This window comes from Eptesicus fuscus, chromosome 2, assembly GCF_027574615.1.
Source record: "Eptesicus fuscus isolate TK198812 chromosome 2, DD_ASM_mEF_20220401, whole genome shotgun sequence".
Taxonomy (NCBI): Eukaryota; Metazoa; Chordata; class Mammalia; order Chiroptera; family Vespertilionidae; genus Eptesicus; species Eptesicus fuscus.
Window position 1 is genome coordinate 39,139,315 of NC_072474.1, and position 288,358 is coordinate 39,427,672.

The window sequence follows — 288,358 nt, forward strand, 5'->3', positions numbered from 1 at the left end:
TTGTAGCAACAGGAAACTAATTCAACACCACTGTTTTCTGAGCACTTATATTTCTTTCTGGTGCAATAAGACTTCTCAAATTCACTTTGTATTTTCCCTGACTCGTACCTGGACTAGCATTTCTCCCAGTGTCTCTGGTTTCTTCCAGTGGAGAATGGTGTGTAGAACACAAGATCTGGGAACAAAATATGCTCATTGCTATAGAGATGTAATTGTTTCTATGGCTATTTAGTGACTAGAGGTACAAAACATTAAAAAAATCTTAAGGTTATACTTATATTTCCAATTCACATTTAATATTCCATGATTCTTACATACCTCCTTTTCTATTATAGCAAAAACCTTGGTTCCTTATCTCAACAGCAGAGAAAGTAGAGTGGTGGGTGCCACAATTTTAGCAGTCGCAGTAAATTCTCTAGTTTCTGAAATATCTTTACTTATATGCCTTCATTTCTACCACTTGAGGTTTATTCATTTGGCTCAAGGGCATTTTGAATTCTAGCATTTGCTTATTGAAATTTGTTTAGAATTATTTTCTAACCTAAAAATTTGACCCAGAAGCAATAGAATAAAAATTGGAAAGATTATAGAAAAAATATAAAAATAAATAAATATTGGTGGTGGACTTATAAGTATTTTTTCCTTTGGTTATTTTAATAAGAAATACAGGTTGAGCCTCAAGTATGTGCTGTTCACAGTTTCTCAAAGCTTCTGTTTCTGGTGGGAAGAACTTATATTCAGGAGAGTGAGTCATACAAATGTGTCAATGTAATTGATAAATGATAACATAAAGAGATACAGAGCACTTTCCTGTGTTAAATGCTGTCTAAAGGACATGTACTGCCTGACATGTACTGCCAGTGGGGGTTGTGCCAGAGGCAGCGGATCAATGATTTTCTCTCATTATTGATGTTTCTATCTCTCTTTCCCTCTCCCTTCCTTTCTGAAATCAACAAAAACATATTAAAGGGCATGTACTATTTTAGTAATAAAAAACATAATTTTATTTTTAAAATGTTTTTATTGTTTTAGAGAGAGAGAGAGGAAAGGAGAGGAAGAGAGAGGTAGAAACATTGATGAGAGAGAAACAGTAACATCAATTGGCTGCCTCCTGCACAGCCTGCAATGTGAGCATGTGTCCTGACTGGGAATTGAACTGGTGACCTCTTGGTGAATGAGTCAATGCTCAACTACTGAGCCACATAGGCTGGGTCAATATAATTTATTTTAAAGGGAGAAAAAGGTCGATCAAAGAGGGATACAAGCAGGAGGAGAAAATTCCTTCTTTGGCTGGGGAAAATGTCAAAGGCAAACTAGTTTATTTCACAATTTTTATTCAATTCTGATGAATTAAACCAGAGGTTTCCTCAAATAAACCTTGCCTATTAACCTCTATGCTTCACATTAAACTAGGGTTTCACCTGCATTTGTCAATGGTAGCATGCATATCAATAGTCAACTGTCAGGTTAATTAAAGAATATGGAGGAACATATTAAACATTCTGCAAAATTTATGATTTCCTTAGGTAGTTAAGCTCTTTATTTGTTATTGTTCTACTTTTTTGTTTGCATCTCTACTTTAGCTACGCTCTCAGGTAAAGCCTTGTAAGAATCTGCACAAATGTAATTTATGCTGAAGCTCCTGAGGAGCAAGAGTCAGGGCTCCAGTGCATGAGTCTGTTCCGTATAATTCATGGAAATTCTCTGGAGAACGGAGAGGACAGCGTGGAGAAACAAAACCGAAGACAACTCAAGTGGCATTTACATATTTCTTTATTACTTATGTAAAATCTTTATTGTTCAAAGTATTACATATGTCCCCCTTTTCCCCCCCATTGACCCCTTCTAGCCCACATCCACTCCCCCCGACCAGGCCTTCACCACCCTATTGTCTGTGTCCATGGGCTGTGCATACATGCATACAAGTTCTTTGGTTAATCTCTTCCCACCCTCCCTCCCCTGCCTTCCTTTGGCAGTTTTGTGTAAACTTATCCACATTTGTTCACTTTTTTACTTTTTGTTATTCATAATAATTGAAATGATTATCTTGATGGAGGCAAAAAACAAAAAAAATAAACAAACCCCACAAACATGCTATAAATTACTTTACTAGAAAATTAATCAAGACTGACCTTTTAACTCTCTTTGATAATAAACAAACCCAACTGAAAACTTCCATTAGTATCAGAGGTATTAGCTATTTCTGGGGAAGAGCAGCATCTTTACAGATGATAACTACTATACTTTATGAAGTTCATGCTGGGCCAGTGGCTCATTAAGCTTTGTGGAGGCTAACCATGCTTGAATGAATGAGAGAAAGCCCCTGAGGATCTTAGGGATCATTTACTTCATAAAAAACTTTACTTAAAACTATAATTCCCTAAGTTCTTGAATTTTTTCCCCTTCCCAGTTCCATTTCTAGATCATGAGGATAGTCATTGGGATAATGCATGTTATTCCACTTTCAGAGAAGATACTTCTGATTTGCAAAGCTGAAACACATCAGAAATTGCTACCTACTGACTGCCCTAGCACTACAGATATAAGCAATGATAAGACAGAGCCCTGCTTTCAAGCAATTCTCAGCTTAAGCCTATCTAAGTCATTACCATGGACATAGGCCTCTGTTTTAGGAATGTTTTATAGTTCACTGTCAGCTAGCGGGTGAGGGCCATGGGATATTGGTGAAAAATGCCCATTGAGGAGAATACCAATGTAGACTATGTGAGCTCTTCTGTCTTTTTGTAACACTTGAAACAAGATTAATTTATGTACTTACTGTCTTAAGACCATTAGGAACTAGTCTACTTTCAAGGCCTTTTAAAACAACAATCTATTTGATATCGGTGTTTATGCAAAGTGGTTGTGAGTCATGATTAAGTGATTGTGATACCTTTCTTTTTCTTCTTTTTGTCAGATTCATTCATTTATTTTACTTGTAAAATAAGTTTTCCCAAGGAGAAGTGTGTTTTGAAATATTCCTAATTCTTAAAGGATCTGTACATCTTTAATAGTGATGAGATTTCATTGAGACTGGAGAAGTGTTCCATAGACAATGGTTTAATCCTTACCAGGTTAGGAGATAACAAACTCTTATGAAAAAGCAATGTATAATTTTAGGTGAACAGTTTTATATCACAAATATTTTTAACAAATGTAGTTTTCTATAGCAAACATTCATAGACTCATGTTTAAAAATCCATCTTCCTTAGATTTCTTAAAAAAATTTTTTTAAAAGAACTTGTGACACATTTGAAAGGCAAACTTATGTCACAGAAAAGAAGAGCTCTCTGAATAGATGGTTACATCTAATTTTGTAAAATCCCCTGGAAACTTTGATTTGGGAGAGACCACATCACAGAGAAATTCTGAGAGCACACTGGTGATGAAAACCTTTAAACACATATCTGAACCAAATTTTATATGTGCTCAAATTGCCACCTGTTTTGTGATCATCTGTGTGCCTATCAAACATTTTTGCAGACTCAGTGTAAGTGGATATTCTAGAAGTCCTTGGAACGCATATACATCCTCTTTGATATTTGATTTTAAGTTTATTTCTAATATTCACTGAAAGTATGATATAAAAAATTTCATTCAGGGTTTTCATGTTGTAATTCCATTGCTCTCTCATAAGACTATAGAATAATGGAGGTAAAAAAGAAGGTACTTAAGGAAATTGAAAGGAAAGTTGCTTATTTATTTGACAGTATGCAGCACTCTCCAAGGTTTAGCTCCTAACTTTCCACTCTGAATTCATCCCAATAAACATTTTTCTTCTTCTTTATTCATCCAAATCAACCATTTGGTGACAGTTTCCTAATGTTCTAATTCCTCTCAATTGCTGCATATGTTGTCACCTTACTGTGTCTTTTGTGTGCTTTTTATCCATGCTTGCAACAGCCTACAGGACATTACCAGAAAGAAAATTACATTACTATTGGCCAAGTTCATTTCATGGGAGGCCAAATTTACTTTTCCTTCTGGTTCTGTTCTTTTTCTTTACCCACAGTTCTCCAGGCCTTTTTGCCTCATTTCCCCCAGTTTCTGATTTAATCAAGGGGTATTTTCCTCCTCTATGTATTAGGAAGGGGCCTTACATTTTATATTTAAGATAGTAAAAATAAACAACCCTTTCTCCAGTTGATTTCAAGAACCCCTTATAACATGACTGTGTTGCCAAATTTAAAGGCTCTATCCCTCTACCGTGTCTCCTCTGTTTCTTACTTTCGTGGAGAAGAAAAGAGAAATGAGAGAGAAAAATGAGTTAGATCAAAGCTCTACTCCTTTGTGGAAGTTTTCCCAACACTTTCCTCTAGGCTGAATTTACTGGATTTTCATCTGTATTTGCACTGTTTGCTGTGAATTTCTTAGCATGTTTATTCTCCTAGTTGACTTTCTTAGTCTGTTTCTTCATTAGATTGGATACTTTTTAAGGACGGAAGGTCTAGGGGGTAAAAAAAGGAGATATATGTACTACTATATGTAATACTTTAAACAATAAAAAAAAAAAATTCCTTATTTGTCTGCCTGTCTCGAAACCCTAGGCTTATAACAGATGCTTTGAATTTTAACTCAATTCTGTGACAGCAGTGCCAAACTCACTGTAATATAAAGCTATGCTTTAAGTGTTTTCATTAGAGATTTCCAAACTATTGAAAAAATATACTCAGTACTCAATCACTACTTTTAAAAAGTCAGCTAAAGAGCTTCACAGATAAGAAAAAGCTAAAGGAGTTCATCAACACCAAACCAGTATTATATGAAATGCTGAAAGGTATTCTCTAAGAAGAGGAAGAAGAAGAAGAAAAAGGTAAAGATAAAAATTATGAACAACAAATACATATCTATCAACAAGTGAATCTAGAAATCAAGTGAATTAAAAATCTGATGTACAGAATAAACTGGTGAATATAATAGAATCAGGGGCATAGAAAGGGAGTGGACTGGCAACTCTCAGGGGTAAAGGGGTTTGGGGGTGCGGGAAGAGACTGGACAAAAATCGTACACCTATGGATGAGGACAATGGGGGGAAGGTAAGGGCAGAGGGTAGGGTGGGAACCAGGTGGACAGGAGCTATGGGGGAAAAAAGAGGAACAACTGTAATAATCTGAACAATAAAGATTTATTAAATTAAAAAAAGTATTTATAAAACACACATATTATAAAATTTAGAAATTACTGAACAGTTTCTAGGAGAAAATAAAATTTTCCTAAATAAATTTTTTGTGATTTTTAATATGATTTAGAATTTTTATGAATTGACATATGTGAATACCTATATATTTACATTTCTTTTAAAATTATTTTTTAAATTATTGTTCTATTATGTGAAGTTAGTTTTTTCCCTAATATTTGCTTTTATGTATATCCTGTTATTAACTTCCTTCTATATATATATCTTTATTCTCATCTCTATTTCTTTTAGGTTAAATAGCAATACATTTACTTATCTTTGTTCACTTTGTCTAATTATTTTCCAGAGAGTTTATACCAGTTTTTCCCATCAGCTGTGTGTGAGACTCTTCTCACTACACTCTTGGCAGCACTGTTATCTTTAGCAGAGGACAATTAGCTATCAATCAATGCTTCTGTCTTTTAATTGGCATCTCTTGATATTAATAACTTGAATATTTAATTTTACATTTTATTAACTATTTACATGTCATCTTCTATACATTTTCTATTTATATTCTTTCTCCATTTTCAACTAAAGTATTTTATGAATTTGAGTTTTTAATATGGTAAATATTATTAAACATCTGTAATTGTTCATATAATTTTTTCATTTTGAAATTTCTTACAATTTTATGAGGCTTTGTCCTTCAGGTTGCTTCATATTCTACATAGGTAAATTTAACAACATTTCCTAATGATGTATTCCATTTGTTTCTACGTTTAGAAAGTGCTTATCTACTCTGAGATAAGTTAAATAATCATATCTATATCAGTTTTCTGCTTTTATTTTTAAATAAAATTTATTTTAAAAGGTGATAGCTCTGGTCCAACTTAATCTATCTGTCAAAAGTACAATTTTCCTCCAACCATTGGAAAATTCATCCACATGTGTTGGTTTGCAATGCTTCTTCACCCATTGTGATTTTGGCAGTTTTATGATTTTAAGATAGTCTCTAATGTTCTGTTGATTTGTTTGCCTACTCTGAAACAATATTTACAAATGTTTTATGGATGCACATTCCCTGTTAGTGAAAAACATATATTCATGCAGCCACATATTCAACATTTGTTTCAAGTCAATCCAAACACCTTCAGAAACCAGGCAAGTGATATCGATGTGCTCAGCAGCCAGATGTAGCTAATTAGGGAATGGTGCCAATGAGGTGGCGGGGAGAGCACATACCTGGCCTAAAGACACAAATGCAAACATTTAAAAAAAAAAAAGATTGCACTGACAGTTTCTCAGCCTCAGATATGTTTATAGAGTGAATTTGGACTATTCTCTCTCTTTTTTTTTTTTTTTGCTGCAGAAAATACTTTATTTTATTAAAAATAATCTTCATTGTTGAGAGTATTACAGATGTCCCCTGTTTGTCCCCCATTGTCGCCCTCCACCTGGTTCCCGCCCTGCCCCACCCCAGGCCTTCACCACCTTATTGTCTGTGCCCATAGGTAAGATCTGGGTTTAATCTCTTCCCACTTCCCCTTCCCCTTTCCCGTTCCCTCTGAAATTCTTCTCTTTATTTCTAATTCTAGTATGTCTAATTATGGACAGAGGTATTTTATTTGAAACACAGCAAAGCAATTGGAACTGTTTTTGTTTTCTGAGGAGGCAAGAATGATGTATAGATTTTATTGGGAAAAGAGATTGGAGTGGGAGGAGAAAGGAAAGACTGAAGTTTCAAAGCTTCTGTCAACTCATCCATGTTCCACTCAAGCTGGTGTGTCATTTACTTCTTAGAGCCTATGATCTAATCTTTAAATGTTTGGAAAGCTAAATTACTGTGCAAATAAATAGTACTGATGCTTAGGGGTGGCACTTCAGTGAAAGAAGAGATTAGTGATCCTGTCCTTGTTGAGAAGTTAAACGATGAGAAGTAAAGTTTGCCACAATATGCATTTAAGCTTAAATAATATTGTAAAAAATAAGCAGACTACAATCTGAGGGTGAAAATACTTGCATTAAAATAAACAAAACCTACAGCACTCTAAGTACAAGGAAAGTGAAATCAGATGAACCAGGTAGCAACACTTCTATTTACCACAGAAAATAAGTGTTTTGTCCTTTGCGGTGTTTCCTTCAGCATTATACAAGATCCTTTGCACAGACTTGGAAGCAAATTAATTAAAGTTCTCACCAAGGATTAATTGTATATTTGCCAGATGAAACTGCCTACGACACCAAACCATTTATCAACATATAATGACGTGCCAACGAATGAACCTGGAAGTAAATAAAGGCTTGCTCCTCCATGCCAGAGGACACCCCTCGGAGAGGGTGAAGAGCTCACATGTGCCACTCCATGAGATATCTACTCTTTCAATGTCTTTCACACAAAGAGGCCACTATCAGCCACATTAGCCAGACGAGTAGCATAAACCAGCATAAACCAACAGGCAGTCCTGTCCCAGGGAGGAAACACTGAAGGGGAGTTTGATGGAAAGAGAAAAGGAAATAAAGGAAGAAGGTTTTGTTTTAGTTTGTTTCTGTTTGTGTACATCTAAATAAGCACTGCTTATTAAGACACGGATCTCAGCTGGTGGAGTACAAACATGAGAAGCTTTATTTTGCTCTACCAGTGCATTCTACATTTATCAAATTCTCTATTTGACTTTTTAAGAATGTTGTAGACAGATTCCATAAGCTTTGGACACTCTCAGATTTAAAAAGTCAGCCCATCAAGTTTAAAATTCTCTCCTACATGGTCTAAAGCTTTTCCATGTCCAATTACCTCATAAAATCACAATTCAAGAGTCTTTAAGTGGGAGGTTAAGATGGTCTGCGCTTCCTGACCTTGACTGCTCCGGTTGGGAACGACAGGAAGGAAAGGTGGAAGTCAATCTGTTTTAACTGGTTATAGTTGTACTTCTTCATTTGTTGGTCTCTGCTGCTGCTCTGGCTAATTCTGACAGGCTGCTGATGGTGGGCGCTTTGTGTAAAAGGCCTTGATAGAGTTGCTGTCTTATGGAGGGGTACGTGTGAGTTCTGTGCTCACTTCTCTGGCATGGGACATCTTTTCTGGCACAAACACTTCTAATTTCTTCTACTCAGTTCTATCCACAGTGGTATATGCCACAGCCTCCCATGCTGTACTCCATTCGCCTGGAGGGTTGCTAGCAAAATGATCTCAAGATTAGCTCCTTTTCTGGTGTTCCCCAGACCTGTGAGAAATTCACACACCCTTAAGCACCAATGGTAAGAGTCTTATCTGCTCTATTGCCACCTTCTGTCTTAGTCTACCATAATTTTTCTTTAATTCACAGGAAAAGGTCAGCAAATCTTATCAGATAGCCATTGCTCAAATATAAGGCCAGGTGCTCATCTAGGAGGACCAAAAATTTCTATTCAACAATCTCAGAAAGAATCCCCTCTTGTAATCTTGTCTTGAGGTCTGGGGAAGTACCTTTTTCCATGAACACTACATTCCGTATAAGCCCAATGACCTTCTCTTCTCTACCTTCAGTTATCTTATGTAAGTGGTTGGCGGGGTGGGGTCTGGCTTGGGGTTGTAGGCTTTTCATTAGATCTTGTAAGAGATATTGAACCCCAGAGCTTTTTTTAAGAATGTAGTATAATAGCACCTTTTTGTCTCAAGTTTGACTCAAGTCAGGTTAGTGTAATTAACAAATTTAATTAATAAATTATACATTTGCATATCCATGATGCTGAATTATTCTATTAAATATTGTTTCACGGTAAAAACGATGGACTAAAATAAGGCAGATTATTATGTTCCTATGATCTGTGTGGAATTGAAGCAATGGAGTCATCTTGTTGCTTAGTATTCTCTGCCTGTTCTTTTTCTTTAATGCTTTTTTTATTGATTTTAGAGAGAGAGGAAGGGAGAGTTAGAGAGAGAACACACATGCACAAGAGAGAAACATGGATGTGAGGGAGAAACATTGATCAGTTGCCTCCTGTGTGCATCCTGATTGGGTCTGTGCCACCTGGGTCTGTGCCCTGACTGGAATTGAACAGGCAGCCTTTTGGTGCACGGGACAATGCCCAACCAACTGAGCTACACTGGCCAGGGCTCTCCCTGTTATTATTGCCCTGGAGGGTTAGGCTGGTCCTGTGGGAGAGAATCAAAAGACTTTAATATTTGCACATGAAACAGAGTGTGTGAAGTATTATGTTGATAGACTGGCCCTTTAAAGAAATGAACAAACAATCTAAAAAAAAATATATATATATATACATATGTGTATATATATATACACACACACACATATGTGTATATATATATATATATATATATATATATATATATATATTTAGATTGTTTGTTCATGCAGCCATATATATATATGAAAACTACAGAAAATTCCAACCCCAAACTAAAGAAAAACATAAAACACTGGTATTTGAATTGTTTGCCAAGTTACAAGGTATAAACCCTTTCACTGTGCGATTTCAACCTGATAGGAAGTCAGTGAGTGGGGTGTAGAAAAGAGATCCACATAACCGATTATTCTGAGCCACACAAGCTGGCTGCAGTGCATCATCGAGTCTACGTGTATTTGGCATGTCTCTACAGAGTCTGATGGAAATTATGGTGATATTGTAACCCTTACGATATATTCCATCCAAGCTACCTGTGGAGCTATCTCTACGTTAAAACTACGTTAAAAAAATTAAGGACAAGTTATTTTCTGAGACGAGGCAAAATGGAGTGGACCTGAAAACAGGTCCCCAGGGCACAGAAACGGTATAAAAAACATGGTTCCAGGCACATCTCAGGCTGACTGTGCTGTCCTGATTGTCGTTGCTGGTGTTGGTGAATTTGAAGCAGGCATCTCCAAGAATGGGCAGACCTGTGAGCATGCCCTTCTGGCTTACACACCACTGGGTGTGAAACAACCAATTGACATTAACAAAGTGATTCCACTGAGCTAGCCTATAGCCGGAAGTGATCTGAGGAAATTGTTAAAGAAGTCAGCACCTACATTAAGAAATTTGGCTACAACCCTGACACAGTAGCATTTGTACCAATTTCTGGTTGGAATGGCGACAACATACTGAGGCCAAATGCTAGCATGCCTTGGTCCAAGGGATGGAAAGTCACCCATAAAGATGGAAATGCAAGGGAGCCACACTGCTTAAAGCTTAGAGCACATCCTGTCACCAACTCATCCAACTAACAAGCCCCTCGAGGATAACTACAAAACTGGCGGTACTTTCCCTGTGGGCCGAGTGGAGACCGGTGTTCTCAAACCCAGCCTGGTGGTCACCTTTGCTCCAGGCAATGGTATAGCTGAAGGGAAGTCAGATGAAATGTACCATGAAGCTTTGAGTGAAGCTCCTCCTGGGGACAATGTGGGCTTCCACGTCAAGAACGTGTCTGTCAAAGATGTTCATTATGGCAATGGGGCTGGTGACAGCAAAAATGACCCACCAATGGAAGCAGCTGGCTTCACAGCTCAGGTGATCATCCTGAACCACCCAGGCCAAATCAGTGCTGGGTAAGTACCTGTGCTGGATGGCCACACAGCTCACATGGCTTGCAGATTTGCTGAGCTGGAGGAGAAGATTGATCATGGTTCTGGGAAAAAGCTGGAAGATGGCCCTAAGTTTGTGAAATCTGGAGATGCTGCCTTCGTTGATATGGTTCCCGGCAAGCCCACTGTGTGTTGAGAGCTTCTCTGACTATCTTCCTCTGTGTCTTTTTGCTGTTCATCACATGAGACAGACCGCTGCTGTGAGTGTCATTAAGCAGTGGACAACAAGGCAGCTGGAGCTGGCAAAGTCACCGAGTCTGCCCAGAAAACAAAATGATTATTATCCCAAACACCTGCCACCCCAGTCTTACTCAGTGGTAGCACTGCAACCGCCCATTTACACTTAATAGTAAAAGACTGGTTAATGATCATAATGCAGAGTAAAACCTTCAGAAGAAATGGAGGATGTTTTGTAGATCATTTGTTTTTTTTGTGTGTGTGGCAGTTTTTAAGTTGTTCGTTTTTAAAATCAGTACTTTTAAAAAATATATATATTTTATTGATTTTTTACAGAGAGGAAGAGAGAGGGATAGAGAGTCAGAAACATCGATGAGAGAGAAACATTGATCAGCTGCCTCCTGCACACCCCCTACTGGGGATGTGCCTGCAACCAAGGTACATACCCTTGACCGGAATCGAACCCGGGACCCTTGAGTCCGCAGGCCGACGCTCTATCCACTGAGCCAAACCGGTTTCGGCTAAAATCAGTACTTTTTAATGGAAACAATTTGACCAAAAATCTATTACAGAATTTTGACACCCATTAAAACAAAGTTTAAGTGCTCACTTAGGCAGCACATATACTAAAATTGGAACGATACAGAGAAGATTAGCATGGCCCCTGCGCAAGGATGACACGCAAATTCGTGAAGCGTTCCATATTTAAAAAAACACAAAACAAAACAAAGTTTAATAGGGAAAAATATAGGCCTCTGTGAGCTAATGTTAGAGAAGTGAAGAAGTGGGTCTGTGTCCCTGTGTGGACCTATGCACACTGGATAAAGCAGAGTAAGACAGAAGGCAAGAATTGCATGAGGTTCAGAGGGCAGGGACAAGGCTAGAGGGAGTCTCCAGAGGGAAAGACATGGGAGTTGCCAAAGTCTTGGGGCAGCATTCAACCTTTGCCTGATGTACTGGTATGTATAATGGGGACTTTTACCAATTTTAGTTTTGATGGAAACATGACCTAAGATGACATCTAGATGTTATTTATTCAATTGTTAAAAATAATTATAACCTTATTTTTATTTATTTACCTGACAAATATTGTGACTTATTACTATAATTGTTTCTGTTATTTACAAACATATTTAAGAGTCTTATTTTATACACATATTTAAATACTATTTGATGCATTAAAATTCATGGCTATTACAATTTATTGGTAAATTATCAAGGTAAAATTTCTCTTTGCTCACACAAGAACATAGTGTATGTTATCATTTGTTCAGACCTACATTTTTTTTTTTTTTGTATTGTTTAGAGTGTTACATGTTTCCTTTCTTCCCCAATTAACCCCCCTTCCTTCCGGCCACTCCCACCCCCAAGGACAAGGCCCCACCGCCCCAGTGTCTGTGCCCATTGGTCATGCTAATATGCATGCATACAAGTCCTTTGGTTGATCTTTAACCCCCCTTCCCCTGCCTTCTCCCCAAGGTTGGACAGTCTGCTCAGTGCCACCTTGTCTCTGGATCCATTTTTGTTCATCAGATCATGTTGATCATTGTATCCCACAAATGAGTGAGATCATGTGACATTTATCTTTCTCTGAATGGCTTATTCCACTTAGCATAATGCTCTCCAGGTCCATCCATGCTGTTGCAAATGGTAAGAATTCCTTCTTTTTTACCGCAGCGTAGTATCCCATTGTGTAGATGTACCACAGTTTTGTAATCCACTCATCTGCTGATGGGCACTTAGGCTAGTGGTCGGCAAACTGCGACTCTCGAGCCACATGTAGCTCACGAGCCGCGGTTTGCCGCTCTGTTGACTAATGAGTTTGCTGACCGATTCCAATAATTACAGGCTATTGTTGTTCCTTGTGATTAAGCCCCTATCCCAGTGGTCGGCAAACTCATTAGTCAACAGAACGGCAAACCGCGGCTCGCGAGCTGCATGTGGCTCATGAGCCGCAGTTTGCTGACCACTGACATAGGCTGTTTCCAAACCTTAGCTATTGTAAATTGTGCTGCTATGAATGTAGGGGTGCATATATCCTTTATGATTGGTGTTTCTGGTTTCTTGGGATATAGTCCTAGGAGTGGGATTTCTGTATCAAATGGGAGTTCCATTTTTAGTTTATTGAGGAAACTCCATACTGTTCTCCACAGTAGCTGCACCAGTCTGCATTCCCACCAGCAGTGCACGAGGGTTCCGATATACTTTTGTATCTCTCATGAATTTTAAAAGTATTTCTTAGTAGATCTTCCATATGTCTTCTTAAACATTACTAGGTGTGACAAGAGACTGCTAGTTGTACCCTAATATCATTTCTCCCCTTCTTTCTCTGCAGTGGAAGCCCTGAATTTCAGCGGGGATGTGGCCACCCAGAATAAAACTTCATTTTACAGCCCCCCTTGCAGGCAAACCTGGCTATGTAACTAAGTTTTGGACAATGGGAGGAAGAGCAGTTGTGGATGGTGACCAAGACTGGAGTAGCAATCTGGTTGTGGGTATCTGAGTTGGAAGTGAAAAAGGTTACTTGGAACAAGTACCACGGTAGGCCAGGGAACTGAAGTGCTAGGTTTTGACGGAATGCTGATTCCTTTACACAGACGGCAAGGTTTCTCTCACATGGAGAGGGAGACTGAGCCAACTGACAAAGGCCTTCATTTCATTTGGTTACAATAGCAGGAAAAGGGCAATGAGTATAATAAACTGCATGAGTCTGAGAACGAGTTTTATTTGACAGGAGCAGAAGTAGTAATGGTCTAGAAGCAAAGGTACAATCCTTAGAGTTCTGGGTCCACAGGAAGACAATGGGAGAGAAAATACAGAGGTGGGCAGATGTGGTTTTACAGTTCTGAGTACAAGAAACAGTTTATTATTGTATTTTTATTAAAATTATTGTATTATTTATTATGAACAACTGTAAACCTACTTTTACCCACCTCTGTATTTTCTTCCTGTCTTTGTATAGAAAAAGTATTTTTCTCTACATCCAGTTAGATCAATCTGATTATAGAAATTCCTCCAAATATCCAACAATATAATTTCTGTCAGTATGAATACAGTTTAAATGGGAAGTTGTGAGAGGTCAAATTCATGGGGCTGCAAACCCACTGCCATTTTACATGAAAGTTGAAATAAAATATTTATTATATATGTCAGCATATTATATATATTTATCAGTGGGAAGCAATTTTCAGTTTACATAAAATTTAAGAATTTATAATATTTTCAACTATTAATGGCTTGTGGCAAAGCGATGTTAATGTAATAAGACTATTTAATTAAAAAATTCATAACCAATTTCTAAAAACAAATCTAGTTATTCAAAATGACTAATCTGTTAATTTTAATATGAGTTTAAAAGCAAAATTTTCTGCCTTTCAATGTTCTCTATGAAAACTGTTTTGTTCCTAATTTTACTTGTTACTCCATAGAAAACAATAAACAGGAAATTCTAAAACAGATGGCTACTATTGTATTTTGTAGTTTATTTTAAAACTATGCGACCCAATACATGGGCCATCATCTGGAACTAGTGATCAGAAAGTGAATTGGACTTGCTGTTTAATGCAGACTCATCTGGGAATGAAAATGGCAGACAGTGATGGGGGCAAACAGTGCAAAGCAGACTGCGCTCCTATTTGAAACACTTCCTAAGATTTTATTTTATTTACTTTAAAAATATATTTTTATTGATTTCAGAGAGGAAGGGAGAGAAAGAGAGAGATGGGAACATCAATGATGAGAGAGAATCATTGATTGGCCGCTTCCTGCACAACCCACACTGGGGATCGAGCCCACAACCCGGGCATGTGCCCTGACTGGGAATCAAACCGTGACCTCCTGGTTCATAGGTTAAGGCTCAGTCACTGAACTATGCCGACCTGGCTATTTTATTTTTTGGTTAAATTCTGCCCTTGTGTCAATAGTCTATCAAATTTCAATTTAGTCTTTGTGCTTGTTTGCATTTGTTTTCTTCCCATCAAACCTCTACATTTGCCCCATTTTCTTACCAGATCACCTTTTATTTTATAGACTACAAGGCTAAGATTCCTGTTATTTCTAAATTTGCCCCAATGTAATAAAATTTGACATATGAACCTCATTAAGAGAATCAAGAAGTATCTAAATGAACACCTGCTTTGAATTTTACATTTGTATGTTGAGCACTATTTTTTTCTATGTAACCATCTTGGGTAGCTTAGTAGAGGGCAGACAGATGACAGCTCCATTTAGTGCATGAGAGGGCATAATGAAAATAGAAATAAAGTCAAATATTCAGATATTTAGTAAAGAGTGTGGCATATAGATCTGTATTTTAGACCTGGATTTCAAATTCTACATTTTATTTGTTAATTGTCATTTAAAATTCTTGAGTCTCATTTGCCTCACCTGCAGATGAAGACAGAACCTTTTCTACATTTGAAGACTGATGGTTGCATGAAATAAAACTAATTCAGGAAATTTTCAGTTCTAATAATTTTGAGTCCATGAAAAAATTGTAATTCATGCGTTATAATAACAACATATCTTGAGACTTGTAAATGTCAAATTTTGCAAATACTACTGTAGCAAATAGTATCTCTAATTAAATTTCATTTTTTATTTGTTTGTTTGTTTCGCCTGGAACAGTTATTGGACTCTCTAGAAAGATAATGGATTTTTTTTTCCTTGTACCTTTTTAGAGCACATAGTAGATTTGTTTATGTCCTGTATTTGAACTACCCTCAAGTTCATCTTTTTACTCTAGCTAATTCCAAACTCTACTTTCTGGCAAATAACCATCGCCTTTAGCTTTCTTTACTTCTTTAATTAGCATTAGCCGTTGGTTTTTGGTGGGATATTTTTCCCTAAGAAATAAACAGGTCTTGTAACTGTGTAAACAAAAAGGGAGAACAACATGACTTCCTCTTACTGAGCCCACTAGGCTGCTAGTCACCACTTCCTTCACGATGCTTACAAACCACCCACTGTGGGCCCGTTTTATACACCTACCCAGCATCAACACAAAGCCTGCCAGTCTTCAATTCATATTTTCTCTTTTCTTCTTCTTTTTTTAACTGAAACATGGCATTTCTCAATTTCTAGTATTAAACAATAGACACATTGCAATCTTATTTGCAAGTTATTTCAGTTTCCTGGGCTGTAATATATTGGAGTCAAAAGTCTAGAAAACAGTTAATCCAGTATTCCTTGTCTGATCACCTACATTGTTGAAAGTGGACAAATTCCAGAGAAGAGGAACATCTTCATACTCTGAGTATTGGAGTTTTCCCAAAGGTAAATGATCTATCACTATCTTTGACCTACATCCCATACAAATAACTATCTAGGAAGGGTTGGTGGTGTGTGGGTATGATAGTATTTTAGCTATTACTTGGGCCGTGATCTTTGCTAATACCAAAGATCAGTGGGCTCCCAAGACCAGAAAACCAATACAGAGATGATATCTACTAATTCTATATTCATGAGGCTTCATTTGCTTACTTTCTAGTGTGTACACTAAGGAGTATAAATGAAAGACAGCTTTGAGCAGAGGCAGTTCTGAACCGTAAATATGGTCTCTGAGGAACCTCCCATAGCCCCACTCTGCCTTAACTTCATGGTCTACTTGAGTTTCTGCATGTTCAGTACAATCTACAAAGGCATCAATCCCCTGCTTTGAAAGGTATTAAGATGGGAAATTTGGTGCAAACGTTCTGTTTGTTGATTTCTGGTATCATACCTAATAAAATGGTAATATGCAAATTACCATCACTCCGCTACGCCCACGATTGGGCCGGCTGGAGGTGCGGGGGGCGGGACTCAGGGTGGCCGATTGGCTGGCGGTAGGAGCTGGGGGTGGGGACTCGCGAGTCCCCGACCCCCGCGCCTCCTGCCGGCTTAAACGGCCGGCGCTGCTTAGGCCGGTGCTGTGGCAGACGCTGGTGGCGGAACTTGGGGTGGCCGATTGCGTGGCTGCTGGCACCAGTTTTCCGCCAGCAGCAGTTTTCCTCTGGCCACCCGCCCAATCGGAGTGCCTCCCGATTGGAGTTCCTCTCGGGGTGGCTGATCGTGCTGGCGGGAGGCGCTCTGATTGGCTGGTGGCCAGAGGAAAACTGCTGCTGGTGGATAACTGGTGCCGGCAGCCAGGTGAAGGAAAAGTCTATTGCACGAAACTTAGTGCAATGGGCTCCTAGTTATCATATAAGATAGAGTATATTTACTTATGTACTTCCTTTCTGAAGGGTTAAAATTTCTCCAGCTTTTTTGAAAGTTAATTGAGTCAATGTTGACACCCTAATAAAAACAAATCACTTATCTTCCAATCACCAATGGAATGCTTTAACAAATTATTTATGATTAGAAAAAGCATCAGTAAAGTTGTCATTTCTCATTTTACCAGAATGCTTTGTTTCAATCCTCTTTTTGAGGTAATGCAGTGACTTTTTGCAGTGATTGATTTGGGCCATTAATGACAAGTCCAAGTAGGTCTTAGTTCATCCATCTTCCCTTAGTCCAGACAAAAAGGCTACTACAAATAAACATCATGTCTGAGTGATTTTTGACAGAAAGAACTCCAAAGAGCCTCCTGGCCTATTGTATACTTGTCCCTTCATCTACCTGCCAGGAATGACACGACACCAGGTGGGGCCCTGGAACCTTGGATTTATCATGTCCAAGAACCTAACTGTAAGATAACCTTTATGGGGCACTAACTGGACACCTTGTAATTTTGGTTCAGTTTTAGGGGTCTCTAAGGCTATCTGGGTGTTGGTAGAGAATGACACATGGAAACACAAATCCTTACTACAATACCACACACAAATGCTTGCAAATGTGTGTTTCTGCATATCTCTGCATCCTGACTTACAAAATGACAAAAGTGATAGGGGAAATTGTGCTGGTAGGACACTACTTTTTTTTTTTAAATGAAAATACTGTTTTCAAGTTTTTATTTACTTGGCTGTGACAAAAGTCCTTTTTTTAAAGTTTCTATTTTAAAGATCATGTAGACAGCTGAGCTGGCATCATATTGACAGGCAGATTCTTCAGTTCACATTTCATTGAATACTCACTGTTCTGCTTTTTGATTGATTCCCTGGAGGATTCTGTTCTAATCTCTGCAGGAAGGTGTTAATTATCCTCTTCTAGTACTTCAAGAGCTTCTAAAAGTAAAAATATGTAAAACAAGATATTGAGTAATTTGAGAAACTTCCTCATACAGTGGAAATCCAGTGACTTTATTAGCATGACTAAAATTAGAACAGTTCTGTACATCTGCTGTTTTTATTTTAATTTTCCCATTATAGTTGACATTTAATATTATTTTATATTAGTTTCAGGTGTGCAGAATGGTGGTTAGACATTTATATAATTTACAAAGTGATATCTCTGATAAATCTAGTTCCCACCTGGCACCATACATAGTTATTACAATATTATTGACTATATATTCCCTAGGCAGTACTTTAATCCCTGTGACTATTGTTTAACTACCAATTTGTACTTCTTAATCCCTTCCTCTTTCACCCATCCTCCCAAATGCCTCCTATCTGGCAGCCATCGGTTTGTTCTCTATGAGTCTCTTTTTATTTTTTTTTCATTAATTTTTTTCTTTAGATTTCACATATAAGTGAAATCATATGGTATTTGTACTTCTCTGTCTGATCTATTTCACTTAGTATAATACCCTATAGGTCCATCCATGTTGTTGCAAATGCTAAGATTTCAATTTTTTTCTATGGCCAAGTAATATTCCACTGTATATATATATGTACCACCTCTTCTTTATCCAGTCATCTATTGATGGACACTTAGGTTGCTTCCATTGCTATTGTAAATAATGCTGCAATGACCATAGAGGTGCATATATCTTTTAGAATGAGTGTTTTGGATTTTTTCAGATGAGTACTCAGAAGTGGAATTGATGGGTCATAGGTAGTTTTTCCATTTTTAATTTTTTTGAGGAAGCTCCATACTGTTTTCCATAGTGGCTGCAGCAATTGGCAGTCCCACCAATAATGTACAAGGTTACCTTTACTCTACATTCTTGCCAACACTAGTTTGTTGATTTATTGATAATAGACATTCTGACAGGTATGAGGTGATATATCATTGTGCTTTTGATTTGCATTTCTTTAACGATTAGTGACATTGATCATCTTTTCATTTGCCTATTGGCCATCTGTATGTCTTCTTTGGAGAAATCTCTGTTCAGATCCTCCGCCCATATTTCAATTGGATTTGTTTTTTTTTTGGTGTTAAGTTGTATGAGTTCTTTATAAATTAGTGAAAATCTTCTCCCATTCAGTATGTTGTCATTTTGTTATGTTGATGGTTTCCTTAGCTATGAAAAAATCTTTTAGTTTGAAGTAGTCCCTTGTCCATGGAGATATATCAGAAAAAATATTGCTAAAGGCAATTTCAGAGTTTACTGCCTATGTTTTCTTCTAGGAGTTTTATGGTTTTGGGTCTTACATTTAGGTATTTAATTCATTTTGAGTTTATCCTATATAATAAAGAAGTAATATGCAAATTGACCATCACTCCAACACACAAGATTGCCACCCCCATGTGGTCAAATATGGCTGCCCCCATGTGGACACAAGATGGCCAACACAAGATGGCCAGCAGGGGTCGGCAGTTGTGGGCGATCAGGCCAGCAGGGGAGGGTAGTTGGGAGGGACCAGGCCTGAAAGGGAGGGCAGTTGGGGGTGATCAGGCCTCCAGGGGAGGGCAGTGGGGGGGACCAGCCCTGCAGGGGAGGGCAGTTAGGGGTGACCAGGCATGCATGGGAGGACAGTTAGGGGTGACCAGGCTGGCTTGGGAGGGCAGTTAGGTGTGACCACGCTGGCAAGGGAGGGCAGTTAGGGGCAATTGGGCCAGCAGGGGAGCAGTTAGGCATCCATCAGGCTGGCAGGGGAGTGGTTAGGGGGTGATTAGGCTGGCAGGCAGAAGCTGTTAGGGGCAATCAGGCAGGCAGGTAGGCAGGTGAGCAGTTGGGAGCCAGCAGTCCTGGATTGTGAGAGGGATGTCCTACTGCCTGATCCAGGATTGGGCCTAAATAGGCAGTAGGACATCCCTTGAGGGGTCCCAGATTGGAGAGGGTGCAGGCTGGGCTGAGGGACACCCCCCCTCCCCTTGCATGAATTTCATGTACCGGACGTCTAGTTTTTATATAAACTTAAGATATAAGAAGGTGGTCTAGTTTTATTTTATTTTCCTTTGCATGTATCTGTCCAGTCTTCCCAACATGATTTACTGAATAGACTCTCTTTACCCCATTGTATATTTTTGCCTCTTTTTGTCATAGATTAATTGATCATATAGGTGTGGGTTTATTTCCAGGCTCTCTATTCTTTTCCATTTATCAATATATCTTTTTTTCATGCTAGTACCATGCTGCTATGATTACTGTAGCCTTTTAGTATAATTTGATATCAAGTAGCGTGATGCCTCTAAGTTTGTTATTCTTTCTCAAGATTGCTATGGCTATTCAGGGTCTTTGGGTTTCCTATAAATTTTAGAATTATTTGTTCTAGTTCTGTGAAAAATCCCATTGGTTTTTGCATTAAATCTATAGATTGCTTTGCGTAGTATGGACATTTTAACAATGCTCATTCTATGTATCCATGAATAGACTATATGCTTCCATTTATTTGTATTTTTTTTTTAATTTCTTTCTTCAGTGTCTTATAATTTTCCAAGTACTGGTCTTTTACCTCTTTGATTAAATGCATTCATAGGTATTTTATTTTTTGGTGCAATTATAAATCAAATTGCTTTAATTTTTCTCTCTGCTAGTTTATTATTGGTATTTAAAAATTCAGCTGATTTCCAAATATTAATTTTGTATCCTGCTATGTTACTAAATTCATTTATTATTTCTAATAGGGCTTTTTGTATATGAAATATTTAGGATTCTCTATAGTATCATTTCATCTGCAAATAATGACAGTTTTACTTCTTTGTTTACAACTTGAATGCCTTTTATTTCTTTTCTTTTTCTTGTCTGACTGCTGTGGCTAGGACTTCCAATGCTATGTTGAATAAAAGTAGTGCAAGTGGACATCACTGTCTTGCTCCCAATCCTAAGGAAAATGCTTTTAGCTTTACCTTGTTATGTATGATGTTAGCTGTGGGTTTGTCATATATGGACTTTATGTTGAGAAATGTCCCCTCTATTCTCACTTTGCTGAGAGTTTTTATCATAAATGGACATTGCATTTTGTCAAATGCTTTTTCTGCATCTATTGATATGGTCATATAATTTTTACCCTTTATTTTGTTTATGTAGTGTATTGCATCTATTGATTTCTGTTTTTAGGAATCAGGTTTGGTCAGGTTATTAAAGATAAACTGGAGTGATTTGAAAAACATATTTTAATCTTACTCTCATAAGAAGAGCAGAGAGAGAAAATGTACCATAAAAGAAAAACATACGAAAATAAGACTGACTAAGTTAAAAGAATACAGGTATTTTCATAAGATAAAGTTGTGATTCTCAAAGATAGAAGAGACAGAAAAGAAGGGGAAATTGGATATTAAAATCCAGTATAAAGTGAAAAAGAAGGATAAAAATTATGCTCTCTAAATGAGGCCTTGAAAAGTCAGGCAATATGTAGATTTGAGTTGTTACTGATGAGAAACTATGATTTTGTCCCAGAGAATATCAACAGAAGAATAGATTAATATTATGAAGAGCAGAGTTGGATGATTAATATAAGGTGGCCTCTTAAATCTGCACATATGCTTCAGACTCTTTGTTCCACATAAAAGTAGGTGTATGATAAACTCAGAGAGATTGCTATATTATATAGCTATAGATTTAGGAAAAGGTGACTTGAAGGATCAATGTAAAATTCTCAAAGAATATCCAGTCAACTTTTAAGAAAATAGTTATGGCAGGTGACTATGCAGGTATTGGCTGTACCCTGTGTAACATGCCTGAAAATTGTGAACTCTAGGGAAGGCATAGCAAAGACAAGGTTTATCTGCCATCAGCCTGTTAGTATAAGAATAGTTTGAGTTTGGTTAGACCTTGGTTGGATGGGAGAATATGCCTGAGTGGAATTTTCTGACTCCAAAGTGATGACGGATAAAAATTACATGACATAATGCAGAGACCTCACTGATTACATAACTTTCAGAAGATGAGTGTCCACAAGATGAAATCTAAAGTACTATATTAGAAAAACAACAACAACGTATCCACCAGAATGCAAAGGGAAGTATGAGAGCATGCTCTCAAAAATCAACAAACAGAACTGGCCTCACTTATGGAAGGACTAGAAAAACTCTTAGTGAAGAAGATGGAACTGCTACAAACTTAACATAAAAGTGTGACAGTGGTTTTCAGTGGTGGTTGCACATTAGAATCGCTGAGGGAATGAATAAATAATGAGGTCTGGGCCTCACCTCACACCAGTTTAACCAGAGCATCTGATGGTGGGGTCCTGGCAATGACTACATGTGCAGCATGTGGAGAAACACTAGAACCGGAGATCAGGAGAGGATAATGCTTATTTGAGACTCTTCTTAGGGCCAAATAGGAAATATTTTGCTTCACACTAGGCACTAGGGGTCATGAACTTCAGAGGCATCAGTAGCAGCTTCAAATAAGCATTCTACTGAATGGTTATTTTCCAGCTGGATAAAAAAAGAGTATGTGGGAGAAACTTTTCCCAGGAAGTAGGTCTCACCGGCTAAAGCAATTCAATAGCAAGAGGTAGTGACAACAGCACAGAGCAGCACATGAAAGCTCTCTCAGGAGACACAAGTCATGCTCAATTTTACTAGGAAGATGACAACACAGGCTCAGAGGGAAATTAGAAAGTTTTAAATAAGCTAGATGTGGGAGAAGGGTGGAAAGCTCTTCAAATAAGGCTTGCTGCCTGGTTACACTACCAGTGCAAATTTCTATGCAATAAGATAAGATTTTCTCAAATCCCACAACCTGAGAGGTGACCATATGTGTAGGTGGAATTTCTTCTGCAAATAAATGTACCTAGCCTCTTAAAGGGCAGTTTCTTTTCATTGAAGTTTACAGGTCATAGATTTTGATAATGGGCAGCATAGAATGACTGATATCTGGGTGAGGTTGAAACTAAGGAGCTTGGGTTTAGGAGCTATGGCAGCTTCCACTTGAGACTAGCTGAGTTTCTCGTAGAGCAAGTAGTTTAAATGAAGAGTCAGAGATTAGGTTGAGGATAGAGAAGTTGTTGCTGGTGAAAGATAGGAGTTTTAGGGGATACTTATGAAAATTTACTGTTTCTCTACAAATAAACTATTGGCCATTTACATGAAGTAATTCTTATAGTTCAGAAATTGTCCATGAATGGCAGGACTTTTAACATCTCTGGCCCCTTCATCAAATGCCACTAGCACCTCAGCTGAGACCTAGTAGGAGAATCAGTTAGGACTAGGAAGGGCTTGATCAGATGCAGTGATGGCGAACCTATGACACGCGTGTCAGCACTGACACGCGTAGCCATTTCTGATGACACGCGGCCGCATGCCGAGGATGAAACATTTGCTGCTCCTGAGATGAAACATTTGCGACTAGAATCTTGGAGTTAGTTTTTTCCTCAAAGTGACACACTACCCGAGTTATGCTCAGTTTTTTGGCGAAGTTTGACACACCAAGCTCAAAAGGTTGCCCATCACTGGATCTTTAGGGGATCTATACAGGGGCTCAGAGCCTGGGAATGAAGACTGTCTAAAGAGTGTGGAGTGGCTTGGGATTTCAGTGATGGGCGTAGACTAACCAGGGATCTAGGGCATGATGGCATTAGTCTTAAACGTCTTTCAGGAAGAGGTAGTTATCTCCAATTATATTATCCTTTGGGGGATGGTTTCTTAAACAATTTGCATTGGTGACACCGGGAGTTCTATGGGGTAGGGAAGTATTGGTCTCATTGGGACGATGTGGAGTTCTGAGTCTCCTATAGTTGTGTTGGTAGTTCTGAGGCAAGGGAGCAGCGAACACTCGGAGCTCTGTAGTTTCTTCTGCCAATCAAGTCTTATGTGGACAATTTCAAGGTTAGGAATATGCCTTAGATTCCATGAAGGGAAGCTGTGGCTAGTGGAGGCTTACTGTTACTGAATCCCAGCAACTACTTCTTACCTAAAATTCTACTATGTAAAAGGAAGAGGACAAGTTAATTTGTTAACAGTAAATGACAAAATAAATTGTATGATATTAAGTTATATCCATAAAAATCAAACACAAAAAATGTGATATCTACTTTCATGCCTATGCAAACATTTTTAGAGGCTTCAATTAACATAATAAGAAGTGAACCAATGGAAATATTAGATTTAGATCTATTTCAGATGACAAAAACCCAAAGGATTTAAAAAAAACAATGATTAAAATTAAGAAAATGTAAAATAGTGGTAAAATAAATTTAACAAATAAGGTATTTCCTGCATGAAAAAATATAAAACATTTATTGAAGGACATTATGTAAAGCTGAACAAATATAGAGCTATAATCTGTTTCCCAGGGTAAAAAGTTAATATTATAAAAGTATTAAATTTCATAAATATATCATTTCAATCAGAATTCTAGTGGAGTGGAATTTTCATTTACTAGAATGAGATAAGTCAAATTTTATATGAAAATATTATTTCTTGAGAATAGCTATGTCAACTTGAAACAATGATTCTAGAGCACTTGATTTACCAGATATTAACTACTACTATACTGCTGTAATTTGACTGTTTGCTCAGGTAGTTTAATTGCTATAACTAGCAAGCCCCAAATTTTAGAGGCTAAAAACAATTAGTTTCATACTCTTGTAACTGGTAGGAGGGACGAAATGCTCTTTTTTCAGCAGTTAGTCAGGGATATGCTGTGTCAATCAAGAGACAGGAAATATGCTAGTAATTTGAGCGGAGAAAATTTAATATGGAGGTTTATTAATTAGGAGGATTAACTACTAAGGTATATAGAGAGAACTGGAAAGAACAGAAGAATAGAATATAGGGGAGCAATCATGACCTCTAGGGCTAAGGCAGAGTACCCAGGGAAGGAATAAACTTGGAAGAGCCTCTTTCAAACTCCCAAGGTGAGAGTCAGAGCTCCTGTGGCCCATTCAAGGTGAAAAGTTTTGCTAAGGGGCCACAGTCTGGAGCTGGCAAGCTGAAAATTGCCCACTGTGGTGGTGATTCACTGAGACACAGATAACCAAATAATGGTTGCAAGATGGGCATGGAGTTGTAATGTACAGCATAAAGGATATAGTCAATAACATTGTAATAATTGTATATGATGTCAGATGGGTACCATATTTATTGAGGTGATCACTTTGTAAATTATATAAATGTCTAATCACTATGTTTTAAGACTGAAACTAATATAATATTATATGTCAACTAAAAAATAAAATAAATGCATTTACTGGTTCTTTCAAAATCTAGTTGTTTATATTAAGAAATAAAAGTTCCATTATAAAAAGACTAGAGGCCTGGTGCATAAAATTCGTGCACGGGGGGGGTGTCCCTCAGCCCAACCTGCACCCTCTCCAATCTGGGACCCCTCCCCTGGGATCGGGCCTAAATGGGCAGTTGACATCCCTCTCACAATCCAGGACTGGCTCCCAACCGCTCGCCTGCCTGCCTACCTGATTGCCCCTAACCGCTTCTGCCTGCCAGCCTGATCACCCCCTAACCACTCCCCTGCCAGCCTGATCAATGCCTAACTGCTCCCCTGCTGGCCCGATTGCCCTAACTGCCCTCCCTTGCTGGCCTGGTCACCCCCAACTGCCCTCCCCTGCCAGCCTGGTCACCCCCAAATGCCCTCCCCTGAAGGCCTGGTCCCTCCCAACTGCCCTCCCCTGCAGGCCTGGTCCCCCCCAACTATCCTCTCATGCAGGCCTGGTCCCCCCCTCCTGTCCTCCCCTGCAGGCCTGGTTTCCCCCAACTGCCCTTCCCTGCCAGCCTGGTCCCCCCCAAATGTCCTCCCCTGAAGGCCTGGTCCCCCCTAACTGCCCTCCCCTGCTGACCTGGTCACCCCTAACTGCCCTCCCTTGCCAGCCTGGTTGCCCCTAACTGCCCTCCCTTTCCAGCCTGGTTGCCCCTAACTGCCCTCCCCTGCCAGCCTGGTTGCCCCTAAATGTCCTCCCCTGCCGACCTGGTCCCTCCCAACTGTGCTCCCCTGCAGGTCTAGTCCCCCCAACTGCTCTCCCCTATAGGCCTGGTTCCCTCCAATTGCCCTCCCCTGCAGGCCTGGTCCCCCCCGCAACTGCCCTCCTTTGCAGGCCTGGTCCCTCCCAACATCCCTCCCCTGCTGGCCATCTTGTGGTAGCCATCTTGTGTCCACATGGGAGCGGCCCTCTTTGACCACATGGGGGCAGCCATCTTGTGTGTTGGAGTGATGGTCAATTTGCATATTACTTTTCTATTATATAGGATATCTATATTGCAGATATTTCTGTAATGGTTTACAAACACAAATATAAGCAAAGAAGCCCACGAGTGTCCAAGTTGAATCAATTATGGTATACTAGAGGCCCAATGCACAAAATTCATGCAAGAGTAGGCCTTCTTTTCCCTGGCTGCCGGCACCAGCTTCCCTCTGGCACCTGGGATCAGGGCTTCCCTCACAGCCCTGGCTTCATCCGGAAGGTCATCCGGAAGGACATCTGGTCTAATTAGCATATTACACTTTTATTATTATAGATAATATTAGGGAATATTCTATGATTTAAAATGAATGAGATCCACATTTATTAACTGGAGTAATTTTCATAATACATGAAGTGAGAAGTGCAATGTGTTTGGTACAATTCCCTTTTTGTAAAAAGAAACATCTAAAAATTCTAAGTATATGTATGCTTATATGTATTTGCGTTATCTAGGAGAAACATGTTTTTCTGGGTGGGTGTTAGATTGAGCAGGAGTGAAATCATTAACTCTTTCTTTGTGCATATTAGCTTGTTTAATTAGATACCATTGCCACGCATTTTATATCTAGTAAAATAATATTACATATTAAAATATGAAGTGAAAGAGTTAAACTTAGTCATAAATTCAAATAAACACATGTCTTAGGCCTAGAAATCCAGTCAACAGCAAGTCACCTCTTCTGAAATGTTGACAGACACAAATTTGAAGGAGTTACTTGGGTTGGCTATACTTTGTCTTACAACACCTCTCCACCTGCCTATCTTTGAACACTTGCAAGAGAGAAATGCTCTTAACATTTGGATGGCAACACAGACATAGTGCCATTTGGGTGATAACCATTTTTAGCTGAAGGAATGTTGGTATATTTATACTGAAGGTGTGGGAAAGCATTTAGTGTTTAATTAAGTGTAAGTTTTCATATAGCTGGTGTGTAACATTCAGATTATGCTAATATTTAATAATCATATATACCTATAACAAAATATTCGACACAAAAAGAAGTGGAAAGATTCAGTTAAATAATTAAAGACAACAAAAATAATATGTTCACCTTGAATGATCCAGTGTTTCTGATACCTTTTCCCCGAAATAATCCTAAAGCAAGATGAACACATTCACATACTCAGCATAATGGTCCCTCCCCTTCTTACATGGAATTTCAAAGAAATTTCGGGTTTTCCCATTTAGAAGTTCATGTGAATTTTGTATTTTACTCCATATATTATGCAAGTTTACTTTATAAATTTAAAATTTTAAATTATGTACAAGTTAAATCACTTAACTCATCTTCAACCTGACCTCACTCCCCCAGCCAATTAAACAATTACAGGAAAATGCACAAGTGTTTGTTGTGTTGTGTGGTTTTAAACAGCCCAGAGAACAATTGAGTATCCCTAAGAGCAAATGAATCTGACCTACAAAGAGAGAAATACCTGACACCAGGAGCCATCCAATGGTCAAAGGAGAAATGAGGTGGTTTGTTTCCTCACTCCCACTCTCACTCTCACTCTCAGTATACTCTTGGAGATATTCCTTAAGAGACAAGAGGCAACTTTCTCCTAGGTCACAGTTGTGGCAAAGACAGGCTAGAAGCTCTCCAATCTCATTTCCTTTGTTGGGCAAATAGTGCTATGTTTAGCAGCTTCCCTTGCAGAAAGATTGGAACCATAGTATCAAGTTCTTGTCAGTTCAACATTCATGGAAGTGTTGAACTCCATTTACAGGCCTAGACACAAATGCACTAAAAGATTTTCCTCACTCTCAATATTTTTGCTGTTTAAATACAGAATAGCCAGTGGATAGTGATTTGATAAAAGAAAAAGGAATCAGGATTCTGAAGAACCATGCAGAAGGAAGCCAAGTGAACACCTTGTCTTGTAAGACACTGAGATTACCCCGACTAATACATCCATATCTATATATATAAAGGCCTAAGCGACCAGCCGACTGGCTGGTAGCTATAATGCACACTGACCACTAGGGGGCAGATGCTCAGCACAGGAGCAGAAACCACAGGCATGGAAACGTGGAACAGACTGATGAATCTCAAAGGAAAGGGGGGAGAGGGGAGGGTGGGAAGAGATTAACTAAAGATCTTATATGCATACTAGAGGCCTGGTGCACACATTTGTGCACTGGTGGGGTCCCTCGGCCTGGCCTGTGCCCTCTCGCAATCTGGGACCCCTTAGGGGGATATTGGACTGCCAGTTTTGGTCCAATCCCCACGGGCCAGGCTGAAGGACTTCACTGGTGCATGAATCCATGCACCAGGCCTCTTGTATATTATATTATAGCAATCTTTATAGCAGCCCTAAAAGAATAAATTTTTTTTAAAAAAAGAAACTGAGTTAAATACTTATTCAATTTTCCATAGCTAAGTGGTGGAATCAGAATATGAACTTACTTCTTTCTGATTCTTAAGTAACTGCCATGTTAAAATGGATTACCTATAGCATTTCAAGTGCCTGCACACAAAACATGACCAATAAATGTGAGTTGTTGTCACTGTTACTCCTAAATATCATTAGTAATCTGCTTTTTAAAAATAGGCCTCTGTCTTGCTGTCAACGATAATGATTTCTAATAGACAGGAGCTGGCATGCCTTCCCTAACCTATTAGGGTTTAAGGAGCCAGATATTCATACTTTACTCTCTCCTTAAAGGAATGACTTTTATATTAATCACTTATGAAATGTAATTTGCATCTTGAATTGGTTTCTTATGCTGTGTAGCAAGTTATTTCAAGCTCAGTACTTAAGGCAACACACATACATTATCTCACACTTTCTGTGGGTAAGGAATCTGGGTTAGGAGCCTGGGTCCTCTGCTCAGGGCCTTACAAGTCTGCAAACAGCGTGTTGGCCAGACTGTATTCTCCCCTGAAGGTTGAGGTGCTTTTCCAAGACCATGTGGTTGTTGCTAGAATTCAGTTCCTTAGGATTGTAGGTTGAGGTTTCCATTTTATTGCTGTCAGCAGAAGGTTGGTCTCAGCTCCTACGAGGCCACGGCAATACCCTTTCCCAAAGCCCTTTCCCAACACGGTGGTTACTTCTTCCAGCTCAAGAATAGCTGCAGCATCTCCTTCTCTCCATCTGCCAAGACAGAGTCTTACCTAATGTAACACACCAGGGAGTGTCTATTCTATAGCCTTGCTCATAAGACATAACCTAGTGAAGGTAGCGATTATTTCATCATATTAACAGGGTCTGACTACACTTGAGGGGGCTTTACAGGGTATGCACACCAGGAAGCAGGAATCTTGGGAGGATCTTAAAGTTCTCTTGATCACCACACTTGATTTAAGCTTATGAAATGAAATAAGATCAGCCCATACCAATAAATGAATTTAAATAATTAAAAGAAACAGTACTAAAATAATAAAAAAAGGTCATACCATAGTTAATAGGGAATTTAAAACAACAAATTTACATTGATCATGTAAAAAAATAAATGTTTTTAAATTCTAATATTTAATGTCTGGTGAGGAAGTAAAAACTAATATACATTTTTTTTTCCGACCACATGTCGTATTCCAGATATTTTTATATACTGTCTCATTTAATCCTCATAAACCTACGTACAAGTGACCAAGACAGAGTTTGACCCCAGGTTTTACTCCAAAATCTTGATTTAGCATGGGAGCCATTTTTAAAATATATGTTTATATTGAGAAAACAAATCACTACACTTATTTTAAATATGAGCTGCATGTCTGAAATACTACAAATCAGTTCACTTTGGGGAAAGTTATGTTATTAGTTGAGAGGTTTGGGGATTCCTATGTTAAAGTCATCTTTTCCAAATGGCTGCACTAGTTAGAATGCAGTCTTGCTTCCCGCCCCCCCCCCCCCCCCCCTTTTTCTTTCCTTCTCAGATTACTCTGTGACTTTCTATTTCAATCCATCACTGACAATAGCACTGAACTGGAACTAATGGCCGCAAGAGAAGCTGAAACTGCAGCATCCAAGTTGAAGGTGGATCAACACAGGTCTTCCACTTGAAGTTGATGGAGCTTCAGTGCAGTCTCCAACCCCGGCCGCGCTGCGGAGTGACCCCTCTCAGCATATCACGCCGTTTATCTTCGGCTCCTCAGGCACGAGGCAGTATTTACGGGCGAACCAAAACAAAATGAGTGTCCTTGATTTTTCAAGTATGGATACATTTAGATGATGCTTTGAAATGCGTTCTTATCGGGCTCTATTGATAAAATATTTCAAGAGAAAAAGCAACTTGAGCAAAGGTTTTGGTATCAGTCTTTTTTTCTGAGTGTGGCGTTTATGTCAATCGAAAGGGAAAAAATTGTTCGGAGGCTTGTCTTAAAAGCTAGAGAGGAGCCCTGTGCCATGTGGTACGAGGCCCCGCTGACAGATTTACTGCCTGCCTGGAGCTGCCCCTGCAGCCTGATGGAGCTGGCAGGTGAGGGCTCCCGAGCGGAGAATTCCCATGCTCTGTGCACGTGGGTCACTGGCAGCGGCCAGGGTCAGGGAGGGGCAGGCCTATGTTTACAGTCGGGTTTTGTGGGGAAAAAATTGTTATTTTTCTCTTATCCATCATGGTAGAAAATTCATCTCATTGTTTGGTTAGGAGACATTCCCACATGCCCAAACCAAAGACGGACATTGGCGCTTTAGAAATAATGCCTTGTAGAAGTTCAGTCGCATAAGAAGTAAATCACAGATGCCAAAAGATGAAACTAACTATTGCTTGCCCACCATGTTAAATAAAAAGCCCTCGATGTACACTCATGACAATTGGGGCATGGACATGATGAGAATTTGTGAGTCCTTTCTGTAAGGAGTCCTGATCATAACATATCCTAGGCGGAATCTCAAACGTACTCGGTTCCTAATGAATTAACCTCCAATTTAAAACCAATACTGGGTAATTGTTAGGGAACCACTGCTGAAATGCTATAATGCCACCTAAATGTATTAGAAATTGTCACTACATGAAGTCTAGAGGAAAAAGGGACTGTTTTGGGAAGTGGAACTATAGAGTCAAGGCACCAGTTGACAGAGGGATTGTGGGTAAAAGTAGAGGGAACAAAGTTGGAGCTAAGGGGTGAGCATGGAGAATTCCGCACAGAGTGGTGGGGAGCACTTCCTTCAGGCTGTGTTGATAGACTATGATGATCCACACATGACTGACTTTCCTTCAGAAAGAAAATTTTAACCCAGTTAATTAGGGCACATCTCCACCCTACCCACTATTAAAACGATTGGTAATTAAATTGGTAGTTAATTTTTGGGAGTTACATATATCAACCAAAGGACTTGTAATGCATGCATATAAGCATAACCCATGGACACAGACAGTAGGGGGGTTGAGGGCATGTGCTGGGGGGGTGGGGGTGGGAACGACCGGGGAGAGGTCAATGGGGGAAAAAGGAGACATATGTAATACTTTAAACAATAATAAAAAAAAAAACTTCAATAGTTTAAATTAGTAGCTAGCTAATGAGGCAGTACATTTTGATAGAAATATATTCGGTAGTCAAATTTGCTGATAACTGTTCTGTTACAAATACAGGATGTCTTAATCTGTTTCTTTATTTTAATATCAATGGTTAGATTACGTGATCCTTACAGCAGATCCTCTACATTCCTTTCTGAACCCGCGCACCCAGCACAGCCTGGAGCCCTCGCAGAGCTACGTAGTGAGTGCGTATTGAGTTGGTGTTTAAAGGGAAACTGCTCAGACATGAAATTCATGCCAACACTTTTGTTCTCTTGCTTCCTGGACTCCTAATGCCATTCTCACGTGGTGGCCCACTTCAAATATTTCTCTTTGCTTTGCTGAGCCCAGGCGGAGCAGCAGAACTGCCTGCTCAGGTGGGTGTGTTGGTGGCGGGGACAGTTCTGAAATCACCTGATAATAACAATGAGCTGCTGCCAGGGATGGGAGTTTGCAGATCAGCTGCGTTAAGCTCCAAGTGACTTTCATATTTAACACTCGGAGTGTGTGGGATGTGTGGTAGACAAGGATGGTGTTACAAGTGGATGAGTTATGAGGAACTCTAGGACACAGAGGAAAAGGACCCAGACACAGAGCTTTTAGTGGAACTCAATTGACCTACTTCTTGTTTAATGTCTTAGTAAAAGGCAACCCAAACCAAACCACAACCAAAGCATACTAATTTAGCCCTTTTCACACTATGTTGTAATTATCTGTTTATAAGTCTGTCTCTTTTTAAAAACAAATTTAAAGTAAATTTTATTTTCTATATATATTTTTATGTTTGTCTCTTTTATTAATGTAGGAGGTTTACTAAGTCTGGTAATGTGTTCCAATTTATCTTTATTTAGTAGTTAGTGCCTGACATAACCAGATGTTCAATAATTATTAGTTAAGCCAATAAAACAAATGAGTGCAGACGGAACCTCCTCTTATTGTGCATTGGAAAACCGTGTGTGTGTGTGTGTGTGTGTGTGTGTGTGTGTGTGTGTGTGTGGCTTTATTTGTAGATTAAATATAATTGTATATAAATATATTTTTTATATAATACACATATGTGATATTTTTAGGTTATTTTGGCTTTAGTGCATAATAGAATAATGTTCAGTGGGATGTGTTGGTTGAAAAATTAAATTCAGATAAATTCAAGATTAACTGTCCAAGAGCTTTGAGGGTTTGGTTTGTAAGACTGATATACAATAATGTGCTGTAAAGGTCTGTATCCTACTGTTTTTAGTGGTTTTTGGAATGTTCTCTATGGAATTATAGTTGCTCCCATATTTTTCGAAAAGAATAAAAAATGGAAACATTTTTCATTGAGAATGACTTCACTATTAATGAAGGGAGAATAGGATTTAAAGCCATTTATAACCTTAATGTGAGAAGAAAGCTCAAACCATCTTACATTTTGTTTTTTCATGGATGTTAGCATGACATGGCATCACTGTCAGCCCCCACCCTCAACCCCCCAACATACGTGCAAAAGAACTCAAAATTTAGGGCATAGTAAGAGAGTGTAGAGGATAACTAGGGAACATCTGTCCTTAACAGGCTGCCTGTTCTTACGGAAAGAGTTGATCTTGTTTGAGCATCTTTTTTTCAGAACCTGAGACAATAGGATGGAAGAAGTGTAGTGAACTTGTCTTTTCTCACCCATAAGGGACATGAAGGACATAGAGCTCCCTGTTCTTTATTGCACTGAGTCTATTATTCATCAGCCTCAATACTTATCACTTTGTCCTGAGAAAACTTTTTACACATTCCCTAAGATGGATTTTACTTGTCACATCACATTAGGTCATTTAAAATTATCAAATCATTTATTTGAGCCTTCATCAGAGTTACAAGTTGCCTGTTTGACCCATGTTAGAGATAAGTTGAATGGAATGCTCATAATGTATACAATTGGAATCACAACATACACTTTTTGCTGGCATTTTAAATAATTTCTATATTTGAGCAATAAAAGGTAAATATTTTATAATAAGCCTGAGTGCATGTTAAGTTCCAGAAAACAGTATGATAGCTACCAGTAATTTACAGTCTTAATTGTTATTGCAGACTACATATAGCACTAACTATAATCATACTGCATAGAAGGGAGTCCTGTGTGGATTTTGGAAATGAGAATTTAAAAATTCTCTATGTTCTCAGATATTTATAGCTTCCCCATCCCCGTCCACATAGAAAAACTAGTTCTGAAGTCTACTGACCATGGTGAATGGTCAATACCAATTTTCCAGTAAAACATCAAACACAGGTAAATGAGAACTCATCTCTATGTCTGTTTATTAGAAAACTTTTTAAAAATATATTTTATTATTTTTTTTACAGAGAGGAAAGGAGAGGGATAGAGAGTTAGAAACATCGATGAGAGAGAAACATCGATTCAGCTGCCTCCTGCACACTCCACACTGGGGTTGCGCCCGCAACCAAGGTACATGCCCTTGACCGGAATCGAACCTGGGACCCTTCAGTCCGCAGGCCGACGCTCTATCCACTGAGCCAAACCGGTTAGGGCATGTTTATTAGAAAACTTTTGAGGGAGCTATTGAAGAGTTTGTTGGGAAAGGCCTTAATGAATTTAGCCTGTAATTTAAGACATTTATTCTAGCAAATGTATATGCATCGATATTGTCAGCATGGTGAGATATAGCACCACTTTCATTTTCCATTATGTTAGCTGGTGATGTCAAAAAGACTGCTAAAACTATCTGTATAGTTCTAAAACTATCTGACTTATATTTTACTATGCACAAACCTCCAATAGCATTTTTCTAATAAGTCAGAAGATTAATAAAAAAGCTGACTCAGGAGCTAATAGCAGGTTCTGGCGAGAGCCTGTCCTAACCACTTGGCTTTTATAAGTAAGATCTGCATTAGAAATATATTGATGCAGTAGAGTCTTAATGTAGAAAAAATAACTGCTAACAAAATGCTTTATCATATTTATTTTGCAAGGTAATAATTTCAAGGTAAAACTGAGCAAAGTAGAACAATTCTTCCTGATGCAAAGAAACCCCTGGGCTTCTTTGTAGAGACATGGGACACAGCTATGAGTAGATCGCTTTCACAGGACTTCTTTGTCCAGGATCCAATTAGGAGGCAAAATACGTTATTTTGACGGGCACTTGAAGAAATGGTAGCTTCAACAGAACCATGAAAGACTGTGTGTGAATACTGCAAATAATAACTCTGTTTTTAAAAGCACCCTATTTCCTGGCTTTTAGTAAATATGCTTATTTCACCGAAATACGTTTTCACAGAATTCCTGAAAGTTTTAAATGAAGTATTTTTTCTTTACTCACAATATTCCCAATTTGTTATAAAGATGTATAAGGGTACAAACCAACAGGCAGATGGAGAGAGATACAGGGTGAGGGCCTGAACAAAGGAGCGCCTGCCCTTTTGGAGGGAGGGCCTGGCCTTGTGGCACAGGGAAGCTTTCTGGTTCCCCAAGAGGGAAGCTTTCTGCAAAAGACTTAACTTACATTTTTGAATTTTGTCCCAAGAGCAGCCTCGAGGCCATTTGTATTGAATATCAGTGAACCAGAGGCTAGGGAATGGAGTTACCACTTGCCACCACTACTAAAGCTCCATGTCCCTCAATTTGTTTTGGTAAACACCATTTACCAAATGTTGCTATTAAATACTGAGTCCAGATTGTTATTGGTCAAACCAGGCGTCCTCAAACTACAGCCCGCGGGCCACATGCGGGTGTTTTTGCCGTTTTGTTTTTTTACTTCACAATAAGATATGTGCAGTGTGCATAGGAATTTGTTCCTAGTTTTTTTTAAACTATAGTCCGGCCCTCCAACGGTCTGAGGGACAGTGAACTGGCCCCCCTGTTTAAAAAGTTTGAGGACCCCTGAGTCAAACCTTCATTGAAGTTTGAACAAGTCTGAACACAGAGGAATTGGTCTCTACTAGCAAGGCAGACTTTGGGGGTTTTAAAGAGAATTGGGTGGCCGAGGTCTTTCCGTTTTCCAGTTTGCCGAAAAAAAAATCTCACCATGACAAACGCATGCTTCGTGTGGTAATACCTGCAGAGATTTGAAAAGTTTCTGCTTTCTGTGTGGCACGCCGTGTTCAGCCCTGACACAGCCTTATGCAAGGGGTTCCACTTTATTTCAGAAGTCTTGTTTCTCCAATAAACGGTTTAATAGCTACCTGGCATCTACTACTGAAGTGATGTTATTCACGTATATTTGTATAGGATTTTCGAGGAGTTGTCCTCCAAGTGTGACCCCTGCAGCAGCATCACCTGGGACCTTGTTAGAAATACAAACTCCCAGCCCCCAACCAGGACCTGCTGAGTCAGATATTCCGGGAGTGGGGCCCAGCCATCTGTGCCTCAACAAGCCCTCAAGGTGATACTGATGCATACTAGAGTTTGACAGCCACTGACTTTGAGTTTTCATTTTGGTATTGGGTAGTAGGACACTGATTTTGTTTCTCAGAGGAATCTAAGGCTTAGGTAAATTGACAGATGTGTTCAAGTTCACTCAAATCTAAGTGACAGGTTTTGGACTTGAATCATCTTTTTGCTTCAAGTCTTACTATTCTTTCCACCCCGTGCTTGTCATCCCAGCTTGTCAAAGTGACTCGAGCTATGAGAACTGGGGGCCAGGGAACCGACCCAGGCTCTCACCACACAACTTTGTGATGGTGAATGCGGTCTGGATTTTAGGAGTAACTGGCTTAAAAGGGCAAGATTATTTTTTTGCCCTTCAGTGGACAGGCAGGAAATGTGAAACTTAGTATAGCTTTGACCCCTGTCAAGTTCAAGGAATCAATGCAGAACAGACTGGGATGCAGTTCTCTAGTGAGATGCCCACCACACTGGCTGTGTTATTTATGACCATGTCCAGAATTTTCTCATTGCAGTGACAGTAGGGTACAAGGGGCACATATGGCTCTCTACTGAAAATGTGAACTCAAACTGGACAATAGGACACACAGTGCAGAGTAGTTAAAATGAGCTGACTTAATTCACGACATACAACGTTTAGTATTTGGAAAAATTAATCACGGTTTGCTTTCTGTGCTGATGCCACTTCAAAAACAGTCCCGAGAAGCTCTAATTGTAGCTAAGTTTCCCCAACTCATCCTTTTTTTTTTTTTTTAATTAGGAGAAAGCTCATCAGGTTCCTCTCCTTGTAAAATATCAGTTAGCATATAAATATATTTTAAAAATCTACATTATATTCACACACTGCTGCCTCATTATTTTACCTCTGTAATATATATCTTGAAATGTGAAATACCTGAGTTTCTGAAAAATCTTGTTTTGGAATGGAAGCAGAAGACTAATTTTACTAAATTTTAAGGTTAAGTCACAAAATACTTCAAAACTTAATTTTGGTTAGCATTTTAACGGAGCTTTCTCCCATCTCCTGGTCTGTAATTTCAAACCTAATTTCATAAAAGAATGTATACCAATAAAAGGGTAATATGCTAATTAGACTGGGAGACCTTCTGGGAGACCTTCATGACGTCCTTCCAGACAAAGCCATGGTGGCGGGGCCGAGGCAGAGGCTTTTAGGGGCAATCAGGCCAGGAGGGGAGGACAATTGGGAGGTGATCAGGCCAGTGGGGGGGACAGTTGGGAGTGAACAGGCCGGCAGTGGGGGCAAGCTGGGGGGGAGCAGGCCAGTGGAGGGAGGCAGTTGGGGGTGAGCAGGTCGGCAGGCAGAGTGGTTAGGGGTGATCAGGCAGGCAGGTAGGTGAGCGGTTAGGAGCCAGCTGTCCCGGATTGCGAGAGGGATGTCCGACTGCCGGTTTAGGGGATTGGGTCTAAACCGGCAGTCGGACATTCCCCGAAGAGTCCCAGATTGGAGATGGTGCAGGCTGGGCTGTGGGACACCCCACCCCCCCTGCACGAATTTTGTGCACTGGGCCACTAGTGTTTAATAAATCTGAAAAAAAGAGAACAATTTCTTATTTGGTCATTTTTTGCAATGTGATATTTAAACTGATACAAAGAATAATTATGATATAATTTAGTACGTTCTAAATACTTATTAAATAAATTCATCGACATATTTTTGTTTAATTTTCAAAATAAAAGTGTTATTTATTTTATTATGTCTACTTCATATTGAAGAAACTGTGGTTTAGGGGAGTCACATGAATTTTCAAAACTGAGCAGCAAGGCAAGCCCTCTGGCATGAAACTCCATTCACTTTCCACCATAGTGACCCTACCACAAATGAGAGTGAGTTATGCTTATGGGCACTAAGTAATGGGAACATTTTACTGGTAAATGTATAGGGAATTTCTTTATATCTATGCTAAACTTTTATTTAAAAAAATTATGAAATAATCTGTTTAAAAAAAGCTATATTGTTCCACTTCACCTTTGAAGTAGAGTAACTGTTTCATGGATAACCTTGCAAACATGCAAAATCCTTGTAGTTTGAAAATTATGATCATTTACTCTAATTAAATTGCTTCTAATGTGAGTTTTTATTTAAAAAATATCACAGTGAAGTAAATTACCCTCAAAAACTATTTTTTTCCTAATATGTTTCCTTCTTTCTTCTTTCCTTTCTTCTTATGTTTCTACCTTCCTTCCACATCCCACAGTTTATCATAGTGAATTGAAGGACAATTAGAAAAAGTTGAAAACTTTAGTATTTCTCATTTTTAATATTTTTGACATTCTGGTTTGTGTTTCTCATATAACTGGCAAAGAAAAAGAAATACCACTGTTTGACCAGAGAGATTTACGACTATCCAAGTCTGTAAGCCACCTCATATTGGTACAATCTTTGATTACTGAGTTTTAATAAAACTCATAAAAGTCTTAAAATTCATCAAAGGGATGCCTGGCTTATGAAGAAAAACTTGAGAAACCATATGAGATGATTTTACATTTTATTGACAGCAGCGAATCCTTGATCCGATGCCAGGGTCTGTTATTAAAACAGTTTAAAAATTATCTTCAGGGGAAAAATAAGTGTTATCAGTTTAATAAGCTACTATTTAGGCAAGCTGTGGCTCTGGAAGCTGCTGCTCCTGGCACACCTAACTATGGAAAAAGTTGGAATTGGTGAGTCAGATATTGACAGGATCAGTTTAGTTTGATGTCTTGTGTCTTTTGATAGTTCAGTTTGTTCATTAAATTCCACTTATGAGTAAAATAATATGGTATTTGTCTTTCTCTGACTGGACTATACAGACTCATAGGTAGAGAGCAGATAGGCAGCTCTGGTGTGGGGTGGATGCTGGGGGTGGTGGAGGGATTGAGCAAAAAAGTAAAAAAAGAGAGAGAGAGAGAGAACTCATGGACATGGACAACAGTGGGGTGATGGCAGGGGACTGGGGAGGGCAGAGGTGGAAGAGGGCATAAATTGTGATAAAAAAATAAAATAACATAAAAAGAAATCTCTTTTGAGTGCTGCGGAAGGATACCTTTCCATAATCCAAAGAAGAACCACTTTTTTCTTAAGGAGTTGATAATTATTACATAAATCATTATTCCATGAAATGTTATTTCATAAAATATTAGCATTAGTTAGAATGGGAAGGACTCATTCCCTGTATACTGGCCTGATTCTTTCAAGACTAAAATACATAAGTGCTTTGCTCTTATTCAGGCCTTGAGTTTGACTACCACCTGGATAATAGGAGAACCAAGAATATAAAAACGTGGCATCTGTAATTTGAAATTATGTGTGTGTATGCCAGCCACATTGTCTGTGAAATAGGATGAAAGTATGGTGTCAGTGTTTCTTTGTTCCTCATAGAAAAATGAACACAGGCATTAGTTTTCCTTTCTCCTAGGGCAGTGGTAGGCAAACTCATTAGTCAACAGAGCCAAATATCAACAGTACAACGATTGAAATTTCTTTTGAGAGCCGAAAACCGACTTCTGCGCATGGGCCACGAAGTTTCAATCGCATTGTACGTGCGTGCCCGCACGTGGTATTTTGTGGAAGAGCCACACTCAAGGGGCCAAAGAGCCGCATGCGGCTCGCGAGCCGCAGTTTGCCGACCACTGTCCTAGGGAATCACAATGGTAGATGATGTTGTCCAAAAGTGGCACAAGCATTATTGTTGGTGTCACATGCTCTTCCACAACGTCACCACCCCCATCAAGAAGTGAGGTGATTTTCCCTTCTGAAAACAGGTAGCGGGTGGGACGCTGTCCTCTCTGATGGAGAGCTAGCGACAGCGCCACAGCCTGTAAGCCGAGTCCACTTTACCACTTCTATTTCCAATGCTCTTATTCTACCAAACCCCTTTGGGTTTCTTATAAGTCTTTCTTTTTTCTAGCCAGGAGAAAAAACAGTAGTTGCAAGAAGACAACTGATCCATGATGCGTGATGCTCTTTTTGGAAGATCAGTACTAAAAGTCCTGTGTGTAGATATGAGAGAGAATGGGCTGAGAAGAAAACCTACCTGAAATAAAGTGGCCTTTTCAAATGCCACAGAATTATGGCTTTAATTTTTCTTTTTAATTGTCAAATGTGTATCAGTGGGTAACTATTATCACAATAGGGGCTAATGGTTGTGAGGATTGAGAATTAATTTATTTAAAGTGCTGAGAAGAGTTCCTTAACAGAGTAAACACTATTTGAGTATGTATTATAATCATGATTGTCAACTTTGTTATTATTTATTGAAATATCAAAGTAATGCTCCATTGTGATTTCCTACTTTGGATCAGGAGGGGATTAAAAAACAAAGTAATACATCTATCGCTCAACAGACAACTAGAAAATGACTATGGAAGCTTTCAAAATAAAGAAAAGCAGTCTAGAGAGATGGTTTTTCTGAAGTTTTAGTTGCCCCTGGAGACACTGATGACAGTCAGTTAGGATTTCCAGCTCAGCTCAGGACTAGACACACAGTAGCCTAATTTTGGGCTGTTTTGTTGCTCATTGCTTATTTATTTATTTATTTATTTATTTATTTATTTTAGCATTTAAATGTTCTTCTCTTAAGAAACACATTTATAATTAATATTAATGTTGGCTACAAATTAAAACTAAGCATCATGTATTTGGTGTCAAAGATTCTGACAGAGCGTGTATGCGGTTCTACTGCTTGGATGAAACAGCTAATTCTAAATTAAGCTGAGGAAACAAAAACTACTGACAAAGCAGTTAGTTCACTTTCAGTAATCTAGCTTTTCCCAAATCGGGACACCAGAGCCAGTCATTTTACATTGGACAGTTGGAGTTCCTCTTCAAGAAGCTGAAATGTAGGTCAGGGCTTGGCTGACATTTCCATTTGCCTCATAGCTGAGAACCTGAAGGGATCACTGACAGGCAGGCGGTGGGGAAAGAAGACGTGACGCGGGCCTGGCTCTGAAGTGGAATTATGTGCTTCAATCAGACTTTCAAAAAAGGTGTAGCCTCTCATTTAATTTTTATGTTGCAGTGACCCGAGAGTCTGCGACCCTCAAAAAGGAAAATGTCCGTGTAAAGTTAGAGAACGGTCCACAAGACCACTACCTCCTGACACCACCGGCAGAGTCTGGGGTTCCAAAGTCCACCCCTCAGGCTTGCTGGTTCATCATGAGGATTCACAAAACTCACGGAAAGAAGTTATACTCACAGTTATTTTTGATTTTTAGAGAGAGTGGAAAGGAGGGGAGAGAGAGAGAAACATGTGAGAGAAACACATCAATTGATTGCTTCCTGCATGCACCGACCAGGGCTGAGGATAGAGCCTGCAACCGAGGTAGGAGCCCTTGACCAGAATCGAACCTGGGACCCTTCCTCAGGCCGATGCCCTACCCACTGAGCCAAACTGGCCAGGGCTATACTCAGTTACAGATAAAAAAAATCAACCAGGGGAAGAGATTCATGGGGCAGAATCCAAGGAAGTCCCAAACAAAGAGCCTCCAGTTATCCCTCCTTATGGAGTCTTGGGCAGTGTTACTTTATGGCGATGATGTGTGACAACACACACGGAGAACTGTCAACCGGGGGAGCTCACCTGAGGCTTGTGTTCATAGTTATTATTGGGGTTTGATTACGGTGTTGGCTGCCCGAATGTCTGCCCTTTCGCCTCCAGCCGGCCTGGAGGTAGAGCTGATCCCTTTTGTCTCCAGCCCACCTTGAGGTCGTAGATACCGCATGGCCCAAACCCCCATCATAAGTCTCATTGTTAGAATGTCTGGTGCGGGCCAGAGAGCCAGGGCAACAAAGACACACTTCCTAGAGACATCTCCGGGAGATGACAAAGGCTAGTCCTCTCCTTGAGTGAGATTAATTCTTTTCTACATACTATGGCCTGAACTAGCTTAAGTGCCTGAATATTGGGTCCCTTTTTTTCTCTTACTCCCTGGTAAGGAGAGGAGCTGGTCCTGATCACCCAAGAGGTGTAACAGAACATGCATTTTATTGCCTCCTCTAAAATAGTTATCGCATTTCAGTAATTGTGATCACATTTCAGTTAACCCTAACTTTTCATGTTTTATCAGCAGGGATGATGGAAATGCGTGGCAGATTGGGTTCAGCTCTTTCAGCACCTTTCAAACATAAATGTTCTGGTTCTCACGACGGAGCCCGGGGTCCCTCACGGTCATACACTGTAGAGCTTCTCTTTATATTCCCTCTGTTACACTGGCCTTGCTCTTAGGCATTAGTGCTGCCTCTTTTCTTCCCCCACACAGCATCACCTTCTTTTCGGTTCTCCACTGGTTTAAAGGGCACAAACGTTAATTGGAAAATAATGCACTGAAACAAATTTTCCCTCCAACACAAAACTTAGTGGATTACTTGACTGAAAATTATTAGCATTGAATTATTTGAACTGAAAGTTTTTTTGCTTTACCTTTTCCCCACTCATTTATTCAGAGTTAATCAATCTCTTGTGATGTGCCAGGTAGTGATATGCACACAAATATGAATGCAATACATCTTCTTCCTACAGTGGGGAGCTTAGTTAATAATACACATGACCTCTCTTTTTGTTTCTCTACTTCTGACTTTCCTGGGTTCTGATAGTCTTTAGGATAGGGTAGGGAGTGCTGGGAAAGTGAGTGTATATGTACAAAGAGGTCCCCAAATGATCCACTCACCTGCACCATTAAGAACTGCTGTTAGAGGCTTACACTATGAGGGGGGAGATGAGATAAATGAATATCACAATCCCCCAGGTGCAATACTAATAGGAGTATATTCAAAATGTTACTAAATACATTCAAGTATTTGGCTAACATTGTTGGAGAGGAGAAGGAAAATAGAGAAATGGATTCTCTATTGGATTTCCTAGTAGATAACATTTTCCGGACAAAAAAAGATAATTGAAAAAAATAAAAACTGTATTTAGTTACTTTCAAAATTCACCTTTTCTTTTTCTTTTTCCTTTTTGTTCTATGTGTTGATGTTCATCAGGCACTTGGCATGGGCCATTTTCATGATTAAACTGAGTGGTGATTTATTAATAATTATGTTCTAACCATGGACTAACATATAGCTTCAGAGGAGAATGAAATAGTTTTTTAATAGTAGAAAATTTAAAAACACAATTGTTAATTGTTTAACACCATTCGTAGGCACTTCACTGCAAGCAGAAAAAATAAGCCTTTTTCCTTTTTCATTAAAAATAAATCTATATAGATGTAGCCTGGAGAGGATGAAAGTGTCGGTTTTTACATTTAAGGATTTGTGCTTCATGAGCCTTGATACGTTAATGCTTCCTCTGGGGCCGTTCTGGATGAGCACGTTGCACAGGTGGCCCATTGAATTTATAGACACAATAACCGAGCGGCAGGAATAGGAGGCCAGAACATTTGTGGCACATGGGATGCAGCTGGCTTGGCCACTTAACAGCCAACATAAATTTTATGTGACACAGCCACTTACTGAAACACAGGAGACACTCTTTTTCCTGGGACCCCAACCTACTGCTTTTTTTACTCTTCCCTTCTTCCAGCACAGCGCGGGGAAGGCTCTGAGAGCTGCTTTGTCAAACTCTGAAATGAGCAAATTAATTTACAATAATTTATAACATTCTGGAGCTCCTTGAAATGAACATCTGTTAACTGCAACTTCACTTTACAACACTGTAAAACTCGGATGAGTTAAACAGTTAAGGGGCTTGGAAATCTGAAAAAAGTTAAGTGCCCATATCTGAAGAAAGTTTGAAAAAGCCAGAGAACTAACTTTTGCAAATTAAAGTGGTTATTTTATCATCTAAATTATAAACACAACTTGTGGGTGAAGGGTAGGGTGCTTTGACCAGAATATCCTCAAGACCATTGAGGTATCTATGGACAAACATTCTTGAGAATAAAAGGAAAAGTGGACACACACACACACACACACACAAACACACACACACACACACACACACTGTCTAAAAGACATAGAACTATTTATTGGAAAATAGTTCTAAAGACGCCCTTGCCAGTTTAATCTAAGCTAGTGCCATACTCTACACGGAAGCACTTTCGAGCACCCCTATTTCCAGTAAGGGATATGGTCCTGGAAAGAGAGAAGAGAGATAAAAGTAATGAGAGAAATGGAAAAGTTAGAGAAAGAGTGAGATATGAAGCAAGTGTAAATGAGACATAGGGAATGATAGAGAGAAAAGAGGCAAAAATACTATTTTTTCTTACCTTTGCAAATTATTTTCAAGCAGGATAACTTATTAAGATAATTTATATTTTATTTTTGTCTCTATTATTTTCCCTAGATTCAAACTTGTACCCAGCCTCTGGTGCCCCTAGGACATTTGTTTAGAGGGTAAAAGCAGAAGTTATTTGGGTTTTGTTTTCCACAGGCCAAGCTCTTTGAGGAGAGAGGTGGGCACAAGGGACATCCCTTGAGGCTGGGGTGGGCCTGGAAGCATTTGCTCCTCAGCTGGGAGGTGGAATGACCTCAGAGGGCAAAGCCAATAAGATGGGCCTTAGCCGGGGGTGCTTGGCCTCTGGTTTCCAGCCTCAGCCAAGCTGCTCTTGTGGTACCTGTGGCACAAGGGCAGCAGGTTGCCAGGGCCCGTGTGAGCTTGAGAAAGGGACATCTCTGCACCCAACTGTTCAGAGAGACGCCCACAGGAGCCTTCCTGAGGTGCTGGCACTGCCTGGGACTTCTGGATCACGGCAACACCTCTATAGAGGAAGGAATCCCACCAATAATGACTGAGGGAAGATTCCCTGCCTTCCAAGGAGGTGAGCGCTCAGAGTAGGTTGTGTAGTTTCACATCCTCGTGGCTACATTTGGTTTGTGGGTGTGGAATTTCCTTTTTTAAAAGCTTCTGAGCCCATCTTATCCATTACTGTCATCATTTCTAGCAGAGAAAAATATTAAAATATTCACAGATGTGTGTATATATGTACATATATACACATATACACATATACACATATACATATATACATATATACATATATACACACAATAGAGGCCCAGTGCACGAAATTTGTGCATGGGGGGGTGGTCCCTCAGCCTGGACTGCACCCTCTTGCAAACCAGGACCCCTCGGGGAATATCCGGCAGTCAGACATCCCTCTCGCAATCCAGGACCGCTGGCTGCTAACCGCTTGCCTGCCTGCCTGCCTGATCACCCCTAACCCCTCTGCCTGCCTGCCTCATCACCCCTAACCACTTGCCTGCCTGTCTGATTGCCCCTAACTACTCACCTGCCTGCCTAATCGCCCCTAACCACTCTGCCGTCCTGCCTGATTGCCCCAAACTTCGCTGCCCGTCTGCCTGATCGCCCCTAACTCCTCTGCCTGCCTGCCTGATCACCCCTAACCACTCACCTGCCTCCCTGCTCTCCCCTAACCCCTCTGCCTGCCTGTCTGATCATCACTAACCACTCACCTGCCTGCCTGATCTCCCCTAACCCCTCTGCCTGCCTGCCTGATAGCCCCTAACCACTTGCCTGCCAGCCTGATCGCCCCTAACCGCCTCTGCCTAGGCCCCTGCCTTCACGGCTTTGTCAGGAAGGACGTCCAGAAGGTCCTTCGACTGTCCAGTCTAATTAGCATATTATGCTTTTATTTTTTATATATATAGATATAGATATAGATATAGATAGAGATAGAGATAGAGATAGAGATAGAGATAGAGATATAGATACATTCAATTATTTTAAACCTGCCTTTTCCCACAAAGGATTTTAGACAATATAGATACTTTGCTTGCAAATATTATCATTTAAATGTTAATCTTTCCACAATGAGCAATAAAATATAGCTAAAAAATATGGTGGGCCAATTGACTTGAGACAAGAGCTAAATGTAAATTTATCCCCTTGTTTAAAACAAAATGTTTATTTAAAAATTAAGAATATATAAAATCATGTGTTTTGGATATTTGATATTTTATGAGCAGATAGTAAACATGAGCCCTGAGGCCAGACATAACAGATTTAATCCCAGCTTTCCTTAATGCTACTTATATAATACTGGGCAAGTTTCTTAATTTATTTTTCCTCTGTTGTATATGGTTATTGTGAGGATTGTCTGTTAAAGTGAGGTAAAGCACTTGAACAGTGCCTGGCTCAGACTTGAAATAAATATTTAATGATATTAGCTAATTTGCTTCCTACTAATGAGTGCTAATATTAGCTAATTTGCTTTCTACTAATGTGAGGCAAACAATTGATATATTTATAGCAAGCCATGATCCTTGGTTCATTTAAGTTAGACTCCCATGAAACACTAACAGAATGTTTTAGTATTGTTACTATGTGTAGCCAGACATATACATCTATGCTTTTTTAGGATATCTTGTAAGTCAAACAATTGACTAGTTCAAATTGATATTTCTCTAGACCTACAGTGAAAAATGAGATGTCCCATCCCCTTTCCCTCTGGTAATCACCATACTGTTGTCTGTATCTATGAATTTCTTTTTTATTATTTCCAGAGAGAGAAACATCAATGATGAGAAAGAATCATTGATCAGTTGCCTCCTGCATCACCTTCCTCCCCCCTCTCGCCCCCCTCACCCCCCACTGGGCATGTGCCCTGAACTGAGAATCAAACCGTGATCCTGGTTCATAGCTCAATGCTCAACTCCTGAGCCACGCTGGCTGGGCTCTATGAATTATTTTTAACACCAATTAAAAACAGTGGATAAATCATCCAGACAGAAACAGTGTTCTTAAATGATACATTATGCCAGATGTATTTAATATCTTTAGATCATGACACACAAAAGCAGCAAAATATATATTCTTTTTAAGTGCATAGTACATTTCCCAGGATAGAGCACATGTTAGGTCACAAGACAAGCCTCAATAAATTTAAGAAGATTGAAATCATATCAAGCATCTTCTCTGATCATAATGGTATGAAACTAGCAGTTAATTACAAAAAGAAAACTGAAAAAGACACAAACATGTGGAGACTAAACTACATGCTACTAAATGATGAATGTGTTAGCAATGAGATCTAGGGGAAATTTAAAAGATACTTTGAGACAAATGAAAATGAAAACACAAATGACCTAAAATTGATGGGATACAGCCAAATCAATTTTTAAGAGGGAAATTGATAGCATTAAATGTCTACTACAAAAAGAAAAAAGAAAAATATCAAATAAATAATCTAACTGTTCTAATAAAGAAATTAGAAAAAACAAATCCCAAAGTGAATAGAAAACTATAACAAAGATCAGAAAAGAAATAAACGAACGTCGTAAAAAACAATAGAAAAGATCAGTGAAAACAAGAGCTGTTTCTTTGAAAAGATAAACAAAATAGATAAACCTTTAGTCAGACTTATCAAGAAAAGAAAAGAGGGGGCCCAAATAAGTAAAATCAGAAATGAAAAGGGAAAATGACAACTGACATCACCAAAATACAAAAGATTATAAGAAAATACTACAATATGAATGTCTAATCACTATGCTTGTACACCTGCAACTAATACAAAATAATTTGAATGTAACCTGTAACTGAAAAAAAAAAAGAAAACGCTATGAATAATTATATGCAAACAAATCATACAATCAGGAAGAAATAAATAAATTCCTAGAAATATAAAATCTTCCAAGGCTGAATCAGGAAGAAACAAGAAAATTTGAACAGACTGATAACCTCTAAAAAAATCAAATAGTAATTAAAAAACCTCCAATAAATATAAGTCCTGGACCCAAGTACTTCACAAGTGAATTCTGCCAAACATTGAAAGAAGAATTAATACCTATCCTTCTCAAACTATTAAAAAAAGTGAAGAGAAAGTAAGTTTTCCAAACTCATTTTACAAGACCAGCATTGCCCTGAAAACAAAATCAGATAAAGATACTACCAATAAAAGGGAAAATTGTAGCCCAATATCCTTGATAAACAGATATAAAAATCCTCAACAAAATATTAGCAAAACAAATTAAGTGACATTAAAAAGATCATATACCATGTTCAAGTTGCATTTATCCCTGGGATGCAAGGTTGGTTTAACATCTGCAAGTCAATTAACATGATATACCACATAAACAAAATGAAGGGAAAAATCATATGATCATATCAATAGATTCAGGAAAGGCATTTGGCAAAATTCAACATCCATATATAATTAAAAACAAAACAAAACAAAACAAAACAACAACTCTCAGCAAAGTGGGAATAAAGGGAACATACCTAAACATAATAAAGGCCGTACATGGCAAACCCACACCTAACAATATACTCAGTGTTGAAAAGCTGGCCTTGCTGGTGTGGCATGGAAACAACCTAAGTGCCCACCAATAAACAAGTGGAAAAAGAAGAGGTGATATATATATAATAAAAAATTAGTCATAAAAAATAATAAAGTCTTGCCATGGATGGACTTAGAGGGTATTATTCTAAGTAAAATAAGCCAGACAGTTACAGACAAATACCATATTTCTTAACCTCCTGTATTTTCTGGCGTATAAGACGACTGGGCGTATAGAAGATTTTCCTGGGTTAAAAAGTCGTCTTATATGCCAGAAAATACGGTATATGTGGAATCTAAGAAACAAAATATACAAATAAAACAGAAACAAACTCATACATACAAGGAACAAATTAATAGGAGAGGGGCGGGGGAATGGGTGAACCAGGAGAGAATGAATTAAGATGTACAATTTGCAGTTATGATAGTCATCACAGAGATGTAAAGTGCAGCCTAAGGAATATAGTCAATAATGTTTTAGGAACTACGTGTGGTGTCAGATGGATAATAGATTTTTAGGCATGATGACTCTGTACGGTATATAAATCTCTAATCACTATATTGTATACCTGAAATTAACATACTATTGTATTTCATCTGTAATGTAAAAATACTTTTTTTTTTTTTAAAAAAAAAAAAGAAAAGATGGTCCTTCTCCCCAATGATGGCTGCAACCCTTGGCCAGATGGGACAAGCGATATAGGCTCTTGACTGTTCTATATTGGATGATTTGTTTTGTTACTTAAAAATTGAACAAGGATTGTGAAGAAATCTGTGTTTTCTCCTGAAAATGTTCCAAATTCTGTCTTTAAAGTTCTCTCTTTCCTTCCTTCTATCTTCCAGATCTAGGCAAAGCCTGGATCATAAGATTTGCTCTGATGACTCATGTTTCTGTGAAACATCTTCTGTTTTACTCTAGAAATAATGACTCCTCTTTGAGCTGCAGTTTTTCTGTCTTTTGGAGTTCATGGTAGAGGTGGGATGAATGCAGTATGTTCTAGGTCAAGTGTTTACTGAGAAAGATTTTAAAATTTTCTTGAAAAAGTCATGCAGAGAAGAAAAAGGAATGGAATGTAAGGTCAAGTAAATTGTTTCAACTGCAAACATTGCTTCAAGTGTTTATTTAAGGTTCAAGAGGAGAATTTGTGGCAGCAGAATGAATGACTCAAAAAAGTTAATATCTAGTAGATTTTTTTATAGACGCTTACTAACCTAGGTATTATGTTATATTATTAATGGGAATATCTGATTACAAAAATGATTCATTGATTAGCCCTGCTTAAAAAAGAAAGTTTAGTTGTTGAGCAGTCAAATAATAGGTTTTTCTGACTTCTAAGAATTTATCCCAAAACAGTTGGGTATAGACACTAACTTGACCATGTCACCTTGAGTACTGTAGCTTTATATTATGTTTGTCCACTGTTTGGCACAGTTGCTGAGGCAATAAAAATTAACTTTGACTACTTAATAAGGACCACTCAGTCTGGCTATGAAAAAGGGGTAAGAATCACCCTTGCCCTCAACTTTGAATCTGGTGTTCAGTAGCTGAGCCTTGATAGTGCACCAGCTTGCCTTTTCCCCAACTGACTCATGTAGACCCCATGATCATAGTTTATAATCCAAGTGCTATCTAAAATGAAATCTTGCCCAGGACATTATGCTGATTTGGGTCCTACTCTCACTAACCCTTTATTGCTGAGAAGTTGAATTCTCTAGTTAACCCCAGCCATGCTGACTGAGACATCCCCCCATTCTTTCTTCTACTTTTACTCCAGGTCCAAGATACTACTTACCTACAGACAGGTATTGCCACTTCACAGATTCACACCATTATGGCCCCACCTTTTAGAATGCACTTTGTGTATTGTCATCTTGAGTGGAATCCTAGTTTGTGATCCCCCCTTAGGCATTTAAGTTGGATGTTGGTAATTCTGCTTGAATCCAACTCCAGAGTCATTTTACTTTTCATAGACCAGAATTCCCTCAGTTATTTTCTTCTGTCTGCAGCCTACTATTGAGGTAGCTTCAGACATTATATCTGTGACTTGAAGATCATGAAATTATCATGTCTTCCTAAACAATTTTAATTATTAATTATTTTTAAAGTATTAAATTATTTTTCATACAGTTTGCAGTTCAATTCCAAACTTCTAAAGGGCAGGAATTATGCCTTATAATATGGCCCATTATTGTAGTAATCATATTTTTTTGGAAAAAATTTAGATACATGATTTGATAAATTCTACTATACTTACAGGGTTGGGGCATAGATTATTTAAAACAGGACTTGGCATTATAACTTGACTACTGTGGTTGCCTTATTTCTAGTATAGCTTCTTGATTCTCATATTCAAAACGTATTTCTTGGTTGATTATATGAATGGCATATGAAATTCATTGTTATAAAAAGCATTTTTTAGATTGCTTAAAATCGTAATTATTCTCATGGAACTTTTGAATGAATTGCTCTGTTGAAAGTTTTCTGAAAATTGTTAGCATTCATATAAAGTGTCTGGGGGACCTTTCCCACTCTGCATCAAATAGTCTTTTCAACACAGTCCCTGAAGGGGTCACTCATGCACAGAACAAATATGCTATCAGTGGAGTAGACTCTTGATTTGAATGTAAAATGTCTGAGTGGTGATAGAAACATTTTATGTTACTTCTGAGAGACAAAGCAGTTGAATTTTTTTTCCTGGAAATAAAAGGTTATTTACCTAATGAGTGTTTTCCAACTTAGGAATTTCAGTGATATTCTTCTTGTCACTTCTGAAAAGTTTTATTTCCTTGACATTTTCCTAGAAGCTTGTTTTAAGGATAGAAATGAAGCTCAGAGCATGTAAGCATTAGAGAGGTTAGCCTTGCAAAGGTTTGGAAGGAAATAAAAGCAAAGTCTTTTCAGACTTTTACCCTCTATTTTTTCACGAAGGAAGGAATTTTAGGAGCAGAGGTAGGAGACTTGTAAGTACATAGTATATCTTTTTTTCAAACTTAAAGTTAATTGTATTTTTGTTATCTGAAATATAGCTCAAGAAAGTATCATCTTGCATCATACTTTATTACTGATTTCACTCTAGGCAAGAAATATATGAATATTAACCAGGGCACTTAGATATATTTACGCATAGTCCACATACACAGACAATATTGTGGTGAAGACCTTGGAGGGGTCGGTGGGTTGGAGGGGATCAATGGGGGGAAAAAAAAGAGGACATCTTTATTTCAACAATAAAGATAAATTTAAAACAAACAAAAAAAAAGAAAAGAAATATATGAGCACAAACAGCTCTTGGCAATTAAATATTGTTATGATAAAATCTTTTCTTAATACTGAGGTTTTTTTCATTAAAAATAGGATCTATTAATTTCACACAAAAGGAGATTACCTTCAGAATACTGTCACTTCTATGATTGTTGTATATTTAATTTATTCTCTTTAAAAAATACCTGTGTGCCTAAAACTCGTAGTATTATGAATATATAATAAAAGTTCTTATTGCTTTTGAAATACTTTGTCCATCTGTGATAGAAAATTAGGTAGGATGTCCAATTTTTCCACATCTCACCTTCTCTAAGTAGGTTATTTTTATTTCTAAATTTAAATTAAGGTTAACATCTTAAAGTAGTTTTATAGAGAAAAGTATGGTCACATTTCTAGGTCCCTTATGTTTGACACTTGCATTTTTAAGCCAGGAATACTCATTGATTACTTAGAAAGTTTTTTTATGCTTTGTTAATTTGATAGACCAGGCAATTTATTAGGTGTTTCCTGTTTTTAGCTGTAGTCTGATTTTGAAGGAAATGAGCAGTGTCTGTGGCATAGCAGATGAGTCTGTGTCTGATGAGAGCCATGTGGGCCAAACTCTCATTTTTCATAAGTGCTGTCATTTTACAGATGTATGACCTTTTTCTTCTTTCTTCGGAGGAGGAGGGGCTGGGGGAAGAAGATAATGCACAGGGTTCATTTGAGAAACTCTTGTAGGCAGATACACAAATCATGTCATGTAAACCAGAACAGGCTAAGGAAACCTCACATCTCTTTTCCGAAGACAATAACAGATAGGACAGAGAAAGATGGAGTCAAAGATGATTAGGAAAACAGGAATGGTTAATGGATAACAGCAACGTGGCGCCAAGCTGTTCATTCCATGTCATAAAGATATGAAGCCACACAAACAGAGGCCAGGTGAAAGGTCCCTGGATGCACATCCAATCAATGCAGATGTAGATTTGTGCTTTGAGACTATTTGATGGAGAATAAGAAGAAGCATGGAGAGGTTACTTGTAGCAAATTAAGTTATTACTCACTTACAAGTAACAGGACATCCAGGACTGGCTTCATGGACCTGTGGTGTGGTCTGTGCAGTCACACAGGACTCAGCACGTATTCAATGCTCGGCTGTTGCCCCTCACTGTTATTTTGCCCTGGGTCCTGAAAATACTGTAGCCAATCCTGAGCATAGCTAATAAATTTTAGACCTGTCTTTCTTGAGTTTTTAGTACATGACACTTTTACTTTCAAATTCTGAAACTACAGGTGCACATGGTCCTTGGAACCAAAGGTGGTTTAAATGGTCATCAAGGTGGTCAGCAGGGAGAGATATCTAGGCTCTGCTCATACCTAATATTATACCTAACACCTTTATTTGCTGTAAGTCCAGGGGGGTTATTTGAGCAAGAACAAAATATGATGGAAAGTTGAGCTCATATCTGGAATACTTTCACATCATAACTCATGTTTGAGATAGAATGAAAAAAAATTATTCTTAGACTGTGTTCTTAAGTGGAAACTCTATGTTCTCTAAACTTGATCAACTAACATGCACACACACATCTAGGAATAAATTTAGTGATTAAAAACTCTGAATTATTTTACAATTACAATTTTATTTTACAATATGAAAACAATTAGACTAAGTCTAAAATTTTCATACATATGGAGAGATACAATTTCATAGTATCTCCTTATGAAAATAAATCCCTATCATATCAAGTCTTTATTTGTAATAAACTATAATATTGCCACCACACCAATAAAAAGTGTTTGTTGAAAAAACTGTTACTTTTTACTTCAATCTTGCTAAACTATTTTCTAATATTGAGCTATTTTCTTTTTTGTAAGCATGTAAACTAGGTTTGACAGTGAGCCTACATTAAAAAGTCAGCTTCTCATTTTATTTTGTCCAATGTCTTACTTAGTCCTGTGATAAAATCTCATGAGATGTGAATGCAACTGAGGAAAGCCCAGTGAATGATCTCATTTGACTTCATTATTAAAGGGAATTCTCTCATCTGAGCTTCTCAGAGCAGCCTCCACCTCATGTACAAGAAAATCTGTCCTGGGAGCCTTCCCTCAATCTCTGCTGCAGGAGTTGATGTTTCTTTTGGGGGGACCTACAAAGGGAGAATCTCTTTCACTTTAGTTGATCTTTTTCGGAAAGAAGATCATATGCTTCGCAGCTATACAGATTGTATCTAATGATGAATGCGAAGAGTGACTCTAATATCAATTAAATCAACCTTACACATTTATCTTAAAAAACACACAACTCACATGCTTTCCAGCAGTGTCCAAGTGGACCATTAAATGACAGTTGCCTAGCAATTTCTATTTTACAAATCAATTCCATACTAAGTTGAGGTAGATGGTAAAAACATCTAATCTATTACATAGTTTTTGAAAAAATACCCTTCTCCCAACCCAACCTGTTAATTATTGCACAAAGTTGCAATTAAAGGCTGGAGAGATTTGTCTAGAGAGATAACAGAGAGGGGAAAACAAGGACATGATCTCTCCATGGGGCATTACATCACACTTGATAACTCTCTCGTGGATGCTATTGTGTTTGTTCCTTAGCAGAAAGTCCTAGTCAATAGATATGTAGAAATAAAGAGCAACTGAGATGTACATCTGCCTGATTATTGGAAAGGAAGACACCCTAGGAAAGGCCTGAAAGATTTCCTCTATCCAAACATATCAAGCTCAACTCCCCTTTTTTGTTTGTTTTCAGTTAAGTTCTCAGGAAAATGTTATTAATTGGAATATAACTATCCAATCACTATTTATTCTAAGTTAAGGGATGGTAAACTCAAGATAGACTTAGCAATTCTTTTAATAACTGAGATTCCTTATAAGACTTAATTTGTCTAATAGAATAGAGCTAAGACTATAGAAAGAGCCAAGAAAAGTGTCTTATACAATATTCTTTATTTTTTTCCATTACAAAACTTAAAGGTTCTAAACTTGCAGTTTTAAGGTGACTATGGTTTGTTTTAGACATTGTTTTGAAATCTTTTCCATTGCTTATAAAATATTTGTTCCTTTACTTTTCTTCTTCTCTAACTTCAATTTTAAAAGTCATCTATTTCTGAAAATAATTTTCCCTCTCTTTACTTTCTCTTTTTAAGTGATAATCAACTCCTTGTCATAAACTTCTGAAACCAAGACATTTGAAACTAGAGATAATTTAATCCTCTAAGTTTTACTTTTCTGTTGAATTGTCCCTCATTTACCTAACCTTTTTTCAGAGTCTCCTTGTGTATTTAGCTTTAGGTACATGCACATGTATCTTTCAGCAACATAATCCATCTCCATACCAGAGACAGATAAAAATCTACCTAGTAATTAAGTTATTTTTCCTCTTCTTAGCTATTGCATTATAATGTAGTTTCTTACTTGACATTAGAAATAATATACTTTCATCTACTGGTTGAAATCTACATGAAATATATAAAGAACTACAATGATAGATATATCATTGAGTCTCAAGTTAGGTCAAAAAGATATTTAAAATATTTTTTTGATAAATATAACTATAATAACTACATACTTACATAGTCTTACAACTTCAGGGAAACATTTTTTTCTTGCCATAAAGTTTGAAGATGGCCTAGGAAAAGTATGAACTAGCCACAAAATAAAGTGTTCAGCAGTGGTTGGGAGAGGTTGGGGCTTATGCTTAACTTTCTGCTTGTATTATTTTACTATAATTTAGTTATGTTGAGACTCTAAATGATGTTTTCCCTTTTACTAGTTAGTAATAAATACAAATAATTTTTAAAAACCAGCCATAGAATTTTAATGAAAAAATTTAATGTGAATTAAATTAATTAATTTACTGTGAGGATTACAGAATTGATTTTTCCTAAGACTCACCTTTTCAAATAGATCTGATATATATAGGGTATCCCAAAAAATGTGTACACACACTTTTAATAATTATAAAGGCAGTGGTTATTAAAATACATTTCATTTTCAACGTTGAGCTATCAGCTGTTAAAGTGTGCATATATTTTTTGGGGACACCATATATGGATGAAATCTGAAAACACTGGGTTATTCTAGTGTGAAATCTTCTTGAGCCATTTTCATATAACCCACTTAATCTTCCATTTATATGGAATCTTCAGAAACACTAAAGATTCTCATTTATGGCTTAAATTGCAATGCACAGATTCTGAGTAGTATTAGGAATTTCAATATTATCATCATGATAAAGCATATTCCAGTTTTTTTTTTTTAAATATTTTTATTGATTTTAGAGAGGAAGGGAGAGTGATAGAGATGCAGAAACATCGATGAGAGAGAAACATAATGGATTGGCTGCCTCTTGCCTGCCCCCACTGGGGATCAAGCCCTGACCTGGAATTGAACCATGACCTCCTGGTTCATAGGTTCATGCTCAACCACTGAGCAACATGGGCTGGGCCAGCTCTTCTTTCTTAAATGCAATGACATGATCTAATATTGATACGGGATTGTTCCCCTGGGCAAGATGGCTTTTTGTCTGTAAGAGTCAAAGAATGAAACCACGGATGGAAGATGGGATAGCAAAGGTGAAAATTTATTGAAGAACAAGCACAGACTCCCATGTGGGGAGGGGGAAAGAGTCCCATCAAGTTCCTTTTTCCCAGGTTTATAAAGGCTGCAGATCTTTGTGTCTTGATATCCCCTTTGATTGGTCACTATCCTTCTGATCCGGTCACTATAGCAACTCCTGAGCTCAAAGGTCAAACCTCACATGGGACCTGTGAGGCCCCCTCTCTTACTGTTCTCCTATTTCCTCTGGGCTTTATTTCTCCTTCTTTATTTTTGTAAATGTAGACCTTTTTCTACTCCCAGATCCCTTATCTTATGGAAATGTAACATCTGCCTTTCCCTTGTCTTATGGAAATGTGACTGTTGCCTCTCCCAACTCCCTTGTCTTATGGAAATGTACCCTTTTGCGCAACTCTGCAGCCCTTGTTTTTTTCCATGGACCCCCTTAATTTTAAAAATTCCCTAAACCTGCCTATTTCACCCCTAAAAATTCCTATTTCAATATGATTTTGAGAGTTAAGTCCCCATTTTGTGTAATGTCTACTAGGCAGAAATTCTCTGTTGAAATAATGTAGCAAACTTTATGCATTGAACAGTAATATGTAAAAAACTGTAATTTTTAGTCTCTTTTGCAGGAAATTGAAAACAAAATACAAAATAGTATGTCTGCTTTCCTTAACCACAGCATTGTAAGATTTAATATTCAAGAAACATGCAAATTAGAAAATAACATCCTAGGAACTGGCCAATCAAAAAAAACAAAACAAAAAACAACCCTCTTATTAAACAACTTGTTTGATAAGCATTCAAAGAGACCCTCATTTTCTTTCTCTTTTTGGCACACTTGTTTTCCTTCTTATCCTCTCAGGCCTAAGGGGTTTCATTTGCATTTTATTTGCATTTTGTTCCTCCTGGAGGAGGGGAGGGGAAGAGAAAGCGAGCAGATAAGAGAGAGAAAGAGAAAGGAGTTCCAGATATCTAGCAGTAACCAATTCCTTGGTGTTAGCTGTGCTTTTGAATATTTTATAATTTATAAACTGAAAACACATTATGCTCTGCTTTTCAAACAGGCTTTGTCACATGCCTTGCCTAAACCTTTTAAGACATAAGTCTGTGACTGGGATAAAATATATGCATCCTTTATTTCCACATATCTCCTGAGGTGCTACACTGTGGAACTGTAAAAAAGAGGAGGCGAGGAGGAGGACTGGAGTGCCCCCTAATCATTTACAGCGGCACAACTGACTTTTAACTTTTAACTTACCTGAGAAAAATATATGTTGATACTTTTAAAATATCAGGAGCGTGTATGTTAGTGAAAGAAGCCCTCTTCCTGACTTCTTAATCATCCCCTGGACACATATTTTGAGAGTGCTACTGAGAGATTTATTGAACCTCATTGAATTAAGGTGAACTCATCAATTCTTAACAGGAATAGAGTTGAAGTTGATTCCTAATAGCTTCTGGAATGTAAAGAAACGCTGACCTTTAGTCTAGATGTCAATGGAAGCAAAGTCAAGAGCAAGAGTTTTGGTAAGAAATTTATACATTGCTGATAAGAGGTGGAAATAGTCTCTGCTTCATATACTGGAATCCAGAGGCGGTGTTTCTACTTCTGCTTTTGTAAGATGGAGACCGGTCACTTAACCTCCCTATCTTTTATTTGCTTTGCTTGCATGAGAATTTATGTTGGCAAATTGCTTTTCTGGAGACAAAATGAAAGCTATATGAATGCAGCATATTAACCAATTGCTGCAGATGATATAAATGACTTCAATTTGCTAAGAGAAAAAATCCCAAATTAGCTGAAGACCAGGTCTGGAAACAGAGGGAACATTGAAGAGAAGGGCAGAGCCCGGCTGTACTTTGAAAAGGGTGGCCTTGTGCCATGCAGCTTCCAGACAACTGCCCAAGAGCCAGGCAGTGCAGGGATCCTGTAAAACTTCAGCCCTTGAATCCTGAAGTGATAAGGCTGGCACTCGGGATTAACAACCCTGTCAAGGGTAACCCTCTGAAGTGCTTATTTGTTTAGAAGAAGAACCTCATTCATCATCAGGGAGTGATAGAAATGGGGGCTCTCTGACACTGTGTGTGCAGGCTACCTGGATGGATGGGCTCTTCTGGCTCCATACAAAGCAAGAGGAGAAAAGACACTGTTGCTGCTCAGATTCAACATAGTATTACTATGAAATGTGTTATATGTGTTCAAAGATGCCATTTGTTTTGTGATGCCAATTTTATTTTATATATTTATCTATAAAACTTTTTTTGGGAAAATTTTACCTTAAATAAAAATCAGAGGTGATAAATGTAGTTAGGCTGTTAACTAATGTAAAGACACTCCAAAAAAAAAAAAATAACGCTTTCATAAGATCTGAAATTAGAATTGCAGTTTTTTTTAATTACTTCATTATGATAGTTTTTGAAATCTGTTTTATCAATCGATTTTTTCTAGTCAAGCATGTGGATCTGGTATTTATCTGCTATAATAAATAGGTTATAAGCCCAAATAAGTTTTCTTTTTAAAAATGCTGTAGCTGAAATAGTAATTAAAAATAAAGATGTTTAGAATAATTCAGGATTTTTTTATAATCTAGAATTTATAATGTTATGAAAATTAAAAAGCTGAAAAGAAAATATTATTATCTGTGGAAATGAATGATAATAATTAATGTAAAAATTGAGTGCCTTGAATAAAAATAAGAATAGAATTACTTGCTAGGTAGGTGAATTTTAGGTACTATAATGAATCAGTTATGATTGACAATTAAAATTAAATTCTGTGATTTGGAATGTACATATCTATAATAATAAAAGTATAATATGCTAATTAGACCTGACGTCCTTTTGGACATCCTTCCAGATGACCTTCCAGATGAAGCTGGGGCTGTGAGGGAAGCCCGGGTCCCGGTGCCAGCAGCTGGGAGAAGGAAGGCCTACTCTTGCACGAATTTTGTGCATCGGGCCTCTAGTAATTAATAAGAGAATTTCAGTTTTATTTAAAACAAAAATGGCATATATATTTAAGTTATGAATTTGTACTTACATAGTGCATAATTCACAACTAGTACATAGTGAAATACTCAGAATCAAGAGTGCATGTGTAGATATAACTTAGAAAATACAATACATATCTACACATTCTAATAGCTATTATTTATTGAAAATTATTTGCTAAAATTATCTCCTTATAACATTTCTACAAGTCGATATTGGAATCTCAAGTCCATTGAAGAGGAAAGTGAAGTTTAGGGAGGTTAAATAATGCGTCTAAGACCACACAGCTACTATGTAGCAAAAACAAGATTTGAAGGCAGATCCACTTGAGTTCAAAGACCTTGCGATTTACTTGCAGTCACATTTCCTCCCTTTACTAGATCTACATGCATCTATCTGCAAGGTCACTCCCATTTCTAATAATGCTCTGTTCAATGCCTTTCTCAAAGGATCCAGCAAAACAAAATGTTGAAACTTGTTGCTGTTTTAAGAACCAAACCAAGTATAAATGATCAAATGTTGGAAGAAAGTAGGCTGATATTAGAAAAAAAAAAGTGTACTATAGGCAGTGTGTTTCTGATATCACCTCACTAGTCATTCTGTCGACTCTGTTCCTTCTTAACCCCCCTTGGGAGTCCTCCACATTTCTGTTTCACTCAGATCTGACACCCCAGGATGTTCCTCCTGATTTCCCAAGGTCTTGATGTTTGTTTACTGGGTAACCATGGGAAAAAATAGATTATCCCACTAATTTAATTAATGTAGTAGTTAGCTAATTTGTACCTATTCTGAGAAATGTAACAATAATAATATTAAAAAGAATGAATAATGGCCACCAAAACCACTACCCACATACACTGAGGACTGAAACTACCTACCATCCCTTCTATATCACCCTCCCCCCCACCCCACACACACAAAAAAAAAACCAAAAACAATTTACTGTCTCTATTAACATGACTGATATTTCATTTGATTCTTTTTCAGACAAAAGACTTGATTGTTCATACAGGAACTTCCCTAAAGACCCACCAAATCTTTAGTGGAAAGTATCGAAACACAGGGCTGGACAACTGTATAGTAATCTTTGCCTAATTCTTATCAATCCCACTAACTGAAAGACACACCATAAATCAAGCTTCTGAGTCTTAACAAATTTTGACTTTGCCTCCTTCCCGCTTCAAGACAATGACTAAGCTCTGCCCAGGCTGTCTTCTCCCTCACTGAGGTAAACAATAAACTCGACTCTATGTATTTGAGAATAATAACTAATATCTGCATAGTGCTTAGTATGTGACAGGAAATGTGTGTACATGGATGGATGGACACACACACACACACACACACACACACACACACACACATCATTTAAGCATCATTACAACCCTATGAAGTAGGCATTAACATGATCCCCATATTATATGAGAGGGAACTTGTGCCCAAAGAGGTGTTAAGTAGTTTGCTCAGATGACACAACTTCTTAAGTGGCATTCTAAACTGCCTCTTATAGTATGTCACCACCAAAGACATGTATCTTCAGGAGTCTCTGCAGTAATGACCGTTCAAGAGTAGCTTGTGGAACTGTGATAGAAAACTTAGGGAGACAGTTGTTAACTGGGTCCAAGCTTCAAATTAGACTAGGATCTATCATTGTCCACAGGTGGTCCCAGCCTTGCATGTGAGTAAGTCAGGTTGAAGGAAGTTAGTGTGGCATATCCGTTGAGGTAGGAAGGTTGTTCTACTACGTGTCTCAGTGCGATGTGATTAGCATGCATAACAGTCCGCAAGACATGGTTTCCCATATCAACTTCATTCACAATTGCAGAAGATTCTCCTATGCTCACTTTCGAGAGCAGTTACTACTGGGAAGAGGACTAAAGACACAGAGGAAAGAAGCTACAGATGTAAAAGCTCAGGTCTTCATACTCTTGAGTGATGTATCACACCCACAGCTGTAACAATAAACGACAATAATGCTGCATTAATAGGATGACAGCTGGGGTAAATCTTAATCTGATAGTCTGTGAATTCTCTATCAATAAACCTCCAGGTAAATGGCACTAGTTACATTCCTCTACCTCTGCCTCTCTCTTACCCACTGTTCTCTGACAGCAGAAGCATCCCTGGCTATCCGGACTCATCAAGTTTCTGGATTTGGATATCAGGGGATACCTATATGTTTCTTAGTTCCCTCTCTCCAACAAATATTGCTATTTAGTAAAAATGTTTCCCAAAAATAACACTCCTACGATCATTTCGCTTTCTGGAAAGTAGGAGCAAGGAGTCTTGATACTCTATATAAATTAATATAAAAGAAAATACCAGATAAAGTATGAAACACCTAAATACTTAATTTATCCTACATGGCTGTCAAGTGAACTGCCTCAATAGGATCCTAATTGCTTTTATGTTGTATATATGCGTATATATCTCTAAATTCTAATATAAAATAGCATATTGCTCTTCCTAAAAGAACTCCCCTGCTCAAGCTCTTTCCTTACCTGTAACTAAAATCTGAAATAGGTCCTGGAGCTCATGGCCCACATCTCAGCTTATCATGCTTTCCTGCTATCGTTTTCCAGAGCAGAGCAGAGCATATCAAACATCAACTTGCATAAGAACCACCTGGGGATCCAGTTAAACTACAGTCTGATCCCTGAGGTCTAAGGTGAAGCTCAAGACACTGCAAGTCTGGCAGCACACAGGTGATGCTGATGATGCTGATGGCTGAGGCCCAGCAAGAAGGCTCTAAATTCCAGAGCCTTGTTACATCAGCAAACAGCCATGTGCTCTACTCATTAGCCCTGTTAACAGTCTTCACCTTTGCAGCCCCCTTGTCTCGGTCCACGCTCTTTCGCGTATACCTCTCTTCTCTGAGGTTTGTCTTATATACAGAAATGTAAGCGAACGTGATAATTTTACAGGAATGTCGTCGTGCACTTTCAAAACCACATCTCCGTGCCCGTGAGAAAAGAAAGAGAAAAATCCCTGGCTCTCCAGTTTCCCGAGCAAACGCATTTCTTTGAACCGCCGCCTTGCACTGTCAAGAATTCCCAGGACATGGGAAGACTCCACGCCTTTCTGAAGGTGGTCATTTGACGCAGTGACACAGTGAAAGTCACCGAAGGGACAGGCACAGGTTGGTAAAGTCTTTGACTGAAATAACACTTCCTATAAAAACATGGAGAAAAGGTATCACACGTGTTCCTTCTCTTTTTCTACTAAAAAATACACTGCAGTCTCAGGATGGACAAATCTAATTAATTCTGGGGTTAAGAAATAACACACAAGGCGGTGCACCCTGGCTGGTTCTGTAAACGAGAAGCCATCCTGATTTCTGCAATGACTCTTCTGAACCTGTGCCCTTTTCAACGTGATTTTCCAGTGATTGCCTTCCTCTTCAGTGACAAGCTCCCCTAGAAAGTGCGAACTAATATGCTGAAGAATCGTATGCAGCGTTTATCGTTCTGGTGTCCAGGTGGTTGGGCACGTGCACGCCCACTGGCATAGGCAGTCCCCACTGAGCGAGTTCGCCTTCCCAGATGCGCTCCTCCCGGGCCTGACCCAGCTCTTGGGTATCACAACATGGACTTCTGGGCAGCGCGGTGGCCTTTGCTTTCCCAGTGAAACCCTCTGCTCACCTGGTTAAAACTGGCTAATCTTAAATCTGCTTTTAAGATTGTCACTTAATTCTGAGGCCCTTCAGCAGGATTCTGAGGTAAACGTGGCCCAGGCCCCATGAAAATGAACCCACAGAAGATTTAAAAATGGGCAGCACCTCTTTTGCCTAAGTTTATTTTTATTTCTTTTGTCTGAGAATTAAGGCCATATGTCATCTTCAAATGATGGTATATGACCTCCACATCTATATATATAAAAGCATAAGCGACCATTGCAACTGAAACAACTGACTGGATGACCGAACAGGCTGTGTGGGGCAACCAGGCTGGTGGTGGTGGTGGTGGGGTGGGGCAGTGAGTGGTGACCAGGCCTGAAGGGGGTGGCTGTGAGGGCCGACCAGACCAGTGGTGGGGGGAGGGGGCAGTTAGGGCCTACCAGGTCGGCAGGGGGATGGTTGGGGGCAACCAGGCTGGCAGGGGTGGCAGTGAGGGGTGACCAAATGACCAAACAGCAGGCTGTGTGGGGCGACCAGGCCGGTAGGGGGGCAGTTGGGGGTGACCAGGCTGGCGGGGGGGGGGGGCAGTTAGGGGCGATCAGGCTGGCGGGGGTGGGGAGGAAGTTGGGAGTGACCAGGCCAGCAGGAGGGGCTCTTAAGGGCAATCAGGCAGGCAGGCAGGTGAGCAGTTAGGAGCCAGTGGTCCCGGATTGTGAGAGGGGTGTCTGACTGCCACCAGCAGTTGGACATCCCCCAAGGGGTCCTGATTGGAGAGGATGCAGGCTGGGCTGAGGGGACCCCCTCCCCCATGCATGAATTTCATGCACCAGGCCTCTAGTTTTAAATAATGCTACATAATTAAAAAACAGGTAATTAAACAAATACCCTTTCTATTAATTTTATTTCCTTTTAAAGTTTACTGTTGACACATTATGTTGCACTTAACATTTTAATATCTGCTGGCTATTCTTGCTTCTTATCTATCCATTCAGCAATACACATTTTTGAAATACAGTTGGCCCTGGAACAATAGGATTTGAACTCCACTGCTCCACTTAAACATGTTTTTTTTTTCAATAAGTATGTACAGTACTGCAAGTGTATTTTATCCTCCTTATAATCTCATATTTTCTTTTTTTTAGCTTACTTTATTCTCAGAATATAATACACAATACATATAACTACAAAATATGTAAATTGACTTTATGTTTTCACTAAGGCTTTTGGTCAACAGTCGACTATTCACAGTTAAGTTTTTGGAGGAGTCAAAGTAATATGTAGATTTTTTACTGTGTAGGGCTGGGCTCTCCTAACCCCTGTGTTTTTTAGTCAACTCTGTGTGTGTGTGTGTGTGTGTGTGTGTGTGTGTGTGTGTGTGTGTGTGTGTGTTTTATGAAAAGAACTGTGTCACTTTGAAGTGAGTATTCTTCTCACTTTTATAATGACAGCAAAACAATATTATTGCCCCTATAAGAAGTTCTCAAATTTAGAAAGCAAACCCCTACAAACCCATCAAGGTTCTGATCCAGTAGTTTTACAATGAAGCCAGAAATCTGTATTTTTACCAAGTCACCTAGGTAATTTTGATGCAAACTTAAACCATTCTCTATATTTCTTATTGAATAAAGTTTCTTTTTTATCTAAAAATCTCTCATCTAAAATTAAAAGAGTGAAAGGTAAACTCATAAGGCTCAATGTTTGGGAGGACATTGGGGTGGTGCCTCAGTGATGAAAGGAGTCACCCAGATGGCGGGTAACCGCCACCTCAGTGGTCCCACCAGCGCAGGGCTGGGGCTTGGCCGGAGCAGATCAGTGCAGGAAGATTCAAGGGAGAGGGAAATGGGGAGTTCTGATGAGTGATTTTGAAAGGAAGGAATGATTTGAGTAGAGGCCACATGGTTTAACTTACAATGAACCTGCAGGATTTTAAAATTGCATGCTGGATTTCCTCATAAACATCCATCAATCTCAGGGAGCAGGAGGCTCTGCTCTTTGGTATGCAATCTTTTGGGAGTGTTTTTTTTCTCATTCACTACAAATACATAGAAAATATACACTGGAGCTGAGAATTTGAAAATGCAGAGAAATAAAAAACAACTTTCAATAATTTAATAAGAAGCACATGGGCAAACATGAACTCTAGTCACTTTCTATTTAAATTATGAAACCATTGCATTTGCTTGGTTAATTAGCCGTGTTCTCTCTCTCTCTCTCTCTCTCTCTTTCTCAAAAACACAAACCTGCATGTCACTTAAAAATGAAGGGATAGCAATTATTCTCGGGGACCCAGGCAAACAGGAGCACTTACGGGGAGAATGACGCATGGGACAGAGTGAAATCAGGATTGTCACCTGAAGCTCATTCTTAAGCGCTTGTCTTTTCCCATACACAGTTATACAGGGGAAAAAGAAATATGAACACAAAGGGATATAAAAGTATTATTTTGCTGTTTTTTGTTGTTGGAATTAATAAAATACACAAAATCTCTGGTTGGTCTTGTTGGGAAGCTTAGCAAATTTTGCAGGATTAAGTGGCTTTCCTCTTCTGTGCAGGGTCTGATGTAAACCCTTGTACCCAGGCTTAAAGTCTTAGGGCTGTTGGAAGTTTCCATCAGTCAGTCTGTACGTCAGTGGATAAAGTCAGTTGCTGATCTAACCTATTCATTGCTCTTTGGAAAAATGCATCAAACTACCGAAGTAGTTTTTAATGATGAAGGAGGGCTGAGGAAATGAAGGCCTGTCAGATGATAAAATGTGCTTTCTAACTGGCAACATTTTGGAACAACATATTACCACAATGTTTTCCAAGTAATTTTAAGTGTCGTGTTTGATGAAGTGGTGAAAAAAAAAAAAAAGAGATCAGTTGTCTGTGGTCATCTATCTTTAGTTCCTTCCATGAACTGAAAGTATCTCTCATTTTCATGTTAGAAAAGTTTGTGTTCTGTGTACAAATATGCTTCTCAAAAGAATTGATTTTGCACATTCAATACCAGAAAATGAAGGGAAAGGACATACTCTTTTCCCCACCTTTCCCCCGTGCTCTCCTTGATCTTAATTTGATGTACATTTTCAATACTTGAAATAATTGCATGCTACCAATATTGTGCATAGTTGGACATATGCACTGTTAATAGTTATCTGACACTGCCTGCTGAACTGCATACTGCACTCAGTGAAATGCTAGCAAAGGGGCGGACAAGGGTAGAATACAGATAAAATACCACATCTGGCCTTGGCCTTGGCCCTCCAGGGGTTTAGGTAGTATATTTGAAAACATATGATTGTAGATCTTAATAAGCCTGGTTGAAGTCATGTGAGTATACATATGCTTTGCATGCTGGCGAATTCCTAATAGGCTGCTCTTATAGTTCATGTCACCAAGTTCACCAAAGGAATTTACTAATGATTTAACAATGTTGTTGGAATTACTGGGTTAATATTCAGTCTAGTCAGATGGACAAACTTTCCATGAAGCAGTTTACTCAACATTAACACGTTCAGTTTCAATAATGGGGTTCCCAAAAGATTGGTCAGCTTCCATTTGTTACCTTGCTTTTGCTATTGTTTGTAAAGTTATAGTATATTACATTTAGCAGGTATTCTCAAGGGGTAATTATGACTATAGAGAATTAGTTGATTAATAGGTACCTAAGGAGAATTTTGACATTTTCCTTCAGTTTGAGCAACTGCATCCCAGAACTGATTTAGTCTCTGTCTGCGTGGCTAGGAAGATAAATGCTAATATTATTCACATTTCCAAATGCTAATATTATTCACATTTACAACAGTCATAACTATTTTTGACATGAAAGCATATTGAAATAAAGTCTTGTTGTGGGCTTAGAATAATACAAGTTTTATATATGAGCAAAAGTTAATAATAGAAAATGACAAACTTGGCTTTGCAAGTGAAACGTGTTGATTAGAAGAAATTCCATCACTTTGACAAATACAAAACAGAAAAATGGTGGTTTTTGCAAGTCTAAAATTTTTTTAAGACAAATTCAGAGAATAAGTCAGTTACTATGAGTTTCAGTCTGGAACTTTAAGAAGGGTATCTACTCTGATTGGATATTGTAAAAGTGGCTAGCACTTCTTAGGAGAGATGCTCATTCACATATAGCATATGGATCAATGTTTGCTTCATTATATTAGCATTTTTCTTTTAAAATCTGGTATTAATTTTCTGCTGCTACTTTCTATCTCAATTTATGTGATTTTTGGAGTTGGGATATTGTAACTGCTTTCTTTCTTTCCTCCTCTCAAATCCCCAACCCAGATGTTGAAAAAAATTTTTATTTGAGTACAGAAAAGCCCATTTACTTTTTAAAAAAATTATCTTTATTGTTGAAAGTATTACTGATTTCCCCTTTTTACCCCTTCTTGATCCCCTCTACCTCACCATCTCCCCACTACCTACCCAGGCCTTCATCACACTATTTTGCTTTATTTTTATTTTTAATAATATATTTTTATTGATTTCAGAGAGGAAGGGAGAGGGAGACAGAAATAGAAACATCAATGATGAGAGAGAATCATTGATTGGCTGCCTCCTGCACGCCCCACACTGGGAATCAACCCTGCAACCTGGGCATGTGTCCTGACCAGGAATCAAACTGTGACCTTCTGGTTCTTAGGTCGAAGCTCAATGGCTGAGCCACACCGGCTGGGCGCACACTATTTTGCTTTAAAAGAACTTTGTTAAATGTAAAGTACAGGAAAAAAAGAAAATAAAACCTTATTCAAACTTATAAAAAAGTTTTAAGTGTTAGATGACTATAAAAAATCTCCTTAACAAAACCTTGAACAAAATAAACACTAAATGCTAGCCCAGATTCTAAGCAATAGAATAACTCACTATCCTATCATAGTAGGAGATATTTCCTCATTTAGTTTTTAAACAATGCTTTGACAATAGGTTGCCAGTCACTATAGTTGTATGACTTGACTTCATGGTCTAGGTAGGGGTCAAAGGTGTTCCTCATCTCATCATGTTTATAGTCAAAAAACAACCACAAGCCAATAAACCCGATCTTGGTTAATTTTTGTAGCTGACTCTATTAGTAGAATGCAGAGTTCATCATTTGGGAGGAAGACAAAATCATGATAGAAAACAAGCATTAAACTCACATAAGCACAAAAACAAGCAAAACAAAACATTGGTCAATCCCACAAGAAAATAACTACATGAAATAGCCCCGAAAAAGGATAACTGTTCTTTGCTTTGGAAAAGGTTGGACCATTCTGCTTGTGGAAGAATGTCCTTATTAACTTTCTTTAAGCTTTCACTCTTTCCCCAGCATTTTTCATTTTAATCTGTAATATTTAAATGAAACATATGTTTTTGTATAGAATAACTACTAAAGGTTTAAATATATTTAGTTTATGCTAAACTCCATAAAATATGTGGGAGGGCATTGGCTCTTTACTAACATCAAAATCTAAATGCCTTAACATTGAGATTATTTCTAATATTCTATTATTAACCAACAAATATTTTCCAGACCAAACTAGAATTTCATCTGTTTATTGTTACTTACCATAAAATTGGCTTTTGCTTAAAGCATCTGAGTTATTACAAAGATATTACAAAAGAAAAAAAATTAAAATATATGAACAATTACTAAAAATATTCTTGCGTGCTTCGGCTGTCTGCATAAATAAAGATGTCTTGACTTTGAAATTTCATTCATCTTTTTCCACAATAAAATTTTGTTATTAAAATGCTAAGTAGAAGCAAGAGTGTTAAAATTTTTAAGTTTACTATCTAAATGCCGTTGATATAGATTTAGTAATTATAACCTTCCAATAATAAAATGTTTTATGGATGGTTTTAAATTTTCCTCCAAAATATATAGGTTTAGGAGGGAATTAGGAACTGACCTCACATGATACAGCTTTAGTGAGTAAAGTACCCGGTTTTCAACCACAATTTAAAAAATTTTAAACAGGGGTCTAATAATGTGTAATATCTATTAACTGTTTATTCTTTGCCAAATACGATTTTAAGTCCTCTATTGACTTTTCACAACAATACAATAAACTTAACATTTTATTCCCATTTTACAGATGAAGAAGCTGAGGCAAGAAAAGGAAAGTAGCTTGTCCAAGTTCATACAATTAATAAATGGCAGCAACAAGATTTGAACCCAGGAAATACTACTTCCGTAAGTGTATTCTTAGTCATTAGAGTTATTCTGAGCATGAAGTAGTGATTAGGATAAATGTTCCCATAAGTAATGGGTGTTTCATATTTAGATATAGTTTTAGAAAAATCTACCTGCTGCCATAATTTTCTTTAGCACTTTAGACTTAGGTTAAAAGTAACGACATATAATACTAATCTTGGTGAATCTTAAAAATGTGTAACAGCTGAGGTAATTCCACATAAACTGAAATTTATGTTTATTTTCACTTGGTATATTTATTTTAGGTTTTCAGATTCTGGACCTCTATTAATATGTATGGAAATAGTCAACCAAAAAAAAGGGATGTTGTAAAAAAAGTAAGAATTTGGTTGTGAATTGTATATAAGGATATTAACATTTAATTGATGCCAGTCATTCTTGGGTTTATATAAAACCAGGTAAATGTCAACAGTAGGCATGCATGGTGGCCAATTAAGGGCCAGGTATTAAGATGTTGGTTAAATAGTTTTTTATTGAGCACAACATATGTGCAATTTTTCATCTCTGACATAGATGCTTTATAATATTTTGTATTTTTATAGTTACTCTTATAAGAAATACCATCACATTTTTACCTTAAATTATTAATTCCTCTAATGGAAAATTATTTTTGGAAGAGATTGCTTGATACACATGGATCTTAGTATTAATTTCCTAAGATGATATTGAGAATACAAAAATCCTTAATAGTCCATTCTCTCATTTTTTTTTTTTTTGCATCTTACTCTTTTATTAGTGTGACTATTTTTTTTCCACTTTTTTTTATTTAGGTATTATATGTGTACATATCTTACCATTGTCCCCCCCACCCCACACCCATACATGCCCTCACCCCCCAGAGTTTTGTGTCCATTGGTTATGCTTATATGCATTCTCTCATTTTTTAAAGCATGTGCGTGGTCATACACACACACGAATAAGAGAGAATCTGTATCTCTCTTATTGAGGAAATAAGAAATTGAGAAAACAAACAAGATAAAGCCCTAACACTTCCTTTTAGTGAGCCTCGTTTTCTCACATGGTGATATTTTAAGGTAGTTAACTAGTGTTACAGCTTTCAAATAAATACCTTAAAATATAATATAACTATCTATACTAATAAAAGGGTAATATACAAATTGGCCATGATGCCCTCACAGTAACAACTGAACAGCAAGCTGCGTGGGGCAACAAGGCCGGTAGGGTGGTTAGCGAGGGACGACCAAATGACTCATCAGCAGGCTGCGTGGGGCGACCAGGCTGGCAGGGGGTTAGGGAAGGACGACCAAACGACTGACCAGCAGGCTGTATGGGGTGACTAGGCTGGCAGGGGGGTTAGCGAGGGACGACCAAATGACTCATCAGCAGGCTGCGTGGGGCGACCAGGCTGGCAGAGGGGTTAGGGAGGGATGACCAAACGACTGACCAGCAGGCTGCATGGGGTGACCAGGCCAGCAGAGGGGGACAGTGAGGGGCAACCAGGCCGGCAGGGGGCGCAGTTGGGGGTGACCAGGCTAGTGGGGGGGGTGTTGGGGGTGACTAGGCTGGCAGGGGGGGCAGTGAGAGGCAACCAGGCCAGCAGAGGGGGGCACTAAGGGGCAACCAGGCCAGTGGGGGGGGGGGAAGTTAGGGGCAACCAGGCCGGCAGGTGGGGGCAGTTGGGGTGACCAGGTTGGTGGGGGGGCAGTTAGGGGCGATCAGGCAGGCAGGCAGGAAGGTGAGCAGTTAGGAGCCAGTGGTCCCGGATTGTGAGAGGGATGTCCGACTGCCAGTTTCGGTCTGATCCCTGGGATCGGGCCAAAACCAGCAGTTGGACATCCCCCAAGGGGTCCCGGATTAAAGAGGGTGCAGGCTGGGCTGAAGTGACCCCTTCCCCCCCATGCACAAATTTCGTGCACCAGGCCTCTAGTTCTAATATAACTATCACCTCAGATATACTATGTTTGATCTTATCTGACACTCTGCCAAAAGTATACATATTTTTTCTGACATGTATGGATGATAAGTTATAGTAGGGATAAGAAATTTATTTTAAACTGTGTATTTAGGGGAACACCTTATTTAAATTTCAAAATAGGCAAACATTTATTTATTTGCTTATTTACTTAATAATAGTGTAGACAGCATGTTATACTTTTATCCTTCTTTCCTCATTGCTTGCCTGCCCTTTCTGGTTCCCATTGTTCTTGGGATGCATTGAAATCCATTACTATCTACAAAGGATTTTAAAATTGTGTTTAAATATACATAACATAAAATTCACCATTTTAACCATTTTTAAGTATGCAGGTAAGTGGCATTAAGAACTTTTACATTGTTGTGTAATCATCACCACTATTTCCAGAACTTCTCATCATCCCAAACAAGAACTCTGTTCAAATAAGAAACTCCCCCAACTCCTTCCTTCTTTCAGAATCCAATAACCTCTATTCAGTCTTAGAATTTGCTGATTCTAAGTATCTCATGTAAGCCTATTATACAATATATTTTCTTTTTCCATTAGCATAATGTTTTTAAGGTTCATCTGTGTTGTAGCATGTATCAGAATTTCATTTTTTAAAGAGTAAATATTATTTCATTGTCTGTAATGTACATACCCCATTTTGTTTATCCATTCACCCGTTGATGGACACTTAGGCTGTTTCACCCTTTACTGTTGTAAATACTGTTGCTATGAAAATCTTTCTAAAAGAATCTGTTTGAGTCCCTGCTTCCATTTCTTTTGGGTGTATATTGAGGAGTTCAATTGGTGGATCATATAGTAACTCTATGCATACATTTTTGAGGGGTCACCAAACTGTTTTCCACAGAAGCTGCACCATTTTATATTCCCACCCACAAGGCACAAGTGTTCCAGTTTCTCCACTTTTCATCAGCACTTATTTTCTGTTTTTTTTTTTTTTATACTGGCCATTCTTACAGGTATGAAGTGATATTTCATTGTGGTTTTGATTTATGTTTTCCTAATGACTAGAGATATTGCTTTAAAGGATTTAAGTGTTTTGACCAAACTATAATGAACTTTCCAAGAGCCATGCTGATATTCATCTATTACACCTTCTCAAATTATTGAATGTCAAAAGTTAAAAAAAAAATATTGCATTGGACCCAAAAGGAGTAACTATATGAGAGAAAACATAGCATGACATAAACACATGATTTATCAGTAAGCAGAGAGTGGATTCAAATTCACCCCTTCACTTGCTAGCAGTAAGATCTTGTGCAAATTTCTATAAAATGGGAAACAATTACTGCTTATGGAATAGTATGAGGTTTACATGGAACTGTGCATCTACATTTATTTTCTGCAGCATCTCCAACAACCACGCACCTATAACTGTGCCTGGGATATGATTGGTGCTTATAAATAATTGCTGAATGAATGAATAGTGCTTATACCATAATTCATTATAACTCTTCTTATCAGATAATCAGAAACATGAGCTCTTCTATTTAAATAAACCTAAATGGCAGATATAAACATGGCCATTTTATAATTTTAAATGTATCAAGTATATTTGTAATATATGTGTATATATAAATATATTGTATTTACAATGCGATACTAAATTTCAAAATTTCTCACATAACCAACTACTGAGTAGCTGAAAAAAAAAAGAACCTACTTCAGTTTATATTGCTTATGTTTAAAATGATTTTGTATATCTATACTAATAAGAGAGAAATATGGTAATTGACCATCACTCCGTGACGCCCACAGCCAATCAGGAGGGAATATGCAAATTAGCAGGACAAAGATGGCAGTGGCCACGGAGCCAGCTGGAGCGGGTGGGAGGCTTGGGTTGCCCCTGGCGATGGATGAAGCCAAGCTTCCCATCTGCCCTGGCTGGCTGCTGAAGGAGGAACCTGTGGGCGGTGGCCACAGAGCTGGCTTGAGTGTACGGGAGGCTTGGGTTGCTTGGGCCGGTCGCCAAGAGAGGGGCCTACAAAGGGCCCTCAGCCCCTCACCCAGGCTGGCCACATCACCATTGGGGTGAGGGTCCCTGCTGGGGGGCGTGGCCAACCTGCAAACAGCCATCAGCCCCTTACCCAGGCTGGCCACGCCCCCCCAGCAGGGACCCTCACCCCATGGGGGCGTGGCTGGCCTGCAAATCACCACAGGCCCCTCACCCAGGCCTCTCCATTCCCCAAGGGAACCCCCACCCTGATCCAAGACACCCTTCAGGGCAAACCAGCTGGCCCCCACCCATGCACCAGGCCTCTATCTATACTAATAAAAGGGTAATATGCTAATTAGACTGGGAGAACTTCCAGGAGACCTTCCGGATGTCCTTCTGGACAGAGCCATGGTGGCGGGGCTGAGGTAGAGGCAGTTAGGGGCCAAGAGGGGAGGGTAGTTGTGGGTGATCAGGCCAGGATGGGATGGCAGTTGTGGGTGATCAGTCTGGCGGGGGGGCCATGGGGGGTGATCAGGCCAGTGGGGGGCAGTTGGGGGTGAGCAGGCTGGCAGGGGGGGCAGTTTGGGGTGATCAGGCTGGCGGGGGGTGCAGTTGGGGGCCAGCAGGCCGGTGGGGGGGGGGGGGCGGGGACAGTTGGGGGTGAGCAGGCCGGCAGGCAGAGTGGTTAGGGGCAATCAGGCAGGCAGTCAGGTGAGTGGTTAGGAGCCAGTAATCCCAGATTGTAAGAGGGATGTCTGACTGCTGATTTAGGCCCGATCCCTGTGGGTGGTCAGACATCCCCTGAGGGGTCCCAGATTGGAGAGGGTGCAGGCCGGGCTGAGGGACACCCCCCCCACGCCCCTTCCCCCCTCCCCCCCCCCCCCCCCGTGCACCAATTTTGTGTACCGGGCCACTAGTCTATATATATAAAAGCCTAAGCAACCAGCCTACTGGCCGGTAGCTATGATACACACTGACCACCAGGGGGCAGATGCTCAATGCAGGAGTGGAAACCACAGGCATGGCAACCTGGAACAGACTGATGAATCTCAGAGGGAAGGGGGTAGGGGGGAGGGCAGGAAGAGATTAACCAAAGATCTTATATGCATACTAGAGGCCCTGTACACAAATCCGTGCACCGGTGGGGTCCCTCGGCCTGGCCTGAGGGGATTGGGCCAAAACTGTCTCTCCTACATCCCCAGTGGGTTCCCAGATTGTGAGAGGGCACAGGCCAGGCTGAGGGACCCCACCGGCACACGAATCTGTGCACTGGACCTCTAGTTTTTTAAATAAGAATTTGATTGTTTCCCAGTAATCAAGATATTGTATACACAAGTACCAATTACTAGAAATGCTTTGGGGTATATCTAAGTGAATTGATTTGGGGATGCCATCTCAGTATGAACATTCATTCTTAGAAAGTAAATTTGTTTAAATATCTGCACATGTAATATATAGACAAGCTAAATCACTACTTTTTCTCATTTATTTGTTTTGTTTTTGTTTTTAGGTATTTTTAGTAGTTCCTTTTGTGTTTTAATTTTACAATTCATGTTCTTTTAAACTCACTCACAGTGTTTTTATACTGTATCACAAAAACAAGGAAAACAAATCAATATACTACAAATAATTCAAGCTTCTTGTGACCTTTTTAATTTGTTTTAACAATAGAAATTAGAAAAAATGGTATATACTAATTTATGTTCTAGACAGGTAAAAAAATAGCTCTCGTGCAATTATATCACACAACCTTAGAAAAATTATCTTTAAAGATTCCTGCTTAAAATTAAAAAATTAACCAAGAAATATCTTGATAGGTTCCCTCTTATACAAAATTAACAATATTGATCTTAAGTGAAATGCATTCTCAATGGCTCCTTTTAATGCTATGTTGCTTTCTTCCATGGGATGATCTCATGGAAAATTTCCACATTCTCTGAGGCTTTTCATTTTTGTTTGAATTATATTTGGAAAATTACATTTGTCAGTATGTTCTTTTGTCTCTTTCTCTAGATGGCAGCATTTGCATTGTAGAACATTTCCCTTTTCCTTCCTGGACCACCTTTTTTTTTTAAAGTACATATGTACTAATTTTAGAATAATTTTAATATTTTAACATCTATATTTTATATTGGATAAAAATTTTATTGATAACTAGGGATTTACTTACTTAGTTTTAGAGTATATCAAATACTATTGCAGAATATATAATTTTTTAAAATATATAAATTATTTTTATTTTTTTATTTTTTTCTTTATTTTTTATTGTTTAAAGTATTACAAATAGTAGTACATGTCTCCTTTTTCCCCCATTGACCGCTCCCTGGCCTCCCCCAGCCCCTGGCACATGCCCTCAATCCCCCCCCTTTCCCCTGCCGCCGCAGTGTCTGTGTCCATTGGTTATGCTTATATGCATGCATACAAGACCTTTGGTTGGTCTCTTACCACTCCCCCAATCCTCCCCTGCCTTCCCACTGTACTTTGACAGTCTGTTCAATGCTTCTTTGTCTCTGTATCTATTTTTGTTCATCAGTTTATGATGTTCTTTATATTCCATAAATGAGTGAGATCATGTGATATTTATCTTTCTCTGACTGGCTTATTTCACTTAGCATAATGCTCTCCAATTCCATCCATGCTGTTGCAAATAGTAAGAATTCCTTCTTTTTTACAGCAGCATAGTATTCCATTGTGTAGATGTACCACAGTTTTCTAATCCACTCATCTGCTGATGATAGCCATTCTGACAGGTGTAAGATGGTACCACACTATCATTTTGATTTGCATCTCTCAGATGATTAGTGACTTTGAGCATGTTTTCATATGTCTCTTGGCCTTCTGTATGTCTTCTTTTGAAAAGTGTCTAGAACACCTTCCTAACAAAGGTGCTTAATGAATAAAAATAAATGCTGACTGATGATTACCAGACTGATTAAATAAGTGACTGATGAAATTTAAGGTTATTATTCTGCAAATCCTATTTGTGTTTTCTCAAGAAAAACATCATATTTCATGAAATTAATTCATGCAAATTTAGGGGTAAACATTTTAAACGAAATGAGTAAATCTCATATCTGAAGTCTTTACCCCTCCCCAATATGTTCACATGGGATCTGGGGATTCTTTCATCTTACAATAATATTACTGAAATCTTGACCAACTTAGATGAAACCCAAAAGCTCACAAACTATTTTTTAAAATGTTTGTTTTCTAGCCAAAGTAATCTGTGAAAAATATATATCCTCTTGATACACGGAAAAGAATTAAAAGCCCCCAACTTTTTGTTTGCACATCTCTAGTGTGGATTGGTGGTAGGAATAATTACAGAGCATAGGACTTAAAAGTAGCTGAGCCCTGGCCGGTGTCTTTCAGTGGTTAGAGTGTTGGCCTGCACACCAAAGGGTTGCTGGTTTGATTCCTGGTCAAGGGCCTACATCTGGGTTGCAGGTTCAATCATGAGCACTGGTCAGGGCACGTGCAAGAGGCAACCAATCTCTTTCTCCCCCTCTCCCCTTCTCCCTCCCTTCCTCCTCCCTCCTTCCCTCCCTCTCTCCCTCCCTCCCTCCCTCCCTCCCTCCCTCCCTCCCTCCGATTTTATATCTAAAATCAATGTAAAAATATCCTCTGGTGAGGCTTAACGAAAATAAAAGTAGCTGAAATTTGCCATATCCAGGGCTGCCTTCATGGCCCTGTGTAGCTGCATTGGATCTACACTTAGAAGGTCCCCGAATTTTGTTTAATGCTCTTTGTAACTTCCTAGAAATTCTCAATACTTTTTGAACAATAGGCCCCATATTTTGATTTTGTGCTGGATCCCATAAAATTACGCAGTCATTCCTGCTGCATTTTTACCAGTGGCAAGAATCTTAAATTGACAATACCTACATAATGAGTGATAACAGAAATTCCTACTGAATTGTGAAGTAAACCAAATGATATATGGTAACTAGGGCATGTAGGTATAGTAGAAAGCACTTGCTTAGATTTCTTAAATGTTTAAAATCACAATTTTGTAAAATTAGTAGCAAGATTTTCTAAATTCAAGTCAATAGAGGAAAAATAATGATTGATAGAAATAGTGTTTGTCCTTAATTTGAAAAAACTTAATATATTTCAATACATCTGTTTCTGAGGTTCCAACAGGAATTCAGATATCAAGCTGCACATATAAGATCCACATGGAGACTTTCAGTCAAGATGGTAGAGGAGGTAAATTCTATGCTTGCCTTCTCCCACAATCACATTAAAATTACAACTAAATTATAGAACAACCATAATTGAGAACCAGCTGAAGAGTAGTTGAAAAAATTCCTATAACTAAGGATAAAAAAGGTGCCACATTAAGACCAGTAAAAGGTATGGGGATGTGCAACAGGCAGGTCCCACACTCATGGTATAGTGATTAAGAATCAGAAGGTGGGGTGAGGGGGTAGTGGGGAGAGATTAACTGGGGAATTTATAGTCATATATGCATAGCCCATGGACACAGACAATAGTGTGGGGAAGGCCTGGGAGAGGCTGGTGTAGGGTGGAGGGGTCAATGGGGGAAAAATACTTTCAACAATGAAGATAAATTTAAAAAAAAGAATCAGGAGGGATAACTCGGCTGAAGAGGTCATCCCTGAGGATCAAGGGGTACTAGTTCCACATCAAGTTCCCCAGCCCAGGGCACCAGTGCTGGGAAGGGGCGTCATCACAATATCTGGCAGAGAAAACCAGCAGGGATTGCATCCAGGAAAGACAAAGGGCTGCAGAAGACTGAAACACACTGCTCTTAAAGGGCCCATGCACAGATTCACTTGCTCATAACTCATTCATTCTAAGTTCCAGTACAGAGGCGGCTGCTCAGAAAACTCCAGTGACAGAGGGAGAGGAACTAAATTGACTAAATTCATGGGGAGAACTGGAGGGGCAGAGGTCGGGGCAACATTCTCCAGGATTGGAAGCACAGGCAGATACCATTGTCCCTTTGCTGAGCCCTCCTCCCATTCATCTGGCCTGGCACAAGTGGGCACCAAATCTATGCTATCCATTAACCTGGCCAACACTGGTGATTACTTGAGATCTCATTCCATCCAACTTACTTGCCTGGGCCCAGCCTCCTTCTGCAGCTCCTCTACACAAGCAGCCTATCTTAAATTATACTGAGGACTTTTCTAAAATCTCTCATAAGACTATGAACCTCAAACAAGCAGTGTCATGCCTTGGCATTCTTGTAGCTTTTGATAAATGGCCCCAAGCCCAGCATAAATGGTGAATGGTCTCAACTTGCATTATAATTCCTATCAGGTTATCTTGAGTTGCGGCTTAACACGTAACTTCAACTAAGTGGCCACAAGCTTGGTAAAAGTGGCGACTGGCCTCACCTCACATTGTGGTGGCCACCAAATGGCCCAACACTTGGAACAAGTAGCAGCCAGCATCAGTTCAGAGCATAGCCTCTACCAAGCACCTTCTGAGCCCAGCACAAATGGCAACAAACTTCAGCTAATTTTGTAGTTTCTGCCAAATAACCCCAAGCCCAGCACAAGTGGAAGCTGACCTTAGCCTGCACCAGAGCCCCTCCCAAGACGCTCCAGACAAAACATACCTGGTGACTGGCTTCAGACCACACCAGAGTACAACCCAATCAGCTCTACAAAATGACATACTGAAAGGCAGACTTGGCTGGAACCAGAGCTCATATAGCTCAACATAAAAAATCAAACAATCCGACTAAAACTTGAGCAGAGAACATGGACATTTCTCTAAAGACAACTAACAAATGGCCACCAGATACATGAAAAGATGCTCAACATTACTAATCAACAGAGCAATGCAAATTAAATGTACAATGAGATGTTACCTCACATTTGTCTGAATGGTTATAAAAAAAAAACACACACACAATAAATCAACATGTCAACAGACAACACGTGTTGGAGAGGATGTAGAAAAAAGGGAACTCTTATGCCCTGTAGGTGGGATTGCAAATTGGTGCAACCTTTATGGAAACAGTATGAGGTTCCTCAAAAAATTTAAAATGCAACTACTATATGACCCAGAAGTTCCACTCTGGTTATCTATTCAAAGAAATCCAAAACACCAATTTAAAAATGTACATGCACTCCAATTTCATTGCAGCACTATTATCAATAGTCAAGATATGAAAACTATCTAAGTGTCCATTGATAGACAAATCCTATATAACAAAAGCCTAATATGCTAAGTGTCCTATTGTCTGGTCGTCCATTCAACCAATCAAAGTGGAATATGCTAATGATATGCTAAGTCCACTCAACCACTCACTATGATGTGCACTGACCACCCGGGAGCAGACACTCCGACCAGTAGGTTAGCTTGCTGCTCGGGCCAGCCAATCAGGAATGAGCAAGATGGGTCGGACATGCCCTGGAGCCCTCCTGTGATCCCTCCCCGGCTGGCCAACCTCTCCCATCCCTCCCCAGCACCGATTGTGCACCGGTTGGGTCCCTTGGCCTGGCCTGCGCCCTCTTGCAATCCTGGACCCCTTGGGGGATGTCAGAGAGCCGGTTTTGGCCTGAACCTGCAGGCCAGGCGAAGGGACCCCACTGGTGCACAAATTCGAGTACTGGGCCTCTAGCAGATAAAGAAGAATTGGTACATATATATACAATGGAATATTACTAAGCCATAAAAAGAATGAATCTTGCCGTTATTGACAGTGTCCATGAACCTAGAGGCTATTATGCTAAGTGAAATAAGTCAGACAGAGAATGACAAATGCCATATGATTTCACTTACATGTGGAATCTGAAAAACAAAATAAATGAACAAACAAAACAGAAACAAACTCATAGATACAGAGAACAAGTGATGGTTGCCAGATGGGAGGAGAGGTGGGGGAGATGGGTAAAAAATGTGAAAGGGATTAAGGAGTAGAAATTGCCAGTTATAAAAATAGTCATGAGAATGTAAAGTACAGCATAGGGAATATAGTAAATAATATCAAAGTAATAAGTATGTGTGTTATCAAATGGGTACTAAACTTATTAGGGTGATCATTTCATGAGGTATGTATACAACAAGTCTAGTACTATATTGTATACCTGAAACTAATATAATATTGTATGTGAACTTTAATTAAAAATAAATTAGAAAAAAGAAAACACTAACTCAAAAAGATAAAAAAGTAAATAAAAGAAGGGTAGATAGAACTGAATGTACTTAATTTTATGTTCTTTTTGATTAACCATCTTATAAACTGTTAATACAGTTGGAGAAATGCAGTGAGGATATGATGCTACTATGATAAGAAGACTAACTATTGATCAGTTTTAACTGTGAGGGACAGTAGAAAAGCAAAAAATCAGGAGCTTAAGACTTTATTTTTCTCTATTAGCTTCTTTATTTATTTTGTTTAAAAATTTTTAAAAGATCTTTTATTGATTTAGAGAGAGAGAGAGAGAGAGAGAGAGAGAGAGAAAGAAACATTAATGTGAGAGAGACATCTATTGGCTGACATACCCCATACTGTGGATTGAGCCTACAACCTGAGCAACTTGGGCATGTGCACTAACTGGGAATCAAACCAGCAACCCTTCGGTGCTCAGAATGGCATCCAACCAACTGAGCCACACCAGCCAGGGCCCCATTAGCTTCTTAAGAAAAAAAAGCATTAATTTACTTCTGGGAGAATAATCCTATACTCATTTTCATCTTGAAGTTGCAATGTAACACAGAACATGTGTTGACATATTACTGCTGGAACAAATAATTGTCTCAACTATTATACCTGTGAGAATTCAATTTAAGTCATTGACATGTAATTAAATATGTCTTTTAATAGTGGTTGACTTTTTGGATGTTGTATAAGTAAAGTGCATGCAAGCAACCCAATAATCCCCATCAATCTAAGCAGAACGCAAATAATGTCTAGCTTCCTCTTTATCATATCAGTATGTTCCTGGAAACCAGGGCATAAACCAGAATGGTCCTAGGAAGTCACGTGATCTTGAGAGATGCTTGTCTACAGAAGAACTTAAAAATTAGAAGAAAAGCATGAGGGCAGTAATGATGGAAGGGAAGGAAAGAAATGTAAAAGGAAATTTTTGATGTGTACATAAGCTATGTATTAGTAGGAATAAGAGAGAATTAGATTGACAGTATTACTAAAGGAATTTTAAAATTTTACTCCTAATTACTAGAGCTGTGTGGTTAAAAATGAATACTGGCCGTGTTCCTTACAAATGTTGCTGAGTGGGGGAATGAGATTCATGCAGTTTTCCTCTGGTTTTAGAACTAAAGACAGTCTCAATCCTCTGTGTCAGGGACTAGGGTACAATATTTCCATTTTTTTTTTGTTGAATGACTTTGGCTCTGTTTTAAGGGTAAAAGTTTCATTCAACAAGTCAATAACGAACCTTGGACTTATACCTAAAAATAAGGAGCAATAAGTGTTTCTCATATGTCGTTATGCATATATGACTTATTTAGTAAAAAAATATTATGCTCCAAGGCTTATAAATACTCTAAATATGAAGTCACTATAAAATTTGGAGATTGAAATGAAGATGCCAAGGGAGAAAATAGTATTTTGTGCTAAGTTAACAAGAAAATCACACTTTTATAAGAATGTTTTCCGACTACATGTTTGGATAGAAATAAGAGAGTGGTGTGAGTCTCTGTTATATTGGAATAACTCAAGGAGATAAACAGAAGTTATCTAAATAAACAAATTATAATTCTATTTCATGATAACATATATAGGAACTGTCATTTCCCCCCAAGATAATAGAACATCAAGCAATACATGAAGACTGAAATAAATTGCATATTCTAGATATACATTAAAAGGAAAGGCATCGTAGCATAATCAGGGACATATGCATCACACATAGTTTTTTTCTGAGCCCTGTCTCTTTTTTCCCCCCAGTTGGGAAGATACATCTGTTTCTACTCCCTCATTTGATATGATCCAGTAAAATCCAAGCTTTGGAGAGCCTTGCTTGAAACATCAATGATTACCTGATTTCTCAGTGCATAAATCTAACTTCAATCCTGCCTGGGCAGATATTAGTAATGAGGTTACTCAGCCTATGGCATCATCTACTCTTTGCTTCTCTCCACCAGGAGACTCTGTAACTTGCCACTCAAAGACTGTCAGGACTGATGTCAATTGTTATCCCGATCAATGTGGGAAGAAATAGACACTGCTGAAAGAAAAGACAGAAATGCCTGTGGAGGTATGTAGTATTTCTGAATATCAGGATTGTAAACACTGAATTCTAAACTCAAAATTAAATTCCAAAACATGATGCCATAAAAGGTTCAATTGGAGTCTGAAAACCAGTCTCTGGCAGATTTCCTCCATTAATACCTAAATTTGGTAATTAATACCATTTGGACCCCCCCGCCCCACACACACACACATACACACTTTTTTGTCTTTACTTACCATGTCTATCTTTTAAAAAAAGTTTTACATATTCATTAATTTCTCTTTAGCAGACTAAACCACATGCATAATAATATTTTTAAAATCTAGTTTTAGAACATTTACCATCCTTGTCAATAGGGTCTAAGCACAGTTATATAAGGATGAATTATCTCGTTATAAGATACTGTTTTTTGGTTGGTGCAGTGCGAGTGAAGATATTTTTGTTTGTTTTGCTGAATTGACTAGGACGGACTGAATTAACAGGCTACCTGTATACATAAAAAACTACCTATGGAATAGTGCTATTGAACATATAGACTATTTGATTGTATTTCACATATTGTGTTTTAGATTTCCAGCTGGGCTAACTTCATGGGCATGACACTTATGCAGTTTCATAGGACTCTGAATTCAGTGGGGCCTCCCATTATACCCTATTGTTGTTGCCTTGGAATTTTTAGTAGTTCTTGATAATTTTTGAAGAAGGGACCTAGAATTTTCATTTTGCACTGGTGCCCACCAATTAAATAGCTGGTCTTGACTTTTTGTCATAACTTCTTTCAGATTCTAGGCTACTAGGTACATTGCTACTGGTAGGGAGAGCTGGTTTATTGTCTATGAGAACTTACTAGAGACTCAGTAGAGTCCCCAGTATGTCTGAAAGAAGAAGAGTGAAAGAATACAGGTGTCCAATGATTGCAAATAATTGTTTATAAAGAATGACCATATACTTTGTTTTAAAACAAAGGCTTTAACAAGAGACAAAGGAACACCTAGAAACTCCACATAGTATTAATCTGGAGAAACCCAAAACACTAAAAAAGACATATACAGTACATCAATATGTTTATTGTAGCATTATTTACAATGGTCAAGGTATGGAAGCAGCCTGGGTGTCTATCAATAGATGAATGAATATAGAAGAAGTGGTACATATATACAATGAAAAATGATTCAGCCATAAAAAGGAATGAAATCTTGCCATTTACAACAACATGGATGGACCTAGAGGGTATTATGCTAAATGAAATGTCAGACAGAGAAAAATGAGTGCCAGATGATTTCACTTATATGTGGACCATGAAAACAAAATACATGAACAAGCAGAACAGAACAGATGCATAGATACAGAGAACATTATTATGGTTGCCAGATAGGAGAGGTGTTGGGGGGATGGGTGAAAAACATGAAAGGATTTAGAAGTATAAATTGATAGTTACAGAATAGTGATGGGGATGCAAAGTACAGCATAGGGCAGGCGTCCTCAAACTACGGCCTGCGGGCCACATGCGGGTATTTTTGCCGTTTTGTTTTTTTTACTTCAAAATAAGATATGTGCAGTGTGCATAGGAATTTGTTCATAGTTTTTTCTTTAAACTATAGTCTGGCCCTCCAACAGTCTGAGGGACAGTGAACTGGCCCCCTGTTTAAAAAGTTTGAGGACCCCTGGCATAGGGAATACAGTTGATAATATTATAATAACTATACATGGTATCCAATGGGTACTACATTTATTGAGATGATCACTTCCTAAATTATATAAATGTTAATCACTGGGTTGTACCTTTGAAACTAATATAATATTGTATATCAGCTGTAATGTAACTTAAAAATAAAAAAATAAAATAAAATTCAAAATAAAATAACCATACAGTTTTCCACTGATTTTTAAAAAAAATTAATTTTAATTTTTTAAATTTAATTTTTTAAATAACTTTATTGTTGAAAGTATTACTTTTAAAAATATATATATTTTTTATTGATTTCAGAGAGGAAGAGAGAGAGAGAGAGAGAGAGAGAGAGAGAGAGAGAGAGAGAATCATTGATCAACTGCTTCCTGCATGCCCCCTACTGGGGATCGAGCCCACAACCCGGGCATGTGCCCTTGGCTGGAATCGAACCTGAGACCCTTCAGTCCACAGGCAGATGCTCTATCCACTGAGCCAAACCAACTAGGGCAAAAGTATTACCTTTTATAGTAAAAATAAAGATTTGTTCTTATAGAGCATTCTTAGTGGACAAACTGAAATTCTTTTGTAGGGAAGAGTGTAAATTTAGGAGTTGGCCTTGTTCTTCATTGATGCTCTGGGATCTACTTGTAGTTTCCCTCACATATTGTCTTCATAAAATTAAAAATTAAACATAGATTTGAAGCCCCAGCTGCCTTCCCTTCCGGCAATTTAAGATTGTGTTAAAAACATGAGCACTGAAATTTTTAAAATGTAACCTCATTCTATGTAACACACAGTTTCCAGTTGAGGTCTTCTCCTACCTGTGTTTTTACAATGGATTTTTATTCAATACTAGAGGCCTGGTGCACAAAATTCGTGCATGGGTGGGATCCCTAGGCCTGGCCAGCGATCAGGGCTGATCAGGGCCAGGCTGATCAGGGCCCAGCCGGAGAGGAGGTGATGGTTGCCAGGCTGGGCGCAGAAGGAATGGACACCAGATGCCAAAGCTGCCATTGTCGGTGCCCTACCACAGCATGGTTCCCCACCTTCACCCCTCACCCCCTCCTTCTCTTGCTGCTGTGCTGCCACAGTGGCAGGTGGGTGGTGGGCCAATCGGGGCCTGCCGGCTGGGGTGAGGGATGGGGCACGGGAGGTTGGCCACCGGGCCGATGAGGGAGCCGGCCCTCAGCTCCCCCAGGAAAGGGGCTGCATCCACTGCCACCCACCCCCGGTTCCCCATCCCAGCCTGGAGCCTGGCCCCAATCAGGCAATCGGGGCCTGCCAGCTGCGGGGAGGGACTGCAAGAGTTTGGCTGGCCAGGGGCAAGGGACTGTGGGAGGTTGGCCAGCCAGGGGAGGTTGGCTGTGGGAGCGCATTGACCACCAGGGGGCAGCTCCTGCCTTGAACCTCTGCCCCCTGGTGGTCAGTGCATATCATAGCGACCTGTCATTCCGGTCATTCTGGTCATTTAGGCTTTTATATATAGAGATTTGGGAACTTTTTCTGCACTTTCTACTACCTCTTCTGACTAGCAGTGCATCTTGTTGTTAATCATCCATTTGTCATGACTTGGCCTGGGGTAGTGTTAGCAAGGGCTAGTCATGAGAAGGCCTGGGAAAGAACTCAGACACACCGGGTCAGACTGTGGGGATCTGAATATGGGAATGGGTGAATGTCAGTTGTTTTCAGGCTGGCACTGCTGGTCTAGCTATGTAAATTCCTCATCTACATATTAAAGGTGATCAACAAGAGAAAGGAAAAGGTGAAATGTAAGTACCACTGCCAAAATAGTCAAATTTAGTCTGAGACTTATGATGTCTATTCAAGAAAGTTAAAGATAGATAATTGATGGAATTCTGAGTAGTTTTTAAAGACCAACTCATGGAAAGACAGAATTAGGGGCAAGAAATTTAGTTTCAGAATGGGTTGAGATAATGAGGGAATTCTACTACAAGAGACAGAGAAGGCAAAGCAGGACCCAATTATTGAGGAAAAAGCAAAAGGGAATAGGGTGCTGTGGCCCCACCTGGACTCTCTCAATACTGAGATATGAAGTTACTAATGTGGGGATTATGAAAAAGGAAAATTTTCTATACATTGTAAAGAGTTGCTGGTGCTGGTGCTTGTAAAGCTTCTCTGGAAGCCCCTTGAGCAGATGTGGAAGCTGGAGGAGCATCAGCTGGAGCGACAGAATTTTACCATCTAGTTGGTATGGACTAACCATTTGCTTTTCGGTAAAATGTAGCACTACATAAAAAAAGACGATAAGCTGTTCGGAGAAGTGAGAGAATGCATTTACATAACGATGGCTTCCTCCTTTTGCTCAATGAATCCTTTTGGGGGAAGTTATGTTTATTGTTACAATGGTCCTGTGAGTAAGTACTGTAAAATCTTTTAGAACAACAGAGATCATATTTAAACCCTGACCACGGGAACAGTGATGGATTTACACTCGGACTGCAATAAAGCCAGGCATTGGACATGTTATCGTAGAGTAGCAGGAGTGTTTGGCTTCGTGTTCTGCAGAGTGGCATTGCGCCATTACTTTATATCCCCCTGAAATAGCACTTCTAACACCCGTGCCGCCCTGCCGTGCTCTTGCACTGGTTCAAGGCTGAGAAGCAGTGGCCCAGTGCCAGCTCTCATTAAGTAATAAGACACTCCAGGCAGTGCATTTCTGAGGATTACTGCGTGTCTGCCTTAAGTGTGTCACTACTCAAGAAGGGCAATCAGCCTTCATAATATGCATTCTCTGAAGTGACTTATTGCCTTTTGGAAGGGAAACTTTTATGCGCTAGTAAGAAGAAAGAGGGGGAGACGTATTTCTCATGCCCTGGATGGCAATCTGGGTGTGGCTTTCTTACTCCATTGAAAGGGGGAAGCAGTTTTCAACTGATAACATCATAGTCAGCAATGAGACATTCTCTCTGGGCCAGACCCCCACACACAAGCTTGTCCAATTGTCTTTCCCCTACAGGTCGTACCACAATGGGTATGATTTTAATCCGAGGTAATTTTTCCTGTTGTTTCAACAAATTTTAAGTTGAAAAACAGAGTTACAAAATGAGTTATGTTCAATGGAAGGCAGTCAAATGTAATGTCGTATGTCTAAAAGTTATGTGGTATGGAGTATTGGTGATAAGCCAGCCTCTCAAGCCAGAGTGCTTTGAGTGTCAACCTTGACACTTTAGTGGTTTGTATGACCCTGAGAAAGTTACAGTAATTCTGCAGTCCTCACTTTTCTCACCTGTGAAATGTACATAATAAGCATACCTTGTGGAGCTGTTTCATGGATTAATGAAATGACGTATGTAAAGCAATTAAAATAGTGTCTGGTCCACAGCAACACCAGAAATGTATCTCTTGACATTTTGAAGATAATTATCATATTTATCAGTGAACCTCAAAAGATGCTGAGTAGGGAATCAGAACTACTGTATCTTACTTTTAACTGTGTAAATTGGGAAAAGTTGGCATCTCTAGATTTAAACTTCTACATCTATAAAATGATCCAAAATATAGGCTTTTGAGGAAAAGACATCCCAGTCATCCCTCTCTCTGGCATTCACACCTGTGTAATCCCCTGTAGGAAGCGGTTATAGGGTTAAGCCTCTGACTGACCTGTGGCAGGGTCACAAACAAGTTCATTTGGAGGGCAGACCCCTCCCAGCATAATTAAGCCTGATCCTGTAACTGATCCCTAGATCTTTCCTGGGTAGCTAGTGGGCTGTGGGAGGGGCAGCAAGTGCTGCCAAAACAAGTGAAACTTATAAGAACATTGTCAATTGCCTTGTTTGTCCCTGAGTATAAATAAAGCCTCAGCTTTGCAGTCTGGATCTGTTCTGTGGCCTCAGCCAGGCACAGAAAGATCCACCCAGCCCCACCAGAAATGTATCTCTTTATTTCAAATCTATCTCTTTCAAATCTCTCTCTCCTCTCTTTATTTCTAATATTTCTCAATCCCTGGCCGCCTCCACTTAGAACCGGTTCGTTCATCTCTCTTTCCGCGCAAAACGCGGAAAAGGGAGATCCCCGCCCTGTTTGGCCCCCGCCGCATCAGGCCCCCGCATTTTGGCGACCAACGTGGGCCATGAAAGAGGCAACAAGAGGTAAAAGGCAAGGGATCGCTCCCAAGAATTGCGCGCGCCACAGATTTAAGAAATGTAAGGTAATGGGGAGTGTATTGTATTGAACTGAATTGAAATAGCCGGGTGTTAAACATGGGTAATTCTCAAAAATGCTTTAACTATGCTCAGATCTCAAAGATTTTCTGTGAAGCATAGTCAGATTCTTGATTTCTTAATTTTTGTTGTTGAAGTGTGGGAAAAGGTCAGAAAGCAGTTGCATGCTTGATTCAGCACAGGAGAGTTTAAGAATGTCTAAGTGGGGTACAGCCATGGCGTTACAGACTGCAGTGGAAGGGTGCAAGTCTAAGAATACCATCTGCACCTCCTCTGCCTCTACGTGTAAACTACTTGTAACCAAGTAGAAAAGAATAAAAGGAACTTCTCAGCAACTGCCAATAATTCTTTATCTTAAAAAATAAGATAAAGACTGTTTTGGCCTTAAAAATGGTGAAGATGAACCAGAGAAAGAAATACAGGCCAGTTTCCCAAGACATCTAAAGTAACTCTTGAAATTTCCCACCAGAGGCAAGTAAATAGCAGGAAGGAAATAGTCAAGTTTACATATTAATGGCTGAGAGTTTGCTTCTTGACTTCCCCAGCAGGAAAATTGTGACCGTTTTGAAATTTAGAGGCTGGGCCAGGCCTATTGGCTGGAAATTTAAAAGAACTTGGAAGTTTACTAAATCAAATGATAAATTTAAATGATCTAAATGTATTGAATTGTTATAATACTGAAATATTGATCTGAGTATGCATTGCATGAAGTCTAGAGGATAGAAGTTAGTCTATTGATTAAATATGCCTTATATTTTATTTGAAATGTATCCTTAAAAATGTAAAAGTATTATTGATTTGAGAAATGCTAAGTATTTAATTTTGCTACCTAAAATTTAAAGCTCTGAAAGTTCAAGGTCTCTTTTCTTGCCATAAAGAGGTTTTAAAGCTACACCCTTTTTAAATTTGCATTTAAATGGCTACAACTTTTGCTAGCCGACCTTCCTAGAAAAGGTCAAGTGGCTAGGTCAAAAGGTTTTTCCTGCAAAAGTGGCTCCTTTAACCTACAAGTTTGCTTCTCAGTGTCTCCGGGCAGAAAAAACATGGTTTAAAGTTAATTATTAGATTTTAAAATTTATTCTTAAGAATATAAAATTCTTAAGAACTGCTAATATTTGACTTGCAAGCTCTGAAAGTTTAAGGTTCAAATTGAATTGGGAGAAATTATATAAATGTGGTAATAATACCTAAAAAATAAAAATGTGTTTTTGAGAAAATAAAATGTGTTTTCTCTTAATTAATTAGGAATTCAAAATATGTTACTTCTTGGTCTGATTTTAAAAAGAGGATTAATTCTATGATCCAGTGTAAATGTAATTGATATTCTTTGAGATAATTTAAGTATATAATCTTTAAATCATATATATAAATATATAAATATATATATTTGATCTTTCCAAGTGTATTTCAAGGTTTTGAGAGTAGCTTTTACACATTTCACGGGCCCCAAAATGTTTCAAAAGTCTGTTTCTCTCTTAAAAGAAATATTTTTTTTAATTAAACCGATTGATACCTGGAATCACATGGAAAGTTTTATCAAATAAAAATTAATTAATATATTTTACTTATATACATGTATATTAATAACCTTTTGCACTCGGATGTCGAGTGTGACTCGACACGGTTAGCATTAGAATAAAGGAATCGAGAAAAAAGCAGGCGAGTGCAAAGGGTTAAATGTTATGAAAGTTTTCGCCTGTAAGAAGGGCAAAAACAATATATTTCTTAAATATAGCCAAAATTTTCAACAGCAGTAGAATTTCAAGAAAGACAAAAGCCTCAAGCAGCCTGCATTTTTGAATTGGCTGGAGGTGGGACATTTTATGCTTTTAGATCAGACCAATAAAGTATCAAACCTATAAGTCTACTGAATAAGTTTCTTTGCCTTTTTTTTTTTAATTAAAGATACCTACTTAAATTACTTAAATAAATTAGCTTATTAAATTATAATCAAGGTTTTCAGCTTAATGAAAAGCCAATAATTTTATAAACATTTCTAATAAAGACCAAAAACAGCTAGTGATTGTCTGAAATGTGATTTTTTACTTTCTTTTAAAAGAACAGATTGAGCAGCCGCCATGATGGCCACATGTCTTACCACTCACGTGGCTTGGGGGCCGCCATCTTGAAATAACAAAGGCCAACCCCCTTCCTTTAAATAAGCCAATGTCTTTGCAAGCAATTTAAGTCTTCTAAGAAAGTTACTGAAGGCTTCCATGATCCCTCTGTATATGCAAATTAGCTAATGGGAATACTCTTAAAAAATAAATTTCTTGCTTAATAAAAAGGAGAAATTTGAAAATTTTGAAATCTCTTTCACTGGTATTACAGAATAAACTGAGGATTGTTATTAAAATATTAAATCTAATCCATACTAGTGGTCACCATAACTTTAAGAGAAATTATTTTATGTGACAAAGATTTTTAAATGAAACTATAGCCTGAAAATTATTTTGGAAGGAAATAAATAGAGGTTTCCTTCAAATATCATAAGGATTGTAATTGATAACCAATGCATTAGGCCTCCTAAGGTGGAGATAAGAAAAGATTAAATGACTTTCATAAATTATTAGGGGACATTAACTGGTTAAAACCTTGTCTATACAAAAAGAAATTGATAGCCAGTTTGAAATTGAATTGTCATGGCCTAGAGCAAAGAATATCCTTACATGATATTATTCTACAATTTCATTATAATTTTTGATATTTTACAACAGCATATTGTATATTTATCCCAAACAAACTTACAAACTAATTCTTTGAATGTTTGGCAGCAATTTAAAAAGGACATGAAAGGATTTAACCCCTTCCATGGTGTGGAAGGCCCCCTGGGGAGGCACTCAAGCATTCTATATTGGTCCCTCTTGCCCTTTTTGCCAAGAGGGACCCTCTTCTCACAATCCAATTGCCCACAGCTGTTGCCTGAGTTTTCTGTTCATGCTGAGGTTGAAGCCTCATGGTGGCTGGTACCATGGATCTGTCTCTCGCACAATGGCGTGAGCTGGGCCCTCCCTGGAGAAGAAACCTGGGTTCCCCAAGATATGTGACAATGCCAAGGCCCCGCCAGCAGGCGAGGGGATCCCAAGGCAGATGCTGGGCATGGAGGCCATAGGGGCATAGGCTACCAAGGAGACAGAACTGAACCTCACATCACTCTGCTTGGCCCCAGAGGATGGCTGGTTAGTCAAAGACGGGTAAGATTCCTCAGGGGAGGAACAACCTAAGACAGGCACAGTCGCAGAGGGGCCATCAGGAGAGAATTTGGGGGTCAACAGAGGTGGGGCACAGATCCTCACCCCCCCAACATTACAGGGGCTTGAACACTCGCCCCTTCTGAGGGAGGTCTCCTGCCCCATGGCTGCTTCGCGCTTCCCATGCCAGCTCAGATTGGGACCCAGGCAACATACAGAGACTTGGCCCAGCTCAAATCGGAAAGAGACCCAGATAACAGAAAGAGACTTGGCCCAGCTTAGATTGGGACCCAGGCAACAGAGAGTTGGCCCATGGCAGCTGCCCTATATCTAAATCCAGCCTAACACCAGGAATGCTCAGGGCTTTCTCAAGGATGCAAATAATCCTTTCCATTAACATTTACAGGGTATTGTTGTTAGAGTATTAAATTTGACAGTAAAATAGTCAAGTTTTCAGATTAATTTATATTGGCTAAATGAAATAAGTGAATATTCAAGAAAATCTAATTATACAAAACCCTGTTCCTAAAGTATTAACCAAAATTTCTATTGGTAGTAATAGAAATTACTACCATTTCATGGTAAAATTGCTTAACACCCAATGAATCCAAAGCAGTCATATTTTTGTTGCAAAAATTAAAAATAGAAGGTCATCAAGACTGCATCAATTTTTTTACAAAAGCCTCATAATAATTAATCAAAAAGGATAGTAGAATAATATCCTGTAAGTAAATTACATCAAGCCTTAATTGCTTTAAAATTTTACTTTAAAAATTATTTTTCATTTATAATGCTGATAAGGCACCCATGAAAAATCTTATGTTGTAAAAATAGGCCAAAGGAAAATCACTTGGACAAAAATCAAAAGGATCCCAAGTCTAATTTATAGAAAAGAGTTCTTTATTAACCTTTGGTCGAGAATATGTTTATATTTCCAGAAAACTCCAAAGCCCATATGGATTCCTGCAACAACGGATCCCAGAGAGGACCGTTTCCAGCCACAGAATAAGTAGTGGCCCCCAAGAACAGAGGAGAAATAGTCCAGAAATAAAAATAGTGAAGATGCCTTGCCATGCTAGCAGTCAGCACCTGTGCATTGCTACAGGTTGCCCAGGACCAAGAGCAAGGAAGGTCGGTGTGCATGTGCTTCCAGACCATGTGTGCACACCCTTTTGCATAGAAGTCAAAATGTTTAATGTTTTGTGTTCTACCAGGACCCCTAACTTGAGGGTCTTGCTTTATTTCTAACACAGGGAATAGTATTAACTGCCACATTAAAAGAAATGTTATACCTCAGGCATTAACCATTTTTACAGATGGATCCAGCTCTGGAAAGGCTGGATCTACTGCAGCAGGAGAGCAAAGTTCCTTCAAACCCCTTAAATTTTAGTAGAAATACAAGCTCCTATTTATGCCTTAATAGATCTTGCTATGGAGCCCATTCAACCTATAGTAATAGTGCTTATGTGGTAAGTATGGCCAAAATTATTGATACAGCTACTATAGGGCAAACAATTCAGAGGAACTTTTCATTTAATTTTCAGCCTTTAAAATGTTATTAAAGAAAGACAATTTCCATGTTTTATTGGAAGCAATGTCCTCAGTCTGTTATCCACCTTTCTGTGCCAACTTTAGGGGTAAATCCCCAAGGACTTAAACCTAATCAAATCTGACAAAATGGATGTCACTCAATAGTGGAAAGAGCCAATCGTACTCTTAAAATCATTTATTAAAACAAAAAGGGGGAGACAGGTGTTATGTGTCACCTCAAAAGAGGCTCAGTCATGCTTTTTATACTTTAAAAATTTTGAATTATATTGCAAAGGATCGTACAGCAGGTGAAAGGCATCAGGCCTCCTGTACAATAGCTTCCACCTTGTCAGTTAGGTGGAAGGAAGCATAAATCAGACAAGAGTTTTATCAGATTCAGTGATGGTGTGGGGAGGAGGTTGTGTTTTATATCTTTCCAGAAGGAGCAATGCAGCCAATTTGGGTGCCAGAGCATTACGTCCGTCACCACAGTGGACCCAGAGAAGCTCCTGTGTCCCTTCACTCAAAAGGACTGAGAGCTGCCCTGATGACAGCAAAGTGGAAGAAGAAGAAAACTGAAAGCTAAGCTACACAGGGGACTGAGGTGCCAACATGGAGTCATCTGAAGAAAACGACTGAAGCACAGCAGATTGTGGAAAAGCAAGAAGTTGAAGCTACTTCTTCAATCATGTTTCTGGCCATGCACAGCCAAGTCTGAGGACTCTTGAGTAAATCAGCAAAAGAAACTTTCATTTAGTAGGAAAATGTTACTGTAGTTTGATTTCTTTATTGTTGTGTTGCATTGGCATTGTTTTATTAATAGCCATGTCTGGATTTTGCATTGGCATTGCTTTGTTAATGTTTTAGTAGTCAGAAATTTGTTCTTGATGTTTAAATTTTACTTCCATTATTAGTAGCTTAAATTTAAAAGAAAGGGTGAGATGTAGGAAGCAGTTATAGGGTTAAGCCTCAGACTGACCTGTGGCAGGGTCACAAACAAGTTCGTTTGGAGGGCAGACCCCTCCCAGCATAATTAAGCCTGATCCTGTAACTGATCCCTAGATCTTTCCTGGGTAGCTAGTGGGCTGTGGGAGGGGCAGCAAGTGCTGCCAAAACAAGTGAAACTTACAAGAACATTGTTAATTGCCTTGTTTGTCCCTGAGTATAAATAAAGCCTCAGCTTTGCAGTCTGGATCTGTTCTGTGGCCTCAGCCAGGCACAGAAAGATCCACCCAGCCCCAGATTTCAAATCTATCTCTCCTCTCTTTATTTCTAATATTTCTCAATCCCTGGCCGCCTCCACTTAGAACCGGTTTGTTCATCTCTCTTTCTGCGCAGGACGTGGAAAGGGAGATCCCCGCCATGTATGGCCCCCGCCGCATCAGGCCCCCACAATCCCCTTCCCTGAAATGTGGGCTGAACTAAATGTTACTTCTGAGACCAGGCCATTGTGTCCTGGAAGCCCTTTCTAGCTCTCTTTCTCAGTACCAGCTACCATGTCATAAGGACACACTCAGGCAGCATATGGAGAGGCCTAAATTGTGAAGACCCAAGACTAAGCAGGAATAGACCTGTCAGGAAATGCCAGCCCCTGACAAGCCTGAGATGACTGGAGACCTAGCCAACAACTTGACTGCCACCTCAGGAGAGATGCGGACGAGAGGCACCAGCAAAGCTGCCCTACATTCCTCATTACAGAGACTGAGGTGATAGACCTTTCCTGTCTTAGCCACTAAGTTTTGCAATACTTTGTTATGCAGCAATAGATCATTAATACAGTCAATAAGCTAACACATATGGAAGGTACTGGAAAAGCACAAAATGCTTGTGAAATTGAAACATTGATATTGTTAGTAGCTGCCTTAAAAAAGCTAAGTAACATATACAAAGATTATTAAATTATATTTTTTCTGCATATATATTTGTATCATTCATTAACTAATATATATTATAATTTACTAGAGGCCTGGTGCACGGGATGAGAGCGCCCGCTCATCCTGGTCAGCCAAGTGGCTGTGGACCCGCCCTCTGAGCAGCTGCTCCCTGTTCATCCCAGTCAGCCCAGCAGTGCTCCCACTGTGGCAGCGCACTGACCATCAGGGGCAGATCCAGCATTGAGTGTCTGCCCCCTGGTGGTCAGTGCGTATCATAGCAACTGGTCGACCAGTCGTTCTGGTCGTTCCCCTGATTGATCGCTGGAATTTTATTATATAGGATTCAGAGAGAGAGAGAGAGAGAGAGAGAGAGAGAGAGAGAGAGAGAGAGAGAGAACTCATCTTTGTGCCTGGCACTATTATAGGAGTAGTAATATAGCAGCAAAGAACAAAGACTAATATAATATCCTGTTGTTGTTTTTTAAGATACATGTGGATAAATAAATTTTAAAAAGGGTATATTAGACCTTGGTAAGTGCTTATTACAAAACTTAAGCAGGAAAGGGGATAGGGAGTGCTTGCATACAAGTTGTGTGTGTTTTCTTGTTTGTTTGTTTTATGGTTTTAAAAAGTTTGGTTAGGAAAACATGCCATGAGAAGGTGATATTTAAGGCAAGATTTGAGAGGGCAGGAGGAGAAAGCCCTGAGGACACTGAGGAAGAATGTTCCAGGCAGAGGTGATGGCCGGTGCTGAGGCCGTGAGGCTGCCCTGGACCTTTAGGAGCATCAGGGGATGAGTTTGAAGAGGTGCAGGGAGTCTGTGCAGGTTCCTTAAAGAACAAAGGCTTAACTCTGAGGAAGATGGGAAATCATGAAGGGTTCTGAGCAGGTGATCTGATTTCAGTTTTGTACTTTCTTTGGCTGCTGGGAGAATATGCTTGTGGAGCAGAAGAAGGAGACAAGAGTGGAAGCAAGGAAACCAGTTATCAATGTTTCCTATATTATAAAGAGCTAATATGCTAATATGCTAATCTGCTAATATGCCAGATGGCGGAATAACCTTCTGGAACTATCAGTGGGTGGGGCCACAAGGCAGCCTGGGCTGCAAGAGCCGAGGCAGCTGGGGCTGTGAGGGCCAAGCCCCTGCACAAATTTCGTGCATCGGGCCTCTAGGAGTGAAATAATAATAATAAAATGTGATTTAGCTTTATGATAACTGGGAAAAAGATCTGTAGTTTCCTTTCATATACAAACATTTTTATTAACTTTGTTAAGTTCTCATGAGAAAGGCAATGTATTTAACTATTAAGACAGAAGTAAAAAATAATATTTCAAATTCATGGTATTTGATAAGTCCTAACCTTAGGAAAAAGATTATGAATGTATATCCAAGTTACTCCTCAATGATTCAGTTATATATATACAAGATAGGGCAATAGTAGTTTTATAGCTGTGATTACGCAAAATACAGTTTATTCTTGTCTTATTATTTACTAAAGGCCTGGTGCATGAAATCATGCACGGGGGGGGGGGGGGGGTGTCCCTCAGCCCAGCCTGCACCCTCTCCAATCTGGGACCCCTAGAGGGATGTCCAACTGCCCGTTTAGGCCCGATCCCACATCGGGCCTAAACAGGCAGTCGGACATCCCTCTCACAATCCAGGACTGTTGGCTCCCAACTGCTTGCCTGCCTGCCTTCCTGATTGGCCCTAACTGCTTCTGCCTGCCAGCCTGATCACCCCCTAACCACTCCCCTGCCAGTCTGATTGATGACTAACTGCTCCCCTGCCAGCCTGTTTGCCCCTAACTGCCCTCCCCTGCAGGCCTGGTCACCCCTAACTGCCCTCCCCTGCTGGCTATCTTGTGGTGGCCATCTTGTGTCAACATGGGGGCAGGATCTTTGACCACATGGGGGCAGTCATCTTGTGTGTTGGAGTGATGGTCAATCTGCATATTACTCTTTTATTAGATAGGATAGAGGCCTGGTGCATGGGTGGGGGCTGGCTGGTTTGCCCTGAACGGTGTCCTGGATCAGGGTGGGTGTTCCCTTTGGGCGTGGGGTGGCCTAGGCGAGGGGCCTGTGGTGGTTTGCAGGCTGGCCACGCCCCCTGGAGACCCAAGTAGAGGCCCTGGTATCTGGGGTTTATCTATCTTCTATAATTGAAACTTTGTAGCCTGGAGCGGAGCCAAGCCTTCTGCTTGCTCCGTGGCTGCAGCCATATCTGTTGGGACTTATGTATCTTCTATAATTGAAACTTTGTAGCCTTAAGCGGAGGCCTGGGCCAGCCAGGGTGTGTGGAAAGCTTGGTTTCCTCCATTGCCGGGGGCAATCCTAGACTCCTGCTCTTTCCAGCTCCGTGGCTGCTGCCATTTCTGTTTGGAATTTATTTATCTTCTATAATTGAAACTTTATAGAAGTTTGAGTGGAGGCCTAGGCCAGCAAGGGCAGGCAGAAAGCTTGGCTTCCTCCATTGCCAGGGAAACCCAAGCCTTCCTCCTGGTCTCTGTGGCCGTAGCCATCTTGGTTGGGTTTATTTGCATATTTGCTCCTGATTGGCTGGTGGGCATGGCTTGTGGGTGTAGCGGAGTGATGGTTAATTTCCATATTACTCTTTTATTAGATAGGATTAGTTATTGCATTATTTCCCATACAAACAACTGTAAACCTACTTTTTCTCAACCCTCTGTGCATGTGTATGTATGTGTGTACATATATGTATAATATTATACATACAAATACACATGAATAGTACAAAGAGTATGTGTAATATACATGTGAATGTTTGTACAAATGTATGCATGTATGATGAGATAGAGCTTGCAATATGATGAAACTAGAGGCCCTGTGCACGAAATATGCACACTGGAGGGGGCCCTCAGCCCGGCCTGTGCCCTCTTGCAGTCTGGGACTCCTCAGAGAGTGGGCCTGAGCCAGCAGGAAGACATCCCTTTTGCAGTCTGGGACCCCTCCCTCCTTACTGCCCATCTGCTCGCTGCTCCTTACTGCTTGGCTCACTGTTCATTAGAGCTGCCAGGAGATGGGAGCAGCTCTTGCCACTACAGCTGCACTTGCCAGACGTGAGCCCAGCTTCTGGCTGAGCGACGCTCTTCCTGTGGGAGCGCACTGACCAACAGGGGGCAGCTCCTGGATTGAGTGTCTGCCCCCTGGTGGTCAGTGTGCATCCATCATAGCGATCAGTCCTTCTGGTCATTCCGCCATAACTGTCACTTAGGCTTTTATTATATAGACTAGAAGCTCTGTGCATGAAATTCGTGCACGGGGGGTGGGGTCCCTCAGCCAGCCTGCACCCTCTCCAATCCGGGACCCCTTGGGGAATGTCTGACTGCCGATTTAGGCCCGATTCCTGGGATCTGGCCTAAACCAGCAGTCGGACATCCCTCTTGCAATCTAGGACTGCTGGCTCCTAACCGCTCACCTGTCTGCCTGCCTGATTGCCCCTAACCACTCTGTCTGCTTGCCTGATCACCCCTAACCTCTCTGCTTGACTGATCACCCCTAACTGCTCCCCTGCTGGCCTGATCAACCTAACTGCTCTCCCCTGCCAGCCTGATCACCCCTAATTGCCTCTGCCTCGGCCCTGCCACCGTGGCTTTGTCTGGAAGGATGTCCAGAAGACATCCAGTCTAATTAGCATATTATCCTTTTATTAGTATAGATGTTACAAATTGGTAAATCCAGGTAAAGGATACAAATAATTATGTACTACTCTTGCATTTTTTTCTGTATATCTAAATTTTTTTCCAAATAAATTGTTAGAGAAAAAATCCATCAGAATTGCATATTCATTCAAAAATGATTTTTCTACAAAATATATCAATACCATGGTAAAAATAAAGAAGAAATGGGTTTGTGACCTTGAGTTTCTCACTTGGGTGTTCATAAGCTAATTAGACTAATCTAAACAGTATACAGTTAAATCAAATTATGGATGCTAAGGGCTCTGGCTATTTCCTAGCTGATTATTCTGTAACTTAATGCTCATGCATACCTGCAAGAAACCTCATTTCCTTGTTAAATAATTAAATAAATTCCAAAAACTTACTCAGGAGGAGTGGGTAGGTTAAAATTAGCAGATAGAATGTAGCATTGTAGAAAAATGACTCACTTGTCTAATATACAGTTGTGAGTACACAAAAAATGGAACAAATAAAATGGTAATGGGACAAAACAAAAAATAGTTATTTCAGGTCACAAAAAAGACAATTTTCATCACAAAACAAATGAAAGCAACTTATTTTTTTCTATAATAACCCAAAAGTTGTAGTAATACACTCCAGTGTATTTTCAACCTCCTTCCACTATTTTGAGTCAGCTATTCAAATGTCACTTCTCTTTCTCTGGGGAGGCAGGGAGGGGAGGGGGAATTTTTGCCTCAAGACATCTTAGTTACAAATATACATACAACTGAAATGCCTATTCAGAGGGGAGAAATTTTGGAATAAAATTCTGTAGAAATGAAAGTTCTCCAATTGTGACATATTTTTCAATGCCACATTTATTTAGATGCCAGCTGGAGATGGAGATGTTGGGTGTGGTGAAGATGAACAGTCTACACTGCTGGTGTGAGGGGTAATGCTGAGCTGGGGCCTGTGGATAAGGCATGGAAAAGTAGCAGTGTCATAGACACCTTGGTTTATATTTCCCAGGCTATGGTTTACCTTTTGTTAAGAGAAGAAGCTAGAAAAAGATAATGTTTAGTTTCATAAGCTTGAGCCATATTGAAGATTTTTACATTTCAAAATTGGGTATCATTTTGGATTTGTTCTTTCCTTTTCTGTTCGACTCCCACTTCCTCAACTGAGGCATCACCTCGTAATTGGGTCGCTACTACGGCCTCTTTCCCCTCAGCCCTTCCCCAAGCTTTCCTCATTTAATGCAGCCTACATGTAGTTGCTAAATCAAATTTACTAAATTGTTGCTGTCATCACATTCGTCCCTTGATATGGCAGGCAGAACAGAGTGAAAATTGAAGCTTTTGTTTTTTTGTGGCCCACATAACCTTAAACCTTGTTTATTTGGCCCATGTTAGCCTTTGAGTTTGACTTGCTTGGTTTACAGCCTTGAAGTTCTCACCTTTATCTCACAACTTAGCTCTTTCTTATGGATCATCTAAATATGGTGACAATAATAATAGCTAAAATTTATCAAACACTTACCAAACATCTGGCCAACCATTAAGTGCTTTGTTTTCCTTATTTCATTTATTTATTCAACAAAAACTTTACCGATAAGGAAACTGAGGAATAAAGAAAATAAGAAAATTTCCAGACATTACCCTGCTGGTAGATAATGGAGTCCCAGTTCCTAACAAGATCTGCCCAACTTCTGAATTATCTTCTTAGCCACCAGGGTACACCATTGGTGATGATGTTATTTCTGTTCTGTTTGTCTCTTTGTCCTCTTGTAAATTAGGTTAACATATATTGTCAGAAACTCTATTTTGCACTTTTTGTTGAATATAACACAAACCTGGTATGTGACAGGTACACATAAGTTTTCAGAAAGAAGTTAGTGATTGGTTTGATAGAGAGTAGGCAGCATTTTTCACAGGATTGGGCAGTTTCTAATTGGTTTGTTAAAAATGTATTAGATCTATATCTTTCTATGAGGACAGTAGCTTATAAGATAATTAAAGTGTAGAATATTGGGATAAAACACGCTATACTTTCATATTTTTAATACTTAAATATAATCTGTTTTCATATTTGTACATTTTAAAATTAGAAATTAAAATAAGCCTACAATGAATGTGTATATACTCATAAAAATATATTGCAATTAACATGGAAAGAAGTGAGGAGACTATACACTATTGGGTGCTTTTGATGGGTGAGATTAGAGGAAAGAAAAAGAAACTTAACTTTTCTTGATTATCTCCCTATTCCCATGAGGAAATATAAAATTTTAAAAATTTAAGAAGTAGGAAAATAAAACAAAACACTTGAACCTTAAATTATTTTGTATATCATTTGAGTTTTTTTTATAGTACCCTTTCCTGAAGATACTTATTTTTATTTTATGTTTATAATGCACTTGGCTGATTTTTAGCAAATTGAATGTGCTTTTTTCTTAATATTCATTTACAGTGGTTCTCAACCTTTCTAATGCCGCCACCCTTTAATACAGTTCCTCATGTTGTGGTGACCCCCAACCATAAAATTACTTTCGTTGCTACTTCATAACTGTAATTTTGGTACTGTTATGAATCGTAATGTAAATATCTGTGTTTTCTGATGGTCTTAGGCGACCCTGCTAGCAGTTCTCAACCTGACCATCAGAAAACACAGATTTTACATTACGATTCATAACAGTAGCAAAACTACAGTTATGAAGTAGCAACAAAAGTAATTTTATGGTTGGGGGTCACCACAACATGAGGAACTGTATTAAAGGGTGGCGGCATTAGAAAGGTTGAGAACCACTGCCTTAGGAGAAGAATATATTGTTTTTGGTGGGAAAACAGAGAGTTCTTTGGCATATTTCTTTAACATAGCTTGTCTGAACTTCATAATAAATTGTAAGATTGTCATTCAGGGCTGTGAACTTTACTTCCAAATTCAGTCAAACATTCTCTGCATAGAAGTGTCTGATACTGAGATTGTTGATTTGTTCATCACCTTTATCTCACAACATGAAAGATTTTATATTAATCCATTAATTAATTCAAATGCTAGTTATATGAAAATATTCCTAGATTCTATTACCTATCATTTTTCACTAACAAAAATGCCAGAAAAACAGTATTTGAAGACAAGAACTAAAATTTTGAGATGCAATATTCTCAAACATTGGCTGTAAAATTCCCATAATCAGCGTGACCCTTAGAGAATGTCATTGGATATTTGATGAAACAGGGCATGAACTCTGTCCTGCCATCTGGGGGGCCTGTAATATACTACCCTGAATGACGCCTGGGAATTTTAAACTACCAGATAGTTCTTATCTAACAAACTCAGGGAGAAAGGCATTTGTCCACTTTAAGGACTTCTGTTAGCAGATTTATGTCACTTAGATCAATATATTCCCACTTTCCTACCCCTTAAGCTCTACTTCTTAGTTTTGAAAAAATGAAAGAAAAAAGGGAAGATGTACCTGATCCCAATTTTCATAACTGAAAGAAACAACATGATATTATAATAGTTTTCTGGGAAAACCACTCTGGTTCATATTCTTTGCTACAATATTTTAAAACATACCTACCAACACAAAGATGCGAACACATAGAAAACTAGAGTTTCTTTGCAGAACTAATCACACATTTTAAGATAACAATTTAATCTAAAATTAAATTGAAATAAGAAGCCAAAGAATGAGATACTTTATTAAAAACACTTCAATCAGAAGTCATTTCTTTCTAAACAGCTTTCTTAAATAGTCATTGTTTTAGTAATTATAAGACCATTATCCTTTCTCTTATATCAGTCTTGACAAAAGATCAATGAAAAGAATAAATGTCTTTTTTATAAAGATAAATACTGTTGGAGAAAGAATGATTTTTAAAAATTGTCTATTGTAACCAAAGGTTTGTTCTTTGATTAAAGGTATCTCTAAAACAAATAATCTGCATGCACATATGTGTGTAACTAGTGCAATTAATCTTCATGTTGGATTAACTTGATAAAATATTGACCTAATTTGGTATTAAAAGATTACAAGTAACATTTTGCCTTGAAGCCTGCAACATGCCTCATGTCAACGCAGTGATGACAGCATTAACCTCCAGATCTCTCCTCAATTGAGGAGTTTCTGAGCAGTGTTTGGATGACCTACAATGACTGGTGTGCAAAAGGCCCACTGATGCTGTTTCTCAGCTGAACTGACTCCACGGTTCAGAGCTGTGCAAAGGGAAAACATATTCAAAAGACATTCTAGAAATGACCAGCTTCTGGTTGTCAAATAACTGTTTCAACTTACTAATAAAACAGTTGTCTGGAAGTACCTAAAACATTTTTATTTTAAGTACACAAATGCCATCTATAAACATTGTGTAATTGTTATTTTGTTTTTTAAAAATTTTAATTAATTTTTCCCCCATTACCTTTTATCCCCTCTATGCCCTCTACCACCTCTACCCATCCCCCTCCACCCCTGCAATCACCACACTGAGACATTTTGCTTTTAAATGTAAAGAATTGAAAGTAGGGAAAATTTTCCTTGTTGCTTAATTTTCTTTTTGTGAGGTTGGTTACAGTTTTCTGATAATTAATAAAGAATTCTTATTGACTGGTTAATGGGCAGATGTAATAGTGTATGTCTTGTTTTTCTCATTGGGCTAATGGTATGATACATAAAATTCCAGTCCATAGTTAACCCTCAATTACCTTGGAATTAGGGATGAAGTTGCATAACAAATGAAATGCATAAATAATTAAAAGGGATTTTTAAAAATAAAAAAGCAATTGTGAGAGAGAAAGAAAAGCAGCATTAGAGTAACCTGTAATTATTAGGTAGAATAGAATAAAACTGGCTAAAGAGGCTTACATTTGTAAAACTGGCTGAAGAGGCTTACATTCCTTTAATTGAGTTCCTAATTATCTTGATCCTGATTTTCCTATTCTGTATAAGTGCACCAAATGTTTGCATGGAATAGACATAGAAAAACACCATTCTGTCCATTTATAAATTAGTAGAAACTCCATATATCTGAGTATGTGAGAGAGGAGTCTCAGGCTGGGCCAGCCTTATATGGAGGCATAATAATGATGTTTAGAAGGGGCTTTGAAGGGTTATAGGTCAAAACTTTATGATATGTGAACCAGTCTCTAAAATTTCTACCACTAGAGCTTCCTTCTGAGTTTCAGTAATTAAAAATCTTTATGTAGAACCCACATATAGTATGATTTCCCCCCAAATTCTGTTATTGCTCTGTGTATTCTCTTTATAGGAGTGGCTTCCAGAGAAGAACTTTGACTCTTGTTATATGACCAAGATAAGAAAATCATTATCAATATTGCTTAAATGAAATACATTTAAAAAAGAAATAAATTTCCTAATATATTTTGTGGGAAGCCACTGCTTTCCAATAATATCATGAGAGTACACCAGGGAACTTGGAAGGCTGATGGACCTTGGGCGTTAGCAGGCTGACACTAAGCACCAATTGTTGAGATAGTGGTGGCTTAAGGCAATTCCCTAACCTGATAATCCTATTACTGTTTACCAAACTTTACCTTTGATATGCCTGTATGCATTGCTAAAGGGAAAATGTGTATTCAAGTAAATAAAAAGTGGACCGCCAGAGGTCAGTGTGCTCTTCATGAAAGAGACACCACCTGGCCCCCACCCCTTAATAATTCATATTTCTTGTCTAGCATTTTCATTTGTGTGTTGGCCCCTCCTTCAGATCCTGAACCCAGCCATGCAGGTCGAAGCAATATTTGATGAGCTTTCTATGGAAAGCATAATGTTACTTTAAAATATGACAAACAGTCAAATATATAAGGCAAATCCTGTGCTCATTCTTTTTTTTTTTTATTGAGGTATTATATGTGTACATATCTTACCATTACCCCCCCACCCCACACCCACATATGCCCTCCCCCCCCAGAGTTTTGCGTCCATTGTTTATGCTTATATGCATGCATACAAGTCCTTTGTTTGATTTCATAACTCCCCCACCTCTCCCTAACTTTCCCCCTGTAATTTGAAAGTCTGTTTGATGCTTTACTGTCTCTGTATCTATCTTTTTGTTCATCACTTTATAATGTTCTTTACTATCCCTAAATGAGTGAGATCATGTGGTATTTTTCTTTCATTGACTGGCTTATTTCACTTAGCATAATGTTCTCCAATTCCATCCAGGTTGCTGCAAATGATGAGAATTCCTTCTTTTTTATGGCAGCATAGTATTCCATTGTGTAGATGTACCACAGTTTTCCGATCCAGTCATCTGCTGATGGGCACCTAGGCTGTTTCCAAATCTTAGCTATTGTAAATTGTGCTGCTATGAACATAGTGGTGCATATATCCTTTCTGATTGGTGTTTCTAGTTTCTTCGGATATATTCCCAGGAGTGGGATTACTGGGTCAAATGGGAGTTCCATTTTCAGTTTTTTGAGGAAACTCCATACTGTTCTCCACAGTGGCTGCACCAGTCTGCATTCCCACCAGCAGTGCACGAGGGTTCCTTTTTCTCCGCATCCTCGCCAACACTTGTCGTTTGTTGATTTGTTGATGATAGCCATTCTGACAGGTGTGAGATGGTACCTCATTGTTGTTTTGATTTGCATCTCTCGGATAATAAGTGACTTTGAACATGTTTTCATGTGTCTCTTGGCCTTCCTTCTGTCTTCTTTTGAAAATATTCTGTTTAGGTCTGTTGCCCATTTTTTTATTGGATCATTTATCTTCCTCTTATTAAGTTGCATAAGCTGCCTGTAGATGTTGGAGATTAAACCTTTATCAGTGATAGCATTTGCAAATATGTTCTCCCATGCAGTGGGCTTTCTTGTTGTTTTGTTGATTGTTTCTTTTGCTGTAAAAAAGCTTTTTATTTTGATGTAGTCCCATTTGTTAATTTTCTCTTTAGCTTCCATTGCCCTAGGGGCAGTGTCAGTGAAGAAGTTCTTTTGGCATATGTCTGAGATTTTGTTGCCTGTGGATTCCTCTAGTATTTTTATGGTTTCCCGTCTTATGTTTAAGTCCTGTATCCATTTTGAGTTTATTTTTGTGTATGGTGTAAGTTGGTGATCTAGTTTCATTTTTTTGCATGTATCTGTCCAGTTTTCCCAACACCATTTATTGAAGAGACTGTCTTGACTCCATTGTATGTTCATGCCTCCTTTGTCAAATATTAATTGAGCATAGTGGTTTGGGTCGATATCTGGGTTCTCTATTCTGTTTCATTGATCTATATGTCTGTTCTTGTGCCAGTACCAGGCTGTTTTGAGAATAGTGGCTTTGTAATACAGCTTGAAATCTGGTATTGAGATCCCACCTACTTTATTCTTCTTTCTCAGGATTGCTGTGGCTATTCGGGGTCTTTTTTTATTCCAGATGAATTTTTGGAGAGTTCTTTCTAGGTCTGTGAAATATGCTGTTGGTATTTTGATGGGGAGTGCATTGAATCTGTAGATTGCTTTGGGTAGTATGGACATTTTAATGATGTTGATTCTACCAATCCATGAACATGATATGTTCTTTCATCTGTTTACGTCTTCCTCTATCTCTTTTTTCAGTGTCCTGTAGTTTTCTGCGTATAGGTCTTTTACCTCCTTAGTTAAGTTTATTCCTAGGTATCTTAATTTTTTTGGTGCGATGTGCTCATTCTTTACGGCTTTTTCCTAAAAGAAGAAAATTCCTATCATCAATTAAACCTATATATATTAGACAATAGATATCAAGGTTTACATGGGTTGTTCAATAGTCAAAAAGTAGGGCTACAGTTGTGAGTACACAAAACAGTTTATTATTGAATTATTGTTTATTAATTATTTTCCATCTGAACAACTGTAACCCTACTTTTGCCCTACTCTGTATGTGTGTATATGCACGTAAAATACTTCAATAATATTTATTACCTGGGGTTCTGATTTGCTATGGATAGGGAGCTGCAGAGACTACTCTTTCAGCAATTTCTTGCCTTCTATTCTTTCTGCTTCATTGCTCATTTCCTTTCCTTGTTCCCTGGTGTTTTCATTTATGGGTAATTCAAAACCTTTTGGAGTTTACATGGCTCTGCTATTTTATCTCTGCAAATATTTAGCACACTGAACCAATCTTCATTGTTTTTCTTATATAGAAACTCAGAAAGAAAAGAAAAATAACAGAAAAAATCACTCTTTTGTGAGCGATTCCATTATTAGTTCAATCCATTGAATGTAGCGTATATGGCAGGTTGTACTTCAGATGTTTTTGTAGATAAAGACTTAGCTATTCTTGCCTTTCAGCAGGCCAAAAACAAATTAATGGATAAAAAAGATTGTAATCTTTCTGTCAATGCATGTAATTGTATCCACAAAATGATTAGTGCTGATAGTAAAAAAAAAAAAAAAAAGAGCAGACAATCACAAAGTTGTAATTTGTACTTGTACGAAGTTCTGCTTTTACAGAGCATAAAATTACTAGTGTGCCAAAGAACAGTCTTTTCCTGACAGAACTTGTTTCCTATATACTATTAATATTATTAAATTTAGCAGAATTTATTGGATAAATGTTTCAAACATTTGTACTAGTTACAATAAAGACCAATAACTGTGATAAAAGCAAATTGACTTTTTCTGTCCATATCTCCTTGACCTGTTTGTGAATTTGAAATTCTAGACTTGTGCTTCTTTTTAAAAACTTTCTTTCTTCAGTTTCTTGGTGCATTATTATTCCAATTCTCCTCATATTTTGGTGATACTTCCTGCTTTCTTTTCTTTCCTGGATCCTCTTTTATTTATATTCCCCTTCTTATTCTGTTTTTGATGCACTTGCATCTCTCCCTTGGTGAGTGCCTTTCTTCTCTTGATGTCAACTATCAAATTTTGGCCAGTCGAATCACTAATTAACTCTGGGGTCTTCCCACCATTTAATTTCTACATTTTCAACTGCTTTCAGGCATTTCTGCTGGGTTCAGAAGAACTGGTTAGTGGAGACATGGATGGACTCTTCCTCTACCACATCTCCCTGTTTCCAAGGCAATGTCTACCTGTGAGCAGACAGGAATTTTTTTATGGGGACACCTGATAGGTAATGGGATTCATAGTTTTTATAGGACAGTCCGTCAGCCAATCACATTTCTGTGCTTATTGTTATCCTCAACAAACAATCAAAGCCAAGATTTACACCTTTCAGCTAGACCAAGAAATTTTTATTCTTGATCTTCATGGATATGAAGTAAATCATAAAGTATTCATAGAGGAGGAAGTGACTTCAAGTACATATCATTTTTTTGTTATAAACATTTAAAGTGAGAATGTCTTCAAACTCTAGGTAATTACATATTGAAATGTTTGATAAGATATAGGCTAAGGGCAAATAACACAAAATACTAGCAAATAAGTGTTCTATGCATACAAGTGAAAAGATAAATAAAAGAACCATGTTTTTACATAGATTTTTTTTTTGTTCCCAGTTTCTGGTTCTGTGCCTGCTCCAATAGTTAGGTGTTGAGTAAAAGTTTAATGGATTGGATATTTTGAATGGAAAGGACTTAGTGAACTTTGTCCTATGGTACTTTTCAGATGCAATTTTAGACATCTTCATATGACTCACTGTAAGGCAGTCCATAATGAATGGATAAATGAAACAATTTTATTTACTTTAAAATTTATTTTAATTAATTTATTTTTTCATTGTTTAAAGTTTTACCTAAGTCTCCTTTGTTCCCAATTGACACCCCCCAAATGAAACAATTTTAAATGCGATAAGAATTTTCCACTTTTAGTAAGAAGCAATAAAGAATGAGTGCTTGATTTAGCTCATATAACTTATTGTTTCTCAGATTCCAAATAAATTGACATACTGCTTTCTATAGAAAACTCCACCAAATGTATTAGGATATTTCTTTCTTTTTTTATTCTGAGAAATATTGGCAATGTTTTTCTTTGCTTGGTTGTAATATGAGCCAGAACTCTCATCTAAAATTTACTCCTATGAGAAGAATCCACAGTGTTACAGAACTCAAAAAAAATTATAACATATGTGTGTTCCATATGAAGATTTTTGATTGTTGAAACCCAGTGGTTATTTCTAAGGAATGGAATTACAATGTGCTTTTTCTAATCTCTCAAGTATTTGATTTTTATTGGGGGGGGGGGGGAAGTAGTATTTATTACTTGTAAAGTTAAAACTACTGATGACATTTGTATGACAGCTTTGAATGTTTGAATGGTTGACACTGGTAGCACAGGTCTTAAATCTTTTTCAGCATAAATTGGAAGTTCCACTTGCTTTTTCTTTTTCTTCCTTCCCCTGAGTGAAAATATAGTTCAAGGTACCTCCTCACTACCACAGCTTTAGAGGCCTTTGAAGGGGGTTTCGAGGTGTTTCCATTAATTAACCAGATCTATGAGGCTCTCATCACTGAAGTTTATACATAACTTCTGCGTGTATAAATTCTTCTGCAGCCAAGCATGAAATTGTGGTTAGAGTACATCCCTTTTTAAACAACTGTGTATGCCTCCCGACACTTTCTTCAGTCTCTAAAATACAGTGCTTCCTCAGGAACTATTTCTCAAATTGAATTGAATCCATGATTCAAAGGTTTTGTTTTACATGGTAGGGGTGGTCAAAATTTCATGATTGTGTTATTATTGTTAAGAGATCTTAATAATTTTTTCCTTTGGAATTGTTATAATTATACATGGTAGTGCTTTCAGGGTGTGCCAGCCTATAGAAGTTTAGGAGTTAGCAGATGTGTCCCATGGAAAGCCTGTGGACTTCCTGCTCATTTATCATTGTTAATGAATAGAGTTGTCTCCTGGGCTTGTGAGTGTCTGAAGTGGCCATGCTCTCTCTGGAGTTTTGCAGACTTTATATTCTGCCTTGGTGGATGTTTGGTGCTCACATTTATATTTCTTTTTTTAAAAAAAATATATTTTATTGATTTTTTACAGAGAGGAAGAGAGAGGGATAGAGAGTTAGAAACATCGATGAGAGAGAAACATCGATCAGCTGCCTCTTGCACACCCCCCACTGGGGATGTGCCCGCAACCAAGGTACATGCCCTTGACCGGAATCGAACCTGGGACCTCTCAGTCCGCAGGCTGACGCTCTATCCACTGAGCCAAACCGGTTTCGGCAACATTTATATTTCTTATATTTTGGGAGAAATCCCAAGAAAGCTCTGAAAATACTTCTGGTCAAATAATAAATTACTTTACCTACAGTGCGTATTTTCCCCCATTTTATTTTATTTTATTTTTTCCATTGCCACCCCCCCCTCCATTCCCTCTTCCACCTCTACCCAATCCCTCCCTCCATCACCACATTGTTGACTTTTGCTTGCAGTTGACCTCTTAAAGGCGTATTCAGGGACTGAGTAGTTTTAATTACAGAATTGGGCAGGAAATGATTTTAAGATCACTCAGATTCTTCCATGTAATAATTTTAAAATTTCTATTGCAAAATTTTTGGACGGTATATCTAGATGCATTCATCAGACCTTATATTACATAACTATTTTGGAAGTTTAAAATATTTTCCTCTAATATTATCAATTAGAACAAAAAAATGTTCTTGCCTATTTCTTGAATGCCAGTATTTCCAGCATTTTATTCTTAGCCATGCTAAACCATTGGCCATCTCACCTACTACTTAACTTAAAAAGTTCCTACTTTTTGTGCTTAAGGGCCCATTTTCTTGATCCCTGGGACTTTGCCCAGTCCTTGGATCCATCCTCTTCTCTCTTTCTTTCCACCAGGTTGAATTCTGTGACTTTCCAGAATTACTCTCGCATCAACATCCTTGATTCCTGTGCATGCCCATTCCTCCTCTACTTACAAAATCCTAATCCTGTACTGTGGCCACAATCTGCTTTATCTGCTCCCAAATCCAGGCAGGGGAACCTATCAAGAATAACCACATAAACTTGGACATGACCATTACAAAAATATGGTCCCCAAATTGACCAATCATTGTAACTTTTTAAACATCTTTTTAACATCACTTTTTAACATCTTTTCCCAACCTTTCCAATGAATGATTTAAACATTTGTTATTTGTTACTTGTCTCACCTGATCTGTTCAACTTTTCCTCCTGACAGCTAATGACCTCTTGATTTATTGAGAAAACTGCCTTCACAACTCTGTTGCAAACTCTTTTTATAATGTTTCCTTCTACCTGTAGGCTATCTATAGCCAGACCATTCTTAAAAACATTTTCCTTGAAGTCAGAAGATGTATTCATCCCCCCTGTTCTTTGATTTCATAATCTCCCCATTTTGCTGGACTTTAGTCCACATTTCAGGGCTATATCCACCTTCTACTCATCCTTTCTAATGGTTCCTCCTCATTGGCATATAGTGATGCTCTAATCTCTCCCATTCTAATAAAAAGTTCCTTAACTTGGGGTCTCTCTAGTTATTATTAATTTTTCTTCTCAGTTTTCTCTTTCAAACTTTATGAAAGAGTAATTTTCACTTTAATTTTTCAATTCTCTGCAATGTAATTTCACCTTTACTATATTAAAACTTCTTTTACTAAGGTAACATATATATTTTAATTTTCCAAACTCTATTAGTTTTCATCCTTGTATTACTAGAGTGGGTTCTGGACATAAAGAGATATTATGTAATTCTTGAATTGCTTTGACTTATAGTGAGATTTTATTTTATGCTAGAAAATTCACAACAATTTAAATATCTCTGTCTACAATTTGATGTTCTGACTTATAGTTGCATAGATACAAAATAACAAAAAAATCTTCAACAAAACTACAAAACTAAAAATCCAGGAAAACTGCCATTTTTGAAAGGAAGAGTAATGAAGAAATGTAATGCCTTTATTCCATTTGGAAATAGTGATTTGGTTTAAGGAGTTCAGAGACTCTTTAAATGCATCAAGGTTTTTATTTCTCTTCCCACTCCTTATCTTTTTTCCTTGAATATTTATAGTTCACCTACACCTATGTCATATATGGGTTATCATAGTTATGGACAAGATAATTCTTTGGCCTGAAATATTTGGTAGTGTTCTTATCTTTGAGAAAATGAGAAAGGCTAGTTACCTGAGCAAAATTCTATACTGTAGATGGCTTCATAGGAATGACAATAATTATCACTCATATCTATAAAATCTCTCCTTATCCTGCTAATCTTTTGATATCTATTTAAAATTACAAATATTTGGAGTTTTTATTTAACACCATATTTTGTTTTTATACTGTCTCCTCTATGTACGTAACATGAATGGCAGTTAAATAAAGTTCCCTTACTGTATAAACATCCTTTGAGGATGATGCTTTCATAAGCTTTTTTTTTTTAATTTAAAAATGTTTTCTAAGTATTTATATTATTCATGGATTTATTTTCATTATTTCACTGTTTAAAATAAAGTTTTTAAGCTTCTATTATTGCTTATATTTCTTCAGAAACAAGGAAAAAATGGTCTCTCTACTTTCACACTAAATTCATGACTGACATGTTTGTCCTGAGATTAAAAAAATAAGTAAGCCCAGCACCATGGAACTTTCTACCCGGGTGCTGCACCACAGCGCAGAGGCCTGTTGCCCCTGATTTCAAGGTGTGAGGAAAGATTGGTGTCTTCATCCCTGGGGAGCAGGGTGTGCTGCCAGCAAAGGGCAGCTTGCTCTGTTAAACCAGTGTGCAAAGAAAGAGTGCCATTGCCTTTGCACACTACAATCTGAAAATAATCAGGAAGCACCACTTTACAGTAAAGCAGAATTTATTTTAAAGATATTTATGGAGAAAAATATAAATGTAGCTATTTATATTACTGAAGAACAATGAAATAAATAAAGGTCATTTTTATTAGAAACTGAGATCAAAATTGTTTTTAATATCCATTAACTGGTAATAAAAAGTTGTATATGTACATGTGCAAGTAGTTTGATGTTCATATGAAAAGTGAAAATAAGTACATCAGCGATTGCTTTTTTGCAGTAGTTCATTGTCTAATGATGGTCTACGGTTGAACTGGCTTAAAAGTAAACACAGGTTTGAATGTGTATTAATACATGTGGACTGGCTTAATTAACTCTAGTTCAAAACAATCACATTGCTTCAGGCCAACAAAGAGCTTTTTTATTTATTATAATGTACAATAATCAGTATAAGTCTATGGTTTTAGTCATTATTATTCTTTTATGCTTCATGCATTAACATTATTCAATAGAGCAATATTATGAAAAGTAAAATTACTAATATATATTTTTTGTTCTTGCAGGTCAAAGTGAATTCAGTATTTTTTGCATCAAATATGTTTTTATTGATTTATTTATCTATTTATTAAATACTTATTGACTACCTATTCTGGGGCAGATTCAGTGAGATGTCAGAGCAATAGAAATTCAAGATAGAATTCTTCTCAAGATAAAAAATGTTAATTTGGGACTGTGGATTCCTTTTTTTTTTTTTTTTTAATGTTACACACAACTATACAGCCTGAGTTTTTCCTGAGGAATTAGGACTTAATTTATACTCCTTCCAATGGAAAAGAAACCAAACTTTTCCAAACTTTTCTACTTAGAAAAGAAAAAATTTGTTATTGAAATGATAGAAGACAGTGTAAATAAGAATCCAGTTATGTTGCTGTTATGTTTATGAATTTTAGCTGTTGAGCCCACAAAACTCTATTTTTGAAATTATTGTAAAGTTATAATAATAATTCAGCTATAAGCCTAAATAGTTAAATATTCTAATATTTTATATATTATAAACATTTAAAATATTTCTTAGTTTCAAGTGAGTTTAAACAGAGAGCTTTCTTCTCATGATAAAGTAATTTAACTTTAAATAAATGCTAAAGTAGATTATGAAACATAAAAAAAACCACAAAACCTAAATTATTTTAGAATGTTAGATTTGTTTGTTAAGGGAAATTGTGTCATCACCACTATTTCACAACTATTTTTTTAAAGAATTTTAGTATCTCCTTAATTGGAAAAATGTAAATTCTTCCTACAGAGACTGTATTTGAAATACGTGAACATTCATATCTACTAACTACTTCTGAGCTGGTACTCAAGTCTTTTTGTGAAAAAGAAAAACAAAACAAAAATCCCATATCACATTTTATCATAATAAAGGTATTAATGCTATCATGATTATTTACTTCTTTTTTGGCTTTAAATATCATCAAGTAATATCATTGTCTTAAAATGTATTACAGAGGCAAACACATGTTATTTGGCTATCTCACCGATGCCAACGTTTCCTTTCATCCTGGGAGTGGGTTGGGAAGAGCGTGGGGAGACAAAGTAGTGTTAGGAGAATACAGGCTCGCTCTTTCTTAGAAGTGGGGGTATTATTTTATGAATCCAATTTCATATCTCTCTTGCCATCTGTCACTAGATAGAAGAGATATAGGACAGTGGCAAACTCATGTTAAAAAGGCTGTCTTGGGATAACAAAGAGAAAAGTTAATGGACGTGGATTTATAAATTATTAATGATTTTTCTTGTCATTTCTTGAAAAATGAAAGCTATGCACGCTGCCTCTCTCCCCAAACAGATTGCGTTTTATTCCTTTGCAGTTTGTCCATCAGCCTTCACTCTGACAACATAATCCAGAACTAATCCAGAGCATTCAGTTTTCCTTGTTGGCTCTCAGGCAGCCTGCTTAGACAAATCCTGCTACCTGTCAGGCCTCCTGTGGGTGCCAAACCGGCTGCCAGGTTAACCTCTGGGGAAGCAGGAAGACCTGCTGATTTAACCCCAACTTCCCTTCCCGTAATCCACAGTAAACAGGGAAGATGTGAACAGGCTAACTGGTTTAATCAGGCCTGGGTCCCTTAAAATCTGTTTCATGCTCAGCTTTAAGAACTCAGGTTATACACATCCCTATGTAAAATCGCATGGCAGTTCCTCCAAAATGTGAGCCTAAAGAAGCAGATGGATCAGATACACTGGAAGGTATTAATCTTCTAACGTAGTCTGTGAAAATATGTACCCCACTGCACTGAGCCACATCATTGCATATAAAACACTTCCTCATTGTCAGGATGAGGTCAAACTGATATAGGGGCAAAAAAGGGAGGTTATTATAAAGAGTCACACTTTGCTAATTTCTAATATGCTTGCTGTAATATATCTTCTCTTTATCCTTACCACCCCCAATGCATGTATATGCACACACGTTAATTCTTGCTGCATGCCAGTGAATTTGAATATTGTTTACAGATTGGTCTCAAATGATTCAATATGAGCAAATAACTAGACAAAGTTTTCAAATGAGTAAATATAAATTAATGCTGCATGGCATTTAAATGACTCACATGAAGTTGGTCAATGGAGCACACTGAAGTAAAAAGCCTAAAAAATACTCACTCTTTATTCAAAAAGAGCAATAACATATCGCCTTCTTCTTGTTGGAATTCAAGGCACAACAGTCAGTCTGCTCCTGCAGCATCAACCATCCACAGCAGAAAACAAAACAAAACTTCATAAACACAGCTTCCAAGGCATCTTAAAAGTTCCACTAAGTTTAGCCTTCTGAGAAATGTAATAACACGTGACTCAGCTCTTTCAATAGTAGGAAGGTAAGTATCCAGGTTAATAGAGGAAGGAAGCATAGACCAGTCCCTGAGGAGAGAAGTAGAACTCTACCCCAAACAAGTGGTTGGAATCTGTACTCTAACGAAGTTCTTCAGTTTTCCTCCATGTAATTGCAGGCATTTCTTTAAGAGCAAGGAGCACAAGGTTTACCCCCGCCCTATTTATTCCCTCCCACAGTACAGAAGATGACAGATGAGGAAGGTTCATTATGCAAAATAAACACCCAGATAATGGTTTAATGAAGTGTGAGTGCACTTGTGCACATATAAACAGGCTCACATGCACTCACACACACCGCTTGGTTTCTGACCAATTTTGAAATTAAAATTTTTATTCCTATCTAATCATTGTAATGATAGATGATGTATTTTTAGTATAAATAATTATATCTTAAAATTTTTGTAAATAGAAATGAACACCCACATTTGGTTTTTGAACACCTAATCGTTTTTAAAAACAATTTTTTTTTTACTTTTTATTCTATTCAACAGGTAATAAATATTTGTATTTAGTTGAAAATTGACTTTCAGTTTTTTTTTAATCAAATGTTTTTTGCTTCATTTTTGTTAGCCTCTTTTTCAGTCACAAGAATCAGTCTGCTCCTGCAGCATCCATCTTTTCATGGTCCATGTTTTTTTTTTTTTTTCTTTTCTTTTTCTTCTTTACATTTCTATTTGTTTTATTGGTGGTAAAGTTTACGAGTGTGTCAGACAGTAATTTATCATGAAGCAGCTGACTTTACTAGTTAAGGTGTGAATAGGGATTAATTGTCAAACAACACTATGGAATATGAGATAAAGCTTGTTTTAAAAGCAGACCAAACCTTGTGTGTTCTGTTTGATAACGAGGCAGTTATTGAACTGAAATTTGGAAATAAAATTTGAAATCAGAAAGACAAGATACATTGAAAAATGTGGCCATGAGTAAAAATCTTTAGTCTTCCATAAAAATACATTAATCACTATTTAAAATGTGTTTGCAAGACAACTTATTACAGCACTGCCTCTACATTTTATGATAAAATACACTGGGGCCACGTTCATGAGATTGAGGGATGATGCTAACTGTGTCCTTCACTAGGAGCCAGAGGCCAAGGAATAAGGATTTGGGTAAAGGGGGGTGAGTGGACAGGGTAGGGTTATAGGAAAGCTGGCTAATCTGGGCTGCAGCTCTGAGGGGTAGAGAAAGTGACATAAAATAGAGGATGGAGCAAACCTTTTGGGAGAAAAGGAACTTAAAGAATGTAAGTAAGTGAGAAGGGAAATAGAGAACAAAAAAGAGCCAAGAAAGAAGTCTGTGGCAAGAAGTTTATAGAGGGACATACCATATATGAACTGAAATAATCATAGAACTTTTAGAAAATAATGTTACTTGGTAATGCAAACACTGTGCCACATTTAAATCATTAAACAGCATGTGTCACTAGGGATTTTAAAGACACATACATGCAGTACACAAGAAATATTCTTGAAGAGTTATACCAAGGCACACAGGTTAAGAGCATGAACTACAGAGCTGGGCTGGCCAGGTGGAACTCAGCGTCACCACCACTAGCTGGGTAACCAGGGAGACACTTACTTTCTGTGCTTCATTCTCCTCTTCCCTAAAATGGGGGTTAATGTTAATGTTGCTGTTCAGATTTATTTAAAATAATATATGTGTAGTGCTTCAATTGGGGTTTGGCATAGAGAAGGAGCTCGATGCATTTTAGCCATTACTCCTGAGTACAAATGTACTTAAACTTTCGGTGTGAGAAACGCTTTAGTCAGGAATCATAGGTTGGTATTTTGTTAATGAAATATTGAGTTGTTTAAGATTCATATTAGATGGAATATGTAGAATCTCTATATGAGAATCTTATCCAGAGCTTTAGAGCTTTAGAAAAGAGCTCTGATCCTTTGAGATACTGAGTAAATTGATTTAAAAACACTCATACACTACTTTGACCTGAGATTTTTCAGGGCTTAAGTTGACCTACTTTTTGTTTGTATTTGACTTATTTACTCAGTGAAAAGCACACTATTTTCAGGATGGTTGTAAGAAAAGTGCCAGGATGTATTGTTAAAGCTATATATTAAATGGAAATATAAAAAAATCTATAGTCAACACTGAGAGATGCAGCTTTACGGATTTCCGTCTGGTTTTTATGATATAAGGCAACTTCAGCTTGAGCAGTCATGCTGTTTAGGATACACTGACTGCTATACAATTGATCAATATATTGTAAACAAATGCTGAAAATGTTTGTTCATATTTGATCATCTTCCTCTCTAAAGTACCAGCTGTAAGACACTATCTTGTTATTGATCATTGTCTTATCAGCTCTGCACATTATGGTATGTTTGTAGTTGGAACATAATCTAAACAGCACTGGCCTAATTCATTGACCTTTGAAATCTGGGTCTAAATGGCAGTAACACAAGAAGACTGATCACACTCACAGAGGTCTTTACGTGGTCTTGCTGTCTAGTGAAATTTGAAAGGACCACAGCCTAGAAAGTAAACTAGATAGTACCATTTATCGGAGGAAAAAAGGATGTTGAAATTGATGGATGATGATAGAATTTTAACTTTGAATTTTGAATTCAATATTTCTTCAGAAAAGAATTATATTCATTTATTTGAACTATTATGAGGAGACCAAACTCAGAATTTTGCCTCCCCTTTCAGCCCAGGGTACAATGGGATGGCCCTAGAATGGTCTGGATAAAGTATAGTTGATTTTAATTTGGGATAAAATATCTCAAAAAATTAAACTTTTTGTGGTGTGAGGTTCTTAAAACAAAAATTTGTCTAATTCTTGGAATATAATAGTGCACACACATAAATCTTTTTGCTAAATGAATTCTACATTCATATTTTAAAATATAAAAATAATCACAAATTAAAAACAAAAGGAAAGTCTCAATCCCAAGTAGAACCAATGAACTAATGGTAACTTAATGAACAGATTTCTACATCCTATATCAACCCCCAGCAGGTGGACACATATCCTCCAATTTGACTTTTTTTTTAATGATATCATACAGTATTGATATGCAACAGATGTTTTAAATGTATCCTAACATGATTACTATCATTACATGAGTATTCTTTTGTATAAATGTATCAACATATATTCAATCAGTCCCCTTTTAAAGCATAAGATTGTTTTCAAGTTTTCACTATTTTGAACATTTGGATGCATAATATCTTTACATCATTTCACACTTAATATTTTCTTAGGATAAATTCTTAGGGATGAAATGAATAGTTTAGAATATTATCTACTTTGGAGCTTCAATATATATAAACTTTTTAATAGAGTGTGTAATTTTAAATACATGCAATATATTTTATATATACTTATTCTTTACATGTAATTTATAGCTTCCATATCCATTACATTATTTTTCATTCTTTTTGTTGTTTTTAATTTGATGAAGAAAGAGATATCTTATTTTAATTTGCACCTTTTTTACTATGAGAGTAAATGACTTTTCAAGTTTGTTACTTTTTCTGACTCCTCTATTTATTTGCCATGCCTCCTTTCTAATGACTTGTGAAGCTTTTTCTTATTTATTTATGAAAGCTCTTTATATAGTTAATAATTTCAAGTTCACTTATGCAAAATTATATATTTAGGTACTAAATATAGTTTCATTATATATTGCAAGCTTTTTCCTTTCTGAATTTCAATTTTTACTGCATTTTTTATTTAGGCTTATTGCATTATAATCAGAGAACATATGATCAGAGAACCATATTTGCATTACATATTTTTTTAAAAAAATATATTTTATTGATTTTTTACAGAGAGGAAGGGAGAGGGACAGAGAGCTAGAAACATCGATGAGAGAGAATCATCGACCAGCTGCCTCCTGCACACCCCCCCACCAGGGATGTGCCCGCAGCCAATGTACATGCCCCTGACCGGAATCGAACCCGGGACCCTTCAGTCCGCAGACCGACGCTCTATCCATTGAGCCAAACCGGTTTCGGCTGCATTACATATTTTGATACTGTTATTAATTTCTGAAAGTTTACCCTGTTATGCTTTTATTTAGAATCTTACTGCTTTTATCTTAACCCTTTTAGACTAATGTAATATTTTAAAAATTTATTCTTTTATTAATATTGTTTGCTGGATCATCTCATGGCACATATAAACTTATAACATTCTGTAGCACACCAAAAATATACTATATACTAGAGGCCCGGTGCACAAAATTTGTGAATGGGCAGGGGTGTGTGTGTGTCCATCAGCCCAGCCTGCACCCTCTCCAATCTGGGACCCCTCAAGGGCAGTTGGACATCCCTCTCACAATCCACGACTGCTGGCTCCCAACTGCTCGCCTGCCTGCCTGCCTGATTGCCCCTAACTGCTTCTACCTGCCAGCCTGATCAGCCCCTAACCACTCCCCTGCCAGCCTGATTGACACCTAGCTACACTTCTTTATGACATATATATTTATGGTTCAAGACAGGGCATTCATACCAGATGGCTATTGTGTGGAGGCTATTGATATTTTGTTATTTGAAAATCTAAAGGAAAAAGGGATCAGTGCACCTGATTAAATAGTCAGGTATTGCATGTTTTATAAATTCTTGCTGGCACACTGGTTGAAAATTGCTGTGCTAGATCTTTGAAAGTCTTTTTACCTTAACCTTCCCAATACCATTTGTTTAAGGAGTACTTTTTTCCCCCCTCAGTATTTCTATATATATCTTCTTAAGTAAGGCAGAGTTTTAGTGGTTTGTAAGTGGCTCTCTCAGTCAGGTTTTGACTGATGTGTGAATTAGAGTGATGAAGGTGGTTGAAGATAAATAGAACAGTGATTTTGCACTCATAGAATTTGTCATATAGTGGGGAGAGAACACAGTTACTGTTAAGTAAATACAGATATGGAACATTTTTTTTTTTTCTTAGCAGCTGGCATAAGACTATTTTGCGAAGAGATTCCCATCACCATGTTGCCCAATGATGTTTTTGATGATAATTTGGTGAGCTCACATCTGGACAAAGACTGAGCCTCCAAGGTCTGGCTATCAGCTGGGTCCCAGGCTTCCTAAAGAAAAGAAAGCTCTGTGTTTAGTAGAGGGGTGTTTGGCCAGTGCAGGGACCTCTCTGTCTGGCTGAGTACTCACTGTGAAGGGAGAGCAGAAGGTTTCTGGGGCAGACCTGCTGAGATGGGGACTTGAGGAAGATAGGAAAGAGCTAATAGGAATTTGAAAATGATTTTTAAATTATTGAGAGTTTTTAATGTCAAATGCTTGTTCTACAAGTAATAACATTTTCTGTAAAAAAAAATCTTTGTTTCTTTCCAATTAATTTGTTAAATGGACTTTTGGGGAAGTGTTAAGAAGTGTAGTTTTGCTTACATGTTGGTGCCAGGTGAAAACAGAAACTGCTGCACAGATTTTTTAGAAACCAAAGAAAAAAAGGAAAGCTGACATTTGGGTAACAGCAGGAATTTTGATGTGGCATAACTTATCCACAAAATTGTACCTCCCTCCATAAGAGTTTAGAAAATTGAAAGATTATTTCTCACAATATAATTAGAAGATCCACTGAGACAATGGCATTTGAAACAGCTTTCTTTGGAAAGTGAAGCTTATGTTTTTGAATGTTATTTTGCTTAGCAAATAATATAATAAAATAATACCAATAGTAAGATGCTCCTTGTCAAACTGCCAGATATATTAAGGTAATCATGATGAAAACTTAGAATTTGTTTTAATAAGCAAAAGCACTGTAAAAGTTCTCTAGAATAATAAATATATGAGTAAATATTCAGAAATGGACTTTTATCATTCAATGATAAAACACAAAATACAAATGAATAATTTAGACATTTCTTTAAAAAAAACAACAACACATTTCAGCAGTAAAGTTGAGAACAGGCAGACCAATGCTATAAAATTCCTTGAAATATACAAATTGAGCTGAAGAAGGCATCAGAATTGAATTGTGAAGGGATGGATCATTTGATAAATAGTATTTTTAATGCTTACTATATACCATTTTGAAAAAAATACACTCACAATCTAAGTCATAACATTTCACATCTCATATAAAAAAAACCCATGTCAAATCAAATATTGGAAAATATAGGAACACCTAAAGTAAATAAAATGTAATAACTATTACATTTTTATTTTGAGGAGAAATTTTAGAAGCAACAGAAGTCATCTAATACTTGAGTGCCTATAATTTCTATAAATAGGATTTAATGAAATAATAATTTGAAGGAAAGGAGAGTCCATTTTGGATTGCAGCAGTTGAGGGGAGCACCGATTTTTATAGAAGGATTTGCTAAATTCTAGAAATGATCAATAAAAATGGCTAATACTTACAGCTATGTATATAAATATAATAGCTACACTAGTAAATTACATGTGTCTTATCATTTAATTTTTAAAACAACTCACTGGGGTAAGTGTCCATGTTACCTATGAGGAAAATGAGGCTACAGAGGGGAACTTGCCAGGATCACAGAAATGGCTCGTGGCCGAGCCTGCATCTGAACCCAGACAGTGCAGCTCTAGATCCCAGGCTCTTCGCCGCTGCGTCATATTGTATCCACCACTCACTATGGGTAGAATTTTCCTTATTCGTTAAGGTTCAATTAAATTTTACCTCTGTCTCATGAATTCTCCAGTCACCTGATATACTCACTAGGCACTTCGTAATTTTATTTGTGCTTTTACTCTATAAGTGTTCTACCGCAGTATAATCTGTCGTATAGGTTTGAAATAAGGATTGTAAATTGCAGAGTGAATTGGGCCAATAGACCATTTTGATAAACTGGCACAACATTTAAAAAATAATTTATTTTGAATGCCTCTGCATGGAGCATGCATTCTATAGTTATTCAGAGTTCCTACCACTCTCTAATATCTTACACTTACTAGTTCCCGTTGCATTTCCTGCCTGTCCTCTCAAAGGCTTTTGCAGCTGAGTTTTGTAGCTTGTGTATTTGACCATCTGCCTATTCTCCCTTCTATTCTTCCTCCTTCACCCCTCCCCAAACTCACCACTAGATTAAAAGCTCTCTAAAGTCAGAGCTAGGTTTTATTCATCTTTGATGTCCATCATCATGTTCCCCAGAGCCTGGCATATAGTAAGCAATAAATAAAAAATGAATTTATAAATATCTTGGCTTGTTTTTTTTCCAATAACTGGGATTATTTAAAACTTTTATAAAAATAAAAGTGTTCTTAAAGTTTCCAAAAAAAAATTCTGAGAGGACATTATTATCATTAACCTTGACATAATTTTAAAATGGCTTGAATGGCACTTGTTGATTATTCCATTAGAACTAGCTTTTGTTTAAAAAGACATATATATTTTAAAGAAAACCTTGCCCCTCAGAAAAATGTTTAAATTTAGTCAAATGTCCATTTGAGGAGCAGTATCATTTTCAGAGCACTTTGTGAGTCTAGATATAGTCATGATAGCTGCAAGTCTTTATTTTCTACCTGACAGCATTTTATCTTTCTACTCTACAGTAACACTCAACTTGGAAAACAACCTATGCTAGCTAATACCCATCTGTTATCTGTAAATTACTAATCAAGCCAACTCTTTAAAAGTATCATGCAATAATTTTCACCTTTTTTTCTTTAGTGGAGTCAAAACCAATGATGGGATATATATAGGATATAAAGTGGAATCAAGAAATGTTTTTTGTTGCTCCATGAGATCCATTCACAGTGTGGATGGTCTAAGTTTAAACTAGACCTATTTTATTGTACTATGGATAGAAATGAATAACAATTTTTCTTTAATTCTTGGACCAATCATTTAAAATATATGAAATTAAAGTTACACAGTGATTGTCATGCATGACTGGAAGCGGTAACCACTTCAGCCTTTGAAATACACCTTAATTGGTGTTCATGTGGACTATATTTTAATTCTATGCTGGATGCTTAATTATAAAGGACTAGAGGCCCAATGCACAAAATTCGTGCAAGGGGCTCGGCCCTCACAGCCCCAGCTTCGTCCCAAAAGTTGTCCTGATGGTCTTTCTGCTGTTTGGTCTAATTAGCGTATTAGCTCTTTATTATATAGGATTATTAGCAGAGAGTAAAAGGGCTACAATTGAAATAGGGTCATGCAGAGTGGAATATTATTAGCTATCTAATCTTTAAGTCATAGTTTCCTCTCAGGTTGACATCTTTCTTCAGTGTGAACTATGTAGAGTGGGTTTATAGGGCTACCAGTTTTCATCTCTGACATATTTAGCAAAAAGTCTGTCTCTATATTGCTTTCATTTTGTTGTTGTTATTGTTGTGTTTGCTTGTTTGTTTTCTGGTTATTTGCTTGGTTGGATTTCTCCTAGTAGTGTTCTATGATCTTCAGAAGTTGAGCTTCATAATGTGATCTCTCAAAAGCTGATTGTATTGGCTAACAAGTGTGGGTTGATAAAAGATAAGCAGGATTCAAGATAAGCAGATCGATATTTTATTTCTTTGGCAAAGATAAAAAAACAAAATAAATGTATTTTTAAAAGGACTTGGGATGCCCATTTAAAATCTTGCAAATTTCACAGTAAAACTGCAATTAGGCAAAGAATCAGTGCTGCCTGTTACACTTTTCAACAGATGATAGGAGTAGTCAGGCATAAGCAAGTCTGTCTTTTATAATGTGGGTGCAACATTGTCTTAAAATAGCACGTATGTTGACTTTTGTCATGTTAACTGTGGGAACTTGGGGGGAAATACATTTAGGTACTTGAAGACTATAAGTTAAAAGATAAGGCCAACTGATATTGTGAACAGCGTGCCTGAGAGGTAAATTGCATAGAGAAACTAAACATGACAGGCTTAGATAAAACACTTATTATGATTAATACCAGAAGTAGTAACAAGCTCATTTCTTTCTGTAGTTCCAGGAAACCTCACTTTTACCTGATAATGTTTATGGCTCCAGCTCACTCATCCAATGTCCCACACTTTCTTAATGGCAGGCTACTAATCTGTGAAACATCGAGACTTTAGGAATTCTTGCTTCTCTGATTTTCACCTTTCTTTAGAAGATTTACAAATCATTACTGTCCAATTCCCACATCAAGAGCTTAAAGGAAGTAGGCCAGCGTTCCAATACTCACTGAAGCAAACCAAGATTTAATATCATTTGTTTCCTTTAGTATAGTTAGATGTCATCTGCTGTTGGTTCTTGGAATAAAGTGAAGCCATTTCACCTGAGTTATTGACAAGGGGAGAGGATGAAGAAGACTAATCAAATCAATATTTGGGAACTTATTTTGGGCATATATGAAAGGTAGCAGGAGATGCACAATCACAGGACTTCTTAAAACCGTAGAATTCAGAAGTTGGGAGAAAATATAAAGGTCTTATCTGACCCACTACAAATCAACTACATTCCTGACATTTTTACTCATTTGAGGAGCTCATTATTACTTGAGGAAGCACTTTGATTTTCTAAATAGCTTTCTTCTTATTCAATTCCAACTAGGATTGACCTGACATCTATCTATGTTGCTCTATAACTTTGGCCTGCTTGTTCTAGTTTGGCATCTTGGCGCTCTCCAGAAAAGGCAATTCTTAAAAAGCTATCAATTTCACATTACTCTGCTTAAAATGCAGCAAAGTGCAGTGAAAAGTGTACTTTACCTAATAAACTCTATATTTTTTGTAGGTAGTAATTTCTTAGTTGATTGATATACAATCAAGTAGAGAGTCATCAGAGAAGCCCTAAGGCTTAAAAACACACACATATATATTAAGATCTGTTGCTGTTAAAATAGGTCTCCATTTGAATTGTTGAATTAAAAGAATATGCCTAGGACTTAAAATTAATCTCATTATTATAGTCCAACTAATGGTTCAAATGTTCCAAACTAATGGGTCTTATTTAAAGTCTTTCCTCCAAGTTCATATTAATGTATAAATGAACAGTATTTGTAATTATATACCTACATAATTTAACCAAGTACATATTATACTCTTCGGCACAAATACAGCTGGCATTCAGTAAACACTGCATGCAAACTACATGAGAAGAAGGAAAACTTATGGGTCTTTATGTATTTTTAGTTCTTAGAAAAGTGCTGGTGTGCTAGCACAGAGTAAGCACTCAAGAATTTCTTGTTTAATAAATGAATAATAAACAGATGCATGAAAAACTGTTAGGCCATGAGTGGCTGAATGTGGGAATAGAAACTCATAAATGATGTGATAGGTGGAAAGAGGCAAGACCTACAAAGTAGATGTGCCCATGTTGGTAGGTGTGATTTCTCCTATTTCCAAAAAGATGGGAGCCCGCAGAGATGGTTAACAGAAAGTCAAGAGCAAGCTGTTGGTGTTTTTCTCTGGTTATTTCCTTTCTCCCAACCATGGCATGGAAGAGGCCAAATGTCTTCACTCTCTTCATAATTTCCCTTGGTCAATAGCAGTAGGAAAATTCTCATATAACCAGCAGGGAATGGAAGTTTCAGGAAAAGCTGACAGACGTTAGGCCATTTTATTTGGATTTCACCAGTTTTCCATTTATACTCTCTTTCTGTTCCAGGATCCAATCCAAATACCACACTGCATTTAGTCATTATGTCTTAGTCTCTGGTCAGTGAGTTTCTCAGTATTTCCTTATTATAAATATTTCTCTTTTTTCCACATCCAGCACGGCTAGAGATCGGTCTGGTTCCTGAGTAGGGGTGGCTGGGGATTGAGAAAATGAAAGAGACAGACACAGAAAAAGCTGGGGCCGGGTGGGACAGATGTCCTCTGATGGACAAAGACCCAGAGACGATACAGCACATTTATTTTATAGTCTGATTATAACAAGATTAACATGTATACAAATGTTCTTGTTTTGGCAACACTTGCTGTACCTCCCACAGCCCGTTAGCTACTTAGGAAGGAATTAGGGAGGGCTACAAGGTCAGGCTTAACAATGCTAGGAGAGCTCTGCCCTCCCGGCTGGGACTTGTTTGTGGCCCTGCCACAGGTCAGCCCGAGGCTTGACCCTAGAGCCACTCCCTATACCTTATTTTCATGATCCTGACATACCTGAAGAGTACTGGTCAAGTATTTTGTAAAATGTCTTTCAGTATGCATTTGTCTGATGTTTTCTTTATGATTAACTGGGATTTTATTCTATTTTAATCTAAACATTTTAATGTTTTTGGCAAATTTTATACATACATACACATATATATGTGTATGTATGTATGTATGTATGTATACAGTAGGCTTATCCCTTCTCTATATACATTTTTTTTCTTAGTTAAAATACAGCAAATAATGCCCAGTCAGTTAACCAACCAAAACAACCTAACATCAAAACAACCTACAACTTCATACTCCACATTCCACAATTATGTTTTGTTTTAAAATAACATTTTGCAAATGACCAGTTTTGTTTGTATTTCCACTGTTCTGGTCTTTGATATACAAGAGTCTCAGGTCATGAGGTAGACTAATCAAATCAATATTTGGGAAATTATTTTGGGCAAATGAGAGTGCCCTTCCAACTTCTATTCACAATACCACCATTGTATGCAGATTGATTTCTTTAGCTGTCTCTGGTGTAGTTTGCTTTTATGCCTATGTATAATTTTTATGGACTTTCATCTTCATTAGTTAGTTACTGTTTTAGAATTTCTTGTTTTATTTACTCTTTAGTCAATATAAGAATATTCATTTTTTAGAGAATAGGACACATATACTATAACCAGCATTTTATTTTTTCAGTTAGATGAGTTCCGAGATGAGAAGTCCTCTTTGCCAACATTCTTACTCATTTCATTTTATTCTTCTGGTCTTCCTTATATTCATTTCTTCATTCACCAACTAACTATTGGGTGGCATCTGTGAGTATAGTATACACTAAGAGTTATCAGGATTCCAAAATGAATCAACTATGTATTAAACTAAAAAAAAGTTGCAGTCTATAAAGGGAGATTAGATATATGCAAAAATAAATGTGATAAAGTACACAACATGATGATTACTTTTATTATTAGTGTATATGAAGCATTGTAAAACTTGTAATGGGCATAAACATCATTGAAGACTGTGATAAAGATCATGTTTGAGGTGGTCTGTGAATGCTTGGACACAGAAGAAGGAAACTGCATTCCAGATCAAAGTAGCAGTGAAAAATAATAATAGGAGTGTGAAAAATCTTTCCTTTATTCAGAGAGGAACAAAATGTTCATTTAGGCTGGATAGTAGGGTGAATAAAAATAAGTAGCAACAATATCACTAGTGATTAGGAACATGCAAATTTAAATCATAATGAGCTATCACCTTATACCTGTTAGAATAGTTCATCATCAAAAAGACAAGCGATAACAAATGCTGGCATGAATTTGCTGAAAAGGAAAGCCTTGTGAACTGTTGGTGGGATTATAAATTGGTGCAGCCAAATTAAAACTAGAACTACCATATAAACTAACATTACCAGTTCTGGGAATATATCCAAAGAAAACAAAACAGTAACTAGAAAAGATATCTGCACCCCCATGTTCACAGCAGTATTATTTATAGTAACAAGATATGGAAGCAACCTGTTGTCCACTGTTGGCTGACTGGATAAAGAAGCTGTGATATATATGTATGTATATTAATATTATTTAGCCATAAGAAAATTTTACCATTTGCAACAAAGTGGATAGACCTTCAAAACATTATACTAAGGGAAATGTCAGACAAAGAAAGCAAAATACAATATGCTCTCACTTAGATGTGGCATTTAAAAATAATAACAACAACAAAACACACCAAAAAAAAAAAATCCCCAAATTCATAGGAAAAAAGAGATCAGACCTGTGATTACCAGAGGCAGAGTGTGTGTGTAGGGGGAGTTAGGAGGGGTGGGGGGGCTAAGGGGGAGGGGTAAGGGGGATTGAAGGAAGCTGTCAAAAGGTACAAACTTCCAGTTATAAGATAAACAAGTACTAGGGATATAATGTACAATATAATGACTATAGTTAACTGTTAGAGGATATATAAGAGAGTAGATCCGAAGAGTTCTCATCACAAAGAGATTTTTTTCCCTCTAAAAGATGAATGTTAGTTGAACCTCTTATGGTAATCATTTCACATTATATGTAAATCAAACCATCATGCTGTCTGAGTATCTTAAACGTATGCAGTGATGTATGTCAATTATTTCTCAGTAAAATTGGAAAAAAAGTAGCAGGAAAATAGTTTGTAAAATTATTTTTGGATGAGATGAAAGATATGTCTTAATGTTTCGGGTAAGAATTCTGGGTTTTGTCTATGTTCATAGCAGCACAATTCACCATAGCTAAGATTTGGAAACAGCCTAGGTGCCCATCAGCAGATGACTGGATCAGAAAACTGTGGTACATCTACACAATGGAATACTATGCTGCCATAAAAAAGAAGGAATTCTCATCATTTGCAGCAACCTGGATGGAATTGGAGAACATTATGTTAAGTGAAATAAGCCAGTCAATGAAAGAAAAATACCACATGATCTCACTCATTTATGGATAATAAAGAACATTATAAACTTGAACAAAAAGACAGATACAGAGACAGTAAAGCATCAAACAGACTGTCAAATTACAGGGGGAAAGTTAGGGAGAGGTGGGGGAGATAAGAGATCAATCAAAGGACTTGTATGCATGCATATAAGCATAACCAACGGATCCAAAACTCTGGGGGGTGAGGGCATATATGTGAGTGGGGTGGGGGGTGGCAATGGTAAGATATGTACACATATAATACCTTAATAAAAAAAATTGAAAAAAAAAAGAATTCTGGGTTTTGTATTGATGATAGAAAGTGGAAAACCATTGAAGATTTGGACCTGGATAGTGTCACAATCAGAAACTGGATCCTGGAAGGAGTTGAAATGTTTTTGGGGAGACATAAACCATCAGCTTTGGCTTAAGTTAGGTTGTGTAGGTTAGGTAGCAGTGAGACTCAAAAACACAGAGGTGTTTATGAGTTGTACAGTAGGGGATAGATTCAAGAGATGATGTTATAGGATTAAAATACTGGTTGATAAATACCATTTCCCTGAGATCCTGGGCCATGCCCTAATCCACTGGGTGCTGGTACCTCTGTCCAAGTCCAAGACACCCTCAACCAACAGCTGAAGGAGTAACATCTGGAGCATAAAGGCCACTGCGACCTGATGGTGGTGTGATTCAGTACTGCTTATGAAATAGTGTGACTATCATACTTGACATGTAGAGTTTAGTAAAATTAAGTTCAAAATACCATTTTTCCATTCCTGTCTCCTTAACTTTCTGAGAAATAAAATGATCAGTAAGTCAAAGCAAGGCAAGTCAAGGCAAGGATATAGCACATGCTCTATTTTTAGCAGAATGAGATTTCTAGGTGACATTAAGAGGTTGACATTTTCAATTATAAATATACCATGCCTATGTATCAGCATTGTAATTGTGATTAGGAATATATCAATTATATCTTCTATCCAGTCAAATCTACTGATAAGTGTCACAGTTTAGTCATCATTATATTTAATTGTTTTGTCATAGCTATGATATCCTTTTATTTTTAAATAAAAAATTTTAGAAAAAACAGTATATATCAAAATTTTTATAATACATAGATTTAAAAACCCAATTAGCTACATTATTTGTTGCTAGTTTAGTTGTTCTCAGGAGATAATTTAGATGAGATGACTAAAAACCAAACATTGATTTCCCCCCTGCTTTTAAAATAATCTTAAACAAATTTGTTATTTTTTTGGGTCTCAGTTATTCTTGTGAATGGTTATTACCTTTTAGACTAATGTGAAAAGTGGTACTTGAACAAGAGAGGAAAGTAGAAAGTGGTAATAATTCAATAGGGTCTTGATTCTTCTGTTTTAATCCTTTGGGAAGTCTCTGTATTCTAAAATAGTGTGTGTTAAATTTGTGTATCCATGATTAAGTGTACAGTGTCTGATTCTAGTTCACTCTTCCATCGAGCTTAAATACAACACATATGAAAGTGTTAAACACAATATAACACCTACTTTTGAAGTGATGAATACAAGAGCAGTTCACAGTTGTTGAATGAATTTATCATAACTATGTTTTAAAGGCTCTTAATGTAAAGTTATTTATTTGCAAGAGGCAATTGAAATTCTTATATTTTTAATTTTTAAGTCTAGATATAGACAAATGAGTGTGTCCTGTTTTAGTTTAATTCAATTTCAAAATATATATTAAGTTCCTGCCATGTTCAAGGCATAGTTCAGGGCACTTTAGAGAAGAGAAATATGAAGATGTATTACCCTATGTGAGGATAATACAGGAAAAAGAGAAATACACAAAAAGCTTCAGTACTAGATAAATATGAATTTGTCTTGAGATGCATACACAAAATTACATTGAGAATTCAAAAAGAAAGAACTTCCATACATTTGGAGGGGTGATACAGACAACATCTAACACATTTTGAGGAATTATGTGCCAGGCATTGTGCTAAATACATCACAGGGATTGTGCCTTTTACTACTGATCATACTTTCATGAGATAGGTACAACCATGTCTCTATTTTAAAAATGAGTAAACTGAATCTTGAAGAAATAAGTAACTTGCCTAAGGTTGCCAGTATAGTAAGCAGAGAAATTTAAATTCAAAGGTAGATATTATGATTTCAAAGCCCAAGCTGTTTACCAGTTTATCCTCTTAACTTGATTCAAGTTTAAGAAGAAGCTATAGTTGAGAAAAGTTATGACTCTATTAAGGTTCTTCAAATCCCAAGCTGGTCACTTATGCAAACCATCTGAATAAGATAAAGCATAGTAGAGAAATAAAATATTTGCTTGTTTATTTATTTTGTATCAGAAATAAGCTTTAGAGATATCATCAATTGACTGGTAGAGTTAGAATAAAAACAAGATTTCCTAGCACTTATCTCTAATAAGCTAAATATCCAGAAATCTGGAGACAGAATGAAATCTGAAGACAGACAGACGGAATGGCTCTGAAAACTATGTTCATGAGATTGGGCTGGACAGTAGAGTGCAGTACTTTATGTGTCTCCAAAAATGGTGCTATTGATAAGTGCCACATGTAAAAAGTAGTAAAAAAGGAAGCATGGGGTGGTTTTAACTTTAGTTTCCTCTGTAGAAGCACTATAATTGTAAATTATATTATGGCTTAAAACAACTTATATGAAAGAAGCATACATATAGCAATTTATCAAATCTTTTGTGAGTTGATTTACAATAAAAATAAATGGGAAATAATTTAATTAGAAAAATAAATATTGTTAAAAATAATTTAAAAACACTAATATAAAAACTCCTTAAGACTCTATTAATTAGAAGAAAAATAGTTTAATTTTCAGTATTAAACTGTTAATAATTTATGCAATGATTATTAATTGAGTATTGTCTATATGCCTGGAAGTATTTTAGGCACTGGAGGGATATTAGCAAATGATACAAAGTGTCTGCCCTCCTAAAGTTTATATGAATAAATAAATATTAATGAACATAAATGAATATTTAGTAATCATGCTAGGTAGTGATAAGTGCTATGGCTAAAACTATGCAGAGGTCAATGGAATGCAGAGTGACTTTTTAAAAATATATGGGGGTAGGCATCTTGAAATCCTAAGATGACACGTGACCATGCTATTTATTGCTTCCATGTCTTCACACATTCCCTGATAAGATATTTGACTGAGAAACCATCAGGATCAGAGGCCATGAAGAGCCCTTTGCCTTTGGGGCATGGGATTGTGTGATTTCACAATTATTATGTCACTAACACTGTCAGATTGGTTGTATCCAGATCAAATGAGCTACAGTGCATTAAAACCTTCCATTTTCTGGTGGGGAAGATATTTATAAATTTATTAGTCCATTAGTTCTTCAGTGAAGGACTAAAATGTTACTATCCAGAGAAAGCACTTTAAGTGACAGCAGGAGGGAGTGAGATTAATATGTAGAGTCATAATCAGAAAGAAACTTGGGGAAAAAGTAAGCAGAGACATAGGATAAATATTAGTAAATGTTAGAAATAATTTAGTTAATGTTTTTATCTACTTAGAACTAACCTCATTTTTCTGGTGGCAAGAAATTTCCTGTAATCATTGTCAATTTAAAGAGATTGACTAGAATCCTTGAAATCTATAAAATATAAAAAAATATAGAAATATCTTCATATACATGCATAAATAATGATATAATTTATCCAATGGAGATATTGAAGGAAGAAAGAGCAAAAGAGAAAGACCAGAATTTATAGACAAAATGGAATTCTTAATGGGAGTGGGCGTAAAATCAACTGGATAGAATAGTTGAAAATTTTCTCTGGCAGGAATATGTTAAAAGTCAATATTTACTTAAGGAATGAAATAAATACAGTTGTAAATTTATACAGCCACTATGAAATATAGTGTGAAGATTCCTCAAAAAATTAAAAATAGACCTGCCATATGACCCAGAAATTCTACTTCTGAGTATTATAAAAACAAACAAACAAAAACACTAATTAAACATAGCAATGTTTATATTCATTGCAGGATTATTTACAGTAGCCAAAATATGGAAGCAATCTAGCTATCTATCCTATATAATAAAAGCCTAGTATGCTAAGTGTCCGGTCATCCAGTCGGCCGTTCAACCAATCAAAGTATAATATGCTAATGATATGCTAAGGCCACTCAACTGCTTGCTATGATGAGCACTGACCACCAGGGGCCAGACAGTTGACCAGTCCACCAATCGCTATATCGTGGACTGACCACCAGGGGGCAGATGCTCTGACCAATAGGTTAGCTTACTGCTGCGGTCCGGCTGATCAGGACTGAGCGAGACGGGCTGGACACACCCTGGAGCCCTCTCGGGATCCCTCCCTGGCTGTCCAACCTCCTGCATCCCTCCCTGGCCCCAATCGTGCACCAATGGGGTCCCTTGTCCTGGCCTGCATCCTCTCACAATGCAGGACCCCTCAGGGCATGTCTGAGAGCTGGTTTCAGCCTGATGGCAAAACGACCAGTCAGTATGATGTGCACTGACCACCAGGGGGCAGACGCTCAATGCAGGAGCTTCCCCCTGGTGGTCAGTGCACTCCCACAGGGGGAGTGCTGCTCAGCCAGAAGCTGGGCTCACAGCTGGCAAGTGCAGTGGTGGTGCTAAGGATATCCGACTGATGGCTTAGGGACCAAGCCTAAGCTGTCAGTTGGACGTCCACCAAGGGTTCCCAGACTGTGAGAGGGCGCAGGCCGGGCTGAGGGATGCTCTCCTCCAGTGCAAAAATTTCATGCACCAGGCCTTTTGTAGATAGATAAATGGATAAAGGAGATGTGGTTATATATAGGATATCCCCAAAAACATATGCACATACTTTGAATAACTATAAAGGCAATGTTTATTAAGATACATTTCATTTTCAAAATTGAGCTATCAGTTATTAAAGTATGTATACATTTTGGGGGGACACCCTATGTGTGTAAGCACAATGGAATATTACTCAGCAATAAAAAAGAATGAAATCTTACAATTTGCAACAATATGGTTAGACCTAGTTGGTATTATGCTAGGTAACATAAGTCAGACAAAGATAAACACTATATTATTTACTTATATGTGAAATCTAATAAAACCCCACACAAATGAATACAGAACAAAACAGAAACAGACTCATAGATATAGAGAACAGGCTGACGGTTGCCAGAGGGGAGGGATTAGAAGTATAGGTGAAATTAAAAAAAAAAAAAAATAATAAAAAAAAAAAAAATATATATATATATATATATATATATATATATATATATATATATATAAATGGATTATACAATTTCTGATCTCATGATTGTTCCTCATAATAGAGTATGTAAATTAAAGAAGTAATTTTAAAAAGTAGAATTATGAAAGGGTAGTATGTCATAGAAAGACATTGACCAGATGCTGGGCATCTATGTGAGCATTATTGATGATCATCTTAGTGATACAAAGCCTAACAGGAGTCTGGGTTATTTCCTCATGGGTTATTCTGGCATGAGTTCTTAGATGATTTTTGGGCAACTTACAAGACCCAATGTAGAAAAAAGCACTGCCACGGAGGCGGGAGAGGCTCCCATGACCGTCACTGCGCTTGCCAGCTGTAAGTTTTGGTATAAATTAAATTTTTAAATATTATATAATATCTGCAACTACACACAAGTTTTGTTTTATTATTAATATCTTAGTATGTTTAAATAAAATTTCAGAAACATAACATATCATATGATAATAACCTGGTAGCACCAAAAGAAATAAAGCAACTACTAACAGAACTAAAGGGAGAAACTGACAAAAATACAATTATACTAGGGGACCTAAATTTCCCATTGACAGCAATTTATAGAGCATCCAAACATAAACCAATAAGAAATGTCAGCCTTAAATGACACATTAGATCAAATGGACATAATTGATATTTGCAGAGCTTTTCATCCCAGAACACCAGAATATACATTTTTCTGTAATGCACACTTAACATTCTCAAGAATAGACCACATGTTGAGGCACACAATATGTTATTATCATATGATATTTTGTGTTCCTGAAATTAGGAAATTTTTGCAGGCATTATTTGGTTTTGTAACCTATTTGCTTGCAAAAAAATTATTACTTTAGGCACAAAACTAGAATAAACAAAATTAAGAAGATTGAAATGATAGCAAACATATTCTTCAATCACACTACTTTGAAATTGAAAATCAACTGCAAAAAGAAACAGGAAAAAACACAAATACGTTGAGATTAAATAACATTTCCCTAAACAATGACTGGGTTAAAAAATAAATAAAAGACATGAGAAGATACATACAGACAAAAGAGATTGAAAATATGACATATCAAAATTTTGGTGATGCAGCAAAAGCAGTAATAAGGGAATTTTATAGCATTTTTATAGAATTTTATACCAAGAAAATCACGAACAGCCTAGCATTTCACTTACATATCTAGACAAAGAAGAGCAAATGAAACCCAAAGTTAGTAGAAGGAAGGAAATAATAAAGAAATTTGCAGATGACATGATTCTTTGTATAAAAAAACTCTACCAATAAAGACACTACCAAAAATTTATTGGAAACTATATCCAAGTAAAATTGAAGGATACAAAACCAATATATAAAGTCTTTTGCACTCCTGTACTGTATACTAACAATGTAATATCAGAAATGAAATGGAAAAAAGAAACCCAACCCAATTCCATTTGCAATTGCAACAAAGAGAATAAAATACCTTAGAATAAACTTAACAGAGGATATGAAGGACCTATATACTGAAAACTAGAAGACATTGTCTAAAGAAATTGAAAAAAGACACAAATAAATGGAAAGATACTTTATGTCCATGGGTTAGAAGAATCAACATAGTTAAAATGGTCATATTACCACCTGGCCATGGTGGCTTAGTGGTTGAGCATCAACCTATGAACCAGGAGGTCACAGTTAGATTCCTGATCAGGGCACATGCCTGGGTTGTGGGCTCGATCTCCAGTAGAGGGTGTGCAGGAGGTAGCCAATCAGTTATTATCTTTCATCATTGATGTTTCTATCTCTCCCTCCCTCTTCCTTCTTCTCTGAAATAAATAATAGTGTATTAAAAAATGCCAAATAACCTAAAGCAATATACATATTCAATGCAATCCCCATCAAAATCCCAACAGCATTTTTCAAAGAAATAAAACAAAAATAATCTCTCCCTCGCTTTCTCTTTCTCTCCCTCTTTTTAGGACACCATGGAATAACAGCAATTCTAATAATACTAGAGGTCCAGTGCACAAAATTCACGCACTCAGAGGGGGTCCCTCAGCCTGGCCTGTGCCCTCTCACAGTCTGGGAGAACCTCGGAGGATGTCCAACTGATGGCTGTGGGGAGCGGGCCTAAGCCATCAGTCGGACAACCTTAGCGCTGCTGCAGAGGTGGGAGAGGCTCCTGCCACCACTGCTGCACTTGCCAGCCATGAGCCTGGCTTCTGGCTGAGTGGTACTCTCCCTGTGGGAGTGTACTGACCACCAGGGGGCAGCTCCTGCATTGAGTGTCTGCCCCCTGGCGGTCAGTGCACGTCATAGTGACTGGTCGACCAGTTGACTGCCTGCCCCCTGGTGGTCAGTGCACGTCATAGCGAGCAGTTGAGCAGCCTTAGCATATCATTAGCATATTACGCTTTGGTTGAACTACAGGACAACTGGACACTTAGCATATTAGGCTTTTCTTATATAGGATAGATAGGCTACCTTGTGTAGAGCACATAAAGCATTATTTACAAACTTAATCTTCTTATCTAAGTCTCATTGGAACTCTGAGTAGGTAGGCATTATAAATCTCTCTTTTATAAAACAGGAATCTGAAGCTAATAGAGACTAACAAATTCACCTAAAGTGCCCATCAGTAGATGAGTGGATAAAAAAGCCATGGTATATTTACACAATGGAATATTATGTGGCTATAAAAAGGAAGGATCTCTTACTCTTTGTGTCAGCATGGATGACCCAGTGATTATTATATTAAGCAAAATAAGCCAGTCAGAAAAAGACAAATATCACATGATCTCACTCACACGTAGAATCTAATGAACAAAATAAACTGACAAACAAAATAGGTCAAGAGGTATGGAGGCATGAAACAGACTGACAGATCTCAGAGAAGAGGGGGTAGAGGGGGGATGGGAAGAGATTAACTAAAGAATTTATATGCATAGCCCATGGGCACAGACAATAGTGTGATGAAGGCCTGGGGGAGGGTGGGGGCCGGGGGGAGGGCGAATGGGGCACATCTGTAATACTGTCAACAATTTTAAAGAAAGAATAAATTGAAAGAGCTTAGATTAGAACCTAATTTCATCTGATGCCAACATAATTGCTATTCCCATTGTACTGTTGCTGAAGAGAAAAATTGCTTTCATTGTTCTTAATATTTTTTTTTTATATTTTATTAATTTTTTACAGAGAGGAAGAGAGAGTGATAGAGAGTCAGAAACATCGATCAGCTGCCTTTGCACACCCCCCACTGGGGATGTGCCCGCAACTAAGGTACATGCCCTTGACTCGAACCTGGGACCCTTCAGTCCCCAGGCCGACGCTCTATCCACTGAGCCAAACCGGTTTCGGCGCTTTCATTGTTCTTAATATCTGTTCTAAACATTGTACCTAGCAACTCTCTGGCCGTGGCTTGATTTAGCTGTATCACACATAGGACACTGCTGATTTATAAAACATCACTAGCCCCACAAATAGGAGATTCCTTTCTAAATACCTTTAATACCAATGCCTACGATGATTTCAGGGAACCTTAGGAGACCCAGTCTCTCTGCCCTCCTTCTTCCCTGAGACAGGTAGGTGAGGATTTGTTTATTGCTTTTCATTTAAACCCATACTTCTGTAAGATTGTACATTTACCTCTGGTCCAGAAAAACAGAGTTGTTTTAAGCTAGTAAATCTCAGGAGCCTAAGCCCAAACCCCAAGACTAATCATTTAGTGTTATACAAGAGCCATGTTCTTATTACATAACCATTCGACAGTTCCCACACTGCATTCAATCAAAGAATTTACAAAGATCAGGAAACCCTATGGGGAGCTACAGAAATACAAATTGAAGGGAAGAACAGTAAAACCCTGCTGCAAAGTCATCTTGATCAAGAAAAGTGTCAAAGCAGTGAGAATACCACAGACTCAGGCTTTAGAATTCTGAGCACCAAGTTTTAATATTATGGCTATGTAGAATAAGTGTACATTGTTACCACAAATGCTACTATCCAAGCATCATGCACATTGTTTGTGAGTGGTAAGGAGAAAACTCATCTTCAGGAAGGTTGTAAGTCAGGGAATGGGCTCCCAGCACAACTGAATTCACTTACCAAGTCATTGTTGTAATTTAACCATTTAACCTTCTGGCTCTTTTCTCCTATTGAATGTGTGTTTCTGAAAACCAAGACCACTTATTATTTGTCTTGTCATCCCTGATGCCAAGCACCTCTGTGGCAGATAGGAAATATGCTAATTGACCATCACTCTGTCACAAAGATGGCTGCACCCATAGCTGAAGCCAAGTTCCCATAAGGAGCCTTAACGAGCAATCACAGGGACCTGAGGCTATGCCCTCCTCAGCCCCCGTGGGGCTTGACAGAGGACCTCAGGCTGCACCCCACACCCGGCAGGGCTTGACAGGGGACCTCAAAGTGCACCCCCAGTGCTGGGTCAGGGGAACTCAGGCCGTGCCCTCCTGCCCAGTGGGGCTTGACGGGTACCTGAGGCCACGCCCCCCTGCTGGTGAGGCTTGATGAGGGACCTGAGGCTGTGCCCCCCTGTCCTGGTCTGGGCTGGGGAACCTCAGGCCATGCCCCCTGCCTGGCAGGGCTTGACAAGGGTGGGACTGGCGGGGTCTGGATCTAGCCCAACGGGGGTGGGGAGCGGCCAGGTCTGGGTCTCACACGATTTTGAGGTGCATGTGGGTGGGCAGGGACTTGACTCTGGGTCCCGTGGTGAGCCCCAGACTCTGACAGGAGGAAGGTTTTCATATACTGTATTTTTCAGCGTATAAGACGACTGGGCTTTTAAGATTTTCCTGGGTTAAAAAGTCGTTTTATATGCCGGAAAATACCGTAGTCCAATATATCTAATCCATTATATCTAATCCCATCAATATAGTCCAATATACCGTATTTTCCAGCGTATAAGATGACTTTTTAACCCGGGAAAATCTTATACGCCCAGTCGTCTTATACGCCGGAAAATACGGTACATTTTACTAATTTTCTCTCATCTCTGACACTTCTATTATAGAGAAAGGGCAAATAGCAATATTAAATCATTTTCTCGAATTAATCCCCTTTTAATGTGCATGAATTTCATGCACCGGGCCACTAGTACTCAATAAAAATAGGAAGGAATAATAAAGGAACAAGATAAAATTATTCCTTAAAGCAAAAAAATTTTTTATCCATATTTTAATAACTTTGCTTTAGATTTAGATTTTGAATATATAGAAGGATTTTCCAGAATGGTGTAAATATAACAACAAATTTTTAACTTTAAAAAGAAGGAAGCTCTAGAAAAATAGAAGACATGCACAGATGACACTTCTGCTAGCTACCCTCCTATTGTTGGCATCTCAGTTCTACGCTCTCTCTCACCCTGCTCTCTACCTACACTGCTGGCTCAGAGTGGACTGCATTAGTGGGTTCCCTTGCTTCTGACTTCTGGTTGGATTAGACCAAGGCACTCATAAGCAAGAGACCAGAAGGCAAGAGAAGAGTGAGTCAGGTTATTTATTCTGCCTACTTCCTCCCCTCTGGGTCACAGTGGGCCGACCGAATACCTATTTTAGGTGGGCTTATCCAGGCCCAATTCTGTCTCCAGGTTCCCACACTGTTCCTCCCATTCACCTCTTCAAACTGCTGGATTTTTCGTGCTGCCAAAGATATAATCAACAGTGTTTAGGCTTGTTTTCTCAATTTTAGCTAACATATTTATTACTTTTGAATTGTATGAATATAATTCACTAGGAATTCTTTAAATTTTGTTTTATTTACATTTCTCCAGGAAAAAAAATAGCGTGGTTAGTGCTAATTTGAAACCTTCAAATACACATTTCACCTTCATGTTTCTACATGTCTACATGACAATGTTTTAAATGTAATGTTTCTTTGGAATACAATAATCTGTCAGTAGGAGAGGCTGCTTGTTTCTTACATGATTCTATTGTTCAAATGAAGTAGAAACATAATATAATTACTATGAATCCAAAGTTATTCAATTTAGTTAGAGATTCAAGACTATGGGTTCTGTAGTCAAACTGCCTGGGTTCTAAATCTTTACTCCACTGCCTAGTTGAAAAAAAATTTTAATACAAATTATACTTTTATAAAAAATATTTTTATTGATTTCATAGAGGGAGAGGGAGAGAGAGATGGAAACATCAATGATGAGAGACAATCATTGATCAGTTGCCTCCTGCACCCCCCTCACTGGGGATCAAGCCCACAATCCACAACTGGGGCATGTGCCCTCACCAGGAATCAAACCATGACCTTCTGGTTCATAGGTCAATGCTCAACCATTGAGCCATGCTGGCCAGGTGGAATGTTAAAAAAAATTTACTTAACTGCTTCAGTTTTCTCTTCTATAACAGGTAAATTAGAATAACACATTTATTGTGCATCAGTAAGGATGAATGCAAAGCACCTGCTATTATTTTTTAGCAGAATCCTGTCATCATTAGGGAGTGTCCACTATATATAATTTGCTAAGAACCCCGATTTTTAATATTTTAATTAATCCTGTGCAAATCTTCCTAAAATGTATCCTATTTTTATCTGTATTTTTTAGATAAAGGCTACTTTGTCTTGGTGACCAGGTTCATTTTTATAAACATTAATTATTATTGATTTATGATACCATTAGTAGATAGGAAAATGTTTGTTTTTGGTCAGTTCTTTATTAAATGCCAAAAAGAGAGCAAAATTGCTCTATAACCAAGAACGTGTTAGATGTCAATTCTAAAAGCACTTCCAGGTGCTCTATGAATTATAAGTGCCATGGAGTGCTATGGGTTTGCATGACTAGAGAAGGATTCATAGATACAATTTCAGCTAGACCTAGAAAAATGAACTTGTGTTTATTAATCCTCAGATGAAGTGAATCCATATACACTGTCAGCTCACACAGTTTCAGTTGAATACTCCCCAACGGTCACCTGGGGACAAACCTATCATGCCAGAGGAATGGAGGCTAGGAGAGCTTCCTAACAACACCAAGCACAGATTGTGCTTTTGAATGAAGTATTTTAGGTTCATGTCCTGGCATCAAACTCCCCCTCCAAGGAAAGTAAATATTTTCCTTTTCTCCCATCTTTGAGGGCAGCACTAAGATGTGTTGGAGAAGGAAGAGAGGAAGTAACACAAGATACATTAACTTATGTTATTCACTCATAGGATGTCTCAGTTCGCTGCTTTGTCTGTGTATGTTTTAAATGGATCCTGTGTTTAAGGGTTAAAGGCTGTTAAGATGACTGCGTTGTTAAATATTTCTGTTTTGCAAGGAGCAGAAACAGAGGAGTTAAGCTAAAAATCCAAACATGAAATGAGCTTCACAAATAATTCAAAGACTGTTGTTGAGGTGCAGAGTCTAAATTGAGAGAGAGAGAGAAGCCTGCCCCTTCAATGGCAAACACCTGTGGCCAAACAGCTTTGTTCCTTGGTGTAATGATGGGGAATTATAAACTTCCTATGGTTATTTTTAAAGAAACTCTAAAAATCATTTTTCTAAATTCAGATTAGGTTGACTGTACATGGATTTAACATGTCTATATCAAAAAGGTTTTCAGGGATATGAGGAATCTAAAGCACTTGAAATATTTCCTGCAAAGCAAGGAATAAGTAGATCTTAATCAAGTAAAAGAGATTACCAAGCAATAGATATAGTTTAATTTATTACCTTTATACTAAAATTATTTGCTTAGCAAACTTAAGCAATACTCTTGAAGACAAACATAGACTTCTTTCAAGTATTTGATGTACTGTTAGTCTCAGCATATCTGTTGCTTACATTGTTTAAAATGTCACTTTACATTTTAAATCATTTTTCTCTTCTTTCTCCCTCTCTTCCTCTCTCTCATCCTCCCCCCCCCAACCCCCCCTCCCCCCCAGCCCAACACACACACACCTGTGTAGAAATGTAGAGTAATGTAAGAATTACAGAGTTCGGTTGTAGAGTAAAGTAGATCCAAATTCACATTTTACCTTGGCATACTTATTCCATGTGTGTCTTTTGACAAGTCACTTAGTGTCACCAAATCTCAGTTTCCTGATTATTAAGCTGAGGATTATAACATATAACTCGTTTTGGTGAAAATTCAATGTGATAATATATATATATATATATATATACACACACACACACACACACACACACATACACATACACATATATATATATATCCATCCTATCTTATAAAGAGGGGATATGCAAATTGACCATAACTCTGCAATGCCAACAGCCAATCAGGAGGGAATATGCAAATTAATGCAACAAAGCTGGTGGCGGCCGTAGCCAGGACACTCCGGGCCTGTGGGAGATGGACAAGTTGGGCACCAGTGTCTGAGGCTGGCTGCTGCCCGGGAGATGTAGAAGCTGTGTGGCCTGGGAGACGAAGAAGCTACCTTTCCTGTGATCTCAGGCCACAGTCACCCAGAGAAGCTGCCAGCCCTGTGGGCCCGGGAGTTAGGTTCCCTCTTCTCCCACTGCAGTAATTACTCCAATATTCCCCTTCTGAATTTCTCTCTGCTGCCTCTACCCAACTCCACTTTTCATCTGAAGGATAGGGAACAGAGAGAGCAGTGTTAAAAGCTTACATTTTTAAGCAGGTAAGTTTGGTACTTAAACATATAAATGGAAAACTAGAGTCCTTAAGGTAACAAAGGCTAGAAAGGGAGGGGACAGGGACAGGGCAAGACATATTATATCCAGCAATCCATGTGGGGACTGAAAACTTTGCAATGATGACAATTAGTGAAGATATGAATCAACTAAAATAGTTGACAAGGAAAATTCTTCGGACATCCCCCAAGGGCTCCTGGACTGCTTAGCACAGTGCATAGCACATAGATATTGTAGAATATATAAAATTGAGTACTTTGGTAATGATGATGACAATGATGATTTTCTGTATACAGATGGAAAAATTGAACCTTAGAGATTTTGTTAGCTACTAAAGAGAAGAATGAGATGTAAAATTATGTTATCTAATCCAAGTAACTGAGACTATTTCTCTCAGTGGTGCATATTGTGATCAGAATGGGAAAGGAGAAAGAAGAGAATGATTAAAAAAAAAGTAAAATAATTTTGTTTTGAACTAATTTTGTTTTCCTGTGGTTAAAACATCTTGCTCTCATCACAGAGGGCTCACAGACAGTGTGGCAGGAATAAATATTCACGTGTTGAGTGTGTAGGAAGGAACACAAGGGGAAATGAGCAGGCATCTTCATTGTACCACTTTAAGGAATGAGACGTTTTACTACTGCCCAGAGAGTTCTTAAAACACAGGGATATACCATATAAAATCTAATTTAAAGGAGCTATCCAGTCCCCCTGAGATAAGCAAATGGCTATAGGGATTTTAGCAAGCTTAGAAGGCGAAGCCAGGACACTTTCAGCATCATTTATATCCTTGAAGGGAACTGTGCAATAGGGTATTTATTTGGCTTTATTTCTGCTGGCAGAAAAAAAGAAAAAAGAAACATTATCAGCTTGAAAGGATTTCTCAGGTCTGAAGAATTAACCACTGAAAAGAAAGACAATTTTATTAAAACTTTTTCACTTTAACCATCTGTAAGGAATTGATCTGAACAATACACTTCAAGAGGTTTTAAATTAGGTAGGAGAATCATTCATCTTTACAAAATCAACCAGTTAAGGCATCAAACACTAAACTCCTTGGGAAAAGTAATTATATATTACTTTTGCCTGAGTATTTCTATACTGAGAACAAGAGTAGAAGTTATGCCATCAATTTGAAAAAAATAAAATGCCTTAAAAAATTTCAAACATACAGTACCATCTATCCTTTATTTTTTCTTCATCTGCCTTGAGTAATTTTAGTTTATTATATTTTAGGAAAGCAAGAATAAATATTTCATTATTTTCTTTTATTTACTAGTTTTCAAATGAATTAGTTGTCTAGCATCTTCTAAAAATGACCAATGCTTATGCATTTAAACAGGCAATATTTTGAAGTTATTATACTACTAGAGGCCCAGAGCACGAAATTCGTGCATAGTGGGGGATCCTTCAGCCCTACCTGCACCCTCTCCAATCTGGGATGGCCCTCTTGCAATCTGGAACCTCTGGCTCCTAAACGCTCACCTGCCTGTCTGCCTGATCACACCTAACCACTCTGCCTGCCTGCCTGATCGCCCCTAACTGCCTCTGCCTCGGCCCCCGACACCATGGCTTTGTCCAGAAGGAGGACTGGACAACCAGAAGATGTCTGGTCAACCCAGTCTAATTAGCATATTACCCTTTTATTAGGATAGATGGGTATTATTCATATTGTCAAATTTTTAGTGAGTGAAAGCCCCTTTTGGCTCCTGAATCATTTAGACATGCCCTCAGTAATTTTTGATAGCTTTCTTACTCTCATACCAGTCTCATTCTTTAAATTTTCTACTCCAGGAGTAGAATTAGCCATTTCTTCAAGGAGCCCTGCTTCTTGTTGGTGGGCAATGGTTTTACATGCCAAAATAGAGAAATAAAACTTTCTATAAGATCTATTATTATAACTTATTTCAACATTCTTTATATCATTGCAATTAATTTATTTCATTACCAAACCAGACTAATTTACACCAATAGTTTTTTATTATTTCTGGTTCTGTGCACCTGTAAGTAAAATATTCTCATGATATACTCATCATAGGTACATTTATTCATTTATTAACTATATACAAATTTATATATATAAAAGTCTAAGTGACTGGCTGACCATCCGACCATCCAACCATCCGGTAGCTATGATGTGCAATGACCACCACTGGGCAGATGCTCAACGCACAGGCATGAAAGATCTTATATGCATACTAGAGGTCTGGTGCATGGATCTGTGCACTGGTAGGGTCCCTTGGCCTGGCCTGTGGGGATTGGGCCAAAAGTGGCTCTCCAACATCCCTGAGGGGTTTCAGATTGCGAGAGGGCATGGGCCAGGCCGAGGGACCCCACTGGTGCACACATCCATGCATCAGGCCTCTAGTATTATTATATTAATGCATATCATAAAATATAGCCAAATATGGAAATAGGGCTTTTATTACATTTTTTCTTACACCACAATGTGCTATGTTAGGGACAGGGGAGGTGTGGGATAGCCTCCAGTGCAAAGAAAACTGATCAAACATTACATATTATAGTTTTTGTAATAATTTATTCATTTACCTAATTGGTGGACAGTTTCCTCTTGTTAGTTTTGAAAATTAAATCAATATATAGTGATAGTTCATTATTTGCTTGATAAAATTGTAAAGGGCTTGAAATTTAGAAGAAGCAAATTCTGAGCATGTCTGTTCAGCATTCTCTTTTTGACTCTCAGATTCATCAAGACTCCTTAGTCCAGCTGGCATTTTAACTATTTTGCTCAAGTACTTTTTGGTAAATAATAAATAAAAAGACCTTATTGGTTAATCTCTATTTAATTGGCACTGCTAAATATATAAATAGAGTACTCTCACCCCTTTAAATACTAGTGCTTCCCTTCAGTGGAAATCAGTGGTTTTTAGAGACCTGGGAGTATGATAAAATGCAGCTTGATCAGAATTAAAGTTTAATTTTTAGGAATGCTGCATTTTTATTTATGAAGATAAATGGAAGGTCTATGGAAGATAGTGTTTGAGGCTTTGTTTTAAGCTGGTATATATTCTATTATGGTCATAGTATCAAATATCATTGCCTGGGTGTGTGCTATACACTATTAGGTGAATAAAACTATTAGTTTTTCTTTACAAGGTTTTGAAACACAATACCATGTCACTCTTCAGAAATGAGTTATATAGTTCATGTTGTAAGATGCATACTCTGGATATCAAATGTAAAATATATTTGTTACAGTTAAGAATCATTCTTGCTATATTTTAAAATAACTGTATTGATTTAATTATGGAGCTAATACGCATCATTCATAAAGTTTCCTGAGTTTCTTTTTGGTGTGTGGTTTAGAGTTGTGAAACTGTAAAGAACCAAATAAGAAAAATTTAATTTTAACCTTTATAGGCCATATGGTCTTTAATACAACTAATAAACTCTGTTATAGTATGAAAGCATCTATAGACAATAAATTAATGAATGAACTACACCAGTGATTTTTAATCTTTTTCATTTCATGGCACAAATAAATTAATTACTAAAATTCTGTGGCACACCAAAAAATATAATATATTTTGATGACCTGACAAACAATAGATATAATTTTGATTCATTTACACCAGACAGCTATTGTGCTGGCTGTTGTTAATTTTTTTTATCTGACAATTAAGGAAAAAGAGGTTAGTGTCCCTGACTTAAATAGTCAGGTATTGCATGTTTTAAAAATTCTTGTAGCGCATCAGTGTGCCACGGCACATCAGTTGAAAATCGCTGACCTACAATGTTCAAATTAAACTTTATTTGTGAACACTGAATTTGAATTTCATAAAATTTTCACTTTCACAAAATAATTTTGTTTTTTTATATTTTAAATAGATAATTTTCTTTTTTAAATTTTTTAAATAGGTAATGGGCTGGATTTTACCTGTGGTTCATAGTTTGCTTATGCCTGCTATATAGCCTACAGAACACAGCCCACAGACTTAATATCCTACATGGTTATTCATTTAAGGGAGCCAAGAGAAGCTGAAATTTTAAGTACTTCAGGGTACAGTCACAATCACTAATGTTTATTGTGTTTGGTTTAATATTATTTCAAATCTATCTGTTTATGATTTAAGTGAGGTTGTTTTGATTCACTTATTAATGACAAAGACAAAAAAAGTTTTTCAAAGTAAAGTTTTTTTAGATTTTTTTTTTAAACTTTATTTTTATTGTTGGCACTATTACAGATGTCCGCATCCCCCCTCCTTTGCCCATCTCCACCCAGCCCCCACTCCACCCCTCCCTCTGCCATCACCACACTGAACCAAGTAAGTTGTGTGAGGGTGTCATCATATCTGTGGTCACTGATAAGCACCCAGCAACCCAGCTGCTGAGGGGCCCTGCTGGGGGCTTATTAATAAGAAGACTGGAGAAGCAACCATGACAAGGGGACTTCTAGACTGTAAGTACTGAGTGTTTGTGAGAGTTTCTGTCTGGGAAAAGCACACTTTGCTGACCTAACAGCTCTCTGAAGATTTCGAGACGTTTGTTCCTGCTGTGGGCAAGGTGACTCTTTGGTCAGCAGTGGTGCTAAACCTTACAATGCTCCCTGGAGTGATAACGCTTGGAGCAGTCTAGCCTGTCCATCAACACAGGCTCCTTTGATCCCCTGGCAATGTGCTCTAGCAACAAGGGACTGTGTGTGCGTGTGCGTGTGTGTGTGTGTGTGTGCGTGTGTGCGTGCGTGTGTGCTGGCAGTTAGAAGTGATCTTGCAATTGATCAAGCTGTCTCTCCCAAGAAACCAAACTCACACAAATAGATACACCTCTGTTAAATTTGGACTTTATTCTTTTTTATCTACCCTTGCCTGGAACAATAGTGTGATTAATCTGTAATCTTTTGAGTATATTATTTCCTTATTGGCCTATTAAGAGATATTATTCTGTATGCTATTGACTTGTGAAATTATTATAATTCCCACACCAAGCTTGTGTTAAAAAATGGCTAGTAAAGAGAAAATCAGTCTCAGATTATAACTTTTCCACCCATTCCAAAATGAAAGCAAAACAATATGTTGCTGGTGGAAATGGGGTTCTTGCAGTGTTGAGAGAAAAGCTTTTTGGGGACCATGCATAGAAAGATGAGGTGTAATGGTAAGATTTATTGGAGCTGAAATAAAAGAAAGGCCCCTTGTCCCCGGATTCCAATGTCTCATCCACAGCCAGGTGGTTCAGCTCCATCCTGCTGTGGACGAAGTCCAGCCTTGTCTTCATCAAGCCCAGAAGAAGTGCCGAGGTCCAAAAATTCTGTGCCATCAGTTCAGTCCATTCCAAAGCTTCATGCAGTTCAGCCCCTGTCCCCATCTGGCTAACTTAGTCTTTGTTACTGGCTACACTCCCCTCTGCACTGCTGCATCCAGGCCCGTGCTTAGAGCCATGCTTAGAACACAGGCTTGGGCCCATGTGCTACCTGGCTCCCTGGATGCCAGGCCCACGTGGCTCCTACAGAGAGAGAATGGGCAAACCAACAAATGCTACCCAGACAGAGGCTTTTATTAAGGTTTGATTATATTATCTCAGGCTATCAAACTGACAGATCCCTCCATGGGCTTGTGCTTGGCCTTCCTCCTAACCAATCCATTTGTTAAAGCTGCCGGAGTTCTATGTTCCTTATCCAATTCATCCTTTCCCCAGATTAGACACTCCCCCTTAGGGTTGCCATCTTGGCTCCCACTGTGCATGCCTCAAAGTAGAAGGCCCTTTCCCTATGCCATCCTGGCTTCTCCTGGGCATGTGCCCAGCAGAGGAGTTTCCCCTGCTTCCCCCACCCCCATAATCCCAATACCAGGCTGGAGGAGATTAAGTCCTTTTTCTGGAGGATGCTGTGGTCCCCTGGAGAGCCTATGAATGCAGTTGCTTCCTAGTGAATAAGGCTGAAGGTCTAATTCAGATCCCTAGTTTATTAGGCTTAATGATTCCCTTTGCCCCCTTCCTTTATTTACAACTAAGTAACTGCCTACAGTAACAAATGATCAAGTTAAAATGTCTAAAGATTTTAGGAAATACAGTATATGATGCTCTTCTGACCTCAACTATATTGTTAATATTTTTCCTATAACTTCCTTGACTTGAAGAGGCTTTTCCCCCTTTACTTACATGCATTAAGTAAATTATAAGATTAGAGTCATGCATGGAAATAAATTGAAGTGGTCAGTGAAGTGAATAAAATATGATTTATTTAAGTAGGTCATATCCTGAAATCTATAGTAATAATGAACAATCTAATAGCACTTTATTTTTATTTACTTTATTTAATTTGTCTCTGACAACAGCTTGGAAAGCAGGTGTGATTATTTTTCCATTTACAGAGAAGAGAATTTTAGAAGAAATTCTAAATAGCACACAGTTGAAAGAGTTTGAACCAAGCTTTGAACCGCTTCTCTTTGGAATTCCAAATGTAGTCTCCTTGCCATAATAACTATGTGTTTGTCTACACACACACACACACACACACACACACACACACACACACGAATACATTCTAAAGAATAATATAAATGGAGCCACTTTAAAATGGAGCCAGAACTTTCATGCCATTGAAATGGCTTTACATGCCTTATGCTTCAAATCTTCAAAATATTAAAAAAGAGCAAAATGACCTTTGTATTTGGCCTAATCAATCTTGTGCCCCAAAAAACTGTGTGCAAAGAAAAGAAAGCAGATATTACAACTACTGAACTGATGACTATGGAACTGAAAATTAAAAACACTTTAGAATTACCAACACTATGTTATGATATCTGTACCAGTGCCTTCCTTCTGTTGATGGAATTGTTTCCCTTTCCCTTCTCATGAATAGCCATTGCCTTTGTCTCCTACTTGGAACATTATTTGGGCTTCTGTCCAAATTAATGATTCCTGAATAGCTATTCTTATTGATCTCAAATGAATGCTTGTTTTCCTCTCACTTTGAAAGGCCTTTTCATTCTGGGGTTAACAACATAACCAACATATTTACCAATTTAAATTTTTACATACCTTTTATTTAAAAAGAAATATTGCTGATAATTTATTATGCAATCTTGAAATTGACAATTTAAGATAACTTATTTTTCAGAAAGCTTAAGAACATCTGCTGAGAAGTTCATACATATGATTCAGAATTTTAAGTCAATGTTTGAGTCATCATTGTTAGGTCTGACCAAATAATTGAATCGATACCCCCTCCCCTGGGAACTGACCTTTAGGCCACTTCACAATGGACATTCCATTTGTCTAGACCACAGTCCACTTGCTAAGACCATTATCTCTCCCCTCCGGACTTCCCAGAATCTGGACCTACACAGAGAAAATTCTCCGCCCAGAAAAAGCCCGCCCAGGAAAAGCCCGCCCAAAGTCCTATAAAAGCCGCTGACTCCCGTCACTGGGTGCTGGAGCCATCCAGGCTCAGCCACCTGGTGTGCGGACGATCAAATCTAATCTAATAATAGACAAATATGCAAATTGACCTCACCTTCGCTACACCTAAGCCACGCCCACCAGTCAAGCCACGCCCACCAACCCATCAGGACGAGTATGCAAATTACCCCAACAAAGATGGCGGCTAATTTGCATATCAAGACAGCATCGAAAGAAGCCAAGAGCTGCAGAAGGGAGTAAAGCTTTGAAGAAGCAAGCAAGCTGGGGGGGGGGTGGGGGGGGGGCGGGGGAGGAGAAGGGAGGAGCGAAGTCAGGGCCGGGGTGAAGGGAAAAGCAGGCGGGCTGGAGGAGAAGGCGGGGCGGGCGACAAGGGAGGAGTGGAGGCGGGGCCGGGGGCGAAGGGAAAAGCAGGCGGGCTGGCGGAGAAGGCGGGGCGGGCGACAAGGGCGGAGCGGAGGCGGGGCCGGGGGCGAAGGGAAAAGCAGGGGGGCTGGAGGAGAAGGTGAGGCGGGTGACAAGGGCGGGGCGGAGGCAGGGCGGGGGAGAAGAGAAACGAGGGCGGGTTGGAGGAGAAGGCGGGGTGGGCGACAAGGGCGGAGCGGAGGCGGGGTAGAGTGCAGCAGGAAATCCTATTGCAGGATTTTTCCTGCAACGGGAACGCTAGTAAATTCATAATCCCTCACCATTCTGGCCTCGTGCGTTCTTCCCTCGGCGACCTACCAATCATCAATGCTAAAATTGGGACCCTCAAAGTTTACCTAAAAACAAACCCCAGACTTTTATTTATCTTTCCTCTCCTATTCTTTTTCCAGTTTAGAAGAAATTTATCTGAAGGAAAATCAAGCAGTGTTGATGTAAAGCCAAACAGATCACATACAAAGAAAATTGAGAAGGTGAGATACAAATATTTGTTTCTTTCCTTCAGGAATTCAAAGGCAGCACACTAGAAAATGACTTGATAAGGCTAAGTTTCTAATTTTATATTGATTTAGGGGAAATTAATTATTTTGGACTTTTTATTGCTATGAAATTCAATAACACCCTTATGATGTATGCTTTATGGCAACAATTTTCAAACTGTGAGCCACGACACTTTAGTGGGTCATGAAATCAATATGACGGATGTGGTCAGCTTAAAAAATGACAAAATAAAAAATGTGTGAGTGCATTGCATGAAATAAGGGCGAGACTTTCAGTTGTGGATGTTTGGTTGTGTCTCTGTGACTGTGCTTTCTGGGTTCTACTGTGAAATGAATTCCCTTCTGTGCATGGTGGTCCCAAATCCTGAATCCCTGTTTTATGGTGAGGGTAACTCACTTCCACTTGTGCTGCTACACTTTGTTGTCCCAGTCCGAATTCACATTTCAGCTCTAATCACCAAGCTATTGAGAACTTGGAGTGTATCTGATTTAAATGTGTTTGACTTCCTTTGTCATCAATACATTTAGCTGTGCTAGGCAAGAAATTTCCTGATTCAGAGTTCTGGCTAAAGTTGTTTTAGTGATAGTGTATGGGCAGATGCTTGGAGGAGTCATGGGAATAAAGAGGGGGAAAAGAAATAAACAGACAAAAACACACATGGATGCAGAGTCAGAAACCACCACACAAAAAAACACAATTTAGAGCTTTTAAATTACTAGAAGGATATAAGCTAACAGAAAAAAAGTAATATTTGCTAAAAGAGAATATAAATTAAATATATTTTCAACAGGCAACCATTTATTTCCATGTGAAACTCTGAACTGGTTGTTTCAATACTTTTGCTTTTTAGAGACTAGCACAAATAAAATAAAATTCAAGCAGCATTGTTTTGGCATATTTATTTTATCAAGGTAAGGAACAAAATTAAATAGCTACCACCCTTTATTGACATCTTTTTAATATATAAAGGACATTTAACAATGGAAGAGTACAAATTACAAATAAATTTTATTTTATTAAGAATTCACTATGTTGTTCTTTGTTCTCATTTCACCAAACACTGAAGAAAACTTGAGTTTCATTCGGTAAAGACTGTTTTAAATTTCTTTCCAATATTATGAAAAGGGAGTGTCTGCCAGTCTATTTATGTTTCTATTCAGAAGAGGAAACATAAGACTTTGAAAATGTGTGGAAATGTTAAATGAAAGGTATACATTAACTGGCTTTGTAGCATCTGAGAGACAGGGTAGTCCCCAAGTAGATTAGTGTTTAAAAAGAGAGAGAGAGAGGCAGAGAGAGAGAGAGAGAGAGAGAGAGAGTTAAAAAACAGAAAAAACAGAGTGATGGCTGACATTGATTTTCTTTGGCTATGGTGCTCTATTCTATTTTTCAACTGAGTGCCAAGGCATTTCCCTGTATTTCTCTGATTTTTTTTTTACCAGTTTCATTAAAATGATAGACTGTTAAAATGATTTATATCACAGAAGGCAGATAAAAAATCTCATTCATAACATATATTGTGTCCTATTAACTCACTTATAAATTTGCCTGTCATCATCTCAAGATAACTGACATAATTAAGATTGCTGTCTCAACACTTTGAAAACTATTTTTTCTAAAATAATGTTGTGATAGTTTTGAATAGCACCCTCACATACACTGAAGAAAATATTAGAATTAGGTATTTTAGATTATTATTTGCTTTGGTATATTTAATCATTCAAAGCACTTGCTCTGGTCTGCCTTTTTTATTCACATAATTCTTTGTGGAATTAATATCTATCACAGAGTTTTACATTTTTTTCTTTCACCTTTTAATTTGGAAGAATATCTCTATATATAAAAGCCCAGCGATCAGAACAGCGGAATGACCAGAACAACCTGAATGACCGGTGGCTATGATGCACACTGTGGCAGCCAACAAGCCTGATCTGGGCCTCGATTGGGCCCCCCAACCCCTGCTGGCCCAGCCCCCAATCAGCCCCCAATACCCCAATCAGGGGTGGGGCCAGCCGGCCAACTGCCCATTGCCTCCCCACCCCCCTGCTGGCCCAGCCTGATGGTCCCCCATAGTGGCAGGCCGGCTGGACCCCACCTATGCACGAATTCATGCACCAGGCCTCTAGTTATTCTATAAAAAAACTAATAAAAATGCATTTCACATTCAATTATTTTTATTAGAATCAGTATATAAAACATTCAGCAACAACATGTCAGCAGCAGCACTGTGATTCTTCAAAACCTTTTCTTAAGTCATTGGCTTCTTTGGAAAACCAATGAGGGGGATTATTTCACTACTGATATTATCCTGGTTTTCAGTAACATCACATCCGTATTCTCTCTGAAGATCGCACGCCCACCACATGAATTCCAAAAACTGTGCAACTGCCCAAGTAGTGTGGCATGGTCCTTGCCAATCTTACTCTGATGTTGATGGACCCACCCTGAATTCTGATATGTCCTTGTTCCAGTACTCGCTGTCTCTGAGACCACGAGTGGATGAGCATCTTTTCCTAGATCTTTCAAAGACATGTATCTATCTTCTTTCAGTCACTGAAGGAGTTGAGGGTGGAAAAGTTGGCGCTGCAGATGTTTCAATGTAACTGTCATCCTAAGAAAAAATGGCCCTAGACTTTCAGCAGTTGTTCAACACCTAGCTCAGTTATTGGCAATTGTCACTGTCACACTGTGCTTACATTGTCAGTGGTAAATTAGAAAGAAAGCCCCGGGAGCTCTAAGCACAAGTTCATTTGTCCATTAAGCTTTAGAAGTGACTTTTTTCCCCACTGCTGGTGGAAAGGTAGACGGGTATAGCCACTACGGAAAACAGTATGGTGGTTCCTCATAAACTGAAAATAGAGTTACCATGTGACCTAGGTATCTACCTGAAAAACTCTCTGAAAAACTCTCTTCATTACTTTCGTCAGGTTGATTAATGTTTCTAACTAAATATTTTTTAAATTTAGCAATATTAATAATAAAAATGCTTTGTTAATTTATTGATTTATCTACCAAAAATACCGAGGGCCTGTATTCACCAGACTTTAAGGTGGTCCTAGAGATACACATGTGAACAAGAAGTAGTTTCTTACTCAAGGCTAGTAACTTTAGTGATAGAGATGAATATTGGACTTTTAGGAGCATTGGTATGACGACAAAACTAAGCAAGGAAATTCAAATATCAGGCAAGTTTATTTTACTTTTGAAATTTCCTGAAATTGCTTCCCTTTGCTAATTGTTAGTCTTTGATCTTACTCAGTTTTTTTTCAAAGTAGATCAAAGTGTCTACATTAAATGTGATGAGTTACCGATTTCAACAACAGCAGAAAAATCTCATCCTGTGCAAAATGTAGTGAAAATAATGCTGGCCTAGGAGCCAGTCACCCTCACCTTTCTATGCCAAGTTACTCTCTTAAAAGACAGAAATAATATTTCCTAATTTATGAAATTTTTATAAGATCAAATGAGATATTATGTAAAAATGCTACATACTATACATAAAAGGTCTTAATTTAAGACTATTAAACAAGATTGTAAAATCTTAGAAAATAGAGAATTTAGCTTGTGAAATTTTATCACTGAAGGAAGTAGTTTTGACTGCTGTAATTTTCCTTTTACATGAAAAATAAGTGGGATTTGAATTTTAAGATTTCAGCATTAATGTCACCTGTTCAAAAATCTCTGTCCTATCCATTTTACCATTTTATCTGATATGGAAAAATTTCCTAATTTTTCTGTACATTTACAGTTTATATTCAAGTGAAAGGACTGTTCTTTCAGTATATCAAGTTTATCATTGCAAAAGCTTTATGATATTGTGGAAGGAACACTGGACAAATGAATGGATTGGTATTATTCTGCCTGATTTTTGGTTTAGTCTCCTGGAAAAAATAAGAATAATAATTACCAATCTATTTACTTTATTAATTATGTGGACAATGAGAAGAAATATATCTGCCAACAATATATTCTGGGCCCAAATTCATAACCAGAGTTTAGCAGCGATTTTTTAGAGAGGCCTCTCATACACATTGCATATCAGGGGAAAGTTGCAGGCTGCGCTGCCAAGTCTCCTGCATGGTGTTCCTGCCTACTGAGCTGAACCTTATAAAGAAGTTCTCGGAATTGCCTTTAGACCAATGGGCTGAGACTTGCCACATCCAATTGGAGCAACACAGCTATTCCCTCATTTGCATATTTATCAACCAATCAGAGTGGCTCCATAATGACTAATCAGGATACACGATTCTCACCAATGAGGACAATATTACTTGGACCAGTCAAATTGTAAAAATTGGATTCCTTGTTAGCATAAAAATGGACCAGTAAGAGACTATGGTGGGAACTTTATAAACAGGCCTCTTAAGGAGCCTACCTCAGGTTTCCACCTGAGGCTGTGTATTCCCAGTTTGCAAACTATTTACCTGAATAAAGATTCTCCTTTTATTGCACCCCAGATTGGCATTGGGTTGGTGGCAGTGACATTTTGCTGACACTAATTGGGAAAAATAACTGAGCAAAGCCTGAAATGCCAAATAGAGGTAAGACATTGTGTTTGGACTTGGACTGACAGGGCATACTGTATGTTGCACCAAGAGAGTTAAAATTGGGCTAAGTGCAACTTTTCTGAAATGTGGAATGACTTTTAATAGAAGTTGCACTGGCATTTCCTTTATGTGAGTTATTTGTGCAGAAATAATAGCCATGGTTTTCATTGCCTTTTCATGAGTCCTAAGAGATAAGCGCCTTTGTGGGAAGCTCATAGATATGTCTGCCTGAGTACAGAACTACTGCCAAAGAAGCTACAATGTAGCCATCTACCAGCAAGTGCTTACTCCATTTTTTAAAAGGCCATTTGTTTTAAGTGAATTAAATGAGAACATGGCATATGCACATGCTCTGGTCAGAAACAAAAGGACATTTTCTATAGTGTCAGAAATTGTGGAACTTAGGTATCCAGGATAATATTTAAACAAAAATATTTTATGTGGAATCAGAAAATGATGAAAATAAAAATGATCACATATAGAGCTATGTAGCTGTATTTCTTTTTAAAAAATTTTATATGTTTTGTTTAAAGTATTACAGATGTCCCATTCCTCCCCCCCCCCCGATTGACTTCCCTTCCCACTCCTGTCCCTACCTCACTACTGTCTGTGTCCATGTATTTCTTGATATAAAACAACTAGAAGCCTGATGCATGAAGATTCGTGCTAGAATGGGCCTTCCTTTCCCTGGCTGCTGGCACCGCCTTTCCACTCTGGCCCAGCCCCAGAGCCACCTCTTTCCGCTCCGGCCCCACCTTCCCATGCTGCCCAGAGGCCCTGAGAGACCGGGGTGGGGCGGAATGCCTGCGTCCCGTCCGCCCCCAGTCACTCAGAGCCTGTATATGCAAATTAACTGCCATCTTTGTTGGATTAATTTGCATATCACTCTGATTGGCTGGTGGGCGTAGCAGAGGTACGGTCATTTACATGTTTGTCTATTATTAGGTAAGATTGCATGATGTATGTTAAGAGAAGCACGATAGTCTATATAATAATTCCATGAATGTGATCTCACAGAATAAATAAGGCATTGTATGGCTGAGCCCTTTGAAATGTAAACCAAACAATTTCTCTTCTCAAAGCAGGTGGTGGATCCTCATTACATATTAGTTTCATAGAGTTCCATAATAGAATACTAAACTAGCTTCTAATCCTACCTTTACTAGAACCGTGCTTTAAATTATTGATTGCATTTTGAAATAATTATGTGAAATTATTAATTTGTTCATTCTTGGTCTTATTCTTACTATCCATCATGCCCAGGATAGTGTCAGGTACTTAGGAAGAATATTTTTATTACCTGTTGAGTGACTGAATGAAAAAATGAACTCATAACTCAGAATCTCACCTATTGCAGGTTTAACAGTCTTTGTGTCACAGCATTTACTGTGTATACAGATCTCCTATTTCTTATGTTTTTGAGAAAAGAGGTGGTAATCTATTCATCCTGTATTTCTGTGCTGCTCTTAGCATTGTGTTTTGTGCTTGGTAAAAACCCTAGTAAATGGTTGTTGAACACAGGAATATAAACACATTTTTGGGGGGGCCTAGTAGTTAATTTGGGCCTTCCTCTTGGCATATAAACATATAAAAAGTGATAAAATATTAATTAAATACATTTAATCATTATTCCTTTAAAAAAGACTCCTCTAAGCAAAATTCAAGTAAAAATGGATTATATTATTATTACTTTGAACCTTAGGTATAATTTTAATAAATTTAATGCTTTTTATAAATGCTTCAGTTCTAAACACTCTAGCTTAAAATCACTTATCATTAAGTTTATTACAATATACAGTTTATTAATTTTTAAGAAAAAAAACCAGAATTCAGAATTGAGAAATGGATAATTTACAAACAAGCTATCTACAGAGAATGAAATGATAATCTAAGACTTAAATTATCTTAGCAGTTGTGCATAGCATGTTCTGATTTTCCATATCTCTTCTTAGCTTTCTCCAACAGTCTAATTTCAGTTTCACATGTTCCCACACTGTCATTTGGAACTTATTGAGCATGACATACTTTGTTGAAAGGAATGATAATACAGAACAATCAAACATTTATTTCACTCTATGTAATTATCAGCTTAAATATAAATCGTTTTCTTTCTACAAGCATGTTATTCAACGGACAGTTTAATGATCAAATTTTTTTCAATGGTACATATTTTCAGTTGATAATATAAGTTAGTTTAAAGATCATATATAATTCTTAGTTTGATGAGAGTGTCTTTTTCATCATGACATTATGACAGAATACTTAAAGAAAAGATCAACAATCCAAAATTATGTTAAATGACTACATGGTGGAAGAAGCTACATTTTACTTCTCAAGGTCTCCGTAAAGCATTGTGACATATCAGGAAAGTAAGGATAATAGCTCTAATGAGTAACAAGGAAGCTTTATGTAGATGACAGGGGGGAAAAGTACTTTTATAATGAGAAAAAAACACACAAAACTGTAGTGTTTGAATGTGAGTATATACTGAGTGGCCAGATTATTATGATCTCTGAAAGCATAATAATCTGGTCACTCAGTGTATATCCTATATAATAAAAGGCTAATATGCAAATTGTCTCCTCTACCAGGAGTTCGACCAGCAGGCAGGCCAGCCAACCGCCCATGTCCCCTCCCCCTGGCCAGGCTGGCCGGACCCCACCCATGTACGAATTCATGCACCAGGCCTCTAATAGGCCAGATTATTATGCGTTCAGAGATTATAATACTCTGGCCACTCAGTGTATATGCCCTTATGGGGGACAAAAAAGAGAAAAACAAAAAAGGTGGTTATAAAATGTTCTTAATTGCTTTGCAATTAACAAATTGTGCTGTAAATCTAAGCTAAGAGATTTTAAATTTAGGCAATACTCAGCTTCTTACAAGGAAAGGAAAGAAGTTGGACTCCAGGTTTTAAAGTTAGAAGACTGCGGTTAAATAGGTCCAAGTCCTTTAGGTGAGCAAACTTAAAACCCTGTCCCCGTCTTTCACATAAAGCCCAGTGGTTAAGCAAAGAGTGTTTTCCCTCTTCCTGACCCTCCTTTGGACAGTTCCTTATTCTTTAACTTTTTTTTCTTTTTTTTTCTGGAATATGGTAGATTTCAGTGTATTCTTTGGAGAACTTTGAATATCAGCATTTTACATGGTAAAAAATGATAAATTACCTTGTTAAGTGACCTCCTTTTTGATAAATTAACTCCTGTTGGTAAGTAAACAGTGAGTCATTATTTTCTTTTGAAGCCATTGTGATAGCCAAGAGCCCAAGGAGCCTAATGTCATCTAGCCTTCAATTTCAAAGGCTGTGAAAGGGTGGTGAGAGGAAATACCAGGCAACCTGACTTCTCAGATAGCCACAGCAGTGTGGTTTCTTGGCTTTATTTCAACTCTCAAATTTGTTTTTCTTAAAACTAGAAAATAGTTCAGAAAACCTAAATATATTTTATTCCTATTTATGCATTAACTCTAGAGAAGTTGTATTTCTATGTAATGTTTTCTCTGTAATTTCTATGAAGTGAGCATTTCAATTATGATTACTTTGTCCACTGTTTTGTTGCACTAATTTTATTTCTGGGTTCCTTAACCTTCCATTCATCAAGACATCTGGTTTCTTTCCTTTTATCTTTGACCATCCTTCAATCCTACCATTTTTTTTTGTCAATACAGCAGCCACATGATCCTTAAAACATAAGAAAGATCCTATCACTCCTCTACTAAAACCCCAAAGTCTTCCCTTAAGAGGGTTTGCAAGCTCCTATTATTTTCAATATTATTCTGATGTGGATATTTAGAATTAATTTAGGCTTACTTTTCTGGCTATTACATGATCAATTTCTGAAATAGTTTATGTGCTTAAAACAATGTGTATTCTGTATCTGTTGGATACATAATTCTACATATACACATTAGATCAAGGTTATTGTGTTGTTTAAATCTACATCCTTGCTAATATTTTATGTGTTTGATAGATCAATTTCAGAGAGAAGCATGTAAAAATCTAAGGTGTTGTGGATTTTTAAATATGATGCTTTCATATTTATGATTGTCATATATTTTTAGACCATTGTTTCTTTTATCAATGAATAAGGCCACCTTTTCTCCCTAGTAATATTTTTTTGTCTTTTATTAATATCTCTATCAAAGCATTATCTTGATAAATATTTGACTGGTCTTTACCTCCCCCATCATTTTCCATTAACATATCTATATCATTTTTTTTTAAAAAATATGTTTATTGATATTTAGAGAGAGAGAGGAAGAGAGAGGGATAGAGAGATAGAAACATCGATGAGAGAGGAACATTATTGATTGGCTGCCTCCTGCATGCCCCCTATTGGAGATGGAGCCCACAACCCAGGTATGTGCCCTGACCAGGGATTGAACCAGCAAATTCTTGGTTCTTGTGTAGCTGCTCAACTGCTAACCCACACCAGCCAGCCTCATTGTGTTTTAAACCCGTCTTTGGTAAATATAGTGATATTGCAGGTATTCCAATCTCAGAATTCCAATCTCTACTTTAATAATTAAGTTGAATTGATTTTTATTGAGTTTAATTGTTAATGTGTTTGATTATAATTCCTTCATTTTATACTATGTTTTTTCTAAAATTTTATTGATTGTTGTTGTTTCACATCTCTTGCTTTTTGTTAATTGGTCTCCTTCACCCCATGCATATGATTTTGAAGTTTAAACAACCTATATCTATAAAGTCTGTTATCTACTTATGCATTTAATTGAACAATATCTAAATTTAATCAATATCTCAATCTTCCTACTGATTTTATTTGCTTTTTTAAACATTTTAATAATACTTATTTTGATATCATTTTCAGGTTACCCTACTATTATGAGTGTGAGAGTTCTTGTGTTTTGAAACTACGGACTTTGTCATAGTATGTTTCTCCCTCTTGTTATTTAAAAATTTTAATTGCATGTTCTTCAGTGAATACTGTCAACCTGTGGGAGTCCTGTGACTCAGGTGGTGGAGGCAGCAATCTCCCCCCAAGTTTATTTCTGTAACACCCCCACAAGTTTTAATGGTTCTTGACCATTTTTCTTCTTGACACAGGTTTTTCAACCTTATGAGTAAGTGTCAATTTGGGTTCTACATTTTTGTACAGTGTACTAGTAGGTATTCTTTTTCAATTCATAGCCCATAATATGCGACATCTGTGTTACATTTCCATGACAATGTATATATTTTTTCTAGTTCACTAACTCTAGTTCTCTTTTCACAGAAGATACCACTTCTTTCTGGTTCCTGAATTTGTGCATAAATTCTGACTTCTATGCGCTATCTTTTTACCTTATACAAGATCTGTAGTGTTGGCTCTCATCCTTTTTAAAAAATATATATTTTATTGTTTTTTTACAGAAGGGAGAGGGATAGAGTTAGAAACGTCGATGAGAGAGAAACATCGATCAGCTGCCTCCTGCACACTTTCCTACTGGGGATGTGCCTGCAACCAAGGTACATGCCCTTGACCGGAATCAAACCTGGGACCCTTCAGTCCACAAGCCAACGCTCTATCCACTGAGCCAAACTGGTTAGGGCTCTCATCCTTTCTTATTCATGAAAACCTCAGCCTCTATTTTTTAAAAGAATTTCTTTATTGATTAAGGTGTTACATATGTGTCCCTATTCCCCCATTACCCCTCCATCCCCCCCACCCATGCCCTCACCGCCCTGTTGTCTGTGTCCATTGGTTAGGCTTATATGCATGCATACAGTCCTTTGGTTGATCTCTCCCCCTTACCCCCACCTTCCCCTACCTCAGCCTCTATTTGTAATGTGGCACTGAAATCCTGTGCATATAACCTTATGTAGTTTGGTATGCATATGTGTTTGTTTGTATCTCTATTATCATCTATCTATCTATCTATCTATCATCATCATCTAACATGTATCTATCAAATGTGGATATTGATAATTGTTAGAATTTTGTCCTTATATGTACTTATGTATATATTTTGTAAGCACAACTACAAATCCTGACTTCCTTATTCTTGCCTCAAATAATTTTGTTTTATTTTTTAATATACATTTAAATGCTTTTTTGTTATCTTTATCTCATTCAGTATTTTGGAGGCAACATATTTTAACTTTTGTTTCTGAATTTTATTTAAAGATTCTTATTCTTATTTACAGAGGATATTGTTGCCTGTGTATGTGGCTGGTTTTTAAATTTATGGCCATGAGAATTTGGTGAGCCCTGGTTGATTAGGAAGAGTCACAGGCACACGTGTGCGTACACACACACACACACACACACACACACACACACAGTGTAAGATTAAATGAAGTTCCAAATTTAATTAGATAAAGATGTAAATCCTTATTGAAATCAGTAAGTTTATATTGAGCAGGAACTCATGGGACAAATCTCAGGTGAGCTTTCCGGATTCACAGAGCAGTGACAGTGAGTTAAAACTGCCAGATCTGAGGTGATCAGCTCTTATCCCTTTATACTCCCCATTCAGAACGCCGTACACTAACAAACGAGGCATGTCTGTTTCAGGGATGTTTACACACATTGGATTTTCCTGGTTCTTGAGCCAAGCTTCGTGTTGGCATGGCCACTTGCTCCCACATTAGAATCTGTGCACAGGTGTTCTGAATAATTTCTCAGCCTTCAGCTTGCCACTGTCTTGCAAAACCTGTGTCTCCACAGATCATTGCTAATTCTGATTTGATTATGATTTTATCTGGATAGACAATGAGTTTGGTCCAAATCCATTATCCTATAGTACAATTTAATCAGCAAACATTACTGAGCATTGACTGTCCAGGCAGAATGTAGGTGCTGGGAAGTAGTGGAAGAGGTGTCATTCTGTTTTGGGAGTTCATGAGTTCCCGTGATTGTGTGTTTTTCTCAACTTGGTTTATTTTTGTTGGTGTTATTATTGTTGTCAGTGTCCTACAAACATTTACTAGGATATCTGCATTGATAAACAATTAAATCTAGATGATGGCTGGTATTAGACCTACTATTTTGCAATCATCATATGCTCAACTCATGCTGCTCAATGTGGAACATTACACCTTAAGGGAGACATGGACTGCTGTTTACTCGGAAATGACCAGGGTGCTGGGGATATTTGAAAACATGTTATGTGAAAAATTGAAGAAAGGATTGGAGAAATAGAATTTCTCATAATGAAGTTGGGAAGACTTGCATTCCACAATCCCTTCATTCATTTTTCATATAACAGAATGGCATTCAGAGTAAAAGGTCTGACATTCCATATTTCTATCATTGTGACTATCATAGTAACTATTTTTTTAAAATATATTTTATTGATTTTTTACAGAGAGGAAGGGAGAGGGATAGAGAGTTAGAAACATCGATGAGAGAGAAACATCGATCAGCTGTTTCCTGCACACCCCTGAATGGGGATGTGCCCGCAACCAAGGTACATGCCCTCGACTGGAATCGAACCTGGGACCTTTCAGTCCATAGGCCGACGCTCTATCCTCTGAGCCAAACCGGCTTCGGCCATAGTAACTATTTTACCAGAGCCATGCACATGGCTCTAGTACAGTTACTGGAGTGTCACAGGCTCTCCATAGCTATAGTAGGAATAAGTCCCCCCCGCACCCCGCCACTGTTTATTATTTACCAAATACCAATGTCAAAGGCTGGCTCCAGTCTTGTTTACACAGAAGGATGCTGAGGCTTCCATTGTAAAGGAGAGAAGGCACTTCACATTTGTTTCTGGTCAAATCTAAATGTGAATAGTCTTTAATTTATTTATTTACCAAGGAATAAATTACCGCTTTTTACAATGAAAAGAAACTCTTTCCATCTGTCTATTCTGAAAATTGTGTTATGCCACGCATGGGGCTTTTGTGAGCCACATATAGAGTCACATTTCTTTCTACTAACTGAAACAAGCTTGTAGAAAGTTAACCATCAGAAAGTTAAAAATGTATTATGGGTTCTACAAATGGAAAATATGAACGTAAATTAGTTTTTCATTTTCTTGAAAATATGGTCTATCTGCAAAATGGTAGGACACCAATATAAAAATGATTTGGTGCATGATAAATTCACAGCTCCCTACAATTTTGGGAAAGAGGGGATACAAAAAATTGGAACTCTGGCCTGTTATCAAATTTAAATCGTTACCAGACAAGATCAGGCTAAAGCCCAAATACTGTGGTTTTGAACTATCTGAATCTATTCCAAATTACTCTTGGACAACATCAGACAGGTTTAAATTCATTGATCTTATATAAGAAATGACTCGTTGCTTGTACTGGTTCCATCTGTTCTAAGCTGTAAGTGAACATGTCCCACTTGTGTCTGCAGCCCCAGTAAAGGTGATTCACAGGTACACATGGCATCACTTGCTGGTAAAGGGTCACTGAAATTCTGTTCCAGCTTTAGTCTTTGATTTAACCCCTTTCTTAGAGAATTGAAGAAAGAAGCACAGGGGAAAGGAAAGAATGCTTTATTCCTCCAAGTTAAAAAAAAAAAAAGTTATTCAAATTCTTTCCTCCTCTTTTTCCCTGAAGTATTTAAACTTTCGTAGACCATTTTATACTCTACTTCAAAGTTGACTTCAGAACATCTCCGGACACATCTTGTTTTATGTCCTCTAGGGTATGTCATTTCAGGAGAATAATGTGTGTGCCAGTTGTAGTGAAGAAGATGAAGACAGGGTTTTGCTGTAAGATGTAAAATCTGAGACACTGAAGCACTTTCTGGAACCATCTCTTTTCAATGAGAACTATTCATAGTCTCATTTTTTTTTTCACTCTTTACTGCCCCTTCTCTTTCCACCAGCACTTTCCAAGAAAAATTTACCCAGTTGACATACTGCAGAAATACACATTCAGAAGTCCTTGATTTACAAATAGTACCTGGAATGTATTGAGCACTTAGGCCACAATATGATCGACATATTGGAAACTACAAAAAAATGTGCACCCCGCCCCCCTCCTAAGAATCACCATATCCTACTTTGCAAATGCATTTTTAGCAAACAATTAAAAATGCCTTAAACTTTTTTCTTATGAAGCAATACACAGATACATGTTTCTATTTACTGGGCATTTGTATATGTCACACAAAAGTTTTAATTTCTTGTGAGCCTTTATATTGATGGATAGTCTGAGCATAACAGGACAAAACTTTCCCAGTTTTGAAATCTCATTTCCTTTGTTTTCCCCCTCACAATAGCAGCTTTGACTCATTTTTATTTCCTCATTTGCTCCCATTTCTCTCTCCCTCCAATGACCCAGGGCTTGCCAGGACACAGGATGCAGTTCTAGGTCTCCTTCCAGATGTGTGTGGGATGTGGAGGTCATATGCTCCAGCCAATGGGCTGTGTGCAGACATGTGCTGTGGCAGCTTCTAGGGTATTTTTTTTTTTAGAGAGATGAATATAGTCTTTGTCTCTCTCTCTCTCTCTCTTTCTCTCCTCCCCCTCAACTCTTATTTTGCTGCTGGAAGTATGGGTAGAAGCCATCTTGAACCATAAGGAAGAGGCCACCCTAGGAGCATTAGAGCAGTGGCTGGAGACACCCCTGAGGGCTGCATTGTTGCACAACTTCAGTGAGCATCAATTCACATAATAGCCTCTGTAAACAAGCCTCTAGGAGTTGGGTAATATAGCAGCTTTAGGAGCTGGGGACTGGGAGACTTTTTGGGGCAGAGTTATTACACCAGTTCCTTTACCCCAGAATTCATATGTGTGAGAAACAAACTTTTTTGCTATGGTCATTGTGAATTTATATAATAGTATTAATTGTAGCTGACTCTAATACTGTTTTATATACTCTATAGAAAATAAGTTTACAGGGTAGTTGGAAAATGATATGCATACATTAGATGACATACAACAATTATCAGGTTATGTGACAAAAGGTGTAAATATAAAATTAAATGATCACATATTAGTTGGTGATGGAAAGCAGATGAAGACATTAAAATAAAGGAATAGAATTGAACAATAATGAGACATGAAGTGGGTGATGAGTGAGAAATTGAGATGCAGATCCATATCTAGATGATTGTAATGAGAACATGTGTAGGACTGGTATTTTGCAATGCTAGATCATGAGTTGATTTTTTACTTATATTCAAGAGTCATTAATGTGTAGGTGTCCTCTCATTAGATAAGTTAATATCACCGGCTTATACATGATAATGATTTGTTCTTTTAATATTTTGTAATTTCTCAAAGTGGCCTTGTAATACATTTTTTTCTTTATTGATTAAGGTATTACATATGTGTCCTTATGCCCCATTATATGTGAATGCCCTTAAATTAAGTCTTTATCTTTTTTAGTACAATATCAGACCCATTTAGATTATGAAAAATATGAACCATTTACTTTGAGTCATCAAAGAGATTTAATTGCAAGAGATTATTATGATGGCCTGATAATTTCTCATATTAGTTCATGGCCACATTTAAAATTTATTATTGTTGGGAAAGTTTTCCATATACTTAAGTTAAATGATGTGGTTTAGGCCAGTTTTCCTTGATTTTTCTTAATATAGAGGCGGTTTCATGTTCTGTAAAAACAAGAACAATCATTTTAAAAGGGAATTCAATTACACAATAGTAAAAGTAACATCTTAAATTATAGAACTTTACACATCACAATACACTACAATATGTTATTTTATTTAATTTTTACAACAATCTGTGACAGAGGTATTCTTAACATCTTAAGTAGCTTAATATCACCTCTCCTGAAAATTGCTGAATTAAACTCAGCTCTTATAACATCAAATCCAAGGGCTCTGGGTATGAATCTAGGTTTTATGATGTGTGATACCTAATTTACACTAGGAAAAATATAAAACATTAAAAATCCAAAATTAGATTTAGAAGTTAGTGACTATTTAGAATATATAAAAAACATAATAAGAAGTAAGAATTTTAAAAAGCTAAGAAATAAACTTTTCAAAATCCATATAAAATATAATACTTTTATTAATTGCTTGACACATCCCTATAATACTTATTATCCTAACTTTTGTTGTTGTTGTGGGAATTACTCTGCATACTCTTTGATTGGCTCTTTATATTACAATGATTTTGTAATTATTTTACATAGAACAAGAAGCCAATCCATCTTCTGGAATAGTTAATAAAATTTCTTTTATTGCTGAATCTGAAAACTTTCAGCTTCACAAGTCACATTTTGGTAATTTCAGATAAATTTTTAGGATTATTCTCAAATTTGGCTAAGCTATCAACTTTCATGTTTGAACTATAAGATTTCATGGCATTTCAAGGTTACATATGCATTAACAGTTTTTATCTGTACTAAGTACTTGTTGTAAAGGCTTATTGTGAGTTTCATTATCTTGTTCATGTCAGTATTTTGTGTAAATGAGAAAAATGTTAAGTCTTTACCAATATATTTATAAGATTTACTCTTTAATTAAAAATTTAAATAATCTGTCTATTCATTACTTCTCTTCAAAATTTGTCTCTTTCTTTTAATGAATTGGTGCTTTTAGCATGGTCCAATTTTTTGTCATAATTTACTTCTAAATGTCAGAGTAAATTACATTGCTTTTCTTGCTCATTTAAAAAATATATTTTTATTGATTTCAGAGAGGAAGGGAGAGGGAGAGAGAGATAGAAACATCAATGATGAGAGAGAATCTTTGATAGGCTGCCTCCTGCCCACCCCCCATTGGGGATCGAGCCTGCAATCCGGACATGTGCCCTTGAGTGGAATTGAATCTGGGACTCTTCAGTCCACAGGCTGACGCTTTATCCACTGAGCCAAACCAACTAGGGCCTTTTTTGTTTTTTTGTTTTATATCTACTAATTTTTAATCAGAATTTGCATTGTTGTTTTTATAAATAAGTTTAAAGATGACTAAAACAGTTACCCTTCATTTGCAACCAAATCAGGAATCTCTAGCTGCTTAATAATACAATCAAAAACTAATACTATCTGCATAGCTTGATCAATAAAAATGTGAAGAATTTTGTCACTGAACATTTGTTTCTTCACATTGGCTTGCTGTATCTGTAGCAATTTTGTATGCCTTTTCATCTGGAAACTCCAGACTTCATTACGCCACGATGAGTCAGATACATTTAGACATGATCCAGTATGTATGTAGAAAGTGGGTGATTTTACTCACAAGCATATTCATTGAAACAGTACTGCTGGGCTTGTGTTTTATAATGACAAGGTTTCTGATAAAATTCTAGTATAATTTCCATACAGAAATAAAGTATTTGGTATGAATACATTATTTGGTATGCTGCACTAGTCAGTGTATTCCTAAATCCTTCACATGTCAAGTGATTGGAAACCTGTTCAAAGGATAGTTTATAGCTCCATTCCTTCCTTCCTTCTTTCCCTTCCTCCCTCCCTCCCTCCCTCCTCCCTCCCTCCCTCCTTCCTTCTTTCCTTCCTTCCTTCCTTCCTTCTTTCCTTCCTTCCTTCCTTCCTTCCTTCCTTCCTTCCTTCCTTCCTTCCTTCCTTCCTCTATCCACATACTTCCAGTCATAGGCCTTCAAAGACATGTTCATGTATGGTATTGCCTCTGACTGTCAATGGTTGATAGGAGGACTTGTGGGAGATAGTCTATGATTAACAATAACTTAACTACACACAGAAATAATTGCAAATACCAAAACCATACTCCAATCAGTCTAAACTAAATGTTTCTTCAAATAATTTCTATTTAGGTGATTCTCAAAAATACCCTTGGCTACTCTACTGTCACCTGAAACGAGAGAATAAAAATGAAGAGGAAGTTGGAATAGAAGGAGGCAGATTCTTTTTTTAAAGATCAGGTAAAATATTTTCTTTAGAATATTTTGCAAACCAGCATAATGTTCAGGGTTTGAAAAGGGCTGGTAAAATGAGGGATTCTGAAGTTTCAATAGCTTTGCAGCAAACCTGCCTCTATGTAGTGCTACCATTTTAAAGATGTAGATTTTGTATCTGAAGTTGAAGTACTTGCCTTTCCCTTGGCAGAAAAAAGACAAGCATAAAATCAGGCTTATGTCTGAGGTTATTTTTAAATCCAGATTTCATCTGTAATTTGTCAGCTGGTTGGCCATTCTTTATGGGTCTTATTTATGTGCTCAGTTCTGTTTTGTTTTATCATGGTCTGCATGACAGCCACAGTTTGCTATGTATTGAAATGATTTGCTGTTCACTAATACTTTCCAATAGTTAATGGCCATGCCTTGCTACTTTACCTTACTTAAAGTTTTAGTAACTTCCTCTTGCTTACTTTATTAAGTGTGCCGAGAAGAAACCCTATTATTATTTGCTTTTCTTGTATTCGTCTCTCAGTTCTAAGTTGGGATGATTTTGCAGTGAGCAGGCAAAAATGTTGGTGAATGGCCTGTCAGACAGTTTTCTTTTGGTGAGTCTATAGCATGGAAATCATCATATTTTCATATTACAGTTCACTAAATTGAATGCTGCAAATCCATACATGTTTTCACTATATTCATGCTTTCCTTTGTCTAAAACAATGGCATACATTTTGTTAGCTAAATTCCAAAAGAATGAACATCCTGTTCTTAAACTACTGGCCTCTATTTGTGCTTATTGGAGATAACAGCTGCTTTACTTTTCTTAGTGTAGCATATGAATAAAAATATATTTTCTTGATTGAAAATTTTAATTTTAATATTTGTTGCAAGCTGTGCTTGACAAGAAGAGTACCACTAGGTTAAGAATTCTCCACATGAGGCTGGTACCATGACCCCAAATTTTACACATTTTTTTATCTTAAAAAAACCCATGATTTAGTTTATAATACTTGGTGATGATTTATGATAAGGGCTGGGTGTTTATATTACCTTTGTCAGGGTTCTCTTAGGTCAATAATTAACATGTTTGCCAAATGCTATAGAATTCTCTGATGAATGTACTCAGTCTTTTAACTGAGATGACCCAAGGAAGTGTGTTTTTTTTTAATCTCCACATGACTGCTCATTCACTTTTTCCAAACATTTTATTTGTCATTTATCACATCCAGTGCTCTCCCATTCTTTTCATCCTTCTTGTTTTATTGATGAATAATGAGTATGTTAACACTGCTTATCTTGACTCAAGCAAATGAAGAGTGACTTGCCTAAGAGCCTCTAGCCTGAATCAACTGGATGATTTCTGTGTGTTTGCTTCCAGTTTTAAGCTATAATTGCTTATACCTAACAGTAGCTATAAAATACACATTTATGGAAAGGCTTTAATCTCACAGTAAACGAAAGTAATCTTATTCTGTGATATGACTATGAATGAAATCACAGTTTACAATGGCTAGTCTGATGCCCATGTAAAACCAAATGGGTTTGAGACACAGAAAGTTCAGAAGCAATCACCCAGTAAATATCTCAGCTTATAAGTCATTATTCCCAATTCAGTTATTGCTATGGTGAATATTTTAAAAATATATCAACTTCCACAATTTTGATAGATTAGCCACCTTTGTGAAAGAATATTTTTCTTAGAGAAATGGATTATATCGACGAGTAAATATCAAACTTATAATTATGTGATTAACCATATAAGCATAAAAAAAAGGAGAGTCAAGGAATAACCTCCAAATGACATTCATTTTGAGGAGGCGGAGGGGTGGGTAAATAGGATTTCTCATATAGAAAAGTACCCAAGTTACATAAAGGTTTATGATCAATCAATATCTCTCTCTCATTTATATATTCATTAATATATATACACACACATCTATAATAATAAAAGTGTAATATGCTAATTAGACAGGACAGCTGAACCACCTTCTGGACCTCATTCTGGATGTCCTTCCGGATGAAGCCGTAGTGGCGGGGGCTGAGGCAGAGGCGGTTAGTGGGGATCAGGCAGGCAGGCGAGCAGTTAGGGGTGATCAGGCAGGCATACAGAGTGGTTAGGGGTGATCAGGTAGGCATACAGACTGGTTAGGGGTGATCAGGTAGGCAGGCAGAGTGGTTAGAGTAATCAGGCAGGCAGGCATGCAGAGTGGTTAGGGGCAATCTGACAGGCAGGCAGAGTGGTTAGAGGTGATCAGGTAGGCAGGTAAGTGGTTAGGGGCAATCAGGCAGGCAGAGAAAGTTAGGGGCAATCAGGCAGGCAGGCGAGCAGTTAGGGGTGATCAGGTAGGCAGGCAGAGTGGTTAGGGGCAATCAGGCAGGCAGGCAGGACAGCAGTTAGGAGTCAGCGGTCTTGGATTGCGAGAGGCATGTCCCGGATTGCAAGAGGGTGCAGGCTGGGCTGAGAAACCCTCCACCTCCATATACAAATTTTGTGCACTGGGCCTCTAGTATACTTATACATGCACTTAAACATATGTAGATATGATATGATATGATATGATATGATATGATATGATATGATATGTGCACACACACACCAATAGTCTTTCTTCATCAGCAAAAGCCAAACTTTTATGAGATATTTGGCTGACCAAGACTTAGCTCTGGCTACTTCAACACTTTTTAATTCCAGCATATTCCTGAAATGTTAAATTAATCTCTCATAAGAAAATAAGATTATTCTTGCATCTTGTTTTCTAAATCTTTATGCTGCATTGAATTTTTCTAAATACCTCTTCAAGTAAGAGATACATATTTTTTAAGTTTTATCTTCTGTTAACAACCTGAAGACTCTGTCAGTCTGCTTAGTCACACTGGATTGATGTTTTGTTATCACCAAAGATATTTCTAAAGCAGGTTCAACCACATGTTCTTTTATTTTCCCTTATTTTTCATATCACTGTTTACAGAAGAAAGTACTAATTGAAATGAGAATGCATTTTAATGGATTATTAGCTTCCTCTTATCTTTAATAATATGCAAGTTTAATTGCAAATAGTTTATGTAGCTTTTGTTGTTAAACATTATAATTTTACTTCCTCTGTCAGACACAATAAAATGCATATAAATATATAAAGTGAAAAAACATATACATTATTAAGAAGTGAGAAAGTGCTTCACATTTACTAAGAGACAATAAATAATGCTGCTTATGGTATGTCTTTTTTAAATGATATTTGTCCTTTGCATAATCTTGAGATTTTTTCCCCCAAGAGATGCTATTAAAAGTAAGTAGGAGTGAATACAACATGACTTGAGTACTAATTGTATTAGGAAAGTGGTGCGATATGTTTGGAGAGAAAATCAGTCCTCTTCCATAAATTAAAATGTTCTTATTATCTCTATAAGTTCTGGCCCTAAACTATGAGATCAACTTTCCTCAAAGGATCTGTGCCATATTTGTACTTACAGAAGGTATCAGTAAGAGTATGAGTCCTTCAAAATGCAAATTCTCAAAATGCTTTTCTCTTGCTTTTAGGTCCAGTAAAAAAAAGTTTTGAGTGATTCCTTACAATTTTTTTAGTTCTCCTAAATGCCATTTCAATTCATTCTTTTGCAAATGTACAGAAATGTTGGTTATTTTGTTGAGACAATTGAAATACCATTAATCACGTGAATCCCTCAAACTGCTAAGTTGTAAAGTTTTCATATACATCTTCTGATTCACTGGGTTAATGTTATAAACTGAGTTTGGGCTGAGCTTGGGGTATTTTATGGTGAAAATATGTGCAATCAAAGAGACTGGGTGCGAGTCTTGGCTTTACCACTTCTCAGTTGTTTGACTTGACACTGATAACTTTGACCCACTGAATTCCAGTTTTCTCACTTCAAAAATGAATACAGTAATGCCTAATTCACAGGATGGTTGAGAGAATAAAATAATATGTGTACATTATTTTATATATGTACATTTAAAATTTTATATGGTAATAAATTTTAGGTATCATTGCTATTATTGCCAAAAACTAGGTAATAACCCAATTCTGGCTTCTCTGTCACGTCTATAAAATAGTGAATGTAAGGAATTGTGTGAGCAAGACTTCAGCTGGACACTGTTTAGCAGGGGCTGAGAAAACAGTGAGGAGATATGATTTCTATATTCAAAGGAATACCTCACATATATTAGTACTCACAGCTGGTGAAGATGCAATAATGATAGTTGCTGTTGGCTTTTTTTTTTTTTTAAGGGATTTAACTGCAAAGGAGAGAATATGCATTCATATAAGAAAAGGCACCCCTGCTGGAGAAGTACTGACCACAAACCGGTTTTATTTGATCAATTCATGATGAAAATTATTATTAGTGCTAATAGTTTCATAAAAACTGTTCAAATATTTTGAGAACAAGTACAATTGTTTGGCACATGATAGGTATTGATAATAAATGTTTGAGAGTTACTGATATAAAAAGAACAGTGAGCTTAAGCAGCCCTCTTTAGTAGTATTTCAAAGCTATAAATCTTTCTAGAGAGTCATGTTTTGTAACATTAAATGAAATCAAACACTAGCAATTTTAAAAAGAAACAAACTTAAAGGGTAAGTAGATTACTTTTTATCATTTTCCAATCTCTCAGCTTAGAGCCTGGTTGATAATTTAAAATACAGAGAGACACTTTGGCAGAGTCTTTAAAATCAATTTGTAATTTCAGCACTATATTATACAATTAATCCTAAAAGCAGTACAACCACTTGAATGACTTTGAAATATCTTTAACTTCACAAAAGAAGAAGAGAAAATATAAGAAGGAAAAAATAACAAAAGAAAAACAACAGAGGAAAGAATGGATTTTTTGTTTACATAATTATGTGTGAGATGATAAATATTTCAATGGATGTTCTTATTTGGCAGAGGTGAAATATATAGACTTAGTATATGAAACTATTCCTAAGGTGTGTCTGTAAAAATGTTTTAAAATGTCTGTTTATGAATTTGAAAAATTCTCTGTTAACATTTGCTTCTTGCTTTTGATGCCCTTTACAGATGGTATTCAATTTTCAGATAATTTCACAAAGGGCTGTTGGCTCTGTTGACACCTTAACTGCAATGATATATTTTTCTTTCCACAGTACAGTGCAATATCTTTAGAACTTGCTAGTCAATCATTTCTTTCTCTTGAGTAACATTAATGGCTAGTACTTATCTAAAAATAAGTCACCCATAAGAGAAAAAAAGAACACTATTTTACAAAGAGCTTTTCTCCTGAAATATTAATTTCCATCAATAATTGCATTATTAAACAAATTTCTATACAAATCACTCTTTGGAGCTATACAAAATATAAATATGGACAATAATGAGGGTTACCTAGTTGAGGGATGTGACAACTAAATAACTGGTTAAGGGCAACTTTCACTTCCATTTTGTAGATGCTTATAAATGGAGGGTAATTTGTGAGATTTAGGCAGGAAAAGCTTTAGTATCTTTTACCTGTCTGCATATGGTATTTTAGCATGACTCAAACAGAAATTCCCATGTGTGTCAGAATATTTTCAAGAGCTTTCATGCGGTAAGTAGCAAAACTAAGACAAGCCAAAAATCACATCTTGTTGATTGTGGAGTCAAAAACACTTCATGGGCTAGACCCTGAGCTTTAGACTTCCATATGTTACCTGCTTGACATCTTCTATTGGATGCTGATTAGGAATTTCTAATTTATGTCTACAATGAAGGTCTAACCCTAACGCTTTTCACTTTAGGGTAAACAGTACCAGTATCTTCCTAGTTGTCAAAGTCCCAAACTTTGGTGGTATCATTTTTCTTATTTTTTCCCCACAATCCCCTACTCCAACATTACCCATCCAATCTAGGACAGTTCTCCTCATCACTGCTACCACTCCAACCATACTAAACATCATCTCAGTTCCAGAAATCAAACAGCCATTCTCCTGCTTAAGACTTGTAATGGCTTCCCTTTTCTTTCAGAATGCCCTTGTTTGGGCTATTTGCACAGATAGTCTCTTCTTATCCTTCAGATTTCAGCTAAGACTCTGTCTGACCAGAGAGGTCTCTTCCCCAGTTGCACTCTCTCTCTCTCTCTCTCTCTCTCTCTCTCTCTCTTACCCTTTTCTATATTTCTATGTGCAACAGTGCCTGAATTCTGTACTTTTCCTTACATAACTCATCTAGGTCTGATACCTGTGTTGGGAAGGAAGGACCATGGAGTAGGAAGGGTCTCAAATTGTCCCAGCAAATTAAGAGACCTTGAGCCAAAAATACCCTTTGGAAGAGTCCTGAATTTCACAGGAACAGCCCTGCTTTGGTATCCTAACCATCCTCAGTCATTGCCTAGGAGTAGCCTGTGGGAAGTGTGGCCTCCATGCAAACATGGCGGTGAATCTGGCTGCAGATGCTGCCCCAGAGGCTGTCTGCACAGCAGGAGACATGCACTCTAAGTGCTGTACTTTCATGACTGCCACATTGGCTGAGTATGCATTTTGACTTGCCCCCTGGCACTACAGTCTAACTATCTCTTTTGAGTGGGGCAGGAGGTGGGCTGGGACTTGAGAATAAGCACAAAACTTTGCAGCTATGTCAGAATCAGGGAGGTGAGAGTATGCACAGGACTTGGCATGAACCAGTATGAACTGCTAGTGGAAGGATGGGCCCTGCACTAGTAGGACCGAGGGGACCCCACTGCCTATGAAGGAAGAGCAGGGACTATTGTACTAAATGGCTGAGACTTTTCCTACCCAGGGACTAGAAGAGCACTGATTAGAATCCATGAAGAAGAGAGGTTCCCCCTTTGGTGTTTTATTAGAGTCGTGAAGGCCTGTCAGTCATCAAACTGCTGATTGACAAGAGCAGAGATAGGAGCACTTCTCATTATAAGTGGGTTTTCTGCGTTTCAAAGTACTGTATCAGCTTACTCATGACTTGCCTCGAACAGATGGCCTTAGAGAAGGCTGGGCACTAGGGTCCTGAAGCAAGGAGTATACAGAAACGTCTAAATTCTTTCCATGCAATATAAGAAGCAAGGCAACTTGAAAGGTCAGTCAGGCCAGGTCTCTGCCTGACCACATCTGTGCATCTATTCTAACTTTGCTGCATGTTTCCAAACAGAAAAGGCAATTCACTTAGAAGAACATTTAAGGGTGTTCAGCATCCAGACAGAGAAACAATAAGCAGAACCACTAGAATATCAGAAAAATCTTTAGTTTTTCTATAGCAACATTTAGTCTCAGAAAATAGGTACATAGGCGGCAATTTTAAAAGCAACAATAGAAAAATAAGATAACCCAAGGAGTTCAAATGCAACACTAAAAGTAACCTTGAATTAAAATTAGTTTGTTTTTAAATTCTAAAGATCAATAGATAAATTTAGGGATGATCACTCTTGAACTTCATATCTTAGATGATTGAGTTTTGCCATTGAAACATTTTTTTTTCTTTTATCATAATGACTTATGGCTGCTGCATTTCCTGGATGTTTCATGTTTTAAAATATGTCTGTTGCCTTTTTATTTGAATAATCTCTTGGCTGGGTGTTACATTCTTGCATCACACTGGTCCACATTGTGCAACTATTTTCTGGCATTGTATTTTTTTATGGAGAAATTTGTCCTGCTTGATTTTTCCATCTATGTAGGTGAATTGTTTTCTCTATCTGGATGCTTGAATAATTCTGTCTTCGTCACTGAAGCTCTATGGCTAAACTAGGACCGAACATTTTGTCTCAAATTTTTCTTATCTGCAAATTAATTTTTTTTTTTTAAATTTCAGGTTTATATAAAAAACATCAAATACATATCCTGGCCCATTTGTTGGATTTTCTACTTCACTTTGTTAATCTTGATCTACCTTTCATGTATACTATCTTCCTTTTAGTTTCTTTAAGATTTGGTCTTGTCCATTTTGCATTTATATTGATCATCTCAAGATGTTTATCTGTGCCAATTGACTTTTTTAAAAAAATCTTTATCATTGAGAGAATTACAGATGTCTCTCCCTTTTCCCCCCTGCCCTCTACATCCCTGTTCCCACCCCACTTGGCTTTTGAATCACTTAATGTTTTTGTCATTGTGCTTTTAAATTATTTTTAATTCTGCAATAAAGTGGTTTTGTCCTCAATTTGTTTTCTCAATATTAAAAATCGCTTTCCAGCCTATTCTGGGCATTAACATCTGAACTCTGATATCTTATTTAATTTAATTCATGTTCTTACTGTGTATTTTATAGTATAAATGTCTTAGTCCTTTGGTCTGCTATAACAAAAATTTCCTAATCTGTGTGTTTTATAAAAAATAGAAATTTATTTATCACATTTATTCCCAACATTGCCCATAAAATATCTATGAACTAAGGTCATTGTTTTCTATCAATACTTTGATACTTTGATAGAGTAAAAATCTAAATGCTGGCATTGGATTTTTATTTTTACAAATGTTCCATGTTAATTAATTTGCTAGGCTTTTATTAAACATTTTAGGACATAAAAATGCATTTTTAATTATAACAAAAGGTGATATCCTGGGTGAAACAATTTTTTTCTTATTTCATTGTTCTTTATTTCTTTATGAAATTTTACTTGCCTATTCTATCCTCATAAACTTTACTTCACTTTTTTGCCTAATTAATGAAATTATTCAAAAGCATATGGAAGAGAAAAGAAGTACGTACAACGAAGGGAACTCGCTCTATGAATCTGTTGCAGCCTGATTTGGCCTGCAGTGCTCTCAGTGCCTTCCAGGTCGCTAAACCATCTCTGATGAAAGGCTCACGTGAGGGCTCCCTGGGTGTGTCCCAATCATCTGCCAGCAAGTCCTGGATTTACTGAGGAGAGAATTGTGGCACTGAGCCAGCTTGAGAACTCAGATTGCCTAATATTAGCTCAGTGATCTTTCCAAATATTTATATTTAGCAATTCATTGTTACCAGTACAGATAATCTTTAAAAATCAGTGGAAATTTTGAAAATGTTTTATTCACGGTACATAATAAGAAATGATTTTTAAAAATATATATATATTTTATTGATTTTTTTACAGAGAGGAAGGGAGAGGGATAGTTAGAAACATCGGTGAGAGAGAAACAGTGATCAGCTGCCTCCTGCACACTCCCTTCTGGGTATGTGCCCGCAACCGAGGTACATGTCCTTGACCTGGAATCAAACCTGGGACCCTTGAGTCCACAGGCTGATGCTCTATCCCCTGAGCCAAACCAGTTAGGGCAATAAGAAATGATTTTAAGTAAATAAACATCTTTTGTATGTGTATTATTAAATATTTTATTTAAAGCACTTTAAGTTGATTCTTAATAGAATTTATAATATAAACCATGTTTTCATTTAATAAATAAAAATCAGTTAAATTTACTTTAAATAAATTATGTAAGTAAAATAGTTTGTTAAGCAATTAATTTGAAAATAAACTTATGTCTAACATTTTGTTTGGGAACTTTCAAAATAAAGTTTAAGTATAGCTTACAGAATTAATATAGAAGAAAAATTGCTTATGTGAAAAATGTTAGTTTTTTCCCTTTTTAAACAAAATAATGAAATTATTTTAATAATCTTTAGTTGAGGAGAGAAAGCATTTTAGTCTGCTATTTCATTGGAAAGCTTTTCTCCATAAATACGACACTGTCAATATGGGTATGCTTTATTATTTCTCATAAGTGAAAGGCCAAATTGGAATAATTTTCACAATCTTTTTTAAAACAGTGGATTTAGTTTATAAGATAAAAGAGGCATCTTGATATACAATATAATATTGCTAATTATAGTGAAGATCATCTTTAAGTGAATTTGCAGGGTTATTTCTTGGCTCTGTGTCAGCGATATTGTCCACAATTATCCATTGACTCTCTACACTTCGCAGTCTCCTTGCAGGCAGGAGCAGCATATGACTAGTTTGTGCCAATGGCATTTTGTGAGGAGAAAATGGTGCATGTTATTCTGAGCCAAGGCTGTGAAAAGCACATGTGTGATTCTCCAGTCTTTTTCTTCCCTTGTTATGGTGACTAAAAAGGCCACCTTTCCTGATGGTACAGCACCAAGGTGGTGACACCTCCATCATCTACATCACCCCAGTCCTTGAGTATAATTAACAGAGTATTTCTGTCCCCCCATGTAATATTGTGATTTATACTAAGAAATACATATTTGGTCATTGTCCATGATTCTGGCATAGAGCTCCTAAAACCCTTTGAATTTCTGTGATGAGAACAATAAAGTTGTCTTTTGTTATGTCAATGAGGTGATTTTGGACTAAAAATCGTTCTCATTGCTAGGAGAACCAACTAAACAATTAGAGGGTTTGAACTTTCAGTCCCATGCCTCCCCTCCCCCCAAGTTTCTAGAGAGGGCAAGGGAGAGAGATTGAATCAGGTACTAATGGCCAATGATTTAATTCATCATGATTATATAAAGAAGCCTCCATAGAAACCCAAAAGGATGGGGTTCAGAGAACTTTTGGCTTGGTGAACATGTGGAAATTTGGGAGAGTTGCCCTCTCAGAGAACATGGAAACTCCACACTCCTCCCCACATGCCTTACCCATGTATCTCTTCACCTGATGGTTGATTTGTATCCATTAATGTCCCCTGTAATAAATCAGTAAGCTAATGGGTAAACTGATTACCTGAGCTCTGTGAGCCACTTTAGCAAATCAGTCAAATCCAAAGAAGAAGCTATGGGGACCTCTGCTGTATAGCTGGTCGGTCAGAGTATGAGAGACAACCTGGGCTAGCATTCTGGTATCTGAACTCTGTGTGTGTGTGTGTGTGTGTGTGTGTGTGTGTGTGTGTGTGTGTGTGTGCGCGGGGGGTGGCTGTCCCAAGTAGATCCTGGGAAAGGATCTGGGGCGTTCATCTTAGGCGTCCCTTTAGATAAGCTTTAACCATGCAGGAATTGGGACATTCAAGTAGTTGCTGATGGAGAGACTGCTCTGCATCAGCAGGACCAAGGGCAGGCTTAGGACCAAAAAGACCAAAGGCTTTAATTTTAAGTTTAAGCTTACGCAAATTACTTCAATTAACTGCCGGAGGAATTACACCACATGAAACATATGCAGTTGCAAATCACACAGCTTTTTATTACACAAATTCCTGAGTGGCTGTGGGTATAAGCTTAGTTAGGGATCCCCATGGTGTTGTCCTCCTGGTCCGGCAGCTGGGCTGGTCTGGTCTGGGTGCAGGGGGGCCGGCGTTCTTCTCCCAAGAGCTCGGTTGTGTCTCAATTGGGGATTGCTGGCCATTCATCTGTCATCTGGCAGGAAAAGGAGCGTGGAGCAGCATCGTTTGTCAAACCAACAAAGGGACGGGCCTTAGTAATGTCTCGACAAGACAAGCATCGTTGGCTGGCAGAGGTCCATATTTAAAGCTTGTTTGTACCCATAGCAGCTCAGGTGGCTATCAATGATTTATGTCAATGCTCATATGTTAATCTTAAACACGGCGAGGGGGCTAAGGAGAGTACGTCACTCACACAAGTGTTTATCTTGACACAAGTCACTCTGCGTCAGTTCAAATCCTTATCTCTGGGGTACACATGCTTCAGGGCAGTGGGGAATATATCTTCAATATCACACTTTAAGTTTTAAGGGAAGTTAACTCAAACATTTTTTAACTTTTCTGACATTCTTTAAGCATTTTTAAACATTTCTATATGTTTACTACAACAGTGGCACTCATGCAGAACTGAGCCCATAATCTGTCAGAAATGAGTTGAATCACAGGTCATCCAACTGATGTTCAAGAATTGTGTGGTGGTATGGGAAAACCTGGAATTGATGTAGCCAGAACCCTTACCCCTCATCAAACGCCACCATCCATGTTGGATATGTTCTGTTAATGGATATAAAAAAACAGATGTATTGCTGAAAATTTGGGATTGTTACTACAGTATAACCTATATAATCTAAACAAATATAAACTCAGTATTACTTTATAATAATATTTAAGTAAAGGTCCAATACGGATTAAAAATAAATCATTATGTTGTAAGTAGCAAAAGTTATGGATTTTGCATCTATTGGTCTTAAGTGACTATAGATAGATGGAACAAACTTCATTGGCCTTATATCCAAAAATACCAGGAAAGGAGCCCATTTGCCCATTTCAAGACAGGAATCTGTACTCTCTTTTATCAACTACTAGAGGCCCGGTGCATGAAATTTGTGAGGGGTGGTTTCCTCAGCCCAACCTGCACCCTCTTGCAACCTGCAGCCACTGGCTCCTAATTGCTTGCCTGCCTGCCTGATTGCCCCAAGCACTCTGCCTGCTTGCCTGCCTGATCGCCCCTAACTGCTTGCCTGCCTGTCTGATCACCCCTAACCACTCACCTGCATGCCTGATCAACCTTAACCACTCCCTGGAGGGGGCTGTGGTCATTCTGGTCTCTGGTTGTTCTGGTCATTTCACTGTTTTGGTCACTGGGCTTTTATTATATAGGATAACTTTTGAATTGACTTTGCCCATATGTTTTGATGTTCTTGGTTGTCCACTCATGTTTAAAAATAAAAGAGCTCTGGCTAGTGTTGGTAAGTGGTTATAATGTTGGCCCATGCACTAAAGGGTTGAGGGTTCCATTCATGGTCAAAGGTACATACCTGGGTTGCAGATTCGATACTGGCCCCTCGTTGGCCAGCATGCAGGAGGCAACCAATCCATGTGATGTTTCTCTCTCTCTCTTTTCCTCTATCCCTCCCACTCTCTAAAAATCAATGGGAAAAAAAATTCCTCATGTGTGGATTAACTAAGAAACAAACTAACAAACTAAACAAATAAATGAAAAGATAATTATTTCAGAAAACTTGATTAAGTTTTCTCTTTTGTGCAAGTAAATATATTATTTGTTGACTCTCCCATTAAATGAGAAGTTTGCCTGGGAATTCTGGGTTTTATGGTCAAACTAGAGGCCCAGTGCATGAAATTCGTGCACTGGAGGCGTGTCCCTCAGCCTAGCCTGCACCCTCTCCAATCTGGGACCCTTTGGGGGATGTCTGACTGGAGGACTCTGGCGGGGTGGCCACTCACGCTGCCTGCTCTCAGCAGCCACCACCCTGGGACTGGAGGACTCCAGCAAGGCTGAGAGGACTGGGCACCACCATCTTGTGGCTATGGGTGCCCTCATCTTTGTGATGGAGTGACAGTTAATTTGCATATTACTCTTTTATTAGATAGGATTGGCTGGCTGGCTTGCAGGCTTTACTTTGTGATATGAAGTGGAAGAACAGCATAGTTGAATGAGGGTTATATATAAAAAGCAGAATTATCAAGGTTTTCTTGAGGCACTAATATCCACACTTGGATCTTCCCAGGCAGAGGGTGCCATTTTTCAACTTAGAAGACCACTGTTTTTTACTTGTCAGTAAAAGCTACATAGGCAGGAGTGAGTACAAAGGAGGTAACTGATACAATTTTTTATATAAATAGAACTACATTTAAGCCCCGTGGTTCAGTCCCAATTCTTACACATTTTTCTTTCATTAATTGTTTTGTTTTGTTTTGTTGCAAAGATAGAACCCTTGGGTCTCTCCAAGATTCTTCTTGAAAGAATAACTTCAACTTTTCCTGTAAGCCCTCTCATTCAAATGATCTGGGTGGAAGTTTCCTTTAGTCTGTTTTGTCCTTCAACACAATTCCATATTTTTTTTTCCCATTTTTTAGAGCAGTGTTAATATCTTAACTCATATCTACTGAACAGGAATTTAATCTAGAGTTCATATTCAAAATACTTAAAACCCATATGCATAGGGAATATGAGAAAAGGAACTGATACCAGTGTTAAACAACTGTGACAAAAAACTGAATGACAGTCTCAGCTTACTCCTTTTTGTTCTAAGTTGTTATTATTGTGAAGGGGTCTTGGGGGAAAAGAAGTATGGTAAAGGCATGCAATTTAGTTTTAGGATACTTGACATATTATTTTTCAGTCACCTGCTTCATATTTGCATTGTGTGAGGCAAAAAACACACACACACACAAAAAAAAACAACAAAAAAAACACAACAAAAAAAACAAAACAACAACAGTACAAAGTTAGAGACCAGATTATAAAACTAAGCTTCTGACCCTTGATCCTATTTTCAAATTAGTCTTTTTTAAACTTTTCAATCTGATATAAAAATATAATATTGTATTAAAGTGGCTTTAATGAAATTACAATGTAGACATGGCTAAAACTAAGGGAGGATAATTACATCATAAACTATAAGTTGTGAAGCTCATTCATTTCAGTAACATACATTCCAAGGGGAAATAAGTGTGTTCCAGATTCATTTATATTTAAATCATTAAATTATTCTCATTCAGAAATTTTTAAATGCTGCACACATATTCATTTCCATTCTTTCATTTTGTTCCTCATAAGAACTAGCAAATGTCTTCTTATGAAAGTTTCACATTTAGGAAGCATTTTCAAACATACACATTTGAGTTAAGAAACAAATGAAAGTATTGTCCTTCCATCTCCATATTGTATTTTATCAAAATAGAATCAGTTTTTACTTTGTATTTTATTGACTTTTCTTCTTTCAATTTATATTCTTAGTTAATATAAGGTTATATTCTTAAAACATCAGATAATGAGGGTCACAAATTATGCAATAATTTTTTAATAGATTTGGTTTTAGAATAAATTGATACTGTGTTGACTGGCCCATAGAAGTCCATACAAGATTATAAACTAAAGGAAAGATAGTAAGTCATCTTACCTTTGAAAACTGTATTTAATTGATGTTGGTTATTCCTTGCTACTGAGGTAGCAAAGAAATCAGTACAATCTCTCAGAAATTAGTTTTATTAAACTGCCTTTAGCTTTTATGCACTTAACCTACTCTTTTACCCTCACTGTTTTACTTATTCTAAGGTTATTTTTGGGAACTTTGCTTAACTTAATACACAATGTTTTTTTAATGAAGAACATAGAGGTTTCTTTTCTTAAGTTTTATATTATAGGTATTTGGGTTTTCTGAGAAATATTTTTTTAAACTTTATGGCAACTGAATAATTGAATTGATTAGGTTCCCACTTTGAAATGACTATGAACAAACTCAGAGCTAAATTCCCCAGTAGGCATTTTATTCCCCAGTAGGCATTTTCTATATTAATCTTATTTCTGGCTTCATCTTAGTTATCTTTAACATGTTTTCCCTTTGCTCACATTTTCTCATTTACTTTTATTTATAGTACTGTAGTCAGTAGGTTTTAATATCTTCAAGTTGCATAAAATCCTTTCTGGGCAAAGTAATCTAAATTCTATTTTTATTAAAGGCTACTAGAATAGTAATTTCTCTTGCTATTCATCATTATAAAGATGAACTGGTTGGGAACTACTATATTAGCAGCTGTAACAGCATTTTTCCTTGCTACTTGTGGAGAGAAATGTTTTTATTTCAGGAAAGACACCCAGTAGTCTGCATGGGTAGATGACAATCTCAGGGACAACATGAATGTTTTCATGCAGCAAAACATCAGAACGCAAGGGTCAACTAAATATGAGTTACAGAGAAGACTTGCTTTGCTTCTAAGAGAAAGACAGAAGGAGGATAGAGGAGAAGGGGAAAGAAAAGAGAAGAACCAGAAAAATAGTGGAAGGCTGCATGCCTTGTGATAGAACTTGACCATGTGCCCCTCTAAAGTCTTCTGTAATGTCAAAATGGATTGTTTTCTGGTGCCCACTAACAGGAGGGCTGACTTTCGTGGCAAAGTTCATGTGATGACAGACCAAAACAGCTGGTAGAAATCAACATGGCCAAAGGCAGGTGGAACAGAGTACAATGGTCCTCCATTAATTAGCTGAAATCTGGAGAATGACTTAGAACTTCCATAGGTCCAAATAAAACAAACCAAAAAACTGGCAAGGGGCTAGTGAAGACTCCTGGCTTGTATAAAAGCTACATTTGTGTATTAAATAATTAAATGCAAATACTTTTGCAGTTTACTGTGCAAGTATCTTTTAGCCCCTAAGATCAGATTATGTTGGTGGTGGATCGATATAATACATTTTCAGTATTCTTTAGTTGTTTCAATTTATTTATTATGTATGTTGAGTAGTTAACATTTTTTTTTGTATTCCTCAGATTTTACAACCTTTTATTAAACAAGAAGAACACAAGATAGTAACATCTGGGAATATGTAACCTATTTTGGATTATTTTATCTAACAGTTATTAAGGAAATTAACAGCTTACAAAAGAGTAGATTCTTTGTTATTTTTTTTAACAAAATTAGCAGATAATACTTTTTTAAAATTGATTTCAGAGAGGAAGGGAGAGGGAGATAGAAACCTCAATGATGAGAGAGAATCATTGATAGGCTGCTTCCTGCACCCCTCCCCCCCCCACTGGGGATCGAGCCTGCAACCTGGGCATGTACCCTTGACTGGAATTGAACCTGGGACCCTTCAGACTGTAGGCCAACACTCTGTCCTCTGAGCCAAACCAGCTAGGGCAATATATTTTAACTAGCTTTCCCGTTGCAGGAAAATTCCTGCAATGGGATTTCCTGCTGCACTCTACCCCGCCTCCGTTCCTCCCTTGCCGCCCGCCTCGCCTTCTCCTCCAGCCCGCCTTCGTTTCCCTTCGCCCCCGGCCCCGCCTCCGCCCCGCCCTTGTCACCGGCCCCACCTTCTCCTCCAGCCCGCCTGCGTTTCCCTTCGCCCCCGGCCCCACCTCCGCCCCGCCCTTGCCGCCCGCCTCACCTTCTCTTCCAGCCCGCCTGCTTTTCCCTTCGCCCCCAGCCCCACCTCCGCCCCGCCCTTGTCCCCCGCCCCGCCTTCTCCTCCAGCCCGCCTTCGTTTCCCTTCGCCTACGGCCCTGACTTCGCTTCTCCCTTCTCCTCCCCCCGCCCCCCTGGCTTGCTTGCTTCTTCGAAGCTTTACTCCCCTTTGCAGCTCTTGGCTTCTTTCGACACTGTCTTGATATGCAAATTAGCCGCCATCTTTGTTGGGGCAATTTGCATACTCGTCCTGATTGGTTGGTGGGCGTGGCTTGGTTGGTGGGCGTGGCTTAGGTGTAGCGAAGGTGCGGTCAATTTGCATATTTGTCTATTATTAGATTAGATGATTTTAATAGAGGTTAAATTAATGAATGAAACCAGACTTTACTTTTTCTAAATTTTTATTCTAATATTAATAATTCTAGTCAACTCCTTGTCCCCCAAAATAGCATGCCATCAAACCAAACACAGATGACACACTCAATGATGTGTGATAGACACAAAGACATGTAAATATCCCACAAATATGTATTAGGTGCCTCTATGTTCCAGGTGCTTTCTAAGCACTGAGTATAAAGCAGCAAATAAACCTACATGCCTGTCCTCATGGAACTTATATTCTAATGAGGGGAGATAGGCAATAAACATAGTAAATAACAGAATGTACACAGATTTTGAAAAGTTCTTAGAAGAAAAATGAAAATGGAAAAAGGAAATACAGAGGGATGTGAGGCTTAAACATTTAAATATATGAGCAGAGAAGGTATCACAGAAAAGGTAACATTTGAGTTGAGACCTAAAGGAGGCAATGGGGTGACACATGTGGACATTCGAAATACCAGCGAACATGAAGTGCAAGTGCCCTGAAGAGGAGTTTGGCCACTGTGCTGGAGAAACAGCAAACAACCTGTGTCGCTGGAATGGATTGGGAGCGGTGGAGAGCAGAAGATGGTGGCCAGCTGTCACATAGCCCCGTTGACCATTATAATGGATTTAGTTGTGTGTGGGTTTTTTCCCTTGGGAAGGAACACATTTGGAAAGTTTTGAATACAGGATGGGGTTGCCATAATCTGAAGTGCTTTAAAAAGAATCACTCTGGTTGCTCTGCTAAGAAAAGATATAAAGGAGGGAGAGCAAATGGCTAAAGAGTAATTGAGATGCTAATACACAAATTCACATAAGGACATACAATGGCTTAGACCCGAGAAGTAGTGGTGAGGAGTGGTTTGAGGTTTGAGGCCACAGGATCTCTTGAATGATTGGATATACAGTAGAGTGAAAAGGAATGCTGCCAAAAGAATGGATTTGCTGGGATGATCCAGCTTACTTTTGCTCATTATTAAGCTTGAGATGCTTCCCACTGTGTCTCCACTTAGATATCCAAGAGGAGATGCCAAGCAGAATTAACATTGTCCAGTGGTTTTTGTTGCTGTTGTTTTGTTTTTGGTGTATGTAATTGTATATTTATAAAACTCCAATTATCCAGAAAACTTGGAAAGTTCTGTTTGCAGCAGACAAGATGTCTTCCCATCAGCTATGCCTAGCTATGTCTGCTACTTTTATTATCTACTATAGTAAGGGCGTGGGCTTCTACTTGGTTATCTAAAGTGCTTAATTCACATTCATACTGATGCACGTAAGTAATCTTTTACAGAAAAAAATGCCATAAATAAAAACAAATAGTTCCTCATATTTCTCAGGAGGTCAATAAGAAATCCAGACAGAAAAGAGACAAAAATGTAAAGTTATCATTGCTCAAAAAAAAACAAACAAAAAAAACCCCACCCCAAAATCAAAGGAGACTAATCCTTCCACTGTCAAAAGTAACTGAGAGCAAACAATGTTTTTGACTATTAAGAACCTTTGATATTAAGGGTGAGAAGGCTAAAAAGGGCTAATTCCAATGTAACCCTGATATTTGGGGGATAGTGATCTGAATCCATGCCCGAAAGCTCAGTGTTCATTCTTGATAACCTATAATTACGTCCCTATCTCCTTCCCAGATACTGGTCTTGCAGAACCTGTTACTGTGAACAGTGCACTGCCCCGGAGGGAGAGTTATTAACGCTGGCACCAGGTCAGACCATCAGATATGGCCTGGAGACCCCCAACACCTGGGGGCCTTCTTGCAAGGCCCGTGAAAAGGACCGGAAGCATAATCCATGTTTGTGGGACAAGGACCACAGGGAGATATAAGGGAGGGCCCCATGCATGTTCCTTCACTCAGATTTGGAAGGCTGTTCCCTGAGTCCACCGGTGTATTAAACGGTGTCCCTCCATTTCTTTGAAGCGTCCTTGGCTTTCTTTGGTCTTCTGCAACATCGGAATGAAAACAAGCTAGTTGTATCTGATGGTATTATTTATCAGGACACTTCTTTGATAATCTTGCTAGTTAAAGCTGTAAAAGAGCAACAGATAAGGTGCGGTGCTCACAATTTAGCAACAGCTTGGAAAGTATTGTTAATAAATGCTCCAGTTTGAAAGAGGGCCAAGTGATATGATGTGATAATACTGTACAACTGGAGCAACATTTCAATATCTAATCTTGGGATTAGAGAAGATCTGAGATTCATACCACTGAAGCCACATCTGGGTGGATTTATAGCTCTTCTCCATTGGTACTAATAGCAGCCACAGATTAGAGAAGATAAACTTTGATACAGATTACTGCAACATGTCTATAATAAAGCATGGAAACTTGTTCTTTATATCAGGAAAAGAAGAAAAGGCTCACCTCACAAAAGTGGTGTAATAGAAATTAAAGCATCTGGTTTCCCCTATCACCATGTTTTGCATACGTTTCCAAAAGCCTAGTTCTTTGATTATGGCCTTTAGCAAATTCATTTAAGAAAAATTTGGCCCCACACCAGCATTTCCCTACAAACAATGACTGCATATATGAGTTATCCACTAACCCAGCCTTTCATAGTTAGCATAATGTTGAGACAATTTGCATGTAGTTCATAATAGGCAGACAGGAAAACCCATGAAAGTGTGTTACCATTTCACAAATAGCTGGCCAAGAAACCAGGAGAGTAGGTGAGGAGGTGACCAAGGGAGGAAGTGGAGGGTGAATGAAAAAGGAGAGCAAGGAGAGGAATGGAGTGTGAGAAAGTATGCAAATTAGAAACAGAAGCTTGAGTAAGAAAATGCCATTTTAGAAAGTAATCTTTTGAATTCTTTTTTTTTTTTAAGTCGTGCCTAGAAGCTGTCCAAACTACAGCCAAATAATAAGATTATGTCTGATTTCTGACCATAGCACTGTCAGGCTCGGTTAGTGTGATGTCTGTAATATATTTGTGTGGTTCCTTTTTGTTTTGTAGCAGCAGCAAGAATCTTCTACATTCAACATAAATTGTTTATAGGTTTTATTTTTTCATTGCTGAATTTGCATGGAATTTCAAAGTGAACATTTTTACTTTATAATATGCTTTTTAAAAAATCCCAGTTGATAGATACAACTACTCTAACAGAAATGTAAACAACTACATACAACCAATAATAATCTTACATGAGAATTACAGAAGATTTCATGTTTTCTGTTAATTTTACCTCAGCATGAGAGAAACTGCTATTTTTTCTATTAAGAGTATATCATCACTACATTATTGTAATAATATTGATAATAATAATAATAAAGCTAACACTAAGAAGAGAATAAGGTTACACTTGGAAAGCTTAATTTGATGCCTTCCTTATTTCTAAGACTATTTCTTATTCTTTATTTTATCTCAGGAAATGTTTATTCATAGATTCAAAACACATATTTACTAAAAGAAGAAAACAGGTTTGGGCTAAGGCAGATTATATTGATACTAGAGGCCTGATGCATGAAGATTCATGCAAGAATGGGCCTTCCTTCCCCTGGCTGCTGGCACCGCCTTCACTCCAGCCCGGAGCCACCTTTCTGCCTTCCCATGCTGCCCAGAGGCCCAGAGCAGCTGGGCAGTGCAGAACGCCTGTGTTGTCCTGCCCCCGGCCGCTTGCCGCCTGCATATGCAAATTAATCCACCATCTTTGTTGGGTTAATTTGCATACTCACTCCTGATTGGCTGGTGGGCGTCACGAAGGTATGATCAATTTTCATCTTTCTCTTTTATTAGTGTAGATTAATTTTCAACCTAAAGATTTCACTAACTCCTTTTTATTCTTTTCTATTGTGGAAAATATTTTTATTTTCTAAGAATGTTTATAGACCTTGTTAGTAAATGTCTACATGGTCTACACTTCAATATGTTGTTGTTATTAATAGTTCTAGAAGTTGTTGGCTTGATATGTCCATAAAAGAATGAACAGCTCATTGTATGGGTCTATTCTTAGGAATGCCAATTAAGATTATGTCCTGTGTTGAATAAAATTGGAGAATAGAAGGTTCACCTTCCTGATGGAAATTAAGTTTTAGGATGTATGCTTTGATTTATATTCTAAGTGACTTTAAAACACTCTCCAAAAATTACACTTGCATTTGGGTGTATGTATACTCACAATCTGAGTTTGTTTGCACTGCCTAACATCCGATGAAGTGCCAAATAATAACAATGTCAGTTATTTTTGTTATTCTTATTGTTGTACAGAACACATTTTGATAAAAAGCAATGAGAAAAATAAAAGAATCCAGGAATAAAGTCTTCCTGGGATTATACTTGGTCACTGTCTTGAGTGCAAAGTCTAATTATCATCTAGTGTGTTCTGGCAGGATTTTGTAATGAATTAGCTTCCACCATTTCACTTTTCTCAAACAAAGACTCTTGGAACTGTAATCTTCTAGCTTGTAAATCTGCAGTCTTTCTTTCTCTTTCTTTCTTTCTTTCTTTCTTTCTTTCTTTCTTTCTTTCTTTCTTTCTTTCTCTCTCTCTCTCTCTCTCTCTCTCTCTCTCTCTCTCTCTCTCTCTCTCCCTCTCTCTGTCTCTCTGTCAATAAGCATGCAGAAAGCCTTAAAGAAACACACTTATTTCATTTGTGAGAAATTAAATCCAGATTTAAAGCTCTCCTCTCACACACTGCTGTTGGCTCTCTTTAGAATGATTCTGTGGTGGTGCTGGGCCCAGGAAGCATTGTAACATGTGTTGACAATCTTGCAAACCAAATTTAGAGTCCCCTAGATTCAATATCAGGGTATTTATTAAAAGTAATGCTTGCCTTGAGTGCTTTCTGTGGGTTGATGGTAAACCACTGGCAGTGCTTCTAGGATGAGTCTTTTGTTTATTCCTGATGATGTTTAATGCAAAGCTAATCCACTTCCTAGGTCTAGGACATCTGACTAAGAACAAGTCACTATAAAAAACTAGCAGTCTTAACTATGCTCTCCAATTCAGCTATAGAATTAGGCTCCATCTTTTCTTGGTAGTTTTAATTTATACAAATGAAAATAATCTTGAGACAGTAGGAAAACTATGAAATGGAAGAACAGTTTGCTCTTGTTATTTATGACATCTCTTTGCACTCTGTTTTAAATATACATAAATTGTTCTGAATGACTCTCTGAGACAATTCCTACTATTTTTAGCCTAGAGTCAATCATAATTCAAAAACTGCAAAAACAGAGGATCTTTGTTGTCTAACAATATTGATTTACTATTTTCACTTAATGTGTTTAATGTGCTGACAAATGTTTAACAACTGGCTCTCCAGAAAAAAAAACAACAACGACAACACCCCCAAACATGTTTTGGATTATTTGCAAACATGCAGGCTATAAATTCTTCCACCATGATCAATTCCAACCTAACAGCCTGATGTCAACTGGCTTTAATATTTCTAAAAATTTAACAATAGGTTCTAGCAATGGCTGGCTTCCACACACCACTGGAAAAATACCATGTTACATATAAACCTATTTTTTTAAAGTACAATCTGTCCCTAATTAAAAGCCTGAAAATCATGTTAACCATCAAGAAAACATAACAATGTTCTCTATAAGAATAGGTTGTTAGAAATGATCAAGTCTTTGAGTTATATCATACAATCTTTGCATTTGGAAGCTGGAAGGACTTTTGAGAACCTCTGGGTGCATGTACTTGTGCTGAAGAAACGGAGACCTGGAAGAGATAAATTAATTTTTTTGCAAGGATACAATGGCAGCAATAGGACTTAAACTACATCTACTGGGCCTCACTCAGTGTTCTTTCCATTAACTTATCTTTGTTTCTTAATAAATGTCTCATAGAGATAATTTTGAGTTGTCTGGGTTTTCCTTGGTCTTGATAGAGGTAGTTTGCTACTCAGTAGTTATAATCAACTCTTAATTCTCAGGAGAGCTAAGCCATGGGTCAGTAATAATTTCTCACTTCTTTAGCAAATACAAATAGTGATTGTGCAATCTAAAGTAAATCCTGCAGAAGGAACATGTGCCCTTATAACTATGATGTTTCTATTTTACCACTTCAGATCTCAGCCAGACATGCAATTGAAAGGCATTCCTTTTAATCCACAGTTTTTATCTTTCATACGTTTTATCTAGAAATTAATTCCAATATTTCTGCTATGAAGCCCCTACCTGGTATTTGCCTTTAGGTGTTGTTACCCTGTATAAATCTTATACTACAAGAAAACTAGACTATTTACTTCCAACTTAGTTTTCATCACAGTATTTCTCTGTTTAAAATGAACAACATAAAAATTATTGCTTTTCATCCAACCCAATAAATCCGAAGTCCTTACTCTAAACCACTGATGACAAGAATCAACCGTGTTTTGCTCACCTCTATCCTTAGAGCCACCACAGTGCCTGGCCCAGGCCTATATTTATAACCACCTTACGCGTGTTGTCTTATGTACTCACGCATGCTCAGTATGTGGGAATTACTAGGATCTTCACTTTACACCTGAAGGAATAAATGCAGGTGACTTTCCCAAAGACTCACAGCCAGCTAGCAGCAATGCCTGTATTTGCACTCAGTTTCTCAGATTGTATTTGATAGATCCTTCCTTTCCCCAACTGATGGACCTGCAGCCCGGACATTCTCGAGCACCTAACCAGGCACCTTCCTAACCAGGCACCTTATATGGACTATACATTGAACCACCAATCAGCACCTGCCAAATATCCTAAGCCCTTGATTCCTAAGTACCTAAGTGCCTAATTATGTGCCTTATATGACACCACCAATCAGCGTGTGCCGAGTACCCTAAGCCCCATCCCTTCCCATTCCTCCCCTCAAAAGGCGTGTTCACCTCTGCACGTGTTGCTGTTCTCCCCTTGCGAGACAGCCCGGCAGGGTCCTTCTCCTCTAATAAAGCCTGTAGTCCAGGTTTTTGGGCCTCTCTCTCATTCTTTCAGTATTTAACCACTGCACCATACAACCTTGTTAAATGTGTTTGACAGCTTGACCTACCATGCAATGTTCTCCTTAGTTTGGTACAAGCCCAACTCCTTAGGTTTTTGCTCGCTAAGCCTCTAGGTAAAGTTTTGATTTCAGGCACCCTTGTCCTCTCATTCTGATTCAAACTGGCTCCAGAAATCCTCTCTGCTTTTGCTAAAACTGTTTCCCTTGCCCTTGTCATTGGAATTCCCCTTATGAGAAATTAAATTATACTTGGTCAGCATCTTTAACAACATCCTAATCTTTCTTCAAGGCTACTCATGAACTGCCTCAGCCTCTCCTTCTCAGTGTTCTCCTCTCCTGAACTCCAGGAACTACTTCGGATTTCTGGTTGCTTTTTTTCTGGATGTCAGGCCTCCTCAGATTGGGGATGATGCATTATGTGTCTCTATATTACCCACTGTAATCTGCGCAATGCCATAATCATTTCTTAGTGTTTATTCAGTATAAGTTGATGATAATTTTATTTGTCAATTATGCAGATCTTTGCAGGCATTTCACTGTCTCTAGAAAGTAAGCTACTGGAAAAGGGCATCATTGTACTTCAAAACGCCTTCAACAAGTTGGATGAGGTCCGAGAGAGACTGTAAAGAACAATTCACCTATGAAGAGAAAACTGTTTTAAGGTCACAGACTGCACATTTCAGAGTGAAGCAACAGCAGCAGAAACATAATGGGATTAGAGCGGATAACAAGCTAAATGGGAATCAGCAGTCCGCCTCTGTGGACCCTGCATAAATAACAACACAGTGGGCAAGAAGTCTGGGCTAATCCTCTTACTAGATTTTGCATAGGCCAGGCTTTCTTAGGAATAATTCCCTGGATTCTGAATTGTTCTCTTTCCACTGAAGTGATGAGGATGGGACTGTTACAGTAGGGATTTAGGTGATATATTTGAAAGATAATAGAAAAGAAAGGAGCATAAACTTATTCAGCTTTCTGCCCTTTGAAAATCATTTAACCCATAGCCTTGATTTTGCAAGGAACTGCTCTCAAACAGTTCTTGTTACCCTTATCTACAGTTTTTTTCACAGCTCAGACAGAGAGGGGGGAGGAGGGGGGTACTTACAATAGTGTTAACACTAAAACTTCTTTGTCAACACTGTTGGCTATACAAACCGGATGGGCAGGAACTCCCAGACAAGACCCAAGACTCAACCTCATACCGCTGCCATACTCCATCCTCTGTCCAAAGGATGAGGCACTGAGACAGCAAGAGGCAACGCAGAAGGCCTAGGGAGGTCCTGGCTGAAGACCAGATTTATATAGTGCCTTAAGGGAATTTTTGTCCTTCCCTTTTGAATTGCTAATGAAACTGTTTTTAGCCTGCACCCCCTCTCCTCCCTCCCCCACTCCCCCCCCCCCACCCCCCCGCCGGCCCCATCCTCCTTCAGCTCCCAACCATAAGTGCACTTAATGAAAAAGATTTACTGTGGAATGGACCCATTTTGTCCTAGGATGAAGCCTGGTAGGGTTGCATGATGGTGATAATTAGTATTAACTATTTTGAATGCTTAGGAATTTCTTCAATTTCACTTTTTCTAGTATGACTTGTTATTTCATATAGTTCTATAATAAACATATAACTAACTTCTATGAATTTGGCAACATTAGAGACTTTTCACACTCATTTCATCTGATAACAACCTTTCTAAGTGGTATTATTATACTTAGTAGATGAGGAAACAGAAGTTAAGTATCTATCCAATGATAAACAGCTAATAATGCCTGGCTTTATGCTCTTTCTACTGACTGACTACTTAGCTACCTAAAATAAGTTACTGAGCCCACATAACCTTCTCTTTGACTAGGTCAAAGAATTTGATCATAAATGCTTTTTTTTTTTTCCACAAGGTAAGACTTGTAGTAAAAACTTTCATGTGCTTGCATTGGTAAATGGAAAGAGTCTAAATAGGACAAAAATAACAACAGCTACAGTCAGAGAAAGACAAATAGCATATAATATCACTAATATGTGGAATCTAATGAACAAAATAAACTATAAACAAATGGAGCCAGAAGCATGGATTCATGGAACTGGTGGGTGCCTGAGGGGAGAGGGGTGGGGTGACTGGATAAAGAAGGTGAAGGGATTAGCTAAAGAACCCAATATGCATACCCCATGGACATAGACAGGTCAAGGAGGGGAAGGTGGGATGTGTGGAGGTGGGCAAAAGGGGGGGCGGCAGGGTTGGGGGACATTTGCAATAGTGTCAACATTAAAAATTTTAAATTAAAAATATTAAAAAGTCAGCTATAATGTGTCTTGTACTTTTCTAAAATAGAAAATGGGAAATGCTTATTAAAATATGCGGTTAAAGTATTTCTATTACAGAGGTACTTATTAAGACAAAGCAGTATAAAGTTAGTGAGGAATCTTTCTAAAAATCACATCGAGTAATTCAAATTTGTAAGCATTTGAATTCCATAAGCATGATTATCACCTATTATCACCATTATTAACTATTATCATTAGTTTTACCATTTTCCTTGTTGCCATCATTTCCTTTTTCCATTAGTGCTCCGGAGCTTCCTTGAAGTGCTCATTTCACTCCTGTAGGCCTAATGGTAGAGTAACTTTATATTAACTCTCCTTAAATGGCGATCCCTTGACATATCAATTTTTCACAGGCTAAAACTGAAGCCTGTTAAAAGCAAATGCATTCCTTCCAGGCTCCAATGCTGGACTCAAGCTCAGATGACCCTGTGACATTTTACAGGCATTGATGAGGTGCTGTCCCCTCTCTGCAAATAATCTAAATTTGATCCCAATGAATGGAGAGGAACCCTAGATAAGCAGGGAAAATGTGTTTATAGACATTTTCAGGTCATTCAAGTGGTCTTACTGAAGGTTAAATACTTTTACTTTTAGGAAGTAGGAAGCGGGGAGGAAAGGACTAGTTAAATATATATTTTTAAATATCTCACATATAAGTGATCCCTTGGATAATTATTAGGTTAATAAAATTCAAAGCACATTTGTATCCTGTTAGGTGATCATGAAGCTCATATTAACAGAGGTGGGATAACATTAGATTGTACCAAATAAGATTCTCCTCTCACTTTCTAGCTATTTTGGCAAATTTTAAAGAAATAAGCATTAGTTTAAAACATGTGACTACACTAGACATTTGCTTTGGATTGGTTTAAAAATTCTAAGGCATTTTTGAAATAAAGAGCTATAATGGTTTTTATGTTAATACAAGGAATTAATGTTTTACAATTCGTGCACTAAAGAGGTATGGTTTAACTCTTTACCAGTGTAGTTCTTCATTGCAGCATCAGCAGAGTATTTGCTCATTTTGATGGTATTACAGGTTTAAAATTCCAGGTAAAATGTAACTTTCCTAAAGTAGATAAACAATAGCAATATATATGTAAACATACGATTTTTTTTGGTTGTTTTATTTTTAATCCTTTTTTTCAGTTTTATTTCAAGAAAAACTATTTTAAATACAATAATGTTACATGCAATAAATACCAATTATTCAAGAGAAATGATCTTAAATATAATATTACATGCAATAAACATTAATACTTCAAGAATAAAAATATTTTAAGTATAATAATATTACCAGAACTGTACTAACATAGTATGATATCACAAAAGTTGTAGGAAATATTAAAAATCTGCAAATAACAGGATTACTTATATTATATTCTAGCATATTCCCACCTCTCCCCGCCAGCTCTATTTTTATGCATCAGTTTATGTTGTTCATTATATTCCACAAATGAGTGAGATCATATGATACTTATCTTTCTCCAACTTGCTTATTTCGCTTAGCATGATGCTTTTAAAGTCTATTTTGTCGGATATGAGTATTGCTACTCCAGCTTTTTTTTTTCTTTTCCATTTGCATGGAAACTTTTTTTCCATCCCTTCACTTTCATCCTGTTGGTGTCTTTTGTTTTGAGGTGGGTCTCTTGTAGACAGCAATTAGTTGGGTCATGTTTTTGTATCCAATCAGCTACCCTACAGCTTTTGATTGGAGCATTTAATCCAGGGGTCCTCAAACTTTATAAACAGGGGGCCAGTTCACTGTCCCTCAGACCATTGGAGGGCTGGACTATAGTTTAAAAAAAACTATGAACAAATTCCTATGCACACTGCACATATCTTATTTTGAAGTAAAAAAAAAAAACGGCAAAAACACCTGCATGTGGCCCGTGGGCCGTAGTTTGAGGAAGCCCGATCCATTTACATTTAGGGTTATTATTGAGAGGTACTTATTTATAGCCATTTTAATTCTGTATGGGTAGGTTCCTCCCTAGGTTTCTTCTTCTCAGCAATCCCTTAGACTCTAAGGATTAGACCAATCCCTTTAGTATTTCTTGTAATGCTGGCTTGGTGGAGATGAACTCCTTTAGCATTTTTTTTTTTTTTTGTCTGGGAAGCTCTTTATTTGACTGTCTATTTTGAATGATAGCCTTGCTGGATATAGTAATCTTGGTCTCAGATCCTTGCTTTCCATTACCTTGAGTACTTCATACCATTCCCTTCTGGCCTGTAGAGTTTCTGATGAGAAATCCGGTGTCAGCCTTATGGGAACTCCTTTGTAGGCAACAGTTTTCTTTTCTCTTGCTTCCTTTAAGATTCTCTCTTTGTCTTTAATTTTTGGCATTTTAATTATGATGTACCTGGGCATGTGTCTGTTTGGGTTCTTTTTGTTTGGGGTTCTCTGTGCCTCCTGAACTTATGTAACTTTTTCCTTTACCAGGTTAGGGAAGTTTTCTACCATTATTTCTTCAAACAACTTCTCTATTCCTTTCTTCCTTTCTTCCTCTTCTCGCACACCTACTATTCTAATATTGTTATGTTTCACATTGTCCCACAGGTCCCTTAGGCTGTCCTCCTGGCTTTTTTTTTAATTGTTTTTTCTTTTTGGTTCTCTAGTTGAGTGATATTTTCAACTCTGTCTTCTAATTCCCTGATTTGATCCTCAGCTTCCCCTAATCTGCTGTGTATTCCTTCCAATGTGTTTTTTATTTGTGTTATGTCATTCTTTATCGCAGACAGTTCTTTTTTCATAGTTACTATATCTTTTTTTCATACTGTTGAGCATTTTTAACATCATTAATCTGAACTCTGTTTCAGATAAATTTCTTATCTTTGCTTCATTTATCTCTTCTGGAGAATTCGATAGTTCTTTCATTTGGAGGTTGTTTCTTTGTTTCCTCCTTTTGGTTGTCTGTTTGGGTTTGTGACTATGTTTTAGGTAGATCCTCCTTACCTCTCAATCTCTAGTGCAGGACAGTGTTAAAGGCTGTTTCTGACTAATTGGATCAGGCAAAGACTCAAAGCCCCCAGAGACCACCTTTGTCTACAGACTAGACTTGAATTGCTCCCCAGGCAATCATCCTCGGGTGTGGCAGGAGTTTTTTTCAACAGGGTGGGGCAGTTGCTTCTGCCTGGAGGCTAATTGTTACTTTTAATCTTTTAAGTGGCCCAAAAGGGTGTGTTGAATGTTTTCCCCCCAGGCAAGGCTGATGTCTATGTGGGAAATATGTCCTCCGCTGTGTGAGAGAATGACTCAGCCCAGGAAACTTGGGGTGTCTGCCTTCTGAGCTCTATTCCCTGAGTCCCTATTCCTGGGTTCTGCTCTCACAGCTCCAGTCCACTTCACCCTCCCTCTGCCAGAGCACAAGGTGGGTGGCTCTACAGGGAATTTTTGTGTGTTGGCCCTTTAAGAGGGTGCCCGAACTTTCAGCTGCCACTCCCTGGCAGACAGCACCCTACTGCTTTTCACAGTTAGATGTTATGTGGGTACCCTCCTCAGTTTGGTGCTCTCTGTTGGGGAGCCCAGCTTTGGAATTAGATCCCAGAGTTCTCAATGGCATACCCCCACAGCTGAGATATCTCTTCGGGACTTCAGTTGCTGTCTGTGGGTGCCAGGCCAGCCCTTTCATGCCTCCACCCCTCCTACCAGTATCTATGTGGTCTCCACCTTCAGTCCTTGGGTATCAGGGTTCGCTCCTGTGAGTTTTCCATTTATGATTGTTTTTTAATAATTTATTTTAGGTAGCTAAGTAGTCAGCCAAAAACATTTCCTAAAATGTAACTTCCACTAGGATGAGGATTTTTGTTGCTTTAAGTCAGTGGTCAGCAAACTCATTAGTCAACATAGCCAAATATCAATAGTACAACGATTGAAATTTCTTTTGAGAGCCAAATTTTTTAAACTTAAACTTCTTCTAATGCCACTTCTTCAAAATAGACTTGCCCAGGCCATGGTATTTTGTGGAAGAACCACACTCAAGGGGCCAAAGAGCCACATGTGGCTCATGAGCCGCAGTTTGCTGACCACGGCTTTAGGTCATTGCTTTATTTCTAAAGCCTAACATATGGTTGATGCTTAGTCGATATTTTTGAATGAATAAAAATTCAGTTGAGGAGCATTTATTCAACATATTCTAGGAAAGAGTATGCCTGGTTGGAGGACTTGCTCAGCTAGGCAATGGATAAAATCTCCTTGTACATATTGATACATGAGACTCTTGATAAGTGCCATTCAAGTCATAGATGTAACATTATACCCATTAAACCAACTTTTTATTATGATTTGGCTTCCCATGTTGATTACATATAGGTTAAAAAGTACCATAATGTGAAAAAACCCTTGTCTAGTGTTCAGTTACCTCGGAAATCACTATTCTTTTATATAAATTAAAGAATTACCAGTAGTATTATAGTCAGCTATTTCTAGAGCTTGGTAGTATTAGTCTGTCCCTGGAACACAATCCATATGCCAAGCAATGCAATATACTAAATACTGGATAGGGGTAGAAAACAATTGATCTTAAAAGAGAAAGTTGGATTGAGGTGCACATGAGACTTCATTCTAAATAAATCATATACTATAAATACATATCAGTGCATTTGTGTGGTACAAAATGTTTATATATGAGCCCAGGAATAATAGAAATAAAGCTAAGGGAGGCTTCCTGGAAAAAGAAAATGAAAATAGATTCGCCTCTAAGAAAGAAGGGAATATTACAGGTAGTGAAGATGCTATGGATACAAGATGCAAAAATGAAAGAAAGAGGCTCTATGAAGGTTAGGTCAAGTAGATTTGTTTAAATATAGGAAGAGTCTACGTTGGAAAAAATTAGGTATGAGGTAAATGTGACAGATATAATAAACTATCAAAGTAGAAGCTAATAGGTAGAGAGCCTTAAATAGCAACTATGATTACAATGATTTTGAAGATTAATAGGTAGTTTTGCAATTAATACCAGGTGTTTTAGTTATTTGTAGATGAATAGCACACCACCTAACCACAAGTAGTTAAAAATAAGAATATTTATTATTTCTCATGTTTCTGTTGATTGACTAAGGCTTAGTTAGATCTAGGTTTTTCTGCTGGTCTCAGCTGGGATATCTCATGTGGCTGTGGTCCAATGGGGGCCAGGACTAGAACATCCAAGATAGCTTCCAGTGCCTTGGGAGGGGTGACTGGAAAGTTGGGTTTAACTGGGATGATACGATGACTAGGCCTCCTAATTTTTTTACATAATTTCTAAGGCCTCAGTCTCTATGGGTTTTCCACATGGTTTCTCTACATGGTCTTCATCTATCAAGTTAGATAGACTTCTTACATGATGGCTCAAGGGCTCCCAAAAATGTTTGAAAAGAAGCTGTCAGGCCTTTTTAAGGCTTGAGCCCAAAATTATAATAGTGTTACTTTTGTTACATTTTGTTGGTTGAAGCCAGTTACAAGGTCAGCCCAGAAGCCAATGTGGAAGCAGAATACACAAAGTCATGAATGGTGGAGGCTCATTGCTCATTGGGGGCCATCTTTGGAAACTAATGATCAAGTTTTAATTTGCTGAAGTTGAAAGGCCTGTGATGTTGCCCTGTTTCAGAAAGCGATGCACACTGTGGTTGATGTGAGTGAAATCCCCTGGAGTTGGGAAGTCTGTGGCCATCCACACTGACCACAATATGAATATGCTTCCCCGCATTGTGCAATGTGACCAATGGGTAATGTCAAATTTACAATCCATTACTTCAGACCTGGCATTTTAGACAACATTTTACAAATTCAGCATCTGGGCATCCATCTTTTTTCTCTTATTTTATTATTTTTGTCTTTTTTATGTTAATACTAGAGGCCCAGCGCACACAAAATTGTGTGCGGTTAGGGTGCCTAGGCCTAGCCTGGCCCCTGTTGCATGGCCTCTGCAGCCCTGCGACACTATGTGAAGCTCCCCGTCCCGGGACGCTCCGCAATGCTCTCGGCCCCTCGACTGCTCCATGAGGCTCCCCTCGCCCCTCGACTGCTCCATGAAGCTTGCTGCCACCCTGCGAAGCTGGCCGCTGGACGCTCCGCGTCACTGCTCTGCAAGGCTCCCCTGACCCCGCAACTGCTCCGTGAAACTCCCCCGCCCCGCGACTGCTTCATGAAACTCACTGCCGCCTGGGTGACTGCTCCATTAAGCGCATGGCCACCGCCGCTCAACAGTCCCCAGTCCCGCCCCACCGCCAGCCCCCCCTCATGTTGAGCGGCTCGGGGGCTGGGGAAGAAGGGTACCGAGAGGTGCTCCATGCACTTCATGGTGACCCGTCACCTGTTCAGTCGTGACACCACCTAGCTCTTTATATATATTAGGATATGATATAGGAACTTAAAGATCCTTTTTTCATCTAAGTATATTCTTTCTATTTTGATTAATTGATCTGCCAAGGAATAATACATAGTTTGGTTCAAGAGCTCTGTACTTTAAGCCAGAAGAGTAGGGCTTAATCCCTGGACACAAACTGTTATTAACCGTGCTGCTGTAAACAATCACTTCATTCATCTACATTTGAAAAAAGCTGTGTAACCTCAGAAAATCATTTGGTACCATCAGCATGTTTCCTTTTCTGTGCAACAGGGATAATGATCCTATTCTCAGAGTTCAGTGACTCTGAAGTGGATACACGAATTTGTATATGCCAAGTAGTTCCATGTAATTAAATTTACACAAATACAAGTTACGGTTAATGATAATTGAGAAAACCTTTAGCTGAATTGATGTTTTATAGTTAATGTTAGAAACCACTTCAATTATATAAACTGACCAGTATAATGATCTTTTTGGCAGAGTGTATATATATATTGAGATAGCCTGAAAAGTTGAACATTGACTGAGGCAACACCTTGAACATGTAAAAAGCAGAAAAAGAAAATTCATTTCCTTTGAAAACAGACTTTACTCAATCTTAATTACGGAAAATATCTTTACCAATTTATTTATCACTCTTTTAAAACATCTTCTTTATCACCTATTGCATTCCAGACATTATAACTGGGCCAGCAAAGTCTAATAGAGTTTCTTTGTGATGATGAACATGTTTTATACCCGCACCGTGCAGTAGAGCAGTCATCTGCCATATACAGCTACTGAGCACTTGAGATGTGGCTCCTGCAACTGATGAACTAAATTTAGTTTTTTAAATTTAAATTAATTTAAATTTAGGTAACCATATGTGGCTGGCGGCTACAGATAGTTCTAGACACTCTCATTGTATTGCACCACCCTTCCGATGCTGATTTTCTTTTGGGAAGCAGTGCGCTTGGAGTCATTCATCTTTTGATGGCGATTCCTTGGTTAAGGGCACACAGTTTCAAGGCTACTGGCAAATGTTAGAGAGGCCACTTTACCTAAAGGAGTGATGGTAATAACTGCTCTCTCTGAGCTTGTGGAAAACATGAGTTTGAGTCTGATTTTTCGCAAACACCAGCCAATATAAAGACAAACAAGCTAACCAACTAACTGAATGCTCAATGAGCTACTCATAGTTTGAGAAAGAGAAATAGCATGATGGGTAGCGAAGGAGACATTCTAAGTGGGAAGAGCTCAGTGGCTTCTTACATCCACAGAGCATCTTACATAATGTAGTTTTTAGCTTTGGCAAAATTCAAAATTCATTTTGTAATGTTTTTTAATTTAATTTGTACACCTTTGGGGAAAATTCAATGCATATGTTTCTTATCAGTGTAGACATAACTCATCAAAATGTGTTTGGTAAGAGTTGTTTTAAAGCGGTTCCAGAAATCCTTTGACTCTTGAATGAGGGAAAAGACTTCTTCAGTTTCACATAAAACTTCTATCTGTCCAGAGGTGCTTTAACAGAAATTCAGGCCATCCACCAGGCCTGTTGAGTGCTGAGGCCATTCCCCCTTCCAAAGCTAATATCCTAATATATTATTACTTAGGAAGATGTTATCTTAGTACATGCAGTAGAAGACTCAAAGGGACCCCAAATTGCCTAGCTCTTGCCTGTTAGTGTTAAAAATTAGGAAACTATGCCTCAGAGAGCAAAAGCAACGAGTGCAAAGTCTTTAACCTGGTTTATGACAGATCTGGAACTCAAACTCAGGCCACCTGGTTGCTAGTTATGGGTAATTTTCAACGTGTCACACAGTCCCATCCTCATTCTTTAGAAGTCAATGTTGTGATAAGTGAGAAAACAATTTTGGTATTATTAAGAGCATATGAAGACACCTGCAATTTTATATAACCTTTCCTCTAAGGATGCATGATTTATTAACATTACAATTAAATATGTGTCTAAATTATTGTCAAAGGAAAAAACCTGTATTTTAATTGACATAAAAATAAAGAAAGTTATGCCAAACATCTAATGGGAAACTCCTTTTGGTAGCCAGCTATTTTTCAATCAAAGGTAAATGAAAAGTCGATAAAATTTTTTACCTAATCACCTTCCAGAGGAAAAGAAGTGGAGCCATATTCTATATGATTTGCTAACAAAGAGATTTATCGGGTTATGTGACATAATCCAAGGGATGAATTGTGTTACAGTTCACATCTGATGCCATGAGAGCCAATGGCTTTTTTTTTTTTGTTCGGGGGATTTTAGAGAAGAGGTGTCACTTAAACTCTTAAGTGCTATCAGTTTGTCTGGGGAATGTCTGTCTGAAGGAATCTTCCTGTCTCTAAATTCTTGTCTGTTGCTGTCATCAGTTCAATAGCATTTTAGCTCCCCTCTAAAAATTTATAAGCTAGCAAAAGCCTGAAGCTGGGAAGATAAAAAATGTCTATTGTGTTATCTATCATTTGCCTGTTTCAGAGATATTTACACATGCAGGCTTTTTGTACAGCGACTATTCAAGCTTCTGACAATTTATAAATGCCTTCCTAGACAGATTTAACAATTAACCTTAAGGAGACGGACAGTTTGGGGAATGGAGATGGGAGGTTTTGGGTACAGCCCTCTCTGTGTGTTTGATTCATGCAGTGAGATTCTGAGTGTCAGGATCTAGGTTCCAGCATTAGTCATTAAAGATCAGATGTCATTACAAGGAAAAGTTTGAATTTAATCTTATTCAGGAAGTTTAGTTATCAAAAATTAAAAGGCGAGGCTTCTAAATATTTTCATAAAATAAAAATAGAAGGAACCAAAGATGCTATAGATACTTAACATAAAAAATAATCTTACAAAGGAGAGATAGAATAGGAAAGGCTACTATGGGAGAAAAATTTTCAAATTATAATAAAAGTAGGCACACTTCCTTTTATTTTAATTAAAAAGATGTGATGTTTAAGGAAAGAAGAAAAGATCAGTATAACCAAAATATTATATTCAGAATTGTATAAATTATCATCAATGTCCTGTTCTAACTAAAATTTCTCAGTGGTGATTATGAGATGTAAAACTCTTAAAATAAATGTACTGATATAATAAATTATTAATATTACTGATAATAATAAATTATTAAATTTATTATTAAATAATAAAAATTAATATTATGATATAATAAAATATATATAGATTGTACATGTCATTTTGTGGTTATAATAAAGCATATGTTAAAAATCAATCAATTTATAGATTATTTCAGGGTTGTAAACTTTTCATTATAGATGTGGCCTAGCAGGGTAGCTATAATTCAAATATATCTCTTTGTTTATGCATGTTGCTGAATATTTATATATTTTTAAAAACTACAGATCTGCTTTTTTTACCTCTGATAATTTTATTACCATGATTGGATTTGCTATAACCTCAACTCTAAGAAAGAATAGACTTCAATATATGCATTGTCCATGGACACAAACAGTGTGGTGAGGGCCAGAGGGAGAGGAGGGCGGGGTCAGGGTGGAGGTGGACAAAGGGAGGGGAGAAATTGGAGTACATCTGTAATAATGTCAACAATATATATATAAACTTCAATAATGTCAAATAAAATAGCATGCATTTGTAAATGGCCTGATAATGTACTATTTTTATTTCATAGTCACATTTTGCAAAAGTTATTCTTTGGAGAATTTTTCATTATGTGCTTTCTGTCAAGCTACATGTGATTTAGTGACAATGGCTTTCTTCATAGTGATTACAGATTTAAAGGATTACTAAATCTTTCAGATTTAAAACAACAGAATATCCTAGAGGATTTTATTTTCAACTCTTATTTACTTCCTAAATCATGCATTAATGTGTTTGAAAAATGAATCAAATATTCCAGTACTGAACCAGAGCTATCTAGAATGTGAATTAGAAAGTGGAAACAAATTGCCAATATATCCTAGAAATGATGTATTATATACAAATGTACTTGTAAATACGGCACATTAAAAGTGAAAGTGTGATGTGGAGTTACTTCATAGTCTCTACCAAATAAGGAATCTTGTTTCCTTAACTTACTCTTGTGGCTTAAACTCTCACACATTTTTATATATAATAAATATATAGTATCTCCATCTTACATACATTACATATAGTTACAATATACATCATAAATCTATGATGGAAGTCTATGAAGTCTAGCCATCTGTCTATCAATGGTCTATCTTCTCTCCATTATCTATCACTAGCGTTCCCGTTGCAGGAAAAATCCTGCAATAGGATTTCCTGCTGCACTCTACCCCGCCTCCATTCCTCCCTTGTCGCCCGCCCCGCCTTCTCCGCCAGCCCACCTGCGTTTCCCTTCGCCCCCGGCCCTGACTTTGCTCCTCCCTTCTCCTCCCCTCCCCCCCCCCCACCCCCCGGCTTGCTTGCTTCTTCGAAGCTTTACTCCCTTCTGCAGCTCTTGGCTTCTTTCGACGCTGTCTTGATATGCAAATTAGCCGCCATCTTTGTTGGGGTAATTTGCATACTCGTCCTGATTGGTTGGTGGGCGTGGCTTGGCTGGTGGGCGTGGCTTGGGTGTAGCGAAGGTGCGGTCAATTTGCATATTTGTCTATTATTAGATTAGATTATTTCTAGTTTGTTCTCTCATGAAGTACAGACACATTTTTAAATATTTACTAGCAATATGACCTGAATATTTTTAAAGACCTCTCTTTTATCCACTAAATTCTGTCAATTCTATTTCAAAGGTCCTCTTATATCCACCCTTTTAAATCTATTCATACTACCAGTTTAACAGTTCAAACTTCTTTCATCTTTTATTTGAGCAATCTCTGTGTATTTAAAAAATACTTCAACTTAAGTATTTTTCTAAAAATTCAAATATGATTGTCATTCCTTTGCTTAAAACCTAACCTATTTTTTTACTCTTGAATTAAAACACTTAACCATTATATTACATTAGCATATCTCTGTTTATGGCTGAATTCTCCTGCTTACTGTATATATATTGATTAATTATAAATAAAAATATTAGGGAGCTGAGATTGGGTATTTTGCAGGACTGGAAATACAGATCCAGAGAGATTAAATATAAATTTCAGAATATGTGGTTGATGGTAGGATTTAAAGAGATAATTGGATGAGGGTATAAAATTAATAAAGATTTGGGCCAGCACAATAGTACATGAAAAAGCAAGGAAAACTTTTCCAATTACCTATATATGCACTACTCAACCAATTCAATGGAACTCTTCTCATGTGGCCTATGAAGAAGGTAGGAGTCAACTGAGTCATTTGCCACTGTATATCTGTATAATTTGATTCTGGTCTATTAGGTAGACAACCATGTATTATGACTCCAATCTATAAGAAATGTGTGCTTTGGTACTATGCTGTAGGAAGACAGATATTATGTTTCCTTTCTTAACTTTATTTAAGTGCAATTTACTTTTTTAAATATGTTTTTATTGATTTTTTAGAGAGAGAGGAAGGGAGAGGGATAGAGAGATAAAAACATTGACTACAGAGGAACATCACTGATTGGCTGCCTCCTGCACCCCCCCTCCCCTCCACAATGGGGATTGAGCCCACAACCCACGCGATCTCCTGGTTCCTGGGTCAAAGCTCAACCACTGAGTCACACTGGCTGGGCTACTTAAGTGTAATTTAAGTAATTCCTGATTTTAGTAACAGAATATTCTTCTTGCTAACAAAAATTAAATTTCAGAATATCAAAAGTTATTAGAAGAAAGTTAAGCATTATTTGGGAATATACAAATAAGTCTTTGCTGTGTCCAAAAAACATGAGATTTCAGAAACAATTTCTTCTTTTTATGTAAACTATTTACAATGATGAGTACATGTGCAATTTTGAAAAAGAAAGTGTGCATTAAAAACAATTTCCACTCAGTTAAATTCTTGATTACTGTGTAATTTTCTCCTAAATGAGATTTGAACTTAATCTACCTATAGAGTAGGTCATTCATGCTCAAAAGCCCATCTCTAGATATCAAAGTGGAATTCTTATTGAACAACTACAAACACAGCTCATGAAGGATAATAGGGCAAAAAGAAGATTATGAAGGCTTTAAAATATTTTAGAAAGAAAATAGAGATCAAAGCTCATCTCAAAGTTTGAGAAAACCCAAATATGCTGTTACATTAAGGGTGTTTTTGTTTCTTGCCTTTGATATGATTATTTTTGGACTTTAAGCATTACTGGAACCTTAGGATCTTTTAGTGTACTTTTCTTAAATAACATTTTTAAAAATATTTTTTTTTTATTGATTTCAGAGAGGAAGGGAGAGGGAGAGAGAGAGAGATAGAAACATCAATGATGAGAGAGAATCATGAGTCAGCTGCCTCCTGCATGCCCCACAACGGGGATCAAGCCCGCAATCAGGGCATGTGCCCCTGACCGGGTATCGAACCATGACCGCCTCGTTCATATGGCAATGCTCAACCACTGAGCCATGCTGGCTGGGATTAAATAACATTTTTCTATCTGTCCTTTGTAACTGTAGAATGCCACCTGTAACTTTGAGTTGTAGACCCCATTTATTTTTTCAGGATATTTTTCTCTTTTAACAAAGAGATTGTTAATGGTTAAGTGCTCTTGTAATACATGCTAACTTGACTTTCTTTCAGAGGTAAATTAACTTATATGTGAAAGTTTTCATTGTCTAGCATATATCCACTATCTGAAAAAGAGAAATATGGTATGAGTTGGTGTTTCATTAGATGGAAACAGACTTATGATGACAATCGTGTTATTTTAGAGAAATTAGAAAGAGGCATGTTCACCTACCAAGAAATCTATGTGACAAATGTCATTCTTCACTTTCTCTATCATAAACTTTTCCTATTTGGAGAAAGGCTGAAAGGTGCTTTTAATATTACGAGGCTCTTTTAAACTAGAGGGATGTATAGTTTGAGTTTTGTTTAAAAGTTTGTGACCAGCTTAGCTTCAGTTTGTGATGTGTATGGAGTGAGGACACACTTCCATACTGACATTTGTATGGATGCTGCAGCTACTACATTGATATCTAAAGATACCCCAAATGTTTTGAACATAAGGGAATAAAGGTGCCCAGGGGATTTAATGTTTCTGATCCATATCTCCAAAAGATGGAGTAATTGAATATAGAATCATTTTTATATAATAGTATTCGTCTATCTAATTCCCAAACTATACTGTCCTTGAAAAAACTCCACTTTGAAAGGACCAACCCAGAAATTGGCAATGTGTTCTGTTAGGTGCTTATTGAGGAAAATGTGTGTGTGTGTGTGTGTGTGTGTGTGTGTGTGTGTGTATCATATATATATATCTATATAATAAAGAGATAATAAAGATGTAATATGCAAATTGACCATCACTCCAACACACAAGATGGCCGCCCCATATGGACACAAGATGGCTGCCACAAGATGGTCAGCAGGGGAGGGCAGTTGGGAGGGACCAGGCCTGCAAGGGAGGGCAGTTGGGGGCAACCAGGCCTGCAGGGGAGGGCAGTTGGGGGTGCCCAGGCCTGCCAGGGAGGGCAGTTGGGGGTGACCAGGCCTGCAAGGGAGGGCAGTTGAGGGTGACCAGGCCTGCAGGGGAGGGCAGTTAGGGGTGCCCAGGCCACCAGAGGAGGGCAGTTGGGGGTGACCAGGACTTCAGGGGAGGGCAGTTGGAGGGTGACCAGGCCTGCAGAGGAGGGCAGTTGGGCATGAGTAAGCCTGCAGGGAGAGCAGTTGTGGGGGGACCAGGACTGCAGTGGAGGGCAGTTGCGGGGGGGGTGGGGGGAACAGGCCTGCAGGGGAGGGCAGTTGGGAGGGACAAGGCCTACAGGGGAGGGAAGTTTGGGGGGACCAGGCTGGCAGGGGAGGGCAGTTAGGGGCAATCGGGCCACAGGGGAGCAGTTAGGCATCGGTCAGACTGGCAGGGGAGTGCATAGGGGGTGATCAGGCTGGCAGGTAGAAGCAGTTAGGGGCAATCAGGCAGGCAAGCAGGTGAGCGTTTGGGAGCCAGCAGTCCTGGATTGTGAGAGGGATGTCTGACTGCCCGTTTAGGCCTGATCCCTGGAAGTTGGACATCCCTCGAGGGGTCCCAGATTGGAGAGGGTGCAGGCTGGGCTGAGGGACCCGCCCCTCCCCCCCGCCCCCCCCCGCACGAATTTTGTTTACTGGACCTCTAGTATATATATATATATATATATATATATATATATATATATATACACACATACTGTATCAGTTGGGAAATATTGGTGTATGGAAAAAAAATTATAGAGCTAATTTTAAACTGATAATTGATTCAGGTTTTCTAACCTGCATGAGGAAAGCTGCACATTCATTCTAATCTCTTGAAAAGTGAGGGTCTCATTTGAAGTTCAAAATGATTAAAATGCTGTAAATTTGGAATTAAGAAAGATAAGAATTTTCCAGATTTCCTTTAAAAAAAGTCTGCTATTTTCTATATCTTTGTAGGAAAACTCTGTAGGAAAATATTGCACTATGGGGATGCCCCGGACAGGACAGTGAGGCCTCTTAGCAGACAACCAGTTAGCCTACCTTGCCATCATAACCTTCTGTAACATGATGGCCAAGGGCATCATTCTCCTTGTTTGGAGTTTGTGTGGTCATATAATTAAAAATGGGTCCTTGCTGTTTTTCACTAAGCAAATTAAAGTTAATAGACTTTAACAATAACATTTTGACAAAAACTTAACAGTAGAAATATCTGACCATATGTAGTACAATTTAATACATATTTATGTGAAACTATATTGACGCCTCATTTACCCAGCAGCAAAGGAAGTGGTAGTTCATTAACTATTATTTTCCTAATCACTCAACCTTACTCCTTTGTGTGTCAAACAACTTATTTTTTTTCATTATTTGGGATTAAAGTTTTATGAAATATATGTACATTTCCATGTTTTCTAACACACAGGCTATCACACTATATTTAACCTTTTCTTTATTACTCATGTTCAATATTCTAAATGAACATCCATTTCTATGTAGTAATGGATTTCAAAGTGTTCCCTTTTCTGTCACCTTGATATCAGCCTGTCAATTGTCACTTTATTGCTGTCAGGGCAACTGCCTCTAAATTTCTATTCTCACTTCTCAACCCTTCACTCTGTTTGTTACAATTTTGAGTGTTTGAAAGCCATGTAACAAACCTGAAAAGATTTCTGATTGTAAAATAAATACATGTTTATAATAGAAATAGGAATAATAGTGGTAGAAATAGGAAATATCAATAGTTTTATGATTAACATTTGCTTTGATATGATTTGATATTTTTGCTATGCATACAAAATTTGCTTAAAAATCACCAAGTTAAATCTCTGAATAAAGGTTGGAAGAACACAGTGTGGTGGCATTGTCCTTTTGATTTGTATCAGGTTCCTGGGGGGTTGGGGTTGCTGTGTAGAGTGAGCAGGGCCAACTCAAGAAAATCTTCAGTTCCATCTATGAGTAAGAGTGTTTTTGAACATCAGTCAGAAATCAGTAGGAACAGAAGCAGGGAGAGTAAAAGAACTATTGCTAATGTGGTAGTCAGATAAGACTGGTAAGTTGGTCTGTTTTCTTCAGAGTTGGAGCAAAAAATAAATATACCATAAATTCTGCATAAAGACATTTTTTTCTCTTGATTTTTAATCCATTGGTTTTGAGGAAAAAAAGTTGGGTTCTTTACCCAGTGTGCAAAGGATCACAAGTATTTTTTCAGGTTTATTGAGATACTAGATGCCTGGTGCACAAAATTTGTGCATGGGGGGAGGGTCCCCTCAGCCCAGCCTGCACCCTCTCCAATCCAGGACCCCTTGGGGGATGTCCGACTGCCGGTTTAGGCCCAATCCCCAGGACCACTGGCTCCTAACTACTTACCTGCCTGCCTGCCTGATTGTCCCTAATTCCCCCCCCTGTTGGCCTGGTCACCCCCAACAGCCTCCCCCTCCCCCACTGGCCTGGTCAACCCTTACTGCCGCCTTTGCAGGCCTGGTCATCCACAACTGCCCCCCCCAACCAGCCTGGTCACCACTCATTGCCCCCCTCTGCTGGCCTGGTTGCCCCATGCAGCCTGCTGTTTGGTCGTTGGGTCTCCCCTCACTAACCCCCCTGCTGGCCTGGTGACCCCACACAGCCTGTTCGGTCATCCGTTCAGTTGCGATGGTCGCTTAGGTTTTTATTATTATAGACTAGAGGCCTGGTGCACGAATTCATGCACGGGTGAGGTCCCGAGGGGGTGGTTGAAGGAAGGATGCGATCGACCCTCCAGGCAGTGGTGGGACACCCTTGCCGGTCCGGAATCTGGATCTGTCCTGCTGATATTTGTGTTGGTTGTTGGGAGCCACCTGGCAGCTGCTTTTATATTGTTTCTTCCTTGCAGAGCGTCTTGGGAGGGGAAGCAGCCGCGGTGCCTGAGGCCGACTTCTAGGAGGTGGCAGGTGCCTGGCCCATTCTTTGGAGATTGGACATACTGGACGACTGAGGGAGTGAGTGGCTGCCGCTGGGCAGGTGGGCCACCGGGACAGGTCGGTCAGCTGAGCAGCGCTCCCCCTGTGGGAGAGCACTGACCACCAGGGGCAAATCCTGAGTTGAGCATCTGTACCCTGGTGGTCACTGCGTGTCATAGCGACTGGTCGTTCCGGTCATTCTGGTCATTCGGTCGCTTAGGCTTTTATATATATAGATAATTGACATATGGCATTGTGTAAGTTTAAGTTGATGGTTTAATTTTAACATGCTAAGTTTAACATGATGATTTGATATATTTATATATTGTGACATGATTACCACAATAAGGTTGGTTAGCACATCTATCAACTTACATAATACAAATCTTTTATTTGACAGAAATAAGCTTCAAATTTTTAAGAATGTAATTTATTTGAAGAACTATATTAATGTGTCACTTTTGACAGTTTAGAATACCAGTGATAAATATGGATCAGAAACAGTTTGAAATAATAAATGTACATTTATGGATTTAAAGATGACATTTAATGATGATGTTAGCATTTCTGTATCATCATTAATGTTAAATAAATTTTCAGGAGTCGGATTATGTGTCTGACGGATCCATAAAATTCTGGAGTTGAAAGGTTCATTAGAAATCTTCCAGATAGTACTTTTTATAGTTCCATGGGATGGGACCTATCCTTTGAGATACTACACACAAACACACACACACACACACACACACAAAACACACACACACACACACAATGTTCTTTTTCAAATAACTTAGAAAACATTGCAAACTGTATCGCCAATCTTGGGGAGTCATGATAAATTCTGCAGTAAAGAAAATCTGTTTAACAGTGTTTTAAACAAACATTTCCAAAGTGTATTTGAACAGTGGACTCTTTATTTTGTTTAGGACTTAAAATCTTATGTGGAACTTCTTGTGGATAAGACTGATCTCATCTTAATCCCTTATTTCACATACTAAAAATTTCATTCAGGGAAGGTTTGTAAGAACATAGTAATAGTAGACCCAGAATAAAAATTTAGACTCTGTATTTACTACACTGGTGCTCTTCCCACCCCATGCTACCCTCTCCTTTTGAGTTTCTCTTCTTTTGATTTGTCAACTTTTGCACTCTCAATTTCCTTGCATCTATAATTCCTTTTTCCTCTCTTGTTCTGGCATCCCTACCTTTTGAAACTCCCTCTTTACCCACTCACAGCTTCATATATCACCTCTACATTTTGTCTCCTCCATGTCTTGCCCTAGCTCTGCCTTCCCACTAAAGTGTCACTTCAGAATCATCAGGCACCTGTTGTATTCACTTATATATATTGCCTTTGCTTCAAACTGAACATGTCTAAAACCAAAGTCATCTTCCTAGCAAACTGAGTGTCCATCTTGGAGGATTTTATCATCTTTTTATGTCTTTTGTTATTTAGATCCAGTTAGATCTTAATTTCTCAACGTATATTTCTCTTAAAGATTATCTTTTTAAAAAATATGTTTTTATTGATTTTTTTAGAGAAAGAGGAAGAGAGAGGGGTAGAGAGATAGAAACATTGATTGGCTGCCTCCTGGATGCCCCCTACTGGGAATAGAGCCTGCACCTGGGCATGTGCCCTGACTAGGAATCGAACCCATGACCTCTTGGTTCATGGGTTGGCACTCAACCACTGAGCAACACCAGCAAGGCTAAATATTATCTTAATTCACTCTCTTTTCTCCATTCAAGACTTTCATCTACACCTGCAATACCATAAATTTCATAGTTCTTATCTCATACCAATCTTTTTTCATTTTATCATAATTTATGTCTGACTCCCAAGCTATTCACTCCAAAGCAAGTCTTACCTTGTTACTTCCATGCCCAACAGCTTTTAGTGAATTAATATTTCTGTCTATTTTCAAGGCTCCATAAACTGGTCTCATGCCATTTGGCCAATAGACGTAACTTTGGGCTTCACATTTCAGGAATGCTATGTTGTTAGTAGGCCCATTGCCCAATCTGGTGATAGAGTATGAACTATGAACAGGAATGGGGCTGGTGAGATCCTGGACACCTGGACTTGATTCAAGCAGGAGATTGCACTACAGGAGTTTCATCTGATATGCTGTCATCATAGTTTCTGAGAAATGAAAACCAGGGAAATTAATGGAGTGTGTTTTATTCCCTTTCCCTCATAGCCATACTCTTCAAATGCAGCAACATTGATAGATGAGAGGCTACCGAGTTACTGAATAACCTGTTGAAGGCCAGATAGAAGGAAGGGGAAAAGTAAAGGGAGGACATATTATATTTATTATTTCTTTAGATAAAGCATGAGAAGACTGACAAACAGAAGAGTTTGAAGTCAGGATATGGTGAGGACGAAAGTCATGTCTGCATCTCCATTTGGGTGTGATCTCTCATGGTGTTCTTTACAAGACCACTTCTGCTCCAAATGACATTGTAGTCATTCCCTTACGTTAGCTCACTACATCTCATCAGTCCAAAAGATAGGTACGTCCATTGTCCACGGCTAAGAGATACATAAAACATTGAATTCATGTCTTTTGCTGAAGTGGGTCGTGATGCCTGAGGAGCCTGTTACCTCCCACAGCTTCCCGAGGATTTCTCTCACTGACTGGGCTCCTCTCCAAGCCTGCTGGGAACCCTGGAGCCTGGGTTCCAGAAGCCCTTCCCATTTGAATTGTCATGATAGGACGTTCTGTAGAGTTTTCTTAAATATATAAAGTGGTTTTGCATACTAATTCACCAAAGTACCAAATGATAATAAAAGTAATGTGCACAACATGGTGTGAATATATGGACCGATGAACTTTCAATATGTAAAGGAGGCATAGAAAACTAGCACGAACTCCTTTTGCTGGCTCAGAAATTCAAGGGACTCTTAGACATCCCGTTCTAAAATGTCAGTCCTGTTAGTTCTTCTGAGTTGTGAGAACAGGTGATTATATACTTACAACCTCTTTGATTTAGTGCTTAGGTTCAGTCTGGAAAGATGATTAATTTTCCTATATAGAGATGATTTTTTTCATTTAAAAAGTTATCTCGGTTTATATATTTTGATGTTTTAGACTATGACATTTTCAAAAAAGTCAGTGAGTGCTTGATAAAAAACAGGTTTCTTCTTAACATAGTCAAGACAGAAAAAAAAAAAGCATAAACATCACTCCCTTGCTGGTACAGATAACAAAAATTGATGGCGAGAGTAGAGAAGAGACCATTTGACTCAATTTTGTGGATTTTTTTTGAAAGAAGCGCTTTTAAATAAATCACTTTATAGGGATTTGAGCAAAATTGTCAGTATCTAGGCTTCAAGAATAAGAAAAGAACACTATGAAGTTATTTACTAACAGAATTTTAGGTGGAAGCAACTGAGCTCTCAGCATTTTATCCTAAATGCTGTCTTTTTCTTGTTCTCTTTTCCCTTCTTTCAGACTTCATCTCCTTTCTCCCTCCTCCTCCTTATTTCCCTGCAATTCCTCTTCCTCACCTGTATATTTAATAAATATTAGCTTTTGTTTTTTATTTTCAGTGTTTCATGTTTGCAGAACTACTTGGGAAAAATATAAAACTATTTTTTTACTGATTCCCTCCTATACAGTAGTACACACTCCCTGGACCAGCACCCCGGCCATGCCCCCCCAAAACAAAGAGAGATAAATACCAGTTGCTTATTCCTATTGTTGGGAGTTGACAACCAAATCTACAATTTCATTAAATAAAAAAGTAAGCAGTCCTTTGACAATGATAATAAAAGGAAGTTGGATACTGGTGAAAACTTTATATGTATATTTATAACACAGAACCTGTGTGTATAATATATACAGACAGAAGGCTGAGCTATTGTGTACCACCTGAAATCCAATTAGGACGAAAGCAAATTGCCCATAAAAGGTAGTAGTGCTGTAAGAATGGGAGGAGCTACTTGCTCCCTGTACCAGAGTATGAGATTTTCTACCCTGATAATTGCTTATATTTTTGGCCTCCTAAAGCAGCTAAGAAAAAAAGTGCCTTATATTGCCCTGTGTGCATTTAGATAGTCAGTGATACCAAATCCAATTATCCTCAGCTGTGTGACCAAGGAAGCTGTTTTCATCTGTGAGAAGAAGAGCAACACTAAAACTCTTTTGGAAAAGGCAGGAGCAGGAGGGAGTGGGAGGAACCTGAAGGAGAGAGCATAACAAGAGGGCTTACACATTAAAGCAAAACAGGACAGAATAGGAGGGAAGAGAACAGGCTGATGCTGAGCTAGCATTGAATGAGAGGATTTCGAAGCTGGCATCAATTACAATCATCCTATACACAAGGCCATGCCACAGCAGGCTGGACTGATCAAAAACCCTCTAGTTATAAGTTAAACATTTTCATCGGTCTCAAAATGGACTCCACAAAAACTTTTACATTGGTGATTCTCAACCTGACACCACTGAAGTCATCCGAGAACATTTTGCAATGCTGATGCTCTGGCTCTAGCCCAAATGAATTGCCAGACTCACTTTTCATGTAAAAAGATTCCCAGGCGGTTTTAATGTTCAGCCAGAATTGAGGACCACTTGGTGAGGATGCACAAAAGGCAATGGAGGAGTCCTTAGTGTGCAGAATTTTTCAGGCATTTACATTTGTAATATTAGGGCTGAAATAACCTCTATTAAGGTGATTTATTACCTGTGTACTCCATTTCGCCCTGCATTTTGTTCCCAGCTTTATTGAGATATCATTGAAAATAAAATTGTAAGATATTTAAAGTGTACATCATAGTGATATGATATGCATACACATAGTGAAAGAATTCCCCATCTAGTTAATTGACACATCCATCACTTTACTTGTATATGTATGTATGTATATATGTATACATGCATGTGCATATTTATTTATTTTGGTGAGAACATGTAAGTTCTACTCTGTTAGCACATTTCAATGATATAATGCAGCGTTATCAACTATAGTCACCATGTTTCACATGAGATCCTCAGATCTTGTTTATCTTACTAGAGGCACGGTGCACGAAATTCGTGCACGGAGGGGGGTTGTCCCTCAGCCCAGCCTGTACCCTCTCCAATATGGGACCCCTCAAGAGATGTCCGACTGCCCGTTGAGGCCCGATCCCTGGGATCGGGCCTCAACGGGCAGTCGGACATCCCTCTCACAATCCAGGACTGCTGGCTCCCAACTGCTTGCCTGCTTGCCTTCCTGATTGCCCCTAACCACTTTTGCCTGCCAGCCTGATCACCCCCTAACCACTCTGCTGCCAGCCTGTTTGCCCCCAACTTCCCTCCTCTGCCGGCCTGGTTACCCCTAACTGCCCTCTCCTGCAGGGTTGATCACCTCCAACTGCCCTCCCTTGCAGGCCGGGTGCCTCCCAACTGCCCTCTCCTGCTGGCCATCTTGTGGTGGCCATCTTGTGTCCACATGGGGGCAGAATCTTTGACCACATGGGGGCAGCTATATTGTGTGTTGCAGTGATGATCAATCTGCATATTATTCTTTTATTAGATAGGATAGAGGCCTGGTACAGGGGTGGGGGCCAGCTGGTTTGCCCTGAAGGGTGTCCCTGATCAGGGTGGGGTTCCCTTGGGGCATGGGGCGGTCTGAGCGAGGGGCCTGTGGTGGTTTGCAGGCCTGCCATGCCCCCTGGCAATGCAAGCGGAGGCCTTGGTATCTGGAATTTATTTTCCTTCTACAATTGAAACTTTGTAGCCTGGAGCAGAGCCAAGCCTGGGGCTCCCTCCGTGACCAGCAGCCATTTCTGTTGGGGTTATAATGGAAACTTTGTTGCCTTAAGCGGGTGGGCCCGGCCAGGGTGTGCGGAAAACTTTGCTTCCCCTGTTGCCAGCGGCAACCCTGGCCTGCTCTCTCAAGCTCCATTCTGCCGCCATTTGTTTGAATTTGTTTACCTTCTATAATTGAAACTTTGTAGCTTGAGTGGAGGCTTAGACCTGCAACGGCTGGCAGAAAGCTTGGCTTCCTCTGTTACCTAGGAAACCTTGCTCTCTGTGGCTGTAGCCATCTTGGTTTGGGTTAATTTGCATACTCGCTCTGATTGGATGGTGGGTGTGGCTTGTGGGCGTGGTTTGTGGGTGTGTCGGAGGTATGGTCAATTTGCATATTTGTCTATTATTAGATTAGATAACTGGAAGTTTGTATTCTTTTCTGAATTTTAAAAAAATATATTTTTATTGATTTCAGAGAGGAAGGGTGAGGGAGAGAGAGATAGAAACATCAATAATGAGAGAGAATCATTGATTGGCTGTCTCCTGCATGCAACCCACTGGGGATTGAGCCTGCAACCTGGGCATGTGCCCTTGGCTGGAATTGAACCCGGGACCCTTCTGTCCGGAGGTCAATGCTCTATCCACTAAGCCAAACTGGCTAGGGAACTTTTCTGCATTTTGTTTACATAATATCTTATGGGGCTCCCACAGATCAAACTGCATTCTTCAACAGCAATGTTTCTAAATATGCAATGAAATCAGTGGACAAAAATGTTTGGGAAATGCTATGCTCTTCAGAATTTTCAGAGCCTTTACTATGTGTAGTGGTATGCGTGTACTTACTATATGCTAATGTGACTTTTTAATATCTAAGGAGGTTATTAAAATTATATATATAAATATATATTACTTTCTAAACATATTTTGTCAAAGAAATATTTTGCAAGGAGAGAGTCTATTTAGGTTTGCATTCCATAAAATGTACTTTGGAAAAAATCTGTTTAATCTCCACCACTGCACCCACAACTTTCCTCCCACAGCTTCTGATACTGACTGGCAAAAGTTAAGCTTATAATTATGAATATGAATAAAATATTGCCCCTATAGGAAGTTCTATAAATTTATATCTTTCATAGTTCCTAAATGGGCATGGTCTTTGCCCAGTGAGTTATTGATAGCTCTCTAAAGCCATCCTACATAATAAAAGGGAAGTATGCAAATTAACCATCACTCCATTACGCCCACGATTGGGCCAGCAGGAGGCGCGGGGGCGGGACTTGGGGTGGCCAATCGTGCTGGCAGGAGGAGCTGGGAGCGGAGACTCGCGAGTGATCCCTGGCAAGCCGAGCCGGCTTGGGCTGGGGGTGTCTCAGGCTGCCAGGCCTCGCCCCCAAGCGTGATGGCTCTCAAGCCACACCGGTTTGGGCTGGGGTCTCAGGCCGCCAGGCCACGCCCCCAAGCCATGCGATGGCTCTCAAGCCCCGCTGGCTTGGGCTGGGGTCTCAGGCCGCCAGGGCCACGTCCCCAATCCGCGCGAGTGATCCCTGGCAAGCTGCACAGGCTTGGGCTGGGGGGTCTCAGGCCACCAGGCCTTGCCCCCAAGCCGCACGATGGCTCGCAAGCCACGCCGGCTTGGGCTGGGGTCTCAGGCCGCCAGGGCCACGTCCCCAATCCGCGCGAGTGATCCCTGGCAAGCTGCACAGGCTTGGGCTGTGGGGGTCTCAGGCCGCCAGGGCCACGCCCCCAAGCCGCAGGATCCCCTGGCCATGAGGACAGCTTGGGCTGGGGTCTCAGACCTGCAGGGCCAGGCACCCAACTGCATGATCACCCAGCCAGCAGCAGCAGCAGGGTGGTGCACCCCCACCAAGCTATCTCCAGGCCAGTGAAGGCAGCCTGGGCTGGAGACGCACACCCCCACCAGGCTATCCACAGCCAGGCTGAGATGGCAGCCTGGGCAGGGGTCTCAGCTTGGCTGGGCTGAGGCAGCAGCCTGGGCTGGGGTCTCAGCCTGGCCAGGGCCCCATCTCCTGCCAGCAGTGGCAGCCTGGGGTCCCAACCATTGAGTCACACCAGCCAGGCAGATATGGAGGAATCTTAAATGTTTCTTTTTTTTATAATATATATTTTATTGATTTTTTACAGAGAGGAAGAGAAAGGGATAGAGAGCTAGAAACATCTATGAGAGAGAAACATTGATCAGCTGCATCCTGCACACTCCCCACTGGGTATGTGCCCCCAACCAAGGTACATGCCCTTGACCAGAATCGAACCTGGGACCCTTGATTCTGCAGGCCAATGCTTCATCCATCCGCTGAGCCAAAACAGTTAGGACTGTCCAATATGCTAAAGAAAAAACCCTATCTAGTAAAGAGGGAATATGCAAGGGAGGGCATTTGGGGGTGACCGGGGTATCAGGGGCTGGCAGGGAAGTGGTTAGGGGGTGATCAGGCTGCAGGCATAGCGGTTAGGGGCAATCAGGAAGGCAGGCAGGCGAGTAGTTGGGAGCCAGCAGTCCTAGATTGTGAAAGAGATGTCCGACTGCCTGTTTAGGCCCGATCCTATGGATCGGGCCTAAACAGGCAGTCGGACATCCCCCAAGGGGTCCCAGATTGGAGAGGGTGCAGGTTGGGCTGAGACACATACACACACACACACACACACACACACAAACACACACACACACACACACACACACACACACACACACACACACACCTGTGCACGAATTTCATGCACCGGGCCTCTAGTAAAGTATATAACCTTAAAAAAAGTGTTAAGTCCTAGAAACTCAAAAGATTTGACCAAGGTTAGCTCTTTAGTGGGAGTCAATATTCCTATTTACAATAAAGTTGTTGGGTGTCAAACATTTCCCATCAGTATACTACTGTAGCCTGGTTTCTATTGAGAAAGTCTGTAATGCATTGCACCTATCCCAGATGTCAACATTGAGACCCGAGACCAGGCAAATATGTGGGTTCTCAGACCATTACCCACTCACTCTTTTCTCAGGTGGAGTAAACCACATCAAGGAGAGTGTTCAGTTATGTACAGGGAGATCAAAATTGCTCAAAGAGCTTAAATTCCACGATGACAAATACCTATGGAAAAGAGAAGTTCACTTGGGCTATTTCTTGTTCAATCTCTGCCTTCTTTCTTTCCTGCAGTCTTTATTAATTATTTCCCCATTTCTTTTTTCTTTAACCACTTTCTTTTACCCATCTTGTTGTCTGCCCTGCCCCCATAGTAGCCATGATATTTGTCTTGTATTTATCTTTATGACTTAGTTCCATTTCATGAGTTAAATTCTATAGGCCTTAGTGGCCATATAGATGTATACTAATTTATCAGCCCTACTTATTGAGAAAGGTTTTCTATAACAAAACTGTAGGTATTTAAATTAATTAATCACAAATATTCTGAATATAAAAACCATTTTGTTTTTGCAAAGTGACTTAGTAACTTTAGTACATTGCAGTTATATTTTAATTACTTTAGAATTGTTTTTGGTTATTTTAATGCAGAACAAACTCCAAAAATAATGACTTCATAGTTCTAAATGGATTTTTCTCAAATAAAGCAATAGAGATATAATAAAAAAAAGTAAAGTTTTGAAAATCTATTTAGAAAATTTCCTTGGACACTATTTAGGTTTTCTTTACAAATACTTTTAGATATTACAAATACTTTTCCAACTACCAAGCTCAATAAGACAGACTCTTGAGGCCCAAAAATATGGATTAAGTTTTATTACCCTTTGGGGTCTTTTCATCCTTTCATCTTCATAAGGTGAATAAATTGTTTTCTATATGGCATTCAATCAGTAGATCTTTTCTACAGAGACTCAAATCTTCTTTTGCTCTTTGTAGCCATATTTTTAAAATACTGTAATATTTTCCAGAAGAGTGGGCTTTTAATATGGCCTCAATGGATTCAAATGTTAGGAATATATATGAAAATCAGAAAAGTCAAGATTCTTGCTTATCTCATTGGTGAATTGTTGTTTGGGGATATATTTTCTTAATGTACTTTCTTGAATTTATAAAGTCCTTTATAGCCTTAAAAGAAACTTTAGATCAATCATCTCATGAGAATCTCTCCTGTGGCCAGAACATAGCTACTTCTGGAAGCTATTATTTAAAAGAAGGAAAATGTGTGTTTATGAGGATTCCCTCCATTAGCACAAAGTATCATGAGAGAATCACAATCAGAATTCATATCTTGAATATTAGTTTTTTATATTAAGACTCATAGTCACTCTTATGAGTAGCCAAAGAAACAGAAATATTAAAAAAAATAAGGAATGATTAATAGAAATAAAGAATGAAAGGAGAGAGGCCAAGCTTCTTTATATCTTAGCCTTAGGGTGAATAAAATAGGTTTTGAAAAATAGAAATATCTTGATAATGAGTAAAAGAAATATTTCAAGATAAGAATCAAAATAATATAAAGATGTACATAATGAAATATTGTTCCATGATACGTACTATCATTAACAAGTTTCTTCAGATCTGAAATATCAATAATATCAATGTTTTCTTTGCCTCTCTTTTTTAATCTTCCTTTTACTACCCTTCCCTTCTATTCTCTTTCTTTCCTTCTTACTTTTTCATAATGTTTATGATGTGAAGTTGGTCAAGGCCGAAAATTAAAATTGCTATGTCTATTGAGAATTAATAGTATTTTAAAGCTAAAAGTTGAACTTTTGGATTGTTATCAACTTAATGCTGTTCTTGTCAACAAAGAGATCAGGAAAGATTTTCCTCTTCTTGTATCATTCCACAATGTCAGCAATTAGTCCATTTAGCATCAGCTATGATCAGAAATTGACTAGTGCCTACTTGTTTTTGTGGATAGAAAATCCCATCTTCCCAGTTTGCCCTCTGGGCTAAAATGCAATATTTTTTAAGTTCCAGGGCCATCAGTAGAAAATGCCTACATTTTATTCTGGTGAACTGTAGTGTGGTCTCTGGCCCTCTAAGTCTGATTATGTTTCATGAAGTCCTTTGAATCAAAGATGTACCCTCATCAGCACTTAGATATTTTAAATATTAGAGGCCCAGTGCACAAAATTTGTGCATGGGGGTATGTGACCCTCAGCCCAGCCTGCACCCTCTTCAAGCTGGGACCCCTCGAGGGATGTCGGACTGCCCATTTAGGCCCAATCCCGGTAGGCTCCCTGCTGGCTCCCAACTGCTCGCCTGCCTGCATTCCTGATTGCCCCTAACTGCTTCTGCCTGCCAGCCTGATCACCCCCTAACCACTCCCCTGCCAGCCTGACCAATGCCTAATTGCTCCCCTGCCAGCCTGATTGTCCCTAACTGCCCTCCCCTGCAGGCCTGGTCACACCTAACTGCCCTTCCCTAGAGTCCTGGTCCTCCCTAACTGCCCTCCCTGCAGGCCTGGTCACCCCCAACTGCCCTCCCTTGAAGGCCTGGTCACCCCGCAACTGCTCTCACCTGCAGGCCTGGGTGCCCCCCAACTGCCCTTCCCTGCAGGCCTGGTCGCCCCCAATTTCCCTCCTCTGCCAGCCTGGTCACCCCTAACTGCCCTCCCCTGCAGGCTTGATCACCCCCAACTGTCCTCCCTTGCAGGCCTGGTCCCTCCCAACTGCCCTCCCCTGCTGGCCATCTTGTGGTGGCCATCTTGTGTCCACATGGGGGAAGTCATCTTTGACTACATGGGGGCAGCCATCTTGTGCGTTGGAGTGATGGTCAATTTGCATATTACTCTTTTATTAGATAGGATTATGAGACGAATCCTAGGGAGTTTCCCTCCAATCTAACGTACTATCTTTCCTTCTTATTCTGGCTCATTCAATTTATTAATCAGGAAGGCTGTATAAACCATGAATATACATTTTCCATGATATCCAAAAGTCCTCAGATTAATCTGATTATTATGTTAGAAGTTGTACTTTCATAAAGAGAGTTGTTTTGTTGCTATTTGTGTGTCTGCTAATTTTCACATCAGTGATGAAACAGGCTTGGGTATTAGCAGGCATAGATTTAATAAGGTGATGAGCACAATTTTTGGCAATGAGAGGTATCTGGAATACCTCTTTACTCTTCCAGCAGAAAGTACTGATTTTTCATAATTTACTGACCACAGCTGGATGATTCTATTTATCATGTGTAGGGTAAGGATTTTGAATTACACAGGGTAGGCATACATTTTGTGTATAGAGAGAAAGCTATATGTCAGAATTTGAAGATTCATAGGCTTAAGGAATCTCATGTTTGGGATGTTTAAAGGCCCCTCTTTCAACCTGCTATTTAATGCTTAAATCAACTCAAATTCCAATAGCTACCATCTGCAAGGCTGTGTAATAAGTGCTTTAGACACATGTTTACATGTAATCTTTCTATCAAGTATGGGCTGTTGAAAAACAATTTCAGCTCAAGAAAGTTAAATGATTTGTCCAAAGACACACATAGGTAGCTCTTAAGTGGTGGATTCAGGATTTGAACACACACACACACACACACACACACACACACACACACACACACATACATCTATGCGCTATGTTCTTTACATTGCCATCAGATTGTTTGAGCCTGTAACACAACTTACATTGAAGAATCTGAGAAGACTATGCTTTTTAGATTTAGATACTGCACAAATCTGTTCCCTGATTAGCTGGGAGCAGTGTCTCTATAAAAACGTGAAGCCCATGCCTCTATAAATATTCTTTTCTACAGAGAGATGGCAATGATGTTGTTAGGATTTGTATTTGTAAATCCGAATTCATTTTTCTTTTCTCTCATTAAAGAGGGAAAACTGTCTCTACAAGAGATAATATTATGTGAAATAGGAGAAATATCAAACTCTCTTCAAAATATGAAAAGCTTCAGATACACCATTTCTTTCAGCAAAGGAAAAAAATTACACTTTAGAAAAAAATAACAATTGGACTGTGCCAATCTTTAGCAGTTTATGGAACCTTACATTCATATTGTCCGAAACGCTGTGTCCTGACAATTAATTGCTCTAACTTCAGTTTCTTCACTACTACAATAGAATGGGAAAATATCCCACATATCTGAAAAGGTGCTTTTAAAATTTTAGCATTAATTTACAATGACTTATTAATTAACTGGAAATCCATTTCTGGCTCTTTCAATTTTAAAATGTGTATTTAGTATTTATTGAGTGAGCACTTGCTAAATGCTGGAAATAGTTCTATGCACCGTACATGCCTTATCTCATTTGACCCTTATAATAACCTAATCAGGCATGTTCTTTTTATTTAACATTTATTTTATAGGATTTTTACCTATATTTTATAGGATTCTGTTGCAGAGATAAATTAAATAGTTTGCTCCTGCTCACAGAGCAGCTAAGTGGGAGAGCCAGGATTCAAACCTGGCTGAAACAGAAGAGGTGAAAAGAAAGTAGAATGTTGAGTGGTAGAGGAGAAGTCATTTGCATAGCTATTGACAGTGCCAAGTGGTCCTTCCAAACACACACAATAGTTTTGGAAAGAGTTAAAGTGAATGCACTCATCTAAGTCTTTCTCTTAAGGAATGTCTGTCCCAAGTAGATTGTGGAGTTTTCCACTTTGTCCTACTGCCAACTTCCAACCAAAAAAACCTATGTGACTAATGATAGTGCAAGAGGCAAAGAGCAGCTTTATTTTCAGATTCCAGATGGAGTTTATGATGCTGTCAGATAGAAAGTCATTTGACTTACAGCCTCTGTAGACTCAATATGGTTGCTTTTCAGAGACATAATATATGTAAACTGCAGTAGCATAATTTAGGTTTTGAATTTAGCAGAATGTTTGAAATGGAAAACTTCAATAATGCACAGCTCTTACTAACAATGATGATGATAAAATCATAATAATAAAAGCAAGAGAGCTGAGTCAGACTTGGGCTTAAATCATGGTGTAGGCTCTTAGAAATGAACATTCATTAATAACCATTTCATACCACAGTTACCTTATATAGAAAAGGGGGATAATAACCTTCAGGTACTTTGGGATTAAAAATTAATTAAAATAAAGCATTTAAAATAGTGCTCAGTAACAGGAAGTAGTTCAATTAAGTTAGCTCTTAAAAATTCCCTTGGCCCTGGCAGGTATAGTTCCATTGGTTGTAGTGTCAGGGCACAGGCCCAGTTGCAGACTCAATCCTCTGATTGGGGTGTATGCAGGGAGCAACTGATTAATGTTATACTCTCATATTGATGATTATCTCTCTCTCCCTCCCTTTCTCTAAAATCAATGAAAGCATGATCTTGGGTGAGGATAAATTTTTAAAAATACCTTTAGATGATGTTAGATTGAATGAAAATAAATACTTTGCCTTCTCACCCCCCTTCTTTTTCTCTAATTTATTGGTGACTATGTTTAAGTTTTTTCCATTAATTCATCTAAAGCTGTTATATTTAGTTATTGGTGTGTACTCTTTCGGCTACTTCTTCATGCTTACTATCAGATTCTTTTAAGAGATGGTTCCTTCTGTTGCATAAAACAATACTTCTTTCAAGGGATAGAATTTTTCTAAAAATAATATATTCAAAACACCAAATTGAGTATTTCTAGCAGGGTTAACTTTAATGGACATTTCTGTTAAACAAATCCTTTCCCCCATCCGTTCAATAGCCATGTTTGGATGTGGAAAGCTTAGAAGGCAAACTCTACTGTCAGAATGACTGAATTTTATCCTTGCTCACTCACAATTAATTTGTCCTTGAGACAATTACTTAATCTTGGTTATCAAATTGCAATTCTCCATCTCTATAATCTGTACTTACCTTATATGCTTTATATATACATAAAAAGATACAACTTTAATTAAATCAATTATTATAATTATTATATAATTTCATGTGTTTTTTATTGCTCTTTGATTGATTGGCATTTTAACAGTTAGAAAGAGCTAAGACCAATAATAAAAGTATAGTAATAAATTTATGTTCTATAATTTACAATGGAATAAGAACCATAAACTTTGAAAATTTTATATAATACACATAATTTTTCATATAAATTTCAAAAAGCACAGTCCCAAGTGCTTAGACAGGCACAGATGAGTATTTCTATATTCTTACCTTCATGAACAAGGAAAATATAAGTAGTTTGTCTCAAATATTATGAATTTATTATGGTTAATATGGACTTCAAATACAATATTATATCATTGGCTCTCAGGAAGACATGAAGACAGATGGCTGTGCACAATGCATGGAATCTGTTAAATGTAAGGAGCATTTTTATAGCCTTCTGGTCATCTCCCCGCCCCCCAAATTCAAACCTTAAGATTTCTTTTGATGAAGTGCTATTATTTCAAAGAAGAAATAATATAACAAAGCCAAGGTTAGTTAAGAGCACGGGCTTTGGTGGCAGAAAGAAGGGGCCTCTAGAGTCAGTCCTTTCACTGACCAGCTATGACCTTAATTAGTTAACTTCCTTCGTACTTCTCTAAGCCTAAATTTTTTCATCTGTGAGTCAGGATCACTAATAGGATTCATTTCATTGGCTTATTGTGAGGAGTACATGAGACAATGCACTTAAAAGCATGTAACACATAACATTTATTAAGCACATATAATTCTTCAGTATTATAATGATTTGAATCATTGTCTATTAAAAAACAAACAAACTGTTGTGTATAAGACACAAATAGAATATTCAGTGCAATGTGTGGTTTATCCAGTAGCATTAGGCTGGTCTGAGGCATGCTTTTTTAAGGCACTGAAAACAACTCAAAGAATTAGGGCCACGGAGAGTCTGTTTAGGGCCCAATTTCCCACCATGGTCTTGCGACTTAAAGTAGGAACATAATGCCTGAAATGATGAGAGAGAAACATGATTGGCTGCCTCTTGCATGCCCCCTACTGGGGAGTGAGCCTGTAACCCAGGCATGTGCCTCGATCAGAGAGTTGGAGAGGCCTTTCTTTCAGATAATCACATCAGGCACAGAAAAAAAGAAAATAAAAGAAAGGAAGGCTTTTCAGATTCAATGCTCTCCAAGGAGGTTAACTAGAGCAGAGACTTCTGAGGGGAAGCTGGTGGTTGGGCGATGAACAGGATAGAGCCCCCTGTAGGTAGAGACCCATAGGTGTGGGCATATGAGGAGAAGGGTATTGAGAATTGCCATAGGCTAGAACCTCTGGTTATTAGGACTCTCCCAAGGTTTCTGAGCATCCAGAAGGCTCTTCCTGGGAAATGGTAGAATGGATTCCACTCAGATACAGAATATGCTTTATTTTACCTAGCTCAAATAAAGAAGAGATGCCATAACCCTGGGACAGGGTAGCTCAGGTGGGGTCACCTCTTTTCTTTGTATCTTCAAGATAATGCCTGGTACTAGGAGAGTTTCTGACAGAATATTCAGAAATGGTTGCATTGTTTGGAATGGAGTAACTTTTCCCCAGTTTTGCTGCTACTAGCTGTATAGAATCAGAGGTTCCTCTCTTTCTAGACTTTATTGGGGTGACACTGGTTAACAAAATTATATAGGTTTCAGGTGCACAATTGTACAACACACCATCTATACACTGTATTGTGTGTTCACCACCTCAAGTCAAGTCTCCATCCATCACCACTTATCCCACCTATAATCTCCCCCACCTCCCTCCATACTTACCCACCCCTGACAATCACCACACTGTTGTCCCTGTCCATGAGTTTTCTTTTTTGTTCAATCCCTTCACTGGTCCCCCCTACCCAGCTTCTCCCCATTCTGCCCTACCTAGCCCTTCCACTTCTCCCCCAACCCGCACCCTGACAAGAATCTCTTTAACTTTTAGTTGCCTGATTGCCAAAAGGGATTGGCAATAGTATCTACCTTGAAATTTTCCTTTGATGATATAATGAGATAATACATGTGAATTCTCTTTGTGAACTCTAAGTTGCTATCAGGTATTAAAATGAAAGACAAGAGATATTTCCATGTTATTTCTCAAGTAATACCAGGCACTAAGATTTTAATGTTAATCTTCTCAGTTTTCTCAGTGACATTTTCTTAATAAATGTAATGTAACAGTTAAGGATAAGCATTTTCCCCATGTAGTTCAGTAAATATAATTTCATTGTGAAGAAAAAAAATGTGGCTCATGAACATTTTTATTCTTACTGGATTGTATCCCTTACAAAAAAGTGTTCTGCTTCTTGGATGGTCTAATCCAGTTTTATAAGTTGAATTATTTTACACACATTTCTATATGGGCTACATCTGCAGGTAACAAAGGAGATAGTGTGACTTACTAATGTGTCTATGATAGAGTTGGCCACTGCTATAACAAATAATACCAAAATTTTAGTGGTTTCACATAATGAAACATTTTCTCTCCTATAACAGTCTAGCATGGATGGTTCAACAAGTTTTCCTGGTGGCCATGTCCAGGTGATGATTCAGGGACTAAGGCTCCTGCCATAGTGTAGCTCTACTATCCTCTAAGTCATCTTGAAGGAAATAGAGAGAGCATGGGATTTTGTTGGTGAGAAGGTTTATGGGCTAAGCCTGAGGTGGCATATATCGCTTCCATCCATGTTCATATTCCAGTGGTTAAAACATGCCATATGACCCTACCTAACATGGACATGAAGCTAAAATGTGGTCTAGCTGCATGTTGAAAAGACAAAAGGGACATATTTATCTTTGCAACAGGGTTATTTCTAAATGTTCATATATATATATTTTTATGAATACTATGATTGTATCACTATGTAATATTAATCAAAAAGTAAATGATTACATATTCTGAATCTCCTTTTCATGTGTATGTGTGACATAAAAATCTGGCCAAGCAGTATGTTAAGTATATAAAAATTAATTTCAGAAAAACTTTTCTTAGCAACACTTCCTTATAGTGTAGTATTCATTACATACATATTTGTATTCATTTTTATCTATTATTTTCCCATTGAGATAGCTTTAGGGGATGTGAAAATATATATTTCTCTTTCACATACTTATAAAAACCTAAATCATTTTTCTTCAAATTTTCTAAGATATATTTTCCCAATGTAAAACATAACCTTGAAAATTGTCACTCCTTGAAAAATGATTTGCAATAGATACTTTTTAATTTCAATTAAAGTGTTAAGTCTAAATACCATAATCCATCATTTGATAAACTAACTTTACAGCATATTGGAAGCCAAAATAGCCTGAAGGTTGGGATATTATGTTACTTAAAGCACACTAGACCTCAGGGGATATTCTTACTAAGAAGTAATTTGAATGGAAATAAATAGGTTATAAATTATGATTATTTGTGAAAATTTTGTTTACAAAATAACATGTTCAGCATGCTTTGCACAGCCAGAGATGCACTGATCCTTGAAAAGCTTACTTTTAGAGTACCTAGAAGTTATACTGAATGAAGATGAAATATAACTATCATAAATATGCTCAGCACTGAAAGATACTTAGATAAAAATATTACAAAATATTATGAGAGTTCAGGTAAAGTACATAGGTTGAAAATTAGAGTCAGCTTTAAAAAAGAAATGACATTTCAATTAGTTCTTGATGATACAACTTGATCACAAAAATTTGGAAATATAATTTTTGCTAGAGGAATATACAAAGCAGAGGAAGATACAAAATTAGAGAGGAAAAAAATTTGATAATCAATGGCATACAAGAAACTATGTTGTTAAATATGCCCCTCCCCCCACACACATAGAAGGCATAGAGAAGATTATGAACTAATAGGGTTGGAAGGTAGCTGGGTATGGGTGAGACTGATGAAATTATTGGCAAAATCAATGTAGAGTTAATTCATTGATAAAAGGTGTTGCATTTCTTCCACACACACACACACAAAAAAATTAGGAAAGTGGGAGAGCTAGAGCTAGAAATAGATAATGACAGAGAGATCAAAGAACTTATATGCATATATACATAACCCATGGACACAGACAATAGGGTGATGAAGGTCTGGGGTGGGGGGTGGGGCAGGCAAGAAGGGATCAATGGGGAAAAAAGGGGACATATATAATACTTTCAACAATAAAGATTTTAAAAAAGTAAAAATAAAAATGAAATCAAATAAAAATACCCAGAGATAGAGTTATAGATAGAGATATAGAGACAGAGATAGGTAGAGGGAGAGGTAGAAGAGAGACAGATACAGAAAGACAGAGACCATAAATACTGAACACCTTCATACTGAGTTTGTACTTTCTAGTGTTCACCATAATTTCATCCATATTGTCAATATTTGTTAAAATCTTGTTCCCTTTGGATTTTGAAGTTAATGGGTCCTACCATATATAGCTCTACTCTAAAAAAAAAAAAAAAAGAAGGAAGAAATTATTTATTTCAAAATTTGACCAATACAGCAATCCCACATTTAGGAAACAGGGAAGCCTTCAGGAAGCTTTGATAATTAAAAAAACAAAAATAATTAAATGAGGTTTTAAAATCCATAAACCTTTAAAAGTGAGTTATTCACAATAAACAATTTCAACACTTTCTATAAAATCATGTCCTGCTGTGGATAGATAAACTGTCTTTTAGCTCTATGGGTATTACATTAGCATTTTAGGAGAGAATATGATACATGGCTTATCAATGTTAGTTACTGTGAAATGAAAGCATACTTCATTCCCAGATTTGATTGTGCCTAACTCATATGAGCTACCAAATATTTATTTGTCTGATGAACAAATGAAACTTTAGTCTGAATCAAAAGTACATCTAGTTTAATTCCTATTCAATTTTCTAGAAATGTGAATAAATATTTTTGACATTAAACTTTCTGAACATTTGGAGTTTCAATGTTACCCTTCTTGCATTATTGAAAACTTTTAAAAGATAGACATTACACGTTTCATGCTAAAAATTTGGATTTCCTGGTTGCTTTTCTTTACTTGCCATTATTCCTTAAAATTTTACTAGCTTCAAAAGAAGCAAATATATACAAGAAACTGGATGCCTGAAAGGTCAACACTAACATACAACTAATGAGTACTCATGCATCATCAGCCCACATTCACCCCTTTCCTGTACAACCCCCGGCTCTAAACACAGACATGTAGTACTAATTTTCAAAATTAGATTGATGTTCAATTTTTCTTAATATTCTATATAAACACAAACACAAAGGAACAACTCAGGAAACTTTCCTCTTTTATGTTATATCATTCCTGATGGGCTTGGTCAAGCTAAATGTTCATGTTGCAGAGCAGGTGAGAAAAAAATGTTGCTTGTTTTCAATAGGTTGAATAGTAAGTTTTTCTTTCTTGCTGTGAATAAACTTTCTAACTTTTTAAGTAAAAAGTATAATTTTTGCAAGTTAATGCTACGTTGCAGACATACAGCATATATGTTTCAGCATTATAGTTCCCATCTAGTATCTTTTAAGTACAATTTGAAAGTAATGTCATAAATATAAACTAAAAATACTTTTAATGTAAAAATGACGAGTCCATTCATTCTAAACTGGGAGCAAAACAGCAAAAAATCTCTTTGTTGTTAAATAACTGGCTTATTTTATATAAATGGATCTTTTCAATATTCATAAGATCATGACAAAATATTTATGAAGGAATTATTGTCCAGCCTTGTTACACTTTTAAATCAAAGTACAGTAGTGCTTTATTACATGGCGTTTAAATACATTGGTCAAGTTAAATGACAAGCCGTTTGCAAAGTGGACTTCATAAACATCTTGTTTGCAAGTGAATATGTCTAATACAATATGATATGAGATCTCTAGAGATTTTTTGGTTCCCATTGGAAATTGTAACAAGTAACTTCTTATTTATGACTAATATGTATTTACAATAAAATTGAAAGTAATTCCATTACCAATCACTCTGAATTAAAATACATCATGTTTGGAAGGGTTCCTCAAAGGAATTGAGAAGCCTGCAGAAATTGAAATGGTTTTTAGTAATTGGAATAACTGCTGAGCTATCACAAGGAAAACACATTTATTAACCACACTTATCATTCAGTCAGTATAAGCACTATCCAAAACTGTCTTAAATAGATTTTCCCCCACCTACTCTAAAACTATTTCACGTTAAAATGAAATACCTGCATTATTGCCATATGAATGTCATAGTTTACTCATTGCATATTAAGATTCTAGAAAATGTAGCGTTATGGAGAGTTTTAGATAAATGTGATTTTTCATAGAAATGTGTTTGATTAATCAACCTCACACTTCATGAAAAAAAGGTAAGGCATCTATTTAGTTTTTAATTCAAAGACATTAAAATTAGTTTTATTTTATCTACTATGCCCTTCATGATGACTGGTAAAAGTACAGGCTATGATTGAGTTTGGAATTCAGTTCTTACAAATTTCTTTTTGAAATCTGCACTTTTAGCAGGGAGTCCAGCAGAGGGCACCAAGCATAATTTCAAATCCAGAAGTCTTTTTTTCTCCAGCTTGCCTTTGTTTTTGTTAAGTCATGCAGGGGCTCCCTCTGCTGTCCTTTCACACCAGAGAACAGAAAGATTGCATTGACCTCAAACCTCACAAATTTTGTGCAATTATATTCTAAAGATTATTGCATGCTGTTGTAGTTGCAGATCTATTCAATTTCATTATCCACAGGATTACAAGAAAAGACAGTGAACAAGTTGAGTAAGGCTTAGTTAAATACCTCTGTAAATAAATGCTGACGAATGTTATTTCTTCTAAGATGACTAGTTAGGCAAATAAAAAATTCAAATGGCACTTGCTTATTATACAGTAAAAAGGAAGGAATGACACATAGACATGGAATTTTGATTAACTGCGATGAATTAAAGCATCAAAATAACTGTGTAAATGTCTCTAGGTGAGTACACAAATGTGGATGTGTTTGTGTGTGTATGTGTGTGTGTGTGGACACATGTGTGCATGTGTGTTTGATGGGAGAGAGAGAGAGGAAAAGAGACACTACCTACTTGACCCTGCAACTATTTTTGATCTAAGTTATTTTTCGTTATAGATTTGTGTTAGTATTTTCATTTTAAATAAAGCCAGAGAATAAGTTTTGGCAAACTCTTAATTTGTCCATATATCAATCAGAATAAAAAGCAATGAGATCAGTATTTCTGCACATACAAAAAGTATATATTTGAGGCAATTGTTTTAATTGTTCTAAAATCACTTTCACACTAAATAGATGGGTAATTGACAAAACAAGTCTTTCTTAGTTTGCTCTGTAACTTACTACATACTGAATACTGTCCAACGTCTGTAGCAAAGAAATTAACAGTGAAATAATAGTTTTAATTTTAAATAAGCACTCTAATTATTTACTTTCATAACTGAATTTGCCTTAATTTTATGTAGTAATAAATGAAATTGTGTTGGTTTTTATGCATCAAGCAAAACACAAGCCACAATTTTAAATGAAATCGTGATGATTCTTGGAATTTTAAAATCTATCAACTCCTTTTTAGTAATGCATCTTATTAAATGGAATATTCAAGCTTTAATATCACAACAATGATAAAACTTTCTACTAATTGACCAAGTGAGTTTTCTAATTGTTAATAACAAATAATAGTTATCTGTGGCATATTAGTTAGATGGATAAATGGTGAGGAGGAAAAGAGAAATGATCTTTTGCAATATAATAAGAAACAGATACATGAGTTATGATGGGCTATTTCAATCTCTACCAACAGTGAGATTCTTGTGTTTTAAGAATTTTTTGCAATATTTCTCCTGTGGGGTTTGGAATAGCATATGTAATGTTGCCTGGCTCCATCAAGTTGCTATCTTAAGTATAGGTATTCTTTGTACCACTGATGCTACTATATTTGTGCAGTGATTTTCAGATCAAAGTTTGGGGGGAAATTACAAAACCACTACCATTAAAATGTTTTAATTTCATTTTTATAATCATATAAATCCATTAGCCCATAGTCAGAGAATATTGAAAAACAAACCCAATGAGAATATAATGCAACAAGACATAGAATTACAATTTAGCGAGTTAACTTTTTACTTAAATTAGTCCATTTGTTTCATGATTATTTCAGATTTTGGGGACTGGTTGAAGTGCAGCTGGTAAAAGGCTAAACTTTAATGAGTAAGGCAATTTTAGGTGTAGCAGAAAAAAGTTCTTAATGATATTTTAAAATACTAGTAGATCTTTGAGTGTGGTATATTTCAAAGGATATGGTGTGTGTGTTTTCCCGCCAATTTTGAAATTTTATTTTCCTATTCCACAGTTTAGTTCCAAAGCAATGTGGAAAATGTAGATCACTATCTCACCTTTAACATCATCCTAGTTGTTCTTAGAATTAATGGGAAGCTTTCTCACCTTGATTGCTTAAATCCTTTTATTCTTACCATTGCTGGTATCTAAAAGCAATTGATGATGCCATATTGAGGAAGCACGAAGCCCATGCCAAACTAAGTATTTTATTTAATGTTATGACTAAAACCACATTTTTTTCTTCAGAAATAAGAAAACCCACTAGTTTATTTAAAGTCCAATAAAATACCACTATAGAGAAGAACATTCCAATAGGTATAAATGACTTCTAGGTGATTTTTATATCAAAATGTTTGATCAGATATATTTATCATAACTAGGGACCCTACCTGTGCACAAATTTCATGCACTGGGCCTGTAGTCTTTATCATAAAGGTAGGATTTGCCATGTCTACATGCATGTGAATTTGATTTTTCTTTAGAATTGCTACTATTAAAAGAAATGACTCAGATTCACAGGACGGCCTTCTTTGCTGTAACTAATCCTTCCAAATCTGGCTGAGCTGTTTAGGCTGTGCTTCCTGCCTGAACCCGCCTATGTGAAATGAAGACAGAACAAAAACAAAATAAAAATTTGGCAAAGATCCTTTTCATTATTTTTTAGGAATTCCAAAACTTGTTGTCAAATTATTTGAACTTCAAAGTGGCTCTCTTGTCTCTCTGTCATTGTCTGTGTGTAAAATCCTGTCCATTCATTGTCTTCATAAATGAGGGCCCAGGTAGCTTTGCAAGTAACCACTGCATATTCCAGCAATGAGAAGGCACTGCAGGTTTGTAAAACTGGAGCATTCTCCTTGGAATAAGAGTGACTTACAAAAATACCATGAAATCTCAAGGGATGTTTTTAAAGGAAAGCCTATGAAATAATCTGCTTAAAGTATGAGGGTGTTTTTTTTTTCTTCCCTATTTTTAAAGATAAGAGGAATTAGGACTATAGATAATTCATATGGATCAAAGTGGGTTGGTTTAGATATCAGTTGTAAGGTTTTAGTTGAACCTTTTACAAAAAGATTTTCAGTTAAGACTTGTTGGGTCTCTGTTTTGCAACTCTAAGCTCTGTGTTATTTATAATATTTTCACAGGGATTAGTGGAAGAGAGGTAAAGTAATAAACTTCCACATTTAAATAGCTTTTCTGGCAAATTTTAGTTAAAATATCACAGACTCTATTTGCAGAGACGGAATGCACTGATAGAGTGTCAACCTGCCAGGGACTCAAGAATCCTGTCTCTTTTGAACATTTGTCCATGGGAGATATTTCACAATACGGAACCTTCTAGACTCTAGGCCTCTCTGGCCTAACTTAATTTTCCTAGTTCTTACATAGACCACTATGGTATAATAAAAATTTTTAGAAAATTGGGCTAAAAAAAAATGTTCAAGTATTATGTGACTCCACCATTTTGTCATACTAAATCCCCTGGAAGTTATCAGCCAATATCTTCTTTGGGGCAATACATTACTTTTGCAAACTCTCAGAGAGGAGGATTGGAGAACTTCCCTCCTTACTGTAACATGATTTTTAGTTCTATAATATACATATCTGTTTTAACAAATAAATTTATTCTACATACTCTTTCTCCTTCTAAATGATCCCTTTAATAAGTTTCTAAGTCATTGTATTTTTACTTTAATTTTTTACTCTAGCTATATTTTTGCAGTGCCTAATTAGCTAAGTTTCTAGCGGAAATTTGTCTTAATTTCCCTAAGTTAGTAAGATGAGCCTGTAGGAACTCTTTTTGTGAATAGTGGTCTGGGTGGTTTGTTTTCCATAAAGGAATGTAATCTGTTGCTGAACTGATAGACGCTGATCTATGAGAACAGCGTAGTTCTGTAGTTTATAAGTATAACCAGGATCACATAATCACATAGTACTGCACATACTATCCACTGGATATCTATATATCTACATATCTCTATATTTATATACATGTCATTTAGAATATCTATCAACTGTGGTCCTTCCAGACACCAACTTAGCCATCTTAATGTTATTTATACTCAATTTTGCTCCATAAATAACTTTGTATACTTGACAACAAATGTGGACAACTCAAAAATATATTTGAATAAATATATTTGAATATATAACAATTCAGGAAATAAGAAAACAACGAAAAGTGAGAGTGTAACCTTCTGGAGCTGAAGGGTTATGCCTTGGCTTAGCACACAAAATGTGCTCAATAACGACTTGTTGAAGAAATGAATGAAGAGGAAAATTATAAATGTAAGAGCAAGATTCAAAGGCAAAAAAGCAGTACCTGTTCTGGTTTCTGAGTAGCCGATACACATACAAAATGGAAGAACTAATAAAATCAGACTTTCATTTTTCCAAGTTTTTTCCTCCCTAGATGAGAAGTGTGGTAACTGAGGGGAGAATAGGAAGTGAGCTGTTCTGCATTGTGCCTGGGGCACATTTTCTCTTCATTTCTGAGAAGCTCTCTAGTACTCTCTAGAATTCAGATGAGAGAATATAGCTATTATAGGAAATGGAAAAAGTGCCATTTCTTGTCAGTTTTCTCGTGGCCCAATTTTTTAAAATGATGTGCCAGTTGTGAAATTCTTAATAACTGTTTAAAATTAAAATACAGAACCTGGGAAACATTTATTTTCTGGATAGAACAGAGGAATAGAAAGCGCCAGACTGACATACATGTCACTTTAAATTAATGCGAGGGCTGTCGTAGTAAGTTTACTAGCCCACCGTTCTTCCAGGGACAGGTGTGCTGTGTGGAGCAAAGGTTGCTTATCTTCTTTGATATAAACCTCAAAATTTAGAGCTAGAAAAAAAGACACCCTAGTTTCTGTAAAAGTTTTCATTTTTAGGAAAGATATTTTCAAATACATTAGTCTTTTTCAAGCCCTAGAATATGATTAAGATATTCCCACTTATGAATATGTACTCCTACTGCATACACACATCACAATATAGATGGAGTGTGGCTCTGGGTGTTTATATATTCATATATTACTATGCCTTTTTGCATAACTAAGGTAACTGGACATAATTCTACATGCATGTGCATAAATTCACAGGTGTATACTATTGCAGACCCACCCACACACTTACCCAATTGTCATCTTCAACCTTGCACAGAACTATTTCCCAACCTGCATGGCCTCAAGCATAAACATGATTCTCCTCCTGTGTTTACTTATTTACCATTTATCAGGTAAACACAATCCTGTGACCATGACCTGCCATTTTATCCTGTCTTCCTTGGCCAATCAAAGGAACTGTGACTGCCTGAGATTCCTATCAGGTTACATATTTATCAGTGGTAAAGTTTGGGACTTGCACCACTGGAGCTGACCTGACACTTCTGAGCAATCCAGTGACTATCTGAAGCCAGCAGATGTTACTCTGCATGTTTAAGCTTAATGACCTCTCCCTCCATGTAAAGATTATAATGTTTCATTTCGCAGTAAACCTAAATGAAAACCTACTATTTGAGAAAGAATATCATTTCTCCTGGGAAAACAGATCAATCCCGGTTCTCTAGTTTCTATACTTAACAGTAAGTGCATTTTTCTTATGCTTTATTTAAAAGGCATCGCTTTACACAAATAAGTTTACATGCTTGGTAAAATTCAACAGGGCAGCCCCAGTCTGCAAGAACTTCGGCAAGTGAAGGTTTTCACACAGAGATCATGTGCATATTTTTCATGCATTATATTAAATTCATAATTGAGAAATATGGTTGAAAGTATATATATATATATATATATATATATATATATATATATATATATATATGTATATCATTGGCAACCACAATGTCTACGTTACAGATTATGTGGCTAGGCTGAAAGCTATTGCATGCAAAGAATGCCCAGCACCAACTTGCTTTGCCGAACACCATGACAGGATGAATTATCATATATTTACAGCAAAAAATGAGACTTAAGTCTAAAGGGAAAACTTAACCTTTGCAGTAGAAGAAAGATGTGACGTATGACTTTCTACACTGTTGACTAGAAAAAAATGCCATAACTATTGGCATGAACCATGTCTGAAACCTTGCTCACTAGCAAGATGTCTCTTTTCAGGACACTGCTCTCTACTCCTTTCTTTGAATCTCCAGTATGAAAACCCTACTGCTCCCCAAAGTTTCTGGATTTTATGCTAAAATGTTTTTTTCTACTATAGTTATTGGTAATTACAACAATCAGCATAGGGAAAATATTGCAATACCCATTTCTTTGGCACCAGAGTCTCACAATGAGTTAGGTGCTTCATTTTTGTGCACAGTGCCACAAAGAGGGTCAAACCCAGGAATTTCCTTTAAATAGAAGATCCATTTGGTGTCCACATTGTCAGTTTTTAGTATTATATAGTAAAGCACCCCAATCAGATTCTAAATGTGCAGCAGATTTATTCAAACTTATGATATTTTTTCCAGGCTGTGCTACCACTTCTTTCCCTCCTTTCCTGACAATATGTTGCCATGCTATAAAAGCCCTAATGCCCATTTTCAACGATTAGCTGTACATCAGCATTACCACCACAAATCCACAAGTTTCACATCAAGCATTAAATGGGATGAATATTGATCTGCTAAAGAGGATTTATTTATTTCTAACTCTATCCAAAGATCAACTGCTAGCAGCTTTTGGGGGATCTGCGAAGCTCTCACAGCACAAAGCTACTGCATACATGACACTGGACTTGACATTTCAGTTCTGGAAGAAAACCAAACAGTAAATTCAGTGCAATAATCCTAGATAAATGAGATGATCACTGGAAAAGCTGAGATAGTTAAGTGGTCTATCAGAGAAGTCCAACGGATGGTATTGAACAGTTGCTACATAGAATCCTCACTCATGTCAATATGGTCCCAAACACCATCATATCAGATGCCAATATAATCACATTAAAACAAACTCTACCTCCTGCTTTGATTTCTCTGCCTGTGTATTTTGCTGGATTTACAAGTGGTTGTAAATGATGCACAATGTGACAAAAGCTGTAGCCTAAAGGGTATGCACAATAATTATTTTTAATATGTGTAAGCTGCATTATAATGTAGCATGACATATATGAAATGCATGAAATTGAATTGTGCTAGATAGCATGCAGGAAGCAGCTCCATGTTCTTACTGGTAGCACAAGGGATGAAGGGGCGGATCTGTATCACTTAGAGGCAGTCAGCTTAAAAAAAACAAGAAAGATCAAATTCTGTCATAAATTTTCTGAGATTGTGAAGTCTCTTCCTCTCGCCCTCTCAATATGTAATATCTGTTTCCTTATACACCATTCCCGTACTATGCTCACCTTAAACTCACAACCGAACACTGGCTGAACCAAATAATTATTTGGCTTTTTGCATTTAGTATTGCTGAGAGAGGTGTCCTTAACTTGAACACAACTATAGATTTCCTTCTCCCCATATGAGTATTTTAAAATGTATTTTGCCCCTTAAACCTTCGATTACCAGAAAATGTAAAAAATTGCATTTGTGCAGTTTATTTGACTGAGTAAATGGAATTTGGCTGAACAATGTTATTTCATTTCTTCTCCTTATCAAAAATGTAAAAAGGAAAATAATTAAAACAAGCTATTTTTAAAATTAAATTTATTAGGGTGACATTGGTTAATAAGATCATATAGGTTTCCAGGGTATATTTCTATGATTCTAGATCTGTATATTGCATTGTGTACTCACAACCAAAAGTATGTCTCTAAATATGAAAAATCTTTACATTCATGAATTAATATAATTGGCCTTTAAGGAGCTCAGTGTTATACATACAAAACTAAATTATACTTTAAACTGTTGTAGTAAAATGGTCATTTATGTGTTGTTTTATACTGCTTTATTCATATTAAAACACATCAACCTGGAAATAGTTCATTTTACTTGGCATATAGGGACATTATCTTAAAGGAAATTTCTTAACTCCACAGAGGTCGAGGGGGGATGGAAATCTTAGCTTTTAATCTGCCCTTTATTGCATTATAATGCTTGCTGTTTAATTCTTTACATTTGTTTTAATTATTAAACTTGTCAAACTGTAGAGTGAGAGAATCTAAATACCTGCAGAAATAAAAAGTAAAGAAATACGTGGAATAAGCCGTGGTTTTGCGTTTCTAAGATACCGGAAGCAGTATCTCATTTTGTAACTTGACCCTTTTGGAAAGAAAAATACTTTTATATTAATCACAATGTTTCTGGAAGCTAAAAAATTATGCTTTGTTGTGGATATTTGAAACTTGTGGTAGCAGATGTCCCTGGGAAAGGTACCACTTAGCTTAATTAGGGTTTGCCTACAGACTTGAGGGACTAGATTGCCAAGGCCCAATGATGTTTATCAGTTTAAACAGTGTCATCGAAAAAAAGAGAAACTGGAATAAACATTGAACACTTATTTTCTCCACTCTCTGACTGTGCAGTTCATTATAATTCATCTTATTCACCCAGAAAACCGGGATCATATACAATGATTTGTAAGAAGATTTTTTTAAAAGACACAAACTACATGGGAGAGTAATTTGGGGTTAGTTTCTGAGATTTTTTCCCCCCAATTACTCAGTTTGAAGATCTTTTAAACACTGGGAATTTTCTGCTTTTAGTTTGTGTTTTTTTTTTTTTTTTTTTTTTTTTTTTTTTTTGGTGTGTCTTTTTTTAAAGAAAAACTAAGCATTTAGTAACAATATTTTGTACCAGTTAATAGTTCTTGTGTGTGTGTTTTTTCAGAAAGTGATTTTTCTTTATTTCTGAGTCATTTACCATTGGGGAGGAAAACAATATGCTCCCTAAAAGAAAATCTGGGGGAGGGGTCATGACACAAAATTGTGATTCTATATGTAAGGCATTTCTCAAACCTTGATCCTAGAAATGGAAAAAGTCTTGAAAGAAGCAAGGCACCCATGAATTCATAGAGTATGGATCTGTATTTTTAATACACACTGTAATAGATATAGAGTTTTCTGTGCATGAACTTGTTCTCTTAAATCATCTTACTGATCCTCCTCAACGTCTCATCTCCCTTCTAAGCATCTCTTCTTCGGCGGTTTTTTGTGCTAAAATACTCCATATACATTAAGATATATATAAAAATCAGACTCTTGATGAGAATAAGACTCTCTAATGCCAACTAACTAGCCACTTATCTTTGTTGTGCTTAAAACTTACCAGTCGACACATAGTGGACATTTCAATAAATGCTTTTCCTATTAAACTAAGTTGCAAACTCCCTTTTCACTCAGATTTTCTTAAACATGACTTCACCGCACTTACAATTATTTACAAATCAATTAAGAGGAAATACAAGCTATTCTAAAAATTAGTAAACGCATTTTTGGATGGCGTCAACAACAACAACAAAAACCAGATACATTTAATCATCCACATACTTGAAATTCTAAATCCTTTTCATGTGTCTTAGTAGGTATGTTGTAGTATACCTGGGACAGTCACACCAAAGCTAGGACTGCAGGATATCTGCCTCATTCTTCTGGGACATAACGCTGTTCCCGAACAATCACTCCTTTCTTCAGAAACACGTCATAACATATGCCACACTGAAAGGGACTGCGGTACTTGTGGTTAGAGGAACATGGCAAGATTTCAGATAGGAAGGAAAGCGTCCCTCTCTCTCCACACTTTTAAAAAATATGATCAGTCACACCTTTTCCATTTCTGTTGGATACGTAAGACAATATCCGTTCTCTCTCCGTTGTTGTTGTAGGTAAACCAAGGCCATTTAGCTAATGCTGCTTTTGTCTTGATTGTTTATGTCAGCTAGGAGCAAACATGATTTAAAGGTGCTAAAGGCAAGCTTTCAAGTCATTGTGTGGAGAGCTGATCTGGAAATTCAAGTTGAATTACTTAATCAAATGTCTCAATGAAAAGGCAGTGTGGAAGCACCATTTTGTGGCACCTTATTTCAGAGACAGATCTGCTTAGATCTCTGCTACAGTTTTTCCAATTTCCTAACAAGAGTAAATTGGTTTTGCTCACATTATTGCTCTTTCTCACGTTTCAGTTGGTCTTACCAGAGAAAATGGTTCAGTGCTGTAGCAATGATTTGGAGAATACCAATCCCTTGATTTAGACAACAGGTTTTTATTTCTTCTCATCTATTGTTCTGGAGGCTTTTTCTTCTTTTTGTAAGCAGACTGAAACAAAGGACTATTGTTCTTAACATGCTCTGCATTTGCTAGTAATATACATGGGAAAATATAACAGGAAGGGTTTTCTTTTCCAGTTACATATTACACTACTGCCTAATAAAAGTGCTAGCAGCATAAAGTGATGCAATAAACCTCTCTAACAGTAGCTGATTTGTATGCAACAATGACCATAAGGGTAACTCTTCAGCAAACCTGCATCTCATATATAATGCATAGCAGTTAATAAATCATAGTAAAATCAGATGGCTTAGAGCCAGCAATACCTAACTAGTAATGGAAAGGGTGGAGAGATTTATGGAGAGACAGATTCTGTCTGGATTTTGCTTTTAAGATGCTCACCAACTGCAGTGGAGTATCTTACATGGCTTCTAACTAAATGTGTATGTGGGTCCTTTTGATTCATTCCGTCTTTTCTCTGAGGGTCTTTCACAGAAAGCAGCCACCCTTTTTCTTCTACCACCAGGTGGAGTGTTCTGTACTAAACATTTAAGATTTTACACTTCAGAACTATGAAAAGTCTTATGGGGAGAAAATGTTCTTTCTGAACCTCTAGTTACTTAAATAACAAGTTTTTAATAAGGTGTTTCCTTCAAACAGATGCATGAGATTGATGAAATATACCTTGAAACCTTTGCTCAAAAGCCCAACGTTTTCTATAAAAGGCATTTTACATCTCTTGACAGAGAAGCAGGGTTAGATTTTTGCTTTATACTTGTAGAACAAAGTGTCTCTAGATGCACTCATTGTATCTCATTGCTGGCTATACCATGTGAAACTTAAAAACACAGAATTTGCAAATTTGTCACATGTCAAGAGAAAGAATATTGAAGACAACATATGCCATACAGATCTGAGAGAATCATTCGCTTCAAATCTGTTTTTGGTTATTAGCAGGTCTTGGCCAATTTCCGGTGCTGACATGGGCTATTGAGATGTGTGGCAAACATGTCACCTCAGAGTTAGAAATATTTGAACCTACTGAATTATGACCTTTTACAAATTCTTAACATTAAAAAAAATGAAGATAAATTGCTGAAGTAGGTAGTAGAAAGTATTAATGCCTTTGTTTAGTTGCCTACCTGATTTTCTATCCAGTGCAGACTTAAGTCTTTATTTTAGATTGATTTACATTTATTGCTGGATTTTGATAAAGTGGGAAAAGAGCTCATTTTCCTGAATTTTATGGTACTCATGTGCATATTTTCACTAAAAAAACCCAATGTGCACTGTAGTGTCTCTTAAATGATTTATATTAGAGGTACAATAGATAGAGCATATAACACTTGTTTTCCCCCCTTATCCAGTGCATTAGGATAATTTGCCTTCAATTATGACAGCCACAAGATGGCAGTAATTCCTTATTAAATGGTCAATCACCTCTATTCTGGATAACAAGGCAGTGACTGACTCCTGGTTAGAGAGAAGTAGGAAAATTAAGAGAAGGACCTACTAGGGTTAAGGGTGAAAATAAAATGTTGCACGGGTTAGAGATAACAGGGGTGATCTAAAGTACAGTGAAATTAGTTTTATTATCCTGTCTTTCAGTTTTCAGGTGGCAGAAATTTCAGGTGAAATGGTGTCCTCAATTTGAATGATCATCTAGAAAGCATAATTATAAAATGACTACTTTGGAATAACCTGGGCTGTCACTAGTTTTATTTCTCTACATAGTAATTAATTTCCCAATGGCTATACTTAGGCTTGTTTTGGCAGCTTTAATTCTTGGCTTTCATGTGATGCACTGCAGTAATGCACGAAGATTGTAGGCAAGAGTTAAATAGAAATATTTCACTGTAAAAACATTCACAAGTCCCTGAAATAAAATATCAATTCAAAACAAAGTAACTAGAGACAAAAATGCATAATCAAGTGCCCCAAAAGTATGCTTCCAGTAGAATCCTCTGAACTTGAAGTATGCAGAATAGCCCATATTTCAAGATAGTAGTGGTGGAGGCAGGAGTGTAGATAGCAAAGGGAGTCTGAAAATAGTACATTTTTTTCTGTTTATTCTCTAAAAATGGTTCCAATTGATAAAGAATGAGCTTAATTTCTGTAAATTTGGCCAACATGGGTAAGATACTTAGAAATTGGAGATTTAGAATTAAACATTTTCCATAAAATATTATTTAATTATGTAAATCAAATATAAAGCTAGAGGAATCAATGGGTCAGAAAGTTATTTGTCACAGGGATCTAAAAGGCTAAATATGGTTAAGGTCTGAATAATATCACATACAATTAATGTTTTTAGTATCAAATGAGTTGGATTAAGTTTAGCACATTTGATGGAAAGGAACTTTATTCATTTTTTGTCAATATGTGCAAAGCCTATTTCAACTCTATTTTGTATGAATAATCTCTAATTACCTGCTCTATATTATAATTCTGATTATAGCAGTTCAGGATTGTGATGAATTTTCATTGTGTCTATGCATTAAAAGTGAAGAGTCAAGAGCGTTATGTGGATACTTCAACCTTAAAATGTTATTACTGGTAATATAAATAATTAGAACAAAAGCATGTTTGAAAGAGAATGCTTAATATTTTGATTCTATTTGTTTGTCTTATATATTTTACTTGCACAGATCCAGGGACTGAAAAATATTTATTTTTATTCTTCCCTAGTCTGAATGATGTAAAATGGCCAATTATTCAAGAGAAGTTTAATAAATTTAATTGAATTTTCTTTTTTAAATATATAAGCAGAAGCTAAATTTCATTCTTATAAAGACATACTACTTAACTTATATTTATAAATGTCTCCATGTATATTAAATCCATTAGAGTATGGACTAATTTTAAACCAGAATTAAAGCAGCTATATAGTTATAGCAAGAGGACTGGGAATTTGGGTCATGTTTTCTTTATGCAGATAAACCTTGTTTGAAAGGAGAGAGACCATAACTTAGAGAAAGAGAGGAAGAGGGTGGTTGAGCAAATCTGTTTCTTTGATCTGTTTGTTTATAAGCATTGATTTATTCATGATATAAGAATAAATCGTGCACTGGCGGGGGGGGGGGGGGGTTGTTCCTCACCCAGCCAGCACCCTCTCCAATCTGGGACCCCTAGGGGGATGTCTGACTGTCAGTTTAGGCCCTATGGGATCGGGCCTAAACCTGCAGTCAGACATCCCTCTCACAATCCAGGACTGCTGGCTCCTAACCACTCGCCTGCCTGTCTGCCTGATTGCCCCTAACTGCTTCTGCCTGCCAGCCTGATTACCTCCTAACCACTCCTCTGCCAGCCTGATTAACACCTAACTGCTCCCCTTGTGGCCCGATTGCCCACAACTCCCCTCCCCTGCTGGCCTGGTCACCCCCAACTGCCCTCCCCTGCTGGCCTGATCTCACTCCCAACTGCCCTCCCCTGCAAGCCTGGTCCCCTGATACCCACCCCCCCCAGTGGCCTGATCACCCCTAACTGCCCTCCCCACCTTGGCCTGATAGCCCCTAACCATCTCTGCCTTGGCCCCACCACCATGGCTTTGTCTGGAAGGATGTCTGGAAGGTCTCCCAGTCTAATTAGCATATTACCCTTTTATTAGTATAGACTAGAGGCCTGGTGCATGAAATTCATGCACGGGGGCAGGGGGGTGTCCCTCAGCCAAGCCTGCACCCTCTCCAATCTGGGACATCCCTCTCACAATCCAGGACTGCTGGTTCCCAACTGCTCGCCTGCCTGCCTTCCTGATTGCCCCTGATCGCTTCTGCCTGCCAGCCTGATCACCCCCTAACCACTTCACTGCCAGCCTGATTGATGCCTAACTGCTCCCCTGCCAGCTTGTTTGTCCCCAACTTCCCTCCTCTGCTGGCCTGGTCACCCCTAACCCCCCTCCCCTGCAGGGTTGATTGCCTCCAACTGCCCTCCCTTGTAGGCCTGGTCCCTCACAACTGCCCTCCCTTGCAGGTTGGTGCCTCCCAACTGCCCTCCCCTGCTGGCCATCTTGTGGTGGCCATCTTGTGTCCACATGGGGGCAGGATCTTTGACCACATGGGGGCAGCCATATTGTGTGTTGGAGTGATGGTCAATCTGCATATTACTCTTTTATTAGATAGGATAGAGGCCTGGTGCATGGGTGGGGGCCAGCTGGTTTGCCCTGAAGGGTGTCCCGGATCAAGGTGGGGGTTTCCTTGGGGCATGGGGCGGCCTGAGCGAGGGGCCTGTGGTGGTTTGCAGGCCAGCTACAGCCCCTGGCGACCCAAGAGGAGGCCCTGGTATCTGGAATTTATTTACCTTCTATAATTGAAACTTTGTAGCCTGGAGTGGAGCTAAGCCTCCTGCTTGATCTATGGTCGGCAGCCATTTCTTTTGAGGTTTGTGTACCTTCTATAATTGAAACTTTGTAGCCTTAAGTGGAGGCCTGGGCCAGCCAGGGTGTGCGGAAAGCTTTGCTTCTTCCATTGCCGGGGGAAAACCTTGCCTCCTGCTCTTTCCAGCTCCGAAGCTGCCGCCATTTCTGTTTGGATTTGTTTGCCTTCTATAATTGAAATTTTGTAGCCTTGAGTGGAGGCTTAGGCCGGCAAGGGGCAGGCGGAAAGCTTGGCTTCCTCTGTTGCCTGGGAAACTCAAGCCTCGCTCCCACTCTCTGTGGCTGTAGCCATCTTGGTTGGGGTTATTTGCATATTAGTTCCTGATTGGCTGGTGGGCGTGGCTTGTGGGTGTAGCAGAGTTGGGGTCAATTTGCATATTACTCTTTTATTAGGTAGGATAAGTTTGAATTTCTGTACTAGAAAACTAAATTTCTCCTGAGAAGTGGGCACTTCTGAAGCCATGAATCTTTCAAATAGTAGAGAATAAAGACTCACAATCTGGGAGGGTAGAGGAGGATGGGGGTAAAGGGGAGAGATCAACCAAAGGACTTGTGTGCAAGCATATGAGCCTAACCAGCAGTTAAGGACAACAGGGGGGTGGGGGCATGTGTGGGGAGGGGTGTGGGCTGGGAATGGGGGGATGAGGACAAATATGTGATACCTTAATAAAGAAATTAAAAACAAAACAAAAAAGACTCACAATCTAGTCTTTTTTTCCCCCTCAAAAATCTTTCTAAGTTATAATCATTAAAGCCTTTAAAATATATGGTTAGATTTTAACATGAAAGGCTATGGATACTTACTAAGCAGCTAGGAAATAATTTCAAATATTAAAATGTATTATGTATTATGGTATTAAAATTCCATAGCATATAGTTCCACATTGCACTCAAGTATTAGTAACAATGAGCAATATTTTTCATTAAATGTGTAACATTTATTAAAATTCATTAAATATTGAAGTATTTAAATAAAATAAGCAGGATTGTGGCTGGATAAGACAGTCCTCAGTAATTTGACATTTATCCATAGACAACAGTACCATATCGGGAGCTGTGGGATCCAGCAGCACATGTCCAGGGGCCTGGAAGAAGTTTTACCCACCACGGAGTGGGTCTTGGAAATTACCCACAGACGAGAGAGCCTTTATGGAAGTCCAGATTTCCAGGGGAGAAGTTCTAGCATTTTTGGAGCAAAAAAGTACACGTTTGAATGAATTGCAGAGAACAGTTAGGAAAGACTGGAGGAGGTGACTGCTATTTCAAATACAAGGAAAGTAATGCAAAACTTCAAGAAACATGAAAAATCAAGGAAACACGACAGACATCACCAAAGGATTACAATAGTCTTCCAGTAACCAATACCAATGACATGTAGAACTGTGATTTATCTGTTAAAGAAACCAAATTAGGTGTTTTATGGAAACTCAATGAGTTGCAAAAAAATACAGAAGCCCCAGCGACGTGTCTCAGTGGTGAGTATCGACCTATGAACCTGGAGGTCACAGTTCAATTCCTGGTCAGGGTACATGTCTGGGTTGCAGGCTCAATTCCCAGTGTGGGGCATGCAGGAGGCAGCCAATTTATGATTCTCTCTCATTGATGTTTCTATCTCACTCTCCCTTCCTCTGAAATCAATAAAAATATATTTAAAAGAAGAAAATATAGAAGTCTCAAAAAAGAAAAGATAAATATGTAAAATGCTAATTAACTAGATAGATAAATCATTTCACAATGTATAAATATATTAAATCACCACAATGTACACTTCAAAATCTTACAATTTTATGACAACTATACATCAATAAAGCTGATTTTTAAAATGAGCAACTTAAAAAAGAAATAGAGAAAAAAGACAATAAAATTGGGAAAACAATATATGAACAATATGAGAAGTTTTACCAAAGATAGAAATAAAAAAAAATAATGTAACAAAAATGCTAGAGCTGAAAAATACAGTGAATGAAATAAAAAATGCCACAGAGGGCATCAACAGTAGGATGGGTCAAACAGAAAGAAAAAGCATGAATTAGTTAGACATAGGAACTTTGAAATTGTGGAGTACAAAGGAAAATAGTGAAAAAGAGTAAAGTAAGTCCACACAGTTTAAGCGATACAAAAGAAAACCATTTGCAAACTATTGGAGTTTCAGAAGGAGATAGGAGGGAGGTGTGGTCATAACATTTATTTGAGAAAATAATGGCTGAAAATTCCCAAATCTGAGGAGAGATTTGGACATCTAAGTTCATGAAGCTCATAGATAATGAAACAAACTTAAGACATTGTCTCCAAAATATAATAAAATGATCAAAAGTCAAAGAGAAGGAGAGAATCTGAAAAACAGCAAGAGAAAGAAAAATTTGTAACCCCATTAGGCTATTTGGGTATTTGTCAACAGAAACCTTATGGGCCAGGAGACAGTGAGCTGATATACTAGTATAGGGTGGAGTAAAAGTAGGTTCACAGCTGTTTGTATGGAAAATAATACAATAATTAATAAATAATAATATAAGGATAAAATCTGTGTTTTGTGTATTCACACTGTAAACCTACTTTTGTCCCACCACGTGTTCAAAGTGCTGAAAAAAACAACAACAACTGTCCAACCCAGAACACTCTATCCAGCAAAGTTAGAGTGGCTATTATACAGAAGACTAGAGGCCCGATGCACGAAATTCGTGCAAGGGCCTTGGCCCCAGTCCCCACCTGCCGCCGCCATGGCTGGGGGCTCTGCCACCTCTGCTGCTGCCCCCACCCACTGTGGCTTTGTCCAGAAGGAAGGATGTCTGTTCTAATTAGCATATTACACTTTAATTATTATAGACTAGAGGCCCAGTGCACGAAATTATTATAGACTAGAGGCCCAGTCCCCTCAGCCCAGCCTGGACCCTCTCTAATCCGGGACCCCTCGGGGAATGTCCGACTGCCGATTTCGGCCCGATCCCTGGGATCGGGCCAAAACCGGCAGTTGAACATCCCTCTCACAATCCGGGATGGCTGGCTCCTAACTGCTCACCTGCCTGCCTGCCTGATCACCCCCAACCACTTCTGCCTGCCAGCCTGATCACCCCTAACTGCCTCCCCACCAGCCTGGTCACCCCTAACTGCCCCCCTGCCGGGCTCGTCGCCCCTTAGTGCCCCCTCTGCCGGTCTGGTTGCCCCCAACTGCCCCCCCTGCCCCCATCGGCCTGGTTGCTCCCAACTGCCCCTCCTCCCCCACTGGCTTGGATGCCCCTCACTGCCCCCCTATGCCGGCCTGGTCTCCCCACACAGCCTGCTGTTCAGTTGTTTGGTCATCCCTTGCTAACCCCCCTGCTGGCCTGGTTGCCCCATGCAGCCTGCTGGTCAGTCATTTGGTCGTCCCTCGCTAACCTCCCTGCCGGCCTTGTTGCCCCACGCAGCCTGCTGTTCAGTTGTTACTGTGAGGGCGTCATGACCAATTTGCATATTACCCTTTTATTAGTATAGATAAGAGACAAGAAATGTGGAGAAAATAGAACTCGAGCACTATTGGTGGGAATGTAAATTGGTGTAGCTGTTATGGAAATAAGTATGTAGGTTCCTCAAAAAAAAAAAAAAAAATAGTACTACCATATGACCTAGCAATCTCACTTCTGGGTATATACCCAAAGGAAATGAAACCATTATCTTATAGTGATATATGTACGCCCTTCTTCATTGCAGCATTATTTGCAATAGCCAAAATATGGAGACAAACTAACTGTCCATCTCAGAGAATTGGACATCTGAGTTCATGAAGCACATAGACAATGAAACAAATTTAGACATCCTCTCCACAATATAATAAAATGATCAAAATACAAAGAAAAGAAGAAAATATGAAAAACAGCAAGAGAAAAAAATGTGTAACCCTATTAAGCTACAATAGATAAAGAAGATGTGGGGTATACATTTAGTCATAAGAAAGAAGAAAATCCTGACATTTGTGACAACATGGATGGAACTTGAGGGCATTGTGCTAAGTGAAATAAACTAGACAGAGAAAGATACTACATGTCAATTATCTCAATAAAGCTAGATTAAAAAATAAAAGGGTCATTAATAAAAATACTATTAATTCTGATAGCTCAAAGATAGGAAGTTTATAAAAGAACACATTATTTTGTTAATAATATATAGAGACTGGCTAGACTTGTAGTTTTAATGTGTTTATTTCAGTTTGGAAAAATTCACATTGCTGGTGGAAAATTGGAATGCCTGAGTAAAATATCGCATTTTAATTTATCTTGTCAAGAAAACCAATAGCATTTAGTTACAGGGTATGACTATTTTCTTGTTTTAACCACACACACACACACAAAAAAAAATTACCTTTTTTTAAAGCTGAAACCCTAATAATTATTTGATTAAAAATGTATGTAACTATCCCAGTAATCTTGGCTTTAAATATTTATCCTATAATTATCTGAATATTTAAGTAGAAGCATTATTTTGACTTATATTATCAACATGATTGTGCTACTTCTTCACTTACTTGTAAGTGCTAATTACATAACCTTTTAACACAGAATCCAGGGAGCCACCCATTTGGGTTTTTATGGCTCATAGATCCTAGCTCAGTTGCCACCTAGAAACATAAACTCTTACAAAGACTTGCTATGAAAATGCACATGATTAATGAAGACACAATCTCTATTCTATCTTTTTATTAGTAACAAAGAGCCTTCAATAAGATAATATGATTGCAATTCTTTGTTGATCTTAGATATATCCCAGAAACTGTCTATTTGATTCAGAGTCACTTGGTAATATTATGCAATGAGCAATGTCCTGGTGATCTCAGAAGATGTCAAAGATCCATGTGGTGTCTGGGAATACAGCTTCATTTCAAAATTTTCTGCCAAAGTATTAATTTCAATGAATGGTTTTTGGTTCTCAAAAGAAATAAAATATTCATGTATTGTTGAAGGACATATAAGTTGTTTTCATCTTTTGGCTATTGTGAATAATGCTACAATGAACATGGGTATGCAGATATCTCTTTGAGATATTGATTTTAATTCCTTCATCTTTACAGGAGTGAGATTGCTGAATAATACAGTTTAATATTTTGAGGACACACCATATTATTTTACATAGTGGCTATACCAGTTTACATTCCCACCAATTACATATATATATATATATATATATATATATATATATATATAATTCAGCCATATAAATGAAGAAAATTCTGCCATTTGTAGCAACATAGATGAATTTGCAGGGCATAAGCCAGAAAAAGTAAGACAAATGCCACATGGAAGTGGAATCTAGGAGAGAGAGAGAGAGAGAGAGAGAGAGAGAGAGAGAGAGAGAGAGAGAGAACGAACTAATTCCATAAAAATAGAATAGAATGCAAGTTGCCAGGGGCTGGGCAGAGGGAAAAATGGGATAATGCAGATCATATTTTCAGTTATGAGAAAAATAAGTTCTGAGGATCTAATATACTGCATGATGACTATGGTTAATAATTCAGTATTATATATTTCAGGGTCAGTATTTATTTATATGAACACACAATTCCACAGAAAAAATTAAATAATTTTAGTATTAAAATATCTAATATATTGAAAAAATTTTATCAACTTAGAAAAAATAATTGCTCATGAGAAAATCCCCCAAATATATTATTTCTCTAATAATGTATTTTTGGAAGATCTTATTCAATGGGTAATAATATTCACTTTATTTGAACCCTTCTATTACTCTTTTCCTTGAAAGTTGTGAGTAGATAGTAAACATTCTCACCCCCTACAACCCCACCCCACCACAAGAGTTATCTATGTTAACTACATGAGATGTCAATTATCTTGATCTTGGTAATCATTGTACAATGTATGTGTATATCAAATCATTATGCTGTACACTTTAAGTACAGCATAATTATATTTGTCAATTAATCCTCAATAAAGGGAAAAATGTATATTTTTTTCTGGCTATAAAATTTAACAAAAGCAAAAGAGTGCATAATCACCAATTTGGAAAGCCAGAGGGCCTCTTTGGCAGGATGGAAAAAAACCTCTCTCCCTTTTAACTAAGGCAGAAAGAAGGACCAGGCTTAGGAGTTAATTCTGAGTAATAGGGCTTCAGAAATGGTTGAATTCTTAGTCTCATCCTGCCTTCTATGCCAAGGGCAGGTTCCCCATAGGCAAGAAATGGGTTCCTGTGCCTCTGAATGGGAGATTCCGGGTAGATGCTATTGAGAACCTTGAGCCCCCCATCCCCCTAAATCTGCTGAGCCTGCAGAAATAGCCTCTCTGTAAGAAGATTCCACCTTTGTTTGAAGACCAGTGAAGAGACCTCAAACGTGTCATGTGCCTTATAAGACAACACTTGATCCTCATTTCTGGCAACCAAGGAAACAATAAAAATCCAGTCCCAGTATATTCTACTGAGGATGTGCCAGCCTAGTAAAGGAGGAGTGGGGCTATAGCCAAAGGAGCTGCAATGTGTGGCTAACATGTTTCATCAGGAATCTAAGTTGCACGAATGAGACTTGATCTTGAGGGTGCTGGTTCAAGGGGGTAAAGACATAACATTGAATAGGGGAGAGTTTACCTACATGGAAACAGTCTTCAGTGGAATAAAATTCATCACTTAATCATAAACCTTGAGTACCTAAGATGGCTCTTGAAAGCTTTGGGGGATATGAACAAACAATGGCCCACACTAACTGAAGTAGAAATGCTATCACTACTTTAGCAGATGGTGGAGGATAGGATCAATAAGTTCATAGGAGTAGGCATGGTACAGTGGGTCTACCAGGTAAGTTGGAAGCACCCTACCACCAAGCTGGATATGTTTTATAAAATTGCCCAGAGATACTTTCTCACAGGCGTGGTAAGGAATGTGCTGGTGAGAGTGGTACCAACATCACTGGTATGCTCAGTGGGTAGACAAGGCTGATGATAGGAAATGCCTGTTATAGAAATGAGTTCCTTGATGGTAATGGTGACAATGATATCCTAAAATCAGAGAATCCATGGAAGCTGGTGAGGTGGTGGTGCTTAACCATCAGAAACAAGATAGGTGGTATCATGTCAATGAGTGATGAGATTGGGGTGGCTGTAGAGATGGTTAATAGAGCACACTATTCTTAGAGTCAAGTTTTATGGGCAGCCAAAAAAAAAAATAGATTGGCTTAATTTGTTCACTCAAAAGAGATCACAAATGGATGATCAGGAAGTTGAAGGCAGTCACCTCAACAAAAAGTGCCATGCTGCATTTCTCTACTTGAGTCAGTTCTCAGACTCAGAACCACTGACTAAAGGAAATTTCCGATGAAGAGGGCCCAGCACGAGGTATAGCAGAGGTGAAAGCCAGGTGGAAAATGGACTCATTTGTCCAAGATCAGAAGTAAAAAGCAATACTATTTCCTGGGAGAGAGGCAAGATTAATGCTACCTCAAAAATTAAACAATCTCAAACTTAAACGGATGGTGATCTCTGTTACATCTCTAGCTAATCTATCAGTCTGATACCAGTTTATCAGTGGGATCATGGTGGATGACAGCAGACAAGCTCAATCAAGTAGTAGCTGCGAGTATTCCTGTTGTGGCTAATGAGGAAATTTTTCAAAAATGGATTAACAAAGTTTCTGGCACACATGGAGCAATTTATTTGGCAAATGCTTCCTTATCTTTATTTAGAGAAATACCAAAAGGAATTTGTTCTCTCATGAGGTGAACAAAAGCATACATTATGATCTTATCGCAGGGCTTTATTAACTCTTCTTCTGTCTTAATATAGTGGAAAGGGTATCGGATCATCTGGAAATTCTGAAGAATCAAACATTGGTCCCTAATATTGGTGACACTTTACTAATTTGACCAAATAATCAGGAAATGGCAAGTGTGTTGGAGGTCTTGGTAAGAAACAAGATCTTAAGAGGATGAGAGGTAATTCCACAAATATTCAGGTGCCCGCATGGATGACGTTTTAACTGCCCAAAGGTCTTGGACAAGCTATTCTCTCTAAACGAAAGGACAGATTATTATACCTTGTTCCTTCCAAGCACTTTACTTAAAGCTCTTTTTGGGTTCAAGGCATCATATTGTACACTGTGCCAATAAAGTTTGTCAGCTTTGGGAGGGTCTGAGAATAGCAAAGTGTTCTGTAGCAGGTTCTGACTGTAATGTAAGCAGCCCTGCAATTTGGGCTTTAAGACTGATAAGACCTCATGGTCCTAATGTATCAGTAGAGAGGGAAAAACATGTAGAACTTATGGCAAGCCTCAATATGAGAATCACAATGTAGACTCATATGTTCTAGGGTGAGGTCGTGCTGTTTGCACCAGAGAACTAAAAATCATTTTTAAAATAACTCATGAAATTTGTTCAAGGGGTACGAGTGACCGTGTAGTCAGAACTGCTCATTGTAAGCTGGTTTTGTTCAGACTTACCAAGTCACTAGCAATTCATTTTAAGGTAGGAATGTTATATCCAGGACCAGGCATGAGCCTGGTCAGCAACACACATAATTTGCACGAGCAGGCGACTCCAATGCCCGCACCATTCTCCGCTGTTAACCAGCATCTCTCTGAGCCTTTACCTATGGGCACGTGGTTCTTTATGACCAGCTGCTGGAGGAAGAAAATGGCTGAGCATGCTTTACAGTTGGCTACACTTAATAAGTCAGCAAATTAGTGGTACAATTGCAACCCACTCAGAGGTACTTACAAAAGGAGTGCAGTGGGCAGTATTTGGTCATCTACTTAATGGAGAGGTGGCCTGAGGTAAATATATACATGGACTTACAGGCATGCCTAACTAATAGGTCTGAAAGGAGCAAGATTCTGATAACTTGAATTCTTTCCTCTCCCTCTGATTATGTACAAAATGGACAAGAATTGTATTAATTTCTTGTGTATTTTCTATAAAACTAGCCACTTTGCTAGTTAGTCATTTTTTACCATATTGTACCATGAGCAGAAATTATTTGTATTTATTAGCATTTTCCAGTCATCTTATTAAAATACCAAGAGACCGCTCCTAGACACCATTCAGTTCTAGGTAACTTTCCTTGTTGTCCCTTTTTATTTATCAGTGGTTGGCAACTAACCACTGATAACCATTGCATGAAAATTATATTTCAGCAAGCTTCATTAGCTGATTTTATTTAAAAACTAGAGGCCTGGTGCATGAAAATTCATGTACTGGAGGCGGGGTCCCTCAGCCCAGCCTGTCCCCTCTCACAGTCCGGGAGCCCTTAGGGGTGAGAAGTGACTTGGCAATTAGGGGAAGGTGATGCCCCATCACACATCTGCTGCTGCTGCCACTGCCGGCAGCACAAGCCTCAGCTGGCCCTGGTTACCTGAGCCTCGGGAGGCCCTGGGTGGCTGGGCAGCCGCCATCCGAGGCTTGCCTGTGCCTCGGGTGTCAGCTGGGCAGCTGCCATCTGAGGCTTGCCTGCACCTCGGGCCGGCCCTGGGCGGCTGGGGGGCTGAGGGGACAGGGCGACTCTGAAGGCAGGCACACGGAGTGGCCGGGCCCGCCTGGGGGTGGGCCCGGCCTTGCTGCGTGCCTGCTGCCCCGGCAGGGCTGAGGGGACTGGACATCACCATCTTGTGGCTGTGGGCGCCTTTATCTTTGAGGGTGGGGCAGTCAATTAGCATATTCTCTCCTTATTGGCTGTGAGCGCCGCCATCTTTGTGATGGCATGAGGGTCAATTAGCCTATTCCCTCTTTATTAGATAGGATATTTTTATTTATTTCAGAGAGGAAGGGAGATGGAGAGAGAGATAGAAACATCCATGATGAGAGGGAATCATTGATTGGCTGCCTCCTACACACCCCAAACTGGGGATTGAGCCTATAATCAGGCATGTGTCCAGACCAGGAATTGAATGTGACCTCCTGGTTCATAGGTCGATGCTCAATCACTGAGCCATGCTGGTTGGGCTTAAAGTAAATTAGTATATCACAAAAGGCCCTTAAAATAAAGTCAGAAATATTGCTAAGTCTGTAGTTATGCTATAATGCTGAGTTGAATGGTATTACAAATATTGTTTCTCTATACTTTTATACTCAGTATTCCTACATAGATATAAATTAAATTTAGTTAACATAACTTGTTTTTTATATTGGCACTTCATTTATCATATATATTTATCCTTTATGCATTTGCATTTTTTATTTGGTTAGTTTGTTCCAATGTTTCTGGATTTCAAAATCAAGCTGACTAACACATAATATCATTCATTGCCCTGTTTGTTTAAAAATAGAAAGTGGCCCTGGCCAGGTGGCGGTTAGTTGGAGCATTGATGTTTCTCTCTCACATTGATATTTTTCTCTTTCTCTCTTTCCATCCCTCTCTCTATAAAATATAAAACAAACAAAAAATCAAAACCAAAAAAACCCAAAACATATTCTCGGGTGAAAATTTAAAAATAAAAATGAAATAAAATAGAAAGTGATATAAACATATTTTGTGTCTAGTAGAGTGACTTCTACATCCCTATTTAGTGTCAGTAATATTTAAATTATTTTAATAATTCTTATATCCTTGAGAAGAGAGCAACTGATAATTACTGCAATTCCTATGTATATTACTGTTCTAAATACCCTTGGAGAGTTTGTGAATGAGACTATGTTCACTGTCTATCTACTTCTATAGTCTATCATTACATTAGAACTACTACAAAATGCCCTTCCCATCTTTGCAACATCTGACCACTTTTTCATTACCATGCTATAAAATGTGGTTCCTAGTTCTTACTCATTCTCTACATCATTTGCATCTCTCCAAAAACTTTTAATTGCAAGGTACACCTACATCACATTAAATCATTTTAATTACATGTGAATGGTCTTTAATGAATAATATTACGTGATTTGTATATTGATTTATGTTGAAATGATTAATTCATGTTGAAACATGATTAATATTCTTAGTTAAGCAAAGTGACAAAGCCAATTAATTTATATTATTAAATACTGATCTTGCAATTTAGAGTTAAATAATTGTATGTTTATACCTTCATTTGATCAATAAATATATATTCATTCCTGACTGTAAATTAGAACCCTGCACTAGGCACTGGTAAACAAGAAAAACAGAGTTTCTGTGCACATAAAGCTTATCAACTAGGTCTAGAAGACATAGACAATTAAGCAAGCAGCTAGAATGAAATCTGCCATGTGTTTGATAGGATCATATGATGACTACTCTTCATATCTTTCTGTAGTTTGAAATCAATTCTACAATAAATGGTTGGCTTTTCTAAATTGTTAGTTGGCCAAATTCCAGTGGGATAATATTTCAGGTTTTAACTTATTTCTCAACTGATAGATAACTTTAGATAATTTTGGAAATTCAATCTTCTAAATTCTTTTCTTTCCTGAATCACATCAATTTCTCCTAATGGTAAAAAGCTTCAGGATCATCTTTTATTTTATATTTTATGGCTTGGCATATATCTTTAAAACGAGCTTTTCCATAAGGCTATCATACTGTGTAACTAACTACTAAATTATTCATTAAAGACCTAATTCAAAAGATGTCTCTTTCAGAACTTTCTCTTTGTCATCCAAAGCACATTTTTAATTCTATAAGCTCACCTCTGTGTAAATGTCATTTGTATAATCTATGATGTATTGTGACCTATGTATACATTTGTCATAACTGTCACTTTATTTTTTAACCTTCAAAAGCAAAAACTGAATTTCTTGCCTAGCTTTTGGATATTTCTTAAATTTGGATTAAGTGCTGAAATGTATGATTGCAGTCCAGTAATTGCTTGATGATGAAAAATTTGCCCAAGGTCTAGAATGGCTCCCAGATCATTTGACCAGTTAATGACATTGCTGACATTTGTTTATGATGTCCTATATTACAGATTTGGGGACTGTGACTTTTTCCCATCTTTCTAATATTCTCCACTTCTTTTTTTTGTAAATTTCTTGAAGGTAGAGACAGCATCTCATTCAGCTTCACAACATCTAGCATAGTACTTGTCACATAGAAGACACTCAATAGATATTTGTCAAATTAATAAAATATCATTGTATTAGTCAGCTAGCTGCATATGCTATAACAAAATAGTATAGACTGTGTGGCCTAAACAACAGAAATTTCTTTCTCACAGTTCTAGGGCTGGAGTTCTGAGGGTTAGGGTGCCAGCGTCGCTGGTTTTGCGGAAGTGCTATCTTCCTGGCTTGCAGATGGCTGTCTTCTTGCTTTTTCCTCACGTGGCGGAGAATGAGAGCTCTGGTGTCTTTTCTTTTTCATGTAAGGGCACTCGTCCTATGGGATTACAGCCCTATGCCTATGACTCATTTAACCTGTTCCCTTCTTCACGGGCCCTAACTGCAAAGATTGTCACATTGAGGATTAGAGTTATAATGTATGAATTTTTTTTTCGTGAGGGGGTGGGGAGGGACACAAAAATTCAGTCCATTACAATTATTAATATAATCATTAAAAAGATACAGTGGCTATGTGAACTTACCATTATATATATCACAAATCAACTGCAAAGTAGGTACCAATCTTATTTCTTTCCTGAGTTAATGGCAATTTTGGGGCAAAACACACAATTATATTGTTGTATATGTGCATGTGTAAAAAGAGTCTTATTTTCTTTCTCTAATTAGTAATATATTTTTCAAAATTTCTCTTGTATCCTTTTTTGGACATCTTTAAGTGATCAAAAATTTAAAAAAATTCAATTTCTCCTTTGTCTAACCCTCATAGCTAACTAGCCTCCACGCACAGTCAAACACTCACTACATGCCACTTGAATCTCTTTTTCCTGTTTATTTCCATGAGCATTGCATCAGTACAGGTACTTCATTTATATTTGATTTAGTGACTAATGCAAATGACTACACACCAGTTACCCTGGCTTGAGGGAGGTGATGAGCTGTGTGGGAGAATCCTGACTGGAGTGGGCTGACTGGATTTAATGCCCAGTCCTACCTTCCATTGGCTGTGATGCCATTTTAAATACAGAATATAATTATTTTCTCCAATAACTTATAATAATTATACTAAATATACCTTAGCAATTATTAAATAAAATAGTGCTTTCATGTAGTAAGTTCTTAATACGTTTTATTCTTTCTTTCCTTTTCCTAGTCTCTATCTTCTACTATATTCTCCTCAATGTTTAAATCCCCTTAAAGCTCCTATTTGTACATGTTGTTCTCCTGCCACAAATTATATCTTCATGAGTTATATATCATGGATGGTAGGATAATAAGCCACACTAGTGAGAAAAGATGATATCTTGGTAGATTAGAAATGTAAAAATTATTCTATTAGTAATTGGAAGGAAATAGTAAAAAGTTACATATATGTCACAATTCTTGTTAATTTGAAGAAAAAAATAACATATGCTTACATAAATTAATCAATTCAGCAGACACTTACTGAGAATCTGGAATGTGCCACATACTCTCTTACAGCTATTAATAAGACAGGCATGTTTCCATTCTAAATAAATAGACTAGTAAACATAGAACTGTGGTGCAATGAGTTAGATGACCAAATAAGTTCATCAACGTGGTGCTATGGAAGTAACAAAGACACATTCTCAGAGAAGTTGCCATAGGATCTTTAGTAAAAGATGAGTAGGTATTCAACATGTGAAAAGGATATATCAATTAGTTAGTAAAAAAATTAGTAAGTCAGTAAAAATATATTTATTAGTTTACATGGACTACTATGTGCCAGGATGTGGTGGCATAATCATCATCATCATGTAATAATAAGATAACTTATCATATAACTAGGGGCCCAGTGCATGAATTTGTGCACCTTGGAAGGAACTTGGGCTGTGTGGCTGCAGTAGGCACAGGGGTGAGTCTCAGCCCATCCTCTGCACCCCCACCCAGTCCCTCCCGCTGCAGCCCCTGGTGCCCTGTCTGCCAACAGCCCTGCTCCCTCTGCCGCCGCTCCCATGGGCTGTCGGTGCCAGCCCTGCTCTCACCCACTGCTGGCGCCAGCAGTGGGTATGAGTGGGGCCAGCGCTGGCAGCGGGTGCAAGAGATGGTTGCTGGCCCCGATCACCCCTCAGGTGCAGGGGAGGTGGAGACTCCCTGAGGGGCGATCGGGGCCAGCAGCAGGTGCGAGCAGCGGCTCCAGTGCTGGCAGCAGGTGCAAGCACCGGGTGGGACCATGGTGTGTGGGAGCAAAGAATTTTCAATAACCACTAGAGGCTCACCCCGATGACAGCAACTGACACCCCACCTTGGTCTGGCACCCCCGCTCACCTGCTCCACCATCCCGTCGTGGCCGACACCTGCCATGTTCCGCGCACGCCCCCTTGGTGGTCAACGTACGTCATAGCGACTGTTTGTTCGGTTGTTTGGTTGTTCCACTGTTTGGTCTATTTGCATATTAGGGTTATATATATATAATATATATATATATATATATATATATATATATATATTAGAGGCCCGGTGCATGAAAATTCATGCACTGGAGGGGGTTTCTCTCAGCCCGGCCTGCCCCCTCTCACGGTCCAGGAGCCCTCAGGGGTGGGAGGCAACCTGGCGATCAGGGGAAGGTGACGCCCCCATCACACCTCTGCTGCTGCCACTGCCGGCAGCACAAGCCTCGGCTGGCCCTGGTTACCTGAGCCTCGGGTGGCTCTGGGTGGCTGGGCAGCTGCCATCCAAGGTTTGCCTGCACCTCAGGCTGGCCCTGGGTGGCTGGGGGATTGAGGGGACTGGGGGACTCTGGAGGCAGGCACGTGGAGCAGCCGGACTCGCCTGGGGGTGGGCCTAGCTGTGCCACGTGCCTGCAGCCCCAGTGGGGCTGAGGGGACTGGGTGCCGCCATCTTTGAGGGCGTGGCAGTCAATTAGCATATTCCCTCCTTATTGGTTGTGGGCACTGCCATCTTTGTGAGGGCGTGATGGTCAATTAGCATATTCCCTCTTTATTAGATAGGATAGATAGATAGATAGATAGATAGATAGATAGATAGATGAATATATTACAGTAATTTTGTATGTTTTCTTTTCTTTAGATTTTTGGGCTGTTTTTGAATAGGACTTGCAACTTTCATAATTATTATTTAGAAATTTTGTCTTTTTTAACTTAAAAATTATTACTAGAATTTTATATTATTCTATATAATTATGCCTATAATTTGCTTGTTTTGATAACTCATTCATATGTAACATTCTCTGTGCTAAGGACTTTTCAGAATATTAGAGCTATATTATAGAGCTATATTATAGATATAAGAATCAGAATCAAAACTACAGATAAACACAAGCGCATAGGAAATTAAGAGCAAAATTAGTATCAGGCTCAATGCAACAAAAATGCTAAAACATTCTATAAAAACTGGACTAGTAGATGAGAATGATTTAAAAATGGTAGTTTAAAACACTGATAATAAAACCCATGGATCGACAGTAATAAAGGCACAGACAAGACATTGCTAGGCTGTCCCACAGTGTAAAAATGTTACAAATAAATATAACAAGCATATGTCAAATAAATGATAAGCAAATGTTAGAATATTTTATTGTAAATATCATTTCATTCTAATGTTTGTAACTCAATTTATTTTCAATCAATTTGTTTGTAACCAATTTGAATGAACTAGATGTCTATCTGTATTGAAAATAAGATTAGACTGGTTTGGTAATGTCAAGAATTAAATAGTATGTTACAAAAAGGGTCTTATTCCCAATCTGGAAGGAATGAAGATTTCCAGGGATAATAAGTAACTAAAGCATTTTATGCTACTTTTATCCAACCCAGAAATTCCAGGAGATGATTAACTTCAATAAACTTCAATTACAAAACTCACAATACACTATCAAAGTTTTTCCAAATGTTATTACCTATATTTTTATTAAATCCTCACAACTGTTTGAAGAAGGTAGAGTTTTGATTCATTTCTTTATTTCATAGATGAAAATAGTGAGACACAAAGGTTGTTTAGTAAAAATCATCTCATATACCAGTCTCTGGTGCTTCTCTTACTAGTCCGTGTATAATGATGTCTGTATCTTACTTGTCTTAAGAATTAGCTCATAAGTGAAAATACCTTATGTTAAGGACTTTTTACTATGTTATAATTAGATCATCTTGGATATCTTCTAAGACTTGCCTGCTCTATATTGGATTTCACTACAATTGTGAGGAATATTATATTTTCACTTAAAAAGTTGCCATGCTATTGTTCCAAATTAGTGTCAAAAGTATATTTAAACCTTCACTGGATTTCTATTGCAAATGACAAAGATCTATGCCCAGTTTCAATAATAGATAAAGCTAGAAAACAATTAAAACTAGAACATTTTATAAAAAGTGTTGTGTGCTTATATGTAATCCTATCTAATAATAGAGTAACATGTAAATTACAATCACTCCGCTACGCCCACGATTGGGCGGCGGGAGGCTGGGGGGCGGGACTCGGGGTGGCCTATCCGGCCATTGAGAGGCACGGATCCGCTGCCACTGAGGGGGACTACCCTGCTGTTGAGAGGCGCAGGGGGCGGGACTCCCGCCCCCTGTGCCTCTCAATGGCCAGATCTGACGCCGCTGAGGGGGCCTGCCGCGACACCCAGCTGCGCCTCTCAACGGCAGGGTAGCCAGGTGTCCGCGGCAGCCCCTCTCAGAGGCCTTTGAGAGGCGCAGGGGGCGGGAGTCCCGCCCCCTGAGCCTCTCAACAGCAGGGTAGCCCCCCTCAGAGGCTGCGGACCATCAAAAGTGGGGGAGCTGGGTGCCTGTCTGCTCCGGCACCAGGCCGTTCAGAAGTCTCTGCCGAGCCGGAGGCTTCTGAAAAGCCTGGTGCACCAGCGGACAGGCACCCAGCTCCACCATGAAAAGCAAAAGCGTGTAGGGGATCCTACACGTGCATGATTCAATCATGCACTGGGCCTCTAGTTGCTTATAAAAAGTAATAGATTACAGTGTATGTTTTGGGGGTTAATGTATTACTTTCATTACATAAGCAAACTTCAAATACCAAAAAAAAAAAAAAAAGACTCATATCTATAGATCACAAAGTTAGTAAAAGAAATGCTGTTCAATTTAAGAATTTGTTTATAGGTAGTCTATAGTGTCAGTAGGTTGTGTTAATTTATTTATGTTCATCATCTTTAAGGTGCAAAATTTTTCAACCTTTGAAAATATTAAATAATGTTTCAATATACCTTAATTATATTTTTGTTTTTGTTGCTTCTAGAATTTTATGTAAGCATTAGTTACATTTTTTTATGACTTGTCAGTTTCCCATTCCAAAATTTAAAATAAGAAAAAAGACAGGAAGACAAAGAAAAGGTAAGGTAACAGGTGTACTCAGGGCATTTAGACATAGTGAGCAGTATTTAAAAGCCCACACATAGAGCAATTTGCTGTTGGTTCAAAGAATAAGTAAGTAAATGACTAGCAGTTTGGGACCTTTTATGGTAGAACAATGCATGGATGAGCTAAGGGCATTATCTCTGAAAGAAAGCTGGCCCATTACTAGTAATTATAGTTAATCAGCAACACTTGTCTTGACCAAGATACAGATCAACATGAGCACTAACCTAACAGGACTAATGAGGGTAATGGAGGATGAAGAAAGCCTGATGGAACTCAGGCATTGAATAACCTGAGCAGATGATTCCACCTTGGGTCACCCTCCACCTGTTGTTTTAATCCAGAAGGCACTAGATTTCTTTAAATCAGGGGACACAGATGTAATTCTTAGCATAGACATTGGAAAGTGCTTAATGTTTAGCACAAGGAGTAATATTTATTTACATAGCCAGTACCACATCAGCATGGTGGCATGTCTTTTAATTTTTGTATGTAACAGGTGGTGTGGGGATCAACCAAATTGGCACCCCCTGGCATCTTGTTAGATATGCAGACTCTCAGGCCCCATCCAAGACCTACTACTCAAATCTGCATGTTGACAAGATCCCCAGGTGATTCCTGTGCGCTTTAAAGTTTGAGAACCACTGGTTCTCTAAGTTGAGGAATGCCTTAGCCCTAATTGTCTCGTTGTCTCATATTAGCTCTCCAGGTACAGTTTCTTAGAGAGGAGCAAACCTTAATAATTTTCTCTAGAGTCTACAGTAAGAGTTTTGTATTTGAGAAGAAAAAACTATTTTTATAGTGTTTCTCTAATCTAAGTCAGCACTCAGGCTCACAAAAGGAAAGGTGAAAGGTCTCTTCTGGGAAGGAAGAACTGGGCCAACCTGTATAAACAGCGCAGGCAACACAAAGCCTTCCATTAAATTAAAAACACTTTTGTTTGTGTTGCAACACTGTCAAGAAGCCAGTGCACTTCACACAGATAATTCACTTTTACAGCTCCAAGTAAATAACCGGCATCATCGTTCCTCTTTCAGCCAATGTGGAGAGGACACCTGAATCTGAGAAAGTTATGTGATTTAGGCAACCCATTCAGTGGAAGTTTTGAGGATAAAAATAAAATTCATAATTTCTGGCCATTTCATGCAATGTATTATAAATATAATATGAATGTAAAGGTCTAATGTATTAGACATTCACCTTCGCTGGATGAATTTGATACCACATTCTTGAATTTGTATATATTTTAGCTTTGGTCTTGTGGATCCCAGGTATTTCTCTTCTACATTTAAATTAATTAAAAAATATATATTTTTATTGCCCTAGCTGATTTGGCTCAGTGGATAGAGCGTCATCCTGCAGACTGAAGGGTCCTGGGTTTGATTCTGCTCAAGGGCACATGCCTGGGTTGCAGGCCCGATCCCCAGTAGGGGGCGTGCAGGAGGCAGCCGGTCAATGATTCTCTCTTATCATTGATGTTTCTATCTCTCTCTCCCTCTCCCTTCCTTTCTGAAATCAAGGTCCACTTAAATTAAATCTGATGAACATTCTTAACAAGTACAAGATATTTATGTACTTATTCAGATAACTCCAAAGGAAGTGAGAAAGTGTGCTCACACACATTAGGACTCCACTATATTCCATTTACTTTACAATTGTTACCTCGTTTATTTCTGACAACACTACAAAGAACATTTTTTCCCCACATGGAATCTGAGGGTAAGAAAGGCTAACTAAATAATGTAATTAAAGTAGTAAGTGGAAGAGGCTGAATGTAAATCATAACTGTTTGACAGAAAAACCACCTCTCTGTTTACCATATCAAATGTGTTTACTCATATGGCTTGATGAGGATTTCTGGAACATTATATGCCTTTGTAATGTGATTATTTGATATCTGAGCAGAACAAATAAAGTATTTTATTGCTTATTGCTCCTGAGGATAATAATCACCTTGTTAATCTAATTTGTTTACTAGTAGTTGTTATGGCCCTTCATGCTATTGTCAAGCTGTACCATTTTCTGTTAAGTTCTGGTGCAGAGTTTATAATCCCAGGGCCTCCCTCTTTGCAGTGCTGGATTCCCTGTTTTCTGGATCTCATGTTTCTCTCCTTCATGGCTGACCCATCATGTTGCTAAAATACAACCTATAATAGTTTCCTAAGAAATGATTTTTGGGAGTCTCATATTCTAAATCTAAGTATGTCTGAAATGTCAACATTCAGTGTGGTGTTCTAGTTATGAATTTTTGTGTAACATATCATCCTGAAATTTAGTGGCATAACATAACCATTTTATTATGTCCAGAAATTTTGTGGGTCAGGAATTTGGGCAAGGCACAGTGGGAATGACATATCTCAGCTCCACAGTGTCTCGAGCTTGAGCTGGGAAGACTTAAAAGGCTGGGAAAAAGTCAAACGGCTGTGATGGAATCATGGGGAGCTTCTTCATTCCCAGATTGGGCACCAGACTGGGTTCAGCTGAGACTGCAGACTGGAGTGCCAACACGTGTCCTCTCCATGAAGGTGGGCTTTCTTATGCATCAGTGAATTCAAGGTTTTAAAAACCATGTTTTAAAACCTACAGAGCCAATATAAAATTCTCAATTTAAAGATCATTCTATCCCCTTTGAAATTTGAAGCTACTCGGTGGAAATATCTAATCTGGAAACAAATTATTTTCAGTTTTATCTTTTTTTTTTTCCATTTTCTTTTGTAATTTTTGTCTTTGGTGTTCTCGTTGCCTAATTTCCAAAATTTTGTTCTATTGGTTGTAGAATGTTTTTTTTCTAGTAAACTTGATCTAACTCTTGTATCTTCTCCTTCCAATTATCTATCTTCTTGTTATTTTGCTCAGTTTTCTAGATTCTCTCAACTTTACTTTACATTTTTATAATAAATCTATTTTTTAATATGTGGGAATAAAATTTTGTCCTATTACTTTTTTTCATAGAATCATATTTCTGAATCATAGATTCAGTATCTTATTTATCTGACAGTATTCATTTTTTATGCTACCTGCATAATCTTTATTTTATCTAAATTATTTTCTTTTTCATTTGTTTTAGTCTTTCTGCTTGACCCTGAAGAACTTTTCCAAAGCCCTGATAATTTTTTATCCTTTAAAGGATGATCTAAAAAGATGATGAAAATAATTTGTGCATATTTGTGGTGGTGGTGGTGCACTCGATTCTAGAGGCATTCTAGAGACAAAATCTAGAATTTTCATAGAATTATGTCAGATATTAGTCATTAGTTTCTCTAATGAAGACTCCACCATTCCTTTGTATTAGAAATGTACAGATTGACAAATCTCAAAGGGAAAAAGAGAGGGGGTGGGTGGGAAGAGATTAACCAATGATTGCCCAAGCACACAGACAATAGTGCAGTAGGCCTGGGGGTGGGATGGGGTGGGGTGGAGAGAGTCAATGGGGGAACAAAAAGAGACATCTATAATACTTTGCACAATAAAGATAAATTTAAAAAGAAGAAGAAAAGAAATGTATGCCTAGATATCAGTGTTCTGGGAGCAGTGTGGAATAAGGTGGCTGGGAGGCAACACCACTCATGTGCAGACTTTATGTAATCCCATTGTTTTTTTTCCTGGCACCTGACTCCTTCCCTGCACTGTATCTGGTATGTCTTTCCAAGCAAGTAAAGTTATAGCATTTCCCAAGATCAAATGCATTAATAACAGTGGGGGACAGAGATCTGCTATTGCATATAATAGTGTTCCTAATTAAGACTTCTAGCCAATTTCCTCTTTTGAATTCCCACCTATCCATAGTCTTTTACATTATTTAGTTGCTCTAAGAACTAAGCCTTTTATGAGTTCAATGTATTTTAGCTTTGTCTGCTCTCCTGTGTAAGTTACCTCTCCTGGCTCCACTTTCCAGCTTCAAAATAATAAGTTGAACATTCACCTGCTTATAATTACCTCTCCCATTTTCTTTGTCCTTTTGATTTAGGCCTTTTTTTTCCCCATTTACTATTAATCCGATTTATTTTATGGAGACGGTGAAAGAGAAACACAATTTTGCTCTATGGGTTGGTCTAAATATTATAATAAACTAACTAAAATCGCATTGGCTTGACACAGTCAAGGACCATTGCTACCTTTCACACAGGTAAATTAGTTGCAGTCTAATGGGGACAGAGCAGTGGAGTGCAAGGGGGTGTTTCTCACCCTGTGGTCCTTTGTGAATCCGGTCCCCTGTCAACTTGATGCTTCACCATCCTCCAGGGCCTTGATGCTTCACCATCCTCCTGGATTCCCTCCATATTGGAGAAAGAGAGCCCATACAGGATCTGGTAACTCCGGAATGAGGAGTTATATATAACATTTGCATAAGTGGCTATGACTAAATTCAAGGGAGGCTCAAAAATGTAGTCTGGCTCCTTGCCTGGGAAGAGGAGGAAGTAAGTTAGATGAGCATCTAACTTTCTCTGCTGAACACATATTTTCAATCTGCCATTTAATCAGAATATTCTCTTTCCAAAATGTTCTCATCAGGTAAACACATAGAAAAATGGTTTCGTTTTTATGATTTCTCCATGTAATTTATCACTTAGGATATACTGTATATTCAAAGTCTAATATATAACCAAAGTCTAATTTATAAAACTTGATATAAAACCTAAGAAATATTTCCTTAATTTAATTGGGAAAGAGAAATCTAATTTTACTTTCAAATCGCATGAATATGATTTCCCCACATATAAAATAGAAGTGGTTCTTAGAATCCTTTTACTCACATGCTCTTTTGGAAGAATTTTCCCTCTAGGTTATTCTCTAAGTATGTTAAAAGAAAGGAACCATGAAAATGTAAAAGGACAAAACCTTTATTAAGGGGAGACATTTTAAAAAAATATTCTTGTTCATGATTTAATTTTAAATTATGGTTTGTACTATACAAACCTTGGACTGGGTTACTTGGATGGCTAGTTCATCTGCCATTTCACCTATAGCTGGTTCTCCAGCTTTCATTGATTTTAAGTTTTGATGTCAAGAACTATAATTAAATTTTTTACTAGATAAGTGGGTGTGACTACCTGTGTATCTTGGTGAGCAGTTCATTCTGTAAACATTAAGGATTCATTCTATAAAGCCCATGTCCATACATGTCTGGCTATAGAAGTTTTGTCTTATGTAACCAAAGTTAGTAATCTGTTCATATGAACAACATTGTAAATGACATACTTTTCTTATACATAATGAACAGTCTTCCACTTAGTGCCAATATCTCTCTGTGACAGCAGGTTGAATATTTACATGGACAATAACCTTTTCCCCCCACTTGGCAGTTCTCAAATTGTTCCAAGAAAGACAGCCAAATGGCAGAGGAGAACAGGTAAGTGGGAAACCTACTCTATTCCCTATGGAGGTGGGTTCTGAAGGCTTAAGCACAAGCAGTCAGTTGTTTATAAATATTTAAGCTTATTAAAGTTTATGTACATTTTGTATTATAGTCAATAATATAGTTTTATTTTTACTTAAAATATTTTTTTCCTCTAGAACTTTCCAATTAAATTTATGCTCAAGGACATGCCATTTTTATTCCTGTGACCATACTTTGTATTTCTCATCCAGGTTGGAAAAAGTAGTGGTCAAATGCATTACAAATAATAGAGTTCCCTTCCCCTCTTGGGGAAGAGTGGTTAAAACCTATGGTTTTTCACTTTAAACTTTGTTCAGCTACTATTTATTTGCTATGCCAGTAGAATTTCATATATATTTAGTGACTGAAAAAATTTAGATAGTAGCCCAGTTATCTGTCTTATCTTCCTATTATATCAACTGGAGCAACATTATTTCATATCTTTTCCTCTCTACTAGATGATATCACAATTATTGTATGGACATGTGAATCCTGCTGAGATATGCAAGTGGACAGGGAAAAGCTGATTGGCTAATTGCATAGGTTCTGCATTATGGAGGATTTTTGAAAAATGTTTTGTGTTTCCAATACTACAATACCATCACTATGTTTACAAGAAAAAGTAATTGAGTTGAAATGTTTTATCCTTAATCTCCTTCAACTATAGGCCATATTCTACTAGATAAGACACTGTGAGATTAAATACCAGCTCTCACAATAATACAATGTTATTTTAATAATTAGAGTCCAGCTAAAGAAATATTTGAAGAAATTTGTCAAACACTTTTAAAATGTTTAGACATAGAGAATTTCATCTTAAATTTTCTATTGGCATTTCAAAAACTGAGCCCATCTGCTCATGGCTTTTCCATCACCCTTTCTCAAATTATATTCTTACTTTAAAAAATATTTTCTTTCTAAAAGATCCTTCATCAGGATTTTTTTTTTTTGCTGTTATCTTATCTTCTCAGTTTCTCCTCAAACTTTTCAATTATCTGCTCCTAGCATCTTTAGTATTTCCTTCTCAATATTTCTTACTTTTGACATCAAATCTGCTGACACATTCATATTGGATATGCAGCCTCCAGAACTGTGAGAAAACAAATTTCTTTTGTTTAAACGCCTCAGTATGTGGTATTCTCTATATGGCTGCTCTGCAAACAACAACAAAATTATCTGTGTATTCCTCTTTCATTTTTCCATGAAATTGAAGTTCTGACAGATGGTTTTTTTTCTTTAACTTTTAAAAAAATTCTCATCTGAGGATATGTTTATTGATTTGAGAGAGAAAAGAGAGAGAGAGAGAGAGAGAGAGAGAGAGAGAGAGAGACAGAGACAGACAGACAGACAGAGAGAGAGACAGAGAGAGAAACATCGATGGGTTGCTTCCTGCACATCTGTACTGGGGATCGAACCCAAAACCCTTTGTTGTATGGGACAGTGCTCCAACTACCACCAGGCTAGGGCTGACAGATATTTGTAGTAAACAAATGGTTCAAATAAGTTTGGGGAACTTTATAGATGTGAATCTACTCTATTGAGAATGGTAATGCACATAAAATATTAAGGACAAAGGCATTCTGTTGTGAGAAAATTTTTGACTTGGTGCTTCTCAAATGTATACTTTTTGGCCACGACAACTTTTTCTTTATATATCTTGCTCAGTACTTCATAACATCCTATGGAACATACTTTGGAAAATGTTACTCTATGTCTCCCACTCTAACCTCAAACCATATTTCCAGCTATATAACTCCACCTGCCTAATAATAATTTCTGTTGCATATCATTATTTTCTCTTGAAACTGGCTGCTCGTTTTGTTTTCTGTATGTAGTATGTAAACCGTACTACATGACTCAACTTCCCAATCTTCTTTTATTCCTAAAACTACTTTTACCTTAATACCCTACTGATCAAAAACCTTTCTTCATTCTTCATTATCACAAACTTCTTAGCTTAACATTTAAAGCACCTTTGAATCTGATTCCAACACACATTTTTCTATATTAGTCATCTGTTATAGCTTTTTGGTCTGTCCAGGATCATCTGGAACTTCTGTAATTCATCTGGATTCCACAAACATTTACTGAGAGTCAGTTAGATTGAAAGCCTGTGAGTCTCTACTATGAGCCCAATACTGTGCTTGTTCTGAAAATGCTATGTCACACCATCTACCTCCCTTCGCCTTTGGACATTTCTCCCTTCCCAACACGGGGGTACAATTTAACAGTGATTGTGACTCATTCATTTATCTCCCAATTACTGAGAATTAATATTTGGTCAATTTACTGGAAATACAGAGTAAATAAAAGCTACCAGTAAGAGAGGAAGACAAATAAAAAAAAAGCATATTTTAGACATTCATATATGTTATGAAAAAATATACTAGAGAATAACAGCAGGAGAGAAGAAAATGATAAGCTGAGACATGAAGTTTGAGAATCGTCTTGGGAAAACCTAGAGTAAGAGAGTTGTTGGCAGAGGGAATAATTGCGAAGTTCCGGAGGCATGGTAGAACTTGAATGTTTATACTGAGGCGTGGAAAGCAATAAGTGAAAGAAAGAAAATTTTTCTAAATTCTGGGGCAGAGTTCATCTAACCTTCCAAATCCAATACATTCCCAAGGCAGGGGTGGGAGTGGGAGGAGAGGAAAATGTGGAATGGACCCATTTCAAGAGGAAGGCAGAATAGGTTCCTTTTATTGTATTAGTCACAGATTATATTCAAAGAAGAAATTATCCAAAGAACAAAGGAAGTGAAATAAAACCATGAAGACAGAGGCGATGCTAATCACTTATGCATGGCTCACCTACCCCTGTCCTCCATTGCAGGGCTTATCTTTTACCTGAACCCCAGTGGAGTGCATGATCAACCAATCATGAAGCTGTAGAATAGAGTGTAGTGTCTCAGATACAAGCATTGCTACTCAGATATAGCATAAATTAACTTCTAATGCTCAAGAGTGGTACAATCTGGGTTTAACCTGGCTCCTTCCCTCACTAGCTGGGGATGTTGGGCTGGCTATGATTCACTGCATACTGGGGATGCTAATTGTGTCACCTCATGCTGCCGATTGTAAGCATTATCTGAAAATAGTGCCTATTATATAGTGAGTGCACAAGAAATTATTTGCTAGTATTATTATACATTGCTCTTTGAATACAAAATAAAATATATTATGGAATTATATAATTTAATATTTATCTCTCAAGCACTAAAAACAACAGCTTTAGCTTGTGGTTTGAATATCCTGTATGTGTAAAGATAATTGCATTTATTTTGAAGTTGCTTGGATATTTTCTTAAATGACAAAGGCCTCTTGGATTCCTGCAGCATGGATTAGAGGAATATGATATAAAATCTAGCCTTATAATGCAATACAAAAATTAGCCAATATTTACTCCCAATTCAATAACATGCTATTGTATGACTTGTATTACCAGAAATAATTAATTACAGGAGTAATTAAAATACATCTTTAAAAAGAGATTGTTCCTGAAACGTAAGTGCCAATGCGGGTGTACTCATTATTTAGTTCAGAAAATTTTAGTGTTCCCATTTCAAATATCAGCTAAAAGGGGCTTATCTTAAAGAATAAACCCAACTAGGAATGAAAAACATCAATTATTTCAGTTTCTCACTTTAAGAATACTAAAAAGGATTGATAATCCTAATACTTTTTTTGGTGAGGATTTATTTACTTCTCATTCTTAATATCTCCAATGCTGTTGCCTTTTTTTTTTTTTTATCTTCAATGGTGTTGCCTTTTTAACCTCCTAAGTAATTTCAAACTTAAGTAAAGATGTAACACATAAAACCTGATTCAGGTCTTATGGAAATACTAGTGATATATATAGACAAATTACATAACCTATTTATCTGTAATTATATATTATGAAACTGATAAAATCTAAATTTAAAAAGCATATAATTCATGGAGAATTATTTCCTTTGTCAAGATTTTCACATTTTGGAAAGAATAATTTGAGGGTTTTTAGATGCTAATCTCATCTTCTGCTTTTAAAACATTATTTAAGTTAGACATATTAATTTTATACAAGTATTTTTAAAACACACCTACTGTGAAAAGTGAGACTTATAGGAAGTATATGAATCTTTGATCATATACATATTTGTTTCTTAACAAATAGGAAGAAGCAAATTGTACTATTTATATTTTTTCTTTTAATTGTATCTTGGGTTTCTTCATGGGCATATGAGTTGTTTAGTCAAATGTTAAATTTTTATGAATAAAAAGTACATTTTCTTTCATATTTTCAACAAAGCATATCATTCATTAAGATAATGCAGGTACAAATTAATGATATTAATTTATTCTACTGTAAAGAAATGGGTTTTTTAAATTGTGCCCTATTTTTATGATGATTATTTGGAGATATTTTGATATTCTGAAATTCAAAAGCATTTGGATAATATCTCTTTAATCTTAAGGCTCTGTAAAACTTCTCTACTGCCAAGTTTTGTAAAAATTATTATAAAAGGTATATTTCAAATGTAGTATTTTGTTTTTGCTTTACTTCTATCCACTTAAAACAGAGACAAAAACCAAATATCTATAGTTCAACATTGAATCTAGGGTTTCTTAACAATCTCTGTAAATTTCTTGTTCTTTTTTTCTTCCACCTTTTTTTTCTTAAAGGAGTAATTGGAGATACTTTAATAAATTCTTATGTGTTCATACATGCCAAATACTTCTCTCCTTTACAATATGTCCTATAATCCTTCAAATGAATTGTGGGATCAAGCTGCCTTTGTTTTCACATGAACTTTCCTTGGCAGCCACAGAGACAAATTTACAAGACTCCAGATAAATTAGGATGCCACAAGGTATCCTATATAATAAAGAGCTAATATGCTAATTAGACCAGGTGGCAGAACAACCTTCCAGAATGACCAGTGGGCGGGGAGGGGGGGCACGGTGAGGGCTGAGGTAGCCACAACTGCAAGGGCCTGCTTTTGCACGAATTTCATGCATTGGGCCTCTAGTAGTTAATAATTACTGGTTATTTTCTCTCTCTCTCTCTCTCTCTCTCTCTCTCTCTCTCTCTCTCTCTCTCCTTCCTTCCTTTCCCCTTATCTCCCTATACCCTTCTTTCCCTTCCCTTAATACCATACTCTTTGCTGGATCTATTTTTTAATCAAATAATGGATATACATACTACTTTCCAGGATAAATATTTTAAGTATTTTGATACCATAGGACATTAAATTAAATCCTATTATTTTGATCTCCAAAATAGGGAAAAAATGTATGAGTATATTTAAGGGTAGAAGAAGAAATAGATGTTAGGAGGGGTGTGGTGGAACTTCTGGGATGTCAAGATCAATAATAAAAGAGTAAACCACTTAAAGGTATAGTTTGGAAAATGGAGCTAACATTTTAAAGATGGGTAGAGTCAATGAAGAGTCAGAGTAGAAAGCCAACTCCTAATTAAATAGAATTATTGCAAAGGTAAAAAACTTTTAGAGTATACACCTTTTATTCTATTTTTAAAAACATGCTTGCAAAATATTAAATACCTCTTCCCAAAGATTTTCAGTTTGTTTAAATTTAAAAATTAAATTTAAAAATTAAAAACAACAGCAATGCTTTCACTGCTATAATGTTCTAACTCAAGACTAAGAGACATTTTGAAGACATTTAGCTATAACTAAAAGGGTAGAGATATGTTCTCTCATATTTTCCCTGATGTAATCTTATAGTTCAGAAGCTTATTTGAAATAAATATTTTCTTACTCATAAAAATTTATATTTTAGAAGTTCTATTTTTATTGCAGCATTTTTCATGGTTGTCAAGACAAGGAAACAACTGAAGTGTCTTTTTTTAAAAATATTTGTATTTATTTCAGAGAGAAATGGAGAGGGAGAGAAGGATAGAAACATCAATGATGGGAGAGAATCACTGATCGGCTGCCTCCCACACGCCCCCCACTGGGGATTGAACCCACAATCTGGGCATGAGCCCTTGACTGGAATTGAAGCCAGGACCCTTCAGTCTGCAGGCCGACGCTCTGTCCACTAAGCCAAACCGGCTACAGCAACCAAAGGGTCTTTTGATAGATGATTGCATTAAAAAGATGTGGTCCACATATACAATGGAATGCTGCTCAGCCTAAGAATAGATAAAATACTGCCATTTGTGACAACATGGATGGATCTTGTGAATATCATGCTAGTGAAATAAGTCAAACAGAAATGGTTATGAACCATATGATTTCACTCCCATATGGCATATGAAACTGAAAGCAACAAATTAATAAACAAGGAAAAGAACCAACAGAAACTCATGGAGCAGACAACAGTATGGTGGTTACCAGATAGAAGGCGGCCTGAGGGTCAGTAAAGGGTAAAAGGGTTCAAGTACATGGTGATAGAAGATTGACTTGAAGTTGTAGGCATACAATACAATGTACAGGTGATGTATCATAGAACTGTGCACTTGAAATCTACATAATCTTATTAACCAATGTCACCCCAATAAGTTTAATTTTTAAAAGTTTATATATTTCATTTTGAAATCTAGCAACATGGAATCTTTTCTGTAAAAGTTTATTAAAAAATAAAAACATTTATAATTTTATGTAGAAGTCAAAATTTAAAGTTTGTTTTTTATGATTATACATCCAAATTAGCATAAAATATTGAATATAACTGCTTTTGAGTAATAAATTTGTATTTCTACATTGTGACAATAAAAAGAATATGTTTTTCTCTATAAAAAATGTGTCTGAGATAACCAGTATTTGATTACAATACTAGTAAACAAATCTGTGCATAAAGTTTGAACTATACCTAAAGGTATTTTATATCTAAAGAAAAGTTTAAGAATTTTAAGGCTGAACCCACAGAAAGAATCCTTGAATGAGATACTAATAGAAAATAACTGTACTTAACACAAACATATTTCCAAAAATGGAAAAAAATACAAAAAATGCATTTTAATTGACATTTATATTATTTAATTATGATGCTGAAGTTATGTATTTGGGGAATTCTTTAGAATGCTTATTGCTTAAAAAGCATGTAACTAAATAACAAATGATGGAAGGCACTGAACTGGGAATTGGTAATACCTAAGAGATAATCTTTTTGAAAACTGTTCACTTCTTTAACACCTGATGTTCCCAACAGGAAATTTCCCTTCTGATAAAAAATGTATCATTGGAGCCTGGCAGGTGTGGGTCAGTGGTTGAGCACTGACCCATGAACCAGGAGGTCCTGTTTAGATTCCTGGTTGATCAAACCAAATTCGGGTTTGATCCACAGTAGGGGGTGTGCAAGAGGCAACCAGCTGATCTATGATTCTCTCTCATCATTGATGTTTTTATCTCTCCCTTCCTCTCTCTAAAATCAATAAAAACATATTTAAAAAATATGTACCATTGGATGCCCTGGCCAGTTTTGGCTCAGTGGATAGAGTGTTAGCCCACAGGCTGAAGGGTCCAGGGTTCAATTCCAGTCAAGGGCATGTACCAAGATTGTAGGCCAGATTCCCAGCCGTGGTCAAGTGTGTGTGGGAGGCAACCAATCAATGTGTCTCTCTCACATCAATGTTTCTCTCATATCAATGTTTCTCTCTCTCTGTCTCTCCCTCTCCCTTCCACTCTCTCTGAAAATCAATGAAAAATATCTTTGGGTGAGGATTAACAACAACAACAAAAAAATGTACCCTTGAATATGTCAGATAGGTGAGAAAAATTTAATGGATAACATCTAACAGATTTTCAATCTTGAAAAAATATGTACAGTATTTATTAAGGTTTTATGATATATTTTCTCTTATTTTTAATATTTTATGAAAATCTTTTTTACCTGGCATGCTGCAAGATGTGAGAAAAAAACTTTAATCTGAGAATTTCTATTTTGCTACTTTGCTCTTTCCAATGATATATTTTACTTGAGTAGTTTTATACTTGGAAATTATTTTAGAAAGCATCTATCTAATCTGTGTTTATATTTTTTCTATTTCTTAAATTAAATTAATTGGGGTGGCATTGGTTAATAAGATCATATAGGTTTCAAGTGTACAGTTCTATGATATATCATCTATATTTTGCATTATATGCAAATCACCCAAAGTCAAATCTTCTTCCATCTAAATAAGTTATACAAAAAAGAAGTGGGCAAAACTTTAGGAGTCAACTAGCCATTCCATTGCATTTAGTTGTTCTAAATTTTCAGAATTACAAATTTGAAATTAAGGTATAAACATTTTCTAAATGATTTCTTTCAGATAACCATTGAATTTGATTTGCATGCAAATGCAGTTGCAATGTAACCTTGTTATTTCCTCCTGCTATCAGGGAAAAAGTCTTCTTTCCCATGAAGTTTTACTTAGTTCTCATCATGAAAACTTCCATTTTGATATTATTCTGTTGCAAGTTCTTGGTGTACACTCTGAATCGCAGTTTCCACAGGACTTGTAATGTGAAACAGAATTAGAAACAATGTTTGTCACACAATATATCAATGTTACATAACTACTTAATATATTTAATTTTGGAATTTTTATAAATATATGTATAGTATACTCTGATTTTAATTTTCATGTATTTGTGCATAGAAACTTAAAGCATTTGAGGAGGTAGCAAGAGTAGAGAGAGACATGAGATCACTGGATGAATTTATTCCCTCTGTTTAAGAAATTTGTTGATGAATGCCTTATTTATGTCACACATTGATTTCATTAGCATAAAAAGAGAATCACAGGAAACAAATGAAATATTATTAAGTTAAAGATAATATATAACTGAGTTTCAAGGATTAATATATATGCTCTGGCTAGTTTTCCATTTTTGGAGAAGCATGACCTACAGATTTCAACATCTCTTGGGTGGGGACAAGCGCAGGATGAAGAAAAAGGGGGGTATGTTTTGCTTTGCATTCTATACAGTACCTGGATTTTTCTACACATTGAGACAAGTTTTCCAAATCATTTTACATTCCTGTATTAACTCACTATCACATATTTTCTCTCATTAAAGCTCTGCAGATAAGTCCTGAAAATCCTAGGCAAGAATGTTTCTCAGCAGTGTGACACATTTTATGTTTCTAACTCTTGAAAACTAAGAACTGTTTTATGTGCTATGTTTCAGAATTAATAACATCTTTCAAAAGTTATCATGATACATGGAGTTGTTTTATTCCAGATGTGTTACCCAAGTGATCATATACCATAATACTACTAACTCAGCAAATTAATCTAGAAAAGACCAAGATAATGTCAGTTTCACTTTAACTGTTAAAAGGGAATATTCATTTTAAATTAACCTCAGACTCAAAATAATAAAAATCCTAGAAGAAAACATAGGCAGTAAAATCTTGGACATTTCCTGGAGCAATATTTTTTCTGATAAATCTCCTTGGGCAAGGGAAACAAAAGAAAGAATAAACAAATGGGACTACATAAAAATAAAGAGTTTTTGTACAGTGAAGGAAATCAACAAAATGAAAAGATAAACCACTGAATGGAAGAACATTTTCGCCAATGATATATATGATAAGGGGTTCATTTCCAAAATATATAAAAAACTCATACAACTTAACAAAAGGAAGATAAACAATCCAATCAAAAAATGGGCAAAGGACCTGAATAGACACTTCTCCAAAGAGGACATAAAGTTGGCCAATAGACATATGAAAAGATGCTCAACATCACTAATCATCAGAGAAATGCACATTAAAACCACAATAAGATATCACCTCACACCTGTCAGAATGGCTATCATCAACAAACCAACAAACAACAAGTGCTGGTGAGGGTGTGGGGAAAGGAAACTCTCATGCACTGTCGGTGGGAATGCGATTGTTGCAGCCAGTGTGGAAAACAGTATGAGTTACCTTAAAAAATTAAAAATGGAACTGCCTTATGACCCAGTGACTCATCTTCTGAGAATTTATCTGAAGAAATTAGAAACATTAGTTTGAAAGAATATATGTACCCCTGTGTTCATTCAGTGTCATTTACAATAGCCAGGATTTGGAAACAGCCCAAGTGTCCACCAGTAGATGAGTGAATAAAAAAGCTGTGGTACATTTACACAATGGAATACTACTCTGCCATAAAAAGGAATAAAATTTTATCCTTTATGATGGCATGGATGGACCTGGAAAACATTATGTTAAGTGAAATAAGCCAATCAGAGAAAGACAAGTACTACCATATGATTTCATTCATATGTGGAATTTAATGTACAAACTGAACTACCAAGCAAAATAGAGACAGATTCAAAGATAGAGAGCAGGCGGGCAACTCTAGGTTGGGGTGATGGTGGTTGGGGGAGTGAAGGGATTGAGCAAAAACAAAAAAAGGAGGGAGAGAACTTATGGGCAGGGATAACAGTGGCAATTGTGGGGTTGGAAGGGGGGGGGGTGAAGATGGAAGACAGCGTCAAGGAGATACATGGTGATGGGGGAAAAAAAATAATAATTAAATTAACTTCAGCCATTTCATGAAAAGCTTATTCAGGCATGTCTTGACTTATTCAGTACAACAGTAGTAAATTGAGAAAGTGATCACTACATCAGCCCCTGAAATCTGTATAATGAATTCCCTTTTAACCTGGTGATTCAAACAACTCCACACCATGATTCGGATGTCAGGGAATATTCACTTTAATACGCCTAACTATAGGTTTGGAGAGCAGTCTGTAATTAAGGGGCAGGTGACTGAGAATCACTGATAAATCCAAACAACCCCCTCATTCAGAACCTAGTGGTATGGAAGCCATTTACACAAATAACGTCTAACTGCTCTTAATTGATATGCAAGTGTGTAATTTATACTATTTTCCTCTGGACCTGCTCAACCAAAGCACTCATTTCCTGTTCAGTAGTGGTGTTTGGTGAGAGATTTAAAACATTGGTGAAACATATCCTGTTGTTGATATTGAAAATATTGACTGGTATTTCAAAACCACTCCCATGCAGTGATGAGAAAAAAGAAAACAAAAACCTATGTCTTTGGATACAGTTTGCAATATCCAGCTCTAAGTATATCTCTCTGAAATCATTTGTGAAGGAAGGTGGGAAATAAATAAAAAATAAATAAATAGTTAAATACATAGATATTTTCCTCTTGATTAATAGTAGTGTCTCTCCCTCTGTCTGTGGAAAAGTTTACCTAACAGTTCTTTATTTGCATACTTTACTTTTATCTATTTGTGTCTCCAAAATTCATACCACATGAAAGTAATTATTCCATAGAAATGTTCTTTCTTTTAGTTGCTTCTTTCTTTCATTCCTATTCTTTCTGAATTGTTCCCCTTTATTTTATTTCTTCCTTTGTTATTATTTAATAAGTAGCTTGGTATTTTATTATTTTTTAAAAGTTACAAATATTTTGTGGGAAATTCATAAATTAAAGGTATTGCATACCACAGTGAATTTTTTTTTTCAGGTAGCTAGCCCCATTCTCTCTCAGAATCCTAAAGAATGATTCTGTATAATGCTCAAGAGAATGTATTCAGTGTAGAGATGTTCTGGGCTCTTAGTTTCTCAATTTTCCTCACAAGATTAAAACTAAAACAACAAAAGATGAGTGAACATGTATAAGACTTGGATCTTTTACTACCTCTGTACTGATTTAAAAAAATTTTTAAAAAGGAAAACTAAGAAGAAACTAAATATTAACGTTTAACAATAAAGATCAACAATTAATAACAGAAACAGTGGAAAGTAGAAAGGCAATAGCAGTGTTAAAATCGCCTGTTTTCTCACTTCTAAGCTTGTCTCGCTATGGAGAAGCATTAGCCCCCTGCCTGCTGAAGAGCCCGAGATTTAAAACAGATGTTTTTCTTTTTTTTAATTAGTGTAAAGCTTCACAGCTTGCCACACCCTGGGAAGGAAAATCAGCCCCTAGACTTCCCATCCACCTGAAAGAATTAGGATGATGGCATTGCTGTGGTAGAAATATCACTTGGCAGTTCAAATACACATTTTGGTAAACCGCTCCCAGGAGTGTGGATTTAACTAGTCAATCAGCAAATGAAATCACACTGTTTGCATTAGTTTAATGTCATTTCACCAGAAATTCCACCGGTGCTGGGTTAATTAGTATTTTCTTCCTATTTTGGTTTTCCAAGTATGAAGTATTACTGGCTATAACAACACTTATATTTCTAAGTAAATAGTTAAGTATAGACATATGAATAATAAAAACACAATAAAAATATCTGAGAGCAAAAGCATAAGACAATTAAGATTTCCAATATGTAATTATGGTAAGTGGACATTGTAAAAACATATTCTGGACCATATACTAAACTACATAAAGGCTGAGTGTATAATTTCCATTTCTGAGGTTCTTTTATTTCTTTTCCACCTCATCAAACACACATTCATCTATTATTGTCATAAAATATTTTTATCCAGATGTCAATACTTAATTTAATAAACAAAAAGTTTAAACGTAATTGGTACATCATTTGTTTCTACTTACCTAGATACATCAAAAGGAACATTCTCCAATTTTATGGCAGAAGAAAAAAAGTATTTTTAAAATATAAGCCTCAAAAAGGAAACTATTCCTAGCATCCATTATTTGAGATAGTGCTATTTCTGTAGCTTTCAGAGCTCCCGGGAATCAAATCTGAATGTTATGTTTACCTACAAGCTGCAGAGTATTTTGAAATCGGTCCACGTCAGGGCAAAGAACAAGACTGTCATGGCAAGGGGACTGCATGGGCAGCAGCTTGCTATAACCTTTTGCCTCATGGTACCTCAGGTTAAAGAGTGTTTTAAATCAAAGAGGGAATGATTGTGGTATCTCAATTTCAAACCAGGTAATATTTGCCCACGTCTTTGAAAACAAGCAATCCCAATATCACACACTGACTGTGGCTTGTATGAGTTACAAGTTGGGAAGGAAAGGGCTCCTGGGGACAGTGCCAGGAGATGAGCAGGAGGAGTGATTAACCTAGAAGGGTTAACCCGGCAGGGGATGTCCCAGGCTGATTCAGGCACTGTGAACAACTGGGTTAAGACTCTTGTATTCTGAGGGAATCTAACAATTCTGTCCCACTTTTACTTATGTTAGTTCTATTGATAACACAGCAAAAGTTATTCTTTGAAGGTTTTTCTTCCAAATTTAAGAGCGCTGGGCTAGGGGAGCAAAAGACAGGGTTTCCAATGTTACAATGACAGAAGCTATCTATATCATGAGTATGACCTGTAAAATGGACATAAAATAGTACATATGGCTTCAATAATTACTTATATCTTCTGTGTAAGCCACATGACCTCCTTAGTTTTGTGACAGATCCATACTGTACCATTCCTATGATTCAGACAAGTTAGTGTTTTATATAAATGGCAAATTGCTTATTTCTTTCTGAAGCATTAAAGCATATAAAAACTGACTTTCCTTAATTTTAAAGTTTTAGATTTATAAACTCTTGAAACTTACAAAGATTTATTGGGGTTCTAAAACATAGATACCAAAATATTTTAATTATTATAATTTTGATAAATAACTATCTCTATTTAAATATACTATTGATTTAAATAAAAGTCAATTTTTACATCCATTATATATCAAATGCTAACATTTTTAATAATTTCAGAAAATAAAAAGCATTCAAAATATTGACTATTTATGTAAACATACTTTACTTTGTCCATAATTAGTAAAATAAGATACAATTTTGTCTTAACTCTTTTTTTTTAATGTCAGCTTGTGCTCAAAACATCCCCACTTTTCCTGAATTTCATGTGAGGCCAATTCATTTCATATTCAAAAAGAAATATTGGAAAATGAATCAGAGTGAAAAAGGAGCTGATTTGTAATATAATTTTTCTAAATATTATTGCTAGACCTAATTTTCTCAGTTTCTCTTGGGCCTGAGGATGGAGAAAATTTTATTCTTGTCAGATTGTATCCTCATTTCTCCCCTTCAAATGTGTTGAAGGATATCCTACCTAATAAAATAGTAATATTCAAATTGACCACACCTTCGCTATGCCCAAGCCACGCCCACCTGCCAATCAGGGAGAGTATGCAAATTACCCAACAAAGATGGTAGCTAATTTGCATATGCGGAGGGAGGGAGGAGTGAAGACTGAAGACAACTTAGAAGGAAGAGGGAGGAAAAGCGGAAAGCAAGGTGGCTGCCAGAGGGAAAGCCCGAGCGGGGCGGAGCGGGGCAGGGCGGGCAGCAGCGGCCTGCGGGTGCAGGCTTGGTGGCCGAAACGGCAGCGGCCGCGCATGCGGCCGCTTGCAGGATTCTTCCTGCAAATGGGCTACTAGTCCTAATATATATAAAGAGCTAGGTGGCATCACGACCAAACAGGAGACCGGTCACCATGAAGTGCATGGAGCACCTCTCGGTACCCCTCTCCCCCAGCCCCCGAGCTGCTCACTGTGAGGGGGGCTGGCGGCAGGGCGGGACTGGGGACTGCTGAGCGGTGGTGGCAGGCTGCTTCCCGGGGTGGCCGTGAGCTTAGCAGAGCAGTCACCCAGGCGGCAGCGGGTTGTTTTGCGAAGCAGTTGCGGGGTCCGGGGAGCCTTGCAGAGCAGTGGCGGGGCGGGGGGAGTTTTACTGAGCGTCCAGCGTCCAGCTTCATGGGGCGGCAGCAAGCTTCGTGGAGCAGTTGAGGGGCAGGGGGAGCCTTGCGGAGCAGTCGAGGGACCACGAGCATCGTGGCGTGTCTTGGGGTGTGGAGCTTCACGTAGCATCACAGGGCGGCAGAGGCCATGCGAGGGAGGCCAGGCTAGGCCTAGGGACCCTAATTGCGCACGATTTCGTGCACGCTGGGCCTCTAGTTTCTTTATAAACACAATGGATTGAATATATATGTTTATTTTATTCCCTCCTAAAACACTATAAAAAACTGCAAAAAAAAAATAAAGAAAAATAGAATGGCAGAAGATAGCATAAATTTTAATAAATTTTGGGAGAATGGAAAGATATTCAAGAGTTGCAATTACATGTGAGCAAAGGGAATTATAATCTAAGTGTTTACAGAAAAGGCTGATGTCTGTGAAGCTAGGGCAGTTTGGTTGGGAGAACCCCTAAAATACCTGGCAGAGGGAGGAACCAGGGAGCCTTGGGACTAGAGACAGGCAGTCAGGTTAAAGTCTGTAGACAGCACAGTTCCCTTTCTTCATCAGTGCAGGCAAGCTGCTACCCACCCACATTGACCTAGTCACAAACCCAGGCACAGCAACTAAAATGCTTTAAAATTAGGACTCAAGTATAGCTGAAGGCAAGGGCAAGGCACAAAGCTGATCCCATAGGGATCAGATAAAAGCCTGAATCCTGAGAAGTCATAAATCTACAGTCTGCTCTCTCCCTGTCTTGTTTTCAGGACAGAACCAGGCATGTATTTCATGAGGCCAGATAGTAGAACACTCTTTTTTTAAAGAAATGGGGTGCATCCAAGACATATTTATAGAGTGTGACATTGAGGGAACCCCAGTGTAGAACTAGACATCAAACATTATTCAGAGAAGGAGATGAATTGACAACTCCCCTTTCTCTACTACAGATAATTTAAGGAGGCTTCACGCTTAATTATAAGTGGAAGCCAAACTATTGAGATACTTTTACCACTCTGATTCAACATAGTAATGGAAATCCTAGCCACAGCAATTTCACAACATTCTACACTAATAAAAAGGAAAGATGCAAATTGACCGTACCTTTGTGACACCCACCAGCCAATCAGGAGTGAGTATGCAAATTAACCCAACAAAGATGGCAAGTTAATTTGCATATGCAGGCGCTGAGCAGCCGGGGGCAGGCGTTCCACACTGCCCCAGCCGCTCAGGGTCTCTGGGCAGCTTGGGAAGACAGGGCCATAGCGGAAAGAGGCGGCTCCAGGGCCATAGTGGAAAGGCGGTGCCGGCAGCCAGGGAAAGGAAGGTCCATTCTTGCATGAATCTTCATGCATCAGGCTTCTAATAAGAAATAAAAGGCATCTAAACTGGAAAAAAATGAGTAAAACTTTCATTATTTGCAGATGGCATGGTTATATTTATAAAGAACTCTAAAGATTCCACCAAAAAACTACTAGAACTGATAAATGAATTCAGTAAAGAAGCAGGAAACAGAATAAATATTCAGAAATATGTTGCACTTTTATACTGACATAATGAACTATCAGAAAGAGAAACTAAAATAAAATCTCATTTACAATATAATAAAAACACACACCTAGGAATACATTTATACAAGGAGGTAAAAGACCTATACTTAGAAAATTATAAGCTACTAAAAAAAGAAACTGAAGAAGATACAAATAAATGAAAGCATATATTGAGTTCATAAATAGGAAGAATTAACATTGTTAAAATGTTTGTACTACCCAATGCTATCAATAGATTTAACGCAATCCCCATCAAAATAACAAGGTGTTTTTACAGACTAGAACAAAAATTTATATGGAATCACAAAAGACTTCAAATAACCATGGCAATCTGGAAAGAAAAAAAAAATAAGATTTTTGGTATCGCTACAGAATATCAAACTATGCTATAAGGCAATAGTAATGAAAACAGCATAGTGTACTGCATAAAAACAGACACATAGATCAATGGAACAGAATAGAGAGCCTAAAAATCCACACCAACACTGTCAATTAATATATGACAAAGAAAGCAAGAACATACAATGGGCTAAAGACAGTTTGTTTAGTAAATGGTGTTGGGAAAATTGGACAGATGCGAGAGAGAGAGAGAGAGAGAGAGAGAGAGAGAGAGAGAGAGAGAGAGAGAATACACTCAAAATTGATTAAAGACTTAAATGTAAGACTTGAAACAATAAAAGTCATGGAAGAATATAGGTAGTAACTCTATGATATTTATATTAGCAATGTATATATTTTTTCTGATATATCTCTTCTGGCAGTAGAAACAAAAGAAAAAAAGTAAATGGGACTACATCGACTAAAAATTTTTACACAGCAAAGGAAACCATCAACAAAACAAAAAGACAACCTACTGAATGAGAGAATATATTCACAAATGATACATCTGTTAAGGGGTTAATATCCCAAATTTATAAAGAACTCATACAACTCAACTCTAGAAAAACAAACAGTCCAAAAAATATATATATTTTTTATTGATTTTTTACAGAGAGGAAGGGAGAGGGAGAGAGAGTTAGAAACATCGATGAGAGAGAAACATCAATCAGCTGCCTCCGGCACACCCCCTACTGGGGATGTGCCCTCAACCAAGGTACATGCCCTTCACCAGAATTGAACCTGGGACCCTTCAGTCCGCAGGCCAATGCTCTATCCACTGAGCCAAATCGGTTAGGGCCAAACAGTCCAATTTTAAAAATGTGCAGAGGACATGAATATACACTTCTCCAAAGATAACACATTGATGGCTAATAGATATGAAAAGTTGCTTAATCATCAGAAAAATGCAAATCAAAACCACAATAAGATACCACCTTACTCCTGTCAGAATGGTGATCATCAGTAAATTAACAAACAAGTGTTGATTGGGATATGGAGAAAAGGAAGCCCTTGTTCATTGTTGGTGGGAATCCAAATTTGTAAGAGCGACTATAGAAATATATCTTAAAAAATTAAAAATAGAACTGCCTTATGCAGACATTTCACTTCTGGATGTTTATCTGAAGAAAAACATAAAAATTTCCAAATATATATGCACCCCTATGTCCATTGCATCATTGCTTAGACTAGCCAAGATATGGAAACAAGTATATCTAATGAGAGGTGAATGGATAAAGATAGCATATACAGAGGTGAATGGATAAAGATAGCTGGAATATATTCAGCCATAAAAAGAAGAAAATTTTGCCCTTTAGAACATGTATGGATCTAGGGAGTATTGTATCAAGTGAAATTAGTCTGACAGGGAAAGACAAATGCCACATGATTTCACTTATATGTGGAATCTAAAACAAACAAACAAATGACACAAAGCAGAAACAAACTAACAGATACAGAGAACAAACTGGTGGTTGCCAGAGGGAAGGAAGGTGGAGTTTGCATGGAAAATTGAAGGGGATTAAGAAGTACAAACTTCCAGTTATAAAATAAGTCATGGGGATGTAATGTAAGCATAGGGAATAGAGTCAATAATATCATAACTATGCACAGTGACAGGTGGTTACTAGACATTGTGGGATCACTTTGTATGGCATGAAAATGTTGAATCACTATGTTGTATACCTAAAACAATATAATATTGTATCTTGTAGATCAACTATAATTAAAAATTAATTTTCAAAATATTGATAAGAAGAGTACATTGAACATTGTGCCTTCTTATATAACTTTAAGATACAGAGTGAGCATCTTTTCTATGCCTTGGTGAACTGGCATACTCCTTTCTAAGTTTATCATCTTCTAATATTTTACCTTTTGCACTTTCAATGATATAAAGTATCTCTGAGAGTTCCATTAATGTGGGGCTTTTTGCCAGCAACACATCCTCTAGAATGTTGTCATTCCTTTCATCACAACGTTTTTCCTATATATGTTACTACATTTTCCCTCACTTAGGTACTCTGTCTACACATCTAGAGTTTCCTGAATGGCATGCTATTATTTTCTATAAATCCATTTATATTTGATTCAAATTTCACTTCCAGTATTATAAGCTTTTGTTTCCTTGCTGTAGCTTTATATTTATTAACCAAATATCTTCTTTTAATTATCCTTTTTTTTTTTTTCTTTTGTAAAATGGCACGTGGGTTTGTCACTGGGAGGCAAGGAGACAACATAGCCACACATTTTCCTGTTTGAATATGAACTGAATCACAGATGCACAGAGGCCAAGCCCTGGCAGACTTTAAACAAAGTGACATGCTTGGTCACTGATCATGATGGACATCTGTTATTACATAGTGATTTGTGTACTGAAGATCTAGCAGTGAAGTTAATACTTTCTGCAATTACTCACAGTTAATACACCATGGTAACTGAAACTTGAACTGTGCTGTAGATGAACGGATACTATTTAGCTACACTGTGGTAACAGAAATTGATGCATGTTGGAACCAGAGGAAGCAAGGACTGGATTTTTATTGTACTTATACTCTCTATGTATTTACCTTGCCACTTTTTGATAAAAAGATGAAATTTTTATCAGTAAATCATATTTATTTGCTGTTTGGATGATACTCAGTAATAGGTTTATACCTCAAAAGGTTAACACTTTTTCTTAATAATATGAGAAATGGATTGCAAGGTAAATAAATTTTGACTATTTGTAATCTAATTCTGAAATGGCAAAACACAATATTTTTCCTTTATTATATCAAGATTTGTTTTGTTTGGATGACATCTATACTAATAAAAGGGTAATATGCTAATGAGACTGGAGGACTTCCGGACAAAGCTGCAGTGGCTGCTATGGCCGAAGGCAGGCAGCCATGGCAGTGGTTACGAGGGCCCAGGGCAGGCAGCCATGGCGGTGGCTGCGAGGGCCGAGGGCAGTGGCAGCAGCAGTGGCTGGGGTGATGGGGCGTGCCTTCTCCTAATCAGCCTGGACACCTCTGCCTCCTGCAGAAGGAGGCCAGAGGAAGCAGCAGTGGCGGGGTGATGGCGGCTGTGCCTTCCCCTGATCGGCTGGTCACCTCCTGCAGAGGGAGGCCAGACTGCAGCTTAGGCCCACTCGCCAAGGGACATCCCCTGAGGGCTCCCAGACTGTGATAGGGGGCAGGCCAGGCTGAGGGACCACCCCCCCGACCCGCCACATCCTGGGTTCCTGCGGCTGGCCAGAGGAAGGGAAGCCCAGGTCCCA

The 288,358-nt window shown here is 37.8% G+C and overlaps 2 long non-coding RNA genes, 1 other non-coding gene and 1 pseudogene across 4 annotated transcripts; 3 read left to right on the forward strand and 1 right to left on the reverse strand.

Annotated features, from left to right (window-relative positions):
* Positions 1-8,617: 8,617 nt before the first annotated feature.
* Positions 8,618-11,024, forward strand: LOC129151118 (elongation factor 1-alpha 1-like; annotated as a pseudogene).
* A 432-nt stretch (positions 11,025-11,456) lies between these two features.
* Positions 11,457-11,563, forward strand: LOC114234688 (U6 spliceosomal RNA). Its single transcript, XR_003620874.2, has one exon. It is a non-coding gene; the product is annotated as a U6 spliceosomal RNA (small nuclear RNA).
* Positions 11,564-60,911: 49,348 nt separating this feature from the next.
* LOC114234675 (uncharacterized) lies at positions 60,912-61,839 on the reverse strand. Its single transcript, XR_003620865.2, has 2 exons — positions 61,622-61,839; positions 60,912-61,072 (listed from the first exon to the last, which is right to left on the reverse strand). It is a non-coding gene; the product is annotated as an uncharacterized LOC114234675 (long non-coding RNA).
* A 230-nt stretch (positions 61,840-62,069) lies between these two features.
* LOC114234674 (uncharacterized) lies at positions 62,070-150,133 on the forward strand. Of its 2 annotated transcripts, XR_008557410.1 has the most exons (4): positions 62,070-62,259; positions 68,805-68,902; positions 81,892-82,004; positions 150,114-150,133. It is a non-coding gene; the product is annotated as an uncharacterized LOC114234674 (long non-coding RNA). The 2 variants fall into 2 exon arrangements; XR_003620864.2 differs by lacking the exon at positions 150,114-150,133 and having other exon boundaries at positions 81,892-82,110.
* The last annotated feature ends 138,225 nt before the right edge of the window (positions 150,134-288,358 follow it).